The sequence below is a fragment of the Diplotaxodon limnothrissa genome, linkage group LG13, assembly GCF_057381915.1.
Source record: "Diplotaxodon limnothrissa isolate DT_005_m linkage group LG13, D_limnothrissa_male_GT1.1, whole genome shotgun sequence".
In the NCBI taxonomy this organism is placed as follows: Eukaryota; Metazoa; Chordata; class Actinopteri; order Cichliformes; family Cichlidae; genus Diplotaxodon; species Diplotaxodon limnothrissa.
The window spans coordinates 25,095,913-25,382,650 of NC_140608.1; the positions used below are offsets into that span (position 1 = coordinate 25,095,913).

At 41.0% G+C, this 286,738-nt stretch overlaps 16 protein-coding genes across 20 annotated transcripts in view; 11 read left to right on the top strand and 5 right to left on the bottom strand.

Moving 5' to 3' along the window:
- The first annotated feature begins 362 nt into the window (after positions 1–362).
- LOC146620361 (transmembrane protein 229B-like) lies at positions 363–3,445 on the top strand. The gene is made up of 2 exons (XM_085368829.1): positions 363–411; positions 2,964–3,445. Exons 1-2 carry the CDS (start codon positions 363–365, stop codon positions 3,443–3,445), a joined length of 531 nt encoding a protein of 176 aa, XP_085224955.1.
- Positions 3,446–7,121: 3,676 nt separating this feature from the next.
- On the bottom strand, positions 7,122–15,542 carry haao (3-hydroxyanthranilate 3,4-dioxygenase). Its single transcript, XM_085368928.1, has 10 exons — positions 15,373–15,542; positions 15,109–15,187; positions 12,699–12,782; positions 11,377–11,483; positions 8,863–8,952; positions 8,733–8,776; positions 8,513–8,658; positions 7,739–7,807; positions 7,574–7,656; positions 7,122–7,438 (listed from the first exon to the last, which is right to left on the bottom strand). The coding sequence occupies exons 1-10, from the start codon at positions 15,459–15,461 to the stop codon at positions 7,366–7,368; spliced, it is 864 nt and encodes a 287-aa protein (XP_085225054.1). The 5' UTR covers positions 15,462–15,542; the 3' UTR covers positions 7,122–7,365.
- Positions 15,543–18,473: 2,931 nt separating this feature from the next.
- papolg (poly(A) polymerase gamma) lies at positions 18,474–36,459 on the top strand. Its single transcript, XM_085368929.1, has 24 exons — positions 18,474–18,638; positions 19,339–19,497; positions 19,799–19,865; positions 21,129–21,210; positions 24,345–24,454; positions 24,560–24,613; positions 24,832–24,943; positions 25,058–25,147; positions 27,076–27,214; positions 27,308–27,380; positions 29,241–29,361; positions 29,479–29,563; positions 30,216–30,269; positions 31,526–31,645; positions 31,734–31,843; positions 32,850–32,971; positions 33,046–33,203; positions 33,329–33,489; positions 33,680–33,870; positions 33,948–34,031; positions 34,136–34,195; positions 34,281–34,384; positions 34,520–34,620; positions 35,881–36,459. The coding sequence occupies exons 1-24, from the start codon at positions 18,622–18,624 to the stop codon at positions 36,054–36,056; spliced, it is 2,550 nt and encodes an 849-aa protein (XP_085225055.1). The 5' UTR covers positions 18,474–18,621; the 3' UTR covers positions 36,057–36,459.
- A 3,859-nt stretch (positions 36,460–40,318) lies between these two features.
- rel (REL proto-oncogene, NF-kB subunit) lies at positions 40,319–52,085 on the top strand. The gene is made up of 11 exons (XM_085369573.1): positions 40,319–40,375; positions 40,791–40,829; positions 42,414–42,553; positions 42,661–42,809; positions 43,601–43,692; positions 49,247–49,387; positions 50,065–50,169; positions 50,349–50,567; positions 50,664–50,729; positions 50,830–50,904; positions 50,989–52,085. The coding sequence occupies exons 1-11, from the start codon at positions 40,369–40,371 to the stop codon at positions 51,816–51,818; spliced, it is 1,863 nt and encodes a 620-aa protein (XP_085225699.1). The 5' UTR covers positions 40,319–40,368; the 3' UTR covers positions 51,819–52,085.
- A 13,664-nt stretch (positions 52,086–65,749) lies between these two features.
- On the top strand, positions 65,750–71,261 carry pex13 (peroxisomal biogenesis factor 13). The gene is made up of 4 exons (XM_085369574.1): positions 65,750–65,893; positions 69,143–69,861; positions 70,127–70,249; positions 70,418–71,261. The coding sequence occupies exons 1-4, from the start codon at positions 65,820–65,822 to the stop codon at positions 70,801–70,803; spliced, it is 1,302 nt and encodes a 433-aa protein (XP_085225700.1). The 5' UTR covers positions 65,750–65,819; the 3' UTR covers positions 70,804–71,261.
- Positions 71,262–73,114: 1,853 nt separating this feature from the next.
- Positions 73,115–91,959, top strand: sanbr (SANT and BTB domain regulator of CSR). The gene is made up of 20 exons (XM_085369575.1): positions 73,115–73,264; positions 73,417–73,591; positions 74,809–74,905; positions 75,086–75,324; positions 75,518–75,576; positions 75,999–76,159; positions 77,212–77,298; positions 77,422–77,532; positions 77,697–77,820; positions 77,948–78,100; positions 79,599–79,741; positions 79,831–79,927; positions 80,023–80,055; positions 80,189–80,288; positions 87,412–87,497; positions 87,897–87,925; positions 90,598–90,671; positions 90,770–90,858; positions 91,168–91,250; positions 91,327–91,959. The coding sequence occupies exons 1-20, from the start codon at positions 73,115–73,117 to the stop codon at positions 91,361–91,363; spliced, it is 2,127 nt and encodes a 708-aa protein (XP_085225701.1). The 3' UTR covers positions 91,364–91,959.
- LOC146620367 (uncharacterized) lies at positions 81,206–83,764 on the bottom strand. Its single transcript, XM_085369817.1, has 2 exons — positions 82,360–83,764; positions 81,206–82,206 (listed from the first exon to the last, which is right to left on the bottom strand). Exons 1-2 carry the CDS (start codon positions 83,762–83,764, stop codon positions 81,206–81,208), a joined length of 2,406 nt encoding a protein of 801 aa, XP_085225943.1.
- Positions 91,960–95,308: 3,349 nt separating the features above from the next.
- xpo1b (exportin 1 (CRM1 homolog, yeast) b) lies at positions 95,309–119,737 on the bottom strand. Of its 4 annotated transcripts, none has more exons than XM_085368930.1 (25): positions 118,899–119,737; positions 117,315–117,446; positions 116,983–117,084; positions 112,859–112,931; positions 111,447–111,508; positions 109,273–109,317; positions 107,423–107,604; positions 104,295–104,343; positions 104,066–104,185; positions 103,809–103,937; positions 103,561–103,719; positions 103,244–103,441; positions 102,616–102,754; positions 101,336–101,517; positions 101,047–101,203; positions 100,768–100,931; positions 100,521–100,655; positions 100,250–100,433; positions 99,455–99,561; positions 98,826–99,020; positions 98,043–98,211; positions 97,642–97,776; positions 96,986–97,145; positions 96,806–96,902; positions 95,309–95,867 (listed from the first exon to the last, which is right to left on the bottom strand). In XM_085368930.1, exons 2-25 carry the CDS (start codon positions 117,438–117,440, stop codon positions 95,721–95,723), a joined length of 3,216 nt encoding a protein of 1,071 aa, XP_085225056.1. In that variant the 5' UTR covers positions 117,441–117,446; positions 118,899–119,737; the 3' UTR covers positions 95,309–95,720. The 4 variants fall into 4 exon arrangements, with proteins under 4 accessions (XP_085225056.1, XP_085225057.1, XP_085225058.1 ...); XM_085368931.1 differs by lacking the exon at positions 118,899–119,737 and adding an exon at positions 117,548–118,809; XM_085368932.1 differs by lacking the exons at positions 117,315–117,446; positions 118,899–119,737 and adding an exon at positions 111,988–112,036 and having other exon boundaries at positions 116,983–117,046.
- A 10,062-nt stretch (positions 119,738–129,799) lies between these two features.
- Positions 129,800–130,948, top strand: LOC146620369 (uncharacterized). The gene is made up of 5 exons (XM_085369791.1): positions 129,800–129,892; positions 129,978–130,070; positions 130,148–130,402; positions 130,518–130,610; positions 130,732–130,948. Exons 1-5 carry the CDS (start codon positions 129,800–129,802, stop codon positions 130,903–130,905), a joined length of 708 nt encoding a protein of 235 aa, XP_085225917.1. The 3' UTR covers positions 130,906–130,948.
- A 3,017-nt stretch (positions 130,949–133,965) lies between these two features.
- Positions 133,966–145,156, top strand: LOC146620370 (RING finger protein 122-like). Its single transcript, XM_085368934.1, has 6 exons — positions 133,966–134,836; positions 138,623–138,779; positions 139,927–139,969; positions 140,094–140,135; positions 142,019–142,101; positions 142,945–145,156. The coding sequence occupies exons 1-6, from the start codon at positions 134,812–134,814 to the stop codon at positions 143,057–143,059; spliced, it is 465 nt and encodes a 154-aa protein (XP_085225060.1). The 5' UTR covers positions 133,966–134,811; the 3' UTR covers positions 143,060–145,156.
- A 4,421-nt stretch (positions 145,157–149,577) lies between these two features.
- On the bottom strand, positions 149,578–150,726 carry LOC146620371 (uncharacterized). Its single transcript, XM_085368853.1, has 5 exons — positions 150,634–150,726; positions 150,456–150,548; positions 150,124–150,378; positions 149,916–150,008; positions 149,578–149,794 (listed from the first exon to the last, which is right to left on the bottom strand). Exons 1-5 carry the CDS (start codon positions 150,724–150,726, stop codon positions 149,621–149,623), a joined length of 708 nt encoding a protein of 235 aa, XP_085224979.1. The 3' UTR covers positions 149,578–149,620.
- Positions 150,727–152,354: 1,628 nt separating this feature from the next.
- On the top strand, positions 152,355–160,549 carry pcgf6 (polycomb group ring finger 6). Its single transcript, XM_085369577.1, has 10 exons — positions 152,355–152,803; positions 153,062–153,161; positions 153,421–153,517; positions 155,496–155,551; positions 155,646–155,705; positions 156,278–156,395; positions 157,122–157,149; positions 157,567–157,665; positions 159,625–159,711; positions 159,830–160,549. Exons 1-10 carry the CDS (start codon positions 152,729–152,731, stop codon positions 159,878–159,880), a joined length of 771 nt encoding a protein of 256 aa, XP_085225703.1. The 5' UTR covers positions 152,355–152,728; the 3' UTR covers positions 159,881–160,549.
- A 1,831-nt stretch (positions 160,550–162,380) lies between these two features.
- Positions 162,381–167,061, bottom strand: LOC146620373 (alpha-internexin-like). Its single transcript, XM_085369883.1, has 5 exons — positions 166,768–167,061; positions 165,663–165,893; positions 164,831–165,358; positions 162,955–163,079; positions 162,381–162,555 (listed from the first exon to the last, which is right to left on the bottom strand). Exons 1-5 carry the CDS (start codon positions 167,059–167,061, stop codon positions 162,381–162,383), a joined length of 1,353 nt encoding a protein of 450 aa, XP_085226009.1.
- A 7,757-nt stretch (positions 167,062–174,818) lies between these two features.
- On the top strand, positions 174,819–216,954 carry sertad2b (SERTA domain containing 2b). Of its 2 annotated transcripts, none has more exons than XM_085369580.1 (2): positions 174,819–174,944; positions 212,931–216,954. In XM_085369580.1, exon 2 carries the CDS (start codon positions 212,935–212,937, stop codon positions 214,192–214,194), a length of 1,260 nt encoding a protein of 419 aa, XP_085225706.1. In that variant the 5' UTR covers positions 174,819–174,944; positions 212,931–212,934; the 3' UTR covers positions 214,195–216,954. The 2 variants fall into 2 exon arrangements, with proteins under 2 accessions (XP_085225706.1, XP_085225705.1); XM_085369579.1 differs by lacking the exon at positions 174,819–174,944 and adding an exon at positions 202,692–202,837.
- A 10,538-nt stretch (positions 216,955–227,492) lies between these two features.
- On the top strand, positions 227,493–244,556 carry slc1a4 (solute carrier family 1 member 4). The gene is made up of 8 exons (XM_085368935.1): positions 227,493–228,154; positions 236,903–236,945; positions 238,355–238,420; positions 241,321–241,487; positions 241,632–241,865; positions 242,475–242,669; positions 242,781–242,915; positions 243,240–244,556. The coding sequence occupies exons 1-8, from the start codon at positions 227,640–227,642 to the stop codon at positions 243,466–243,468; spliced, it is 1,584 nt and encodes a 527-aa protein (XP_085225061.1). The 5' UTR covers positions 227,493–227,639; the 3' UTR covers positions 243,469–244,556.
- A 6,910-nt stretch (positions 244,557–251,466) lies between these two features.
- LOC146620376 (stromal membrane-associated protein 1-like) overlaps positions 251,467–286,738 on the top strand; it is a 155,062-nt gene continuing 119,790 nt past the window's right edge. Inside the window, exons 1-3 of the mRNA XM_085368936.1 lie at positions 251,467–251,584; positions 281,238–281,371; positions 283,347–283,432. Coding sequence (XP_085225062.1) covers positions 251,467–251,584; positions 281,238–281,371; positions 283,347–283,432 — 338 coding nt within the window. The remainder of the gene's footprint in view (positions 251,585–281,237; positions 281,372–283,346; positions 283,433–286,738) is intronic.

Here is a 286,738-nt window from a genome sequence, read left to right on the forward strand (position 1 = left end):
ACTGCATGACTCAGATACAGCATTATATGGCGCTTCCGTGTCTGCCCTTTGAAAACACTCATCGATACAATTCTTCGCTCACTTATTGTATGCTTAAAACATTCAAACAGCCACTGTGGGATCAATACTAGGATTTGCACACAACACACACACAGTTACTGCTCAGGTGGTCCAGGTTTGCTTCCCGAGTTTTCCCTCAGTTCACAGCTTCAGCCTGTGACAGGGACATCACTGTCTCACTCTGATAACATGGAGCAGCTTAATGTTTAGCCCAAGACCCATGCACATGCACACACACACACACACACACACTAGAGAGCTAAGAGATTACAAAGGCACAGAGACCCATATGCCGACAAGCAATGGAGACGAGTAAACTCAATGTGAGGCGAATGCGAGGTAACGATCAAGGTGAGTTATAACTGCTAATAGCATTTTAAAATGTGTAATGACTGAAGAAGAAAAAACTTGAGGTGGTGCTACCTGCCACTGCATCTTTATTTCTTCTGCACTGAGTGAAGAAGCAAAGTGATGGAGTTCAATTCTGTACAGATGGTAAATTATTACTGATTGGATTGACTGGGGAAAATAATTGACCGTGAAAGTCGCCTAGCTGATATTTATAGCAAAGTGAAAACTTGTTGAAGTCAGTCTAAGCCTTTAATTTGCTAAGTAGGGCTATTAGCCTGTTAATCCACACGAGAGGCTGTCAGCTGTGCTGCATGGCCTGAGAATGAGCGAGTGAATTCATTTTGAACTTGTAATAATGTAAAGAACAAAATTCAACAAACTTTTCTTTCTCTTAAAATTTTATGATTTTTTTTTTTTTTTATCTGGACAGGAAAATGCTGGCAAGAGAGATTAATGTTAAACACGCTGTTTAATATATTAATAGACTTAACAGCCTTCGACACCCGTTCAAGAAATTATGAAAACAGGATTTATTGCTCAGACTTTACAATTTCATGAAAGAGAGCGTTGAATAATGTAATTAAAAGGAAGGGAAATGTCTTTAAAACAGACTTTTATCCGTAAATAATCTGATTACTTTTCAGAGCAGGAAGCTATTTCCATCTATGGTTGAAGTAATTTATCGTTTCATTTTTTTCTGATTTTGATCATCTTACTTTACATCCATGAAAAACAAAAGAGTGAGAGACATAACCCATAATCCAGAGACATTATGAGAAAAAAACGTGGCACAGAATAGGTTGTTGAAATCAGTAAACTTCTTAAGTTTGGCTTTTAATAGTTGTATTAACATTTACAAATGTAAATCATCTCGATAAAATTTATAATACAAAAGCTTGAACCTTCCACAAAAAATGAGAAAATAGGAAGTGAAAACTAAACTATAGTCTTTGAACTTTGGTTAATTAAGGCTAGCTGTTACCCCCAGCTAACGTTAATATTTTGTAAATATTGTTTTCTGATGTTTACTTCGACATATTTTACATTTAATTTGTTTCACAACCTAAATATTAATTTTCAGTGATATTTCTGACCAGGCAGCATCTTCCTTTAAAACCTCATTTCAGTCTATGGAGCACATACGTGTGTGTGTGTGTGTGTGTGTGTGTGTGTGTGTGTGTGTGTGTGTGTGTGTGTGTGTGTACATATATATTCGTATTTGTATGTGTAAATGCAAGTATGTGTATATGTCTGAAATAAAGATACAATAACAATATATGTAATACTGTACATTCAACCTACAGGCTGACTGAACATTGTAGAACAGCTGGAGATGGGGGGGGGAGTTAGTCTGACACAACCCAAAACTAACGTAAAGCAATTATTATAATTTTTATTTTTATTCTGTACAAATTATTTCAAATAAAAACACTTTATGGCCAATTGGCTGTCAAAGTCTTGTCTGTGCACAGTAAACATTAGAAGTGAACTGAATTTATTAGGCTGACAGGTAGACAGACAACTCTAAGAAAAGGGTGCCCCAGGCAAAGAAATAGTCTGACGGCTTTTTTAATATTTGAACTGTTGAACAAATGAAACAAATAGAAGTTCATACCTCTGACAGCACTAGTGCCGAATTCAATTAAATGTTTCTGTCAAATCACAACAACAGGCACCTCTAGTTACTTTGCATTATAACGTGAAACCCTGCAAAAACAGAGAGAAATCAGTTGAACAGTCTTACTGCTAAGCTGAGCTAAATATCTGGATGCCCTTAATATTTACAGCAAAGAAATGAGAGCACTCATCTAATTTATTCTCATCATTTATTAGCCCAGGCTTAATCTGTTTACTCTAAACTATTAAAAATCTTTGAAAAGTTATTTAGAAAACTACACATATTAAATAGTTTAAGAAAAGACGAAAACGCCTCGTCTGGGGATCCTCAGCCCTTCCCATGAAGGTGGCACAGATGCCCCTCCGGTGGTCCTCGTTGGGCTCTCGCACTCTGAGGCCTCTGGATGTCTGGAGCCTGGATCTCCTCCATGCCTGCTTCATGCCCTGGGGGACGGGGCTATGGCTCCCTACATCCTCTTGCAGACCATTACATGTGGAAACCATTTGAATACAAGCGCGCTGATCCACACAGGTGTGCACACGCGTGATCACTGTTCGTAGACTTAAATTACACCTTTCTTGGCTGCTACTTCAAAGCACATTGTGCGCTGTCTGTCCTGTGTGCTGCACAACAAAATTGAATATTTAGTATTTACTGCTGTTTACACTTAGCTAGATTAATGCGATGGTGTTGTGTTTAGTATGTTGCTTTGGGTTTTTTTGCTTGTTTTCTATTCTTTCTCTCTCAACAGGTGATCCAGGAGATTTTTCTTTCTCACTGTCCCTCTCCCCTTCTGTTCTTCTTTTCTTTCCTCTTTCTTTCTCCCTTTCCTATCCCTCACTCATGTCTGTCCCGTCTGTAACAACTGAAAATAAGAAAAGAAAAAAAAAAGAAAAGACGAAAACATCCAGTAATTTCTGTCTCTTTTTGACAGGGATTGTTGAAAATGACTCCCCAGCAGAACCACATGGCAGCAGCTCTGTTCGACCTGTTTCTGCTCTTGTTCGTCTCTACGTGTATGCGCTGCATGGCTGCCTCTGCGAGGTGGCCTTCACTGCTGTGTGGGACTGGTGCAGCACCCAGGACAGGAGGCTGGCAGGCCACAGCAGTCTGTGGGCGCTGCCCATGTATGCCACAGCAATCTATCTCATGGAGAGGCTGAGGGCCCTGATGCTCGCTCAGAATCACCCACTGACTGTGCGGCTCGTGCTCTACACTGTTTTCATCTACCTGTGGGAGTTCAGCTGGGGTGTGGGGCTTAGTTTGTTGGGAGCCTGTCCATGGGACTACTCAGGCCATAGGTACAACCTGAGAGGACTGATAACTCTGGACTATGCACTTCCCTGGGCTGTGGCTGCATATATAGCAGAACAGCATGTGATCAGGCACACTTTAAGAATAAGACTGCATAACTGAACCGCTGTTGTGACGATCTGGACTCATGTGCTTCCAAAACACTTGATTAATTAATTTCATATTAATTATATTAAAAGTAACTATTCTGTTGTTTTTAGCAGTATAATAAACCTGACTGGGAAAGTACATTAAAGGAGTAGTCTTGATTTTGGAAAATAAGATAACAAAAAGTCTCTACACAAAGCCACAGATATGAATTAGCCTGGACACTTGGAAAAATAAAATATTATGAAGAAACAGCAGGTGTAGTTTTATAGTAAAGTGAATAAAAACAGAAAGAATGATCAACAATGAGCTTTGAACTATTGAGAAAGTGAAGCCAGCTTTCTTAAATCCTTTGATCTTTTCCCAAAGGATTATTCACACTAAGCTAAAAGAATCCAATCGCTTAATACAGTCAACACTCACCTTTTTATATCTTTGCTTTAAGAAGCAGTTTTACTTTAAACGTTTAGCCTCATTGAAAGTAGAAGAAACTCCAGCAATCTATTCTCTCAATGCAACATAAATACTCTTCTCTTTGTAGCTTCAAGGCCAAATTCATGCACGTAAGCGTACAAGGAACTCTCCAATATTTCATCCTTTAAAAAGATTGTTTAAAACAGCTTGTACCGATTTGCAATGAGGAAGTTAGTGTATGTATTTTTTTTTTAAAAACCTGAACAATAACAGCACACGTGGTTCAGCACTTTTATGCACATTACACAAAGGCAAACATAGATTTACGCTCTGTCTATGCAAGACAAGACACAAGCCTATTTAAGTCTCCACAGATAACGTGTCCTGCAAAGTAGTAGATGGGAGCAAAAATTAAACAAACAGTGAGAATAAAAAACAGGAAATGTCCACAAATGTAGCTAAATGCTGAAAAGTAAGTGTCAGACCAGAAACCAGTTAGTCAAAAACACAAACACGTACCTTGCGTTGTGCGTTTAGCCCTGTACATTTGGCTGTGCTGTGATTGGTGCCTTCCTGGTAACATTTTTTGCTGGTGCATCTAAAGCAGTAAAATTCTGAATTCAAACAAGCTCAAATTTCAGCACTGGGGGTAAATAAAATAGTAGACAAAACCTAATAAGTGGGCTTTAAATTATCTTCATATATGACAATAACATCATTAAGCTTACGCACTGCCACCCCCAAAGTATCTGGAACAATTCAAATCTTTATTGAAAGGCTCTTTCAGACTGTCGACCGAAGGCTAATTACACTGCTGATTTATAAAGTGTCACCAGTTCTTAAATGTCAGCTTTGTAAGAGACTACATGACAAATGTAGGTGGTTGAAAAGCAGAAGACAAGTACTCAACCAATCAGAAATGTCCAGCGCAGCAAGCTCCACACCCATAGTTCCTATTACTTATTAATAAATATTGTCCCACCTAGCTGGAACGTTTTATTGCAGGGCAACGTTCCTGGATCTTAATTTATAGCTTACGCGTCCATGGGAAAAGTGTAGTGAAAACAATTCAGAAAATGTTCATTAAAAAAATATTTGTATTTGTTTTTTTAGTCTGGGTGCCATCGATAATTATGACTGGCATCTCACAGCCAAATATGCTTTGAACTCATTTACAGTCATTTGTGCATTACTGGGGGAAATCCCGTACTCCATTAAACAGTGGTGATTAAATAGGAACCTGGCAGTTGGCACCTAACAGCAGTGTCATCTGACAACAAGGCTGCGTTCCTGATACTCGTTGAAACTTGTGTTTTTAAGTCCTTTGAGCCACTGGGACTGAAGTTTATGAGTGACAGTCATCTTGCAAGGAAAGCACATAATGTTATTTCTGTAGATATTTATTTATTTTTCTCTCAGCACTCACATACAATTACATCTGATGGGAGAGTACAGCTTTCACGTTCTTTAATCACTTTTATTGCAGGGTTTACATCCTTTAGTCTTTATGTGTTAGTCCATGAAATGCTTCTCAGTGAGCAGGACAGCGGTTTCTAATACAGATGTGACTTAGAGTTCATGCTTGGATTGAGGAGTATTTAATGATTGAGGGTATCGATTAATACAGCTACAAGTAAGAAAAGTAAAAAGAAAAGTATCCATAAATAATTTTTACATGAAGATTTACTCACTTTTCAGAGCAAGAAGTTATATTCATTTATGGTTGTAATACTTTAAAATGTAATTAATTTTCTCATTTTAATCATCCTCTGCTATCCGGGGGGAAGGAAACAAAAGAAAAGAGAGTGAGACAACACAAAAATCAGAGACATTTTAAGAAATGAAGGTGGTTGAAATCTATAGGAAAACCTCACAGCAGCAATGAGGGTAACAGAAGGAAAAGGCTTTGCTAAGACTTTATTTTAGACCTAAAAACACTTGCTGTTGTGTCTTTCTTAATATCAAATTTTCCTTGTAAATTTCTCCATACTGTTTTGGTGACCAGGGAAATGGTATGACATAGAGGTTACTTATATTACAAATATATGTAAATTTTGGGGTGTGATGCTTAAATTAATTTGTTTTTACATCTATTTTTGTATAAAATAGGTTTTTCATGAACACAGCAATGTAATGCCTCACAGTACTAAATTGAGAAATCACATCATCATTATGTCTTCCTGCAATCTTCTACATGACGAGAGGAAAGAAAAATATGAAACATGGTTTTCTGTTTAGCCTGCAGTTGCGTTACAGTTGCACTGGACGTAGCGCAGTAGCATTTACCATCAGTTGTGCAGTTGTACTAAGATGTGCAGGGAATAGACAGGGCGGAGCAGTCTACAACGGAGGAGTGGAAATACCAACATTACTTTTATTTTCATTGCATAAAAACACAGGAGGGTGATGGTAAAGTACAAATTGTGTCCAGGACAGAAACAGCCACACTGTACTGCTAACACAACATCAGGTCTTTGCAGACATCTACACAAACAACGTGCCAGCACAGAGCCAGCGGAGACACATCTTATTTACCACCATGTAACAAAGTGAGTGATGAGTAGTCAAGCTTAGAGCGCTGTAGCATTCATTTTAGAATCACAGTGGCAACACTTTGAAGTCTATGTGGTGGTTTTCCACTTTGTTTTGTGTTCAAATGTAACCTTAAAAGAAAAACTGCTCTTTTTAAGAAAAGGATTTATCTTATTATCTGGGACTGTAGCCGAAGGTTCATACTGGTAACTGGTAATTATGTCACAGTGTATTTCAGGACATGCTACTGAGCAACATGAAAGAAATATAAAAACAAAAAGCAGCATAACAAATTACTTTTTACTGGGAAGTAATCAAATTCATTTCTTTTAAGTAATTGTAAAAGAAACACTAGATATGACCGTAATGTTATTAAACTGAATTAATTTGGTTACAAAAATCCAAACAAAGCATTGGGTTTGGCTCCGAAACTGTCAGCCTGCTGGTTGACGTGAACAGACAGCCTGCTAAGGAGTCAAATTCCTGTTAGCTCGCTGTATCAGTTCACCTCCATGCACCTCCACCTAAAAGGTTTTTGAAACAGCAGCAGGTTCTACATGTCAGTTTTGTAAGAAACTACGCAAAACATGTGGGTGGCTATGAAGCAGTTCGTTGGAAAAGTTCATCTGACAACAGTGTTATGTTCCCGATACCTGTTGAAACTTGTGTTTTTAAGTCATTAGAGCCACTAGAAATGCAGTTTATGAGTGACAGCCAACTTACAAGGAAAAGACAAATGCTCAGACATGAGGATGTTTTTATTTATGCATTTTACTCACATAAAATTACATGTAGTGATTGATGAATGCGAGAATATAGCATCATTTTGTAATTGTTTATTAATACTGTTTACCCTTACTAAATGGTCTATGCTACTTACTGTATTTGTTTTATACATAAAACACTTTCAGTTGTTCGAGCTCATTTAAAGAATTCGTGCTCCCCTCCCAGCATATGTTTCAATGCAGGTGTGATTTGACGGTTGATGCTTAAGGTCTCTTCCTCTCTGGGTTTTGGATCACAACCAAGGCGACAGTCCCCTCAGCTCTCTGCCACTGGTATCTACGACAGAGAAAGTCACTGCATGCAAAACCACACTGGAAACCCTGGAGAGTTCACTTTCAACACTTTTGATCCAATAATTTGTACACTCAGTGAAAGAGTTTGTGATTTACTGACAACTTGATATTGACTTACTGGCTCTGCTCGGGAATGAGCAAACTGTCTCCTGCAGGAAGACTGAACTCCTGCTCGTTCATAGTCACTGTGGAAGATCCCTCCTAAGAAAGAGATGTAGAAGAGGAAGGGAGATTTACATGTGCGTCCAGGGACAGACTGTTGGGACAGACTCTGCATACATACCAACTGCCAAACCCACACATCAGTTTGGGGTGTTGTCATCTCTGTGAGTCCAGGTCCGAACACCATCGCCTGTTGGGGAGGCAGTAAAAAGAGTCTTGTTTATCACTATCATTACCTACAACACATCTAGTCTCCTGTTATTTCAACAATAATTATACCTTTGACTTGTACTTTTAGTATCAAAACATCCTTTCTGCCGGATAGACCGTACTATACAGTTGTGGTCAGAAGTTTACAGACACTCATCATGGGCATGTAACTTTGTCATAGTAATTTTGTTCCAGTAGTTTCCAGGTCAGGGTAGGCTTGTGCCTTTGTGGCCCCTGGATTGTCCCTGAAAGTCCGAGCCAATACCCTCTCATGTGAGGGAGACAATTTGTGTCTTCTTGTGGTGGCACACACATTAAACCTGTACTTACAAATATTTATTTAAGGTGTGATCTTGCAACCTACAGTTACTTAGTGCTTTCAAACAAATCTTGTTTATACTGGCAAATAGAAACAACCATTGCCAGCAGTCAACCACGATCTCTGACAAGAAGCTGGTCTTCAAGGACACTGCAGAACCTTCAGGATTGCTTATTAAAAGAAATAAGTGAACGTATGTTTATATTTGAGTGTGTTTGTACACGTTTGACCCTGCATGGATTTAAGAAACCAAAATTGTAACTATATATGAGTGCAGGCCTAAATGAAATGTTTTACTGAAAATGGCTGAAAAAACCCTGATCAACCATCTCATATATGATCATTACCTGACACTAGGTTTCTTACCTCAGTCTCAAACTGAGCTCCGAACATGTCGATGGGCCTGCCATTCCCCAAAGACGGCCTCTGTTTTTCCAGCCAGTCTTTGAAGGAGAAGGGCGTCATCACGTTCATGGTGTTCAGCTGGAAAGGAGGTTCCCTGAAGACTTCATCTATCCATCCAATAATAAACATTGACACCAGCTCAAAGTTTACAGGGACTTACAATTTCTTCTGAACAACTCACTTGGATCAGGTTTTCCTGTTTTGCACTGCTTGGATGCCATGAACCTGAAAGTAAAATACAGTCAAGTCAACATACTTAAAAGAAAGAGCATGATCTGAGTATGACTTGTAAAGATGAAAAGATGCCTTACTCCTTGATTATTGGCACCAGCTGGGTTCCTAGATCCTGACAGTAGAACCATTTTTCAAATAGGATGTCAGTGGTGTTGTCTACATGGTACCTGAGAGCACAAATACATGCTAACATAAAAATCTGTTTACAGGACAAATGTGTTTCACTAAGATCTAAGACTCAATTCAATAACATTGTTATTTATCTATTGTAGGACCCTACAATAAAACTGAACAAAGTAGCTGCTGATGAAGATAGCCACTTAATTAAATCCAAGGCATCACTTAACATTTATCATTTATATATAAAAAATGTAGCCAGTGGTGTAAATACATATCATTAAAGGTTTATTTGTTCAAATAATTAATCATTAAGCAAAATGTGCTGGGTATAATCTGAAGTATACCAGTCCCATAAATTTTATTTGACCAGATTCAATAAAGTTAGACATTTTACATTCACTTATTTTTGTTCTTGCTTGTACTTGAAAATTGATTAATTAATTAAAGTAGTTTAAGTCATACATTTTTATGAGTGTAGTTTTAAGTCTTACTTAATACAGCATGCTGTCTATTTAGTAAATGATGGTCCTGTATAGAGAAAAACAGACAGTAAGGAGAGTATTTGTAGAGCAGGGGTGTCCAAGTCCAGCCCTCCAGAGCTACTATCCTGCAGCTTTTAGATGCAACCCTACTCCAACACAGCTGAATCAAATGATTGGATTACCTCCTCAGCATGGCATCAAGGTTGGCAAAGGCCTGATAACAAGCCATTCATTTGATTCTGGTGTGTCGGAACAAGGATGCATCTAAAAGCTGCAGGACAGTAGCTCTGGAGTGGTAGTAGGACTGGAGTTGGACACCCCTGCTTTAGAGTATAGCCGGGTTGTGATTTATGGAGGGTCAGGAGTGCCAGAATGAATTAATTAGCAATACCATTAAATTATTAATTAAATGTTTACTAAATTAATTAAATTTGGAATTTATTAATTACATAAATAATTAATTTACTGCCTATTCATTTTATTCAAAACATGTAATAATTTATTTATTTATTTCCTATTCTAATTAATTAATGACATGTTTAATTAATGAAATTATATATTTAATAGGGGTGCAACGATACTCGTATCGATATTGAACCGTTCGATACAGTGCTTTCGGTTTGGTACGCATAAGTATCGAACAATACAAAATTTTTAATTTATTTTATCAACTTTTCTTTTGACGATGCTGTCTGTGTTGAGCGCTCAGTCGATCTGCGCTCGACAGTGCGGAGTAGTCGAACACAGATTCACTGAGAGCAGCGCAAGCTAGCAGGCAGAAGTTAAGCTCACCTTGCAACATGGCAAATTGAACCTCCCCCACCCTCATTCAGATCTGGCGTTTGGAATTATTTTGGTTTTCATGTGACGTATGACCCTGAAGGTAAGCGCGTCATGGACTAAAGTAAAACAGTATGTTGGATGTGCCACGCAATGCTCAATTACATGGGTGGGAACTAGTGGTTAGCGCAGTTAGCTCGTTAACGTGTTGACGCCGTCCAGCCCCACGCACGGGGCGGTAGCTCGTTAACAGAGATTTGCCGTGTTGTGACGTTAACGTCATTTCAGATTAACGCTGACAGCACTAGTGGGAACAAAATGAATATGACTGCACATTTACTCCGACATCATCCTAGTGCAAAGACAAGTGGAAGCAGACAAAAACAACAAGCACGCATGCTACAAACTTTACCCGAGTCATTTAGACAGCCGTTAGCACATGATTCTCCTTATGGGGACCTGATATGTTTAATATGCTGCTGAGAATATAGCCCAGAAGAAGCGTATAGTATAGCTTTTATTTTGGAAAGAGACATTTCTCTGTAATAAACTCTCTTTTCCAAAGATGAGTGATTTCTCGATCAGATACTTATTTTTTTCTTACTTTGTTGTTTCAGCAACATTAAATTTAAAAACTGTACTTTTGGGTTAAAATATATATTTATAATTTTAATAAATGACAAATTAAAAAAGCATGAACATTTTTTTTGTATCGAAAAAATATCGAACCGTGACACCAAAGTATCGAACCGAACCGTGTGTATTGTTGCACCCCTAATATTTAATTGTGTATTTATTTAATGATTTTGGCACTCCTGGCCCTCCAATTGACATGGGGACTGTTAAATCCCCAAAATGCTGCTGCTGTAATTTGATTATGTTGTCAGATTTGAATTTGATTTTATTTGTTGTAAAAATGTAAATTTGTTACATACTTACAAGGTAAACATTCAAGTTTACATCGAATCTGGTCAAATAAAATATATTTAACTGGTTTACAGTTTATACCACACGTTTCATTACTGATCTCTGAAAAACCTCTTTTTATGTCAGCTGAGTTTTAATTAAACTTATTGCCTCGTGTTTATGAGGGCAAAGAATCTTTTCTTTTTAAGTGTCCTGTCATGTTTATGACCATTCATCATTTTTCTGTTGTCAACAACTCTCTAACAAAAAATGCAGAAAATCGAAACTGCCACAGCAGTGAACCTCAGGCAGTCGGTTTCAGTGAGCAGTCTTCTCCTTTCCATCACCAAGCCCACGGTGTTAGCCTGCCTCTGGGGGGAGTGAGGGATCCGAGCTGGCAGCAGAAACATCTAGAATTTGAGACAAAAAGTAGTGGAATGCACAGTGAAGCAGATTCACCTGAGATAAAGCTTATTGCACAAGCTTGCTGTGCTTCCTTATTTCTAATCAGCAGAGAGCGATGGGAACTGGAGCAGAAAAATAGTTTCCAGGAGGGTTTAGTGCAGTTGTCTATCTCAACCAGCATTTCACTATTATGTATAAAAAAAATTTATTCCTGTTTTGAAAGATGACCAAATAATTTCTATGTTCTCTGTTAAATAAGTATCTTACTACAAATTTAGAGCTAACACACTACATTGTGGGGGGCCTAAGAGACCTGGGCCCATCCCGACTGGCTGTGAGAAGAATTTTCTTAGGTCTTATCTTCAGTTACTAAATGTGGTTTTGTTTGTTTGTTTGTTTTTTTAGTAGACGGCTTTTATGACATTATCACTGACAAATTCTGACTATTCACTACAGCCTGTTTCACATTTACAATTACCTGTTAAATCTGAGCAGCACAGCGCGGTTCAGCACAATGTGAAGAAACGTTCCTCTACTTTATTTGGGCGCTGCTGTAGACGGCTCAGGTTGTGACATGGGTTACTGAACTTGTATGACTTCCTTATGTCTAAAAGATATTTACACCAGTCTCATCGGGAAAAACCCAATTGTTAACAAATTGGTTTTCGCAGGTTTTCTTCCTCCTTTTCACAGGAGGAGTATACTTCAGGGTCTGTCAGTGTAAAATGGGAGGAAGGGGCTACAGCATGCAAGTCAATGCATCAAATATATTTTCTTTTGAAAGTATAAAAAATGTGGAGAATAAATGGTTGTTCGAGCTGAAAGTTTCAGTAAAGTTCAGTGGCTCTGCAGCACTCACTCTTTCTCACTCATCTGATATTTAATTACAATCTCTTTGTTTAAGTGAATAGACGGCCTGTCTCAGTCTTCACAATTAATAATGATGGATTGGGAATTGTTTTCTTAATCTTTTCACACATGTGTAGCAGAAGTATTAAAAATAATAATCTGTGCAATTAAAAGGCCCAGACCAATTTACTCTGGACCCACCCAGAGGTAGAATCCTGCAGCTGCTCTTGCATAAACAGCTTAATTAATGCTTTTTTAAAAAGTGTTCTTTATGTTTTATGCAATTGTACAGTTAAATTCCATCTGAATGAATGAATGTGTATTTGTGCACAGCAAAGTACGAAGCAGAAACATAAAAGTTTAGAGCTTACCTCTCCCTCTTTGATGTGTACATCCTTGTGTTTACCATTTTCAATCACCTTCAGACACATGTCCCCCTTCACCTGGTAGAATAACTACTTAAAACAGAGAGAGAAAGACAAACGAAGAATGGCAGTGGGTTAAATACATGTTATAAATATTTATTTGCAGGCATCAGCAGATACTTCAGTTGTGGAAAAACGGTTAGTCACAATTAACATAAAGACATCTCAGACCAACCAGTCAAGGCTCAGTCTGGATAATGTAGTACATCAATACTGAAAGAACCAAGAGGGAGCTATAACACAGAGGGTCCCAAATGCAAGGAATCAAATGTCAATATTATGTTTAGCTTCTTGATATTTCTTAAAGGGCAGTGAATCCTTTCAGCTACTTTAGTCAAAAGTATTTCCATTGGCAGAAATGTAGACACTCCGTGCTTCGTGTTAGGAACAAAAAGATCCTACACTGATTGATCAAAATCAAAATTATTAACCTAGAGAGGACATGCTGAAAATCACATAAAAAAACAATGCAGCAGGCTAGTCTAATTTACCAAAATCAAAATTTTATTGCAGCAAATCAATCAAATGGTCCTCAGTAGTTTGTATGGACTCCACCAGCATGTATGCATGCCTGGTAATGTCAGGCATGCTCCTATTGAGATGGCGGATGGTGTCCTAGAATGTCTGGACCGGGACATCGCTGAGCTCCTGGATAGTGTGAGGTGCAACCTGGTGGCATCAGATGGTCCCAGAGGTGAGCATGGAGGCCAGTAAGTGGTAATTCTTTCATTCTCAATGAACTGCCTGGAATGTCTCACCACATGAAGCTGGGTGGGTATTGTCGTGCACGAAGAGCAACTCAGACCTTCCGTGGCCCTGTCCAGCTCTCCTAGAAAAACTGCCTGTCTCTGTGCTGGGAGACACAGCAAACCTTATGGCAATGCCACATATTGCTCTGTCATCCTTGAGGAGTTCAACTGCCTCAAGAACTACCTCTGTAGTGTCCACATATCACCTTCCTTTAATTTTTTTGAGCAGCATATTTACCACCCTGCTCATCCATGAAAACTAAAAGGTCAGAGGTGGGTAGAGCAGCAGTAGGACCCTAATAGAACAGGCTTTAATGACAAAAAAATGACAGTTACTAAGTCAGATACAGCATGAAAGGAGTAGATGGAAGGGAGGTGGGTGGCAAAGTGGCTTGCAGATGTGTAGCAACTGACAAAGCAGCTTAAATAGAGCGCCACATATAGCCATATATGTGATGTGTGGATTGTATCACTCGAGCCTTCAGCTGATATGAGTGGGCATTTCTTGGAGCTGCAGCTGACCTTTACTTCATGGCCTGTTTGAACAAACACCATGTTTAGATTTACAAACAAAGAGCTCATACGTGACTCTGATTCAACTGATTGAGTGTGATGCAGTTGGTGTTCAGCAAGAAGCATGACAACAGTCTCCAGGATGTAGGCACACGTTTCTCTCTCAGTCACTGAACAAGAAATGTATGGATAATCAAATAATCAGCCTCAATTAAAATCAAAAGAAGAAAACCCATAGAAATAATAATAATAACATTCAGGAGCCAAACCAGAAGCTTATCTTCCTGTGTTATGGCATAAATATTTATGACAGTCAGATTCCTCAGACTGGCTCAGGCATTTAGTGGGTTTGGTTTTTCTTTTTTCCCACAATCTGCCAAGCGCATCAAAACTTACTGGATGGCATTTCTAATCTAATCTTTCTTCCTTTCTATTTTTAAACACAAACTCTGTTACAAGAACTGTAGTTTCCATATAATTATGTTATATTAAGAGAGTCATAGTTACTCCCGCCGTTGACTGCACTTCATTGAATTTCTTCACTTTAACATTCAGAGCATTGGGCAGAAATCACATTGCGTCAACACCCACCGTGGGCCTTCGTGATGCTTTGTTTTAATTAATATGAACCAACTTAAATTAATTAAAGCCAACAACTTTGTTTTAAAGCTTAAAATTAAATGTGCAGAAACTTGCAGCTTTCACAAAAAATCATGAGTAACTGTCAAAAAAGACAGAAAAGATCTGTATTTTTAGACCATGTCAGAAATTACCACAACACTAAAAAGGGTATCCTGAGTCATGATTCAGTATCAGTGAATGTTTAAAGTTGTGAAAGTGGCTGTCAGCTGACACACTTTATACTTTGACACAGAAGCAAAAAAACCCAGTAGCAGCAGCTGGCCAAATAGCCTAACCAAGCACTGCAACACGTGGGTGGAACTGGCCCTAAAAGGACAAATGAAGCAACTTTGCGAAAAACTGTAAGAAGCTAACTAATGTTGTCTTTTGTATTAAATTGTAGGTTCTTCTGCTTCCATGGTCCATGTTTGTTGCTGGAATGAGGGAAAAAAAGAGACTAGTCCAACTCTCACCTCCTCCCCTTCCTCTATGTGATAATCCTTCCTGGTGTTAGGGCCTCCGACAAACATGACAAGCAGCTGGGAGAAGTGCCTGAGACAAAGAGGAATTAAAATCATGTCAGTGCATGCACTGCGTGTCCTCGCAGTTCAACTGACTGAATCCCAAGTGTTCAAACTGCCACATAAATTACACATTGCTCAATAATTACAAAACTCAATTCACATTTTCAAAGAATAAAGAGTGAGAGTGTAGCTAAGAGTAAATGTGTTACTTACATGAGTTTGTTGCACACTGGGGGCAGGAAAGCATTCTGATTTTCTGCAATCCAGTGTTCCACATTGACCTGAAGAGTACTGCTGTTCATTTTGATGTGATTTGTGCTGCAGAATGTAGCCTCTGGGACTCTCTGTCAGCTGTTATGACTGCTTTAAGCAAGAGGACACATAAAGTCCAAAATGCAGAAGTGGGAGTAAGCAAATCGGGGTGGAGCACAAGGGTTAAAGGTTGTTGTTTAATAAGTAACATAATGCTGTCCTGCAGACCAAATGGAATCCTTTGCAACGTGCACAACGCCACGATGGGAGCAGTTTTTACCCAGCCTACGCTGTACAAAGGGTATTTGAGGTCTAGTTGAGGTAAAAAATTATTCTCACTCAGTTTTCTGCTTCATTGGTGGTTGTATATTTTGGTTGGGTTTCAATCAACTTGTAATTAAAGTCCGTTCCTTTAATTTTCTATTTTTATTTAAGTGAAAGCACACAAGTTACACTTATTGTGCATTTTGTGTAATCTAAAACTGTTGGGTTAATCTGACTTTAAAACAAACACAAAAAACTTGCTTAAATCATGCTACCAATTCATGTAATAAAATTAAGTTCTCTGTTCTTTCAGTGGTTTTTTTTTTTTTTTTTTTTTGGGGGGGGGGGGGGGTGTATAACATGTAAAATATTTAGCATCTTCTTAAAATTCAATATAGCATAAAGGTTAAAAATCCGACCTGTATGCTCATTTCGAACCAGAAAACTGTCCTGGGGTCAGTCAGACCAATCAAACTTTTTATTTTATTGATGGATGGATGGATGGATGGATGGATGGATGGATGGATGGATGGATGGATGGATGGATTTGTGGATGCTGCATCCTCCAGCCTGAAGAGGAGAGGGACCAGAGGCCATTCTGGCTCATTATCAGCACACACTTCAAAAGCTACAAAACACATGGGTGTACAAACATGGTGAACAAAAAACATTGATCTAGTCAAAGTCAAAGTCAAAGTCAACTTTATTTGTCGATTCTGCCACATGTACAGGACATACAGAGAATAGAAATTGCGTTACTCTCAATCCCTAGATAAATAGCAAATCTACTTGGATTTTCCAACACAACCATCTATGAAGTTTACAAAGAATGGTCCAAATAAGAGAAAGCAACACTTTTCTGGGGGAAAATGCCTTGTGTGTGCCAGAGGTCAGGGGAGAAAAACCAGGCTGCTTTGTGCTGGTAGAAAGGAAACAGTAACTGAATAATCATTACAACCAAGGCATGCGGAAGAGCTCTGAACCTGACCCCAACAGGTCGCAGCAGATGACATTCTAAAGGGTTTACTAACTTTTGAGAATCAACGATGAATGAAGATGAAAGTCTGTGTGAGATATTTGGTCATGGGCAAACAATACACTGACCAATAAAAAGAGTCAGGTTTAGTCAGCCAAGTTTACATAAAGCCACAAAAACATCCACCACAAAGAAAACTGAAGTGAAAATGGTAATTTAATCTGTTCAGTATCATATCTGCTGTACAAAGTGTGCTTAGAGTTAAGACATTTAATCAACTGGTAATCACTTAACCTTCAGTATGAAAACAAAACAATTAACTATACTATTGACAATGTTTTTGATGCAAGCTCTGTCGTGTTTTCAGTGTTTTCTTGCCAAGATATGTTGAGCAAGATTCATCACAAGAGCAGTTGCTTCTTCCTTATCGTATTATATTGTGTGACTAATATATTCTTTGCTGAAGAATTATGTGACCAGTGAGCAGCAAGTACATCAGAAATTTGAAGTTCAGTGGAATATGAACAAAGAAGTCCTTCAAGTGCTGTTCAGAGATATTTAGTAAGTAAAAACCTGCCTCCTAGTGGGCCCACTTGAAATGACAGTTTTACAAGTAGCTCACATTTTTTAAACATATGCAGCAAAAAAGTATATGCTGTAAGTTATCGAGAGCATAAACAGATTTTGCTGTTTAAACGAAATTTTAGGTAACTTATCAAACTGTATATAAATGAAGACGTGTAAGTGCACACAGCCATGTGGAATGTTTTAGACAGTTAAAGTGTATTTTGTCCCAAAAAAGAGCTTGGGAACATGGTTATACTACTTCTGTTAACCCCATTCAATAAAAAGCTGCGTCTACACTTAAGGCACATTTTTTTTATCCTTTCAAATCCATCGTGCTGGTGTGCAGAGGTGTACAAAGTTAAACTACCACTGTCCAAAAACATATTAAACTCGCTGTAGATGCTTTTAAAGGAATTTCCGCCAGTTTATTCAAAGAGTGAAAGTCTGAGTTAACTCTATGCCATAAACAAAATAAGAAAAAAGAAAGAAAATACTTTTATCTATCTAGTTATTGTAACTAAAGCTATATTTTGTTGCATCTGTTATTTATTGTTTTTTTCTGTGAGACGGTCCCCCCCTCGTGGTCACAAAGGTAATAAAATATCATCCCAATACAACAGTTACGAAGTATTTATTTTGTAGACAGACTGTACATAAAGTCAGAACGCGTCTATCAATTACAATTCAATTAATATTTTTAATGTACTTTTAATTTTATGAAAACTGTTTAAGCGGGGTCATTCAATGAAGGGATAAAGACTTAATTGGTTCTCTTCCTGTGTGTTCCTTTTAACCCATCACAACCAACATTAGCTTGTGTACACTCAAATTAGTAACGTGACCTCTAATCAACGTATTATATATTTTTATACTTAGTCGTTTTGAAGCTTATTATTTATTTAAGTATTGATTATAGTTTATATGTTATTCCTGATACACTTTTTTAAAGAGAAAATTGGATGTTAGCGCTACCTGCATCCGCTCGTGTTTTGTTGGGCTCATCAGGTTCAAGCTAGGCCTCGGTGGTCACGTGATTTGTGGCCTCACTGAGGCGGTGCCTTCTGCTCAGCGTGCTGCACGCAGTTGTCTCAGCAAACACCGTCACATTTGTAATTTGGGGTTCAAAAAATTCCATATAACATTTGGACGTGTGTTTAGCTGATAGAAACCGAAACGTCCTTGCTTTTTGCTGATTAATTAGATATAAATATTCTTTCAGAGACACGAACCGATATGTTCACACATAAGAACTAATTCCGGTTCACTGGGAAGCTTTGAACTGCTTTCTGGAAAGTGACCATTGTTGTAATCAGGTCGAGGCTGTTATCATTTCCACTTGCTGACTTTCTTTGTGTTTTTTACGGATTTGCAGCAGAAAAACAGCGCAAGCTTTTTAGAGTGTCATGAAAGAAATGTCAAGGTAAGTTATGCATGTGACACATTTTTTCCTCATGAATGATTTTGCCCGCGTTTAAGACTATTCTGAAGAATAGGCTAAAGGCTAACGTTAGCAAACTGTCACAACAAGGCCTGCAGCCTTCGGTTGCTGGCTGTCCCGCTTTGTCGCTGGTGGGAAACTGCAGAGTAAATGTGTCAAAATACCCGCATAGTTTCCACTTGTTGGTTTTATTTGGGAAAATGACAACTTTTAAAATGTCTTTCTGTCGAGTCGTTACTTAAACCAATTCTTCCGTAGCATCCGGCTAACGTTTTGCCAACTTGCTAAATTAGCCAAATTGTTAGCTTCCCGTCGTGTTTGTAGCATCTCTGCTAACGCTCGCACGCTGTAAGGAGAGGTTGAATAGTGGCACTTTTTAAATTTGCTGTCTTGGTCAACTCGCTTTCCAAGTTCGACATTGCACACAACTATGGATTTAAAGCTTGCTGTGTGTGGGAGATGTGATTTAATCAGGTTGCTGTCTGTGGAGTGTTTACACAGTATAGTGTTCGCGGCAACAGAACAAGCTAACTGCAAAACCCGACTGGTGTTTATTAAAGTCTTGTTAACGCGTTGGGGAATGGTTCATGTCTTGTTCTTACTGAGCTTGAAACTTAAAAAAAGTGTGCTAAGTGGTGGTGTAGTATCTGCTTTTTGATCTGTTGTACCACGTTTATCGCAGCACCATGCCTAGTGGGCAGCAGCCTCAGAAACACTATGGCATCACCTCTGCGATTAGCCTCGCGCCCCCACGAGAAATAGACCACCACTACACCAAGAAGCTCTGCGATGCAATGAAACCTTTTGGAGTGTTTGAAGATGAAGAAGAACTCAACCATAGGTGAGGAATGCATGTTCTCTCTCCCTCTTTCTTTGTTAATAATATACCAATCACCACAATACAGTTTTTGAATATGTTGATTACAAACCTATGATTTGAAGAGCTATAAGCATTTAAACTAAGCCTCTCTGATATCTATTGTCTGCATTTTATTTGATGTGCACATTAACTAAGTGAATGTACATGGGCATGTAAACTCTTAGGACAGGTGACCTTGTGAAAATCATTTTCACTCTCTCAATGAATTTGTGGAAATGAAGGATTGTGAAAGAAGTGTCAGCTAAAAAGTCTTTCTTTTCAGACTTGCAGTTCTTGGGAAGCTGAATAACTTTGTTAAAGAATGGATTGCAGAGATCAGTGAGTTAAAGGTAGGTTCTGCTTGGGAAGCTGAATGATTTCTAACCCTATTACCAGTTTCCACCCCCAGAGTTCATTTTATGGTCATGCTGAACTGAGATTTACGGTCCCAAAAATTTGTCTGCCTGTTTGCGCATCTCTGTTTGGGGGTTGTTCACCCACCCCAAACCTACTGTCCTAAATCATATTTGCTTCCACACACTCCTCCAAAGTCCTGATTGCCTGTCGCTGGAAGTGGGTGATGTGTCATCCTACTCTTGATTAGTTGACAAGTGGGCCAGAATAGAGAAGGGAGCAACAGTGGAGTTCGCTGGGAACGGGTGAACTGTGGAAAAAGAATTCGAAGATAAAAAGAAAAAAAATACAGCATGAAATACACAGACCCTAGCTACTGTAGGCACTACTTTTTTTCTTTTCTTTTTTTTAACATTTGGTTTCACTTCAGCTCTTTGTGCATCAGAAGTTTGATCTTCTCTGTTTCTGGAGGAACAACAATCTTACAAGCAAGAGTGGCCCACAGATCAATTCTACCACATACTCTGTACACTACCTCCACTACGCTGATGACAAACCTGTCTGCAGGCCTGGAGTGGACAGTGACCGCACCACCACCACTGGGCCATAAATCCCATTTAAGACTAGGGCTGTTCTACTGTCTAATGCTTGTTTTTGTTTTTTGTTTTTTTAACTGTTTATTGAGTTAGGCAAAATTTTTGCAGAGTTTTACAGAATTTCCCACTCTCTATAGTTGTGTGACATTAATTATTGGATTAACAGGGGAAAGCGCTCAATTGAAATGAGCTTTATCAACAATGCATGAGTATCACTGCAGATGTCCACGTGTTTAGCACTTTATTTGTGACCCCACAGAAACACTGTGCTACAGACACACCAACTACGCAAGCACCCTTTAAAGAATAAATAACAGGTGTCTATTGAACCAGCAGAGTATAATCTTTGCTTTAAAGTTTCCTCGTCCACGAATATGCAGAGCCATATGACGACATCCACATGCCTGCCAATTTTTGTGACTACTCAGCTGCACTACAAAATAATAAATACCTGTGCAGTAAAGCACAAATGGTCTTTGGTGTCTGCATCTCTCTACGTTTCCAACCAAGTGTATTCCCCGTCTTGTGTGAAGATGATGGGGCTTAGTGCTTTATGAAGTGTTTAATCTTAAACTGTCTAATCAGACACTAAAGTGACACTAACACTTTCTTCTGTTTTTTTAAAAGTCATACTGACTTCAGTTTCTTATCTCTGCTCTACAGAACCTTCCACCATCAGCTATTAGCTGTGTTGGGGGCAAGATATTTACATTTGGTTCATACCGACTTGGAGTGCACACAAAAGGTATGTGTATCTGTTACTCTAATAATTTAACATCTTGTCAACGTGAAACCTGTAGTGTATGATGATTGGCTGGTTCTTTTGGCACAAAAAGAGCGTGTTAGCTGAGCATTATTACCACCTATTGCAGAACCCTGTACAAGCAGGTGTGCAACATTGTTTTTGAAAAGCTCAGCTCTCCCTGACGGCACTGAAACACAAGGCTGTCGCTGTCATTGTCATGTTCCTGTGCTATTGAGTGGTTTTGAAAAGGCTAGTTTTGGGGTCAGAAAACTGGGTAAACAAACACTGGTGTGAATGTGGTTTGAGTCTGCCATTGTTTTAAACAGCTGGCCAGTGTGACAAAAGGGTAAAATCTTTATTTAAATACAAGAGTATAATAGTGATTTGCACTCTTCTCATTTTTTAAAGTTACCTGGTTAGCATGTAAACTTTGCAGTATTTTATATTTCAACCTTTTGCTTTCTCGGACAGAATATATTATATATTGATATATTATTGTAATTGTAAATATTTTTCTTAGTAATGAGCAATCAGATATTGCAAAACTGCAAATGAAGTTCTTTGTCTTTCATTTCAGTAATTTTAGTTGCTGCGGAATAGGGCTGAACGATTATGGAAAATAATCTAATTGCGATTTTTTTTGCCCCAATATTGCGATTGCGATGCGATATGCGATTATTTTTTAAGGTCTTTGTCTTCTGTATTATTAAACAAAGACAAGCAATACATCATATAGTATGGCCAATACTATATTACATTAATTTTAAACTGTTCTTTCCTGGAGGACAGACCTCTGTTATGATGACATGAGGTGATGCATGAATTGATGACTGACATTTTTATTTAACTTCTTCAATCACAACAGTATATTTGAACATACACAATAGTTTATTTTTAGCTTACAAACATCTGAGCATAAAGTGCTGACAAGGAACCCTGGTGTAAACATTAAAATGAAAGTCAGTACAATGTGCAGATTGCAGAAATATACATAAACAAAATCAGTGGCTTTACCACACTCAGTTTTTCGACATCTGTGAACTACTAGACAGTCATTAAATTAAAAAATAATATTAAATAAATAAAAAATACACACATCTTACTGATCTCTGCAGTCAGTAACATTACACATAAAGTGCAAACATAATAGCAATTGTATAAACACACACACAAACACGCCTTTAAAATTTAAAGGCGTGAAATTGGACGGTCTAGCCTTCTGATTAGCGTCACCGCTGTCTCGGTGGAGTTTAATAAACTCGGCCGTCTGCTTCTTGCTATCTAAAATATAACCAGACACTGGTGTAAATTCTCGACTGTCTCATACTTCTGTTTAATAAGTTTTCTGTTTGACGTTTAGTCAGCTGTGTGAAAACCAAGGAGGAACCCACCCGGGGGATTAATAAAGTTTTATTTTATCTAATCTAATAACTTTAATCTCAGCCAAACCGATTTACTCACGAACAAACAAAACACTGAAAAAAGCCCAACAATAACATTTTTAGGTTGTCTAAGTGACTTATATATTACGTTTAACCCGAGCAGCGAAACTCCGCGGTGATCTGAAAATGATGTGCCGGGAGTTGTGCCGTTCTCGGCCGCATCAGTAACCCTCGAGCTCCCGGCTAGCTGTCGAGCTGGTGGGTAGCAGACGCCTCTGAAAACGTCGAAGCACTTTTGCAAATATGGGATATCTTGATAAACCGAGCAGATATTTGATGTTTACACAACTACTTTCTCGCCTGAAAATATGTTAAAAGTTTATTTTGTGACCCAGAAAGATTAGTATGAGTAATTTTAAAACTTAGTAGCGGCCGCCATTGTTGGAAACTGGAGTTTGGCTGGGCCGCGCTATGAATTCTGGGATATGGTAGTAATTTGGACAGCCTTCGGCGCGTCGCTGTGACGTAATCGGTCTACAAATGCGGCCTCAGGAGGATGCAGCCCATGAATTTGGACATGTCCAGAGTATAATCGCAGCCTTTGCGGTTAGAAAATTGCACTTGATCATGTCGCGATATTATCGCAAATGCGATATATCGTTCAGCCCTACTGCGGAATGAAAATGTAGTGCAAACATGCTGTCATTAAAAACCTGCGATGTCACGTATGACAGCCTGATCTGTATTACAGTTTAGTCCAACTTAATGCAATCACGTGTGAACTACTGTTATGCATTGGTGTTTTAATGTGAGACAGCAGTTACCAGTCCTGTGTGAGATAATGAGCTGTTATGGTCACAAACATTGCAGCATCGCGTACCCAAGTTCCACCATCCTGAGCAAATTTGGAGATAGTTCTGTTAAGCTAAGGGTGCACAGTGTGTGTTTGATTTTGTTTTGGTTTTGTTTGTTTTTCCATCTTGGGATCTTCGTAGAATTCTATTGTAGATTTCTTCTATTTTACTGCCATATGACACTTTCAAATCATGTGTCACATCAATCTCATGTCTCACTCTTATAAAAGTGTTACAAAAATGTTTTCCCAACTTCCTTCCACACACCTACAGTTGCCTCTGCTGACTTTACTAGAAAAAAAACCAATAGCACCATCAAGTAGACTGAGAAAGCAACGGATTTTATTATTGTAGTGCTAAAATTCAATTTATATTTGAAATTTGTGTAATAAACAGAGGAAGGGCATTGCTGTTCGACAAACTGATGCGACAGTTTCTGTTATGCTGGCCACAAATTGTCTCTTAAGTGATTCAAAAATTCCAACTGTTTATCAAAACATTTTCATCAACATGGTCAATATTTAAACTCCTTTGTTAAAAATCTGCTCAGGTTTGAATGTTCCCTGTGTGTTCTTCCTTTCTAGTCCCCTTGGCAGGTTTTTTTTCCCCTCATGTAAATGTTCAGTAATTTAGTCACCTTGAACATTGCTACTTCCTCTAAACCCATAACATTTTCTACACTAAACATGAGCAGTCATTAGGCCTGTTGTGCTCAATAGTTGCAGAACTTCTTTGGATGTTTACATACCTAGTTTAGTATTTCCTAAGTCTGTGCTTTAAACCATAACGTTTTATCATGTAATCTTGACTGAATCAACTTTACTATCATTTGATTCATCAACCCTTTATCCTGCTGATCAATCCAGATGACACTGATCAAAGTAACTCCTCCTTACAGGAGCTGATATTGATGCCTTATGTGTGGCTCCACGGCATGTAGAAAGAACAGACTTTTTCCAGTCTTTCTTTGAGAAATTGAAACAGCATGAAGAGATTAAAGATCTCAGGGTAAGTCTTGTTGACACAGCGGGGGGGGGGGCAGACTGACCTACAGTGTCCTCAGATGTCCTTTGTTGTTGATGAGGCCTCTTGTTTGTTCTCTACTCCTTCAAGGCTGTTGAGGATGCTTTTGTACCAGTGATAAAATTCAAATTTGATGGAATTGAGGTGAGTTTCATTGTCACCCAAATGATAATCATGATTACATCAGTGCATGCATACTGATTAAAGTAAACTAATTACACTACTGTGTTGGTAACATGCTTGCTGCAGGGTACTTTGTGCCATGTTGCTTTGGTCATGTTTCCCATTTCAACAAGTATGAAGGGTTAATCCCATGACGCAAACATTTTTATCTCTAATGTTTTATGTCTCTGTGTGAGCAGATTGACCTGCTTTTTGCCAGATTGGCCTTACAATCCATTCCAGACAACCTGGACCTGAGGGGAGACTCCATCTTGAGAAACTTGGACATTCGATGTATCCGCAGCCTTAATGGTGCGCTCAGTGGTCACTGCTGATCTGAGGCTTTAAGTTAAAACTGACACATCTCCAAAGTTTTCCTAATGGTAATTTCCACAACTGTAACACTGCCTTTTTTTTTTCTTACAGGTTGTCGAGTAACTGATGAAATTTTGTACCTGGTGCCGAACAAAGAGAACTTCAGACTGACACTGAGAGCCATCAAACTCTGGGCAAAACGTATGTGTGCTTGCACTTTCTATGTGTTTGCCGTTGTTTGCGTTTATTGTATTTATTTGCACTTGGGTTGTGTATCCTGTATAGAGGTTTAGGACGTGGCGTCATGCACACATCGCTTGAGAGCTGCCATATTGGCCATAATAAGCGTTAGCAATCATGTCTAATTACTCAAGTAGTTTAAATAGAAATTGGATACAGGCATCAAATAAACAGTATAATGGCGTAACAAATATAAGTTACTTGAATTTTTAAAATCACCAGTGTTTGTTTGAAACAATATTTGACTATTTAAAATTTTTACATGTATTATCTCGTTTTGTTTTGTTTTTAATTTATTTTATTATTATTATCTTCATCTGCCTTCTTCACCACTACACTCAGCTTCTCACCCTCCTCATCTTAAGCTTCACTCCTGAGTTGAAGTTAAATGGTAAATGGCCTGTATTTATATAGCGCTTTACTTAGTCCCTAAGGAGCCCAGAGCGCTTTACACTACATTCAGTCATCCACCCATTCACACACTGGTGATGGCAGCTACATTGTAGCCACAGCCACCCTGGGGCGCACTGACAGAGGCGAGGCTGCCGGACACTGGCGCCACCGGGCCCTCTGACCACCACCAGTAGGCAACGGGTGAAGTGTCTTGCCCAAGGACACAACGACCGAGACTGTCAGAGCCGGGGCTCGAACCGGCAACCTTCCGATTACAAGACTAACTGCCAACGATCGCCCCAAGTTAGGGTTATAACATGAGTAATCCTATGTGAACAAACTTAGTTTAATCTCTATATTGTTGCAATTGGTTAACGGTACCAGATCAGACATGTGACCCTCCCGTTTCTGGACAGCTGACAAGAGATGGCTAAACAACAATATAACATCACAAGCTAACATCATGCCAGCTAACATTAGACTCTAGCGTCCAAAGACTTTTAACTGCTTTCCCTCTGATCAAAACTTTGATTACATTCTCAAATCACCAGAGTTTATGTTCTAAGTTCGAATCTGCCCACATAAGATCCAAAGTTTCAGGAACAAGCATAAATGGCAGCAAACAGGAAATAACAGCAGCACTTACTGACGGAAAATTACAGATATCCTCAATTCATCTCAGTGTGACTGTCGTTAATCAGAAATGAGCTACGTTGACCCATTGATAATGTAAGGGATAATGCACAGAGAGGTGCCAATATCAATATCGTGGTCCACTTGATCCAGTGACTACAGTCCAGTAACTAGAGTTTGTTACCCATCTTGACACAAAATACTGATATACAAGTCGACAAAAGTTTGAATGTTTATCTCGTTCAATATAATGTTTGATATAAATCGTGTGGTGTGATGTTGGGGAGAACGCCAGGAGAGGGGAAGTTAACGTCCATCTTCAGCTCTTCGCTGCCAAGTTTCTCCACATAACGAGCAAGATGCTTGTCACAAAGTGTTTCACTTCCTCTGAGAGAGTATATACACTTGTTTGTTTATTCATAGCTGCTATAGTGTGTCTCATCTATATGTGGTGTAGGTTTTTCACTATGTTTCAGGCTTATTACATGTCCGAAATGGCCGATAAGTTAATGCCACGTGGTAAGCGGTCACATGTCTGCAAATCCTTTATGTAAACATTTGTGTTTACTATCACATAAGGCCAGAGGGGCCGATGGCGCGATATGGCAGCCTGGCTTCTGTCAGTCTGCCCAGGGCAGCTGTGGCTACAACTGTAGCTGCCTCCACCAGTGTGTGAATGTGAGAGTGAATGAATAGTGGCATTGTAAAGCGCTTTGGGTGCCTTGAAAAGCGCTATATAGATCCAATTTTTTATTATTATTACTACAAAAGCGCTCCTCCTGTTTTTCTCACATGTCAGTGTATAACTCAGAGTGGTTAGTGATGCTCTTCTCAATAACCTGTAACATTTCCTGTGGCTGCAGGTCGAGGAATCTACTCCAACATGCTGGGCTTTCTGGGTGGAGTGTCATGGGCTATGTTGGTAGCCAGGACCTGCCAGCTCTACCCCAACGCTGTTGCTGCCACACTTGTCCATAAGTTCTTCTTGGTTTTCTCTAAATGGTGAGATTCTGCAACTTATCGTCTTCTGCTTTTTGGCAGCGTCTCACAGCCCAAATATATTTATTTACTGCATTCATTACCTACCTTTTGTAGGGAGTGGCCGAATCCGGTGCTTTTGAAACAGCCTGAGGATAGTAATTTAAATTTGCCTGTGTGGGACCCGAGAGTGAGTATTACACCAGTGTTTTACCTTCTTATGGTATTGTTATGCCCTCTGTTTTGCACATGTATTGCTGTGTAGACACTGGTAAAGCTATCTGGATGGAGATGTGATAAGTTTGTTGGTGTGTTTTTTAAATTTGGCTCGACAGCTAGTGTGTAGGTACATTTCACATCTCTTATTTCATGTCTCCTCATCCCTATGTCCTCACGTGACCACGACATTGATTGGGTCCCACTCATGAGCTCCAGTGCTCTTAACTCTGCTCGGAGGAGGCCTCCCAGAGCAGAGCAGTTTGGAGGAAGGAAGACTTCCCACATGGACGTCTTGTCAGATAACACACCCCTACAATAGAAAGTGCATTAGATACAGAATAGAGCTGAAATCTTTTTTTATGGGAGTCTCATTTATTTTGGAGACTAAGCCCTTCGTACCTTCTAGCGCTAGTATACATATGGTAACCGTACCATAAGTGGTAGGGCTGAGTGGGGCAATGGTGTGTGTACAGAATATTTCAGGACATATTGAGACTTTTTTTTTTTGCAAATGTAACTCTGTTCTATCTTGTCAACCTCACAGAGCCATGGGAAATTACTTAAACTGAAGAAGACATTGAAGCTATTAATAAATGACTTGGATCTGTGTAAAAATAAAGAACATTTAATCAAACTTTCTCGGGATTTGAAAAAAATCTTTTCGTCTGAACATTTGTTGTTCCTGTGATAGTTTAGGTGGTTTTTAATGAACAGTATTTGGTGGTTTGGTGGCTTTTAAATGAACGTGGCCTCCTAATTTTGCGTTTTGATGTAAAAAAACAAATTGTTTTTGAATGTAAAATGACTGTAGGTGATCGCATCCTTACACCAGGGGGTGCTGCAGAGTTGATGAGAGGGGGTATTGAGCCTGTTCTCTTACAGTCAGAGCAGGAGCAGCTCGTCTCTTTCAGTCTTTTCCTTTTCCAGCTGTCATATGTTTGTTTTTATAACTTTGCTTATAAATCTCTTTTCAAACTAAATGCTTTTTGCCTTAATTGAAAACACTCAAGCCCTTTGTAACTACTGTGTCATGTTTATTGTGTGCCTTCAGCAATAAACACTTTTTAATTGCATATTGGTGTCCTTTCCGTTCAGTCACTTGGCGACTGCTGAGCTGTAGGCTGAAAATACCATTTAGATTTTATTCATGCCACATGTTTGTTTTACGCTGAGACATTCATCACAGTGTGGACTGTTAAAAGCACAAACTGTTTATTTCCTGGTGGTAAGTTGGCATTTGGCCGTAGGCCCTCCCCTCTCTCTTAAATACAGAAAAGCAAGTATCCAGTGTAAAACCAATCATATGCAGGATACTTAAGAATGTGTCCCACTTTTGTGACAGGCTAAATCCAGATTTGGTGATGCTTATCATGCAGCTGGTGTTAAGGCTCATTGTGCACATAAAATTTCAAGTGTTTTGTAATGCTGGCAAACATGAATAGCTCTCATTTGATGTTAAAGATTAGTTATGGCTCATAGCCTTTTTTTTTTTTTCCATTTTATTTTATTTATTTATTTATTTTTTGTTTTTTTAGAAATAGTTTCTTTAATTCCGCCATCCTCACATTGCCTGAGGGGAAAAAATGCAAATGAGGGAAATTTAAGGCAAGCAGAGTGAATTGGGATGTACTGTGTGGGTGGGTGGGATGTGTGTACCTTTAGCTTTATGTTGCTTTTGTGCGTGTGGGTGTGGGTTGTGGTGAAATTGATCTTCTCATTCAGCTCGGTGGGTGGAGTGCACTGACGCAACAGCTCCCTGATCTGCAGAGAACCCAACAAGAGTCCCCTGTGCTGCGTCTTTCCTTAATTAATCGACCTTTTTAAATTCTAGGTGAACCCAGCTGACAGATATCACCTGATGCCCATCATCACACCTGCCTATCCCCAGCAGAACTCCACATACAACGTCTCCACGTCTACACGTACCATCATGAGCGAGGAGTTCAAATACGGTAAAGAGTGAATCAGCAACGTAGCACTGCGAAGTCACTTCATCAGTGTTTTCCAATTTACACTGGGTGTACACGAGGGCTGAGTCATCAAATCCATCTTCGTTCTATCATGAACAGGTCTCAGCGTCACAGATGAGATTCTTCAGGGCAAAGCAGAGTGGTCCAAACTGTTTGAGCCGCCCAACTTTTTCCAAAAATACAAGTGAGTGCTCTGTCTGTGCTTTTGAAACTGCCTGAGGATAGCAATGTAAGTGTACCTGTGTGGGACACCCCTCCCCTTTGCTTTTTGCTTGTTCTACATTTTGAATTTGCCAGGTGCATATTTAAAAAAACACAAATGCTTTATGCAGCTGAAACAAACTAGTGCAACTTGCTCTACCCCCCCCCCCCAAGCAAGTTATTGTTTCTGTGGTGTGGGCAAATTTGAGTCATTCTGTGGTCACTTAGGGTGACTCACTTTGTTTATGAATGTTCCTCCCACACGCAGTTTCTGCTGGCTTTCTGTTGGTGCTGCTCTGTTACTGGAGCTACAATGGTCACCTGAGCAGTGGTGGGACTGTCGATGCCCAAAAACTGTGGATTTTGCTCCTCGGTGTGGTATTGAGGATTGGTACAAGATCATTAAGACTGCACAGTAGTGCATCAGCAGACCAACACCAGTCTCTGTGAAAGCCTGAGGTCTTTCAGGACCTCTGGATTTATTATTTGCATAACTTCCATCCATTCTCTTCCGCTTATCCTTTTTAGGGTCGAGGGGGGGTGGAGTCTATCCCAGCTGTCTCAGGGCGAGAAGCAGGGTAAACTCTGACCATAACTTGTCTAACTTTATTTATTTTCTTCTTTTTTTGTGGCAGACATTACATTGTTCTCACTGCCAGTGCATCGACAGAAGAAAACCACTTGGAATGGTGAGTGTCAAAGATCAAGATTTCTAGTAGCTCAGGAGCTCTAAATCTGTAAATCACCATCAGCCATCATTGTCTTTGATATTAATTGATATATTTGAGCCTGCCAGTTTGCATGCCAGCTTAGTTTCATCTGTATTTACAGTCATGGTACAGGATCATCTATGTAAAGTGTGTATGAAAAAGGTGAATGTAGCTTCGGTGTGTGACTTTTGTTCTTTTTAAAACAAAAAGTGAAATTGTTTAGATGTATAGGTCTTCATCTAGAACCTCAGTAAACTCTTTCCTGATGAGTTTAGTCTCAGCAACTAGTGTCAGGTCTTATCGAAGACAGTATAATGATCATTTTTGTCCGATTAAGTCCAAAACAAGGATTTAGCAGGCCTAACTTGTGATTGTGAGCCCCATCCGGTTTCCTTAGGTTTCTCTGAGATTTGCGGCAAGAGCCAAAACACTCAGCTTGAAGCTTCAAAAACAGGCCTTCACTTAATGGGTGATGTTACAGTGACTATATCCAGCCATCGTATACAGTTTGTCCTGCACATCAGTTGGAAAACTGTACCAAGTGCACTGTAACTGGGCGATTTGCTTCATAGTGTAGTCGTCCTATTTCCCCCTGTTGCATTGCCACTGGGTGCCTGAGAAGTCTACCATTATGATTATGCTGCCGTTCACCATTCATAACGTACAATACGTCTCATACATGCACACAAAGGGGAAAAAAGCGTAGCAGCTGCAGCAAGAGTCACATTTATAACACACAGAAAAGTTTGTATGTTGACATGCAAACTTGTCATTAGTAGTATAACAGTCATTACTGTTATCCTGGGTCCACTGTCATGGGGTGCACATATTTGCGTCGTTCAGACCAGATTCATGGACGCGGAAAGTGTAATCGAGGCTGAGCAGTCAGAATTATTCTCCTGTTTTCTCTTATTTGATGAATCAGTGTTGCCGCGTCACATACACGCCAACCTCAGAGCACGCAGGAGTCAGAGTGTAGATGTGTGCGCGCTGTGTTGCAAGCATAAGTTATCTGTGAAGAATTGACGGGAATCTGCAGCTTTGTAGGTTGAATTTAATGCGGCTCTCATGCATCAGATAAGTATAGATAAAAATCACCTTGATTGGTGAGGTATCACCTTTAACTGTGACCATCATCGATCGATGACATCATTGCCTGTCAGCACAGCCTTGTGGTGTACCCTCCCTGACCACGTCTTAATGTTGTTGTTTTTTTTGTTTGTTTTTTTCCCCAGGATCGGCCTGGTGGAGTCAAAGATCCGTGTTCTGGTGGGAAACCTGGAGAGGAACGAGTACATTACCCTGGCTCATGTAAACCCCCAGTCATTCCCGGGATCTAAAGAGAACCGGAACGAGTGAGTCCAGCTTCATCCACAGACGCTCAACCAGAACATCGAGACATATTCTAAGGGAGCGTGCTCTTTTTGTGTTTTTCTCCAACAGGAACGATTTTGTGTCGATGTGGTTTATTGGGATCATCTTTAAGAAGGTGGAGAATGCAGAGAGTGTGAACATAGACTTGACATATGACATCCAGTCTTTCACAGACACTGGTAGGTCTAACCTCACTCTGCGTTTTAAATGAGCTGAAGGAAAAATTGCTGCTAAATCTTTTCGAACATTCTAGGAAAAAGGACAATGGCTTGTTTTGTTTTTTTCAGCATTAACATGTGCTCTACTTTAGTGTATATATCAGGGAAAACAGGTGAGTTTATAAATGAACTGAATGGAACTGCTGCAGAAAATACCTTTCCAAACATTTTAGCTCCTTTTTCCAAAGGTTTAGTTCAGATGTTTGTTGTTGAGGGTTTTTTTTAAAGGGATCCTATGAGATGTCCGTGTTGTGCTTAGTCTTTATAGTCTTTTCTATGTCCGCAGTTTGCAAAAGCTGAAGAGAGTAATGGTACCGAAGCGAAGGCAAAAAATGTTTTTACTGCTGCACCATATCTTACGGCAGTCCTTCCCAACAGAGCATACACACACTCTCTCCATCCTATCCACACAGAAACAGTCGTTTTATTTCCAGAATACACAAGTAGATTGTTTTTTGTTTGTTTTTTTTAGCTAGGCTTTTGAGTCCTACTACTCAGATTCACACAGTGTGATGAATCATTCGTGCGGCTGTGTAACATAGAGCTCTGAAACGTAAAGTTTCTGTATGAGTCAAACAAATCTGGTGGCTTTCAAAAGCGCAGGTGATGAGTTCAGTTCTCCACTGAAAATGGGCTGGCGGCAAAGTAAAGTGGGGGGAGATGTTTTTGGGTTTGTTTGGTTTTTTATGGTTATTAAAAAATTTTAAAAAACACTAGTTTTTGCAACTTTAACAATCAATCATTTACTGTGGTTTATAGTGGTGTGTAGGTTGTGTGCTTCTGCTGCTGTAGTTATGTTATGTTTAGTGTAAATGGAGTTTTAACATTAAAAAAAGGACACAAACATACCACAGATACATCTCGGGTGTTTCACTGAGTAAATTGGCAGAAATGACCGGAGCTTATTTATATACACCTGTAGAGGTTGTCTGTCCTGTCAATGTTAACGTGACATTGTGCACATCAGTGTACAGACAAGCCAACAACATCAACATGCTGAAGGATGGGATGAAGATTGAAGCAACACATGTGAAGAAGAAGCAGCTCCATCAGTACCTGCCTCCTGAAGTGGTGCAGAAGAAAAAGAGAGTAAGATGTTGCTCTGCGATGCTTGTCTTGTTTTTAGGTTTGTTCTCCTCCTTAACAAATCTGTCCTCCCGCAGAGCATAGCAGAGTTGAACCGTAGTTCTAATGGTGGCAGCTCTAAGCGGCTCTCCCTCGACAGCAGTCACCTGGACAGCTCCAGAGACACAGACTCAGGGACTCCCTTTAACTCCCCGCCCAGCAAACCCTCCAAGCCTACATCTGACACAGACGACAGGTATGATGCACTACTTGTGTGTAATTTTTACTGTTAGTGTTGTCCTTTTTTTCCTAATCCCCTTTTACCTCATGAATACAGTTGTCTTCAAATTGTTGTCATGTTTTCTGCTCTTCATTTTGCAGCGTCAGTCCTCCTAAGCAGCTTTTTGTGGAGGGTTCTCCAGCACCTGTTGCAGCTGCTCCTCCTGCTGCTGCTCCTCCTGCTGCTGTTGCTGCTCCTCTTCCTGCTCCTGTTGCTGCTGCAGCTAAAGACCAGGGCATGTCCATCCCTGTTATTGGTACAAGTGAGTTAAAATAAAATCACACAGGGACTGTGTATAATGCATGTTTTACTTTGCTTCCTAACAGAAATGTCGATTTAAACTGCAATACTTTAATTAAGGAAATGCAGAAAGTGTTACTGTGCACTTGTTAAGTTGGTCTCTAACATGTCCTCTTTTGATTTCCCAACTCCATCACCTCCTCATCCTGAAGAACCTCCTCTTAAAGCAAAGCCTCCTTCCCCACCAGCCAGCAGCTCCATCACCAGCAGCACAAAGCCTACCGCCACCAGCAGCCCCAAAGAGGAGCCCAACGGCCTGGAGGACTCAGTCAACGGAGCTCCTTCCAAGAGACCGCACTCGCCCACACAAGAGGACCCGGCCAAGAGGCCAAAAAACACAGACGTAAGCATTTGGACAACTTATTGACATATTTAAAAGAATGGACCAGATGCTGACACTGTTGTGTTTTGCTGCTGCAGGTGGTGTCAAATGATGACGCTGCCTTCAAAGAACCATATCCACCCTCGTCTGACCCCCAAACACACGGAGAAGCATCCAGCATTGTAGGTGTTACTGCTGCTGTGTCTGCCTCTGTTAACTGTTAATAATAAAGGATTTTCTCAGTAATGTAAAGCAATAAAAACAAATTACATTTTCTCTTCGTTAGACTTCTCTTGCTGGATCAAAGGCAAAGCCCATTCCAACCATCGATACCTCAAGAACACAAGCAAGTTCTTTATCTTTACTTGTTAAATCACTTATTAAAAGACTTGAGGTGATTTCTAACACTGCTGTTGTTCTTCCTCCCTCAGAGACTTCCCAGCATGGAGCTGCCTGATGCCTCCTCGCCTCTCCCTGCCAGTAACAGCTGTCGTGTTGTGAAAAATTCCATTAAACTGGCCCTCAACCGCCACAAGTGAGTTTCATCAGTTATTTGTATGTATGGAGTTTTTCTCCCATCACATTTAGTAGTTGAAAGTGCTGCTTTCACTGATGCAATTCTGATGTGCTGTATGTGTTGTCCTGCTTGTTTTTCAACGTGTCTGTGCAGTATCACACCTCCCAAGCCGCCTGTGTTTGAGGACGCCCTCACCACAGACGCTCCTGCTGCCAGCGAGGAAAAGGGCATGTCCATTCCTGTGATTGGCTCAAGTGAGTATTTGTTTCAATAGCTTCTTTTCATAAAACTGCACATCATTAATTAGAAATCAAATAAATTACAAGCAACAAACAAACGGCAGCGATGTCCATAAGATTTTTTTTTTTTTTTTTAATAAACCTGTAGTAAAGTCACTGCTGCGTCCTGTCAGTTATCAGAGACTATATTTACCTTTCTTGTTTACTTTAAAAGGACAAGAGATTAATCACCCTGCGATCTGGTCATTTACAGGTCGGCAGAACAATCCGACACCTGTTTGAAAAACACTCATGGCATACTGCTGCCTGTGGAATATCAAAGAATTAATAGGGTCATATATCATCAATTGCATCAAATCATTTAATCAAGCTTCTGTAATCAAATTCTCCTGTGCTTTTATTTATTTATTTATTTATTTATTTTATTTTATTTTATTTTATTTTATTTTATTTTAAAGAGCTAAATAACCCAGATGTGTGTTATCAGGGTTAGCAACCCTGGTTCTTGGATCAAAGACATGCCCTAAAGTAAAATGAACAACTCCTTTAAAAAGATCAACCTTTTTAATCAGATAAAAAAATGAGGTTAGGCAACTTCAACCAATTCTTTTATTTTTCAGCTCGCAGTAGCATTGGATTAAAGATTTTTCGACAAAATACTTATGAACCAGCATGTAATGGCTGGAGCAAACGCAGTAACAAACCCCAAAGCCGCACTACAGCACAGCATTTGTTTTAAATGGTAACCATCACCTCAGCCTACATTACCAGCAGCTGTCCTAGAATTAATTGTGACCTCCAGAACGGTGATCTTGCACTCATTTCTGAGTGATGCACACTACATTAGTTCAGATGTTTTTTCCATCGCGCCGCTCAGCTGTCGACTTTGGTGACGCGTCAGTGCTGCTAATCGCAAACCACACTCGTGCATCTGCAGTGCTGCTCACTACAGGTGTTCTTTAGCGACCTGCTGCGTTTCTGATTTGCCCCACTAAACACCACATTTTCCATATCATTTTAAAGTAAAAGCAGAGCTTTGTTTTGCTTTCCTTTACGATGTTGAGTTGGTCAAGTAAGATTTTACTCTTTGTGATCTATTAGATTGTATTGTGTGTATATAAGAAAGTGATTTTTTTTTTTTATCTTATCCATTAATGAAGATCCAAATGTATTGCATAATTTCTCCATTAGTTTGTTAGCACATGCTAAGCTAAGATACAATACAAAGGCTAGTGGAAAAACTCACCATTTCTGTCCCAATCTTTCTCTCTGTAGAACATGTGACATCCAAACATGTGGTGCCTCCCATCGGCAGCTCCATCCCCACGCTAGTGAGTCGAGTAGTCGACCCTCTGAACGGAGCAGCCTCCAAGAGACCCCACTCCCCATCGTCGGAGGAACAGGCCAAAAGGCTGAAAGAAACAGAAAAGGCCAGAATCCATATAGCTTGAACTGCCAACAAAGACTGGATTCACACAGATAACCGAGGTGAGGGGCTTTAAGTCAAGTCAAACACCGAGGACGTGACTTCACACAGGGACAGGCGGCGGCGTTCAGGTCAGTCAGTCTGAAGCGTGAAGCAGCACAGACACCTCACCTCAGACTTGGAGATTACAGTCTTGCCAGTGGATAGGGGATTCGGCCATTGCTGTCACACACTCACAGCCAGAGGGGAGTTTAACCCCCCTCCCGCAGTCTCGGAGATATGACACGAGAACTAAAGCAGCAGGTTTTTGTTCTTTTCTTTTCTTCTTCTTAACTCTGTGTTTAGAAATCTACACATTACAAGAGGAAAACATGCTGTCCTTCTATTTCATCGTCTCCTTTTTTCCAGTTTAAAAAAAAAAAAAAGAAAAAAAAAAAAGGCCCTGATCATTTATCAGCACTTGCTACACACATTTCTGGTGTATGCTGATTTTCTTTTACTCCTTCATTTTCTTTTGTCCTCAACAGAAACCTGTACAGTAAATGTTGATGTACATAACTTTTTTTTGTCTTAAAAAGGAGCAAAAGATCACCGTTAAAACTTTTGACCATTCTATTGTAGTTTTATCTAAAAATGGGGAAAAAAAGTATATTAAATAAAAATGTAATTTTTCTTTGTTTTCTCTACTGCTTGTCCAAAAACAAACTGTCCAGTGCCCTGGATATCTTCAGTAGATACTGCATAGGTTGCAGGGAGGGTTTAATGAGGGTGTGCTTGGATGTGACTGGATACTAAAACCACAGCTCATTGGACCAGCATGGACTCCAGGTGTAGGCGCGCAAATGATCTTGGGCAACACAAGAGCTTCTCAGGGGCTGGTAAGGGCAAGAAAATGTTGTCATGACAACAGGAACGGTCACCAGAACCATATCAAAGTGCCACAGACGCTTATAGTTCTATTTGTCTGAGCTTCAGTGTCGCACCCGTCCGTCTCTGATTGGACAAGAAGGCTGACTTTTTCTGCTCACGTTCGTTCAATCCCTAGATGTCAGAAAAGTGTCCCGACACAAAAAAGTGAGCGTTGAACGGTTTAGACACCGCCCCCCCCTCCCCCGAAGTGCTTTCTATGTCTGTGATTGGCTGATTGTCTGACACGTAGTAATTTCGCTCTAGTCCATCAGGAGGACTAAACAAAATGTTTGGAAATACTGCTTGACCCCCTCCCAAACACACACACACCCCTCCACCTGTTCACTGTGGTCTGGTTTTGCTTGTGAAGTGTGATCCTTATAAAAACCAGGTCCCGGTTGTGAGTGCATTTCATGTCCTTTTGGGAAGTTTGTGGTGCTTTGTGACAAGGAAAAAAAAAACCCAACAAAACAAAAAAAGATGGTTCGAAGCTTTTTGAAGAGTTGTGAGTGTATGCATGCATATCTGGTTGACTGTGTGTGAGCGTGCATGCATAGATGGCTGTGTTTATGTGTTGGAGAGAGACAAAATTCCCTTCTATATGGGTGTTAACCCTCTGCGCCTCCTGTGGAGGTTCTTAAAAGGCATCTCCTGGGGCCACTAGTGGCAGTGGTGGTGGTGAGGAGAGGGGTCGGGAGATAACTACTTTCTTGCCTTGCCTTGCCCAACCCTCCATCTTGAAGCTGGGTGTCTTTGCATTTGATTTCAGTACAGAGGATATATAAATATAAACATAGTAAAGTGTAAAGCGATGCTAATGGGGCGCCCTCTTCATTGGAGCAGGTTGACAGTTGGGACATAGGCTTTCTAGCATCAGTTTCCCCAACTAAATGTACAGAGAACAGTTTTTTTTCCAAAAGGCATATTCTTCATTATTTGGGGGTTTTCTTATCACTTTATTTATATTTGCATATTTGTACCATGTGATTTTTTTTTTTTTTCTTTTTGATTTTTTTCTTATTTTTTAAATAGCATTCATAGCAGGTAGGTCTTTTGAATCTGCACCACTCTGTTTCAGACAACTCATGTTTTACTGTTCAGAAACATTTAACAAAACAGGTCGTTTAGATGTTTGTTTCTAAAAATGTATTGAAAGGGTATTTTTGTATGTGTTTATCACTTCCTTTAAACAACTGTACACCTATTAAACCCCTAAAAACAATGTGCTGTCTGTGGTTTGGTTTGTTTTTTCCTCAATTTTATAATTACACCTATGACAACGCCGTAATGGGAGCGATGGGATTGGATGATAACTGATGTGCCGTGTTTGATTTCCTGGAAATGTTTATCGTTGAAGTAAAAAATGTCTTCTAAGAATTAATAAATGAGAGCCAGTAACTATACAATCCAGTCTGTGTGCAATGGGGAAGAAAGCCAAAGCAGGTCAGGGAGCAGATGAGCTGAAGGGGCCAAGGTTACAGTAGTTAACTAAAAAAATCATTAGATTGGGGGGGGGGACACAATTTCCTAAATCTTTCCTCTGGCAACTACCCCATACGATTGTTGTTATTATTATTATTTTTTACATCTAATATAACAACTGAACTGGATTGTCAAAAATGAAATCAAAACTAATTAGAAAATATGAAACTATAATAACAAAGCCTGGTATAAGATGCAAAACTGCTCTAGCGGAGTCCAAGAACTGAAATATAGATCTGGGAATGAACAAAGCAGATCCTGTCTTAGTGAGAAGCAGTGTAATGCTGACATTACTATATTAAAATGAGGTATAGCATCTTTACCCAAGTTAGCTGCTGACCTCATCCTTCACCTTGTGTTTCCCATTATCATTTTGATTCCTCAACATAATATATTTGTAATCTTTAAAAAACCTTGAATCTCACTAAGACTTTCTCACAAATGTACTGTTTTTCTAATCATCTAGAAGAAATATAAAATCAATTTGAATTTCATGCTTGCACAGAGTGTTCAGCTTGTCATAAAGGTTGCAAATGTGACTTAGTGCGGCAGCTTAACCTGAGAACTTGCATACTGGCAACTCTAAAGCTAAAAAAGTCATGAACAAATACCAGATGTTTTTCTGAGCTGCAGATTCAATAAAGAATAGCCAATTGCCTACACTATCAACTACAAAACAGCAGAGAAAACACTGGAGCTGGGCTGATTAAAGTATAAATACCAATGCTGGTAGTGGTATCGGATTGATACTGGTACTACAACAATAATAACTTTGCTTTGATCCTCTAAGTTCAGTATGTAACCCACTAAATTGTTTTATACGATTTTTTTTTTTTTTTTTTTTTTTTCCTCCCCCAGAAATTAAGAAAATACACCTCAAACATATGGCATAGGGTCCAGAATCGGCTGGTAAAGAATTCAATCTGGCCTACTGGATGATTTTGGAAAATGTGAAGGAATAAAGAAATTTTTGACTTCTACCTGTATTTTCATAAGTTTTTTTTTTTCTGTGTTCCCATTTATGCCACACCAAAGTTACAGAGTCATAAAATTTTGCACATTTACTTAACTTTAAACCAATATATTTTTACTGATAGACTTATTTCTGTTGAAATATATGTTAAAACTTAAAATTTTAACATATAGGATATCTCAGAGATGCTTAGTTAAGCCCAGAAAGGACAGGTTCACAGCAGAAGCCAACAAAAAGTGCTTTAGAGACGAGCGCATTTACAACCTAGATACAACATACATGAAAAGCTGAGCTGTGTGTTTTGTTGTATTAACTACTGTGTAAAGTAAAGAATCACAGTGACTTGGTGGTCATTCAAATGTGTTCAGAATTTTGCAAATTCATCTCGTAAATCATGACATACTTGCTCTCCCCTACCGCCGTTATATGTTAAAAGTATCAGTATTGGTAGTGACAGCACTGTTCCTGTGTTTACTTGGTATCGCTCAGTACTCATATCTGCTGTATATGTTATATATACGGCTGCTGTGTATAACGGTGTGTATATGTAAACACACAGTGGCTGTGCGTGTGGTGCTCCCTAATTGATATCTATTATCTCTATTATCTCTAATTTTTCGTGTTCTTTATTTGCGGCTGCTGTTGCGTGGCTCTTCTTTACGTATGAGCCCACCCTCATTCTCGCACTTCCGCCACCCACTTTAACCTCCAGCCCTGAAGGACCGACCCCCGTGGACCGCGCCGTGCATTTCCTCGAGCGACCGGGCAGGGAGGAGGCATAGTTGAGAGTGAATCGTCTGGACCCCGCCCCTTTTTTTCACGGAAGCTTCTCATTGGCTAGATCAGATGTGACGGACGGGAATTCCCCCGCTAGTGTCTTGACAAAAAATAGTTTTCTGCCCGCTGTCACTCATTCAGCCCGAGGTTCTCCAAGACACAATAACCCGTGACAGAGTGAAAGAGTGTTTGCATCATGGACGGTGAGTAGCAACACCTTTTATTTCCTGTGTAATAACAGCGATAAACGTGTAGAGTGAGCGGGTAGGAAACAAACGGTAATAACCACACCTGTGTACCTGTGTCAGTCAAAAAGTCGAAAATGTAGTACTGGCTATAGGTCATCGTGCTGTACAGTATCACCACGAACTGGAGTACTTACTCTTGACTTTGATAGTATTCGACACTGGTTGTGTGTACTGTCACTGCTGAATGCTGTGAACTTCCTCGTTGTTGCATGACTAGCAGTGTTATTGGTTGGGCAGCTTTAGCTAAACTGATTGGGCTTACAAGACCAGTTTTAGCAATAGCGCCATTACTGCCACAGAACAACTCCTCTGTGTGTGATTTGGATATCTATTTGCCTAAATTTTTTCTGTGTCACATTTTCCTCCCCAGTTCTTATGTCCTCCGTGCTGCGGGACGAAGCACACCTACGTAAGTCAATTTCATTTGTGCTCCTGACAAAAATAGTCTTCACAGGTTAAAACTTAAAAGTGCAGAAATGTGTGTGTTGGGGGGGGGGGGTGATGGTTCACTGAACAGTGTCTTTTCACTTCCTCTTTTTTGTTTTATTGGTAAGCATTGTATTTTCAGACTTATGTTGTAAGGATGTGAGAGAGCCTGAGGTTCTTGTAATCTTTGTCTTTACCGGTCTGTGTGTTTATATAGTGTGTAGTGAGTGCGCTTGAGCCTCATGATCTTTCAGTTACTGAAAAGTGATCAGGGCAAAACTTGACTGGGCCACTTTTCTTTCTTTTCTTTTCCTTTTTTTTTCTCTTAATCATTTCAAAAAATGTTACTTGACTTGTTTCATACTGGCCTGCCGGAATAACAAGCAGCACTCTGATCTGTGTGCTTGCTGTCATGTCCAAAAATAACCACGTTTTGTGTTGTTACTTCAGTGGAAACAGTGTACAGCAAAAACTGAAACGCTTCCCGGATCAGTTTTAGTTCCTCTCTTGCACGGGCATCATGTGGGGTCGGTTTTATTTCCTCCCAGAAAAAAAAAAAAAAAGGTTGAGGAAACAAATTTCATGCCTTGTCATTATGCCGAACGGCTGAAATGTGCTTTTCTGAGTTAACACTTGTGTTAAGATTTGCAGTCACGTCCTATCAGCATTAAGTTGTTTGAAAGCTGAAAGATTTCTACACATCTGGGTTGAATTCAATAGGTCTGTTCATGCAGCAATCTTTAGTATGTAGAAATCACTTTCTAACAGACCTGCTAATTTCCATATTTTTAGTCTCAGATTCTACTGAAATAGCTTAACATGATTTGATTCTCAAAATAATGCCTCTTAATATCACACTGGTGCAGGCCCTTTGTTTTAGGCCCTTTTCGTGTAAAGAGACATTTGCTGCCCCTCAGAAAGGGAACAGCAGTAGGTGCGCACAGCCAGAACTGTTTGCATGAGATGACCATATTAGGGATAGATGCTCTCAGTGACATCACACAGAGCCAAGATGAACTTTCTAAAATGGAGCCTTAAAAGCAGTCTGAAGTAAAAATTTACACATGTGCTGATGTAAATCACTAGATTTAATATGAAGGTTCACAATTGTTAGAGTATATAAAATAAAAAAAGGAAATGGCCTAATAGGTTCCTTTTAAGGTTCATAGACCAGTACTTAAAGATTAGTATTAAACCATAATAAACCTTTTTCACAGCAGGCTCGACATAGTGGGAAAGGTTCAGGTGTCACTAAAATCATGGTTCCCAAGAAGGCAATGACTGTATCTGAAACTGAGGCAGCTAAATGGAAAGCAGCCAGCAATTTTTTTTATCCTGTACAGCTGCATTTTTACTGCTGCGACATGTCGAAATGTTTGCTGAGAAAAAGAAATTTGAGTGTTAGATGTAGGTTTTGAGCCCCCTGCCTCCCAGCACCAAACCACTCATGTGGCAGCCCAAACAGGAAAAAACTAAAGCAGATAACTGTGTCAGATTCACACTCGGGTTTTCTTTTGTCGTCTTATCAAATCTGTTTATCGTCTGCTTGTTGTCACCCCCTCCTTAGTGCCTGAGCCAGGGATTCAGATCTTCGAGCAGCCCAAGCAGAGAGGAATGCGCTTCAGGTACAAGTGTGAGGGTCGCTCAGCCGGAAGCATCCCGGGAGAGAAGAGCTCTGACAACAACAGGACGTACCCCAGCCTGCAGGTTCGACCCCAATCCTCCTGTGTAACCTGTGTATTTGTGCGTAGAAGCACCTAAGCATGTGTCTTTCTACATGCGTCTGAACGCACACCATTCCTCCTTCTCCTCAGATCCTGAATTACTGCGGGAAGGGAAAGGTGCGCGTTTACCTGGTGACGAAGAACGAGCCGTACCGACCACATCCGCACGACTTGGTGGGAAAGGACTGCAAAGATGGATTCTACGAGGCCGAGTTTGGCCCGGACCGCAGAGTGATCGCGTGAGTGCTCCTCCCACGGTCGCCTCCACCTGTCCAAACTCGCTCTTTATCAGCGTCTGCTTACTTCGCTGCCAGTTGTTATCGTTGAGAGCCCTAGTCTCAATCTTAATCAGCACACTTTCACCGAAATAAGTAACCACTCTCTCTGTGACGCACTCACAGAGCCACTCACTGCACAACCGAATTGCTCTCTATTAACAGTATTTCGTCTTTCGCTTGATGGTTTCGGGAGGCATCATGTGTAAACTGATGTCCTCTCAGACACAGCTGAAGAAACTCTTACAGCACACTGCACACACACACACATACACACACACACACACAAAGCATATTTGTCGACCCATGTCTGTGAGGATGGCAATATGGGAATTCCCCAAGTGACATCACCCATATTTACTGTGTGTTAGAGAGAGAAAACAAAATTTTGCGCGTGTGTGAGTGCTGGAGCATGTGTGTGAGTGTGTGAATGAGTCAGTATCTTTTGGTGTGTATAATTTGCAAATCCCAAACAGACTTCTGTAGTAAATACAGAATCATTTTGAATTTCAGGCCTTCTGGGTAAACAAACAGAATTAATCCAGTAGATTCATTACTGAATGTTTTCTTTACTACTGAAAAATGTGCCGGTCTGACTGGATAGGTGAGAGTAATTGCGTCATTACTTTGACCTTTAAGCACAACAAAATCATTGAGTTCATTTACAGTTTTAGAGATCCCTTCACTCAGGGTTTATTCAGCATGTTTGAGTGCTGTCATTTTCCTCATGACATTTTTTTTTAAATTTCTTACAGTTTCCAGAATTTGGGTATCCAGTGTGTGAGGAGGAGAGAAGTGAAAGAGGCCATCATACAGAGGATCACCAGAGGAATCAACCCTTTCAATGGTGAGTGCTCTGAATTTTTATACGGTGGCTCTATAACTACATCAAGGGTCAGTGTTATTTATGTTTGAGAGAAAAAAACATGTTTTTAGACAAAAATGAAAAAAAAAACTGAATAAAAAAAATTGGTAGATATGTTATATTTACTTATTTACATATTTATTATTGAAACCCAAATGTGTATTAAGCCGCAGTTGAAAATACTCACCCAAACCGTACAATTTCCCCCAAATAGAATCATTTAAGTTAAATTGACAGCCTTCATATTTGTATGTTACCTTTATTTGTAAAAGCTGGAAAATAAGTTGACTTTATTGCCTTAATGGGCCTAAATTCAGGCACCTTGCAGCCATGAAAATGAGCTAATCCAAATTAGCCGTGTAAAGTTAAGCTAATCTCAGTTCTGAGTGTACAGCAATGCTAGCGCCTCTGTGAAACTATATGTCAATCTTTGCAGGCTTGCAAACCATAAATGATTGCAAATGTTTTTGGTTTTTTTAATTTAATAGTAGCCCATCGAGCAGAATTTGAAATGAGTTATTCATATAATCCCTCTTTTCAATCCCAAGGGACTAATCTAAAAGAACATGTAGTAGTTAACAGGCTAATAACCTTCTAGCTCCTAATAAAGTATCAAACAAGTCAGCGGAGTTGTAAATTAACAGAGCTTTACAGGACTTGGTAAAAAGTAATTACAGAATGTCTTGGAGTCTTTTACACTCTTTCTTAGCAAAAAGTAAATTACTAAGCAGTGTGTTAGTACTCCAGAGGATAAGGCTAGCATTTGTTGTGCCGCCAATATGTAAATTAAAACAAGACTGTTACCTTTCAAAGAAACCTGTCCAGCATTATGTCCAGTAACACATCCAGCTAACTTCAGTGGTATTTCTGCTTCAGAGTTATTGTGTATAACCAGACATTTGCAGCAGGTAATATTCACTAATGTACATACAGAGATTCTTTGCTAGCTTTATGATTCTTATGTGTAGCTACAGCTAAAGTGTAATAAAAGTGCAAACGCTTGTGTGATTGAAATAATAGATAAATAACTAGAGTTTTGCTGGTATAATATCCAGCCTGATGTTAGCTGATATTGTCATCTCCCCAGTGGATGATCCACGCTAAAGTCAGCAGTTGACAAAACAGCAAATGGAATTGTATGTGGGTAAAATATAAATATCAATCCTGTTGCTGCTGCTTTTCCTGATCTTGTTACTGTTAAGCAGCTTCAAAAACAATTCACAAGAATTGTTTTCTAATGTTGGTTGACCTAGTTCTCAGGCAGTTTAGCAGATTTTCCTAACATCAAGTCACAAATCCGCTCTCTTGCCACCGCGCTATCTACAGCAATGCCATTTCCTCTCTGTGCTTTCATTCTGCGGTCCTCCAGAGCAGACAGACACTTCTCGTGTACAAACAGGCGTTGAGCTACTTCCCCATTCTTTGTTACAGTTGCTCAATTCAGCACAGTGCAGAGATGCCACGTGAGAGCTGGGAATGCAGGATTCATTAAAAGGGGGAGGGGGTGGACCGAGGGGGTTCCCCAGCCCTGAGAGATGATGATAAAAGTAGAATAGGGTGCTTTACAGGTCTGTAAAACTGTGGAGGGAGTGTGCTTTTAGCTTTTGTTTAGATCTCAGCTCTCACAGTTGTTATAGAAAAGAAACCGTGTAAGTGCACTGAGTACATTTGCATGGTAGCAAGTGGCAATAAAGAGCAATTTGAATTGCCTTTAATTACTAAAACCGGGCCTGCTGTAAAGTGCACATCTTTTACTTGTTTGTAGTCTTTTTACCTGATAATTGTCTTAGCCTGAGCGCTCTCGCAGACCAAAATATGCAAGTGACACAGATGTGTCCTGCACGATATGAAAAGTAAGCCTGGCTGACATTTTTAGCACCTGTCACCACTGACTCAGATATGATCATATCTCTGTTTCTTACCCCTGTTAATAGCCACTTGGCCCTTAAAAGACTTGAGCTACTTGTTGTGTCAGGCCATATAGAAGCCCCACTATAAGCACTTGTGTTAAAATGTCCTTAGCTGCAGAAACTCGGCGTATTTATTGCCACAGACGTGTGCGATGGACAGCTTGATGTCTCTTTTTTTTCACATGGCTCAAACCTTCCCTTCTCTTAAGTTCACTTCTGCTCTGAAACTCAGCTGCTTCCTGTGTTAGGATGGGGTGTGGTGGAGTGGGTAGGGGGGTTGGAGGCACTTTCCCCTCCCTGTCTGTGAATACATGCATCTGCACTTTCAAAAGACTCTCTGTGAGCACTGTCCGTTCTTGGCCCAAAGCTCCCCTCACCTGCACGAGTGATGACAAACAGCCATCCTGAGTAGGGCGTAGTAGATTTTTCTGTAGTACCGCTCCGTCACATTTTAACATTGTGGTTGCACACCTGGCAAGTGTTTGTTTATTTCACACGGGACATAAATCTGCCGTAAGACGACGTCCATATTAATTCAAAGAAATACATGTGGCTATAACCGCACTGACAACCAAAGAAAATGCACAGCGGGGCTTCAGATAAGTGCCTGTACAATTCTGCTGAAGCCTGTGGTTTTGAAATATCTTCTGCAAACAAGTGGAAAACTACTCAATTAAACATCCTTTGATTTTTTTGTTTGTGAAGTTACCGGCGTTGAATTTTACCATTCTTCTCGCAAACTGAAAATCTCACAGATCCTGCTTTTATCCCAACTCTATCGGATTCAGCCACAGCACGATCACAATTTCTTGCAGATTTAATTGTGAAATTATGTCTGAATATCAGTGGACATGTACACATTTGCCAGTGCACTGCAGACAGTAGTTTTCTATTAGAAATAAGCTGTTTAAAAATGAACATTTTACCGAAGAGGATTAAGGTGCAGTGATTGTCCTTTAAACTAACTTCCATCATGTTCGGCTCCAAACGGTCCGCTTTTATTTTTGTTCCCTAACGAAACTTCCTCATGTGCTGTAAATGCACACACGTTCATATAATGTTATATGATGCAACAGCAGACTTCTCATGTAGCGACTGCCTCAGCCTCAGCCAGACACAAAAGCTCCACGTCCTAAAACGTGGTGAAATTGTGAGTCATGCAGTGGAGACATTGTTTGTGGTGAGACTTGGCACCTGCCTCCCCGTCTTTCTCACTTTTACACTCTGCTCTCACAGTCATAATAACCACTTACCCTGAACACCCCCCCTTCGGAGCCACATACCACCCCCACCACCTGCAACCCCCCCCTCCGCTGTCACTGAACATGACCCACCCCCCCCCTCCCTTGCAGCCCAGTGTATCTTATGACCCTGGGCCCAGTTTCTTTCCACCACACACTCTCAAACATCAACCACCATTGCTACCTACAACCCACTTTCCTGCACCTGTCCGTCCAAGCTTCTCCCTCTGTCAGCGACACTCCACCAACACTCACGCAGACCAACACAGCATGTTCCATCAATATTTATTCTGACGGTTTCGTCTTCACTTCTCCCTCCTTCAGTTTCTCCACTCACTGCGTGTCTCTGCCACCTACAGTAGGCAAACCTGATGACCCAACAGAAAGCTGCACAACAGAGCAGTGCTCCACACCGCAGAACAGAGTATTTGAGACCAATTAGACGTCCAAAGCTAGCAGGATTTGTCGTGCATTCTCAATGAGGAGACCTACGCTACCTCCTTCTAGAGGCTCTCTTGTAATAATGTTTTGTTACGTTGATAGAGTACACTGGCACCAGACCAGAAAGAAGCATTATAGGGAATTTGCTTTTTTTTAATCTGACTGTGCCGATGAAGTTTTTTTTTTTTTTAAACTAACAGTAAATCCCTCATCGGGTAAATGCTTCGTATTAATTATGCCACATAAATACAAAATTCTTGAATGGTAGTCATGCACACAGGCGAAAAGGTGCGGAAAAGCAAGTCAATTAGCACAGACTCTTGCGTTAAAACTTCAACAATGACAATAACATTACTACGGGCTGCAGTCATGGTGTCCATAAAACAATTCTTTATGTGTTTAGCTAATTTACCTCTTCATAGCAACCTGGTGTGAGCCCACTTCTGGCTCAGAAAAACCCAAACAAACAAACATATCAAGGCACATGTCATGTTCTTCCCTGCTTGTTGCTTCTACTGCTATGAAATCAAGTCAGATTCACAGCATGAATCTGATTACTTCTGACTAAACACAAGCAGACTGTGAACCTAGAGAAGATTAATGTCCGGTGCCAGCAGCACATGCAGAGACAGAGCAGGAGAGCTAGCTGGCTCACTATTGGCACTCAGCATGCCCACTAAGGATGACGACTTTCCCTACACAGCTAATGTGTGACTGCAGTTGTATTGTTTGGGTTTTGCACATATAATTGCCACCTTATATGCCTAAAATAACAAAAAAATGATCACGCTTGAGTATACAGAGTAAGACGCTACTAAAGAATCAAAACTAAAAAGCTTATAAGATATTTTCTCATGTCACACCACTTTCACATACGTCAGGAGGCTCCCTGGTCACTCGTGCAGGAGAGTCTCATCTCTTTACTTATGTGCGGTGTAGACACTCAAACACACACACACAGAGGCGCATACTTGTTTCCACTCTGAGGTGACGTGTGGAGCGTCACAGTGGCGACACTTTGTAGGTGGGGATGGCCTCATGAGCACGGAAGATAGAAAGTAGGTAGATGTGAAAGCCTGCTCTGTGCATGCGTGCGTGTGTCGGCACGTGGGCGTCTCTCAGTATAGAGTGTGTGTTATGTGTGTGTGTGTTTGCGTGTTGCTTCTGAAGGCGGGTGATGCAGATGAGCATGTAGGCTGAGGACGTTTGAAAAAGCTTATCTGTGACGTTTTTATGTTGATCCAAAGGTGAGGTTTTGTGGACAGCCTACAGATGTGACTGCATAACTACACTGTCTGCCTGTTTCTCAAATCAGGAGCGTATGCTTATAGCATGCCTTTGTTATTGCTGTAATAACGTCTGTTCAACAATGGTGTGCACTTGAAATGCAAGTATTTAGTTGTGCTGATGGTTTGAAATATGTCGGTACTTCAGTGTGCAGCTAGGTAACCTATATCAGTGAGCCAATAGCAGATGACATTTACTAGTCACAATGACCGATGTTTATCCAGTTTGCAGGTTTTAGCTTTTTTTTTATAATGAAATATTGTTTCACTGAAACAAAAAAGAAAAGACATAATGACTGGCATTTATTTTTATCCCCATGCTAAATAGGCAAAGTCAGAGAAACTAGAACATGTTACGTTTCAATTTATGTGTCATCCATCCTTAAGAGCTGTGCTCCACACAAATATAAATTATATTTAAAAAAAAGAAAAGGCTGGACATTAAACAAACTGCAACTCTAAATGTTGCTGGTTTGCCAGTAACCTGGTAGGTGCTAAGGGTGCTAACAGTCTCTACAAATTAGGTCCACAGTAACCACCAGGTAATACTTGCACTGGCCCTTTAAAGGGAAAGTCTGGTGTAAATGTTTCTTAGTTTATATTTCTGAATGTTTGCTTTATTACCAGCTTCATCTAACTGATGTGTGTTTTATCGTAGTGCCACGGGAGCAGCTGTTGCAGACAGAGGAGTACGACCTGAATGTGGTTCGCCTGTGCATTCAGGTTTTCCTGCAGGATGAGAACGGCCACTACACCCGAGCGCTTAACCCCATCGTCACCAACCCCATCTACGACAACAGTGAGTGACCGAGCGCCGTCTGTGTCAAATACACTGACGTCGCATCATGCAATTGCATGAGAACATAATGAAATAGCCGTATAGTTGCCCTGACAAGTACACGGGCTCCCCAAGGTCAGCTTTGTACACCTGTAGAGTTCAGATAACAGCAGACTTCAAGAAGTGATTATATAAGATTAAGTACATACTTAATTCCCTTTCCTGTGTGAGTATAACAGTACTGTGTAAGTACTGAGAAGTGACACATGTAGTCGTGTTTGTACATACAGTGTGTACCAGCAGCTGCAGCATATGTGAATGCAAGTGCTTTTTGCAAGACCTGTGTACGTGTGTCCACTAGTGTTTCAAGTGTTACAGTTGGTGAACTAGTTCACTGTTCCACACATACACAAACACACAGAAAGGGGAAGTTCTTTATACACACCAACCTTCAAACAACACTGTTACCATGGAGCACTTCCTCTTCTCGCTCCAGGCATGTGACATGTGACTCAACCTGCTGAAGCTTTAGCTGTAAACTGAATGAGGATTGTTCTTCAAAACCAAGGCAGCTTTTTAAGCTAGGCCCACCGTGTCAACAAAAGCAGATCCTGGTTATATTGTTTTTGTACTGAGCAACTTGTAACTTGTAGTATTTGTTGCGTTGTGTGTTTAGAACTTGTTTTTTGTATTACCAGGGGCCCCAAACACTGCAGAGCTGAGGATCTGCCGGGTCAACAGAAATAGCGGAAGTGTCAGAGGAGGAGACGAAATCTTCCTACTGTGTGACAAAGTACAAAAAGGTACATCAAAATGTTCTGCACTATAGACCTTTGCATTTTTGCACACTGTACTAAATTTATTTGCATCTGTTTTCTCTTTCTTCATCTTTATTCAGTCCACTGATTTAGTTTACCTCCCACACCCATAGTGCCTGTCTCTTTGCATGCTGATGTACTTTTCTGTTCCTGTATTGCTCCAGATGACATTGAGGTGCGGTTCTTCTCCCCTGATGGCTGGGAGGCCAAAGGCTCCTTTTCTCAGGCTGATGTTCATCGCCAAGTTGCCATCGTGTTCAAGACTCCGCCCTACCACAACACGTCCATAACGGACTCGGTGACCGTGCACATGCAGCTACGCCGGCCCTCTGATCAGGAAGTCAGTGAACCAATGGATTTCCGGTATCTGCCTGATGACAAAGGTGAGCAGCAATCGCTTTATTTCTGCGGGGGCTTACTAGTGGCACCTAGTTCTCGGTTAGACTCACGTAGTGTTAATATTGTTGTTTTTCCATCAGATCCTTATGGATACAATGAGAAAAAGCGCAGAAGAGAGCACTTGATGAAGATATCGGGATTGTCAGGTAAGCAATGTGGCAATTTATATATAGTACACCTCATGTGATATGATTACTTGTGATTGCGAAGTTTGCATCGCAGCTAAGGTTTCCCGTCTCTTTTTAGGTGGTCCTTTTAGCGGTCTGACAATGAATAGGCCCAAGGCAGTACCACAGAGTACCATGAGTCACCTGAAAAGAGGTAACTACGTTTGAAGTCATCATAAAAAGGAGGATGGCGATATACTTCATTGCTGTGAAACTAAAACTCTTTTCTTTTTTACAGACATGGGCAATGCATACCCAAGACAACAACAGCAACCTTCTATGTTCACCCAAGCCTATCAACAGGCTCCTCAGAATCTAATGGCACCCAATCTACAATTAAGCCATGCATGGGCGAATTCCAATCCAACGCTCTCTATGGACACAGTCACCATAAACCCAGGTGCCAGCAATCTGCCACGTCCTGTTAGCAGGCAACAGCCACCGAACCGCAGCTACCAACACCGTGTGGACCACAACAGCTGTGAGAACAATGCCCTCCCTCAGCTCTCCATGCGGGACCTGCAGTGCTTGGATACAGGTTCTCAAGCCCCTGTAATGAGAGAACCAGAGCAGCTCTTCCACCAGCAGAATCAAAGGGAGGAGCTCCGATCAGAAACTCCAAACCAAGCTCAGAACCATCTGGTCAGCCAGAACCAAGGTATTCAGTGGTCCAATTTTACTACCATGGGTTCAGTTCCGAACCCCTTTAATGGATCTGGAGGTGGAGGGGGATCACAGGGGGTAGGGTCGTTCCCTTTCTTAGAGGGAATAGAAGAGAATGATTTTCTGAAGAACATGGCGGGAGCACCTCAGCCGTGCTTCCAGTTGAAACAGGAGTCCCAGATCTCAGTGGGACAAGAGAGCCATACTCCCCTCATGCAGTCCCCAAGTCAAGGAAATACGTATACTAACCTGCTGCCCCGTCCAATGAGCAATGGCACCAACAGAGATCCAATGCGGCCAGACGGTACTGCCATCAAAAATCTCCATAGTCCTTACGTAAACAACGGCACGACTGCAGAAGCCCACTATGCAACTTTGGAGGACTGGATGAATCAAAATGACTGAAAGCTGCTCAAATTCTTCTTTTTAAACAGTAGCAGCTCAAAGGAGAGCAGAAATTTCTTTACTCACGCTGGCCCTGCTATGCTCAGTAGGCCTTTGCTTGGGTTGTTACCTCAGTGGGACCAAAATGATTGACAGTCAGTCAGCCTTAGGCAATGTTTCGCAGAGATACAACTGGTTACTGATCACTTGATTGGTTAGCAAGAGTACTTCCTGATTCTGATTCTAACAACATGGTACCTTGTGGTTGGTCTTTACTTCCAGTTAGTCATCAACATTATCAGGTAAATTTAGTTTCTTGAAAAACTGGAGACAAGCTATTCCCAGTGCTTGTCCTATTTAAATTGGTGATGCATTGTTTCATAATTCTGTACAGTGGGATTCTGTAAAGTTCAGCCCCAACTTGTAACCTGTGATTTGTTGTTGCTTGTCTAACAAGCCTTTTATTTGTGGGGGTTCAGCTTTCAGCTGCTGGTGTTCACCATACTAGTCAGTTGAAGTGATTCATCTGGTCTCTTTAGGGGGTAGGATCTTTAAGTGGACGATCCATGTTTTTAATGACTATAAAAGAAAAAAACAGTAGCGTTGGCTTCCAAGCCAAAGTTATGCCTTTGAGGAAGTGAATGTACTACTTTCTTTCTTGAATATTTTTTTGTAAAGTTAGAATTACTACCAATATACTGTAACATAAATGATTTGTTTGAGGTTTCTTGGATCTTGAGAAAACAAAGGAGTAAATTTATTGTTTTTGTATGTCATAAAGTGGAATGGACAAAGTTTAACTTGGTATTTTTATTTTCTTGCATGTAGTGATGTGTTTTATTCTTTGATATTTTTTTAGCGCGTAGTGTTTTATTTTGTTGGGTTTTTGCATGCTTTTGTTTTGTTATGTGATTTGTTCTGGGAGGATGCCCATTCCACCGCCCCTCCTGATCATTAACCTGGCACACCTGGGGTTGGCAACAGCTATTTAATAAGAGAGAGCGTGAGAGAGAGAAGGGGAGAGACATGGTGTGGTAACCAGTGTGGGCGACGGCCGCGCAGAGCGGCACAGAGGCCCAAGGCGTGCGGCAAAGGAGAACGAGACCGAAGATCGCGGATGACCGCGCACTGGAGAGAGTGATCGGGGCTGAGCAGAGAGGTCCGTGTTGGTGTTGACGGAAGGTAGTTCCTCGCCGAGAGGCCCACGGCAGGGGATTGAGAGGCAGCGGGGTGGTGCCTTATGTCCCCGGGACGCCGAGATTATGGCTACGCGTGTGAAGCACAACACTGTGGCGGCCGGAGTTAGGAGCTCTGCCCATCCCCGGGCTAAGTCCCGATCCATCCCGTCTAAAACGAACCTCCAGTGGAATCTAAAAATGGTGACTGCCGCTGGCCCTCTCTCCTTTCTTAGTTGGCACCAGAATGAAGAGGCAGACAGGACTGTTGGTTTCTGCACCGTTTGGACTTACCACCCGTGAATCCACCTATTACATGTGTAATGCTGGAATATATTGCTTATTGTTTTACTTTTGATCTCTTTGTAAAATTTTCATACATATGAATTATAGTACAATACTTTTTTGTTGATTTTTGTTTTCTTTTTTTTATTTGGTACCAAAGCATTTACTGTTAAGTGCACTCTGTACATACATGTTAGCCATAGTTGAGAGTTACAGCAATACCAATGCCGAAACACTCAAGAAATGGCAAGGTACTGAAATTTCCATTGAGGAAGTGGGAGGAAACACATTCAGCTGTGTCTTTCCTCTGTAATGACTATGTCATACCAGAGATTGCATGTATTCAGAGTTCTCAGAGCATTTCTAACAGATGTTTTATAGATAAAGATGTCAGTTTTATTGTTTTATGTATTCAGCCGATGTTCTCTGAAACATCACTGAAAGTATCTTGTTAAAGCATTGACGGCACAAAGCTGATGTTAGACAAACTTTGTAGGCCTTCCAAAAGCTTTATGGTCTAAAATATAAACGTATATTCTGATGACTACTTTGTAAGATTTGCTATTTTTTATTTGTTTTGATTTTTTCTATGAGATCAATTCTTAATAAACAAAGTCGGTCATTTCTAAATATTTTTGTCATTGTTTATTATTTATTTATAATATTGTAAATGGTAAAATGTTATAGCTCATTGCAAACATTATGCATTGTCATGGGCATATTATTTCATAGATGGTCGTGATATTGTGTGAAGGCATAGATGTGACTGGACATGACAGAAAGAAATACATTTTAAATCCACCAGTGCTACCTTAATGTGATAATGTGATAAATAAAAACCTTAATATAGTTTAAATAACCCAATTTGAATAGCTGTGTTAAAGCTAAATTCCCAGATTAAACATCAGTTAATAGTGTAGATATAAAAATTTAATGAACAGGGTGTGGCACTGTGATTTTTCTTGAGACAATAATGAGGGGTCGATAGCCTGTCAGAGGATGTTTTCCTGAATAATTAGTGTCTCAACAACAAAACAATAAGTAGACTGAAGCACATGACTCTTAACTTTCAATTTAGACCGAGTCCATCCTCATGTTGATATTTAGTAGTGATGGGATTTCCGGCTCTTTTTAGAGAACCGGCTCTTTTGGCTCGGCTCACTAAAAAGATCCAGCTCTTTCGGCTCTGAACCGACTCTTTAGGTTGTTTTGCTTTAATTAATTTATTATTAACAACAATATAAAAGGAATTACTAATGTAAAAAAAAAAAGTGGTTTTATTTATATATGTTTATATATAAATATATGCGGTGGCCCCTAGAGACAAAGCACGTACAAACTCCAAAAAGCACGTACAAAATACAAAACACATTTCTAGCGTTAACTGAACTTCCAAAACAGAGCTACCTAGATCATTTAAATTAAATTGTTTGTGTATTTATACACATGCACTCATTTATATTCAAATAATTTTAAAAAAAAATGTTCATTTACCTGTTACTAACACACACCAAATCCGGTCGCTGGTACTTGAATGGCTTTTGTAGCCAGTAGGTAACAAAAGCTCAACACTGCGCCTAGCATCCTGGAGCACTTCTGTTGTCTTTTGTACGTGTTTTGGAGTTTTTTACGTGCTTCTGAGTTTTTACGTGTTTTGGAGTTTATACGTGCTCCGGAGTTTTTATCTGCTTCGGATTTTGTAGGTGCTTTGTCTCTAGGGGCAACGTAAATATACTTTTATTTATTCACTCCACATAAAATTTAATAAATAAATCATATAATACAAAAAACAACTATTCACATTTCAACTTTTAACTATTTAAATTTTTCCTTTTAAACAAATTTAAAGTGAAACAACACAAAACACTGCAAACCACAACACAATTAAATATAAATTAAAATATGAAAACAAAAAGAAGATGTACATTCTCTGTCATATGAGCCTGCATGAATAAACTTTCTGAATCCTTTATCATCCTCAACTAAAAATAGTTGTGGATGATTACTATACCTTTCTAATGTGACATTGTTGTCCCTGGCTCTCTTTCTCTCTCTTTCCCTCCCGCTCTGTTCCTGTGCTACTGTGAGTGTAACTACTGCCCCTCCCCCCTCTTCCCAGCGCAAAGCACAAGGCTGGCATGCGGAGTGAAGTGGAAAAAAAGTGCGAGCCTAGCTTAGCTTAGCATAAAAGCTAACAAGAGTGAATGGTTTAGGAGAATTTCTCAGCTTAACAGTAGTGTGGCATATTATCACATAAATGTTAAAATGAATGTTATACTTAAATGATCTCCCCTATTTGGGCAAAGTCTCACTTTTTCTGTCGAAGACATTTATTTTTATTTAACCGTTAAGATTGGTTTAGCTAGTTTAGCTTAACTTAAAAGACTCGAATCAGACATGGTTTATGTCTAAAGATAACAACATTTTTGCAGACTTGTAGAGATTGTATTTTTAGTTGTGGTGGTGTTTTGTCACATTTTGACAAAACCAGGCTAACAATCTTCCCCATTTTCCATCCCTGTTCTATGCTAAGTTCAAGCTTGGCTGCGTTGCCTTAACACTGTCACTGCTGAACAAAGAAAAACAACTTTTATTCAGTATTCCTGTAGGTCAGGTTTCTGCACATGATATGGACAAAATCAGGACTGACCAGTTGCACAACAGGGGAAATGTAGTGACTTGAATATTGTTGAGCAACGTAGGTTGAGTAAGTGGCCACGGTGTTTGTCCCAAACACTTTGGAATAGTGCAGTAGTTTGTTATTGATTACTTACAATTTCTGAGTAAAAAAGGTACATAGAACCATCCTGCAGAAAGTCTTTTACATGTATTATACCAAATCATAAATCATTTTGTTCCCTTTAATCTATATGTTTGATATTTGTGTGGTTTCAGTGATTCTCCAGGTGATCTTTTCCAAGTAAAGGCTTAACCACTCTCAAGAGAAGCTTAGTTTAGTTTCACTATAGCTAAATACATTGTCATAAGGCAATTTACTTGAAATCTGTTAATTTGATTTCTTATCAGTATGACATTTCCTCACCACCAAAAACAGATTATCATCCGTTTTTGGTCAATGGTAAAGTCACTATGTCATCTCCCGACATATTTCTGCCTATTCAACGTATGACGTACAGTTCTGACACATGTGAAACTGAATTATCTCAAGGTGTCAATAAGCTGGCGGCAAGAAAGTAAAGTTTTTGCTGAATATTTTAAATCTTTCAAAACAGAGTGGTTCTTGCAATTTTCGGCCTTTTGCTCAGTAGCACTTCATACAAACATAAGAAATAACCTACAGTTTCTAAAAGGAGTCAGATGGTGCACACTGAAAAATCCATATCAGTGTGCTCTGTGCTACTCAAAAAAACTCTCCAAAAGCTGCAAGAAGAACTAAGAATGGAGAATTAATATAGTACAGTGCAAATGTCATAAGCCAATTTGACAAATTGCTCATCACCACTGGCTAAAATGCAGGCCCAAAATGACAGAGCCTACAGATAGTTATGGACGCTGTTGTTTCTATGAGGTTAACACGTCACATCAGGAGAAAGGCTTTGGCATACAGCTTAACCTTTAACTCACTTAGACAATACTGAAGCCATTATGACGAAAGAAACATCAAACAAGTGCAGCTAAAGGGAATTCACGAATTTCATATTTACATCAGTACCATTCACATTTTCATCACAAATAAGAGATTTTGATGTCGATAGGTGACAAATCAACAGCTGATTATCATCTTTTCCTGTAAAATTCAGTTTTTCACTGCCAACAAGGTAGTTTACAATCAGTGTGTCCTGAAGCGTCATTACCAAGGAACCCAGGATGTACTACAGGGGAGACGTTTGTTTTCTCTCGTATCAGGAGGCTGAGAAGAAATGCTCTGTGTAGCTTCCTTCCTGTCGCGTTGAACGGAACCACAGCGAACCCTAATTTAACCTCAGTGCACAGGATACTGTAAACAATCCACTCACAGGTTATATTGGTTTTGGTTTATTCCCCCAAAACTTATTGGTAGACACAAAGCATATTCTTATTGGAATCTCAAGTTTACACCTCATCTGGTGTTTATTACGTCTTCTAATAGAAAAAGTTTTCTAGTTCTGTTCTCCACCAGCTAGTTGCTGCTAATTTTATTAAGGAAAGCAAAATAGGTCAGTTTCAAGTGACAACACCAAAACAATGAGCTCAAAGAGGCTAAAACAACCCCCAGAGATGACTGCATCAGCAGTAATTTGTGACAGCTAAATAAATGGCGAATTTACCATTACACTTAAGAATGCATATTTAATTTGCTTTAATCCATATTCATTAACCTGACAAGACAAAAAAAACTGTAAAAAAAATCAGATTTTGTGCTTTTCTAAGTTTTTGAAACATACCACAAGACAGTGTTGGATTTTATTTAAAAGAAAAAAGAGTAACCACAAGTAAGTAACATGTTCTTTATTGCTTTTTTAAATCTGCAGCTGAAAGATGTAAGATGTTGGTTCCTGTAATGGTGCTGTTGTACTGACATTCAGACTGAACATTCATAATAACATACTCGAACTGGGCTGACATCATTCCTTTTGATGTTTATTTAGATGCAACTCCATATGTTGTGGAGGCCACAGAGAAGCAAACCATTTATATAGACTCTGAAAGCTCTGAATTGGATGAAAACCAACATATGGTGCTCTGTGATTACTAGATCTTCATTAACTTTGAATCCCAAACACCAGCAATGTCACAACCACCATATCCAGTACAGTTTTCTCAAACTTTCAGACCGCAACTCTGGTCTTCTAAGATTGTTGTTCTTCTACTATCATTAACTTCCAGTCTTTTAATCCAGCACTTAATTAATGACTTAATAAAAACAAGTGGAAACAGGTTAAGCTAGAACTGTCCTATATTGCAACATCATATCCGGTTTATTGGTAAATAATTACAGGACAGAATGTCCTCACGTTGACAAAATAATGGAGTAACTCATCAGGACATTTCACCTCTGCAAGGATCTGCATGGAGATAGGCACACGGTCCTCACAACATCAGCACTGAATGAGAGTTTAGCTGCACACAGATTCCACATGCATGTGTTTGGATCTCTGTGTGATAGACACAGCTTGTCCCAGGTACTCACTGCACCGTATGTCTTTGAGTATTTCTTAACCATGTCCTGGAAAAGGCGAGCTAGACCTGTTTAGCCACCTATTTCCCGTAATGCCCCTCCTCTGCTGCTGTCTCCTCCCATTTCCCTCAGGTCCCCTCCTCCCCCTTCTCTCCCCCTCTTTCTCTTTCTCCCTTCACACTGTAAATAGTTGCTGACTACACCAGCTCCACCTGAATGAATTTGCTATCAACTCACAAAATTAGACAGAAATTACTACAGGGTAGTCCTTTCCTCATTGCATTTATTATAAACAGGAGGTTTATTTTAATGGCATTTATACACTTCCCTTATTTACTTACATACTTCTCGATTACATAAGTTATGGGAATTTATCAGATTGCAATATATTACTAAATATAGAAACAAAAACTGGATATTTTTGTCCTACCCTGTGCACAAATAAGAAATTTAGACTAAAGCTGACTTCACACTATAAAGCTCTGTGTTTTTCAGTTACCTCAGTTTTGCATGGGGATTTAAAGAGTCCGTTCACTTTTGTGACTAATATTGATCTGAATTAACAGATCAATAACAATGCCAGGATCAAAACTAGCTCTCTTTCCCACTGATTTGTCTATGAAGTTTGGAGCATGCCTTTACTTCCATTCTCTGATCCTACAATTTCCAAACTTCCTGCTGCACATTTTAATGATAGGTATTGTACAGTATGTGTTGCTAGAACAGCTCCTTATGCAAGACCCAACTCATGTTCAGAGCAGGGAAAATCCCATGTAGCTGTTGCTGTGAATGTTTGACTAGAAACAGTATATACCTGTCTGTTGATGAGTGTTCAGCAGACATGTGTGGCCTCATTGTTTTCACTGATTATTTTTCATGTGAGGCACACACACACAAACATCCACCCAATCCAACCCAAATCAGGAAGTGTATTAGCCACTGCTGAAAATACTTTTAAAGTAGCAGTAAGTACAAATTTGCACACAAAGGAGTTGACTTTTGTACTTCAGTGTTACCCAATGAAAATTGGTACCAAATGTATAGCATTCAAAAACATGATTTAAAACGAGCAGGAACCAAACAAAGACGGACTGAACTCCATCATGATCAAGTGTATAGTTTGTCTGTGTGACTTGTCTTTTCAAATCACCACATTTAGTTTTTTCTAATCAGAGACCATAGCTGAATGACCTACAGCTATTTGGCTAGCTAGTTTGTTTAGCAATTACAAAGGATGCTAAATTTGGCTAGTCAAAAACTGGCTTAAAATGAACCTGCTTGAAAAAACAAAACAGCCACACTGTTACACTGCTACAGCTTTAACTTTAAGCCTTGTTAATCCAATAGAACAAGCAGTAAAATGTAAACAGAAAGGACAGTATTTAAGCTAGCTTATTCAGTCCAGACATAACTGAACTGAATAAGCTAGCTTATACCGGACCTAAGTTTAATTTGCTAATTTTCCAATAGACAGGTTTAAGTTTAAGCTTATTGTACTAAAGCTTATTCTGGAAACTAAAAATACAATTTAAATAGAATATGCTATAAAAATATATTATAGAAAAAACAAACAAACAAAAATGCAGCACTAAGAGCTTACTAGTTTAGTCCTTTAAAACAGAGTACAAAGTTCTTGAAGCAAGCCAAAACTGCCATCATTCATTACTAGAATGATTGCAGCTTACTGACCATGGCCTGATATATTTTTTGCGATAGGTTATTTACTTTACTACAGCTGCTTTTTGAGTATTGTGGTTTCATTTCTAGCTCCTTCCAGAGTTCCCAAATCATGTCTCACCACTGAAAAAAATGTCATGCTGATTCAATTTATCAATATGGTTAGTCAAGAAAATCCTAAGTGCACTTGTGATAAGGAGATATGCCTGCTCCCACTGAAACTATAGCAGCTCTTTACTAGCCTACTGCATCAACATGGAACTGCAAATGGCTGGTGCACTGATACTGGTTCAGCTGTTGATTATTTGATTGCAGAACAAAAGGATTCAGTGTCATGATGCCTTCGCATCAGATGACTTAATAATAATTGCCTGCATTACAACACAGTTACCTAGTTTGACTCCTTTGCCTCTACAGTCGTGACATTACTGCATTTCCCTTTTTTGACAAGCAGCCACTCAACTGTGTCAACACAATGTGGCAGACAGACGCATTAAGTGGACACGGACTTCGAATAGCTTCTGTACGTTCCACCAACATTTTTCTCTTGGCAGTTCCACTTTTGTTAGAGTTTGTTTATTCCCCTCTGTCATGTATATTTGTACAATACCAAGTAGTTGACACAAAGAGGAAGGGTGAAGCTGTGTGTGTAAAAAAAGTACGCTCAACACTCTCAGGTCATTCCAGCGTGCTGCCCATAAAAAATACAGCAGGAACCCTGGAAGTTCAGAATGAGTGCTGAAATTGACATGTCAGATATACGGCACTGGGGAAAGGTTAGGGATTATTTGAACTAATCTTTACTATGATCACCACCTATTTCGGTTGTGTAAACACAGGAATATACAAGGCAAGTTTCTGGCTGCCCCGCCAAATTTATTTCCAATTGATTTAAATGTACATCTCAGAGGCTCTTACAAAAAACTTTCTTTTGGTTCCTCTTCATTTTGGTGATTTCTTGCTCATTCAGCATTAGCGGGGAATAGATTGCCTGTCTTACAGCTCCAAGACCCAAACCAAGTTTATACTGCTGGGTTCTTTGTGCTCAAAGAGAAGAACAAACAAAAAGGGACTAGGAAGTATGAAGCAACCAGAACCCTTGGAACGTCAACAAAAAATAGCAATTTTTAGCTTTATAAAGGGAACAGTTACAGTAACTGTTACTGTCATTGCTAAAAATTGTGGGTGGGTACTGAGTTCAACTAAACTCTTTCAGTTTTGAAAAAAAGGTGGAAGTGATATCCAGTGGGAGAGAAGAAACTGCTGACCAACAATGTGATAGCGTACAACACATAACCAGAGCTTGGAATGTGTGTTAGCTAGCAGATGTCAGGGTTTGTTTTTTTTCTTTTGAACTTTAATCAGCATCCGCTTCATAGGTTAGTTTTTTTCTTTAAACTAAGCAACTCTAGAAACTTTTATCTAGCTTTGTCAAAAGGTTGCTTTTTTTCCCAAGTTTTATGCTAAGCTAAGCTGCCTAAGCTAAGCTATTGTGGTTTTGCAGTCGTGTAACCGCTACATGTTAACTTTTCTGAAATTTTGGTGATGCTTTGGGCCCAGTGACATACGCCTACAGACTGGTCACATACCACTGTTCACGATGGAAAAATGTGTATTCCCTGACTAGGTTGGCAAAAACCTCAATCTTATTGCTTTAGTCACTAGCAGATTGTTGCAGTCACCTGTAGTTTGCACTGAAGACACCAACTTGTCTGCAAACACTAAACCAAGTACTAGTGAAACAGTGAGAAGTGTGAGACAAAAATGAAGCAGAGAATATTGATCTACAGTAAAAAAAAATAGAGCCTTTTAAAATGTGTTGGTCGTGCTGAGATACAACTGATAATTTGATACATTTGTTTCTGACAGTTTAAGCCCAAAGTAGCATTTCTTTATCATGTAGAAATACTGAGAAGTATCATTAAAACTGCTCTTCTTTTTCTTGTATCAAAATATCTAAGGGATTAAATGTGTAGTTAAAGTGTATTTAATGTTTTTACTTTCATGTTTAAAGTGTATTTAATGTGACAGATAGGAGCGTTTCACTGGTCCGGCTCACTTAAGATCAAAGTGAGTTGCCTGTGGCCCACAACGTAAAATGAATCTGACATCCCTGCCATAGAGGTTACCTAACCCTTATTTTGAAAAACCTGTCTTTCGATAATAGTATTCTTTCAATTTGCTTTCACAGTCCTGCTTCGGTGTTACAGCATTTTTGTGCATCATCAAAAAGTGTTTACCAAAGAATGCAAGCTTGATACAACCCAACATGTTTGGCATCATGTGGGACAAGATTTACAAAAAGTTCCAGATTAGATTTTTCCCAGAAGAGTGGCAGATGCAGTATTTTTACAACCAACAATCACACTTACAAATCCACAACCTTTTAGCATGTAATAAATTAAATATCTTTAGTTCTGTGAATTAACTCAAGTGTAAAAATCATTCTTCTTCCAATATCATCACAATCTGAAAAGGTCACAGGTCACAGTTGCATGGCACGAACCCCTAAATATCAGAAGCATCATCAGTTCAACAGTCTTCCCCCACTCAATGTCACCACAGGCAGAGACTTGGATTCGCACCTTTGGCCCTGGATTCTGACACCATCACGCCACAAAAAGGCAGCCTCGGTATTGTACACCTACGCTGTGAGATCACACTGGTGTTTTCTGTAGTCCCACCCTAGGGAATCTAATGTGACAATGCTGCGCACACCCCACCCCCACCCACCCACATGCACCAACAGTGCTTGACATCACAGGACTCCCTCCTGGTTCTTAGTGGTTTTTTAAACCACACTGTACACCTCCTTTGCTCACGCTCACAGCAGCGGAGTCACAGATCACCCCCTCAGTTAACTGACGTTACCGAGAGCTAGTGAACGCATCCTCAAGCCAATCTCACACAACAGGTTAAAAGTCAAATCTTGAAGCTGCTGTCAGCAATATTTCTGACAACAGAAGTCTTATAATGCTAATATATATATGTCTATATCTATAGATATAGACATATATATAGATATATATTCTACTCGGCAAACAAGTATCCATCTTCTGTTAGTGTCAGAGGTGTGAAACTGTGTCAGCGGCATGTTGTTTCTTTTTGCTAAGCAGGTTACAGAGGATAACACAGAGATGTTATCAGGTCTTAGCAACTTTACTGTCTAGATAGAGGAAATTGTGTCATCTTGGGTGCATTAGAGTGGGGACAGGAGACTTTGTAGTGTAGTATTTTCTTTGGTTACCAAAAGCTGTTCACTCACATTTCACATTCTGACTGCCTGTTATAGGTTTTGTAATAAAAATCCAAACATCAGCAACGTGTTGATGACTCTCGTCAGATTATATTAAAAATGACTGCATATTAGTTAGTAAAACCATGGTTTTTAAACAAAAACGTGTTCTTTGTTTAATTACAGAGTACAAACAGGGGAAATTCCCTTTCATCTGTAATATTAAAGCCCACAGAACTGCGTCAGTCTTATCTGATGAGTCACAGCACCCTCTGTTGGACAAAAGCACAAGGTGCAAATGTTTTTTAAGTTGATGACATTCTGAGATGACCTCACACGTCACCCAATTTCGTCTGCCTTTGCTTTTTTCCCCCTCTCAGGGGTGTAATGACTGTTTTACCTGTAAATACTGAATTTTTGACTCAGGTCTGTATATATATATACGGTATATATGGTGGTGTATAAATATATACACCACACCAGACAAGACCCCAGGGGCAGGCTTTGTAGAGATGCCCCTGAGACAATTCAGCACATAACAGCAGGGTGTAAGGTGCTAGCAGTCAGGGCATACATGGAATGTCATGAATGTCATGACCAAGTGGCTGGCATAGTATCATACAGGTCATACTGTGCCAAGCACGGCCTGGAAGTCCCAAGGTCAAAATGGGAGATGCCCCCTAAGGTGGATGAGAATGACCAGGCTAACATCCTGTTGAACTTCCAGATACAGACAGACAAACTGGTAATGGCTAACCAACTAGACATAGTGGTGGTGGACAAGTAGTGGAAGATGGCTGTAGTGACAGATGTAGCTATACCGAATGATAGCAACATCAGGAAAAAGGAAGTCGAGAAGCTCAACAAGTACCAAGGGCTGGGAGAATAGCTTGAGAAGATGTGGAGGATAAAGACAACAGTGGTCTCAGTAATCAGGTAATCTGACTACTCGGTACAGTGACCCCCCCCCCCAACCTGGGCAAGTCACTCTAGGAGATCAGACGCAGTCCTAGGAACAGCAAAGATACTGCGCAGGAGCCTTGAGCATCTGGTAGAGGACCGGAGGATGAAGGATAAAGACCGCCTGCAGGGAGAGAGGGAAATTTATACCATCCAAGGTGTACACTCAGTGCAGGGGAACAATATGAAAACAGTGCCACCGAGACTGGAGATAGAGTAATACTGGAAGAGCATGTGGGAGAAGGGACCCATAACAACAATGCTCAGTGGCTAGCAGAGCTAAGACCAGACCACAGCAACCTCTCTGAACAGGAACCAGTAAGCATCACAGTGGAAGACATCCAAGAAAGTTTAACAAGATCAACAGGACCCTGAGAGCCTTCATCAGGAGTTTGTTGATCACTAGAGGCCAACTTTGAGCCAATACCACAAGTCACCATCAAGTGTGGGATCTGTAGTTGGAAGAAGTGTAAATGGTAACAAAGAGAGGGAAAGGAGTCAGGAGGGGAATGTACTACCAGAAGGCAACACTGTAGACATTAAGGACAAAGAGTGGGGAAGTTTTTAATCATATGGATGGCATTTGGATTTAAATTAAAATAAAATGAAATAAAATTAAGATTCCAGATTTAAAATGAAGCCACAAAGGACAATGATTTGTCCAGGAGCATTTTGAGGCAGAAATGAAAGGAAAGGTAGCAAACACAGAGAAAGAAACAGAAAATAGCTCTGAATAAAATGTAAAAAGACTTTCAAATACCAAAAATGATTTCATAGAATTAAAGGAAAGCATTAGAAATGTGCATGAAGAAACAAGAAAGACCTCAGCATTAATATTTAGACTTGGACAAGACTAAGACTTTTCCTTAAACAGATATTTCCTGTTTATTTTATTTCAGAAAATAAAAGTTAAGTCTAACCTCACAGATGTCAGAGAACTCACAAAATTAACCGCATAAGGTCATATTTTGGCATAATAGATAGAAAATTTACTTAAATGATGCATTTTGTCAACATTACACTACAGGTCCACAGAGTACTTCACACTGCAGTAACTGAGCTATCACTGTCAAAAGGTTCCTCTGTGGAACAGTGGAGTGGAACGCGGGGGCAAACACCAATTTTGGGCTACTTTTTTGACAGTGAGAGCTCAGTTACTGCAGTGTAACTCCACACCAGATGGTGGCGGTAAAGCGTCTATTCTATGTTTTTAAACAACGATAAAAAAAAAAACCCCAAAGGAGAAGTGGAAATACGGAGTAACCTAAAAATCAAACTGGATCTGGTTGAGTTGTTGCGAATGGAATCAGGAAGTAAAAGTTATCAGGCCTTATTTCAGTTTTTAAAAGAGGGGAACCTGTTTGGCAGGATTTGAGAATATTTTTTTTTGTCGTCGTTCCAGACCATACTCCATACCAGTTGGTGGCGGTAATGCACCTTTCAATTGTTTGCCAACCGCCAATATAACTGTAAGAAAGAAGAAGAAGAAGAGGAAATACGGGTAGGCAGTAGTGGAAGGAGATTCTGCGAGGGCTCTATATTATTTGTGTACTGTGCACATATATTTTGCTATGGATTCACAGCCCCCGACACGGCCATGGGAAAGGCGGATTCCTGGCTCAGTTGGTGCACCTTTAAATTACAGGTGAGCGAATTTCGGAGGGGCCGCAGTCGCGAGAAGTCCCTCGTGTTTACAGCTGCAGCTGCTCGCAGTTGAAATGCTAAAGTTGTCGCTGTCACTTCGTGCAGGAGTTGTTAGACGACAGTTGACATTTTGTTTTAATAATTGACACGATGGTGAAAATTATTGCAAAACGATGAGTCGTGTTTGCGATTGTAAGAGTAATTGGTTGCCATTAAAAATGCCCCAAAAACAAAAACGGCAACTAATTATTTATCTGCACAGCCGTATAAGTGGCTAACTGCTAGTTTGGTCCTCTGAGGCCGTGTCCTAGGCAGTGCGTCTCGCTAGATTTCTCTCTCTTCTGTTGATTGAGCGTTTTTGTTTGTTTGTTTTGTTGCAATTCTGGTTAACAAGTGAAATTAATAAAAGCCCCAGAAATATTTGAATTGCATTTTTGTTTGTTCTGTAGTTGTTAACAGTCAATTCAGAAGAAAATGTAGCTGCTGTCTTCCTGTTGCTGTTTGCCAACAAACTCAGTTCCTTCGCCCGATAATTTCCTGCAGAAAATGCATATAGAGATATAGCCTCTGCAGAGCGTCTAGGGTCTGGCCCGGGGCCTCCTGGTTGTCCATGCTTGGAACGCCTCACCTAGGAGGCGTCCTTGCCAGATACCTAAATCGTCTCATCTGCCTCTCTTCAGTGTGAAGGAATAGCAGTTCTACGCTGAGCCCCTTTCGAGTAACTGAACTCTTCACCCTGTCTTTAAGGGAGAGGCCAGCCACCCTTAGAGAAGCTCTTGTTTTTTTTGGTTTTTTTCCATTTGTCAGTCCTCTGCTCACCTGTCCCCAAACTCGTAAACAAGACCCAGAGAAGATTAAACTCCTCCGCTTGCTGCTGCAAGTCATATTTTTTTAATTGTCTTATTATTATATTCGGATAATTATAAAAATATATGTACAACAGTTTGTTTATGCTGTCCGCTGGCATTTGTGTATATACAGCAGTATTCTCAAACAAGCAATAGTGAACGCACCAGTGTGAGGCAAATTCCACAATCACAGTTCAATCAGTCCCCCCCCCACCTGACACTTTTTTCCACTTTAAGGGGGGAAATGGAATTAAATCTGCACACATCTTTATCTTTTTTGGACATATCAACATATCCTTTTAAGGTTAAGAGAATATGGTCATCAGATTGGAGAAGCTGAACAATCAGAGCTGTGATAATGATATTTGAGGTGTGTTGACTGGTTCATAACGTCAGCTCACATGAGAAAACATCCCATGCTAAAAGTTGCCGGTAGCTGCTGGTTGATGGTGAGCGGCACTGTGAATTTACTGTGTATTTTCCACAGTCTGTACAGATGAAGAGTAGCAGAGCTGGAGATGAGACGGGAGGAAGAGTTGACTCAATTCAATTACAGTTTATGTATATAGCATTAATCACTAGTGATGGGCAGATGAAGCCCCATGAAGCACTGAAGCTTTTCATCCAATTGGTTCACCCCAACGCGAAGCTTCATGAAGCTTCATTTGCTCTAGCAGGACACCTACTGGACGTAAAAATAATAGCTGGCATGAATTTGAAGAGTGTGGCATTTTGCACACAGCCTGTAAATGTCAACAACAAAAGGAGTGTGTAAAACACGTATATTGTAGTGATGGCAGTATACTGTGTATATTTATAGTGGCAGTATGGGAAATGATTATTTGGAAATGCTTGAAATGGAAATGATCATTTACTGTGAGGTGAGGTGTGGTTGGGGTGTGGACAGTGGTTGTGCTTTTGTAACGTTGAGGTATGGACAGCTACACACTGAGGCTTTGAGCCTCAGTCCTGCCTGTTCACATTTTATTCTGTAAAAACTAAATTTTCACTGCTTTTATGACCTTTTTAGTGGGGAGAACATAGCTAGGATTTAATGATTTAACAAATCTTTTGAATCCTTTGTCCTCCACAATGCTAAATGGCTGGGAGTCCTCAATCACCATGCTGACCAGGTCTTCATCTATTTGAGATTGTTCTCCTGAGGAAAGACAATAAAGATAAAGCACAAATATAAATATCACACACGTAACTTATAACAGTTGTATAATATTGTTATATCATTTAGTAACATTACTGCATCCTATATTATCATTGCATTTGATGGCTCACCTGGTCTTGCTCCACAATCGGTGTTCCCCTTATTCTCATGCAAAGCTCTGTAGTGCCTAAGCATGGATAAGGTGTTGTTGTTGTTATATCCCAGCTCCCTGGCACATAGCAAACACTTCACCTTGTACAAAAGTCAAGACAGCTCAACATAAATTGTATTGCACCATCAGTATCATGAAAATACATCTTCTGTAGAAATTTACATACCTTGTTGGGAGGAATAAGATCAAAATGTTCCCACACAGGGGAGGACATCCTCCTCTTCTTAGCTGGCTCCATTCTCTCCTGACTTTCCTCACTCTCATAAACCTCCAAACGGTCTCCAAACTCTCACTAACCGCAACTCTCCATCAAACACCCACATTTTTGAATGAAGTCTGAGGGGTTTATATCGCTGTCATATCTCGCGGCAAAGTTCGAACCACTTCATGAACCAGTCACGTGGTACAGCCGGGCAGCGAGGCTTCGGACGTCATCATTTTCAGCTCCTCCCATAAATGAAGCAAGCCTCGATACGCGCTTCGCGGAAACGCCCCCTCCATTACTCGACACACGCTCCGAAGCCTCGATACAGAACGTCCCATCACTATTAATCACAACAACAGTCACCTCAAGACACTTTATACGGCAAGGTGGAGGCCCTATTGTAATACAGAGAAAACTAAATGATCAAAACAACCCTTTTGAGCGAGCACTTGGTGACTGTGGGAAGGAAAAACACCATTTTAACTGGAAGAAACTTCCAGCAGAACCAGGTATAGGGAGGGGCAGCCTCTGAGGACTGGTTGGGGTTGAGGGGAGGGAGAAAGGACAAAGGACACGCTGTGGAAGAGAGCCACTCTATAGAATAGAATAATCCTTTAATTGTCCCACAAGGGGTAATTTGGTTGTAACAGCAGCCAGAAAGACACATATACAAACAAACAGTACACAGGACAGAAACGTACACAATTTTTCTTACATATTTACATATTTGAGCTGTTGAGCAGTTTGTGGACTGTGGTTTAGCTTGACTCCATGACGTTTCTGAACTAATGCTTTGCTCAATTAATGTTGCAATGAATTATGGGTGGATTTTACTGATATTCTATCTTTATGTTGTCACCAAACAGATCTACAGATTTGGGACTAGCTAGAGGCTCCTCCACCTCTGCTGGCCCTTCTGTCCTGCCCAGGATGGCGCCCCCGGTGCCCCCTCGTCAGGTCCAGCAGTCCTACCGTCCATCCTACAGCTCCTTCTCCCAATCTTACAGCCCCTATGGGAGCTCCATCTATAGTGGCTACAGTCCTTACAGCTACGGCTATGGTGGAGGCTATGGTAGCGGCTATGGTGGCGGCTACAGCCTGGGAGGATACAGACACACACCTCACCTTGAAGACGTCCCCCCCAGCAGGTTTGTGCAGCAGGCAGAAGAAAGTAGCCGCGGTGCCTTTGAGTCCATCGAGAGCATCGTCCATGCGTTTGCTTCAATAAGCATGATGATGGACGCCACCTTTTCTGCGCTACATAACGGTTTCCGTGCCGTACTGGAAGTAGTCAACCACGTCACACGACTGCGCGTGCACCTCACCCGGGTTTTGTCAAAGTTTGCTCTGGTGCGCACATTGCACTACTTGTACCGCTTGGTGCAGAAGCTGCTCGGGCGGAGGCTAGACCCTGAGGTCGAAGCCCTGTGGCCCAACCCCAGTGAGGCCACTGGTATGAGATCATCCAGAGAGATGGAGGACCAGGCAGTTAAATCCTGGCCCATCTTAATGTTTTTTGCTCTAGTCTTGGGTGTACCCTACCTTATCTGGAAGCTGAGCTCCACTGCTGACTCTGAAATCAAAGGTAAGGCTTGCAGATGGAACAGCAAGCACTCACATATTCATAAAGATACATTTTGTTTTGTTGTTTGCAATACACATGTAAAGATGAGTCTGCTTGTATGACATCATGTGCCTTTCTGTAACTCTGTGGCAAATAAATTGGGTATCATAGCTCCATATGCCATTAGTCACTTTACAACTGACAGTACAAAGCAAGTGGACTTGTTTTTAATTAAAACAAGTTAAAATTATGAATGTCTTTAATTCAGTTTCCTTGCTTGATTTAGACACTAACTGGGCAAGTGGGGAGGACGACCACGTGGTGGCCAGAGCAGAATATGATTTTACAGCTGCTTCTCAGGAGGAGCTTTCTATGCAAGCTGGAGAGATGCTCAACCTCGCTCCTAAAGGTGATGAGCTTTTTACTGGCTGCGGGACATTTGATTCTGAGTGCTTTGACCAAAAACCTTCTATTTTTGTTTTCCTTATCTTGGGAATAACAGATGAGGGCTCTTCTTTTGTGTGAGCGTGCACCATGTTTACAACTATCACAGTGTTTTCCTCTTCCTCGTGTGTAGAGCTACAGCCCCGTGTGCGTGGCTGGCTCCTGGCCAGTGTGGACGGTGAGACCACAGGGCTCATCCCAGCCAACTACGTTAAGATCCTCGGCAAGAGGAGAGGCCGCCGGGCCGCAGATATGGAGAGGCTCGCTCAGGCCCAGCGGGCGAACACACAGGAACCCCAAACAAGCTTGGCTGCACAAATGCAGACAACTGGAGCCCAAGGCTTTACCCCGGACCCCGCCTCTGCCTCTGCCTCAGCCTCTTCTTCTGCCTCGGCTTCCTCAGAGGACCTTCTGGAGTCAGCGTACAGGGAAACACCTGCTTCATTCAATCAGGGATCATCCACCTCCACCATGCCCTCCAACACACCACTTAACATCCCTGAAAAGACTGATCCATGATCTTTGTGTCCATAAATGTTCATTCATAACAGCGGTTTGCTCAGTGTGTAACTCTGGAGCTTAACTAATAATCTGCTGTTAGTTCATATTTTGGGGTGGTGGACAATCCACAGACCTCATCAGGAACTGTTAAAGTAATTTTCGATTCAATTTTTTTTAACGCAGTATGGACCTTCTTATTACTTGCCAAGAATTGTTTCCATGCACAAGGCTCACTGCGTCTGAAAATCTGAGCTGAATTTTTATTTTTAAACTCAAAGCTTTTACAAAAATAAACAAATGAGTATTCTAAAATGTGTTTTTAGGCGCACTGGCACATTATGTGTACAAGGACAGTGTAAGAACACAGTTAAGGTGTTTTGTTTGATCATGTGATCACATTTTGTTTTGACCCTCACATGTTTGGGTTTCTGTATAGTTTTCTGTGACGTTAATTTGATCTATTCAGAATAAGAAAGGGGCGAATTTTGCACATTTTCAACAGTTACCATTCAGAAATTTTTGGAATATTTAATATGATTATTATGAAAATAAATAATTTAAAAATCGTTTTTGTCCATTGTGCTATAAGGTATCAAGTGACAATGTTAGAAATTTTGTCAAGATTTTCAATTTCAAAACTTGGACCTAACTGTTTAGTTTATGCTAATTTAAATGACATATTAGTATAATATAATTTCATTTAATTTGTTTTTAAGTCTGACTTTATGGCAGAAGCACTTGATTTGCGACCACTGTCTCCAAGCAACAGGACGCCTGCTGCACTGCGCCAACAGTGACGAGTCACCGTTGCAGATACAGACCGAATAAACGCGTTTTGTTAATCGAAAGTGTTCTGGGGGTAGATTTTTATGTAGTATTTTGATAGTGTAACCTGCCGATAGCATTTTCTGTGTTGTCGGCTTAATGACATACATACGGCAATTTAAGTAGCCACTTGCTCAGCTAACTGTATGCTAGCTAGAAGCTAATGCTACCTTCCATGGCTATCGGAATTACTGAGGCAGAGTTGAGCCTGAAGGCACATTTTTGATGTTCTAGTTCACTTTCGCCTTTGGTTTAAATGTCATCGCATAGCCACCGTGCTCAAACGCGTTGAGAGAGAGAGCTAAATACGTCGGTGTAAATCCCACCAGAAGGTATGACGCAATAGGACGGACCACATCACTAGTGACTGTCGTTTGATATTTACAGGGAGTACCTGAAGGCAGCAGATCTGTCCCGTCCCGCAAACTTAGCTAGCATTAGCCGGTAGGAGAACACCGCAGCATCAGCATCATCCACACGCACAATGAGATGAAACATTTACCCGCTTATTAGATTGTACGAGACGACGGTGAGGATTATCTCACAGACCAGAACAGTAAGTGTCATTTCTGTTGTTGGATGTGTGTCCTAGGAAATCTGAGGATTTTAATGTGACCTGAAAGCATCTGATGTTGATTCAGCAGGAGGGCAGAGGCACTCGGCCTACCCTAATCTGTGCCTCTACGGCATCCCATAAACGTACAGCATCTACCCGTATCATGTACAGTACATGAATGATCAGTCTCCTCTTTCAGCTCATACATAGTCACCAGTATGCTCTAACCTGTGATGCATTTAATAACAGAAAAACAAAACACAGGAACTTTGAATAGTAGTGAATGGCAAGTTCAGCCGCCAAGCAAAGTCTTTTACAATAAACTTCATTTTTTTTCTCAATGAAAATGTGTTTCTGAGGCATAACAACCAAATCATACTAAAGAAAGAAACAACATTTGTCTCAGTAGTTGGCCAAATTTATTATTTTATGCAGTGGTGCACAGTTTCACAACTGGTCCATTCCTTTTATCCAGCAATTTATTATCTGGGCTACAAAACGGTCCCTCAGACGCTATTGGCCCACTCTACTTACCTCACAAATAGTCCAAAACCTGAAAGCATTCAGTTTTGAAAGATCTACACAACACCCGCTGTCTTAAAAAGGCCCAAAACATCATAAAAGATAACTCACATCCTGGTTACTCCCTGTTTGACCTGTTGCCCTCAGACAGACGGTACAGAGCAATTAGTGTAAGGACTAATAGACTTAAACACAGCTTTTATCCAACTGCAATAACACGTCTGAATACTGCTACAAAAAAAATGCCAATCACGCCACTCTTGTATTAATCTATGTGCTGACTATGCGCAGAATGCTTAAAGGCAATTAAAATGGGTGCTAACTGCACAGTGATTTCAGCTCTAATTTGGCTATGATGATCAAACAGATGAAGGAATTTATTGTTGACTTGCTGCCTATTGTTTCCTGCCCTCTGTGTGTGTAGAGATGAGTCGCTTCTGTTCGGATAACAACAACTTTCCCTACGACAACAACGTCCTGGTTTTGGACATGGTGCTGGGCTCCCTGTGGGGTGTGCCCCAGCCCATAAACTGGGACAATGTGGCCAAGCTAGTACCAGGCTTTACTCCTAAGGAGGTAACTGGATCACTGGGTAACTAGAACCCCTTCATCCATCCTGCCTCTCCATCCATCCCATCCCGCCCATAGTTCGTTCCATGCTTTAGTAACAAGAGACCTGAATTTTTAATGAGAAATAATTCTGTGGCTCTGATGCAATTGTGTTGCAGTGTGCCCGTCGGTTTGAGGAGCTGAAGAGCATGGGGGGGTTTCCTCATGTGGATAACCAATGCAATGCCCTGATAGAAGGAAGCAGCTCCCCGTCAGACCTCCTCTCCACACTGTTGGACACTCGGGACATAGTGGAGAGAGGAAGCGGCCAGAGCAGCAGCAGCAAAGTTACAGGTCAGTTACTTTCACCCACAGATAAAACCTTCAATAAGTTTAATCAGCAGGAACTGGTTTTATCGATAGCTTTACTCATGTCTTTCAAACTTCACAGTGGACAGTACACAGTTCATTGTACATGGGGAGCAAGAGCTGTATGTGTGCGTTTAAACCCTGGGAACCACAAGCTCAGGCTTCAGACTGCTCGAAATATGCTGTTTCACACAGTTTCCTACACTTTTGGCTCTGCATGATGTCAGTGAGGGAGGATATACTAAGTTTGGTCATCTCAGGCACACAGTTCTGGCTGTGAGCACAGAAGCCCCACCCACCTGCTGTTCAAACCTTCTGTTTGCAAGAGGCAACCAATAATCTTTCAGACAGTGGATAAACTCGGGGGCTGCACCGTGAAATTAAAGAATAAAAACGCACCACAGGAAATGAGCGTAATAGGCAAACATAAGTATAATAATAACATAATTTATTGTCTTGTTACATACTACTAGAAAGTGCTGAGTAAATATGAAATTATGAAACCTATTTATATAATTTGACCACTTTTGGTCTTTATATATTTTCCTATTTTATGCTGGCTTCCTTCCACAGTCCAAAGACATGGGAAGCCATATATCTTTCTTGAACTGTCATCAAATAATGAGGAATGCTGTCCAGTTACTTCTGAGTGTCTCTCAAAAGTAACCAAAAATGTATAAATGTATAAAAATAGCTCCAATTCCTAAACAATGAATGTGATCCTGTTGTTAAACCCTCTGTAACTTAAGTCTGCATTTTAATTAGACCTGCTAGCTTGAGTTACAGAACCAATCAGATGGTGTATAGAGTCAAAAATACAAAAATCATCCAGATACTTATTCTGGATGTGATTTTATGTGTTACAGTATAATCGATTGGAATTACTATAAGCAGTTTAAATGTCATTCTACTCTAATCACAGGTTATATTTTAAGTTTAATCCTTTTTTTCTCTAAATTGAAAACTTCAACTAACATAAACACAAACACATAAACATTTTTTGAATAAGAGATTTCTTTTATGGGTTACATGATGGTGTAAGTTCCAGTACAGCTATTTAGCTTGCGGAAGTGCTCCGAGGCCCCTATGAAACACATAATTGAAAGACTCTAATAAATTAGAGGGGTGTAGTATGATTTTTGTTCTCATGCTGCATGACAACCTTACTTTTGTTTTGTTTTTTCCAACGTTTTTGTGTACAGGGTCCAAGTTGAAGTCCACAGGAAGAAGTGCTGCTGTGGAGAAGAAAGAGAAAGGAGTGTCAGCAGAGGAGGATGAAAAACCTCAGAAACCACGAGAGTACGCTGGGAGATATCTTTTCATACCACAGTGAACCGAGCTAAGAGAGATTCCTCACACATCCTTTGAAAATCGAATCTATAAACATGACTCCATCTTAAAGTGGAAATGTTTTCAGCGTTAATCACACACACCCTGTGGATGAATATGATTGAATATTATTTTGGCTTTTCCCTACAGTCCCAACATGGTCATCCATGTGTGCGATGAGACCAAGAACCTGAAGCAGGACTTCACTTGTCCCAGAGATCTTCTGGTCAAGGAGATGCGTTACTTTGCTGAATATTTATCTGTGGACCCCCAGAGGTGGGAGGAAGTTGACATCTCAGTCCACTGTGACGTGCAGATCTTTGACTGGCTTATGAACTACGTCAGGAGGAACTCAGCAGGAGAGGGAAACAAGGACAAACCCCGACTTGGTAAAAAGAAACAAGAACAGAAAACAATCAACATTATTACACATCCCTGAGCTGTCATTTACACCACCTGTGGCGCTTGATTTATTGGTCACTAAACGTGGTGTGTGTTTGGTGCGTCACTGGCTGCGTGTTCTGTGTTGTTTGTCGTTCGTGGGGTTTGCTTGGTTGGTCATGTGGTATTTGTCGGTTACAGAGCCCAGCAATGTGATCTCAATCCTGATCTCCTCCGAGTTCTTGAAGATGGACACGTTAGTAAGTGTTGTGACATGTGACGCAAGGTGTGGTGATGTGCATCGGGCCTTTTGTTTTTCAGCTGTGAACACATTTTCTTAGATATATCCAAAAAAGATGTTACAGCAAAGGTGCAAAAGTCTCACATTTGCCCAGTAAGGCGCAGGCAGTGTGTAGAATGATAGTTCAAAGGTAACAATGGGTAATTGCTCCTAATCCACAAAAAAACAAGAGGCCTACACACAGAGCTTTGTTAAGTTAGTGTTGCATGAAAGTGCAGATGTTCTTTTGCCCCCGTGCAGTTACGGTAGCAGTGTTTTCTCACCACTACTCAGAAGAGCTAGAACTGCTAAAGAAGTGTTGACATGGTTTGGACGGAGCATTGTTGAAAGGACATTTCCCATTTTTGTTTGATGAGTGCTCTGTATATGCGTCTGGCTCAGGTGGAGGAGTGCATCCAGTACTGCCACAAGCACATGAGTGCCATTGTGGCTACTCCCTGCAACATGAACTGCATAAACAGCAACCTGGCCACACGGATCGCTGAACTCTTCAGCCACAATGAGGCCGACGACATCAGGGACAAAAAAGACAAGTTTAAAAGGTAAGAGGGGCGAGCTGCTTTGCTTATTCTCGGCACCGTATTTGTATTCTGGGTCTCTGTGAATACAAATATTTGGACAAAGCTGTGAATCAGCTTTGCATCATTTGCATTTCAAAATAATCCTTTTTTAACGCCGGGCCTCGGCGTGGACCCTCAGTTAGGGTTAGTCTTAATCTAAAACAAGCCATTTTAGCTTCTTACCCCTCCATTTGTGCTAACTGCTTCTGATTTGTTGCACATAGCAAACAGAAGGTTCGAACCGCAGAGAACATCTTCTTCTGCCATTAAATGCAGTTGTGTTTCAGTTCAAAATGAGGACTCAAATGCAGATAAGCAACACCAGGAACAACATGGAGACAGGGGATGGAGACAAATATATGCACTGAGACTTTGTAGGGAAATGGGACACAGGTAGGAACAGGTGGGACAGGAAAAAAGTAGGAAAAGACTGGGAATAAATCTACAAAAGATGCACAGGGAGAAGTGTAAAAAAGTAACTATAGCTGAGACAAATGAAGACCACAGGCAAAGAAAGATGTTAATTAAATAACCACGAACCAAAACTTAAACTCATTCAGCGCTGACTGAAGCCTGAGCTTTTGGTATGAGCATCTGCCAGTGTAATAGTATATTTCCTTGAATTCTCAATGATCACAGAGAAGTTAAAAGTTCTGTCAGTAACACTATGATGGCTGCAGCAGTTCAGCTGCAGACAGATGGTCTCTTTAAGCTCCACAGATTCGATGTAGAGAACAATGCAGTGACTTCTCTTTTTAGCCAGTTCAGTCTAAAGATCTAGGAAGTGTCAGACTTTTTTACATGATTCCTACGCTGAAGTTTTGTCAGGTTACAGTTTCTCCATATAACACCAATAAAAGAAATATTGCATGTGTTGCATTAAATAACTGAAGCACAAGCACAAAGGCTACTGTCACAAAAGCACCTGGTATAATTTTACTAAAGCAACAGTGGCTTATACTTTTATAACCTTTTATTAAGATATATGCAATATCAGCTCAAGTTTGATCCTTTCTTGTCTTTCACCCTCAAAGCAAACTGTTTCAAAAAAAAATTGAGCGTCTCTTTGACCCAAACTACCAGAACAGAGATTCACCGGGAAATGCCTCAACTCTGTACAGGTGAGTATAAGCTTTTTATTTTTGCATTGTGTTTCTTTTTATGCTCTGACATGTGTAGCGAGCATGTGAATATTCTCTGCTAATTTAATTGATATTCTTTGTCATCCTTGCATTTCATCCCAGGTGTGGTCTGTGCCTTAAGCTGTTGACCAAAGACACAGAGAGGAAAATTTCTTGTGTTCCGGGCAAAATCAATATTGACGCTCGTGGAGAAATCATCTATACACACACCAGGTATAGCAGCATGTTTTAATGGCTGTTTTAAACCTTTTACTTTAACCTTTTACTTGATTGGCTGAGTTCCTGATCACAGTGTGTGAGTGATCGTGTGTGTGTGTGTGTGTGTGTGTGTGTGTGTGTGTGTGTGTGTGTGTGTGTGTGTGTGTGTGTGTGTGCAGACAGAAGAGTTGGGATGTGCACGAATACATCACAGGCCTGTATGAGGAGCTCAAGTCCTGGGTCTTGGTTTACTGGAGAATCTGGGGTACCATCAACTACCTCACCTGCTTCCGATGCCAGCAGGTTGGAGTGTTATAGTGTGTGTGTTGCACAAATGAGCAAAATGAATAATAAAGAGAAAGTGAACAGAGTAAGAGTGCGTGCAGGATATACTTTTAAAAATCATTTGTATGTGTGTGTGTGTGTGTAGGTGTTTGTATGTGCAGAGCTGACGCAGTGCAAGTACCACCCAGACAGCGTCCTGTACCCTGGCATGGGTACAGAGAGAGGCTGGCACGGTGCAGGAATATATCCGTGCTGCAACCAGCGGGTTCTCCGCTTTGACCCCACTGGGATACCAAAGGTATGCAGGTGCACACACACACACACACACACACACACACACACACACACACACACTTACCTATTCTAGGTGCAAGGTAATGCTTAATGCATTAATACTGCCTTTACTTTCTTAGGGCACCTTCACACTTGGAGTTCATTTAACACACATTTTATTGATAAAACAGGACAAGTAAATGTGAGGACATATAGATAGGCATAAGTCAGTTATAGGCATATCTCACTTAATCCATATTTATCCGATACCGATATACTTGTACAGCTCCTTAGTTCATCTTCGTCTAAAACAAGCTGTTCTGCCATCCTCTGTCCTTTACGGCAACCTTCTTCTGAGTGGCTGCCCCTCAAAAACAGCACTGACATCATTCAGAGGCAAGAGTAGGAGAAAGACTACTTGAATTGAGTGTGTAGATCAGGCTTAAGCCTGAACTTCTGGCTCACGGGAATTTCTCGTACATGCGTTGACATAGTTATTTGAAAATGAAATGCTTAATGCGAGCATCCACCACTGTAGTAGTATATGTTAGTGGAAAATAATTTACCCCCTTAAGCCTCTGAGTTCATATTAAAACCACTATGAAGTGGAGCAGTACTCTTTCACACTGAGCTGATGCTGCTTCTGCTGCATTGCTGTAGCATACAGCTGGTTCAACATGACCAGGATATCGTTCTATAATCTGGACTTGGTGGTGTTGGTAGCATCTGACTGATCTAAAAGTGGTGGTTCACAGGTCATGTGACTTTTCCCCAGAATGTTATTAAGAACTTTGTAGCAGAATGCTACACATGGTTGCACATCAGATCTCTGAAACTTTAAACTGGATCCATTTAAACATTAACCCTGTCATAAGTCATATAAAGATCTAAACTATAGCGCCCTATAAAGGCTCAAAGGTTACTGCCCCAAAGCCTAATAAATAAAATGTGGAAATTGCTTCATTTTGTCGGTAGATCAAAGTGAAATTAGTCTGACTGATTGAACAGAAATGCTTGGTGTGTGTCCTGTGTGCTAGTAGATGCGTTTTCCAATGTAGAAAGAGTCTCAGCAGCAGAGTAGAATACAGTATAAAAATATTTCTACAATTTACCAAATTACCATTGGAAGAATCAGTGAAAACTTGGGACTTCAAGACAATTTTAATGCAAAATCTGGAGAATAACCTGAGAGTAAGGATTAAATATGGAACAGAAATTAAGCAGACTCAGTCTGTGTACAGATGTGATATTAGCTCAGCAAACACTTCCAAGGCCACATCCCTCAGGTTTCCAATGTTGGCCCCCACAGTTTTGTGGTTACAGGCTAAAGACAGTTTTCGTCTCATTTGCGTGCACCTGTGACGTGGTGCATGTTAATTAAACACTGTGCAAGCAGTCTCATTCTGGCTGCAGCAGAGTTTGTTTGACATCTCTCTGATTGGTGGGTAAAATTGACAAACACCCAAATTTACCCTGCAGAAGAAATCCTGATCCAGTTTGCTCGTGTTTGTGTGTGTGTGCAGGGCTGTAAGACGCGGGATCACATAGTGAATGTGCCCGATGAGGAGAACTGTGACGAGGAGACTTCAGCCCAGACCCGAGTCCTCAATGACCTGCTGCTGCACAGAGATGCTGTGTGTGTGTCAAACTCTCCATCGGCAGAGGGGTGAGTGTGTGAGGATTCTTTCACAATGTTCTTTTTCATTGTGTGTGTTATCGATGCACTAATTGCAAATGTTCCTGTGTGTGTGTCAGTGCTGAGGAGAGCCAGTCCAGTGCAGAAAAAGTTCAGGACTGTGACGTTCTCTTGGAGCCAACAGTCCTCAGATCTCTGAGAGGAGATGGCAGCACCGTAAGTCGCACACTTCCCATTTCTCTGTGTGCTTCTGTCTGTCTGCCCTCAGCCTTTCTGTGTTCTTACTGTGTCTACTTTGTGTCTTTAACCAGTTTTCCCTTTTGAAAAACTGGAGTCTTCAGCTGGTAGGACACTCTTTTTTCATGATATCTGCTTACTTTTTTAAAATGATTGAAAATTACAAATGAGGAACCTGCAAATGTTGCTTTAGACGAGAAAGAAGTGTGTGTCTAAAAGCCTTGACCTTTGCCCTTTCAGAGACAGCAGTCTCTTCTGTCAGAGGATGAGGAGTACACCACAGGGTCAGAGGTCACTGAAGACGAGGTTGGGGATGAAGAGGAACTCTCTAAGAAGCAAGGTGGGCAAACTAGTGCACAATTATGTTTACGTGAGCGTTATTTTGTATGCATTTGTACAGTTCGATAACTGTGAGAGTACACTGAGAGCATTTAGCTCTAGTAACAGGCATTTGTACCAGTGAGCATGAAAAAGTAGGGCAAAGACCTAGTATGTAAGCACTGACTGGTATATGTGTGTGTGTGTGTGTGTGTCTGTGTGTGTGTGTTTTTATGCTCAAGTGAATGAATAAACGAGTCAGTTTTAAACAGTAGCAATTTAAACAGTAAAAGAGTAGCACTATATTTATAAAGAATTACAAACAACAATTATTTGATGCTCAAATTAATTAATTAATATCCAGTTTATTTCCAATTAGTTCCAAATTCATCTTGAATTCAATTCAATTTTATTGATATAGCAGCAAATCACACCATTAGTCACTTCAAGGCTGTATGTATTATTGTATGGTAGATGGTATTATTGTATGGTACAATAATACATACAGAGAACCCAACAATCATATGACCCCCTATGAGCAAGCACTTTGGCGACAGTGGGGAGGAAAAACTCCCTTTTAAAAGGAAGAAACCTCCAGCAGAACCAGGCTCAGGGAGGGGCGGCCATCTGCTGCGACCGGTTGGGGTGAGAGAAGGAAGACATTTGTTGTAGGTCTGATCGAAGGACTGATGTGATGGTAAGTTGACTGCTGCTCCGCTTTGAATATTGAGTGATTAGTGAATAGATTTTAAGCCCAATTGTGCCTAAGTTTAAGACCATATTCATTGGTTGTTTTTGTTGTTGTTATTACTTTGGGCTTTTGTTCACAAGAATTGCTAGCTTCCCTAGAGTTTTGGACACCCAGACAATCAGATGATTGCTGAGAAAGCACAAGGTTTTTATACCCCTGTGCTATTCATGTTGGTGCAGGATGGTCTCCTAGAGAGGCCAGGGTTGAAAAAAGGGATGCTTCAGAACCTCTGAGGGTGTTATGCGCTGATTTGCATCCAAGGCCAACATCTGTTTGATTAGCCTGACAAGTAATTGTTGGCCATTTTCAGGTCCTCGCCTAACCTTCATTAGTTTTTCGAGGTCATCGAGACACTTAAGCTTTATATATCGAGTTTCCTTGGATTGATAATCTGTCTCGTATTGAAATTGTTCTTTGGTCTTAAATGTCCAGCGCTGTTTGTTGTAGTTATCTTCGATGAAATACCAATCAGTGTAGAAGCCAGAATCTAGGAGATGATCTGGTAGCTGACCCTGGGTTTCAGTTATGAATCTCAAAACATCATAATTGTCTTCCCCAGGATAGAGAGGCACCCCTGTAGCAAGCTCCACAGCTACCAGCCCCAGAGCCCACATGTCAATTGCTTCATCACATGGAATGCCAAGCATAACCTCGGGTGCACAATAACCAACCGTCCCCAGACTGTGACCAGGAATCAGTGCAGAAGCGGGACGTGCGAGGCCAAAGTCTATAACTTTGACTTTGACGGGAGACTCATGGCGATTCACAACCATTATGTTTCCAGATTTGAGGTCAGCATGCACTATTCCCACAGAACCCAGGTGGAACAGAGCATTTGCGAGCTGATGCAAAATGGGACTGAGTTCTCTTATTGGGAGACCCTGGTTTTTCCGGTCCCCTATGTAGTCCCACAGGCTTTGGTCGAGGAGTTCGAAATTTAAGCAAATACGCTCTCCATCGAGGAAATAGCCGTTCCATTCAACAATGTTGCACCTGTCTGGATCCAAGTGTCGCAGCTGCTCCAGGATGAAAATTTCCAGTTTTGCCTGTTGCTGAATTTTAGGGTTACCCTTGTTGACTTTGATAGCCACAGTTTGGTTGTTTTTTGTATTGCGACATTTGGTCACAACACCAAAGCCTCCTTCCCCAAGGAAAGCCTCTACCACGTGGTGATCTCCCAAAATGGTCCCTTCAGGTATTTCAAGATCACCTTCTGAGGAAGATGATATTTCAGAATCACCTTCAGAGGAAGATGATATTTCAGAATCATCTTCAGAGGAAGATGGGTTTGCTGAGGTGTTGACGTGTCCTTTTTGCTGAAATTCAACTGAGATTTGGAAACTGCAGTTGAATTTTTGCGATCCATGACTTTCCCAGTTTGAAGGCTGCTGAGAGAGCACAAGGTTTTCTCCCCCTGTGCTATTCATGTCAGTGCAGGGGGCTCTCCCTGAGAGGCCAGTGTTGAAAAAGGGATGCTTCAGAACCTCTGAGGGTGTTATGCGCTGATTTGCATCCAAGGCCAACATCTGTTTGATTAGCCTGACAAGTAATTGTTGGCCATTTTCAGGTCCTCGCCTAACCTTCATTAGTTTTTCGAGGTCATCGAGACACTTAAGCTTTATATATCGAGTTTCCTTGGATTGATAATCTGTCTCGTATTGAAATTGTTCTTTGGTCTTAAATGTCCAGCGCTGTTTGTTGTAGTTATCTTCGATGAAATACCAATCAGTGTAGAAGCCAGAATCTAGGAGATGATCTGGTAGCTGACCCTGGGTTTCAGTTATGAATCTCAAAACATCATAATTGTCTTCCCCAGGATAGAGAGGCACCCCTGTAGCAAGCTCCACAGCTACCAGCCCCAGAGCCCACATGTCAATTGCTTCATCACATGGAATGCCAAGCATAACCTCGGGTGCACAATAACCAACCGTCCCCAGACGGTGACCAGGAATCAGTGCAGAAGCGGGATGTGCGAGGCCAAAGTCTATAACTTTGACTTTGACGGGAGACTCATGGCGATTCACAACCATTATGTTTCCAGATTTGAGGTCAGCATGCACTATTCCCACAGAACCCAGGTGGAACAGAGCATTTGCGAGCTGATGCAAAATGGGACTGAGTTCTCTTATTGGGAGACCCTGGTTTTTCCGGTCCCCTATGTAGTCCCACAGGCTTTGGTCGAGGAGTTCGAAATTTAAGCAAATACGCTCTCCATCGAGGAAATAGCCGTTCCATTCAACAATGTTGCACCTGTCTGGATCCAAGCGTCGCAGCTGCTCCAGGATGAAAATTTCCAGTTTTGCCTGTTGCTGAATTTTAGGGTTGCCCTTGTTGACTTTGATAGCCACAGTTTGGTTGTTTTTTGTATTGCGACATTTGGTCACAACACCAAAGCCTCCTTCCCCAAGGAAAGCCTCTACCACGTGGTGATCTCCCAAAATGGTCCCTTCAGGTATTTCAAGATCACCTTCTGAGGAAGATGATATTTCAGAATCACCTTCAGAGGAAGATGATATTTCAGAATCACCTTCACAGGAAGATGATATTTCAGAATCACCTTCACAGGAAGATGATATTTCAGAATCATCTTCAGAGGAAGATGATATTTCAGAGGAAGATGGGTTTGCTGAGGTGTTGACATGTTCTTTTTGTGGAAATTCAACTGAGTTTTGGAAACTGCAGTTGAATTTTTCTGATCCACGACTTATTTCAAGCTCATCTGAGCCAGAGGATGGGTTGGCTGACATGGTGTAACGTGTCTGCTTGTTTTGTGAATTGGTGAGAAACAAAACTGAACTTGGTTTGGTTTCTGTCATAAAATGCTCTCAAAACTTCTCGAAAGGGTTTTTGTTGCTGTCAGGTCAATGTCCGTTAAGCGATAAAGTACAATAGGTGGGCGCTCCTATTTATGTGTTTTGGGATCAAAGCAAAGTTGCCACGTCAGAAAGGATCAAAGCAAAGTTGCCGCATCACAAGGAATCAAAGCGTTCTAATATATGCGCGCATGCGCACACACGTGGTTGTTTGTGTAATGTTGTTCACACTAAGAATTTTAAAAGGAAACTGACAGTTACAAAACTTTTTTTTCGTTTATTTGTATTTGTTTTGTTGTTGTTGTTGTTTTTTCTGCATACCATGTCCAGCTTTTCTGTATAAAGTAATGAAGAATCTTGGATTTGGTGCTTAAAACTTCGTGAAACTGTAACCGTATTTCATTCACCATAAATCACTATCTGATTTTGAATAGTTTTCTTATCAGATACAGAAGTCTAAAACCAACATTTCTCTGCCTCGGCTGCCTTGTAGCTCTGCACGTTGTCTCTTCAATGTGTGACCCCCTCCCTCCCCGAACAGTCGGGGGTGAGTGCACTAACGTGTCCGGTGTTGCCGTTTTAATGAGTGTTTGCTGGAAAACGAAAAATACAAGGAGTCTGCAAGATGGATTTGTACGTTTTCACAATGGGGGAGTTTGCGTAAGTGCTAGTAAATAATTTTCTCGAGTGTGTACGTTACACATGCTAATTTTGGAATTGTTTTTATTATTTTGCTAGCTAGCAAACTCCGGGATAAATGATTGAAATGTACTCAGTGTGATGCAATACGGTGCCGCTATTATAACAGTTAGTTATTGCAGGGTAATTTATGTAATATGCTGTGAATTTAACCAAGACTACACGGCAGTAGCAGTATTGCGAGTTACTTCCCCAAAGTGAACGCTTTAAACGTTAGCCCGATGCTTAACTAGCCAACTTAAGGCTTTCTGATTAAAGGCTAAAAGCGGCGTTGTCACCGAATAAATAGAATATTGATTATATTTTTGTGTATTGCTGCAGTTTTTTCAAGTATTAACTTGGTGCTTTTGGCAACCTTACGGGGAAATAATGGTAATATGGCTGATCCATATGGACACAAAGAATATAGACTTTTTTATGCTACCGAAGTTCCCTCGCTTTCATTCAAAATCTGTTTATCGTTAAACAACTTAAACATAATTGCCTCAAACTCACATTAAGGCCTGTGGGACACTATCAGCCACTGAAACAGTAGACAAATGAATATTTCATACCTTAAGGCTGCCTGTTTGTTTAAGGGAGATGAACAATACATTATAATTGTATATAATAATATCACAGATGATAGATTTAATAGGTTTTTGAAAGATGCTTGTGCATTCAAGTCTTATATGTTGAATTGAACCGAGTATGTCAACTGTTCAAAGCTTCTCCCAGTCAGTGCTGTTCTATGTGCCTGTCTTACTGTACATGATGTTATTAGCACAAACACTTTAAAGGTGATAATTTAGGACTTCAGCAACACAGACTGCAATGTAGTTAAGCATCTTACAGTTAGTTTTGAATGAATGAAAAAAGACAAGCAAACATCTGTCTCCTATTCTTTTGTGTCACGTAAGAAAGAAGCATAAATATCTGATGAGAAGACTTATTAATTTGGCCTTTCTCATGATCTGACTGAGGTGATGCGAAGTGAAATAGTCATCCTTTTTTGGTAATGTGCTGGAAAAGCTTGAAGATGGAGATTGATAGTGCTTACAAATTGCTTGAATGTCACCCTGAAAAAGGTGTATGAAGTAAAATCTGATTTTGATGCGTTCAGCACAAAATTTAGTCACACAGTCAGGACAACATCTGATTTACCTTCATTGGGAAACATGTTTAAAGCAGGAGTTCAGTACATATTTTGTTTTTTGTACATATTTTTATAGATCTTTATGTTTATTAACTTTTTTTATTGTATTCTTATGTTTTTTTTAATTCTATATATTTTATACATGTGTTACATTTACATTTTCATGTAGCTTTTTAAAAAAACATTTTTTTTGTATTTTGGTATCTTTACCTGTCTCATAAATTCAGGGCTACATCCTTTCTATAGACAAAGAGCTTATCTTGGAGCCTTCAGCTTCTTCTTTAGTACTTTCATAGGTGGATGTAGGAAGTAACAATAATATGTGATGATAATCTGTGATACATGAAATAATCTTATATTAATAGTAATAATGGATCTGTTCCTGTCAGGAAAATGCTTGTGCAGAGGTTTCATTGTCCTTATTACCACCACAGCTCTGCCTCGCAGTGACAGTTTAGTTGCAGTTTCGAGGCTCATTTGTGTACCAGCATAAAGACTTTCCTCGCAGTGAGCTGTGATCTCAACTACTGAGCTGATCCATGCTATAGTTACAGCTGGATATTTTTTTTCTCTTTCGTAAAGTGTTTTCATTAAACAGACTCATTCATTATTAATTGTTTTACATATTTTGTCTTTTACGTAAACAAAACACTGCTAGAATTAAAGTACTAGAAACAATTAAAATACACTGTAATTAGTACTTTTAACAATTTGATAGATGCCTTTTATTATATTTTTAACATCAGCATGTTGAAGGACTTGTTTAGAAGAGAGTGCTAATTTATATGCTAAAATATGTTTTTCTTTTTGGCCAAGTTAGTGAAAACACTTTATTATCCTCTAATAGATTTTTTTAAATGCTTGGTGATCATAGTACCCAAAACTAGCTGCATCAGGTAGTACTTCTGAGAGGATCAGAAGTCCCAGGTATACTGGTATTGGGTGTTGCAGCTGTAGGGATGACTCTTTCTGAAGCCTCAAGCTGACTGTTTCCTCTCAGATGTAAAAGGCTGATGATTTACAAAACAGACACTGCGTCGTTCAAATAGATGAGGCTCATCATAAAATAAGAGATACTTTACTCTCTGAGCATTGTTTCTAGTGTCCATTCATCCATTTAGTTTACTCTGGTCTTAATAAAGAGCTTAAGAAGAGATATTGTTAGAACTTAGAAATAGGAGGAGCAATTCAGACGTTAAGTTTTTAATACGAATCGCTGGACAGAAAAAAGTGGCACACCTATTCGTCTTCAAAACAGGTTTGACTGACAGCTTAGAACACAAGATGCTGAAACTTTACATACATGGCTGTTACATACTGGGCTGAACTGGCAGCTTATCAGAAGTAGCTTTTGATGTTGGCAGTGTGAGAGCTGAAAAACCCAAAGTCATCCTATTTTCATCACTGACTGGTTTTAATCACGTGATGGCTTCATGTTACCATGTGCTCTGACTAATGATCGCATAATGTTATGCTTACTCATTTCCTTTAACCCGACAGTCCTGCAATCCTCTCGTCACCGAGCGCCTCTAAGTGATTAAAGCAAAATGAGGACACTTGACGAAACACGATCTATTCATAGCACATCACCGCTGTTCCACCCTCATCTCCACCACCTCATCTATTTTTAACATTTCATTGTCAGTCCTCACAGCTTAAGAATGGAAACTGAAGGCATTTCTCTTTTCAGCCTGCAGATGGCGCTGCAGTCCTTCACTACATCTCATCCTGTTTTTCTGTTTTCCAGCTGCTAAGAAGGCCAAAAAGGCTCACAGACCTCTGAAAAAACAGCTGTCCTCGCCAAACTTCCAACGCAAAGAAAAATCTGAGAAAGTGAGTCAGCAGTTTCATGAATATTTCACTGCGGCTCCTTAGTGGAGTCAAACACGGCAGAGTTCAACCCAAATATCTGACACATCTTATCTGTAACCTACAACAGGATGAATTGTTTTTAGCTGGGTCTCATAAATAACTGAAATGCCCTAAATATGGATACAGAACTGACTTTGTAGCATTTTGGTGCATATCTGATATTAGTAGACATCCTACAGGAAAAAGCTGGATTTATTATTGATACTCCACAATATCTTATTGTGTGTCCATAAAAAGATCTCACACACTGACTTATACTTCCTTTTAGATATTCTGTCATAATTGTTGCTTATCTTTTTTACTTCAATTTTACAACATTCATTATTTTGTCTTCAGAATGTGCTTTTTTTCCTCCCTCAGTCACAGACCAGGGACAACACGCCTTTCACGTGAGTAGATCTACATGTTTATCCTACTTACAAATTTGCTAAGCAGTAGCTGTGCATTGAAGTTTAATTCTTTAAAATGTAGCTGGAGCTAATATAAGGGTTCAGCACTTTGTATTAATCACATTCATAGACTGTATAGAAAAGATGGATGAAGCCACCATGTTCTCAGTAACTTGTTGTTGAAGTCCTGTTGTGAGGGGTGTGTCATTGCCTTTACAGTCTTGGTGTTTTAAAACTGGGCGTGGCTCCGACTGAAACAGAATTCATGTTGCCACATCTGTGTTTGTTTGCATATTTGGCTAGAAGGAATAAAGCATTATGGGTATTCAAGCTATCCAGACTTCACTTCAATTAAAAATTTCTTTGTCTAGCATGACTCGGATCTTGTCTGTGGCAGAAGAGCCACAGAGAACGATAGTAGCCCATAGACCAGCTGGTGCCCTCTGGTGATGGTAAACAGTTACAACAGGTAAACCAGTCCTGGGTAGAAACCAGTGGATCCCCTGAGCTCAGCTTTTAGGGTTTTCCATTAGGTGGTAGTTAAGGCCATATCATACCGTTCACAGTAATACTGGTATAATGTTGGGCAACGATAAGAAAATGGAATACCGCGATAGAATTTGGGTAAAACGCACATGCGCAGTGCCTTTGTTTTCATACGCACATGGCGGAAAAAGCATGGCAGCGACGGAGAATGAGGGCGAAAGCGATCGTTGAATGAAACGGATGAACCAGAACTGTTTGTAAAAATGCTGCAAATTCAGTGTGGAACTGGTTTAGCTTTCGTCCGTCAGATACACAACAAAGCACTATTTTTGGTAGCGCATGCTAGCGGGCCGTCGTTATTACCGTGTTTTTTGGAAAATACTGCACACTTAAAATCAATCCTTTGATTTTTCTGGTTGTGTTTACTGACCTCGAAACGATTTTATGTAGACGGCGCTCGAAAATCTGTCAAATGTTTTAGTACGACTTTGCTAAGCTACGACGCCGCACCGCTTGATGGATTGTCGGAGCATTACGGCTATCGTAGGCAGGAGCCTCGCGGAGTGATACGTACTGTGCTTCAACATAATATTACCGTATTGTGTGTGTATAACCTCTTTTAAGTTTTGTGGATATTATACATGGTTATGCTGAGGATATGTCGGCCAGTTTCCACTGGAAATACCTTTTGGTTAAACTGTCAGCAAGAAATTTTGCACTGTTAAATTTTTATATAACTTTAATGCACATAAAAAACAGCTGCTTGTTTAAGTGAAAATACATTGATTTTTTTTCCACTAATAAAGTTGTGGAGTTGTAAAGTATTTTGTCTAGTGTCAATTATATCGTCAGTTATATCGTTATTGCAAATTTTCAAATATATATCGTGATAAATATTTTTGGTCATATCGCCCTGCTCTAGTGGTAGTACTTGGTACCAGGTAATGTTTTTGTAGTTTCTCAGCCGAGTTTCCAAGTGATCCAAATCAATTTGAAAACAGACATCAACAGACTGCATGCCAGTCAGTGGCTTCAGACTCCTTCACAAAAATCAAAACTGACATTTTTGAAATCCGGCAGTGAGGGAAATAGCGACACAAAACCCACCTCCGACCTTCAGCCCAACCAGTCTGGTTTTAACATTAGAACTTTCTTTTTTGATAAGGCTTATGGTCAGGGCTGGATCAAGTGACCCAGAATCCTACCTTAGTTACCCTGCAATAGGCTTAGGCTCTTGGGGTTTCTCATGATGCACTGTTTCTACTTTACTCGCCTCTTTGCACTCTCTGTGTTTATACACCCCTCTGCATTTAATTCTTAGTTATTATCAATCTAAGCTGTCCTCCACAGTTTCTTCTCTCCTGCCTCATGCCCAGCCGGTGGTGGCAGATGGCCCCGCCCCTCCCTGAGCCTGGTTCTGCCGGAGTTTTCTTCCTGTTAAAAGGGAATTTCTTTCTTCCCACTGTCACCAGGTGCTTACTTGAAGGGGGTCATTTGATTGTTGGAGTTTTCTCTGTATTATTGTAGGATATGCCTTACAGTATAAAGTGTCCTGAGGCCACTGTTGTTGGGATGTGGTACTATATGAATAAAGTTTAATTTTAAGTTGATATAGTGACTGTTCTGAGACACATTAGTCCCAGTCAGTAATCATTTTGCCATCTTCATGTGGAAGTTAGCAGGATCTGACTTCTGGTAGCAAGAATGTCAACAGCAACTGGTCAGAGGTGTGTTGCGGTGTTTTGTTTTGAAATGTTTCTCCTTCAGTCTGCGTTTGCGCCATGTTTACTGCATGTGGGAAGGCGCTCTGTGTCCTGATTGGTTGTCGTCACAGGCACAAGTTATTTTGACTTAGGAGTTACAGGTAAGGTGTGGAGAATCAGGTCAGGACATTGTCCTTGGCTGCCTGTTCTCACACTTAACTGGAGATAGTCCCCTTAAGCTGGGTACTCACCCTGGGAAATACTCTGTGGTTAAGGGGAAGCTGCTCCTTTTCAGTGCCTGTTTGTTCCATGTGGGGCTGAAAGTGTACGGCACCAACCTGATATAACAACATAATCTGAACGAATTTCTCTGCTGTAAATCTGGATCAATAACATTGATTGAAAAAACGTATAATCTATTTCTCGTGTTTGCTGTTTGAAGTTAACTGGTGCTCGCTCTGTGGGTGTTTGTGTGTGTTGTAGAGTAAGCGTCCAGAAGAGTAAGTGGGACAGCTCTCGCTCTATGCGCTACAACCAGGACGCTCAGCGAGAGGAAGGTAAAGGAGGACTCATTGATGCTTTTCTATTTTAAGCCACTGAGTCAGACTACGTTCTTTCAGTCTTGCATTAACCACTTTCTTTGCATGTTAACCAGACCAGCGCCGCATGGTGGAGATCATTGGCTACCTGACAAAGATGAGGTTTGGAGACCAGGAACAGAGTAAATCCAAGGATACTAAAGAGGTGGCTGTTTATTTACTGTACACCTAAAATGAGATTGATTGTCAGGGTGCAGGAAATGTGACTTTGACCAGGATTTATTGTCTTTCTTCACATCATGTGGTCAAGATTGGTGCTGAGCTGTCAGACCTGCTGTCCTTGTTTTTGCAGCTGCCTCATGTTGGATTGTTTTTCTTCCGGACTCTCTCTCTCTCTCTCTCTGTGTGTGTGTGTGTGTGTGTGTGTGTGTGTGTGTGTGTGTGTGTGTGTGTGTGTGTGTGTGTGTGTGTGTGTGTGTGTGTGTGTGTGTGTGTGTGTGTGTGTGTGTTACAGCCTGCAGGGGGGATCTACTCCAGACTTGAAGTGCAATTTAGGAGCTCCTCTCAAGTCAGACAGAGTTCAGAAAAGACACCCAGGTACATTTACAGTGTTACACACACCCTGGTGTCTCACTCAATAACTAAGCACTTTTTTCTTTCTTTACCTCTGCAGGTCTAAAACACGCTACGCTCAAATCCGAACAACATAAAGAAGCTAATGGGGGAAAAAGGCAGTGGAGCTGCTAAATAGACCAGCATTAAACCCGATGAAGAGGACAGAGACTCGCTCCTCAACCCCAGCACTTGTCAGCCCACCCGCCCCTGCTTAACTCAGGTGACTATGTATGGATCACCGTCAACCACATCTCCTTTCACTCGGCCCACTGTGTGTTTGTTCAGCTGCATCCAGTCCACAAAAACAGCAGAACTGTGGACCCATCTCGGCTCATTAGAAATGCACTTTGACTTTCCTCAGTGTTTCTTTAAAGACGGACAGGTGGGGATTTCTACAGAAGGCAACAGGAGAAATGTATGGAAGTCCACTCATGCCAGTGGGAAAAGAAAAAGTCATTTGTATTTCAGAAAATATTTCATAGCAATGACAAACATGTATCTTATTGTAAAATACATAGTTTCTGTCTGTCCACCAACTCCTACACAATCAGGAGTTAATCAACCAAACTTGGCACACAGGTACATCTTAGGCCCCTATAAGTTCTTACCTATATCAGATACTATGGTGTAATCACATTACACAACTACCTACTGACCAACTAAAAGGACACACTTTGTGTTTATGCACCTATCTCACCTTATACAAGCATTGTATCATTTCAGTTTCACAACAGTAGCATCTCATTTACATCAGATGTTATAGTTGTGAATATTTTGATATGCAATATCATCATGTTGCTTGGCAACCACCTGGTAACAGAATAAAAATACATTTATGTAGTAGAGCAGGACATGGGATGTAGTAGTAAAGGTAAATTTAAAAAAGAAAGAAATTACAAAAATGCCACAACAGAAAAAAAGTTTTGATATTAAAAAAAAAAAAAAAGGGGAAAAAAAGCATAAATCAAATTGACTTGAACTGAAGAAAAAAACTACATCAGGATACTGGAAAACATGTGTGTCTAAAGCTCCAGTGACATTTTTTTAAATGCTAAATTGAGATCAAATTTAATTTTGAGGTTAAGAAGTAAAATTGAGATAAATGTATTGTATGTTATATGAAAATCGGTCAAAAAGATGTCATGAGAAAAATTTATGAAAAAAGAAAAATCATTTTCTTAAACTGGCACTGATTATCTTCCTGGATGGCTAATTGAAGATGTTACCTTCTTAAACTGACATCTTATTTCCACCATAGTGGAAGGTCAGACGTGTCGCATGGAAATTTTACTGCATCAACTGAAATTTACACCCAGCCTTACATTTACACTGTAATTCTGCCTGCGTTCTGTGTAAAGCTCATTCTGTAGGTGAGAAGGATGCCACATTTGTTCCACCAAGTTCTGGTAGAGATGTAGTTCTAGTCTTTCCTGTGTTTACTGGAACGTGACTGTGCCATGTACCACACCTAGGCCAATAAAATACAAGTGGCTAAATCCATTCAGAGCCTTATGTGAACTTTTGTTTCTGGTTTATATCCACTGGGTGGCAGCAAATCACACTGGGGGAATAACTATGGATTCCCAAGACACAACCTTTGCCCCAGTTTCACCATGACCTTTCACCTCTCCAACAATCTACCAGGTGAAAAATACGCACTTGATTGGTTCTCAGCTTTAGCAAAGAGTGTTAGTGTTGTTTCCTGTATGAAAAGAAGCCAGAGCAGTTTGTGGAAACTGAAAGTCCCAGAGAGGGCTGGTATGTGCCACTTGGTTCGGGGTCATGCCGCTCCTCTCTGCATGAGAGGCACTGACCAATGGGCGTGCTAACCTGGCTCTTCCTGTAAGACTTACTCACAGGGGTATTAATAACCCTGGCTGCTCACAACACAGACCCAGAGCAGGGCTTAACGGGGCATAAAGCGTAGAGGAGGTGATGTGGGCTTTTTTTTTTTTCTCCCTGTGGGCGGGCGCTACCCCAGCTGTTCTATCTTCTCCTCAACAGCAGATGCCAAGAATGGCTGAGGATGTGGATCTGGGTCAGGAAGGGGGGGTGGGGGAGTCCTGTTACAACTGGACTGAATTATGGTCCCACAGAGATAAAGAGATGGTTGGACACGAGAGCATCAAAGCAAACACGCCAAACTGACAGAGATGCTCAGTGTGCCAAGACCTGCAGAACTAAAATGTTACTGCTGCAGATTCCTCTGAAGCCTGGCTCTGGGACACAAGGAAATGAAAAGTTGAGTGAAATTAGAATTCCATCTCCCTCTCTGGTTACATCAGAGCTGACAAGATTGTTGGGATTGCGTAAGACGAGCGTTTCAACTTTCAATGGCACGGCGTCAGCATAACCTTTAATCTAATACCAGTATGTTAACAGGGATTAGTGGAGGAGTCCACTTACACAGCAGCAACCTTGGCTAAAGATGCCCAGGCGGAAACGGTTGGATGTCGCGTTGCCTGCGTGACGGATGCCATCCGTCATCACTGAGCTTTCCTTTTAGGATTTGTGTTTTCAAACCTTTTCAAAGCACGCTCCTCTTCACACGTAGATGTATGCATCTAACAGGAGATGGGACAAAATAGTCACTATGCTTAACGACCATGTGGTCAGAAATCATTTTCCAGAGTTGATTAACAGTGCATCAGGTCAAAGCGCAACAAACCTGTTTAGGTTGGCTTTAGTTTCACACAACAAATCTGACACAAGATGTCTTCTACTCCAGCTGCCATGTGGCAAATCGTCTTTTATAGTAAGTGAAAGCGAAAGCAGCCTGCACTGTAGGAGGTGGGGTTGGACAAGTAAACACAAGTTCTCAGAGTTGATGACTCAATCAGCTCACAACTGAATTCGGCACAACGTCAGTGTCATTGTTCAACTGTTGACACAAGAAAAAGCTAGTGAGCAAAGCTCTCACTAACAAAGGCTGTATGTTACAATGTTAGGTTAGGTTTAGAGTTTAGTCAGCTATGGCAGCGATGACTTAAAATTCAACAGAAAAAGCCTGCTGTATCGTAACACGATAAAGACTGCATTCTTACTCAGTATTGATCAAGGCCAACACTGAAGTCTTCAGACACACAAACAATATCTGCTCATATAAAACTCGAGTCTCTGCTGTGGAATGAAGAGATCTGAGCGAAGGCAGGATTATAAAATTCTCACCTTTAATCAGTTCAAAAAGTTCACAACAAATGTAACACCTTGAGAAGGGAAATCTGCCATTAGAGATTGGATGCTTATTTGGATTTATACATTCTTCCTAATTAAACTCACTGGCAATTCATTTACTCTCTGGACAAAAAAAAAAAAAAAAAAAAAGCCTTTATTTGGACAAAACTCAAACAGTTACAAATGAAAAATGCAAAAATACAAAATTAAATGTAAACCCAGGTTTATTTCTCATTTTGCTCTAAAGGTAGTGTCTTGAAGCACTACTGCATGGTAAACAATCTAAATTAGTACAATTCAAAATCAAAAGCCATCTGAGTTAAACAGGAGTTGTTATAAAGATGCAACCAACCAAAGAGCCCATAAATACCTCCGCCACTTCCTTAAAACATCCCATTAATGAAGGCTCACAAATGAGCAACAATCCTCTTAGAGGAAAACAAAACGCTGATGTCGACTAGGCGACAGCACACACGCGCACACACCCACAACAAAAAGAAATAACAGAATAAGAGGAAAAAAAAAATGTTCCCATGGTATTAAAGATGCTATACAATTGGGATGATATGCACATATTCGCTTTTGCTTTCCATGAAAAACCTCACGCTGGCAGCAGCAGCTCAGTTTTTTGGGTGAAGCAGAAAGTCATGAGCAACAAGATGCTGCTGCACGAGCAGCGTCTCTCAGCCTTCATTCATTTTCCATTAGATTCACATTCTCCCACAATGCCGTGGGGCACCAAACAAGCGGTGCGTGCGCCTCTAAAAGACCACTTTCTGTCACAACACGGGTCTAGAAGCTTCTATGCCAACTCAACACATGGGCCGATTTTCACAACACCCCCGCCCTCCCCTGCCCACACCGGGTGTAGAATAGATCTATATATAAACAAAGAGATGGGAAAGAGGGAAGAACTAGGAAACAGAACCAGGGAAGTGACGGAAACTGATCCAAAACAACATGGTTAACTTGTCCTAATCGTTATAACTTCATCATGCAGGTCTGAGAAGGGCCAGAGACCAACAGAACGTAAGCTAGATTAACAGTTTTGGAAAGTTATTACACAAAAAGTCTCCATAGAAAACGCAGATCATGTAAAAAGGACCACAGGGTGATGCGGTAATCATTTACAGAGTATTGGCATTATTTTGGTCAACAAACATCCAATGGGATGGCCCACGGCCTCCCACCACACTCAAGTGCCTCTCTTGGGTTTTGTTGTGTTTGCTGTGGTTAGGGTTAAGTTTGGAGTACTGTACAGTTAGACTGAGCAGGCGCTCAGTCACACATCTCCTCTGGGATCTCGTGAGGATTCAGGATGCCGGGCACCGACATCTGGATCTTGTGTTTCTCCTCCTGGGCCTGTCGGAGTGAAGCCTCCCTCTCCTCCAGAAAAAGGTCCGAGGTGTCCTCACCTGCAAACTCCTGAACAGCGACACAATCACAGAAAGCTGCTGTTAGCTACAAGGTTTGAAAGCCATGCTGCTTTTCTACCACAGCGACCGAGATCCTAATTTTTACTGTTAGACTGCTCAATTAACTGCAACACTACTAAACCCCCATTTGGGAGTGAGGGATCAAATACTCACTATGGGTGCTGGTAATTGAACTCACTCTTCCAAATGATGGACTTTTATTTGTAACAGGGTTAGCATGCACATGCTTTTTAATAAAAAGTCATTTAAAAGCATGTATTAGGCTCATTTCCAGCATTTCTACATTTTTATATTCTTAGAGATTTGCATGAGCCGTTCAGCTCACGTTCCCTTTCTTTGAGATAACTTCCTTCTGATTGGCTGCTGCTCACAAACAAAAGATCTGATCGGCTGATTGGTTGGGCTTCTTGGGATGCCCATCATTCAGATATTCCCTTTCATTTCTTTTCGCCCTCTTAGACAAAAAACAAACAAAAAACCCAACATGCTTGACCTCAGCAATTGGTTTAACAGTATTTGATTTACTGACATAATTACCACCTAAATGTCAACTTCAGTGCACAAAAATAAACAACAAAAAATAATTATAAATAATAAATAAATAATAATAATCAGACCAATCAGGACACATGACACAACATTGAATGTTTCCAACAGCACCCACAAAGCTTCCATAAAGTCATGGCCGCCTGACCATGAAGTGGCAGGAAAATGTTGTTTGTGGAAACAACAGCTAAGCAGTTAGCTATGTAGTCAGTGATAAGGAGAGACAAAGCTTCCATAGAGGGACAGGCTCCATGTGCTTCAGCTCAAATACACAACTGAGATACACTCAGTCTCACAACTTACACTTTGTGTACCTCCTCAACACTGAAAGGAATACTTAATACACCTCCAATCAAAGTTGCTACAGTCTGACGAGCTCACCTTTATCTGGACGAGGAAGTCCCTCAGATGCTCCTTGAAGGCAGGAATGTCCTGGTTTAAGCTGAACAGCCCTGTCACAAACACCTTCACCTGAGCACTGACAGACAAAACACACACACACACACACGTAAGCATCGACTGAAAAACAGACTCACTTATATGCGTAATGTTCACACTCACTCCTGCAGGTGGGGGAAGGCAGTCTTAAGCAGGTTGGCCACATATTCCTGGATGAACACCTGGTTGGTGGTGGGGCTGGCGGGGTTCAGCGCTGCAGTGATCTTCCCCTCCTCCACCAGGTTGAACATGTAGGCCAGGATGGACGCGTGCATCGTCAGGCCTGCAGCGCGCGCACACGCGCACACACACACACACACACACACACACACACACAGAAAATGAATCCATCGTCTTTCCCTAATTCCCTCGTCTTTGTAAAGCCACGTTCAAATTGATTTAGTTCTCTGGGGGAGGTGTTAATATTACCTGGCCTGGTTTAGTGACTTTAATCCAGTTCAGATAATGAATGTGTCTTTTTAAAAATGTTTTTGATCCCATCACCAGGAAGATTCAACACTACAATCAACTCCTAAATAAATCAGTACTGAGTAATGTGTGATCTTTTAAGCAAGAAGTCACTTCCATTTTTCAAACTAGTGCCTTTAAAAGGTTGTACTGAACTACTACAGCCTTACTGTGATCTGAGCCAATGATTTTAACATAAACATGTTCATCTGACCTGCACAGCAGACGCCAACATTTTTTGAAAGTATAAATATCATTTGGACGACTGCAGATTCAAACAACTGAACGGCATCAATTGTGTGTGAGCTCACCAGCAGTGTGCGATGTGTCAGTGACCACAGAGAAAATGTGCTGCAGGATATCGCAGAAATACGTCTGGTAGAAACTTTGAGCGGCTGCCTCCTCCTGGGCCACATTCTGCAGCAAGGTGTACAGAATCTGCAGACCTGAGCAGCGACAAGACACAAAACAACACAAAATTATAGTTGCACATCCTTCGAAGACCACAGCAGCTTATTGTTAACAGCCAGGTTGCACAGTGATGTCGCTGTTCTGATGCACGTCTGTTTCAGTGTGAAAAGGATCACAGTGCACCTTCATGTCACGTTTCTGCCTGTGGATCCCACAGTGGGTTTTCCCATTATCAGTATTTAAGATGTTGTTGGTCAATAAGAGCATAAACACCTTAGTGTACTCATCTCTGAGCCCTTACCAGTGTCAGCTACGTTCCTCATGGTGTGCTTAAAGGCCCAGATGATGGAGTCCAGCACTAGTTTGAACTGGGCTGGAGGGATGGCAAGGAATGCGGGGAAGCAGTGCGAGTTTACAGCTTGGAGCAGGTAGAAGAAGTGGGTCCTGTGCTCTGGATACTCCTCAAAGTTCTGGTACAAACATACAAACAGATGATGAAAAATTTAAATCTATAAACCAAGTTATATCATAATGCTACACATGAAATAACGTATCAGCAGTCTAACTTAAATCTGGCCTCACACTGCTGCAGGTTTTTAGTTTTTGAGAGGCACCTGATGGGTCCCAGTTGTATTTTGGAGTGGAAACAGAGGCTCAGGTCAGAGTAAACAACAGCTGAAGCCGACTGAATTTAAGATTTTCATTTTTTTTCCTGCAGAACACAAGCACTTAACTGATAGTGACTAAAACCAATGCAGTGCTGCAGTTAAATAGATTTTTTGTTTTCTATCAACAATGATGACGTGCATGAATGTAATTATCCGCCCAGTGATTTACACACTGCAGTGAAGGCCGCATGGTAGATTGCTTATCCCAATGCAAATGAAAGCTGCTGATTTGATGACTGAGGTGTTTACTCACTACTCTCAGTAATAAAAGAGCTGCTGATAACTACGAACAGTTGAACAGACGGCCGGCCACTTGATAAACAGAAAGACAAAGACTGCTGTCTCGGTCACGTGTGCAGGAAAGATTTAAAAACAAATATCCACATATGATGCGTCAGCGGCTCACTGGGTCGTACCTTGTTGATCATGTTTAGAGTGCACTCAAAGACGGCATCAAAGATCTGGGGTATCTCGCTGGTGATGTGCCCCCCCAGCTTGTTGACAATAGTTGCCATGGTGCTGAGGACTTCAGGCTCACGGGCGGCAGGGACATTGCGTTGGTAGTCAATGAGGACGGCATCCAGCAGGGGGGGAACAAAGTTCTCACCAACCTGAAACAACAACAACAACAACAAGAGGCATCAGCAAAGAAAGCTTTGAGTGACGCACAAAAACCTGAGCAGACATGCTTTAAATAAAACTATGAAAGGTGACCAACCCCTCAGTACAGTGACAAACTGTGAATATTAAAGGGTTGTGCAGATGCAAACACAGGGGGGGGCAGAAAAGTCTGCCACAGGGGAACACAATCTTTGTGTCTGATCTAAAAATACCGATTGGATTGTTCGAAAGCTGTTCCACAGTCAGCTGTTCCACTGGCTGCTACAGTAGGAGTAACTCAGGAGGACACAAGAGTGTAAATATATCACTTCTGATATCATCAGCATTTTTAGTACAGCAGCTTTCTTCCTTCATTCTTTGTCAACATAAAGCCCCAACTGGGTTTGTCTCCTTCAGCAGTGACATATGTGAGCGCCTTTCTCACCATCTGTGGGTCGTTTGATCGGCTGACCCAGCCTGAGATCAGCTTCAGAGTCTCCCGTTTCACTGTTCTCATACTCCGGATCAGTGGCTGCTTTGTCACCATCTCACCTGCAACACAGACATTAGCAGAACATGCGACTTCTTAATGAGGATGGGAAAAAAACAAAACAACAAAAGTCTCACACATAGCAGCTGGGTCTAAATGTGTAGCTCTCGCTAAACTTAATGTGCACTGCACACCTCTCAAATCTCAGCTTTTTGTGCCAATGAAACCCATCCCATGTTACATAACACATATCTCACACGTGGAATTACCTTAATTACTGTAATGCAAAAAAAAAAAAACGAGAGAAAAGACTTTGTAGCTGACTAAGAGCCCACTTGGAACAGAAGTCTGCTAGAAAAATGGCTGGAATGAAGAAGTATGATATAATTACAGATCATTAAATATTATACTAGCGTTGCACCCATTTATCAGCTAAACACTGGCCCCTATTCTTCTCGATGACTGGTATCAGCAAATAAGATGTCAATTATCTGAAACAGTGGCTGATATTCATCTCATCTACCACACTGACTTAACCCTGATTGGAGTGTGATGAACACTATAAAAGTAAAACAAACAGTATAAACCTCTGAAAATCAACTCAGTTTGTGTGCTGCTTACAGAACAGCTATAACCTCACTGCTCTGACAGCAGCATGACAGTAAGCATGTTTACAACCATCTGTCTGCAGTGACCACCATGCAACTGTGACAGTCTGCTGCACGATGAAAACAAATGTGCCGGTCTTACCGTTTGTCTGAATGGCAGCAGAGATGTTCTCGCTGAGGCACTTGTACACGTTGAGCATGTCAAGGTAAATCCGTCCCAGCTGGATAACAAAGGGGTGTCCCACTGCCTTGCAGGCCCTGACATTGGTCTTAAGAATGCTGCCCAGCTGTTTGACGGTTTCTGGGTCCTTCAAGATGTCCACGTTCTCATGGACGGAAGAGGAGCAGAAGAGCCATTAACAAACAGCTTGTGTGTCTCTGAAATGTGAATAAACGGTGATACACCATCTTACCTTGGTGGCCTGCTGGATGATACTGTCCCACACTTGATTGGGCAGCAGCATATATTTCTCTATCAGGTGCTCCTGAACAGCCTGGTCGGTCTGTGCCCCGATCATGTACCCTACTGCCTCATAAAACGTGTGCACCTGTGCGTACACACAAACAAACAAAACAGTCAGCACGGACACTCAACTGGGCAAATAAGAGACAGCTGTGCCTCTCTCTGATGGATTTCTGTGGGTAAGAACACTTAATGACCTGCTGAGGCTGAAGGTCACAGATGATCGTGTTAATGTTGTTGAGGATCTCATCGATGAAGGGCATCACCTCTCCCACCTGCACCTGGATAAAGTGGCGCCGACACTTCTGGGCAATCTTAATGAAGGTGTCGCACGCCATGTCCTGAACTCCATCATGGGTCTCTGTGAGGGCAGGACAGAAAAATAAAAATGCATTAGAGCTGTATCCATCTATTCATCCATCTGCCTGAAATAGATGCAAAGAGGGAGTTCAACAAATAAAAATACTCCAGCTCACCATGCATGAACTCAAAGAGCTTGTTCACAACAGTTTTGAGGAACTTCCAGTGGGCTCTAAGAAAACGAGGGTACTGGCCAACAATGTACATGATGTTAGAGGCGATGATGGCCTTGTTGTCTTTTCCTCGCTTCTGCTCACAGAGACCCAGCAGATCCTGAAGCAAACACCAAAGGATTCACTTAGGCTTAATGTTAAACCTTATGGGTGAGACAATAATTAATATGAGGCGTAAGCATGAGTGAGGGACTGCTGTCACCTAAACCTAAATACACAGACACATCAATACCTTAATGACAGTAACAAGGAACCTCTTCTCATCCTCCTCGTGCATAGCCCCACTGATGGATCCAATGGCCCAGCACAGTGTGTTGAGGTTCTTCCAGGACCATTCAGTACCGTTTACCTGGTTGTGAAGCTTCTCTGTCATTATGCGTTCTGTGTCCGCATAATCCAAGTGAGTCAGGTACACTGCAGGACAGTAGAGGAAATGTGTATCAGAGTACAGTACAGTTTCTGCTAAATTAAGAGTTAAAACTAGAGACACAGTTCAGAACCAAGACAGAGAGAGAGATAAAAACAACAAAAAAAGAAAGAAACATATATAAGAAATGGCGGAATGAATTTTCCCTAAAAAACACTGACGCCTGTGTGATGAGTGACACTGATCAAGCCAATTTAGTCAAATGTAAATTTATAGTCAGTCAGTTCTACAGTCAAAGCTAAAGCTTTCCCTACATCCATCCATTATTCAAACAGCTTATCCTTCTGCCAGTCTACGAGTTTCCAATCGATCTAACCTGCATTTCTTTGGATCTGTGGGGGAAAACCAGAGCACCCGGACGAAATCCACGCAGACGCACAGAAAGGCCCCAGCCAGCCGGCAGTGCTAACCACTGAGCCATGGTGCCGCCCGATTCTCCTACAATATTTAAATATTACAGTGGTGCTGAGAACAACTCGCCTAACCTGTTGGAGGATGTGTCTGATCAGTAAATACAAATCCAGCTGCTGAAGCCACTGGATGGATGCATTAATTAAGATCTATTCAAAAATATGACTTCTTGTGGTTATGATCAGTTAAACACTGCTTCTTAAGACAAGTGGCCTAGAAAAAAAGAGAGTTTAAAGCTTGATTTACAGTCCTGTGTTGAATCCCTGCAGAGCCTACGCTGCAGTAGCGTCGTCATCATTTGCATTTGTACTTGAGTGCTGCTGAGTTGCACTGGTCTGCTATCACCAGGGTAAACTGAGACAATCACATTCACTTCAAGCTAATAGTATCATACCACTGCTACATCGAAATGCAAGAAAAAGAAACCCCCCCCCCAAAAAGAATTCAGAAGCGATCGAGCCTTTACACAGATTATTCGAGCTTTAAAACAAGAAACCAGCATGTACCTGCATTAGCAAAATCTTATTTTGCTAATCATTATACCTCGTTTACACAGGATTTTACTAGCAAGCGGAGACACAACTGCTGCAGCGTAGATTATGCTGCAGATTTAACACAGTACTATAAATCAAGCTTAAGGATATAAAATATTAGAAGCTATCATTAAGTCATACCAAGGGTCTCCCTCATATTCTTGTAGAGATTGATGGAATCTGTGTCCTTCATGAACTCCCTGACCACCTCCCCCTGATCATTCTCCACCACCAGGACCTCCTCTGGCTTGGCCATCCGACTTACCATCAGCAGACGCACCTGTTACTCCAGATAAAAAAAACCTGTCAGCAAGTACACAAATCAAAACACCTGCCTTTCACACACACAGGAAAATATAGCTTAGCTTGTGTTCTCATAAATGTAAAAGGACGATACAAGTGGTTTGTCTCCTGGTTATAGTCACATTTCACACATATGGAATGTAAAATATCATTAAGTAGAAAAAAATTTTTTGTATTACTTTAGTAGCTGCTGATTTTTAGTAACACTGTAACCAGCATCTCTTTTGGCAGCTCTGAAGCAGCCACCTGTCGCTGGCCTGAGCCAAGTCTTTCTAGTATGACTGCGAGCTGAGACGCTTCAGGTTCCACAAACTGGAAACACTTCAGCAACCTCTGTGTCATCTTCACTATAAACGTAAGACATGCTTCTTAAAGAAGAGTCTGCATTTATAAACTCAACTTCAATCATGGGGCTCTGCGATCATGTATGTGGTATGAATAAATACCATCTTGTTCTAAGAGGTACCTTGGAGAGAACGGGTAGATAGAGCTGTCTGCGTGGAGGCACATCAAAGTGCTGGTTGCCAGACAGCAGAGGGGACGTGGATGTGGAAAAGGGACTCTCTCTGTAGAGCTCAGCGGCCAAGTGATTCCAATACTCCAGGCAGATTTTGAAGATCTCAGTCTCTTCCACCTCTGACACCAGCAGCATGTAGTGGAGGGCCTGAAGGAGAACCAGGGGAGTTGCAATGTAACGTGAACATGTTAGCTAATTACCATAATCTTCTCCTGTGCAGCCTATGTAGAGCAACAACAAAATACAGAATACCGTGCTTCCCTTACCTCCATTAATGTCTCTCTGAGGTTGAGCCTCTTCTCAATGAGTTGCCCGTGCTCTTTAAGGAAAGTACACAGGAACAGACTGAGGTTCTGGATGAAGTTTTGCTCGTCATCTTTCCCGTTGGCGTAGGCCAGCCGAATGTTGGTGTTCAGAGGCAGCATCTGAACAGATTAGAGTTAAAATTCATCTTAGAGTCTCAAACCGAGCAACGTGTCAGTGTGGCTTTGTCAGATGTCACCGGGTAACCCACCTGTTTGAGCTGACACATGGTCAGCGTGAAGAGGGTAACAAACTGCTCCTCGTACTGGCTGACACTCACGCCCGCAATCTCTGTCAGGCACTTCAACGTCACGTTGCGAAACATCGGCACGTTCAAGAACTGTTTAAAATAAAAAAATATATATGTTAAATATCCATTATAAATCGATTTTATGCACATCATCGAATATTTTAAATAATCACACAAATCTGCATCTTTGTGTGTTGTGTGCGTCTTTGCGGCCGCACCTTATACACCAATGTGCTGATCAGTTTGGTTTCAAAGATGTATCCCAGAGGAATCCAGTTGAGAAAACGCAGAAGTGTCTCCAGGGTGGCATGGACCAGGGGGGCATTCTGGGAATTCTCCTGAGGTGCACACAGCAACACAATCAGTAAAATCAGCTGAAGAACAAACACTGGTGTGTAACCGATGATAAAAAGAATGTACGATACAAGGAAAAAGATGAATGCATACCATAACAAACTGACACAGCTGGAATATCTGGGAGAATTCATTGCACATGCTGAAAGAAAACAAACAACATGTTAAACAGCATCTGACACTGATAATGAAAGACAAATCTGAAAGTTTCATGTACAACCTGTGCCCTGAAACAATGTAAATAACCGTGGTTCGTTTCTTTTGATCACTTTATGTCTGTTCATGTTTGGTTTCAAACAAACACCGTTTCAAAGGTTTTGCTGCACTGACAGCAGCTAACAAGTTGCCACCTACTCAAGTAACACCGCCCTCTCTTATCCCGCTCTCTCCAGTGTTACACTCCACCCATCTCATGCAGCAGTTTTCACACATGAACTTTGGGCCAGTTCAGGAGAGTCTAGTTAATATTTCTCACATTTGTCCTTCCTCACATGTAGCACACAATGGGACATGGTCTGCTTCAGACACAGTTGCACCACTGGAAAAACACTGTAGTTTAGTGGAGGGTGCTGCCTAGACAGACTGTGTAGGAGGTACCACACACGATGCCCAACTGGCCAATAGTAAATGCACTGGGTGATGTTGGGTGACTTCCAGAAAAACTCAGGGAACCAGGCCATGTAAGAAAATGGCTACACTCTGACGTCTGGTGACAGCAGAACAGGGACGTTTTGAGAAAATACATTACAGGCTTTAAGATGGCATTAAAATAAAGTGAGAGCATATAAAAGGAAGGAAATAAAAGATGGTTTTAATATTCTATCAATGTCTTTTCCTTTGGCGTTTGTGTGTATCATGTGACACGGTATTCCTGGGTAGCAGTGTATTAAATGTTTAGTCAGATTTAGTAGTTTACAGCTTGTTTAGTTATACTAGACTTGGTAAATTCAACTGCACCGAGTCTAAACATAATAAGCCTCATTTGTCATTGAATGTAGTTCCAAACAGTCAATCGGGATGACCTTCTTTAGTCATCTGAAGAGAAAAAAAAAACCAAAACATCTAAAATCTAAAATGACTTCAGCCCCAGTGGACATATTTCGGATTCTTTGGATGAGGAAACAATAAAACATGAAGCTCCCAATCACGCGAGCTTCATGTTTCAGGAACGGCCTCCCTGATCTGAACCCGAGTGGTGTTTTGTTATTGGACTTCTGTGCAAATCACAGTTTGCCCATAACAAACACCTTGTTCGAACATAAGAGTGTCCATAAGTGCATGTGGCACACGAGGTCACTGAGGCAGTTAAACAACTCCTTGGTGGCAGAGCCCCTGGTGTTGATGAGGTCCGCCCAGAGTTCCTGAAGGCTCTGGACTTTGTAGGGCTGTCCTGGTTGACACGCCTCTACAATGTTGCGTGGAGATCAGGGGCAGTACCACTGGACTGGCAGACCAGGGTGGTGGTCCCCATCTTTAAGTAAGGGGACCGGAGGGTGTGTTCCAACTACAGGGGGATCACACTCCTCAGCCTCCCTGGGAAAATCTATACCAGGGTGCTGGAGAGGAGAGTTCGTCTGCTAGTCGAACCTCAGATACAGGAGGAACAATGCGGTTTTCGTCCTGGTCGCGGAACACTGGACCAGCTCTTTATCCTCTCAAGGATACTTGAGGCGCATGGAAGTTTGCCCAACCAGTCTATATGTGTTTTGTGGACTTGGAGAAGGAATACCTCCTGTGGGAGGTACTACGGGAGTATGGGGTGTCTGGCCCATTGCTACGGGCCATTCGATCCTTATACGATTATTGCCAGCAATAAGTCGGACTCGTTCCCGGTGGGTGATGGGCTCCGCCAGGGCTGCCCTTTGTCACCGATTCTGTTCATAATTTTTATGGACAGGATTTCTAGGCGCAGCCAAGTGGCGGAGGGCTTTCACTTCGGTGGCCTCAGAATCTCATCTCTGCTTTTCGCGGATGATGTGGTTCTGTTGGCTTCATCAGGTGGTGGCCTCCAGCCCGCACTGGAACGTTTCGCAGCCGAGTGTGAAGCAGCAGGAATGAGGATCAGCACCTCCAAATCTGAGGCCATGATTCTCAGCCGGAAAAGGGTGGAGTGCCCACTCCGGGTTGGGGATGAGTTCCTGCCCCAAATGGAGGAGTTAAAGTATCTCGGGGTCTTGTTGATGTGATGGGAGCCAGAGATCGACAGGCGGATTGGTGCTGCGGCGACAGTGATGCGGACGCTGCACCGGTCCGTCGTGGTGAAGAGAGAGCTGAACGTAAAAGCAAAGCTCTCAATTTACTGGTCGATCTACGTCCCTACCCTCACCTACGGCCACGAGCCGTGGGTAGTGACCGAAAGAACGAGATTGCGGATACAAGCAGCGGAAATGAGCTTCCTCCGAAGGGTGGCTGGCGTCTCCCTTAGAGATAAGGTGAGAAGTTCAGCCATCCGGGAGGGGCTCAGAGTAGAACCGCTGCTCCTCCACATTGAAAGGAGCCAGCTGAGGTGGTTCGGATATTTGACAAGGAAGCCACCTGGGCGAGGTGTTCCGGACATGTCCCAGCGGGAGGAGGCCCGGGGCAGACCCAAGACACGCTGGAGAGATTATATCTCTCGGCTGGCCTGGGAACGCCTTGGTGTTCCCCCGGATAAGCTAGAGGAGGTGGCTGGGGAGAGGGAGGTCTGGGCTTCTCTGCTCAAGCTGCTGCCTCCGGGGCCCGGCCCCGGAGGCAGCAGAAGAAGATGGATGGATGGATGGATGGATGGATGGATGGCTATTAAACATCAACAACAGTCAACTGTGCTAAACAATCAACCCACATCTTTAGATATGAGGAATATTCATAAAAAAAAAAATATCTATGTTTATTTGATCTGTGTTTTTTTTCCCCCCATAGCAGAATTTTCAGGCAAGTACACAACTGCATATTAATAATATAAAAGAAACTGTATAACAACCTTATTGCCCTGACATTACTGATTGATAACATGGAGCCACATTTCATCTTAAAGTGAAATCCATTTTCAAATGCCAGCACAAAGACATCGTGTTTCATGAGCCTCTGAAATAATGTGGCAACACAAAGTTGCAGGACTGAACTCTTTAAAAGTTGATTTGATTGATTTCGGTGTGAACCTTCTATAGAAAAGCTTTCCTATGCTAAGGTATGTTGGGGGTAATGATCAAAGACATTTTGGCATCCATGCTCTCAAAACTGACCTGTCTTTTAGGTGTTTGGCCTTGACCTGGGTCATTTGGCCACTAGAGAAGTCAAACACCTCCTCGCTGAGCAGCTTCAGAATGACCATGTTGTTCTGACAGAGGCTCTCGCTGGTACGACTCGCCCCCACAATGTCACTGATGAAGGTGGGCCAGTGCTTGGGCCACTCCTGCTTCAGGATCTGCAGACGTAGAGGACACAGACATGTTAGTGAGAGATGGCACACACTGAGAAGAATGTGTAATCTGAAGAAAAAAACGAGATCAAACTGCAACTCCCCATCAGTCTCAAGTCAAAAACATTTCTTTTACAAGCATCCCGTAGTGAAGAAAATGCCGTTTTTGTTAAACTCCATACTTAATTGTCCATATTGAACATAACCATTTTAACCAGCCTCCTAACGATGAACGTGGAATCTGGAGCTCTTCAGCCCCTCCAGGCCAAAACAACGTTAGCTCAAATGACGTAAACGGTGACTCATTCTCACTGGCATTAATGCAAAGTCACTTGTGAAGTCAGTGAACCCCAATCTCTGCCTCTCGCTCCCTCACTCACACATTCATCAAACGCAAAAACATGGGAAAAATGTCACGTTGCACATTTAGAAGCACTAAGGTCTAAGTTGTTGGTCTCATGGTCCTGATATTTCTACAACTCTGCATTTACAGATTTCAGTGCCTTGCTGAATTAAAGATACTGCCATCAACAGCTCCATGATGATTTCCACTTTGCCAGTTTTTAACTAATTTGTATGTTTCCATACAGACACATACATCCATTTTTCTGCCACACTCTTCGAGATGATATCCTTTATTATCACAAGATCACAGTCACTTTCTAAGCATCGTTTGCCTCGGCTGAGACATTTAAGTAGTACTGATGTCCCTTTTTAATGACACTGATGTTTTTTGAGCCAGATCTACCAATTAAGAGTGACATCTTCAGGTTAAAAAGAACCACTGCAAAAGAGAAGCACTGAGGCAACAACAACATAAGGTTCAAACCCAGCGTTTTTAGATTTACTGCTTCATATGACGACACCCAGAATTTTACCATTTAGGAGTCGATAATGGTCAATAATACACACCCACTTGTTTATTAGACATTAACAAAGCACTGTGTCTTTGGTAGCAAGAACCACTTTGCTCATGGACCTGTAACATGGTCTCCAGTGAAAATTATGACATTTGCTGTGTTATCTTTACTGTATATACTGCTCTGAATCAGGCTGTATAGTACATATCATAGTACTCTGTGACTCAGTGGCTCTACCATGCTCCAGGCAATGAGTACAACACACGTAGCTAGCTAAGTGAATCTCTGCTCTGATGTACGCTACTGCTGTCAGAGTGAATAGCTTCTTGGAAACTGTTTGCTGACACTTTCTTTATCCCTCTCCACTATTCACCCACATGAACGCTGAGGGTTAGGAAAACATCACAGTTATAAACACAATGAAGTGTTTCTCAGTGTTACTGAGGCTCTGTAAAGATAATACTGATAGATTTAAAAGAAAAGTAACGCACACTTTATTATTTACAGTGTAACCAATACTATATGTTTGATATAGTTAGATATTTAACAGGTCTGAAATGAAAACAAAATCTGTGGCTGAAAGTGCACAATCAAATCCTTTGTTTTAACAATTCTTGGATTCTCTGATATTGTTTTGCAAATAGAAAACATTTACCACATGCAGCTCAGACACATCTAAGCGCACGCACGCACACAGACAATAGACAGGCCACATTTTTCATTCAGTAAACTAACAGTAACAACGCAAAATGAAGAGAAAACATCCCCCACAAAGGACTGAGTAGGTCCAAAAACGAACCCAAGCAACTCTTACCTGAACAAGGATCATGTTCAGCTTGCCAATGTACACCTTCTCTTTCTAAAAAGAAATAAAAAGAAGTAAGTCAAGGAACACGTTTCAGTTACACAACCATATCCTTTAAACACATCATGAAAAGGTAAGGTATAACAAGAGAAAATGTATGAACATGTTGATGTTTGACATTTTATATAAAATTAGTAAAGGCTGGGTTTCACCCACGAGATAAAGTCACAGGTGTTTGTAACAGAAATGTCGAGGCTGGTCATGTGCATTTGAAAGTAAACACCAAGAATTGAATTTATCCTACAATTACAACCTGCAGTAAAGTAAGCCAGACACAAATAGTCATTTCTATAATGGAGAGTTATGGTTTTTAAAGCTCACTGAAATTATTCTTTTTGAGTGCTCTTTTGGAAAATCCCCTCACAAAACCTCTAGTCTGGTGTATCTGGTTGGTTTAATAACCTTAATAAACTTGGTAAATATATCATGTTTTGTAGAGTTACATACTTGAGAATGATGCAAACACCTGAAACACGGCTGGAAAGTTGCTTGCTCAGCAGGAAGTTAAATACTAACTAGACATCATTTTGTTGTAGGTGGCATCTGCACTCCTTCATTTTTATGTTGTCTTCTTCTCCTCAGCTAACCTCTTGTTAAAGCAAACAAGTATTTAACAGTGTTCACCGTCTGGCTCTTCTGACTTCACATTTAAAATCATTTAAGGAACATTTACAAAGCACAAATCCTTTCCATTAATCAAATCTAAAACAAAATTTTACATTTTCCTTTACCTTTCAATTTACCCCCCTTTCTTGCTGTTTTTATAACAGCAATACAACCACCAAGAAAAATCAAGCTTCATTGGACTTAAAAACCTTAAAGCTAGGCCAGCATGTCATATTTTCATGTATCAATCTCTGTACTTATGAGAAAAACACTGCATTCTCCTAATGAACACCAGAAAAGCTTGCTGTCAGTTTAAATTTAAAACATTTTACAACTCCAGCCTTTTAACTGCTTGAGTGCTCACAATGGCTGAAACAGTGAGAAAAGCTGCTGAAGTCACCATAGTTGTTCTGAATTACACAGCACTCTTAGCAGCTTAAGTCATGGCTGCCCTACTAACCTGCCTGTTTAAAGTGCTGCTGCAATAAAACATGGACACAAATAACGAGAGAGGGAACAAGAGGCTGTTTGTGCAAAAATTTTTTAACATCGACGAGGTTATAAATTGTTATAAATTGTTTTTAAAGTGAATCTTCTAATATGTCTGACTTTTCCTTGAACCACAGGGAGGTTGTGTAAAATGTACACTTTAATCATTTAAACCCTTTGCTGAACTGCAAATAATAAGAGCCATATTAAACACCAGCATTTTATGTTTTATTATGATTTATAATATATACCCATTTAAAATTTCCCAGTGACATGCTTCCAAAATCCTGGAAACGTGGACTAAACTCTTTACAAAAGAAACTCAAACAATCAAACAAGAATCTGGTGGAACTTCTTTGCCTTTAAGCTAATTTGTAACATTACTGAGTACAAAAAACGCACCGCAGGCAGGATCTCTCCAACTTTACGATGGGGAGGGTCTCACCACCTTGTTCTTGACTGAATGGGCAAATTGCCCAATTGTAAAGAACCCGGGAGCAATTAAAAGATTCACAGAATCCAGACAAATCTCTGCACATAAGCGATAAGACTCCAATGTTTAACAGCCATGGACTTTGGGTCCTCAGACAGCACTGCACTGCTGTAGAAATTACTATGAATACAGTTCATCAATGCATTCACAAACACAAATAAAATGTTATTTAAAGAAGAACAAAAAGCTCTTCTCCAGACCTGAGCTCGTTTAAGGCAGACTGATGGGAAGTGGAAAATTATCCTGTGATCTGAATCAAAATGGGAAATTGTTCGTGGACACATGGGCACATCCCAGACCTGTGACCCACTCAAAACATCTGGGGCGTTATGGACACAAAGATGTGACACGGGCAGTCCTGAACTACTGACTATTTGAAATCCAGTCACGAGAATGGGAAACCAAATTCTCCAACTCTTACGGGGTGTTTCTAACAGAAGAGGTTTTGCAACAAAGTAGGAACTGTTTTTGTTGTTCCATCTCGTACTATTACCCCAAGAATACAACCTATTTATAAAATATAAAGTTTACTCACCTCTACACTTGATGCATCAGATGAAGTCTTGATAATGAGCCCAACAACATACTTTTTTATACCTGGCAAATACACAGAGAATATCAGAAGATGTCCGTTAGCATGCACCAATAAAAATGTGTTCATCAGCAGTTGCCTGGAGCACATTAGTCAGTAACCCTAACACAATCTGCGGGCTCATAACTAGCTGAATCTGCCAATCATATCCCACATTTGTACTGTAGAAAAAAAAAAGGTGTGGTTCTCCATATACACACACTGTTGCAAAGCCAGTTTATAAACACGTGGACGTGAGCAGCAACTGCCACTGAACTTTCACAGGACAAAACCCTTTGGTCGGTTCAGTGGAAGTTCCATTTTCCCCCACGTGTTTTCACAGACATTCAAGATTGTCAAAGTGAGCAGAGCATCTTTAAAATGCGTTTTCAGCTCCCTCGCATTTCTCTCTAGACTGCAGCTGACTACGAAAATGTGTGTTTTGGTGTGGTGAGAGGAGCCGAAAACAAGGCAATACTCTGACACAAGGGGGGAAAAGACATACTTGCCAGTCGCCCTGCACTGGGTTTGCCACTTGAACAAAATTCAGGCATCTACGGTCAGAAGCAGGTAAGTCTTAGGTCAATGAAAAAATTAATTTTGAGCAAAATTATAGAAGAATGGAGGGAGGCAGAATCATCTGATTTGCACATGATTATCAAATTTATTTCATTATCACTGCTTTTTCCTCTGAAATGTTTTTCTAAATAAATTCTGTTCCACTGTGTTGAGACCTCTGCTATGTGCTAATGCTGATGTGTCCAATTGACAATTAGGCAATAATTAAAGGCTGAACATTAAGAACCTATAGCCATATACTGATAACACTGCAACACTTTATATAGGTTCATACGCACATTTACCTTGTCAACAACTTCGTGTAACGTTTAAAATTATCAATAAACATTTTGAAAATATAACTGACAGCAATTACCGCACTCCATTAACCCATCCCTCATTCCTCCCTGGGTACAATGTGGAAAAACTGGCTCAAAGCAACACACACAATGTGTCATTGATTTTAGAAACAACAACATATCCCATCAGAATAATGTAAGGCTAGACAACAGTAACAACGTATCTACTTTGTTTCCTCTCAAAAAATTTCCCTCACAAAGCATTAAAAACAAAATAGTGCTGGGGTGTTTTCCTTGTTTCCTCTCTAAAACTACTGCTCAAATGCAGAATCCAACCTTTCTGAGTAGCCAGTTCGAGTCAGTCGAGCAGAAAACAAACCAGCATGCTTAGTGGGGGAATACTCCTCAACATGGCAACCACACGTCACATTTACAAAGAAAAAAACTAAACAAAAACAAAACACACTAACACCATGGGAATAAATGTTTCAGGAATTTTTCCACAAAAGAAACTTTTACCTTCACACTGATTCCTGGGAAGAATCTTCCATCTGGTTTTGATAACCGTTTCCAGAATTTGGAGAGCATAGTACTGTAACACGCAAGGAAGAAGCAGCATTAGGACAAAGCTGTTATGACAGCATCCAACAATAAGAAGTGCCCACCTTTAATCCAAAAACAGTATGAAGTGGACCAGTCTGCAATAACTTGCATTTCTAAACTAGATTGCACTGAACCACATTTCATGCAGATTTTGTAGTGTGCAACACTTTCAACTTTCTTTTTTTTTAAATATATATATATATATATATATATATATATATATATATATATATATGTACAAGCAGCATTATGCTGGAACACTGCAGAAGCCCTGCTGTTATTCTCAGCATCACACCAGACACAAAAAAAGGAGAAAAAAAAAAGAAAGAAAAAAGGCAACCCATTAACCAGCTTTGTCACAGATTGCTTCAAAAGGGAGTCAAATGGCCTAGAAGACACAACAAGGTTTAAACGCCTCTATCTAGGCTACATGGACCTTTGTAGGGTTGGGCATCGAGAACTGTTTTTAAAGGACAATTTGTTCAAGTGCAATATTGCTACAGGTTTCTTTTGTCCCTTAAACTGATTGTGCTTTAAGACCCCTTAAAGCAAATTCTGAGCCCACTGTGCTTCAGTCTACATTAAAGGTGGAGCATGCATCATACAAGTACCCACCACAGGAGTCTGTGGGATGTTCTGGGGCAACTGGACAACTGTACAGGTTTCCACTGCAGAACTCATATTACCTTTCTGACTGTTGTTCTTTTCAGGGAGGAAAACCCGCTGTGGGGTCGATAGGACCGGATATCCTAAAAATATAACCAGCATTTCTGCTGCCAACTAGCAAGAGCAACATTTTAGTTAGAGCCTGACCAAAAAATTAGATATTGGACAATAGCCCTCTTTTCTCCACCTCAGACACACAAAATATAAAAATCAAATTTATTTTCTGCTCAGATCAGCTGGTTGTTGTGTTTGCCAACAGGGAGGCTGCAGCGCACCCACTGGTGGGCAACATGTTTGAAGGGTGTTTCTCTCACCTCATTTTCTTTTAGTTTTTACATTTTCATTCATCAAAGGATACTGACACATCGGAAAATGGGTCATATCAGCCAATCGCTACAGTGAAATAAAACAGAGGTTCAATATAAGCTCATACATACTGAGGAAGAATTTATGGATATATACTTTGTGGCTATTTTTCATACCTGTTAAAAGTGTCACAACAATGCCAACATTAACAACCATCAAACCTTGAGAACTCCTCGATACTAACAGTCTGTGTAAACACAGTGACTGTCTAGGTTGCTCACAATTCTACATAACCACTCTTTCACTAAAGGCATGCCATTTTCTCAGGTTCACAACTCTGTCATTACTTGTATGAAGTCAATCTGTTTTTTCTCTAGTTCCTGCAATTAAAAAAAGACAAAAGGAACAAAACCCAACCAACAAATAAGCAGTTTTAGCTGAAAATGCTGCAGATATCAAATATATACAAACACACATTTATTTGACACTTTTTGTAATACCAAAGGTTTGTCTCTGTTCCTATGAAAAATATAATTACAGCTCATGCAATAACTTGCCAGAACTACCTCATAACATTGTAAGTTCCTTCAGACTGACAATCCATCAAACTCAGTTGCATTTTTCAAACTGTATCTCGTGGATCAAATTTCACTGTGGCCCTCCAACAGAGACATACATTTTTTCGCTTAAGATAAGATAAGATAAGATAAGATAGAACTTTATTAATCCCTCGGGTGGGTTCCTCTGGGAAATTCGATTATTTTAAAGCAGAGATTTTTTTTGGGACTGAAAGCCCTTTAAAATTGCAGTATTTTCAACAGCTGAATTTTTTTTTTTCCCCAGACGCAGCATGTTCACAAAAAGCTAAAGCCACAGATCGCTATGAAATTCAAAATTGTTATCCCCACTGACAAATCACAAAACTTTGCCTTTAAAGGTCGTTTCTTTATAATAACCAGAATTTAAGGAAGTGAAGCACCAACCTAGCTACAAAAAAGAAAAGAAAATAACAACAGTATCATGTTGTCGATACCCAACCCTAAACTCTAGTCCATTTTCTTTACAATGCTTCATTTCTAACTTAAATTCAACTTTACCTGGTGTGTCATAAAGAACAGCAGGACCACCACAGATTACACTAATTTAAATCACTTACTTGTGAAGCATAAAGAAATAAAAATATAATTTGTTAATCCAAGTTAGTTTATGATCTGATGTTACTTCAGCTGACTGTTTCAACTGTAGGGATCATCACTTGAGACCATGAGTCAATAAATTAAAAAAAAAAAAAAAGAAGAAGAAGAAAAAAAAAATAGTAGTAAGAAATGACTTGTATTACAGGATGTTATTAAAGCAAGATTAACAGTGTGCTACGGACAATGGATGCTGGAAGATTAAAGGTGAAAGCTCCTTATAACAAGCTGACTGTACACCACTCGCAGGTGTCACCTGGAGCGCTGCATTAAATTCTGCCGTGTTTTATTTCACCTTTAATTACCGGACTACACAAACCACCGCGCAAGGTAAGAAGAGAGAAATTACAAGTAGGAAACTGCGAAATGCCTTGCAACATTTCAGCTCACAGAGGTGCATCTTAAGAAGAGGCCATGACGAGAGAACTCAGCTGTACCGTTTAAAAAAAAAAAGAAAGAAAAAAAAGAAAAAAGGAAAAGCATGAGAGCGAGGTGGGAACAGTGCCATGATCCCTACAGTTGAAATTAAATCTTTTCGTGTCTCTTTACAATAGATCCTACTGACTGCAGCCTGCACCCACCCTCTGTCCAATGAAACAGATGCAATAAAAACGGATGAACAGAATTCAGTCAAAGGGAATTTAAAAAGGGTAGACCTTGTGGAGGCCTGCCGTCAAAGCCTAGCTGTGTCATGATGCACAGGATGACACACCCCTTCTCTTCCTATTACAAGCCATAAACATAATGGAACATTGTGATTAATATCAAAAAGTCACAACTTGAAATCATGACAATTTCAAATATAGCTACTGTAGTTAATTAAAAAACAAACAAACAAACAAAAAAAGGCAGACACCCAAAGTGCTTTGAAACTGGGCATTTTTCAAACTTATCACTGAAGATAGAATGCAGGATTCGAGAGGTGTTTACCTTGTTTCCTCAATTATCCCTATTTATTTGGCAAATTTATGAATTTTAAAGTGATATTGATACATCAAGAACTCAGATTAGTATTGAATGTCAGTATTAAAAGCAGTCTTACAAGCAAGCAAAAATAAATAAAATACAAATGAAAAACAAGTATCAACATTACTTTGAGGAAGTTGTGTATGATTTGCACTTCAATTAATTCATACCATGTAAATATTATTCTTTGATTATAGATATGTACTGGCTTTAACAGCACAATTCATCTGTAAATCTTTGACATCTGAATGGTTACAAAGTCAAACGTTTACCATTCACAACTGGTTGCTTAACTAGCGGTACCACCATGCAGAAGCAGCACAACATACACTTGCAAACAGATGTCCTAGAAACACACAAGACCCAAATCTTTAAATAGTTACCAAGATTCATTCGGTTTTCTTAAATCAAAAAAACATACAACCACATAAGCAGAAATGCCAAATACACTTTACATCTATGTAAATGTTAATTATTAGCAGGTGTGGAAAGTTACTTTAACCATCTTTCATAACCCTTTATATTACCACACAAACAGGATTGGCATGCATGGAGTTTTATGATAGTTGTATTTAGAGAAGTACGTTTTAATAATACAACAGTAAGATGACAGAAAGCCTCCATTGTTTGTCTGCTAGGTTCAGATCCAACAGAATTCAGAAGGACAGGGGTCCTGCATAGCTCAGCAGTTAGGGCATGAGACAAACACTGCAAGTGCATAAAGGCTGCTTCCAACAAAAAGATCCACTACAAAGTATCTTTTATATAAATGAAAGCATGGTATAGGCTAACCACTGTGACGTAGGGTGAAGCTTTTATGTTGTTTTGTGTGCTGGCTAAAAATACTTCTTCCTCAAAGTACATACAAGTTTCCTTTCAACAGCATTTTGCAGGTAAGAGTTAACTTACTTTGGTGTTCATGTTCTGGGAGAACTCAAGGATGGTATCCACTCTCGTCCAGGCATCTGGGTGCTCTTTTAAGTGTGTCAACACTTCTTGTGCCATTCTTTGCTGTAAATCGATGAGGATAACACTTTAGAATTAACACTGAGGTGATATGAAAAGAATTGCAAGGAAAATGCAACAGTAAAGTCAACATTGTCTGTCTTACAAAAAGTCAATGTGTTACTCTCAGGTGAATGTAAAGTGGAACTTAAAAGAAGAAATTTACAAGCAGCTTCTTTCAGATATGGTGTAGAGATAGAGAGAGAGAGTGAGAGAGAGAGAAAAGGATAACATACCTGTGGTCCTACCCCATGATACAGACAGTTCACCACATTATCCAGCAGATTGATATCCAGTTTCTGGTTGAAGTCCAGCAGCTGCTGTGCTGCATGGTCTGCTAACATTGTCATAACTGCTGGCATAGAGCTCTGCAACAAGGACAGGGGGCGGGGGTCATGAGTGCACAGAACGCATTTAACAGACAAAGTCATGTGAACTGTGTGTTTAGAAACCATTCTTAACAGCTGACCGTGTAACAAACATCTGCTAGACCAACCACTGAGATGTCATTTTAAGATATTAGGCTCATGGTGTCACATGCCTGTCATGTTCAAAAAGTACAGGAAAGCTCCTGGTTCCTTTGCTGGACTCCGTTTAGGAAACTTCAAACTGGCTGAAAATGCTGGACATAGTACTCTGGTTTACACCAGGAGCCCAGGGACTCGAGCAGCAAAAGCCAAAATAACTTAAAATCAATCTCAGTATAATTCCAAACCTTTTATTAGAGAAAGAGAGTTACAGCGCCACGTTATCTTTAAAAAAACAGGCCAGTATTGATCCGTAAACAGATGAGTGCACTATTCAGAAAGCCGAAGTCAATGACACTGCGCTTTTGCTTTAAACAAACAACTTAACAGCTGACTCAGACACAGTTACAAGCAGGCTTTTAATCCGTCCGTGGTGCCTGCGTTGTTTCACTAACCAAGCACTCATTTCTACAACTGCATTAGTATCATTAAATGAGCCACGTGCCGCATATACTATCCGACGTCACGTTGTTTACGTCTGTAAAACACCGAGCACACCGCGAATGACTGGCAGCAACAGTTAAAAAAACAACAAACGCATCTTACAACCACGTCTACCTAGTAGCATCACCCGCTAATTTTAAAAAAAAAGAGAGAGAGAGAGAGCGAGAGAGCACAAGCGCGTCTCCCGCACACATTAACCAGCCACTAGGATTCACCCCACACATGTGCTCCCTCACTGCTCACTCCAACCACTCCCACCGAGGATACCAGGGACGGAGGGTGCTCATAAATAAATTTTACTCGCTGTGTCGTCACCGCTGTTTAGAGAAGTTAGCGCTTCTTGCTGCGACTCTACTCCAAAGACTAGAAACGATTATGGGCCATTTTCCGGTACAGTACGGTAAAGTTAATACTGACGCCGTTTAGCACCTAGCAACATCAACTCGACATCCGCTCGCATCACGTACACGAGTGATGCTGCCTCGGTGGGAGAGGCGCGGATTTAATCTCACGCAGTTTGGTGCTCGTCTGCAGCGTCGCACGTAACGTCAAAAGAGGTAGCCTGATTATGCGTTTAGTTCAGTAAAGTTACAACACTTTCTCTGACAGCCAGCGTTAGCTTATTTTTAAGTGGCAAATGCTAGCAAGCGGACAGCCGATGGCTATTTGGTTATCCCCACTGATACCATTGCATTCTGAATTAGCATGTCGTTACATGAGCTTAAAGGCAAATTACAAGATAACACAGGTTAATGTGCACACCAAGATGCATTTTATTCTCTATAAAGGGTAAAGCCAAGACACGTTAATCACAGCATGGCAGGTTCGTACTTCACCCCAGTTACCTACCTAATATCCGAGGCTCTGACTGAAAAGAGTGGCGTTTGCCAAAAAAAAAAGCTACTAGGTACTTTGAGTACTTCAGAGTATCTGATGATTACAAAAGATTTCCTATCTCTGCAGCGTTGACTATCTCCAGCTCCAGTAGTGAATGATGTCTGGCTGGTAAGAACCACTGATGTGGATTCCAAAACTACTATCACAGTAGACCTAACAATCTGTTACTCCGATACATTTTACGAAACTAAGTAAACCTTGATTCACTAATTTATTCTTTACTCTAATAATTTTCCAGCAGGGTGGTATAGAGGTTGTGTGCCTGCGCCTCCTCTCTTCTCTCCTCTCAAGCAACTAACTCGCAACCGGTTGAAACCGGTTCAGACTGGGAGATTCCATCTCGGTTTAGTTTTCAGCCGATGGCGCCGCGTAAAGTTTGGACTTAGGTTACGCCCAGGCCGCGCTGTGATTGGCTGTGTCTCTGGCGAAGACTTCCTACTTGGCGTCCCATTGAAGGATCGGCCTGTCAGTTTATTTCAATTCGCACAAGCGCCCACGCGACTACTCCGCCCGGAGAGAAAAAGAGGGCAGACTCCCTTGCAGAATGGACTTCTACACGACTCCGTTTTACAGAATGGCGAATAACTTCTCGACCCGACTTTCGTGTCAAAACTGAGCTTTAACATAAACATTTCAATTATTTGAGCAATTACAAGAAATAACTGGAGCGCGAGCGTGCAGCACGCGGAGCAAAAGTAATGGCGTTTGATGTTTGTTATCCATTTAAGCCTCTCTGTGGAAGTTTTGCTATTTTGAAGCCAAATATAGCCAGAAGGCAGAGTGCCTAGTTCATGCAGGTAGCCTGTTGGTTTGAATGATGTGATAAACCGCAACTACCATTCATTTTGCCTGTTGCTCGTAAGCTGGTAATTTTCCACCAGCCACGAGTGGGCGTGGTTACATGATCATGAACGCACGGGGTTAGAAAAACGACCTGGAGCAGAATTTGTTTCCCCGAATGGGTAACGCTACCAAAGTGAACGGGGGACATTATGTGTATATATATATATATATATATATATAGTGTCAGCAGCAGCCGGACGGTAAATGCAGAAACGCTGTCTTGTATTTTCCTATTTGAGCGCCATATATTCAATGCACCGCTGTCAATGGAGGACGCAAACGTGATAGCGTTTTTTTCCCTCCTCTGTGGTCACGTGGTCCAGCGCGCTACTTGATGGAAAAATACTGGATTTGGTGTGTAGCGGAGACAGTACACAGCCCAGTAAAGTCATTCTGAGAGGATATTTCGAAGGGCGTTTTGAATGTTTACCCAGCAACACTATCTACCGCTCATTCTTTATGTTTCTTAGAAACCTGTAAGACTCGCTTTTTATTATTATTATTATGATGATGATGTCAAAGTAGTCAGAGGTGGGAAGTAATATCTATTTTTAAAGTCCAAGTCGGACTGAGATGCACGTCAGTCAGTGAAATTGCGCAAACTGCAAGAAAATCCATTACCAGTCGGGTTGTTTCAGAGTTGCACGCTGCTCATGAGAAGCGTACGTGTTATGTTATAGTGCATGTCATGATGATACACTGCAAGGGGAACTGACTGCACACAACTTGCAGTGTAATGTCAAAGCTATTCGTATTAATGAAAAGTTTTTTTTCTTTTTGCATATTTTCCATGTCGAAAATAAGTTGTTATTTCACCTGTTCTGCCAGTGTGCCAATGGCGTCCCAGTGTCCTTGGATCAGCCTCACACCTCAGACAGTTGGCCTATATCCGAGCCTTTGTTATTAACAAACAAGATTTCAAAGCCTATTATCTATGTGTGGAGTCATGCACGCCATTTGCTTTGCCCTCCGTCCTGTCACAGAGTGCCTGACCCTCAGGAGGACAGGATGTGCACATTTCTAGATACAAACAGGTCATCCTGCTTTTTGGGAATGTAATAGACTAGGCAAAGCTATCTGAAGTCCAATTTATATTATGTGTAAGGTAAGACATATTAACATTGGGATATGCTTTAACTGTGGTGGCTTATCATTTACATATAGTGCATGCACATAGTTGTCCACCCTTGTGAGTTTGACAGTTGTAATATATATATGCAAACAAATAAGTAAGTATGATAGACTGCTATTTTTAATGCCCAACAGGAAAGTGTAAGTGCAAATCAACAAACCTCCAAGTAGGTGTGTGACCTCTGCAGGAAAAAGTGTCAGGTACAATTTATAGCGAAGCCTCAGATATTGAAAAATGGATCTAAACCCATACCACAGCTGAAGGCTGATTTTTTTTTTTTTTTTTTTTTCCCATAAAGCCAGAAAAGCTTTTTTTAAACATCAGCCGTGTCTTCACTGTAGGGTCCACCAGTGCCCTTATCATAGAAAGTAGGCCACACTGTTTAAAGTTTATGTCACTCTGATATCATTAAAAATAGATGTAGTACTATGAAAATCCTCATCGTGTCATTCATTTTCCCACCCTACACGAGCCCAGCTGCCCGCAGGGCCTCACTGTCCACACAAATGAGGTTCTCTGGTAGAGCGGTGCTGGAATTTATTTTCAAACATGTGTGAAGTTTGGAGGTAACCAAGCTCGATCAGGCACAGGCTGGTTAAAGCTTGTTCTCTCTGGCTGGAGCCTAGTAGGCCCTTTACATATATTATCGTTGCACCACACTAGTGGGCTGACCTCTATGTGGCAATCAACTTAAAAAAAAAAAAACATATTGAAAGTTGTTGTGCTGGCTCATACTCCTCTTGTCCCAGTGCCCGAATGGTCAGCTTTGGCATGCAGGTCTATGATAGGAAAAGGAGAAATGAAAAGTGGTGCATAATTTCAGGGTATTATTGCGCAATGATTCCAGTGTGACAGAAAAAGTCAACTTGTTGTCAACTCTGTGGGCTGTTTAAACAATGCGTTTTACTTGCTTGTACCAGCTGCTGGTCGGTACAGGAAACTAATCTGTGCTACAGAGAATAAAAACACTCATTGTTTTTTGATTAGCCTCTGACTCTAGCCCATGTTAAAGTCAGGACCTTATAAACAATTAATAGCGCCATCTCCTGCTGTAGAAGTGTTTCACACTCCTGCGTCTAAGATGTGATTTTGGAGTGCCATCTGCTGGAGAAATGGCTTCTTTTTTTTGCTATCGCTGAGATCAAATCTCAAAGCAGTATTTCTATTTCCATTGTATTTGCAATATTGAGGTATTATAATTTTCTGAGCTTTGTCCACAGTCTTACAAATTTGGATCTTGGGTGTCATTTTAATGAGCTGTAGAAAGTCTAATGGTCTCTTAAAGTGTGTGTTGGTTATCTGGGTTACCAAAAAATTCTGGGTTCCAAACCAAAGTTAACTTATCAAATTGAAGCTTAAATCAGTGCTCATATGGAGACCTTTGCTGTAGGCAATACACATAGATATTTTGTTTCTAAATCTATGCTTAAGTTTTTAGTTTTAAATGCAAAAAACAAAGATTTAACATCTCTAAAGCACATAACAGAGGATGAAGAACCCCTCATTTCTTTACAGGGAGTGCAGAATTATTAGGCAAGTTGTATTTTTGAGGAATATTATTGAACAACAACCATGTTCTCAATGAACCCAAAAACTCATTAATATCAAAGCTGAATGTTTTTGGAAGTAGGTTTTAGTTTTAGCTTTTTTAGGGGGATATCTGTGTGTGCAGGTGACTATTACTGTGCATAATTATTAGGCAACTTAACAAAAAACAAATATATACCCATTTCAATTACTTATTTTTACCAGTGACACCAATATAACATCTCCACATTCACAAATATACATTTCTGACATTCAAAAACAAAACAAAAACAAATCAGCGACCAATATAGCCACCTTTCTTTGCAAGGACACTCAAAAGCCTGCCATCCATGGATTCTGTCAGTGTTTTGATCTGTTCACCATCAACATTGCGTGCAGCAGCAACCACAGCCTCCCAGACACTGTTCAGAGAGGTGTACTGTTTTCCCTCCTTGTAAATCTCACATTTGATGATGGACCACAGGTTCTCAATGGGGTTCAGATCAGGTGAACAAGGAGGCCATGTCATTAGTTTTTCTTCTTTTATACCCTTTCTTGCCAGCCACGCTGTGGAGTACTTGGACGCGTGTGATGGAGCATTGTACTGCATGAAAATCATGTTTTTCTTGAAGGATGCAGACTTCTTCCTGTACCACTGCTTGAAGAAGGTGTCTTCCAGAAACTGGCAGTAGGACTGGGAGTTGAGCTTGACTCCATCCTCAACCCGAAAAGGCCCCACAAGCTCATCTTTGATGATAGCAGCCCAAACCAGTACTCCACCTCCACCTTGCTGGCGTCTGAGTCGGACTGGAGCTCTCTGCCCTTTACCAATCCAGCCACGGGCCCATCCATCTGGCCCATCAAGACTCACTCTCATTTCATCAGTCCATAAAACCTTAGAAAAACCAGTCTTGAGATATTTCTTGGCCCAGTCTTGACGTTTCAGCTTGTGTGTCTTGTTCAGTGGTGGTCGTCTTTCAGCCTTTCTTACCTTGGCCATGTCTCTGAGTATTGCACACCTTGTGCTTTTGGGCACTCCAGTGATGTTGCAGCTCTGAAATATGGCCAAACTGGTGGCAAGTGGCATCTTGGCAGCTGCACGCTTGACTTTTCTCAGTTCATGGGCAGTTATTTTGCGCCTTGGTTTTTCCACACGCTTCTTGCGACCCTGTTGACTATTTTGAATGAAACGCTTGATTGTTCGATGATCACGCTTCAGAAGCTTTGCAATTTTGAGACTGCTGCATCCCTCTGCAAGATATCTCACTATTTTTGACTTTTCTGTGCCCGTCAAGTCCTTCTTTTGACCCATTTTGCCAAAGGAGAGGACGTTTCCTAATAATTATGCACACCTGATATAGGGTGTTGATGTCATTAGACCACACCCCTTCTCATTACAGAGATGCACATCACCTAATATGCTTAATTGGTAGTAAGCTTTCGAGCCTATACAGCTTGGAGTAAGACAACATGCATGAAGAGGATGATGTGGACAAAATACTCATTTGCCTAATAATTCTGCACTCCCTGTATATTTTGTTGCCAAAATAGGTGCAGCTTTTTACTGAGACATGTCCAAACAAAACTGGAAACACAGTGTATAAGACTATTCTAATAAGCTTGAAAGTCTTGAAACTTGAACTCCATCAAGTTTAACAAGCTCTCAAACACCACTGGTTGACAGAGCCTGTACTGTGTTTTACAGATGGCAGTAGATACTCCCTGCTGTACCTCTAAGACCTATTTCCACTGATTTTCAGTCCAATTCTTGTGCAGTTTAGCATGCCTCAGCCTTTGACATGACTTTTGGAAAATGTCCATCTGATGTAGATAGGCCTGACATTTCTTTCTTTTTTTTGACCTCCACTTTCCTAAAAAACAATTTAAGCAAAAAATGCACATCGTGCCCAGATAGACCAGGTTTTTGACTAACAGCTCTTTGGGAAGCACCTTATCACTTGATCATTAACAGAAATATCTAATCAGCCAATCACGGCAGCAACTCAAGGGGGGGTAAGTTTTCGGACATTGCTCACTTACTGGAATTTTTCCACACGACCACAGAGAATGGTAAGAAAAAGAGAAAATATCCAGTGAGCAGCAGTTGTTGTCGAAGGTCAGAGGAAAATGGCAACATTGCTTTGAGTTACTAGGATGGTAAAAGTAACTGAAATAACTGCTTGTTACACCCAAGGTATGAAGACAGAATCTTGAACACAACATGCTGAACCTTGAAGCAGATGAGCACACTGGGTGCTATGCATGTCAGCTAAAATCAGAAAACTGAGGCTACACAGGCTCACCAGACCTGGACAACAGAAGATGGGAAAATCATCGCTTGTTCTGATGACTCTCGATTTCTGCTGCAACATTCAGATATTAGAGTCAGAATTTGGCATAAAAAATGGAAACATGGATCCATCCTACCTTGTATCAAGAGTTCAGGCTGGTGGTGGTTGTGTAAAGTTGTTGGGGAATTTTTTTAACACATTTTTGGTCTCTTAGTACCCACTGAACATAACTTGAATTCCAGAGCCTGTCTGATTGTTTTTGCTTACGATGTATGTTCTTTTATGTTCTCATCTTCTGACGGCTGCTTCCAACAGGATAACACACTCAAATAATCTCAAACAGCTCTCATACAGCAAGTGTCATTCAGGTCAGCGGGTGTGTTCAAGTTTTCATGAAATGCTTCAACTTTTCATTCACATCTGGAAAGCCAAATAAGATAAAGGTCAAGCTGTCTGGAATACCCTATTACCCGTCCTCAGACTGAGTTTAAACACGACTTATAAGTGGTGATGAAATATTGTCTTTTAACAGTGAAGTTTAAAACATATGAAACGTGCTCTAACATCTACAGGGAGTGCAGAATTATTAGGCAAATGAGTATTTTGTCCACATCATCCTCTTCATGCATGTTGTCTTACTCCAAGCTGTATAGGCTCGAAAGCCTACTACCAATTAAGCATATTAGGTGATGTGCATCTCTGTAATGAGAAGGGGTGTGGTCTAATGACATCAACACCCTATATCAGGTGTGCATAATTATTAGGCAACGTCCTTTCCTTTGGCAAAATGGGTCAAAAGAAGGACTTGACAGGCTCAGAAAAGTCAAAAATAGTGAGATATCTTGCAGAGGGATGCAGCAGTCTCAAAATTGCAAAGCTTCTGAAGCGTGATCATCGAACAATCAAGCGTTTCATTCAAAATAGTCAACAGGGTCGCAAGAAGCGTGTGGAAAAACCAAGGCGCAAAATAACTGCCCATGAACTGAGAAAAGTCAAGCGTGCAGCTGCCAAGATGCCACTTGCCACCAGTTTGGCCATATTTCAGAGCTGCAACATCACTGGAGTGCCCAAAAGCACAAGGTGTGCAATACTCAGAGACATGGCCAAGGTAAGAAAGGCTGAAAGACGACCACCACTGAACAAGACACACAAGCTGAAACGTCAAGACTGGGCCAAGAAATATCTCAAGACTGATTTTTCTAAGGTTTTATGGACTGATGAAATAAGAGTGAGTCTTGATGGGCCAGATGGATGGGCCCGTGGCTGGATTGGTAAAGGGCAGAGAGCTCCAGTCCGACTCAGACGCCAGCAAGGTGGAGGTGGAGTACTGGTTTGGACTGGTATCATCAAAGATGAGCTTGTGGGGCCTTTTCGGGTTGAGGATGGAGTCAAGCTCAACTCCCAGTCCTACTGCCAGTTTCTGGAAGACACCTTCTTCAAGCAGTGGTGCAGGAAGAAGTCTGCATCCTTCAAGAAAAACATGATTTCCATGCAGGACAATGCTCCATCACACGCGTCCAAGTACTCCACAGCGTGGCTGGCAAGAAAGGGTATAAAAGAAGAAAAACTAATGACATGGCCACCTTGTTCACCTGATCTGAACCCCATTGAGAACCTGTGGTCCATCATCAAATGTGAGATTTACAAGGAGGGAAAACAGTACACCTCTCTGAACAGTGTCTGGGAGGCTGTGGTTGCTGCTGCACGCAATGTTGATGGTGAACAGATCAAAACACTGACAGAATCCATGGATGGCAGGCTTTTGAGTGTCCTTGCAAAGAAAGGTGGCTATATTGGTCGCTGATTTGTTTTTGTTTTGTTTTTGAATGTCAGAAATGTATATTTGTGAATGTGGAGATGTTATATTGGTTTCACTGGTAAAAATAAATAATTGAAATGGGTATATATTTGTTTTTTGTTAAGTTGCCTAATAATTATGCACAGTAATAGTCACCTGCACACACAGATATCCCCCTAAAATAGCTAAAACTAAAAACAAACTAAAAACTACTTCCACAAACATTCAGCTTTGATATTAATGAGTTTTTTGGGTTCATTGAGAACATGGTTGTTGTTCAATAATAAAATTATTCCTCAAAAATACAACTTGCCTAATAATTCTACACTCCCTGTATAGGCACATAACACATCAGTTACAGGCAAATGTTGTGCAAAAGCTCAGTGCTAAAATCCAAGTGTCACATAGTGTTACTAGCGACAGAGGTTACCTGTTGAAAGCTTACACTGAAGATTGTTTGTTTGGGTTTTTTAGCCCAAATTCAGTACCCTGAGGAGCTGGAATTTATGAATGTTAGATGATCAGCAGCTCAGGCATGAAGTGTTAGGCCGCTTAGAATCACAGAGCGGGGTCAGTGGATGCCGAGGCACGTGCTGCACCGAGGTCACCAACTTTCTGCAGATTCAATTACTACAGACCTCCAAACGTCATGTGACCTTCAGATTAGCTCAAGAACAGTGCACAGAGAGCTTCATGAAATGGGTTTTCATGGCATCTAAGCCTTACATCTCCAAGTGCAATGCTGGATGTAGTGGTGTAAAGCACACTGCCACTGGACTGTAGAGTGCAGACGTGTTCTCTGGAGTGACAAATCACGCTTCTCAGTCTGACAATCCAATGAACATCTGGGTTTGGCAGTTGCAAAGAGGATGAAAGCAATGGGCCTTATAATGATCTGAGTCTGACTTATACCTGCCATAGAGGTATAAGATGTAACAAATCAGATTCTAGCCACAACTGTCTGTTTAGTCAAGTTTAGCCAGTCAAAAAGAAAAAAAAATTAACTGTCTGCCCAGGCAGCCAGCCTACGTCATACGGCACACACACTGAATATTCAACTCCATTTGGATGGTAGCTGATAGAAAGTGTAGTTCTTACACTTTGATCTGCGCACAGTAAATGCATTTGGATGTTGTACAGCAGGAGCAGAGCCAAAGTAGCCACTGTGATTTTCAAAGTAAAGCTGCCGAAACACAGCTGTGTGTTTAAGAATTGTTAAATAAGTTCAGTTTTTAGTATTTTCCTTTAAGTGCTGGTACGTTTTACTAGCACAATACTAAGATTACATGTTTTTTTCTTAATGTCAGTCTCTTTACCTTTGAGTTCGGTTTGATTGGCACTTGTTTTCTGCCTCAGCTCTGTCACTGCTTCCTTGTGCAAACAGGGCCTGGAGGGATTTAAAAACATGGACACAGACAATTCAACTATTGAAGAGAGTATGTTGAGATGATAGAAGAGGCACTTTGATGACCTGATGAATCCAGAGTTAGTGTTTTGGAGATAAAGGTAGAGAGGCAAGACTGAGATTTGGACATGTTGAGAAGATGGATAGTGGATATATTTGACAAAGGATATTGAAGATGGAGCTTCCAGGCAGGAGGAAAAGAAGATCACAGAGAAGATTTGTGGATGTAGGGGAGGATGATCTGACCCCTGACCCCTAGGGAAAAGTTAAACTCATCTGGTAGTTCATGAATTCAACAGCAGGTGGCACTGTTGAATAAAATAATGACTTGAGTTTCAAACCTTCAGCAGCTCATGTGCTCAAGAACAGCTTCTAAATGCAAAACAACACATGAGACCATCTGTGGAAGTGATAAGAAGGTCACTATGCATCAACAATTTTACACAGGATCATATGTTAGTAGATTTTTTTTATTGTGAAATCTAATTAATGGGTGAAAAAGATCTAAGATCAGCGACAAAGGACAGCTGGACCAACTGAATATACATTGAAAAGAGGTGAGTAAAGGAAGTAAATGTAGTCGGGTGCAGTGGAACAGCAGAAGCAAAGAAGTGTTCCAAGACGAGGCTCATTAATCTCGTTTAAAAAATGGTATAAAGGCTGATCTTCTTATACACGAGTGTGACTCTCCTGAGTGTGTCTCTATCAGCCATTCACAGCAGCTCCAACATTGCTTGCAAAGCCAACAAATTTTTTCAGTTTCACAATTGCAGGATGTCGCAGACGGCAGCCTTGATGCATAGCTGCAAATGAAAAAGTTTAAAAAAGGAGTAGAATTCACCTTTGTGAGGAGACACTCCCGGCAAATCACGCTGTTTTGATAGGTACAGTGGAACAAGAGGGTTTTAGGGGGGAGGAGAAACACATTATACTGTAAGTACTTTTAAAAAAACATTCCTACACTGTACAGCTGTAAGTTATTTTAAGTATTTAGTAATTTGGGGTGTTTAGAGAAAAGGGTTTATGTGACGTAAGCCAGCAAACTAAAGTGATGAAGGAGTTTTGAAGGAAGTTAGGCAGCTACAATGAAGCCATTGTAATGCTCTCTAAGAAAGGGTTCAGATGGGATCCTGAAGGCAACAATGAATCAATGCTCAGTGTTTTCTTTTAATCTGTGAAAATACAGAAATAATCACAATCTTTTAAAGAACTCCTGTTTCTACTGCAGAATGAATGTGGCACTAATCTGCTGATATTGACTTTGTCTGTCATCATTTCCCTCTGGTCATCACCACGAGGACATTTTAATTTGTGGAAACACAGTATTCAGCCACCTTTCTGCAAACAACAACAACAACAACAACAAACAAAAGGCATTCCCAGCTGTACTTTGTATGTCTACAGTCAAATATGTGAAAACCACTTTTCTTTTCATGTCATGACTTTAAGTAACAGTAAGGCATTTTTACATTCACGCGTCACTTGAGTCCAGAATTGCTGTTAAATAGTTGAACAAAACTCATCACTCGCCCTGGACGTGTGAGTCCATGTTTTCTATTTCACAACATGAAATATTATTTAGAATATGAATGGGGTCTGAATGCCAAAATTAAGTTAGTTCTGCTGTAAGGTGCAGATTTGCATCATGTTGCTAGGAAACAAACTGGTTTGAATCAAATTTATTTTCAAAGCTGTAACGGTGTCTTACTTTTAGGATTTCTGTCACAGGCCTACACTTGGTTACAACTCTGCTTATTTTACAAATTTGTTTTTGTTTTTCTTCAGTTGACATGTGACCAAATCTGCACTCAAAAGCTGTATTCTGAAATTACAGTTAAGTTTTGATGCATAATTGCAATGGACGCCATCAGATATGAAAACTGCTATGCACCCAGTGAGGTTTCCAAACAGACGGTTCCTTCAGACTGGAGAAATGTTGAGTGGACCGACGTACGTTTCCCTTCTGCTTTCTGAGGATCATAACAGGACGTCAGCTCTGTGCTTTGCTGTCTGACTCTGTGCTTTACTCTGACAGAAAATGAAAGTCTATCTGAATTCTGACCAAGCTGTTACTGCCAAGGATCTGCTCAGCATGTTCTCATCTTTTGGATGTGTCATCTCTGTTCAGGTAACTGTCTTACAAACGTGCTTTAGAAATGCAAAATTCACTTTCATTTGCTTCACGATTTTCCTCTCGTACTTCAGACGATTGTGAAAAACAATCACAGATACGGGATGGTGCATTACCGCAGTGCCGATGAAGCTGCCGTGGCTTTGAGGGAAATGAAGAGCAGCACCAAAGTCTTCTTCGTAGCTCAAGTAGGCATCAGGGAGGTCAGAGAGGGCCCCAAGGATAAAAGATCCGAACGTCCCCATCGAGCACCACCAGGCAGCTGTAGTTACCGCCCACTGCACAGACGTCCCATTCTGTGGGAACCACTGTTTCCAGCTTACAGACAGGTAATGAAACATTTGGACTCCCACAAAAAAGAAAAAAAATCTAAAGGTTTGTTTTTTATGGCTGATGATGGATGTTTTGATAATTTTATGAAATCTTTTGTTTTTCTCTCGTCAGACTGTGTCTATTGAAATTGATAACCTCCCACGATCTTGGTATGAAAGAGACCTGCTGCTCAGCCTCCTCCCTCCGACCACCATTGATGTAAAGGTGCTTACTCTCCAGCATTTAAAAGCACTGATTCAGAGAAATACATATGTACACAGCACTGAAAGTTTTAAATACTGTTTCTATTGTTTTAACATGTATGCTCTGTATTATGACCGTGCAGATATTTAAGAGAAAAGCCTGTGTGGTCTTGCCGGACTTCTCCAGTGCCTTGAGGCTCAGAGATTTGTTAAACAGTGCCCTTCACCACCTCCGCTTTATCTTTTCACCTCGTGGAAGACGGAGGTGCCCCACAGTGAAGATATCAGCAGCCGGCACCGTGCTCTGCTCTCGGTGACCTGTGACCTCTGCATGCTGTTACATATACAGATCAACACAAAAGCAACAATAACACAACTTCAGTATAATAATAAATGTAAATGCTGCTGTAGAGCTGGACCCATTATTTCTGCATTACATGTGTTACATGATTAAAACCAGAGAAAAACAGGAGCTTAAAAGATGGGAAACAATAACACAACCAACATGCACAGTGATCATGGAACCTGAGTGGGATATATTAGAGAGCAAGTGGCCATTTTTTCCTCAAAGTTGCTGTGCTAGAGTCAGTAAAAAGCACAAGGTCCAAAATGTGATGGCTGGATGGCTGGGTCAGCTTTGGGCATCTCCAGATCTCCAGTTCTTGTGGGGTGTTCCTGGTCTGCAGTGGTCAGTATCTATCAAAAGTGATCCAAGGAGGTAACAGTGGTGAACCAATGATCATGGGCCAAGACACTGATACACATGGTGAGTGAAGGCTGGTGGTCCAATCCAGCAGACAAGCTACTGTGGCTCAAACTGCACAAAAAGTTAATGCTGGTTCTGATAGGAAGATGTCACAATTTTATATTATAGCACTTATATCACACATCAACTGAGCAGGAAATTGATTTTGCTAGACTCACTCAGCTTAAAAGGTACAATAAGTAATTTTTTCAGGTTATGTAAAGAAAAAAAGGAATGTTGTACTCATAAATATACACTGATTAGTGTTTAATTACATCATCCATCAAATTCATGCATTGTCATAAACTTAGAATGAAACCATTAAAAATACATGGGGGCAGGCACTGGTTTGCATGTTATGCTGACTTCATGTATACAGTGACTGAGGTGGATATTGCTGTTATGCCCAGTTGTGTTTTTTTGTCTGTGGCTTGAGACCAGTAACACATGTAGTATGTCTTAAAAGTTACTTTTAATTTAAAGACCACAAATACTTCTTTCAAACTATATGTGACCATTTAATATTTTTATGTGTATATTTTCATCGTCCTTCTCATTATTCCTCCTCAACTCAAGCGTCATCTCCTTAACTGAAGTTGAAATCGTGAATGAATATGTTTGGTTATTCTCAATACTGTCGCAATTACTTTGTCAGATGATAAACAGTTTGATTAAAGTATCAGATCGTGTAAGAGTTTATTCACTAAGTGGCCGAGTCCATTGATGTTAGATCAACAAGACAGTTTCAAGTTTCTTACATTGGCTAACAGCAGCTAACAGCAGCTAACAGCAGCGCTTACTGACAGAATATTCTGGAATATTCTCCATAACTCACCTTGGTATCGCTGAAACGGACACGTGAGCTTCACTGATTCATTGATGTCACAACGAACGAGTGAACTCAGGCGCAGGACTCTGTTGATGTTGAGAATAAACAGTTTATTTACACGATCACCGAGTGCTATATACAAAGTGCGTGGGGAATAGGGCTCCAGGGAATCCAGGGAAGGAGGGGGAAAGCCACACACTTCTTTGGCCACACACACCACTCACCAAAACAATCAAGATTGCAACTCCAGGGGTGGAAACGGGGATGGGTCCAAGAAGATCTATGTACAGGGGAAGACAATTAGAAGCCAGGGAAACACGAGAAACGACGATACACAGGAAAGAGTCGGGGCTACATTGGTGAGTGTCGTACAACGATCCAGTGATGAGAAACGCTGAGCTGTCGCCTAAATAGTGGCTGAAGTTCAGGACAATGAGCTGCAGGTGCGTGATTACTTGCAAGGGCATGGGCCAGAGGTGGGAACCCCAGCAGAGGCGAGCGAGAGAGAAAGGCCAGAGAGAGAAAGCAACAACAGCAACACCGAGATCGCTGGGGAGACACAGGGAACCATGACAATCGAGGCATATCGGAGTCTTTTCGGAAAGTTTTACAGCCTCCTTCGGAGAAATAGATGTGGCATAAACAGCTAACTGACAGCAAACACTCGCTACAATTGTACTGTTGGCCGAGTTGTTTGTCCTACAGTGGCCACCATAGACAGGATTATGCACTTAAATTGGGAGGAGTAAGAAAAAAGCATTCAGTTAACCGTAATCTGCCATGTACTGACATCTAGTGGTTAGATTTTACACGTTGTACCGTTAAGAAATCACAGAAGTCCCATAACCAGTTTTTTTATAGCTACTTAAATAACTTTTTTCTTTTTAATGTGATTCTTCATGAGATGAAACATTTATTATTCACTCCTGAACAAAAGTATTTACTGGCCAAAAGCTGAAGTCATAAGGCGGGTTGTAATTTTTCTTCTATAAAAGCAGGTCTGAGGGTAGAAACTCATTGAACCCGTTAATCCTCACTTAGCAGAGCTCTACATTTCTTCCTTTTTTTTCCTGGCCCATAACCTCAGGCTGCATTTACAGTGGTTTTTCTGGACTGTTTACCTTTGGCTAGGTTCATTTGTACAGGTGAAAGCACTGGAAAGGTGAAAGCAACAACCAGCAAACACAGTGACACACCCATCCATCTGTCTGTCAATAACAGCTGTACTGAACCTTCTGTCTTTCTGTGTCATATTCCTTCCATGTTTACCTATCATGATTAGCTATCTGCTAACATCTCTCTTCCTGTCTTATCGCCTGCAATTGACACTTATCTTTACGATTATTGAGCTTATTGAAGCTATTTTTATACATGGGCAAGGGCCCAGAGGCAGTTACATTTTTAGTTCAGTTGGAAGTTGGCTTATGGAAGTTTTGAGGGATTCAAAATTCCCCTTTGGTTCGGGTTACGAGTTTTGCATAAACAAAGCGAGTTGCTGTTTATCAGTGGAAAACACTGCATCTAATTAATCAAACTATCTTTCAACTGTCATATCGCTGACTTTCCCCTCATCTGCCTGTCTGCCATCTGCTCTGCAGCTACTTCAATAATAGCTTGCAGCTGCATAGGAAGGTGGGGATGGGGTGGGGGAGAGAGTGGGTGGAAGGAAAACCCAGAGGGGTAAAAGGAGGGCACGCAGGCGAGCTGGGAAGGAGGGAGGAAGGAGGGGGCGGTGAAAGCAGAGCTATGATGCAGACAGCAAATCACATGAGCAGGGATCTGTTTACAAACTGAGACCTTTAGACAGAGAACGTGGGGAAGAGAGACGAGGAAGGAGAGTGAATGTGAGAAGAAAAGAGAAAAAAAAGAAACCACAGGCGGAGAGAGGAGACCCTAGGTTTGAGTTACCATTGGCTGCATTGTCTTCCTGCATTGACATACCTCCCCGTGTTCTGTGTTCACAGCAGGAAGCCGGGGGAAGAGATGAGTTGCTGCTTTCCACGGGAACACTGAGAGGCTGCCTGCCTGCTTGGCTGGCTGTGCTGCCGGGAGAACCCGTCCACGTCCCTCCCTTTGTCTCTCCATAATTGGCAACGGCAGGTTTTCACAGCCAGAGAGGACGAAAGCGGCGTGGAGATCTAAAAGGAGCGGACAGAGGAGTGAGAAGAAAGGGAAAAGAGAACAGAAGAAGAGGAAGGGAAGGACAGCCTTGTCACAGTGTTTTGAAGGGGGAAGCAAAGCCAGAGGCTCATAACAAAAGTGCTGTATGGGATTTGGAATACATTTCCTTGTCTTGTCAGTGACATTGGTGTCTTCTCATCAGCACAACTCGGATTCTTTGTCATTTGTGGGGAATGCACAAAGGAGCACTTTAGTTTCTACCTCTGATACATTCGCAGCCGTCTGGGAGTCAAAATCTCACATAAGTGGATGTTTTTTATGACATTCATGGGGTAAAATCATCCCAGCAGACTGAAACATTGTGTTCAAGGTCCTAGGTGTCTCTGATCAGGTGTACTGACTCTAGACCACAAGGTATAAGAGGAACCTGGACATCATTTTCAGTGCTGGAAACAATCCCAGAAAAGTTGTGCAAATCATAGTTTGTGATACTGGAACGGCTTACTGGGTTTGCTATATGAACATTTGATGCATCCTGTCCACTGGTGTAACGGTAAGTGACCTGGAGCCAGTTTGCCCTCCTAAAAGAGTTATATTAAGCTGTTCCACCACGATTTCCTTATACATAGTCAACTGATTTTGATTGGATAATGCTACTGGTGTTTTCTAGCAACTGATTTATACATTATTAAGCTGTTTGTAGGTAAGACATGTTTATATATAATTGTTACTATGAGGTGAGGAAGGACTTTCCAGTCACTAGATTAGTGAAGAGCTGACCCAACCCTATCCTGATGTCATGAAGTTATGACAACAGTAACAACTAGGCCACAACATGTTTTACTATTTTTATAATTTTAAAAAAATGACTGCAAAAAAGTTTTTCCTACTTAATCATCTTAAAGATTTTTATGCTACACATTTCTACAAATTTTCCATCCAAAACACATCAAAAATAAAACTAGTCATGTTTAACAATGATATAAGCCTATCCCCAACTAATGCATGTGCACAGTAGCCTAGCCTTTAGTGCTCCACTATCAATGATTTACTAGCATCGTGCTAAGATTACCTCCTTCGTCCAGACGTCCTCCTTAACCCTCCTCCTAAAACCCCCTGAGACTGTCACCTGCTGCAGTGACCCTTGTCCATTAGAGAGTGACTTCTGAACCAGACTTCCTCCACTGTAGCTTAACTTCTTGCACTTTAGTCTTGTGAAAACATTAATTACTGTGGTTTAAACCTGACGTTTGTTGCATGGAATGAAAAGTGCCTTGCTCAAACCCCTCAGGCTAAGAACTTGTTTCTCCCCAAGCTAAACTAAGGGGTGTTGGGCCAAAAAGCAAGTAGAACACATTCCTTTGTGATGCAAGGAGAGATATAAAAGTTCATATTAAAGTCGGTCTATTTTAGGGTGTGGAAAGCTGCTTGTTTTCTCTGTCTTCATCATGAGGATAGCAAACATCACCAGAAACAAAAACCTGACCCCAAAATCCCACAATACTTTCCCACAACTTTCCCCTGAATTCAAACACTCTATCTAAGAATGCTAACAGGGTAAGCAGTTTGCAATTTGAGACAAGAGGCTACACAGATGTCGTGTGCAGCTCGTGTGCCAGGCTTTACAGACTGCACAGACACAAGAGTGCACCCCCTAAAACCCAACCCTACATCCACTGTGGAGTAGTGATGGGTCGGTCGCGAACGAAATGGCTCTTAGAGCCGGGTGTTTGACATGAACGACGTGAGCCGGCTCCTTATCGCTAGCCGTGGGTTTTTTGTTGTTTTGTTTTTTCTCTCTCACCCTCTCTCGCACTTTTTTCCCGCTTCACTCAACATGCGAGCCTTGTGCTTTATGCTGGGCAGAGGGGGGGAGGGGCGGTAGTTATGCTCAGTAGCACAGGAACAGAGCGGGAGGGAAAGACAGAAAGAGCCAGGGACAAAGGATTCAGAAAGTTTATTCATGCAGGTCCATATGACAGAGAATATGCATGTTCTTTTTATTTTCATATTATAATTTATATTTAATTGTGTTGTGGTTTGCAGTGTTTTGTGTTATTTCACTTTAAATTTGTAAAAGGAAAAAGCTGAAAATTTAAATAGTTAAAAGTTGAAATGTGAATAGTTTATTTTTGTATTATATGATTTATTTATTACATTTTATGTGGAGTGAATAAATAAACGTATATTTACAGTGGCCCCTAGAGACAAAGCGCATACAAACTTCAAATCACATACGAACTCTGAAACACGTACAAACTCCAAAGCATGTAAAAACTCAGAAGCACATAAAAACTCAAAACACGTACAAAAGACAACAGAAGTGCTCCAGGATGTTAGGGGCAGTGTTGAGCTTTTGTTACCTAGTGGCTACACAAGCCAGCAAGTACCAACCACCGGATTTGGTGTGTGGTAATAACAGGTAAATTAACATTTTTTTTAAAATTATTTGACTATATATGAATGCTTGTGTATAAATACATAAACAACACACATATGCTTTCATGCTTTCAATTGTGTAATTTAAGTGATCTAGGTAGCTCTGTTTTGGAAGTTCAGTTCATGCTAGAAATGTGTTTTGGAGTTTGTACGTGTTTTGTCTCTAGGGGCCACCGCATATATTTATATATAAACATATATAAATAAAACCACTTTTTTTTGTACATTAGTAATTCCTTTTGTGCATAATTTTATATTATTGTTAATAATAAATTAATTAAAGCAACAAAACAACCTGAAGAGCCGGTTCGGAGCCGAAAGAGCCGGCTCTTTTTAGTGAGCCCAACCGAAACCTCTGGTGGAGCTGGGTGGTCTAATACTCACATAAAAATGTGTTTATACACACAGGTGTTAAACTTATGTTGTTGACCTTCATTCCCTTGATCTAAAATAGCAACGTGACACACATGGGAAGTCCAGACTAGTATATTTTTTGAAACAAGTTTAACAGCCTGGTTTTAAAGGCTAAAATGTTTGCTAATGCAGGCAACATTAACAACTGATAACAACTCTAGGCTACTTGTTGTCCAACAACTGCCGAGGAAAGTTCTGGTTGTAGCTGCTAAATGTTACACGTTGATCAGTCCTTAGCTCTTAGCTACTACTCTGGTCAAGCTAATGGCTACATAGCCTTTAGCTAAGGCTACATAGCCTTTAGCTAAGTAGCTAATGGCAACGTTTTGATATGAAGATAATAGCTAGTGTTGTGTCTTCACTGCTTATGAAGAAATCGCCTCGGAGTCTTCATACTGATTCTTTTATTCCGTATATATAGAACAAGCATCCACGCAACTGTAAACTGCTAAGCTAGCACATGAACACACAGCCGGCGTACCTATCTACATCCGGTGATTTCAAAATAAAAGTTCGAACATTACAGCTAGGTAAATGGGCATTAGCTTCCTAGCAAAGGGATAAATTTATCTGCCACTTGATGCCGGGCAAGTAGGGTACATCTGGTTCATCAGAGTTTTCTAGTGACAAGTCTGAAGAGAACAAAAAGAACCTGTTAAACAGTATAGTTATGAAGCATTGCAAAAAATTGTTTAAAAAAATTAAAAAACAATTGTGTATATTAGCTTTTCCTTTCCTTTTGTGCACATATATATATGTCTCTATAACATATTGGGCTATTAGGGTCATTTCAGAACTACAGACAAAGGACATAAATTGTTCAGAATAAAATTAAATAGAAGCTTTCCCACATCTTTATGAATTTTGCAAACTATTTAGGTCATAAATATTCTGTGCAGAAAAAGCAAGCATGCTTTCTTTCTTTCCTAATGATTTCTGTTGGCATTTTAATTCCACAGCTGAATTAGCTGACTAATAGCTTTATTTATTGTGTTGCCATACAATCAGGCATGAGAAACCATGAATCCGTATTTGCATTATCACCAACACTATATTCATGAGTGGCTTGTTCTTTGTGTCAAGATATATGAACAGTGAGCCTTACATACAGGCCACTACCAACGTATTATGGAAATATTATACACTGATATTATAAAATGATCCAGTTTAATAATTAACTGTATTTTAATTTGAAACTATTCAGAAATGATTGCTGCTATAGGTATTTATTATATAGCTCAAAATACCTTTTCATAAATCTGAACAACTAAAATGTTTATTATGTCATTAAAGCAAATTTCCTTAGTATAAAAAATCAGCTGTGTTAAGCTATTGTGGTGGGACTGGTTTACACTAACGTGCAAGTAGTTATGGAAGTAGTTTTCTTGTGAGCCAAACTGTGTTGCTCTAGCTGTTTTAATACAGGTTGAGGTAGTTTATACACTGGGTGCAGTCTTTTTCCTCTGTGTGTATCCTATTCTCTTAGGGTGTCTATGTAACCTCGGACTGCAGAACTCTGATCCTTACTGCAAGATGACATCAGAAACATTGCACGAACTGCCGCTCAACGTCTACATAATCATCCTGGGCATTGGCCTCTTCATCCTCATGCTCAGCCTCATCTTCTGCTGCTACCTGTTCAGGTACAGGACAAAAGGCAGTGCAGCTTTAGAGCTCCTGCATCAGATAGCTCTACAAAACTCTTATATTTGTGTGTTTCTATGAACTAGTCACCATTTAGTCATGTGCATTAATTCATTCTAAGTCTGTCAGACTCTCAGCGGAATTGGTCTCTAATTCCAAATAGTAAATGGGTCTTTCTCTTTTAATAAACATCATAAAATCTGTTGTTAAGTAGACAGAATTGTACACCTAACTTACAAATACAAATAACAAAAGAATCAAAAATAGTTCCAAGACATATTTAATCCTCCATTCACTTATACAGGATTTTTTTTTTACCTATATTGGAGTGTGTTACAAAACAAAACATCTTATTTCTCAGTTTCTTGCAACTGTGTTTCATCCACAGCCAGACTCATTTCTTCGTATCATCTTTTATCATTTGGCATTCATATGGGAGTTGAAATGAGTCACATGAAACTATCAGTCCAGCTGAAACAAGCTAAATTATATTATGGGGTGGGTTCACATGAGCAGATCTTAATGGCTGACTCTGAACATTAGGAGATAGTATTTTCCGCTGTCATTGCATTATGTGGAAATACATGGAACATTGTTGTTTGACAAAATGAAGTGCTGACAGAACAGGTTTAGGACAGGGTGCTGCTTTCAAGCACTAGCATTCCTGGAAAAAGTCAGTGTAAATGGATTGATGAAGTCATGTTTCATCAGTCATATTGTGGTTTCACTAGCAAAGGTGTAGCGAAGATACCCTGGAGACAAAGGTGCTTTTACTTATCCTTCAAATTTAGTAAGGGATTGGTGAACTAGCTATTTGCTTGTTCCCCAAACCCAAAATAATGCTAATCTATTTATGCTTTACACAGCTTGTGATCAGTGCAGTAAAACTGAATTTCAGCCAGATTTTTTTCCTACAAGCGCACATTCCTGACAGAGTTACAGTTCTGCTCAGTACAAGAGTGGATGGACAGGCTGATACATGAATTTCACGTTGTGTGAATTCCAGGCCTGCTCAAAGTACTATCCCAGCTGATTCCTACAGCATGACAAGACTTGTAATGGTGAAGACAGATGTGGAAGCATCAGACATAGTTTAGAGCTTTCATGTATCTAAATAATAATATGTTTCTTATTTGTGCTTCACAGACTGAGGCGACGAGGTGCTAGAGGGAAGTACGGCTACAACGAGGTAATATATTGATATTGTGACCAATATGACAAGTGCCAAATTGTAATCCAGTTACACTTGCGCTTTTTCTAGAGAACTGCCATTTATATGTATATATTTTACACAAATCCCTTCTTCTCAACAGGTTGTTTTAAAAGGAGCGGAGAAGAAACTGAGCCTACTTGGTGTAAGTTAAAGGGGCAAACTGGGCTGAGATGAACAGGAACCAGAGCCAGTGTTAACTATTTAAAAGATATTTGTTATACATCCTTTTTGTTAAGTGATTTAAACTGTGAAAAGCAAAACCAAATAAAGGGATTAAATGGAAGCCTAATTTACTGCTGAGCTGTAGTAAATCTATAATTCAACCAAAGAAATAGGGAACCATTGTTTGGTGTGACTGCAGCGTAAATATAGGATAGGATCAGATAAGTGTAAACTTCATCCTACTCCTTTGACTCTTATGACAAAATGCCATCATATTTTTAAAGGTCAAATAAGAGGAGACCATGTAAAAGCATTATACATTATGTAAAACCTGCCAGTTACTTTTAGAACTACTTTTTTAACCATTAGCTGCTGGTTTTGAGGTTTAGCTAGCTACAGCAATTACAGTCATGTGAAAGTTTTCACTCAGAGTAATCTAGGCAGTCCTGTGAAAAACTAAGTACACCTGTACTGCTTCATTGAAATTATGACAGTAAATAACAGCCACATTTTAAATAGACTCTAAAGTCTAGCATTTACCCAGTATATATGAAGGGAAGGTTTTTTATGATAGTCAGATAGTCACCTGTCTGATGCCATACTCTTCAGCGAATATTACAAGTCATCAGATGTAACTAGCAGATTTTGTTGAATATGATGCAAACTTCTACAACAAAAATGAAGTGGCAGTATGTTCTTAGAAAGAATTTTTGTCTTCTTTGCTAGAGTTATTTTTCGTTTTCCCACAGGAGGGAACTATGGTGTGAACTAACACAATGATTTTTGGGGTCATAATTGGATAAAAATGGCAAAAATTGTCAGATATGGCTGAAAAAAGTATGCCAATCTATGGATTTGGCATCTAGATTTAGATTAATCAAAAGTGAAACATACAAACTGCTGAAATAGCAGTGAAATAAAACAGGTGCATAGTTGGCCCATACATAGTAATTTACAATCTGGTAACATGCACAATTGATTGGAGTTTTATTTTCAAGTTCGATGTGACAAATTTCAGTCTACTTTTCAGCATTGTCATCCCGCTTTCTCCTACACAAAAACAGTTTTTGCCTCACATTTGGCTTTTAGTGATCTGGTCAGTCTACAGGGCCTGGGCACCTTGCAGTCACTGAGTCAGCCATTAACTCCTTTGTATACCAAAGTATTCTGAGTCAAATATGCCATCTGTCTGACAGATAAAGCTTGACCCAAACTGGGTCATAAAACAGGTCAGTGATCCCAGGTACAGATGCAAATCTACAACCCGCATGGGTAAAAAAAGAAAAGAATCAAAGTTACCCAGTCAAAGTCCAGACCTCAACCCAGCTGACACGCTGTGACAGGACCTTTGTGCATAAACAAATGCCCACAAAACTCAGTGAACTGAAGCCACATTGTGTAGGAGCCACTGATAAAGTCCTGCAGACTTTACTTTAAGTTATGGCTGTTACAGGTGCTCCACGGGCATGGCTTCATGACTGTAGCTACCACTTTGTGCTAGATGTTATGTATTTATAATTCATTATTTTAGCAGTTTGATACATCATAATAAGCGTAACTAGATTTTGGAAAAGTAAAGCAATCGAATAACTGATTAAATGCCAAAATTGGTATTGTGGTTATTCACCCAAGAGAAACAGGCGAGGTACTCACTGCTAGCAATAAATGTGTGCTTCAGGAGCTTCAGGAAGATCTCTGAAAAATTATAGTAACTGCTATATCTTAATGTAACTTTTAAGCTACCAATGAGCGAATGAAAAGATGGTCTCTATTGTGAAATCACACCCAGATGTTACACAATAAGTGTAAAAAAAAAGGTAGTCGTTTTGAATTTTGAATTAAACCGTCATTTGGCCTTTTCAGCAAACATGTGCGGTGTGCTTGGAAGAGTTTCGCAGCAGGGACGAGCTTGGAGTGTGCCCGTGTTCCCATGCTTTTCACAAAAAGTAAGTTGTTTAGTACATCATTCCATGGCAAACAACTGACTCCATGTTACGAAAACTCCAAACTCAAAACATGTTTCATTTGTTTTAGTGGTTTCACAAACTTGTAATCATGCACCTAAGCTGACTGCCTGACCGTGGCTCCATTCGTCTTTTTTAAAGCTTAAAAGTTTTAGTGAAATGTGCAAGGATCTCGACCAGCTGGAGAAACGACATGTGCAAATTTCTTGCTGGTCTCTGCCTTCAATTAGCAGCTGACGCAATCACCGAGGCCGTAAAATTTGGAAAAAGATGCCCAGCAACGCTCGCAGGAAATGACTACCAGATTTCTAAGAACTCTTGACCGTGCATGTTTGAACAGGAGGACCTTTGTAACTGAGCCTTGAATTTACCCTGCAGCTTAGGTGTGACAATAACAGCAGCAGTTTTAGACCAGCTTCTGGAATGTACATGCTGTTTACAAAGTGTGTGAGCTGTCACTGTTCCTGTATTTCTCTTTTGTTGTGTTTTTAACCACTAAACCATCACTGGGTCGCCAGGGATCTTTTTTGGGGCAGGGTAGGTTCAGTTCATATTGACCCTTTTATATAGACTTTTCACCTACTTGGTGTATTCAGGTTTAAATCTTAAAATAGGAAAGCTGAAAGGCCAAAATCCATGTAAAGGAGCTGAGTTAAAAGGTAACATGATCTTGCTTCTGGGACTGTGCTTGTTTAACATGTTGCTAAAATGGAACCTTAAGTATTTCTCTGGTGATCTGATGGATGCTACGTGGTTAAAACTGAACCTTTTCACATAACTTTGCAACTTTGTGTCTTTGCCTCATGTCTATCCACATTTATGCAGGTGTCTGCTAAAATGGTTAGAGATTCGCAGCGTGTGCCCCATGTGCAACAAGCCCATTTGTCGCCTCCAGCCTGACCACCAGCAACCAGTGCCTCAGAGTCTCCTGGAGGTCTGAGAGTGGAGCGTACGTCCAGCAGCACTCCACGGCTCTTCAGTCAATTGACCTGTCACTGTACAGAATCCTGTTCCACAATCTGACACACAGTACTTTTAGTAATGTGAGTATTTATGAGGCAGAGCTCTTCTGAAAGTGAAAATAAATATAGATATGAGAGTAAATAAGGAAAGCCAAAGAACATTCCCGGCAAACTGAATAAGGTGAGAGATTGGAATGGTAACCACATTTAATCTGTATGTACACGGCATTCATGATAGAGTTGCAGTAGGTTGAAATCAACCAAAGGCAGAAAAAAGGAGAAAGTTCAAAAATAACCAGCCATCTCATATGGCTTTCCCATCATTGAATTCACAGAACTCAAACCTCTCTCTCCCACCTGAAGGTCCTGCATGTTCCTGCTTGGAATTCATTTCTTTAGATAAAAGGTGTACACTTGCAATTTAGAGTCTATTAATTTAGTTTGGTGTTATTCTCCCTTTGTGCAGCCATGCACAGCTCCAAGTGCTCTGGGTATGTTTGGATCACCCACTCATGACTAGCTTTGCAGACACAAAACAGACTTTTTTTAAAGTCAAACTAACACAACCATGATAGCGATGATCATCACTATCGACCATAGCTGGGAATGGCCCAGAGACCAGAAAGCAGTTTCTAGTGGAGGACTTGTTTAAGGCCAAAAAGGCATATGAGGTCAGAAGGTAGCACTAAGTTTTTCAGTTTTGGCTCTCTTCAAGTTTGTCCTCTTTTCCCAGCTGGCATCAAGTGAGGTTTGACTGTTTTGAACAGAGGTGGAAGAGATTCAGTGAGCATGGGCACACCAAGAGTTAGCAATCCAAGTGGAGCAGACGTGGAGGGAGAGGTGCAGCACTTCACAGTGGGATAATCTGGAGTCAGATTTAAATAAAGCTACTTTTTAATGGTGTGGTCACAGAATTATTATTTCACCTCTTGGCGATCAGCTATTCCAGTCTGTGCGGATTGCCTCGCCGATCATGAGCTAGCTTTTTAAAGCCTGAAAACAAAACCCAGAGAAAGTGCAGCAGTCCACTTTCCTCTGCAACTGCTGGATTACAGCGTGCTGGGAGGTTATCGATTTTCTTTTTTTTCATTGTTGCCAAAACGATTTTGTCCACTGTAGCTTTAACACAGTCAAGCCAGATGTGTAAACTAATGGACAAGTGCCTTCAAGATGCATACAATGCAAAGCCCACTAAAAACAGATGAAGTATTTAAGAGACTTTGTAATATAAAAGAGAAAAAGAAACTGGATTTGAAGTGAAAAATGTAGCATCCATGTAGTTTTGTCAAAAAAACAAACAAACAACAAAAACAACAATAACTCAGACCACAAATCATGCTTCCCTTCATCAACCTGTGATGACAAAGTTGTTACGATTCGTGTTTGAAATTCAGTTTGCTGGTTATGGTGGAAGAGTCGGTGCTACATGTGAACAGTGAAAGTGAAACTTGTCAGACATAAGTCTAAACTTCAGACTTCAAAAGGCTCCAGTTTAATATAGACACAAGTTTTGCTTCAGGTTGTTGATCAAGTGGGGTCAGATAATATAGCTTTACTATAACTGAACTAATGAGATTATTTCTGCCTTCAGAGCAGCTCTGCCTCTGAGAAATGTTTGTATGACAAACTCCAGTCTGCTTGTTTTTTTTGTTCTTTTACTTTACCCAAAAATGACATGCAGCTCCTTGTGAACATGATTTGCTTTGATCGTTTGCTACATTTTCATAGAGCCTGAGAAAAAAAGTGCAGTCTCTTGACAATGTTATGAAGAGATCTGAACCTCCTTTGTCTCTGTGTGATGAGACGACAACGATGATGATGATGATGATGATGAATGCAGAGACTGTAAAGAAAGTGCAAAATGACCCACGGGGCTGATTTAACTTAAGGAAATGGGATTATTTTGAACTAACAAGAGGAAGAGGTGTATTTATTCAGGTGTATCTACTATTTCTCAGTCAGCTCTGTACTATACTGGGTTGCCAAGCTGAGTGAAGGTAGCCATGTCCCAAATGTCTCGAGTGACTCACCCACTAAAATATACCTGATTTTGATATTTGTTTCTTCTTCTTCTTCTTTAAAAAAAAAAATCATAACAAGGTTTCAGTAAAATATACTGTGAGTCTGTGATGACACAGCACTTTTGCAGGAGTGCTAACATGAACTAATTCATCTTTAAGGCAATCTTAGCTCCCCATGTGTGAAGAGCTACACTTGCTAAAGTAAGAAGGGACTGCAGTGACATGAAAGAGCCTGTCCGAGAACAAGTGAGGTACATCATAATTATAATTCTCTGTGTTCACCATGTTATACAGGTTAAGTACTGTGTAAACTGTAACTATAACAGTTTCTGACTTCTAAAATATATTCAGTACAATCAGCTTTTTGATAAGGTTGTCTGGACCCACGTCTTTTTTTTTTGTCTAGATTTGTTACATGTACACAATTAAAACTGTTTATTTCTATGTTGTCATTTTAATATATGAAAGAAAAGCCTGTTGGTACTCTCGCTATATTTTAGCAACTCTGATCTTTTACAATGTGTCCTCATACAGAATAATCACAGTGTTATAACCAATGAGGTGCCACCTTATCGGTGCTATATAAATGTACCCACCAATAATTCTGTGTAAGTTTAAATGCAGTTTGTTGTTATCTTTTTAGCAGTGTCTTTGGTGTTGACAACCTCAGCCTGTTGGTTCGTCTCTCCATCAAACACTTTGAGCTTTGAAGAAACCAGACAATTATTGTACCGCTATGGGATGCTGTAAAAACCATAACTGGTCCCCAGTGGGGATCCAGATTACTTTAAAATTAAAGTATTCACATATCTGTTGACGTTTATCCAGCACCTTCATTCAGTCAAAAATTTAATCTGTGTTACATTTTATGGTTTGTGCCTAAATGTCTGTGTAGGTTCTCAGTCATAAAGTTCATGGTAGACTTAAATGCTTGAAATGAAAGCAGCTGGACCTCTTTTTGGTTTCACCTTTCATCCAAGAGGCTTCTTTGGTTTAATCCAGCAAACTGAAGAAGCCTTAATGGTTTGCAGCCACATATCAAAAGAATTACAGGCTATTTTCATCAGCGTACCTGCTAATCCACTGACATGCTAAACTAAAATAGCAAACATTACTTTTGAAACATTAGTAATGTTAGCATTATTACTGTTAGTTTGCTAGCATACTGACCTCAGCATTCAGCTTCAAAGTTCTGGTGTGCCTGTAATAACAATCTGATTATTTCATATCACCATTTCTGCCTGTATTTATTACAGGAAGTCACGATATACTGAACTCTCAGACAGTCGATTCTGTTCATCTGTAATGTTTTCAGAGGGAGAAACATTTCCTCTCTCATCCAAGTGACTTCTTCTGACTGCAAGCTTCATCAACCTGTCTCAACCCCAACCTAACAGAAACTAGCACCACTGACTAGCATTGGGCCATGAGGTCAGTTTAATGATCAATAATATGAAAACTGTCACGACCATTGATCAAACGTCATGAGTGCCTTACAGAGAGAGTTGGAAAATGGCTGCATATGTACACTTGGGCGCCCTCCTCAGTTCAGAAGTGTGTGTTTCCTTTTTTCATGTAAATGGTCTCACTGACGTCCCGCTCAAACCAGCGTTCCTCCCTGTCTAGGATGTGTACAAGTGAACAAGTGCCCACTGGCCTGTAGGTGTAACAGACTGTGGAGTCCTGACCCAACGAGGTAGTTCTTCTGTGTTGTGCCATCCACTTAGCCGGAGGTTGTTTGGTTTCCAGGAGTTAGAAATCACAGGTCCTCCTGGCTCTTCACCGCATACATTATAATCTGCTTGTGCCGGGGGATCGATCCTTGGGGTGGACCAGTTTATAATGTTTACATCTAAGTCTTCTTAACTCATAAACAGAATTTCTGGTCTACTACAGGGTCTTTACAGGGACAAATAAGCGACCGTACAGGTACAAAGATGCACGTCTTACTGCATAAATATGCACAACACAAAAGCAGAGACAAAAGAAAGCTGTTGCACAGAGTCAGCAAATGTCTGGAAATTCCCTGCTCAGGTATGACATCAGGGTATTTGTGCAAGAACACATCAATTGTGTCACGAAAAGGTTTTCAAAGATGCTAACTATTGATTGTTGACACTGATTAACCGGATTACCTGCAGACACTTGAAAAGGCAGAAATTTCATTTGAGTCCCCAAAACACCACACTACAAATGTTCTAACATCTATATTTCCACATGCCCTGAAAGTAGTCCACAGTTCCTCATAAAGTAAATATTTAACTTCAAGAAGTCTCAGATATCAGCATGCATTCAGTGTTCTGCAGACAAATTACCTCATTACAGCAAGTGGAGAGAATGATTAGAAGATAGAGAGGATAATCGCAAAGGGAGGGGATAAGCTGGTTCACAGGTTCTCTCAGTACATGACTTGTTGCCTTAATTATAAATAGATATCAAAGAGCATATGGTTCTATTTATGTTTTCGTCTTTGTCTGGAATGGTTGTTTTTGTTTCCTTGGCATCCATGCGTGTATAAGCAATCAAATCTCTGGGCTTAGTGACTCACCTAATGTCTCTTTCCTCTTTCTGGGTGCACAACTCTAAGTGGCTGTAGTCTCTCAGTCAGCAAATGGGCTGATTGTTATCCTCCTGCAAGATGATGCCACATCTGGCATAACCTGACTCGAAGAAAACAAAACAAATAAACCAGGAGGATGAAGAAAAACTTTATCGTATTTGAGAGTGTAATAAAGGATAATACATCCATCTACTCATGATACATATTGTACTTTATGGTTCACATAAAATGAACATGTGTCACATGATCTCAGATATACAATACACAAGCTAGTCACTGTTATTCCTGCCTCTTCATTCCCAGGAACTGACTGTTGTATTCCATCATCAGCACAGGGATGTACCAGAAGTCACTTCCCTAAACAAAAAAACACAGAGGCAACCCGATGTCACACAACTCAACAACAGCTCACTGTTGTTGCTATTTTGACTTTGTGGATTATAAAGAAGATGTGATTGAAGTTCAGCTTTAGTTTAATGGTTTTAACAAAAATAAAATGGCAAAATTATTTTTTTACTCGGATGAAAATCCCTTGCAGCTGAAGACTGCAATACCTTAAGCTGCAGCTTGTTTGTGAGTCTTTTCGTTAACTGAAAAGTATACTAAAAAAAACAAGTTGGGTTTTTTCCATTTTTAATAAAACAAAGAGTGGAAATACCTCCAACACACAAACATTTGACAACCCAGCATGCAATTAATTTGCACAAATACAATGTCTTTGATATGCTGCTCAGAGATGGTTGTGACTCTCAAATCGGAGCCAGTGATAACTCTTCCTCTATGCTGTTGCATGCTGGGGCGGCAGGTGGGGTGTTGCAGATGCCAACGGTCACAGGAGCACGCTCAGTGAGAGACTGAGATTACACAAATGCACCACAGAACGACACAGGAAGTCATCCATGCCTGTACAACTCCTCCATCTAATGCACAGTACACAGAGCAATAGTTACTTTTGCACATGCTCTTCAGTGAAATTAAGAAATAATAAAGTTTGACAGGTTAGAGTAAAATGTCAGTCATATGTATCTCATCTCTGTAATATTCTGGATATTTATAATTGAGCTATTTATATATATCACAGCTATTTCTTATATATTGTAAACTTTATAATATATTTTATTATTTAATTTAGTTCAGTCGGTTACTGTTCTAATTGTCTTGGATTAATAAAGATTCCGATTCTCTCCCCTGTGGAACAGAAACTAAATTAGAGTTCCTAGGCTCATTTAAACTTAGGTGGCATTGTTGCAAGGTAGCCAGAATTCTGTCACTAGTGGGGCATTGTTTTGTAAGCTTTCTGTTTACTCAGATCAGTGACTGCCAACTTCCCCCTCATGCCACATCAATCATTAACCCCAGTTTTACAGCAGGACCCAAGTTTTCCCAGCACAGCACTGCCTCCGCTGGTTTGTGTTGTTCCCGCGGTGCATCCTGGTACCAGGCAGTCGCCACCTACACACAGGCTCATGCACCGAGGCATGTATGTGATGTAAAAGAGGACGTGATTCATCCGACCAGGACACCTTCTTCTATTGCTCTGTGGTCCAGTTCTGATGGTCAAGTGCCCATTGTTGGTGCTCATAGTGGTGGATAGGGGTCAGCATGGGCAGCCTGACTGGTCTGCAGCTATGCAGCCCAGTACACAGCAAACTGTGACGTTCTGTGTATTCTGAAACCTTGCTTTTTACTGACTCTAGCACAGCAACTTTGAGGAAAAAATGGCCACTTGCTCTCTAATATATCCCACTCAGGTTCCATGATCACTGTGCATGTTGGTTGTGTTATTGTTTCCCATCTTTTAAGCTCCTGTTTTCTCTGGTTTTAATCATGTAACACATGTAATGCAGAAATAATGGGTCCAGCTCTACAGCAGCATTTACATTTATTATTATACTGAAGTTGTGTTATTGTTGCTTTTGTGTTGATCTGTATATGTAACAGCATGCAGAGGTCACAGGTCACCGAGAGCAGAGCACGGTGCCGGCTGCTGATATCTTCACTGTGGGGCACCTCCGTCTTCCACGAGGTGAAAAGATAAAGCGGAGGTGGTGAAGGGCACTGTTTAACAAATCTCTGAGCCTCAAGGCACTGGAGAAGTCCGGCAAGACCACACAGGCTTTTCTCTTAAATATCTGCACGGTCATAATACAGAGCATACATGTTAAAACAATAGAAACAGTATTTAAAACTTTCAGTGCTGTGTACATATGTATTTCTCTGAATCAGTGCTTTTAAATGCTGGAGAGTAAGCACCTTTACATCAATGGTGGTCGGAGGGAGGAGGCTGAGCAGCAGGTCTCTTTCATACCAAGATCGTGGGAGGTTATCAATTTCAATAGACACAGTCTGACGAGAGAAAAACAAAAGATTTCATAAAATTATCAAAACATCCATCATCAGCCATAAAAAACAAACCTTAAGATTTTTTTTCTTTTTTGTGGGAGTCCAAATGTTTCATTACCTGTCTGTAAGCTGGAAACAGTGGTTCCCACAGAATGGGACGTCTGTGCAGTGGGCGGTAACTACAGCTGCCTGGTGGTGCTCGATGGGGACGTTCGGATCTTTTATCCTTGGGGCCCTCTCTGACCTCCCTGATGCCTACTTGAGCTACGAAGAAGACTTTGGTGCTGCTCTTCATTTCCCTCAAAGCCACGGCAGCTTCATCGGCACTACGGTAATGCACCATCCCGTATCTGTGATTGTTTTTCACAATCGTCTGAAGTACGAGAGGAAAATCGTGAAGCAAATGAAAGTGAATTTTGCATTTCTAAAGCACGTTTGTAAGACAGTTACCTGAACAGAGATGACGCATCCAAAAGATGAGAACATGCTGAGCAGATCCTTGGCAGTAACAGCTTGGTCAGAATTCAGATAGACTTTCATTTTCTGTCAGAGTAAAGCACAGAGTCAGACAGCAAAGCACAGAGCTGACGTCCTGTTATGATCCTCAGAAAGCAGAAGGGAAACGTACGTCGGTCCACTCAACATTTCTCCAGTCTGAAGGAACCGTCTGTTTGGAAACCTCACTGGGTGCATAGCAGTTTTCATATCTGATGGCGTCCATTGCAATTATGCATCAAAACTTAACTGTAATTTCAGAATACAGCTTTTGAGTGCAGATTTGGTCACATGTCAACTGAAGAAAAACAAAAACAAATTTGTAAAATAAGCAGAGTTGTAACCAAGTGTAGGCCTGTGACAGAAATCCTAAAAGTAAGACACCGTTACAGCTTTGAAAATAAATTTGATTCAAACCAGTTTGTTTCCTAGCAACATGATGCAAATCTGCACCTTACAGCAGAACTAACTTAATTTTGGCATTTTGGCATTTTGGCATTCAGACCCCATTCATATTCTAAATAATATTTCATGTTGTGAAATAGAAAACATGGACTCACACGTCCAGGGCGAGTGATGAATCAGCTGCCATCAGAAGGTCATTCGTAATCTTTAACAAAGCAGTTTTTGTACTATGAATGCGGCGGAAACCAGACTGAAATTGTTTGTAGAGATTATGGTCATTGAGGTATGAGTGAAGCTGGGAGGCAACAACTTTCTCGAGGATTTTCAAAATAAATGGGAGGTTTGATATAGGGTGAAGGTTATCAGAATTATTGGGATCTGCAGCAGGCTTTTTGAGAATTGGAGTGACAGGAGCAGTTTTCAGGGAGAGAGGAATAATTCCAGTGTTAAGGGAAGAGTGGATAATACTAGTTATGAGAGGAGCCAGTGAGGGAAGACAAGCTTTAACTAACACAGTGGGAAGAGGGTCAGGCTGACAAGTGGATGATTTAGATTTTTGAATAAGATTTGATACATCAGCTATGGAGGGAAGAGTAAAAATGAAAATGACTGGGAGGAAGACAGAAAGTCTACCTCACAGTTTATGAGTGAAAAACTATATAAGAGAGTTGCGAAAGTCAGCAGAGTCTATATGAGAGGGGAATCAGTCCGGAGGTTTTGTAATTTTACTAAACAATGAAAAGGGAGACCTGGAGTTACCTTTACTAGAGCTGATTGAACCAGAATAGTATGCAGATTTGGAGTAGAGCCATTAAGTGAAACAAAATCAATAGGCTGTTGCCACGTTTCAGTCAAGCAGCAGCCTATAGTTAACTTTCTATCTATGATCTCTGGTCACTACATTGCCTGGACTTTATTTCGTGTGGATGGAGCTCTGGTAATTAGTTTAGCCGTTCAGCTCCTTTACTAGCTATTCATTGAAGACTGTCTCAGAAGCACCCTCTGCTGTTCGCCTATTGAATTACAGCCAATTTCTGTGCAGGAGGATTAACAGGAATTTCACTGATTCATTACAAAGTGTCCATTTCCATGAGCCATAAGTATCTCATACAGCGCAGTCAACCCTTCGGTACAACACTTTCAGAGTCATTCACGGGCACATGTCAACCTGCCTAACGAGTCAGAGTCTGTGAAGGTTCAATTGCTTTCTAACAACAGCAGCTACTTAAACACATAAAGACAGGCATACAATTGTTTGTTGAAAGTTTCTTTAAAGAACACTTGGGAGCCACTATATATTCAATACAGTATATTAATTATATATTAGTGATAAAGAAAATAGTAGGTTTTATGTATAATTTATGCTCAAGTCTAGGGTCAGATGACATTTATTTTGAAGTACCCAGACCGGAAGTTGTAATGTAGTCGCCATTCGCCGAACACGAGCGAGGGAAATTGAGTTGTTTATATGAGCATGAAGAAAGCAACAAAGTGCATTAAGTTAGGACGTGTTATCGTTTTATGTTAAATGTAACTTTTAGGCATTAGTACGTCTGAAGGATGTTTTTTACTTAGTCATTTTCAGTAACGTTAGCTGCTAGACGGTTGCCGCTTTCACGTGCGTTTTTTTTTCTGGTGTTGCATGTAATAAGCCAGCTAACGTTAGCCGCCTAGCCGAGCGTGGCTAACTTAAAAACAAGTTTAGCCAGCCTTAAAGAAAACGTCGCTCGTTAGTGCAAAGTTGAAATTTAGCCAGAGGAAGCTGTTTAAGTTTCCATTTTGGCCGTAACTAAAAGAGACGAGTGAAGGGTTTTGAAGCGGGAATGTCATCGCCTCCGTTAGGTCGCACGAGTCATGAAGGGTCAGCGAACGCATCAGACAGCGACTCCGAGGACGAGGTGCGTTTACAGGTGTTTTCCCTCACCTGTTTTTTTTTTCCTGCTGTTTATTCATAATGGAGGCGGCTTTTCATGCTGTTCTGACAGTTATATCTACTGTTCAAGAGCTGTCCTGCCCACTGAACTTAGCAGAACAATGCACTACACGGAATGTACACGTTAATATAAATAGTAGCTGACGCAAAGTAATTATAAGGTTATAGTGATTTTTTTTTAAATCATGTAATCATTTACGTTGGTTTGTTTATATTTCCACAGCCCACGCTCCCCCTTAATCAGTTCTATCCATACATCCGCTGTGCCCTTTGCTGTGGGTTCCTCATAGATGCCACCACCATCACAGAGTGTCTGCACACATGTGAGTTACATCTTTATCTGCTGCGTTTAATGATTTAATGTGGTGGGAATAATGGTGGTATCAGCATTTATGCAGTGCTGTGCAAAACTCTTGTGACTGCCACAAATACATGAAATATGTATATGAAGCAGTGTCTGTTTGCATAGTTTGCATTGTAAATGATTTATTTAAATGATACTTAAAATTTTTTGTGGGCATGTGAGAAATGGGTATTTGATGTCTGAAAAGTATTTTTTGTGCTTTTTCTTTCCTCCCCAAGTTTGCAAAAGCTGCATTGTGAAGCACTTCTTCTACAGCAACAAGTGTCCCACATGCAGCATTGTTGTCCATCAGACACAACCTCTTTACAACATCAGGTGAGTCTGACTATTTTGGTCATATAGGAATCATCTAAGCAACTTTCAGGTGCTTTTTTCAAAAGGGGTCAGCACAGCGAGTAGAATAGAATTAGAATTAGAATAGAATTCAACTTTATTGTCATTGCACATGCACAGGTACAGGGCAACGAAATGCAGTTTGCATCCATCCAGAAGTGCTTTAGTGATATAGATATATTACAATATATATTAGCAATAGTATAGATATGTAAGTATACTACAGAAATGGGTCTATTATGGTATGTTATAATGTACACGGTATGAAGTATGTTGTGAATATTCTATAACTAAGTTTCATATTTTCATAGCAGAATATGATGAAATAAGGGTGGCTCAAGACTTTGGGACAGGACTGAAATCAGGGGAGTGGAGAAGAAATGAGTGCTTTAGTCTATCACAGTGACCCCAGCAGCCTGAGCCTAGAGACGTGTAACTAATGTCTCTTTTCCATTAGTGTCAACTTGACTCAGTTTTGGTTGTTTTCCATTAAAATTGAGTACCTCCTAAATATGCATGGGGTTGTTATAGCAACGCGGCTAAAAGTCTTATTACGTCATTTGTACATAACACAAACACAACACAACAATGGAGGACATCGAGGTGATGGAATACCTGCTGCTCTGTCTATGACTTTTATCAGACTCTGGGAGCACAGTGTTGGCTTTTGTGTAGCCGGGTTTCAAAAATGTCTCCAAAAATGGAGTCGCTCTCATGACTTGAATGATGCCACTGGCTACCCAGTCAGTCTTTTGATGTCACATTTCAGAACATTCAAATCACGTGGAACCCTGGCTGAGTAGGCACTAAAAAGGTACCTGATACTAGGGCTGGGCCATATCATACCGTTGGCGGTAATACCTGTATAATGTTGGGCAACGAAAAAAAAAAAGAAATATCGCGATAGAAAATGGGTAAAACGCGCATGCGCAGTGCCTTTGTTTTCATACGCACATGGCGGAAAAAGCATGGCGGCGACAGAGAATGAGGGCGAAAGCGGATCGTTGAATGAAACGGATGAAGCAGAAGTGGTTTGTAAAAATGCTGCAACTTCAGTGTGGAACTGGTTTAGCTTTCGACCGTCAGATACACAACAAAGCACTATTTTTGGTAGAGCATGCTAGCAGGCCGTCGTTATTACCGTGTTTTTTTTTTTTCTTGCAAAATACGGCACACTTAAAATCAATCCTTTGATTTTTCTGAATATCGACAGCGCCCCTTATAATCCCGTGTACCTTATGTATGAGTTCTGGTTGTGTTTACTGACCTCGAAACTATTTTATGTACACGGCGCTCGAAAATCTGTCAAATGTTTTAGTACGACTTTGCTGAGCTACGAAGCCGCAATGCTTGATGGATTGTCGGAGCATTACGGCTATCGTAGGCAGGAGCCTCGCGGAGTGATACGTACTGTGCTTCAACATAATATTACCGTATTGTGTGTGTATAACCTCTTTAAGTTTTGTGGATATTATACATGGTTATGCTGAGGATATGTCGGCCAGTTTCCACTGGAAATGCCTTTTGGTTAAACTGTCAGCAAGAAATTTGCACTGTTAAATTTTATGTAACTTTAATGCACATAAAAAAACAGCTGTTTTTTTTTTGTTTTGTTTTGTTTTTTTGCACTAATAAAGTTGTGGAGTTGTAAAGTATTTTGTCTAGTGTCAATTATATCATCAGTTATATCGTTATCGCAAATTTTCAAATGTATATCGTGATAAATATTTTTGGTCATCTCGCCCTGCTCTACCTGATACCAGGTGCTACCACCTAATGAAAAACCCTAAAACCGATTCAAGCTGAGTAGGTACTAGTGAAAAAATGCTGTAAGGGATGCTCGCCTTTTTCCAGGGACTACTTGAACACGCATTGACCTCCCCAATGGAAACTTTAGCCATGTTTAATACGAGTATGCATTGAGATATGAGATTCACAGGTTTGTCTCGTTTCCCTGCAGGCCTGACAGACAACTTCAGGATATAGTTTATAAAATGGTTCCCTTCTTGGAAGAGCGTGAGTATGCAGGCATATGAAGCATAACTGATGTGCTGCATTTTCCAGTCCACATTTTAATGTGATCTCTCTCTTTCTCCCCCCAAAAATGCAGTTGAAAGAGAACAAATGTGCAGCTTTTACAAAGAGAGAGGACTGGATGTACCAAAACCAGGTAACATGTTTCAACTGTTGAAGTGTAGTAAGGCCAATACATTGTAATATACAGTATGTAAGTACCAGCTAAAGTAATAACTGACCACATGACCTTTGACAGTTTAGTGTTTAACGAGGAGCTGCTGTGCTCTTCTTCTTTTCTCTCTTATAATTTGACAGCACTGGGTTGTCATGTTAAACACAGACACATTTCCAAGAGAAGCCCGAAGCCTCAGCGCTCCCCCCTCTCGCTCATTTTCAAGCATTTTTCTCTTCTGCTGCTGATGCCTTATGATTGAAATGCAAAATCCAAATTTGATGTATCGCTGTAATTTCTGTTGCTGTGGATGTTTGCTCTGTCAGCTCTCATATCCTGATTTGAATTCGTTAAAGGGCTACTTTAAGATAGACGGAGTGCTAAGGGTTGACATTTTTAGAGCTGTGCTATAATTGTGCAGCCTGTGTTACTCCTTAAACGTAGTAATGTCAGACTAGAAACGAGTAAAAATGCTTTTTAGATTTACAGATCAAGAACTGTAAGTGTAAAGATGGAGCACAGCAGTGCTGAGGGTTCTCCTTCCTCTCTTGCAGTGATCGTCTCCCCTCCATGTCCTGCTGTTACAAAGAGGCAGAAGAAGGACAACGTTCCTCAGTCTGTGTTTACCGTTCCTCCAGAGCTGGATGTGTCTCTGCTCCTGGAATTTGTTGGGTAAACATTTGTACTGTATGGTTGTTTGTTTTTATTTTATTATTTGTTAATCATTAGTGAGAATAACACTGTTCCCAATCAATTTACTTGTGGTCAGTCTTTCTAGCTCTTGTTTTGAGAGTTCAGTCACTGCTTTGTGGTTCCTGATTAGAGCAGTTACTGCTGTCAGCAGGATGGTGGACGATCTTTTTATGCTTTTATGAGAGACTCGTAAAAGGATGGGTGCCTTTAGTTTTTGGCTCCACATCTCAAGGCTTTCTTTAGACACTCTGTCCAAATCTTTTTTGGGGGGCAGATTTATAGATTGCTCCCTGATTGAATTGAAAAAGGCTGTACTGGTGGGAAAAAACAAAAAATAAATGAAATACTATTTTTAGAAAAATCCAAACCAATTGGAGGTGGTTTGAACTGTGCTTCAGTCATATTTGGACAGTGCTTCAGCCCTGCTGCTTAAATCTGGTGGCGGCGTCAGTTGCAGCCAGGTCAAGCAGAACGCGATTTTAATGTTTTTGTTTTATAGATAAGTTGACATCCAGATACTCAAATCTGACCTACATTAAAGATCTGATTTGAAAAACGATTGAGATGAATGAAGTTAAACATGGGTTTTTCAGGTTTATTGTGCAGTTACATAGAAATACCAGCAGGTGGTTCCACTGTCTCAAACTGACAGCTTCTTTACAGCCAAAAACTTGAACATCTCTTGAATCTCTTCTTTGTTTTCAGGGCTGAAGAGGGCATCTGCAACTACAAGGTAAAGTCTTTAATATGAAGGCTTTTAGATGATTATAACACTTATGTGCCGTTGATTTCAGGACCTGTTAAAGGCTAGTTGTGTCTCATGTTTTCCTTTGTGGTTCTCATATATCTATAGGCTGCAAAGTTTAAATGGTTCAATCTTTTCCCGTGTTTTAGGACTCAATGCTGGCAGCTGCAGCGCGTTCCTCACTAACTTCAAGCCTGCTTACTGTAACATTAGTTTGGGGTTTTATGTGGGTGGGAGGGGGCATTGACATGGCTAGGCTACAAGAAACAGTGAGCAAAAAGTACCTCACTTACAGTTTCAGTGTAACGTTTAACAACAAGAAATCGGTGTCAGAGTTTGAGAGGGTGAAAATGTTGTCTTGGTTTTATAAATGTGTCTTACACAGTTTCTGTTTTTTCCGTTTAGCCGTTGGAGAGGCGGTACGTCCGTGTGTCAGGTGAGGCCACCGTTCGCCACGTGGAGCTCTTCATCAGGAGGAAGATGGAGCTGAGCCCATCTTGCCAGGTGAATCTGCCAGGCTTACAGCTCGGTGCAAGACTGCACACTTACAGACTTGGAAGCAGGACAGTAATAGAATTTAGCGCTACACTAAAGAGAACAACAAGTGTGTGGATATTATTCTAAAGTAGGAACAATCTATGAGCCCACAGGGCTGTCAAAGGGCGTGCAGACAGGAAATGCATGATCCAATAAAGAAATGTATTCTCAATCATTTTGCACACTTCAGGGCAGCATACACCTGTGGAGGATGATGCACATTGAATCGGTTTGTTTTGCATGGAAACCTGCACTCCAGGAATGTTACAGCATTAAGGCTTTTTAACGCTCTGATTTGTTCCTGCAGTTTATTTTAATGATATTTGGTTGACATAAACTCACCGGACCCTTTATTAGCTGCAGTGGGGCAAGAGATGCATTTCTGCATATCTTGATAGTAAGTAGGGATGTCGAGGGTGACTCATTTGTTATACGTTTGTTTGTTATACATGAGTATAACATGTATAATGTTATACTCATACATTGTGGATTAAACAAGAGAGAAGACCAGTCGAGTAGTTTAAAATACAGAAACTCATTGGAGAACATTGAAAACTGAGCACAGGTAAACAATGCCCAAGCAAGAGAGAGGAGTGGTGTCTGGTGGCGCTGTAGGGTCCTTGTTGTAACCCGGTAACTACCATCACACATTGTCTGTCTGAGCTCTGCTAAAAGCCGTATGATGAGAATTATTGAGTGTTTATCAGGATTGTCTGGAGGATGTTTCCCATTTCTTCTATGAGGCTTCTTCAGTTTCACTGGCTGATGAGAACTTCCCAACGGTTCATCTTGATGGGAGACAAGTGGAAAAGTTATCCAGACATCAAAATATAAGAGGAATGAGGAGTGCACGTGTACACGTCAGGGAATACAAGCTGAACATTGACGACTCAGCAGCTCAGGTCAAAACTCAGCAGGCTGCCGGCTTCTAAAGGACAACAGAGAGTCCTTAAATACAACTGTAATCTGATTAGAGTCTAGTTATTAGAACAGTGATACCATATTTCTGTCTCAGAGTAGTGAACCTGCAGTAGGAGATGATTTGTGCTGCAAATATATAAACTTAATATCAGAATTGTCCTCATTTCCAGAAGAGAAACATTAAGTGTGATCAGAGTTTTAAGGTATTTGTGCGTTTTGTATTTCGTAACACAGGGGAGAGGATTAGCAGCTTACACTGATTTCCTGGTCTCGGTGTGACACTAAGGTTTCCTGTCTGGACAAACCTGCAGGTCACTTTTTAATGAAGGAGATGTTCCAACAATCTGAGGTTCAACCTTAGCTTTTACATCTTGTTGCGCTTTAATTTATAACTGCCAGGTGTCTACGTCCTGCTTCCAAAGTTTACACACTGAGAAATGTCAAGGCGATGTCGCTATTAGAATCATTTCTTTGAAGTATGTTTATGTCTTTGAGGGGGGGGAAAACTCATGAATTTGATGCAAAGTTTTCTTTATTTTGCGTTTACTGAGAAGTGTCCAAATTATACTTGTGGTAAGATAACTGGTAGGATGTTTGACCTGTCTTCTGCGCAGGATTTGTGGATTTGTATTAAAATGCTTGCTTTGCTAGCACAGCTGGGACTTATATACAGGCTTTGTATTGTGAGTAGGTTTGAGGTCCCAACTTCAGCCTTCTCAAGGCTTCCTGAACTTTTTTTAGATCTAAACCACTGAAGCTGTTTTCGCCATCGTGTTTAACAGTTGGTACAGATTTCTTGAAATTAAAGACTTTACCTTTCCTCCTGATAAATATGGCCACACTCCTCCTGAAGGTCTTTTTCTTTGTCAGGATCTGTTACAAACTGCGAATCCAGAATTTTGTACCTCAGCTTGGGGGTCTGGATTGAATGCCTTGATTTTTACCCAATGTTCTCGCTTGGAATCACTGTGATGGTCTGTAATGCTGTCTGTGTGTGTCCGGCAGGTAGATGTGGTTTGTGGAGATCACCTCCTAGATCACTACCAGTCACTCAAAGAAGTACAGAACTTTGTGGGCGAAGATGCACTACAGGTTAGAACCAGAAAAGCACGTAGTAGGACTAACCTGTAATAACATTGGAAGTTTTACAGAAGGCTGGGGGTTATCATCCTGTGAGTAATCACTTTGCTTTTGTTTGTCTTTCCTCCAGGACGGTTTGTTGGTGCTACACTTTGGCTTGGTGCTGCCCTCCCAGTCTTAAATATGAGGCGTGGATTTAGCCATGATCTGAACTGCTGAACTGACATTTTGGTCTTTGTTTCTTTTTATAAGACTTATGTCTTCATAAAGGTCTTGGATTTTAGACTCTAATGAATTGTTGCTAGCTGATTACAAAACATATAAAATTCAAACCTGAACATAGCCACATTTGGCACCTGGCAAACTTTAATGTATTACTTCTTCATTGAGCAGACTGGAAAATGAACTGTTTTGATTGAATTTTTAACAAACAAGATGATTATCTTTAGTTCATAGTTACCACAAATCTGCTGGACACAGATGACATCCATCTGAACTACTTGGTACCCACGTGTATAACATGAATTTGACCTGATAAATGAAGATGACACATTTCTGTTCCTGCTAGGCTGTTGTTTGAAGATTTGTTTAAAACTGTTTGCTACTGTTTCTGTAGCGGAAACTGGACTGAACCACTGTGACTGGATCTGAAACTCTTAAAGCTGCTATAGCAGTATAGGCAGCATCTGTCTAGTTTACCCAACTTTTTGCAACCCAGGGATTGTCTTTAATGATTTATGTTGACTACAAAGCTGTGATTTAAAGGGCTGCAAGAAAAGGACTGCCACTACCAAAGATTTATGTATGTTAACGCTTGCTTCTTAGAGCTTGATAGTTTTTTAAGAGCTGTTGACTTCCTTCTGCTGTTAATAGAAAAAACTGATCAGCTCAAAAATACTTTGAGTACAAAAACAGTTATTTAAAGGGAGTTTGTATAAAGTCTTTGATATGGTTTGGTAAAAAAAATGTTTGTACTTGCTTTTGTCAGGTTGAATTAATAAAAGCACAACTGAGAAATATTTCCTGATTCATCCTTGGTCTCTGTTTTTAGAGATTTAGAAAGAAATGAATGGATGGACTAAAGCATTTTAAATTGTTCAGATTTTATAATTTATCGTATTAAGTAGTTTCCTATGAAAAATCCAAAAGCATTTGTCTCCTTCTGGGCTCAAATCTGTGAAATTGCTTGTCGTTAGGCAAACGTGTAAAGCGTTACACTATGGATCCACTTGTCCATAAACAGTACACCTAACCTACATGGTTCCTATGGGGGAAATGACACTAGTGTCAATGTTCCACCAGTGACGCACATGCTGCCACTACATACTGTGCAATAAAAGCCTGTAGATCAGGGACGTCAAACTCATTTTGCATTTAAAGTGGATCGTTCCAGTTCAAGTCAGTCATATATAAAGTGGCAAATCACAACTGTTGTCTCAAAGTCAAACTCTCCTCTTTGTCAGTGTAAAGAGGTTTAACTGCTCATTTAGTCTCTGAAATGTTTTAACCTCCTAAGACCCGAACTCTTCCACAGCATGCATTTTTAATTTCTATTTGATATTTGGGCTGATTGGGTCCTGATGAATGTAAAAACAAAGAAGCAGATTTTTTTTTTTGCCCAATTTTTGTTTCTAACAAAAATAAGAGCCACATATGAGGATATTCGTTTAAAATTTTGCTAGAACAGTAGCAGTATAATGTCCTCGTAAGTGGATATCAGGCCCTTGTACAGCAAAATTGAGTATTTTGGTCTAAATAACCCAAAGTGTGATGTCAACATTTGTGGACGCCAGGTCCTAGGAGGTTAATATAAGAAAAGGGACAATTTTAACCTTGCATCTGTGTTTCTACATGTTTAAAAAAAAAAAAAAACCAAAGCAGCTATAGTAAATGAAAGAAATATGCCAGCACGACTTTTTGGGTTTTCATTGTAAGAAATAAATGTGTACAATTGTAGAAAAGGTTCTGGTTGCCCAGATTACCTTGTAAAATCATTCACAAATATTTTTTCTATGGTAGGTAGTGAAAAAAACATGAACTTTCCATCATTTGATTTTCTATTAACTATTTTTCCAAAGCCATGCAGTGAGCCAGATTGGAGTCTTTTCCAAGCAAAGCCAAGCCTTATGATCACCACCCCTGCATTAGATTATAGAAAGCATGTGGCGACAGTTATTTGCTTAACACATGATTAGGAGCTTGTTGATAATTGTTAGAAACTCACGAAAGAAGTTGGAGAAGCTAGATTTATTGTTCCATTCATTAAAGTATAACATCTGTCTGCCACCTCGAGTCATCATAAGAAACCACAGTTCCAGTCATGTAATTTTATTTGCTTATCATTTTAGTGATATCCAAGTGGAACTGACAACCTTAATTTGTGGGTAAATAAACTCCATGCCTTCAAGTCTAAGCAATGTCTGTTTCCTCATTTCATACAGGTTTGAGTGCATGAAACTGCAGCAGCAAAATGAAAGATTCCCCATTAACATTTAGTACTAAGGTTAATGTTTGGAGTGTCATGTTAGCTCTCTTCGGTTGTTAATGGAGATATTTAAAACTACAACAAAAATGTCAAATACAGGATGCTGACTATGACTCAAAACACTGACTTTAGAGACTACTTCCAAAACGTCTGTTTCAGACTTAACAACTATGATGTCAGATTTCCCCGTATATCTTCAGTTGTTGGAGTTGATGTCCGCCTCGTCTTTATCCTCGCTGACGTCTTTGAAGCTTTCCTTCGCGCCTCCTTCTTTCTCCCTCCTGGAGGAGCTGGTTGAGGCTCGAGGTTGGTAGGTGTAGTTGAAGGACATCCCTGAGTTAAAGTGGGTCTCCTCCCCTTCCAGCAGTTTCCTTATAGGATCATAGGAAACAAATGTCAAGCTGCACACAAATAGAGTACATCAAGAGATAGCCAGTTTGATTTTCAGAGGAACTTCAATAAAAGGTTAACACACTGACATTTACTTTTCTGCAACTGGTATGAGGGTAAATTAAAGCCTCCCTACTGTATGGACGTGCCAATTAATTGTTAGGAACGATATTTATGTATTCGTAGTTATAGTTTCAATGAGACTGAGGGAGTACATGTAACTTGAAGAGGGTTTATTTGAACTTTATTTTGGGAAAACCTCATCAGACAGTGCTATTCTGCGTGGTCTTTGAACTAAAGCAATACCTTTAATCAATACATATGTTATTTGCTCTTTAAGCTAAAAGATAGGGTTGCATTTTCTTGAATCCACTTAGCACCTATAAGCAGCGATCTCGATGTCCAGGGCCATCTTGACATTGAGCAGGTCTTGATACTCTCTCAGATGATGAGCCATCTCGCTCTTCAGGTTCCTCAACTCAGTATCCAATTGGCTAATAGTGTCCTGTTACAATGGAAATGAGACAATAGATGTAGAATATCAGCACTGTCAAATGAATGACACCAAAACAGAGTTGTTTTTTTTAAATCAGTAGCCGTACTTTTTCTGTTTTCTGAGTCATTTTCTGTGATATTTCTTTTTCCTGTAGTTTCCTGTAATAAAGACGCCTCTAAAGTTTATTAAGGGATTTCCTTTTTGTCTCAACAACCTTTGGACTAAGCTTTACTGCCCGTAAAAAGCCAGTGAAAGCCAGATGGCCTTCCGGTATCCGACTGAGCAGGTCAGATGTTAAGCTAATAGACATTCAGACTTAATTTACTAGAACTGCTACAGCCACAGAGGCTGATTAGACTGCCGACCACACACCAAAGGTCAACTCTGTGCCACAGCTTACACATGTTTTAAATATTCATTTCCCCAAAAAACAGAGCCAGAACTTTTTACAGATAGTCAAGTGTCCCCCTATTTTAGCCTCAATACATAATTTTGTGAATTTGTTTTTAAATTTTTTGTTGTTAGAGGAAAAAATGTTGCTAATTCTGAAGCTAAAGCTAGCAAGTAGCTTGCATAGCCTAGCACATGAAAAAAAAAACCCAACTAGCATGGACCTTTCCAAATGTAATAAATGCTTTTATTAGCATCTCTAAAGCTCACTGAATAATATGCCTTTTTTCTGATTCATAAGGAGGCTCTCAGAGTCCCCCTGTTTCTTTATGATCTAATTTATGCTAAACTAAGCTAACAATCTCACCGCCATAGCATCGTTTTTAATAGTACAAACATGAAAGTGGTAGTTTTCTTCTTCATTGAACTATATTGTAGTGAATATTGCATCTTCTCAAATAAAGATGAGTGGTCAATTTCCAGTGGTCAGTGGTGGGTTTGGTAGTGGCAGACACAAAAATAAAACCCAAGCCCCCAAATTTCAGTTAGAGAAAGAGATAATCAGATGTGCATGTCATGTTCAGGTATGCCTGAAAAATATTTAATAAAGCGAACACCACTAAGATGCTGAGGGCTGTTAATTTGCAATAGTTACATGAAGTGTAAGGAAGTTATGGGTTTAAACAACCAAGGCTAAGCCTATCTTTAGCTAAAACTTTGAGTGTGGCTGTAAATTTTTTCCATTATGTTTACAGTTGAGTTGTTCAGATTGGGTTTTAGTTGAGATACATAAAAAATAAGAAATGGGTTCTAATTAACAGGCACACCATCAATCTGATCTAATTATTGAATGAATGTCACGGTAAACCCTGAGAGTATTTAAAAAATAGCTTTCAGAGAGTCTTTGATCACAATTATTCTGTAGGATTATCTGTATGCTGGATTCCTTCTACTAAATCCTTGACACCATGGGGACACCGGGGTGTGTGATGTTAGCCAAAAGCTTTACTCAAGCTGTGACATAATTGATGATTAACTTGACCTTGATATCTGCAGACTTTCAATCCTATTATTCTACAGGTTTACAGATAATTATGACCTCCTTCCAGGATTTCTCCCAAACGATTTAAAAAAAAAGTTGTCTCAACTTTGGCTTTTTACAGTTTCAGTTCTTACTCAGATTTGATCGAATAATCCTTCATCCAGCGAGCGTATATGAGTAGCACAGTATTTCTGCCTCTTATGGTTGCTGTTTATGTCTCACAAAAACTGCATGGAATTTGTGGTTCTAGTTCTGCTTTAACTGTAGGTTTATGCATGAATCATAACATAATGTACAAAAGACTGCTTTAAAGGTACTGTTTGCTTGCCTGCATTGCTGTGACTTCAGCATTGTGTGTATCCTCCATCTCTGAGATCTGCCTCTCCAGAGACTCGTTGGCACCCCTTAGGGTCTCTATCTCAATGGTCTTGGACTGGAGCTGCCTCCTGAACTCACTGATCTCCTCCCTGCTGGCCCTCATGGCCTCGTTGCTCCTCGTGGCCTGCTCGCTGAGGCTCGCAAACTTGCTCTTGTACCACTCCTCAGCCGACTGCAAGTTCTTGGAGGCAATGGACTCGTACTGGTTGCGGATCTCCTTCAGCGCTGAGGTGAGGTCTGGTTTGGCGAGCTCAACCTCCACAGAGACCTGCTGCGCCTCCATCATGCTGCTCAGCTCCTCAATTTCTTCCTCGTGGACTTTCTTGAGGAAGGCGATTTCGTCCATCAGGGACTCCACCCTGCGCTCCAGGTCCAGGCGGACAGCGGCGGCATCGTCCACGTCTTTTCTGAAGGACCTCAGGGTCTGTTCAGCTTCTTCCCTCGCTCTCACCTCCTCATCATACTTTGCACTTAGCTTCTAAAATGAGACAAAACAGCAGGGTTAAGAAGTGAGAAAGTGCTAGAAGTTTGATTCTAATGTGGATTCTAGCTCTGAAATAAGCTGCCCCCTTCATGCCTGAAAGAATCAAGCTAAAAACTGCAGTTCCTCTTATTTCCCCCCTTTGTAACAACTGTGCTGGAGATGATCTCTTTAATACCATCCATTTAAATGTTTGTGTCCATTTTTAAGTACAGTCTATGTTTTTGTTTGTTTTAACTCAAATTCGAACAGAGGAGAAACTTCTTCCTTTTGCCTCTTCAAACCTGCCCTTTTCTCTCACCTGCAGCTCGTCCTCCATGTTGTTCCTCTCGATCAGCACTCGGTTCTTTTCCCTGTTCAGCTCCTCCAGCTGCGAGCGCAGGTCCCTCATCTCCTGCTGGTAGAGATGAGCGACGTGGGGCCGCTCGCTCTGCTTCTGCCGCAGGGTCACCAGCTCTGTCTCCAACACTTTATTCTGCTGCTCCAGGTGTCTGACTTTATCGATGAACATGGCAAAGCGGTCATTGAGACCCTGTGCAACAGAATAAACACTTTTTTACTACCAAAAAATATTTGGCATATTCAATACATGACAGGCAGCAAACCGGAAGCTGCCTGTGGCTGTAGCTTAAGAAGTAGAGCAGATCATCTGCTGATCGGTGGTTCGATTCCTGGCTCCCCCCCGTCTGCATGCCCAATATCCTTGGGCAAGATACTAACCCAAGTTACTCTCCAATGCATAGATCGGAGTGTGAATGTTAGTTAGAAATCACTTAAAAGAATAGAAGAAAGTGCTTGTGTGAATGTGGCATGTTGTATAAAGCGCTTAGTGCTCTGGGAGAGTAGAAGCGCTATATAAGAATCAGTCCACTTTGTTACTTTGTTTCTGTCCTCTAACTTCAGTATGTAGCCCACTCTATAATGTTAAATAATTTTTTTGATAATAAATGAATAATTATACCTTAAACATGCACTGTAAAAAATGTCAGAAGCTTTTTTGTTGACTGTCACATCTATTTTGTTAATAACACATTTAAACAACAGAAGCTGACCCAAAGTCCTTTAGAAACAGGCGCATTTATCTATTTATTTATTTATTTATTTACTGGCCAACAAAGTTGGCTCTCGTGTTAGCAGTTGTTGTATCCATGTCCAGAATGTGTCTGCTGCCCTTCAGAATTAATCTGTCACTTTCCTTTGGGCTCTATTTTGGTCTTCATCTAACTCGGAGGGAAGTATCTGCTTCTTTGTCATTAAGTCTTGCAACCTTGTCTGAACTACGCAGGTAAGTAAACAGTAAGGTGTAACGGTCCACGGTGAGCTCGTCGTCAGGGGTGGCCCCTTTACACTGCTGCGCATTCTTTCCTGCAACTCCTCTTCGTTTCTCGGGCTGTGATCACACCTACCTGCAGCTGCTCCTTCTCGTTGGTTTTGATCACTTTGAACTCATTGCTGACCACGGAGGTCTGGGACAAGTCTAGGGAGGCGGTAGGCACCGTAGAGAAAGAGGTGGAGGTCCGTCCTCCCCGTCTGTACAGGGTCACAGAGGACGCGCTGTTGCGCGACGCTGCCATGGATCGAAGGCTCGGGGAGCCCCGCGGAGACCCACCGCTCATGCGAGAGGAAGAGACGGGGAATCTCGGAGAATCCCCGAAAATCTTCCGATAGGAGGACGACGTGTAGCGGTCTCCGTAGCTCATCTTTGCTGTGACTCAGAGATAACACCGTGACGCGTAAAGAGATTTTCAGGAGCTTATAAAACTGCGGGTGGAGCGAACCATTTACGCACAGCGGGAATGGTAATAATTGCCCAGCGGAACGAACACGCTGAACGAAGTTTAGCCATTCAAGAAAAGAAAAATCAAGCTGATAACTTTTTCCCATATTTCAACTTCGTCTGTGTTTTATTTTGTGTGCACTGAGAAAACAAAACATGAAGGAACAGATGGAATTAGCCACGAAGACTTCACCTCTCCTTATCTGTGCGTGTGTGTGTGCGCGCGCGCGCGTGTTTGTGCGTGTGTGTGTCTTGTTTGATGGATACTTGTTATTAGCGCAGATCAAGCTCTGTGGTTGAGGGGAGAAAGAAGAAAAGTTTGTAGTATGAGCCAAGCAAAAGTCGCTTAAATTCAGAGACGTGAAAAAAATTGTCTGACAGAAAGAGACGAACATGAGTCTTCCTGTCTTCCTCGGGCCCAAATCAAATGATGGTGTTCTGCCAAAAACGGATTGCTTGTATTTAAACTGCTATAAATAACTTGTTGGTGTATAATATGTGAAACATATGTCAAATGTATCATGAATGATATCACGTCATCTTGAGCAACAAACAACATTCCTGTAACAAGGTAGAAGCCGCAATCAGTTTTTGGCAGTGAGTTTTATGTATCCTTTATGTATGCAGTTAAAAAAAAAATTGTTGACTTTAAAAATGTCTCTTTTAAGAGTAATCTGGCCAAGAGGACAGCTGAAATTGCAACAAATGCAAAAATAGTTCTGTAAATATATAAAGTGGACAAAAGGGAGCTGATTGATTATAATTTATTTATTTATTAACCTTTATTTAACCAGGAAGATCCCATTGAAATTAAAAACCTCTTTTTCAAGGGAGACCTGGCCAAGATAGGCAGCAGCAGATGTCTCACAGTTACAGAAATTATAACGTAAGTACAATAACACAGTCACAAAGATACTTGAAAAACAGGTAATTTTTTAATTTTATATATACCCCTTTGTAATACCTGTTCACCAAAGTCTGTTTAGCAACATACGTAACGATATTACACATAAAAAACACACGGAAACATTGGAAATCAGTTTTTGGCACAACAACGGCTCACGGTCAAAATCACTGGAGTTCTTCCAGACCCAAAAAGTGCTCCATGTTTCCTGGTTTCCATTTTTGACTTGTATGTATGTTTTTAGATGTTTCTTTTCACTGTGCAGGGCTGTAACACCCACCTAATTGTGCATGTTGGACCCCAGCCAAACCTAAAACCGTGTTTAAACTTCCTCACTCTCGTTGTGACTCTCAGTCCCAAACTTTACAGATTTCAAGTCACAAATATTGTGCATGGTCGCATTTTTAAAGGCTCAACAACAAAAAAGAAGAAGAATAAAAATATGCCAAACTGGCATCCTCACCCTAACAGCTCCTCCTCTCTGCCACTTTGAACACTGCTTCCGCGGTTCGTGTCTCCGTGTCCGTTGTTAAAGCTTTCCAAGAACCCGACAGAGCTGGTCAGATGTTAAAGCTATTAACAACTGAACTAAATGAAACATTAAATAATATGTTTAAAGTTATAACTTTCACATTTAATGAAAGTTTGATATTATATGGAAGAAGACGCCAGAAGTCCAAAGTAACGCGATATTTAAAATCCCCATGTATCAGTCCTATATTCACATATGTTGTTAATACAACAATGCCAGTACGAAAAATAGCTTTTAATAGCTCTGTATAACATTATAATCACTTTAGATCAATCTATTCACCTTGAAGGAGAGGTTAGAGGTCAAATGTAACATTTTTTTTTTTAAATTTATATCTTTGTACTTTCTATGCCATTCTAGGTTCAAACTTTTAGGGGGACTGCATGCAGTGCCTTGTAATTAATATTAATGGAATATGCTGTTTGCAAATGTAATCAACTATTTTCACATTTGTAAGCCTCAATTCAGTTGGATAAACATCACAATGTTAATCTAATTAGTTGGATGACCAATTATAGTGTTTAAGAATAATCAGAGTGAATAATCAGAGATTTCAATCTAATCCACCTCTTGTAGGGTGGAGCTTTTCCTTATCAAACCAGAGGCAAAGGCTCAGTCATTAAAGAAGTTAAAGAACTATTTGTGGCAAAGAAGACAAAATGAGAAACATTATTTCAGACTGCTAATCACATAGAGGCAGTCCACCAAATCATCAAGCACTTAAAGTAGCATCATTCTGTACAGACAATGGAAAATCACCCTGCTGCTCACAGACCTGTAAGCCAAGCTAACTGGTAATATTAAATATTAACTGGTAATATTATGTTTCATATTAAAGTTTTTGAATTCATACAAACCCTCCCTTTATTATGCAGACTCAGCATAAAGCACCATGTACCCCAATTTCACAAGTGGAGAACAGATTTGTACTCCGTCACATGAACGTAGTGGCACCATCGTGTTCAGCCACGTTTAGAGTGACAGAGTACGAATCCTGTAAAATGCCACCATTCAATATACTCTGTATAGAATTTGCACTGGCATTTTGTAAGTGTGCTTCTGAAGAAGATGCAAAGTATCCATGAAAATAGTAATAATGAGTATCTGTGAAAAGTAACTTTTGTTTTTCCAGCAAACTTCATTATCTGTTCTCTCCCCCCTCCCCTCCCCTCTCTCTCCTCATTACTCAACTAGAAACTACAAAAAGACAAAAATATCATCTCATAAAAATTACTATAGTATCAAGTTGGGGGTCCATGACTGATTACAGTACAGCACACGGCTTAATTATGTAAAATCATCATAAATGAATGTGAGAATTTTCATAATTTTTGGTGATTTTGACTAGATCTCCACTCTTTCATATCCCTCTGTCCTCCTCTCTCAGACTTTATGCCATCATCCAAAAGTTAAATAACAGTGAATAAAAGTCATAAACTGATCCTTATCAATCTATAACAACATTCAAACTGAATACAGTTTGAATATTTGGACATAGACAGGTCATTTTGACTTCCTGGATGTGGAACTGCTAAACAAACACTGACGCCCAATTCGACCAGAATAGGAACAAAAAATTTTAACAAACTAAAATAATAAAGTTCATCAGCTCCTTGGCTGGCAACTCAAGATATATCAGCAAACTAGTGGATCAGAAGGTCAACGCTAATAATCTCTAGTGATATAGGCAACATTAGCAAATGATTTTCACGCGATTTAGAGAACAAATAAAAATAAGCAGACACTTTATTAGCCACAAAAACAGTTGCCTCAATGCGCTTTATGTTGTAAGGTAAAGATCCTACAGTAATACAGAGAACAACCCAACAATACGACCCCCCCTGTAAACAAGCGCTTGGGTGACAGTGGGAAGGAAAAACTCCCTTTTAGCAGAAAGAAACCGCCAGCAGGTTTGGCTGAGCCATCTGCCTTGGCCGGTTGGGATGAGGGGAGGAAGACAAGACAAAGACATGCTGTGGAAAAGAGCCATAAATTAAAAATAACCAATAAATGAATGGAGAGTGGTGTATAAACACAGTGAGTGTAAACGGTGATGATGATTTAATGACGCCTTTTCCTATCAAGTGAGGAAGAAAGTTTCCACACAGCTTCTGCCCTGACTCTGTTCTCAGTCTGTGGACAGTTAGTTAAGTGGATGGCTGTATCTGCGCGTGTCTTTGCAGCAGCGTTTCCTGGTCTTGTTTATTTTCAGCCAAATGAAAATCAAAGCATGACGTTTCCACATTCTCGGGGCGCATTTTACGCACGTGGCGCAGCAGCCGCAACTTCATTCAGAAGGATATATTTAGATCTCCTAACACGAGATTAATCCCACAGTGTTCACGTGCAGTGATTTGTTACTCACGGACAGCTTTTACGCGCAGATCTGAAGTCTAAAACAACATCTGGAACACAGCCGCGTCTCCATGACGAGTCCAGCTCTGTCACCGCTGTGGGCACGTTTATTTTCAGCTGAATCCAAAGAGCATTTCCTTCGGACGATCAAACATCCTTCTGTCTGAGTTTAAAGGTCTGCCGCTTCAGATCAGAGCGTCTCAGAGGCAAAAAGGCGCACAATGAGGGCTTGATGTGATGAAAGCCTGTTACATCATTAAGGATAACAACGCGATATGACAACAGCGATGAAAACAAATATTACTGGACCATAAATGGATCGATACACTAACTCTAGCCGTTGCTGCTCCATTGTGGTGGTTCAGCTCTTACATCTTTTCATTCGTCGCCTGTAGCTCACCGAACCGGCGTGTGTCTGCAAACACATGAACATCAGTGCCGTAAAAGAGACTTCCTCTAAATGAATTCACATGCAAACTGAAGCTATGTCACATTAATACAATCAGTGTGACTGAACGCCAACATTTCCCAGGAGTATTTGCGGTTGTGCACGCCCCCACCGCCTGAGGGCGCAGCAGGACACGAATCAGAAAGCGGTAACCCAAAAAAGTCCAAACAAATATTTATCGTGGATCTCCACGTAAACGCCAAATTTTAATCGTCTGGATAAATCCTGCTACATATCAGCTTACCTAAACTAACTCTTTCATCCGTCTCACTTCCAGCACATCACATCAACACAGTTTCTTGTTGTGAGTTTCTCACAAGTTTTCTTATTTTCGTGCACGGAGACTGCAACCAGTGCGCAAATGCTCAGCTGATGTCCTTTAATGTGTCATAGCTTACTGACAACACAGGGAGGGCTGATGTGGTTAATGTCAGGGCCTTTTTTGAGTTATGTTGCTGCCAACAAAATCAAGGTGGGCTATTCCTCATTAAATTGTAAAATGTCTCAGTTATTATGCATTTCATGGGGAACTTGGTGTCTGCTTGTAAATGTTTTTATTTTTGTAATCCTTACGAAGATCCTATCTCTAAGGATGTTTTTACTTTGTCCACTCAATGGAAATTCCAGCATAGGTGGATTTTTGTCAACCATAACGATTCTTATTAGTTTCAGAAGCTCTCCCTAAAGAGTTTGGGGCTTTTTCACGTGTTTGTCTCCTGGGTACTGCTGCATTAAACACTCCAAAGGCACATTTGAGGACTTTCAGAGGGCTTTTTTTAATGTCACACACATACACACACTGACAACGTGAAAACAATAACAGCTACACTGTTGTGGTTGATGATTACTTATACTGGTCTGGGGCAATAAAAACAAAAAGAAATTTATAATGCAGTTCCTTCACATTTCCAGTAGATGTCACAGAAATCCAGAGTTATTTTCCACACATCTCACACTTTAGAAGTTCAACGCTAATACTGTCCAATTGTGTGTGTGTGTGTGTGTGTGTGTGTGTGTGTGTGTGTGTGTGTGTGTGTGTTTTCATTCAGACAAATCTAAAAATGAAGCGCTGACTTGAATTTGAGAGTTCAAAATGATCGTGTATTACTTGAACTGCATCCCACTGCTATTTCTGTTTCTTGTCAGTTTTATAGGAAGTGAAATAGGTGAAGTCAGAAACTCGTTGGAGCACCAGTTACTGAGTGGCAAAGCTTTTTTTTTTTTTTAACCATTTTTCAGCTCACTAACAGTCAGATAACTATGGTTGCTGGTCAGACCACAGTTTAGATCCGTCCATTTTCTTCCACTTATCCTTACTAGGGTCGTGGGGGTGCTGGAGCCTGTCCCAGCTACCATAGGACTAGGCAGGGTACACCCTGGTCAGGTCACCAGTCTATCGAAGGGCTAAAACCATTTGCACTCATGGGTAATTTAGAATCTCTAGTTAACCTAAGCAGCCTAACCTAACACAAGGAACCAGCCAGATGGTGGAATCAAACTGAGGACCTTCTTGCTGTGAGGCAACAGTGCTAATCGCTGTGCCACTGTGTGGCCCAGTTAGCTTACAGTTCAGTTTTTATTCCACAGACATATTTGTAAAACTGCCTCCAGCTTCATTGCTGTCTACAAATCATCACTCTACAGTGGGAAAGTGAAACTAAACGCTGCTCCAGAAACTACCTGCTATGGTCGGCCACTCATACTTGTCCTCAGAGCCTTACTAAGCAGTGCTGAGAGCGCTAACACAGGGGCGTTAATGATGAAGAAGTCCTTGTAGAAAAATATATTAGTGTAGCTTCAGAAGATCCTTGACAGCTCCCAAACTGCTGCAGACCAGCAAAAACATTCGGCACACAACCAAAGTGCACCATGCAGAACAACTCCCAGGACTAAATGCTTCTCCCTAAGACCTCTGCAGGGTTACGACAAAGACTGTCAGGTAAAAGTCCCCAATTGTTATGCGGAAGAAGCCCAGAAACAGGCAAGCATCAGAAGAACTGAGCCGCTACAAACTCTATGACATCAGACAGAAATATCAGGTAGATACAAAAGAGATGGACATGGGAAGAAAAAGAGAATTACAACAATCTTATGGGGTAAAACTCCAGTTTTGGAAGATTAACCTCTCAGTGATGCTGCCAGCACACAGTAGGATATTATCTCCCAGCCAAAGCCAGCTGCATGAGGCCCCGTAAGGGATCCAGCAGGGTGGAGTGCAATCAGGCATGTCCACGGATATCTTTCAACACTCTAGGAGAAGCAGCTCAGTAACGACAGCAAAAATGAAGTCCATTCTCCAAAGTAGCTCCTGCGTGAAAGAGCTATTTCATATAAGAAATAGAGGTGACAGTGGTTTTATACCTCGACCATCAGATGGCCGTGATATGTCTTCCTACCTATGACACACAAAGTATCATCTCTAGTCTGCAGGACGCCTGCACCTTCCCCAACCTGTAGCCAGGCAGAATGAAGACTGACCACGACCCGTCAACTGTGAAAGCCCCATTTAAATGCTCAAATCCAACTATATTCTGAGGGTTTGGTTCTTAGCTTACAGTCTTCTCTACACACTGACACTTTTCTTTTAGAGGGTTTCCACCAAGAGCTGCATAAATGGACAGGAGCTACCTGCTCAGGTCAGAATTTAGGAATAAAAAATGAAAAAGGTGCTCCACAGGGCACGTTAAGCATTAAGTTTCATCTGGACCAACAAGATCTGTTTCCCCCCCCAAACTGGGAGGATACATGTCATCCATAGATTTCACAGACTGTGGCCAATGCAAGTCAGTCTTTGGTCTGAATTCACTGACTCAGAAATCATCCTTCATGTTTCTTTATATTTATGTGAATGTGTCCCCTGCGCTCCCACCCACCTGCCTTTAATGGTCAATGGGAACGATTTCCGTGGACGGAGCGGGAGCTTGGAGTGAGGGTGGGTGTGTGTACGGGGCTGGCGTCCCTTTAAACTGCACACTGAGTTACTGTTGAGGGCTGCGTGACTCCTCGCCGCCGTACCCGCTTCCGCACAGGCGCGATTGGCCGCCACCGCTGTGTGGGCGGGACACGAAACAGTGACTCAGCTCTGAGTCACTGCACGACATGTCTGTCACAGAGCGAAGTGTGACGCGTTCACGGACTTCAGGAACAAACGACTGATAAACAGACTCAAAGTCAGACTGAAACATGGCGAATTTTACAAAACACATCTCCGTGTTATGAACCACATGTATAATATGTTTAATAGGCTTTCGTAGGCAACTGAACCTCCACACTGAGTGATTTCTTTTCGTTCAGGAGCAGAATTCAAAGAATTTTATTTGTCCCATGACACTTGAATGCAGCACGAGGCTGGCTGATATTACAAGACTTCGCATTGGCGGCGGTCTGTGTGACATTGGAGACGTTGGACTGAGCCCGTACGTAGTCCACCAGATTTTAGGTAGAACAGAAATTAGACATCCCGGCATTGGCCGTGTGACCTTTCTCCCATCACAGAAGCTTCAGAGTCCATTTTTTCAAATCCATTTTTCTACTTCAGCACCGTGCTGGACGGATCTGCCATACAGGGTGAGTGTCTGAAACTGCATCATGAACTCTTGTACAGACACTCGCTGTCTGGGGCTCCTCTTGGTTGTGATCGTAAGTGATGTATTTTTGTGTTTATGTTTCCATCTCTATGAGTCTTCTTATCTTTAACACCTTAAACATCTCCACAAGTAGCTTTCAGCATTGTAAGAAAAAAAACAATAACCCATCATAAACTGGTTCAAAGAAGGAGCAAGTACGTTGCCTGTGTACATCAGCAGAGGCTGTCAGAAGTGGAAAAGCGCAGCGTGGAATTCCCGTTACGCACGATCATAACGCGCGTAGACAGTTCAGCGCCAAACTTCACTGGAAAAATAGCGATTTATGGAGCGAACATGCTGCTGAACGATAATGCATAACAGGTCAAGCGCGCAGATGTGTTTTACGTGTGAAATGACGATGCTCTTGAAATCGGCCTATGTTTGACAAATGAAACATCGCTCATTGTAATTTTTGCGTGTTTAAAAAGTTTAACGGGCGATCGTGGCTTAAGAGTTGGGAGTTCGCCTTGTAATCGGAAGGTTGCCGGTTCGAGCCCCGGCTTGGACAGTCTCGGTCGTTGTGTCCTTGGGCAAGACACTTCACCCGTTGCCTACTGGTGGTGGTCAGAGGGCCCGGTGGCGCCAGTGTCCGGCAGCCTCGCCTCTGTCAGTGCGCCCCAGGGTGGCTGTGGCTACAATGTAGCTTGCCATCACCAGTGTGTGAATGTGTGTGTGAATGGGTGGGTGACTGGATATGTAAAGCGCTTTGGGGTCCTTAGGGACTAGTAAAGCGCTATATAAATACAGGCCATTTACCATAATTAAAAGGCGTCACTTCGTCACTTCAAGTTCTTAATCATGAAGGGAGCACAGGAACTTTTTTTTGGGGGGGGGGGGGGGGGGGGGGGTATAGTTTTAAAGGGCTTTCAGGGAGATCTGATTCTTCTGGAGTTGGAGGAACTCACCGCGGTGTTCTCAGTTGACGCTCACACAGAATCAGCGCTCATTTGCTGTTCTGCTACTGCCTTCATTATATAACCGAGTTGTCTTTAAGCTCTCACACACCAGCACTGACTGACTGACAGGCAGATCGCGCTGCGCTGCTGCGCTGCTCCAGTGCGGCACAGTATTCCCTCGTGCCTGGACTTCATACACACATGTACTTATAATTTATGTGCCGTCGATGTCAAACCGAAGGAAGAAACGCGTGTTTAGGATCGTGTTTATTGGGTTTTTTAAATCATCATTGCTCACTAGGAGCATAGACCTTCATATCTGAGTGCAGCCCGGGCTGACCGGCCTGAATGAACACTCCTGCCGTCAAATGGCCAATGCGGGGCTGGCTGGTGGAACTTTGGCAAAGGGATTACACAAGCATCCAGGCCTCTAACTCAGCAGCTAATCCAGATTAAGGTGCTGTGGTTCTTCAGTGTTCCCAGCCTGGGTCTCAGACACTGTGGCCCGTCTGGCAGGCAAAATCAGCAAACCGTCCAGCATGAGCTGTCGCTTTCCCTACTTTCAAGACTCTGCTGTACTTACAATCCTGCAGTACACTAAAAAGCAGAAATACCTGATCTAGTATAATCATGAACCTGACCGTCACAGTAAAGATAACACCATGTTGCTAAAAGCTACCTTGATGATCAAATCTGGAGTCGCTTTGGGCCAAAAACGTTTCAGTAGCCACACTGAACAGATGCAAAGCCCTTCCAGAAGCAAGTCTCACCACTGAGCGGCTACCTTGAAAGTCCTCTGGACACTTATCTGTTCAGGTGTTTTAAGTCATTATGGAAATGAACTTTGCCTCTTTATATCCAGCAAGCCACTCAGGGATGGGGTCAGGGTTCCCTTTAAGCCACATGCTACATAAAAAATGATATGCATTTCTACTGGGGTAAAGTTCCATTTAAAGAGGAAGGTGTGAACCTACCTCTAACCCTAAACAGGTCAGCGGTGACTCTGTGGATGTTAAGAAACTAAAAGATGTTCCTGCTGTCCAAGCAGGCAAACAATTCTTTCTTGGGGTTGTATGGTATCCAAACACAAATTCTACCCCTTACTTGCAACACAACATGGGTAACTAATGACCTGGTATATGTTAACAGGTTAGATCAGAAAAGGATATAATCACTAGTCAGATCTGGTCAACTGTAATTCTTCCATACACTTCAAACTTAGGATTCTTTGACTGTCCTCATGTCAAGAGTAGAAGAGTAGACAGGAAGAGGCAGAGACCTGGGAAAACGAGCAGCAAAGGGCCACAGGTCGGAGTCAGACTCAGGCTGCTACGTTTAGCCTTGCAGCATCACCTGCTCACCCTGTGAGCTAAACTGGCTCCCAGCTGCAGAAATCTTGACCTACAAATGTGTCATAATCTCCAGTGGTGAAAGTTGCATTCTTGGCCTCATAGAAGTGAACATAAGAAGTCTGCAAACCTCAGGGTACAAATCTGTGTAAGACAGAGGACAGGTGTTGTACTTGTTTCTGAGGCTCAAACCGCTAAGTACTGGTTAGTGGTTCTGTTTTTCCTGACCTTCTGCTTTTAATGCATTTGGCATTCAGTATGGAGAATGTGACAGAGACTGAGAGAGAGAGAGAGAGAGAGAGAGAGGGAGGGAGAGCTCTGTGAACTATAAATAGACAGTGGGAGAGTGGTTGTGATGATAGCATCACCACACAATAATCCCTCAGCAAGACTGGCGTTGCTCCACTGCACTGTGCTGGCTCTAACAGGGAGCAGGTATCCCCTCTACTTTCCCCCTATACAGTAAGCAGGGTTATCCTGTGAACCCTTGACCTTATGCCAAAAGTCTGTGTGCATAAATGCTGTATTAAGCTTGGTAATATGGAACGTGTTTCACTCAGCCTGAACAGGTTGGAGGGTGGATGGAGCTCACTGGTCAGTCAGACAACAGGCAGGGGGGCAGATCATGTTCCTGCAGTTGTGGGCATAAACTGCCATTTGTTGAATGCCATCCTGGACTCCCGCTCATATCAGCTACGTCTCAGCAAGCAAATATTGGCTATGATCAGTTTCAGCACCCACAGATCATTTCCTTGTCTTGGAAAGCTAACTATAAGCTCTAACTGCAAAAATTACAAATGAAATGGATCAATGAAGGCACTCACAGAGTGCTTTTCATTGCAGTGTTACCATAGAACTTAAAGTTTGCTTATCTTGATCTGCCTCACTGTTGCTATAGAGTTGCAAAGTGGTGGCTGCTATTTTGGGCAATCCTGATCCAGCAGTAAAGTCCCATTCATTTCTCCCACAGAAAATGTAAGGTGACTCATAGCTGGAGCGCCTCTACAGCTTGGATTACCATCAAAATCATCTGATTCAATCATCAAACCATTAACAATGGTGTTACAAAGTATTTATAAAAATTTTTTAATTAAAAAAAGTCAACAGTGTAAGGTTGTGCAAATAAAACTTCCTGGTAAGAAAGTTAACTTAAATCCTTATTTGCATTTCCACAAGAACAACTGGGTTCTTCAGATTCTGTCAGGAAATTAAGTCTGTGTATCAAAATCAGTTTGAATTTTTTTTAATCTCATGCGATAAAATTAAGCAGCTGTAATTGGCTCCCTCTCCACAGCACTGGCTCCTAGAGGTCATGGGTATTGTAGTATTTAGACCACAGGTGTCGAACTCCAGGCCTCGCGTGACGGTGACCTGCAGGTTTTAGATGTGTCCTTGATCCAACACAGCTGATTTAAATGGCTAAACTACCTCCTCAACATGTCTTGTTCTCAGAGGCCTGGTAATGAACTAATCATTTGATTCAGGTGTGTTGACCCAGGGTGAGATCTAAAACCTGCAGGACACCGGCCCTCAAGGCCTGGAGTTCGACACCCCTGATTTAGACTGATGTACTTTTGCACAAAAGGCATAAAAACCATCAATCTGACAAACTCTGCAGATAGCAAATATCTCTGCTAACATAGTTCTCTGTAAATGCTTTGTCACAGTCATTATGGTATTAACCGAGCATGTTTTTCAATAGTGGGGGAAGCTGCAGCTCAGTCCTTTAGTGTCCCTGTAATGTCTTTGTTTGAGGTGTAGCTATGCAGCAATATAAACATTTGGAGACTATTAGAAGCCTAATCTTCATGCAAACAGATATTAGCTATATCTAAAAGGCAAATCAGTGGCTGCTGTTTTTTTTAAGGAAGTCATAATGTGGTCATGACACTGATGAAAATGCCCATCCGTGCTTTTCCTGTGATTTACTAATTTGAAAGTCTCAATCTTAAGAACTAATCTCAAGCTGTTCCATAATATTTCTGGTGTTAAGCTTAATGACCTTCAGCAGATGTAGTGAAGATCATCTTAAAGGGCCAGTGCACGCTTTAGGACCTTCAACATCCTTTATATACACACAGATATAAACATACTCGACACAGATTGTCAAGCTGTAATGAAAACATCTCTCTTTTGTTGCTGCGTTTCATGGTGGCAGCGCTTGTGTGTGATGTAAGTGTTTGACTGCTGTCCATAAACTGCACTTACAGGTTTGCAGGTGCAAACAGGAGACACGCACACTCACACACAGACACACACTTGCATTTTGCTGCCTTACCATTCATTCCATCGCCACAGTCAGCAGTCGTGTGTGTGTTTGTGTAGCAGCTCTGCATTTTTGTTTTTAGTGCTTTTACTTTGAACAGAGCGCTCACCATCGCCCCGCCCCTTCAGGCACTGACCTCTTTTTCATTATTCAAACAAACAGCAACTTTTTCTTGTTTCATTCCTTCTTTCTTTCTCACATGTTGACGCGGATACAACTTTATTTTTAATGTTTTTAAACCAACAGATCAACTGTGCAACATTACAGGGAGAAAGAGTGGCAATCGTAGGAGATTTTATTTTAGATATTTGATACTTTGATGTGTTTAAGAGGCTTTTATTGGCATGGATGTGCTTTTCAAGTTTGTAGTGTGGGAATGTGTAAAGCTGCGATAAAGGCTTCATTGTGTGAATGCTGCATGCCTTTTTTTCTTATCTTTTGAGATCTTGTAAAGTCAGGAAATGTTCAGGAAAGAAAACCGGACAAGAATTTCAGTGGTGGAATAATTTCATATTTGCCAAACAGAGCAGGGGCAACATGGTGGTGCAATAAGGCCCTGGGTTTGAATCCACCATCCATCCACCATCCACCAACAGGACAGCCGCAGATGTTCCCTGAACCTCAAAACACCCCCCATTCCTGTGTTTTTAACTCCTGCCAATGTCACAGGCACCAGGGAACGTCTGTGTGCTAGACGCCACAGAACGTGCCCACTGGTCTCTTGTCCATGTGCTGATGGGTCAGAGCTGTTTTAGCAGCATGGGAGGAGAATTTTAAAAATCAGGGGGTGGTTTAACGTTGGGGCTTGTCTGTGTGCAAGAGTTAGCGTTGAAATGTCGTGAGACAAAATACTGTAACTCGAGGCGGTATTTTAACTCCCAGAACAGACCTCGTGGTAAAAGCACGTTGTGTTACAGCATTACACCAGCGTCGGTGTTGTTTTCTGCTACGCTTACAGCATGTTTACGACGTGCACCGCAATGCACTTAGGATCTAATAACTGAGGGAGCATTGTGCTGGATTCAGAGATCCTCAGGAAACAAGACGCAACAAGCAGAGATCGGAGACACATACTGTACACGCACACACACACACGACTGAGGGGATCAGATGTCAGAGAAGGAGCATTTGCAGAGCAGGCCTCTTAACAGGAGCAACAACTGCATTCAGAGAAAGACAGACAGATGTAAAGAGCAGATTTCCAGTGTCCATTGAGAAAATAAGGAGCTCCTAACTGAGCCGCTTGCACAGATGTTGACTCGTTGGGAGGTTATCATGTTGCATCCCCTAGCACACTGACTCATTGCTCCACTACCTGTATACTACGCTGAGTTACATCATGTACTCAGTTGGAATACCCCCTCCCACACACACTCTTCCTCCTACTCTGTAAGACAGCGAGAATGCTGCTCGATGCTAACGTAATGCGGTCGACTCTGACACACTCGGTTCATCATGCTGCATGAATACCAGCATGTTTTTCAGAACTAGTTTACTGTTCTACAATTTTTTTGGTGCGATGATCGTCTGAAATGAAAAGATTATGATCAGAAAATGTTGTACAGTAAACACCTTAGTCAAGTGTCCTATAAATATATTCTTTTTAAAGGGGACCTATTGTGCTGTTTGTGGCCGCTCATGTTAGATATGCCTAAGGTTTCAGATAATGAGGTTAGTGTAAGTGCAGGTAATCCCTGTTAGCCAGAAGCTCATACTTGAGATTGCTCTAAATGTTGTATTTCAGACAGCTTTTTTAAACTTATGGTCTGTGTGATGTCACAAAAAAGGGATATCCCTAATATGGTGATCTCTGGCACACAGCTCCGCCCATTTCCTGTTCAAATCTTTTGCTGGGCAGAATAAAGGGAGCTTAAAGGGAGGAGGAGCTAAAAACTGATTATTTTAGCTGGGGGATGAACTGAAGGGCTTTCTCCTCGATATTGTAAATTATTATTTTTCAGAGCTGCTCTAGTAGAGTGCAAAAATAACCTAATATCCGAACAGGTCCCGTTTTTGAGCACACATTGTTTCCTGAATGCACGACTCACTCCGCGACTCTTACTGGATTAGAAGGTTATGGTCTAGGGCAGCAGTCCCCAACCCCTGGGCCACAGACCGGTACCAGTCCATGAGTCGTTTGGTACCGGGCAGCAAGAATTGAGGCTGGGGTGTGAAATTCATGGTCTTCAGGGGTTTTTTTTAAATCAGTTTTTAGCATCATTTTTTAATCGGTTTTATAATTAACTCGGTTTCTCTGGGTCTTTTCCCGTGTGTTATGAATAAATCTTCTTTTTTTGGTACTTGTACTGGTTTTATTTTGTTGCATTTATCCATGACACCTTAAAGGCTGGTCCATGAAAATATTGTCGGACATAAACCAGTCCGTGGCGCAAAAAAGGTTGGTGACCGTTGGTCTAGGATTAAGATCGCCAGTTCCATTTCCAGTTACATCATAATAGATTTCAAGACTCTCCTACAGCCACAGCAGCGGACCTTTGAGGTTCTCAGATAGAAGTAATTTATTAACCAAGAACTCGGGACAAGTGATAAATTATTAGTATTCTGTCTCCCAAGTGTGTTTCTTATGGACAACAAAGCCAACATTTTGGACAGCAGCTGGTCTCTGTAGTCATTGTTGTTAACATAAAGCAGGTCTCCACCTGCTGCCGGTTCTGCTTAGAGCAGTGCTGTTGCTCACAGTGGAGCTCAAGAACAGAACCAAAGCCATAAAGTTGCAGGTTATGATGCTGGAGTTGAAGTTGATTCATCTGCAGTACGAGAGACTCGCTGTAGCTGAAAGTTATTGAGGACTGCAATGACCTGGCCAGTAAGCTAATAGCAAGAAAAACACGATAGGAATGACTGGAGTCAGCTGTTTAACGAAGACTAACTGTTCAAAGTCAGAGCGAGAGAGATCAGCCACATTGAATAGGTGTAAGTTATGTCCAAAGGCTCTGCCTGAGGGTTGTAGCACCAAGTTGTTAGCAGCAGATTTGGACTTTGTAGGCTGTGGAGTGAGACTGAGTGTGTTGGGCTCTGTGTCAGCTGCATTATTCTCCTGGGGAAACTGCAGAGACCATAGAGGGGAGTCATGAGGGGAGTGGGGTTGGGGGCGCTTCTTCTGTGAGTGTGTGATACGTGTCGATGATGACAGCAATGATGAGAGAAATAAGTTCCATGTGCCCACGTTGGACTTTCTGACCATGATCATGCGATGGTGGCTGTTAGGGTTGAGCACACAGAAGTACTGCATTGTTGACATTTACGTATACACTAGGAAATGAGAAGAAGAGGAAGAAAACATGATGGGCTTGAATCAAATTAATCAAAGATGGTCCAGTGAAGGACGATGCATTATAGCAACAAGAAGGTCTCAGAGGGCGGACACCTCCACCCAGGCAGCTCACTCTCTGGGTATTTACTTTTAAAGAAAGACTGCTGTATTTTCTTTTTAAAAGTGCTTTAAGAAATTTGCAGGTATAAGACTTTTTGTCAGTTTTTGGCCAATGAATCAGTGAGCTGACCTTTAAGGAACTTGATGTATGTAAGCTGAATTTTATTGGCTCCAGGTAAGAGTATTTTAAAACGATAATCAGCGCCATGATAAATAATTATATGAACCTTAATTCAAATGTATATAGGTTCACATATCTTCTTCCACCAAATTGTGAAACCTACACAGTTGTGTGATATCAAAACACACCTTTTAAGATTTTGAATCCTATCTTCAAACAAGTTAAATTACAATTTATATTATTTGTGTTTTTGTGAGAGTCTGGCAGATGAATATGTCTGTTGAGCAGGACTGTGTTCATTGTTCAGTCGTACTTTAAACATTTCGTTAATCATTCAGTCTCCATCTGCAAAGGTGTGTGCAGAGATGTTATGTGTTCACTCAAAGTGTTTGCTGAGACATTAAAAGCACGTTGCCTCCTGAAACATAAGATATTACAAGGGTATGCTAAGTATATACACTCTCTTTAAAAGTTCGTACAAACTCTGTATTGTTAACCGGCTGTAGCCTCCTCTCACTAGCCTACAGGACGATCAGTAACACAGGGTTGCAGAAAGCTTTGAGCTGGAACTGGACAACAAATCAGCATGGCAAATGAGTCGAATCAGTTAGGGAGCATTAACATGCCAGCCCTGATACTGGGATATTTGGCTTCCAGTCACTGTATGATTACGGCCTAATGATTATATACTTTGTTATACAGTGCTGTGTCAGCTTGGCTGCCATTCAGGAGGCTGATATCTGTGTCAGTGGTGCAGAGTAGCATTTGGAGAGATTACTGTTTGGGAATTTGACTGAATGATGATGTGTGTAACGCCATAATTTAAAACTCGTGTGGAAGCCAGTAGCGTATCCTTTGGGTAGCAAACTCACGCAGCTGGTCAGGTGAACGCTTTAAACAAGTGAAAAGCAGGAAAGCGGTCTTATTCTGCAGCATGTCTCACATTGTTTAGTGGATTAAGGTCCTTACCTGCTAGTTGGCCACTTAATGCTTTTCTCATATCTGTTTTTGTTACTGGTATTATTTTTTTATCCTTTCACATTTTTTGGCACCAGCTGGTAGTTGTTCCTGGAGAAACAAAGCTGGTTGTCGCTAAGTTACTGACAAACTGAAGAAAACTTCAAAACTTGATGATTCTCAGCCAGCTTTTTAAAAATTTTGTTATCCTTTTTTATGTTGCTTAATGCCTCTGTGTGTTGTGTGTCACAGCCACTGCTGAAGCTCCAACTGCTGACCGTGATAAGTTGGCCGAACTACAATAACTAAAATCCCGTTGTTTTTGTTTCTGATCATGAGTACGCACCTGTCGGTTCGACCCCATGCAGCATCCTAGCCTCACATCTCTCAATTTAGATGTCTAAAAATATCTGGGAGCGCTGTAAGACGTGCTTTAGTGTGATAAAACCAATCAGTGGCTGCGTGGATGGACGGTATCTGCTGCAAAGAATTTCACATGAGCTCTCCCTGCTTTTCTAAGCTGTCCAATATTTCTCTGCTAATAGTAAAACTGAAACTGCGTTACTGTTTGGATAATTAACCATGTGGTTGGTTTTAAATGGACACCTGCATCACGACAGGTCACAATAATCACCTGATTTTAAACTGTGTTGACTGTGGAATTGTGCCTGCAATTAATATCAACATTCAGCTTGGGCCGCAGCCATATCGTGTTTTAGGTTTGCTTGTGTGTGTTTGTGTGTTTTTGTGTCTGTGTGGCAGAAGCTGGTTTTCATGACTCGTAGCTATTGGATGGATTTTTCTTTTCAATAATTAATGAGGAGGAAAGCAAACACATCCCTCTGCTGAATAAGGACAGTTTGTGTGTGTGTGCGTTTGTGTGTCATCAGGTGTTTGTTCTGGCTTGTATTGTGTTTCCTCGTGTTTACTGCTGGAACTGGTGCTGGGCCAGTTTACTGGGCCAGATTGCCACAAAGGGATTTGATTAAGACTGTTGTAGACAAGACTGGGACATACTAGTTTGGACTGGGCTGAAGTGGACACTTTAAAGATGAGTCAAACCACACTGATTAGCCCAACCCCAACCGATTGGATTGGTCTCCGGTGGACTGGATTGAGCCTGACTGGTGGTAAACTGGTGGTTAATTCAGCTAGGCCATGAAATCAAGCTCAGTCACAATCAGCAACACTTATATTTGGCATATAGGGGGTGCTGTTTTAAGCTGCTTTATCCTGCTTTCCTTCTGCAAGCCACTTTGCAACCCACCTCCACCCTTTTTTCTTTTACATTTTTTGCTCTGTTGTGTGCAGGGTGAACAGAGCTGTCCAGCCAACTGTACAGTACTAGAGATGGAAGAGTCCTCCTTACATCTATCTATCTATAGAGTTGCTGCCAGAACTGTGCATGAACAGTGTGCTCGGACAGGATTGAACCAGATTAGTCTTGGTTTTATTCAGTCAAGTCATTTTCCCCAGTTTCCCTTCCTATTTAACATTCCCATGCCTCAAGAAGCAGCTCACATTCTCAGATTTTCCATGTTGTGGTGCTTCCAAAACATCTCACTTCATTTCATTTCTGTGGTAGTTTGTTTGTTTCAGCGGTTTAGGCTGAAGAAGGTTGGAAGCAAAGCATTTTTCTTACAGGTTTGGTTTGGCTCACAATTGCTATGGTGAAGGAGAAAGTTAAACTAAATATTTAGCAGGCCGTTCTTTGTGCGTGTGTGTGTTTTTCCCCCCTCCAGTCATTGCTTTGACTGCATTCCCCCTGATTTTATGAAGACAGATTTTATTTTGTTGCACAAACGGCTCTATTTTAGTCCCCCTGCTAGACCTGTCCACTATAATTAGCTGCTTTGGCTTTCTGCAGCTAATGTGTTTGTGTGCTCATGTTTTGGACAAAAGAGAAAATGGAAAAAATGGGATATACGATAAGATCCTGTCCTGATTTTTAAAGGTTTGTAGAGGTTTGTAGAAAAATATGGAGGACATTTTTTTTTCAGTTCTTATATAAACATTTGTAATTACTAGTTCCATATTCAATATTCATTCGTATTCATATTGAGCGATGATGAGTCATGAAAACCAAGCACAACGAGATCCACTGGGAAAGACAAGGAAACTCTCAAAGCTCTGAAAATAACTTTCATATGCCATGAAATAGTCTGAGTCCGATTTATCTGGTCAAACCTTTCTTTTCAAGGTCAACATCCAACTTTTAGCTTCATCTCATGTAAATATTATCGTCTACGTCCTCAATGCTGTGTCTGCTTCTGGTTTGGTGTTACCAGACAGCTGAGTGAGTGTGCATGTGTTTCTTTTCATTCAGCCTCATTAAGTAAATGACTGAATCACATCTGATGTCGCACATCACCCCAGTTTTCCTCTTGGGGTTTTTTTAGGGTGTGCTCATACAGATCATAGGGCGGTAAATGAGTTGTGTTGACTGCTGACTCATTGTGAAAGACTACTACCTGTTTTGACAGTCTGCCCATATATGGAGTCCACCTGAAATACTGGGCATGGGTTTCATTGTGACCTAGACACCTATCAGTTGCATGAAGTTCAAGACATCTCCATTAATGGACCATGGAGCTTGCATTGATTTGTAAAGCGTCACCCTGAAGGTCAGAACAATTTCCCATCTTCACTAAATGTTTATCGGTACTTTCGAATTATTGTTGCAGATACAAGTCAGTACAGCAAGGGGCTTTCTGTGTCAACTGCTAACCAGCTCAGCAACCAAAAATGTATAGGAGCCAGGAACATCTTTCCATTATTATCAGTGTCACATGATTCATTGACACCATTAGTCCTCAGCTTTATGAAGGTGCAAGTTTACAGCCATCCACACTAAAGGGTGGATCAACACCTGGGTAAAATTCCCAGCCGTACTTAATCTACTTCCACGCCCGGTGTAGATGCGAAATAGTCAGGGAAATGTTTCAGCTTGAATGTCGGTCCTTTGTGTTTCCTAAAAGCTCGCAGCTATATCAGGGGAGAACCAAGGCGAGTTTGCACCAACAGCCTTCTTGCCGTGAGGCAACAGTGCTGACCTGAGCACCGCCATGCTGCTGACATAGCACGCAGATTCAGAATGAAACTTGCAGATCATGCATGAAATGCTTTTCATTTAACTCAAAGGAAACGGTAAAGTCTTCAAGTAGCAAAACCCTCCCTGTCATTATTATGTTATGTTTTGTTCTGTCGGTGGATTGTGACTACTGCTTACCAAGTTGGGCTTCAGAGTTGCTCAGATCAGATGGTCATGATGACACGGCTCTTGTGACTCAGGTCCTTTATATGTGCCTGTTTTCTACCACATCCAGCACAGGGAACAACTATTCACACGCCATCACGTGGGTATCCTGGACCAGTTTTATTGTGTAATTATTGTTGTTCACTTCATCTGTTCACCTTAAGTTTTGGCTTGTGTGTAAAACACAGTTCAACTGTGATCCCACCTCAGCATCAGTACAGTTGTAGATGGTGTGCTGTAGAACAGTTATAAACATGCACTAACCTTGTAGATCCATATATTTACGACGACTACACATATAAAACACTTTTTTACATTAAAACTCTGAAAAGAACATTTTACTCAGGGCCCCCTGGTGGGTTAACATGGCCACGATCAGATATTAAGTGACCCTGACTTTGTCGTTAACTTTGATCATGACAACAAAAATCTCACTGATGATAAAAGCTGATTTCCCATTGAGTTGTATTCTGCTTGCATCATATTCATTTCTAACAGAGGCGCATTTAAGTTGCTAGTTCTTCTCTGGGGTTTGTAAGAAGTCATCCGGTGAAACTATGAAAGGCCAGGCAGAAGAATCAGGCAGTGGAAAAACAAACAGAGTAGTCAGAGACTTAATCACAACATATCTGCTGGAATGCGCCGACCTGCACACTTATGATATATTGCAGAGGATGTCTGGCAGTTTGGCTTAAAGTGCACACACACACATCATGATCATGCAGGTTTCTGGAGCTGTGATTTGCTACAAGACTACTTACAGAGTTTGAGATAACAACTGAGCTCTGTTTTGTTGCTCAAACGCAATTTTTATGCATGTGTGTGAATGTGCTTTGTGTCGACTTCTTTTTTGTGGGAGGGGAGCAGGGGGGTCAACACATGTTCATCTGTTTTCCCCCAAATATGTCTTTTTTGTGTGTATGTGCCGAGCAGAATGTGGACAAAGGACTGGGTGTCTGGAGAAGGTGCCGGGGAGGGGAGAAGGGGACGATGGGTGATGGGTGGGGGACTGGACGAAAGGATGATGGGTGGGAGTCTGCAGGGGACGGCTGGCTGGCTGGCTGGCTATGTTTATAGATGTGAGTTTGTGAGGGCAAAGGTGGGTGTGTGTGGGTGTGTGCATACATCTGCATATCTGTCTGCATGTGTCTAAGAACATGCAGACTCATCTGCCGGTGAACCCGTGCGCGTGTGTACACTGCCTGTCTGTTTGGAGGCTTGTGTGCAAGTGTGTGTGTGTGTTTCTGTGTGTGTGTTCTTTTGTTTTGCTCTGGGTTGCTGGGTGATGGGACCAGCTGGGAGGGCTGAAGCCATTCACTTCCCTTCTGCTACCCTGAAGGCAGCCAGCAGGGAGGGAGGGATGGAGAGAGATGGTGAGGTTTGGGGGGGAAGAAAAAGAGGAGAGAACCGTAGAGTATGTGGACGCAGGATCTCTGCATGAGATTTAAAAGGAGCAAACGCAATCAGGCGAAACAGAAAGAGGCTCGCAGCAATAGTGGAGAGGCGAGGAAGTTTTGAACCAGCTCAGGATGAATGAAGAGATTCATGAAGGAAAGTTGGGGGGGAGAGACGGAGGGAGGGAAAGTGTGTCAGGCTGAATCGTGATAGAGCAGTGGAGCTGACTCAGCCAGTCTGGTCTGGTGTAGGAGGGCAGCAGTACGGAAAGAAGTAATAGATTACTGAGGATGGATTACTATAACCACAATTCTGATGCACTTTTTTTCTTGTCGACACAGCAAACATTTTCCTATTGCCAGATTATTCCAGTAAACCGATTAATAAATGATCCCTGGAGAGATTTGGGAAATTTGGACTTTCAGAAAACAGCACTGTTCGGAGTGAACAGTACAAGAATCCACCTTTTGTCTCCCTAAACGCCGTCAGTCCACTTGGTTGTAAGAGATGAAACTCATATTCTGACACCTCGAGCTCACCCTGTGACTTTCTGTTTTGTTCTCTGTCAGTGTCACACAGGTGTCACGGAAACGAGTGTACAGCGGTGATTTTAAGATGCTTCCGTTGGCTCGGTGAGGGTTTTCACCAGGCTTGCAACTGCAGTGCTGTGTGACCAAAAACAAAATAAGACAGTATTGTACAAGTGTACAAAAGTGTACAAGTCTTCTTCTTCTTCTCTCACCCCGACCGGTCGCAGCAGATGGCCCCGCCCCTCCCTGAGCTTGGTTCTGCTGGAGGTTTCATCCTGTTAAAAGGGAGTTTTTTCTTCCCACTGTCGCCAAAGTGCTTGCTCATAGGGGGTCATATGATTGTTGGTTTTTTTTTCTCTGAATGTATTATTGTAGGGTCTACCTTACAATATAAGGTGCCTTGAGGCGACTGCTGTTGTGACTTAGTGTTATATAAATAAAATTGAATTGAATTGAAGTGAAAGACTTTGTTATAACATCTAAATATGACGGCATTTTTGCTGATGGAAGTGTATCGTGTGAACTGAAAACCAAAGAAGCACATTTTAATCAAAGCGGTGTGAGGGGTGGTTCTGTTAAGGAGATGTGAAAGTGTGTGATTTTTGTTTTTCATAACCATGGCCGTCCATCACATTCATATTAGTAGAAGGAACTCTGTTAAGTTTCTGGCTGTTATTTAATGCGATAACCCAGGAACACCCAGGAACACTGAACTGGTAACATCTTGATGTTGTGGACGTGACTTTTGTCCTTCAGCTTTCACTTCAAAGTTTTCATGTGAGTTCAGGCGGACATGGAAGTAAACTGACACTTGTCTGGATGACAGTGGCAAACAAGTGTAAGGCAGAAATTTCTTTTTTTTCCAATGTCTTAGCACTGAACGAGTCACCGGCAACTCATCTAGGATTAGAGGTAGGGTTAGGCTAATCTCCATCTGTCTCCAATAATTTTGTCTCTTTGGAACACCCAAATGGAAAATCCTTTAACAGACGGATGTCAGAGGGAGCTCATTTTACCTCATGAATCAAATACGGCCCACTTTGATCTAAGCCGAGCCGGACCAGTGAAACTCCTCTTTCTGTCAGTGTAAAGAAGTTTAACTGCTCATTTAATCCTGGAGGTATCTCAATGTAGGAAAAAGACTTTTTTTTTACACAATACAGAAATGCTGAAGTAGTTACTGAAAGAAACCTGTCAGCATGACTCACTGGTCTTAAGTTGTAAGAAATAAATGTCTAAATGCAGCTCACTGCAAGGACTTTCCTGTAATCACAAAGCAGAATTTTTTTGTTAAATAAAATAGATGATCCACATAAAATGCGATACTTTACTGTTACTGTTTTACATATTATTCTATAGTGCAGCATTTTTGTTGTATACTTATATAGTGAAAACACATGATTTTTTTGTGTAATTTAAATGTTTGTCTATCACTTCATTGCTGTTATATGAATGGCTGTGGGGGAGGTCTTTGTTAACTAGGTGTAAAATTTGTTAACATACAGTTAAAAAGTCCAAAATTGATGCCCTCCTTCTCATTTTCCAAAGTTGTCCAGTGGGCCTGATTGGAGTCTTTGCAGGACCAATTCTGGCTCCCTAGGCCTTATGTTTCACCCCTGTTTTAACAGAAAGGTTTGTCAAAATGTGCCCATTTTTGCATGTGGCAAAAACGAAACCCTAACCCCCAGGCAAGTCCCCCGGCGATTTGGTGGGTGTTAAGCGATAAATTTATCGCCGTTGTTTTGCTTGTTACTTTTGTACATTGTTCCGAGTGCATCCTGGTTTTTCAAAAGCTACACCAGAGAGGAAGAATATCTCTCTGTGGATCTCGTGACTGGAAGGAATAGGGGCGCATAAAATGAAGCTGCTTGGTAGCAGAAAATCGGGAGAAAAAGAAAGATGGATAACCAGCTAGGCCGTATAGCTACTAGCTGCTAGTCTCTAAAGCTGCTTCCTTGTGTGCCCTGACTTGTGTGTCAGCTCGCTTTCTCTCGAAGATTAATGACCTTCCTGTTTTCAGCTACAATATCCCCCCACAGAGTTTTCAGTGCAGTTTGCTTTGACATGAAGTGCATTAAAAAAAAAAAGGAAAGGAAAGAAAGAAAATGCTGCAGAATTTACTGTTGGAGGCAAAGCGTCAAAGATATGCATGTGGGAGGAATTCACTCACACATGAAATGACACTGCAGTGAGTTGGTAAAAGCAATAACACTCAAGTTTTTACTATTACTACTCCACCTCTTTTTACTATGACTAACACATTTACTGCTATGACTGCCATCACTTTCAGTATTTCTCACATCAGCTGCTATTTTCTGTACTTAGAACTTTGTTCAGACTAGTCATGCTAGAGCTAACCCCTGACTGAATTCAGTGTTTTCAGTTGGTGGACAGAGGTTTCTGTGTCCTAACTACTAATGGTAAGCTTTTCTGTTGGAATGTGTGACACTCACACACTCACTGGTTTGCTATGGATGGGTATACACACACACATACACATTAAAGGTTTGGGGAAACTCCTCATTAAACACATAACTGAGTACGGTCTAAGATACATCTAAAATAGTTGTTTTAGCCTCAAATAATGGCTTTATTTTCCTTTCAACTTCGCTTTAAGTCCATTATCATATATAATTTTGGTAATCTGCCTCTTGCCTGTTTTTGGCATTCGTACTCTGATTTGTTAATCCGTTATAGAACATGGGCAGTAAAGTCAGGGACTTGAGAGAGAAAAACAATTCATGTCAGAAGTTATGAAACAAGGAAAACAGAGAAAAGTTCCCAAATGAAAGAGAAACAGAGCAAGAACGAGAGAGAGAGGGAGAGAGAACAACAACTTCTTTCCTGTAAGTCACCTGACACTGGAGGCGTTACAGCAGTCGTGAATAAACATACCTCCCTCCCTCCCTTTCTTTCTCTTTGTCTCTGTTTTTCTGTATGGCTCTCTCACCCATGCTCAAGTCAAGTCACAAGCCCTCTCTTTGCAAGATGAAAAGTTTTGTGCAGAGCGACCTAACTTTTCTATTTATAGAGCTGTCGCTCGGAATTCTTCAGTCACTGGACAGAAAATAAAAAAGCGGTGTTATTTTGTTTGGGAAAAATGGCAACTCGGAAATGTCTTTTATTTAAAGATCATACTTTGCATTTTGTGTTTTGAAAAAGTAAAAAAAAATGTGTCTGTTTTACAAGAAATGGTCACCTTGCTCTTGGATCTCAACCTCGAGCTTACTCCTCTCAATGAAATGCAATTTTGAAAAAAAGCCTCAAAATATTTTAAGATCTGAATTTTTTATTTTTTATTTTTAAAGAAAAAGGAATAAAAAAGCAGAAATCGTTTCCTGAAACTGAGGTACTGCAGTTTGTACCAATGTGGCTTTTTTCTGCTGTGGATTAACGCTGACAGTACTGCGTGCTGTAGGCTGGTTAGATATTTACAGCAGTAATTGAGTCTAATTTAAGTAATTTAAGTCTACTGTAATAAACCATTGTAATAAAAATTAATTTTTACAATTTTTGGAATAACAGTAGAGCTTTATGGCACAGAGGTAAGAGATATATTAGACATGCCTATTAGCAGGAAACGTTTGATTGTTTTGGTGATGGAAATATGACGATAAGAAATATATTAAATATAGTCTGGTTGACCCTTCCATCACAACGCTCATAAAAACTGGAGGATTATCTTGATTTGCCAATAAAAATACCAATTTCCAGCCAAAACGTGGTATACAGTATAGAGAGTGCATACAGTAATAGAACATGACTAACTTGACTTTTAAGAATGGCAATATGAAGAGAAGGAAGAAATCAGACCGTTATGAGCAGATGTTTGCATTCACAGCAGTCTGAGGTGTGCGGATTTGATCTCACTGCATGACTAATGGGCGGGATGTGAAACCATCCGGTTGAAATAGCCTGAATTATCCAATCACAGCTGAACGAGAACAAATGTAAAAGTATAACGTGAAGAGTAACTTCTTCTAGATGGTGTCTCTGTTGCTCTAAATACTGTATATAAAAGATGGATGCATCTGTCTGCTGTCTGTGTTTTGGTCACTGCCGTGTTGAATTTTGGAGCAGGAGTGAAACGCTACGTCCAGATGAACAGAATCAACTTCTTCGGATTTCCTTAACTGGACCCTATCAAAATAGGGTTGGGCAAGTTACTTTGAAAAAGTAATTCATTATAGTTACTGCTTCAAAAATGTAACTGAGTTAGTAACTGAGTTACAATATTCTAAAAGTAATTAATTACTTGAAAAGTAACTATTGTGTTACTTAAAAAAAAAAAGTTTAACCCTCTGGGGTCCAGGGTATAATTGGCCATTTCTGACTACTTTTGATTTTCCCTCCACATTTCACCTTTAAAAACTATTTACTTTGCCTTGTTTGGCATCATTCTTTTCAGCACAACCTCACGTGTCTGAATTAACAGTTATGTTTTTATTTTGACACACTGTATTAACACAATTGATCTAAAATCAGACAGAAAACATAAAATCAGAGTAGAAAAAGTTAATTTTTTTACTGTAACAACCACAAACATGTTTAATGAATCATATTTCATAACTTTCATAACTTTAAATGCAGTTGCCAATTTTAAAATCCTATGCACAAGTTTTGCAAACAACAAAGTTATTTGCAGCCATATACCTTTTACCTTTTTTTTTAAAATAACCATTTCAAACTATTTACACAACAACCAGCTGTTCAATAAGACGCCACACAAATTATTTCTGCCGCTCCAAAAAATTAATTTCTGTCCACTATAAAGGAGAACATCACAGCCTGATACCTGCAGGTCTGACAGCAGCAGGTGTATCACTGCGCCTGTTTCTACCTGGAGACAGCAGTCGCCTCATTGTTCTAACACACAACACAAAACTATCCACAACACTGCACACTAACTACACAAGAAAACATGCTAAACGTCACAAATCTCTCACATCTCAAAACTCGCTCTCTCTCTTTTTCTGCTGTCTCTCTCTCTCTCTCTCTCACCGTCACTCCTAAAACTTTCCCCTCTTCCTAAACAACCAAATGTCATGTTGCCATATCATTTTTGATTGGTCAACACGGTGCATTTTTCCACCAACACGAACGGGCTGCTTTTTGGTTGCTCATAAGCAAAAACTCTGCATATATATTGTTTATCATGACTCTGGTTTTACGTGGCCTATCAACACAATTTAAAAACTGGTATATATCACCTTGTTGCTTTGTCATCTTGAAGTGGTCATGTGATTGGCTTACCACGACTACTTTATTCTTCCTCAGTCAAACAGCAGCACTCATGCGACTGTTTTGCCCCATTAGCTCCAGGTGTTGTGCCAAAAAGTGATCGTCTGCCAAAAAGTGATCGTCTGCCAGAAAGTGATCGTCTGCCAAAAAGTGATCGTCTGCCAGAAAGTGATTGCCGCTGTCGGGAGCGCACAGCTGCTTAAAGCTGTAGCGCCCAGATTACTTACAGCTACTTCCGTGCAACTGATATAAGATGCGGTAAGCTGAACACAGCTTCAACCGTCTGTTTGTTGAAAAATAGTAACGCGACTGCGCCGATAACGGCGTTGTAATGATAGGAATAGTAATTAGATTACTCGTTAATTGTAACGCTGTTACTTGTAACGCTGTTATTCCCATCACTGCTTACTAGTATCCACCCATTTATGTACACACATTGGCAGAAACTCAAGGATCAGTATTTTGTCCTCAGATACTCTGATATGCATGATGGAGTAGCCAATGAATCAATCCATGAGTTTTGTAGTTTGTTTTTTTAATAATAGAATTCAAACCACAAGAATGAAGCATAAACTTATTGAATGAGGCGTTCTACACAGAACAATTCCAGCAAAATGCTCTAAGTCAGCGGTCCCCAAACCTTTTTGTGCCACGGACCAGTTTAATGTCAGACAATATTTTCACAGACCGGCCATTGAGGTGTCCCGGATAAATACAACAAAATAAAATAATTTGACCAAGACAAAAACTGTGGTATTTTGTAAATATAATAATAAACGGCGAATTAACTTTGTAATTCTGTAACTTTATTAGCAGCGTCCTCCTGAAATGCAGCAACAACATTGAGAGTAAAGTCCTCCTCTCTGCCCCTTAATGCTCTCTGGTCGCTATGGTAACGTGTAAATATTTATTTCAATATATGACACACATATACAACACAGGAAAAGACCCAGGGAAACAGAGTTTACGATAAAAACCCTGAAAACCATAAATTTCACACCTGAGACTCTCGCGGCCCGGTACCAAATGACTCACGGACCGGTCCGTGGCCCGGGGGTTGGGGACCGCTGCTCTAAGTGACTTCTAAGTTCAGTGACTTTAATTAGTTACCACACAGCGATCAGCTATAGTTTCTTTTATTGCGACACCTGTCAAAGCACCATTGATGTGAGTGAGGAAACTATCCATTCAGACCAAATGGAGAAACTGAACCATCTCCTCTGGACTCCTCGTTGCCATCCTGATGCTGGTGGAAGGCTAAAATCCAGCCCGAGCTGGTTAGTTCTCCTGTTCGTCCTTTGCAGAGCTGAGAACTTTCCCCATCATTGCGTGTACTTTCATCCACTACCTGTTTAACTGCATTTTCAGAATGAACACCTTAATGAGTCACTATCCAGTCTCAAGGTATAAAGTGGTAATACTCAACGCTTGCTGGTTAGCTTTAATAGCCTTCTCATAATCGTTTACACAACATCATAGCTGTTAAGTCTTCACTTTCTCCTGATAATTTTTGTTAATTTCATTTGAATTGTTGAATTTTTCTTTTTTTTAAATTATTATTAAATGTTTTTACATATTTTAGCTCATCTTTATTTAAGCCTACGTAGTCTATTTTCATGAATGAAACTGATTTGGACTGCTTGGCCAACAGTGTAGCTATAAAACCTGACATCTCAGCTTTTGCACTAAAACCAGTGGCAGCTGTGGTTTCTGAGTTACAGTATCTCAAGATAATTAATCCCGTAATCGTGAAATAAACTGTTTACCCGGGATCACCGCTTAATTGTCCAATTTAGTTTAGATAACAAACTTTATCCTAAGGATAAAGGGAAGAGCTCTTTAATGAAAGCAGCTTGTAAAGGTCATGGTGTACAGAAGCTTGTTGTCCCAAGATAAGCACACATTTATCATATTTAGACAACAGTTTTTTATTATGTAGCAACAGCGCAGTAATTCAAGTGCAGTCAAGTCATAGGCTTAAAAAGACTGAAAAGCCCCATTTGTCATCTCTGTGGATACGTAATGATATAATTGGGTCATGTCAACCATGAGATTGCAGTTTCAAGTCATGCGAGAGGCCTAAAGATTTGTGTTCTCTTTTGATGTGAGGGTTGCTCTGTGATTGAAGAACAGTAGGATGCAGTGCAACAAGTCCTAAAAGCCTGCTCGCACTCGTGTATTTTTTTCCTGCTGCACTCTTACAGCAGTACGGACTGGCTCCTAAATTTTCTACTCGGAGATTCAACATTTTATTAATGCTCTTCTGACTATGCCATTAATTGTAGATCTCATTAATGCTCATTTGGCTTGTGACAGCCTCCGTATAACATCGGCAGACATACCCGGCCATTGACTGTCACAGCAGCGTGCACAGATCACCAGCATTATAAGAAAAACCATCAGGGAGTTTAAGCGCCATGACTGCATTTTGGAAGCATATTCGACTAAAATGGAAGCACTGTAGGAGGCCGAGTCGCCTTGCTTACTTGTACTTCCCCTTTTGAAGTGCATGAGTCAAGGCACTTAACAAGTGTTTGAAGTCTCAATGTAATGAGAAGAAAAAAGATGATGAAGTGTGTGTGTGAGAGAGAGGAGGAGGAACAGGCTCTGTCCACCTTTGTGTGGGCAGTTATATCAGTTTAGACTGTATAGCACAAAATTGTGCCACTAACTGCGGATATATCACATCAAGGATAAAGGATTTTGTGTGTATGCACGTGACCGAGGTAACAGCTGTGTCTGGGCCAAAGAGGGGGCAATGGTGGACTCTGATAAAGAGACGGGGCAAAGAGACAATGAGAGAGAAGAGGAGGAGGTAGAGACAAAGAGGGAGAATGGGAAAGAAAGCAGATGGGTGTTTTTTGGTGTGGAGCCCTTCCCCTCCCTGCTCCCCCCACCCCAATGTTTTCTCCATGTTGGGCCTGTGTGCCACACCCATGTCTAATAGTGTTAATAATATTCTCTTCACACACCCACCCCAAATCTGTCAGCACACACGGATGTTTCTGCTGGTTTTACTCTTCTTCATTTTAAGACATAAACTTAAAGGGGAGAAGAATAACCAAAGATGATCAGCGGTGTAGTTTCCACTTGTGATAGAACGTAAACATTCTGTTGCACAATCCCTTTACAGTAAATCACAAGTACTTTGACATTAGATTAAGGTCCACTTGTGTGGGATGACAGAGTAATAATCCTTTACGATAACAAACAATGGGGACAAAGTATTTTAGCACTGTAATGTAGTTCACCACAAGCCATTTGCTTGCTCGATCAAGGGGCAATGGTACTGGTCTTTATATGAATTATATTTTATAGAAGATGTAATAATTACCATATAACTACATCTGGTTCATGCACTGGCTATTAAAGTTGGCATTGACCTGTGAAGGGCGAACCCAATGCAGAAGTGTCTTGAACCTACATTCTTTTTAATGACCAGCAGGGGGCGAATACCGTGGTTGCAAAAAACCCGCAGGTTTTGTAGAAGTCTCTGAGAAAACAGTCCTTTGCTCTCTTGCTATATGATCCCAGTAAAAAACGCCCTTTAAATGTTCAAGTCTTAATAAATTTTGATGGTCATCTTATTATAACAACACAAAAAAATTTGTTATCTAATTTGGTAACGACTTAGTGTATCAATCACAAGATTTGCGTTTATAGTCAGATCTCCTCTTGACTTCTAGTTTCAAAAAGTGAAGAGGGCGATGGTGGAAACACTCAGCTCAAGGCTTCACAGCAAAACGTAACAAACCAATGGTTGACCTCACAGTGCCCATCTCCATCTTTTATATACAGCCTATTAGTGGCGACAGATGACGCACTCAAAAACTATATCATTGTTGAGTTAATTATTAAGTCGCTGAATGAAAAAAGCACTGAAGATTTAGTATTTATTTATTTGTTTATTGAAGACCAATTAAAAATAACTCAAAATGACAGTTCGTTTGTAACCATCCAGCTGAATTCCATTCACAAGAATCGAAATTCTTATCCTTATTATCCTGATTCTTTTTCACCCACTCTGGAAGCTGACCCAAATATCAGTAGGCTGATAGTGACAGCGACTGATCGCATTTGTCTCTATGCAGGAAAACTTGTGTATAGAATATAATGCATTCAGAGGGTAATTTTAGAAACACAAATGCACAAATCTGACTGTTTCCACATTTGTAGCTGTGGCACATTCAGTAGAGCATCAGTTAAAGGTGTGAAGACAGGTGTTGTCTTCACAGTCTTCACTAGTTTGTGATGTACATTGGTGGAAATTGCTGGAGCCTATCCCAGCTTAAATAGGGTGAAAGGTGGGCTACATGCTGGATAGGTTGGCAGTCCATTACGGGATTAACACAGAGAGATAAACAACCAAACAATTTGATATATCAATATCAGAATTTTCCTCCCCCTTAAAATAAGCAAATGAAGTATCAGATGGACTCAGTATCAGTAGTAACAGCAATTGTAGCAGTAATAACTGGAAATGTACAGTAGGCTGTTGTTGTAATGGTTGTAGTAATACAAGTAGCAGAGGTGTTAAAGGGTTCAGCAGCCACAGCAATGTGCCTTTAACACAGCAACTAAACTCAAGACTGCTTGCCATGCAGGACCACATTTACTTCAGTGAATAAGTCACCAGCAGATGGTTGGAAGTTGCTGTGATACTTCCTGTATTACTAAGAAAAATACACACCTGAGGACATAATCAATACATTGTTCAGGTCAACGGCACTTATGATTAACAGACACACGAGTGTGAATCAACTGTTGTGCTCGGTGGCATTTTTCAGCTCATGTGTCTGTATGAATTTAGAGAGCCTGATGATATGAAAATGCACCTCGTGTTGTCCTGCTGAGTATAAATGGAACATGATGTTCGTGATCTAATTCTGGTGACTGCCATAATCCCTGTGTTACCACCCAAAGGTGCAACACAGTGATGGATGAAAGCGCGGTGATGGATGGATGCAGCTTCATGCGCTGGGTGTTGAGTTGGACCAGTGAACTCACCGTGAGTCAGGTTCACAGTTATAGTGGCACACACACACACGCACACACACACACGGACACACACAACCTGATATGTGATGAGTAAGTTATCTAGTTCCTGGTCTGACATGAGAACCTCGGAAAAAATGAAATAATTGAATGGCAGGAAAATATGTAGAATCGGAGAGACAAAAACAGAGGCACAGGAAGAAAATTAAGGTTAAGGCATCAGCAAAAACTTTTACTCAGTGAGGGAAATAAAAGAGCAAAGGAGAAATAAATAGATAAATGGAGGGAGGGAGGGATATTGTGGGTGCAGCTCTCTCCAGTTGGTGTTGCTATGGCCCTGCCCTCCCTGCTCACTGAGCCATTTCCTGTTTTTGACCTGAAATCTTTATTTAGAGCCATCCCTCCTCGCTGCTCTGCATTCATGAGTCAACTCAGAGTCCAGAGAGATGAACGCGCTACTAAAATCAGATCTCCATTCACCACAGAAACTACGTATGCACCCTGGCTAACCCACTGGTTATCTGTACAGCAGCCGGGGCTTCATTCGGGTCTGTTTGCATGATTAAGAAACAATAGGACACATCCTTGTTGCCAAAAATAACCATTTCTCTGTCTGATCTGTTGCTTCCACAAGTTCTTCAGTGCTGAATCATTGAACAAGTTCGTTTAAATAATACTATACTTTGTATGTCTCTCAGCACTTATCTAAGCATGAATTTAGACCCTGTTATGCCAGAATTATAAATGAAGCAAGTGGAACATTACATGGTGGAATCAATGGAAGTTGTGTAAAAAGTCGCAGAAGCAAAAGCATTTGATTGTGTATTGAACTGTGATGTCTTTGGAGTTGTGAGAGAAAAGAGACCCCAAAACCTTGGATTGTTGTTTGTCATTCACTCTTATGTCCTATAATCTGGTATACAGAAGAGAAAGAACTAGAAAGTTGATAGGAGTGAAATTTTAGAATTTGTGTCATGAAATTTTCATTGAATATCTGCTAATTACGAGCCAGAGCTTGTTATTGAGTGAAGAGATGTACGAGCCTGAGAAGAAAACGACACAAGACAGAGCTCAGGGAGCTTCTAGCAAATGAAGACTGTAAAGAAAAGACGAACATAGCTGCGGTGGCATCACAAATTGGTTTAAAGTCTTGATGTGCCATTTTAGGTATCAGATTCTTGTTTTCTTTTTCTCTTTTTCCAAACTAAACATAACCACATTTGGAAAACAGTGTGGAGCTGTTAGTATCAGCTGATACTATGATTGGCTGGCTAGCTTCGTTGGAAAAATGAGGGAGTAATTCAGTGTATAAGTGCAATTGCTTTTGCCAGTGTTAGCTGCTGTTAGCCTCTGTTAGCTGCAGTTAGTGATACATTTCTTAAAGTGGATCTTGCATTGTTGGACTCGGACATGTATATAACAAATAAACTCTTATACGATGCAATCAATCAAACAAAACTGCAGTTTTGAATATTAACTTGGATAATGTTTAGCCAGCATGTTGTCAACTGTCTAAAGACAGATGGGTCTCATGTCTAGTCTGCAGGTAGCGTTGCCTCTTTCGTTTGTGTTTTTGCATCTTTGGTAACGGGGACGCCATCTCAGATGATAAAGCATATGTGTTTTATTTGCCTGAATGGTATGCGAGCACCTAAGAGATCTCATCTCCTCTGCCTTTGGCGTAATGCGTGCATGTAGTAGCCACGTATAATATGCGATTGGCAGAACAGCGATGTCCACTGCTATCAAGATAGCTTTACTAGATTATTTCTAGGTTTATGACAATTAATCAGTTTGCTGGAAAACATTGTTACAGACTCATCACTGAATACTTGTGAGTACAATATTATTTTTATTATTATTATTAAATAACCAAAAAATAACTTGATTGCCATTTCTTTTATTTCTCAGTTAGACTAACCTGTTTCATATAACATGTGGTTTTAAAAAATCATTAAAAAAACCTGATAGCCAAAATGCCGAGCTTAAACTTACGGGACGGGACTTTACTAAACAATGAGTGACACTGTAATTTGTGTCCACCTATATTTACAGCCTCTTTGCTGCTTGTTAGAATTGAGCTGTAGCATAGCTTACATTGTCATCACCAAAGTTTCTAAACCAAATATCTTGAAAAGATGCACAGGTGACTTTTATTGTGTACTTCCTGGTGTGAGCAGTGTACCTTAAAGGTCTAATTCCTGTTTTTGCCACCTTTAAAACCACAGAAACTGACAGTTGGTATCTGGAAACACTGAGGTCCAGTAGATGGAAATACAACAAGTTGATTAAAGGCTGCCCTAGGAACATGCCGCCTGTCTTAAAAAAGTGTTATGAGGCTATATTAGGGCACAACTGGGCAGCGTGCAACAGAGGGCATCGTGCCCATTTTGTGCCTCAGGATGCGCCGGTGAACTGGTGTTTTTGTCTGCACGGAGCAGACTGCCGGGTTTTGTTTGAGTTTACCGGACATCACCCTGCCATCTGCTGCAGAGTAGGATGGATGTCAGTAACCAGCTAAAAGGCACCGGCCGTGCACTCTTCATTTCCGTCACCACTGACTACTGTAGTATTAATCAAGGAATAAATGAATGAATTTCATCTTTTTAATGCATTCGACAATATGAAATAGCGAAAAAAATCTGAAACGAGTATAAAATTGCTTACATATAAGGAGCCTTGACAATGCATTAATTTCGTTTCTAATGTTATTAATGTTTAATTAACTAGTCTTACACTGAGTGGGAGAGAGAAGGCACAGCGTTAAGACATTGTGTGTGTTTGTGTGTGTGTGTGAGAGAGCGAGTGAGTGTGTGGGTGGAAGGGTGGGCGGGGCAAAGTTGACGATGCTGCCTTTCGGGGCAGCTGTTCGGTTTCAGCTTCTCTTGTGGCGTTCAAGTGTTCCTCGTAAATATATGAACCATGACAAAAATGGATTCTGGCATAACGGTAATTATGCAGTTGTTAAATTAAAGTGGCATCGGGAGTGTAACTGATGCTCAATGGAAAGCCACTTCCAGAAACTCAATTCCATCTAACAAGGAAAGGATGCGTATTTGTTAAGGGCTGTGTATTCTTACTACACATTTTGTCGATCCGTCAAAGTGAAACTTTTAAAAAGAAAATATATCAGCCCTCCTAAGTATCCGATAGTAGATTTTCATGTGTACCACATAACCCTAACAAACTCGTTTTTTTTCGGAAAATGACACTAAAGTGCGGGACATTAGCGCACGTGCTTTTCACCTCGCGAGCGGGTCCGGCAGCTCTTGAAGGCAGCAGCGTTCCTGTAAGCGGAGGCAGTTTTCTCCTCCTATCAGCGCCATTGTGTGACAGAGTCTCCGGGAGCTCGGACGGACTGGTTTTCTGTAGGCGACGGGACTGTTTAAATACCCTCCATGTTACTCTTTAAACACCCGGCGGACCTGGATGCGGTAAGACGTCGTTTCTCACATTTTAAAGAGCAAAGCAAAAAACACGCCGAACAAGTATGTTAAATTTCGGCGTGACTGTGTAATTTATTGGTAATGAATAATAGAAACGATGAGGGCTAGTGTTTCAGGGCTGCTGCGGGGTAGCTGAGTCTTGTTGAAAAAAGTTTCACTATTAATATTTGCAATTACCAGTTCGCTCTGTACTTCCACGGACCGTCGTTCTCTCTGTTATACAAACTCAGTCCAGCTGACAGAGTCGAGCCAGCAGCCGCCACTTCTGAGTTGGTCTGTCCGATAAACTTTTCAGTCCTCAAAATACACTGAAGGCTTTCACTGAAGAAAAACGTGAAATAAATAGACAGGTTATCTTTGACTACTGTTTATCTACAGTTAATTTGAACATTTGGCTGTAAAAAATGACACAAGTCGGTGTCAACACACTTACGTTTAATTGGCAATCAAACAAACATGTAAAGTCAACTTAGTAGAAGTGAGTTGCCAACAACAAGACATAAAAGTCAGGTTTGATGATTGAGTATATTTCAATGGTATTTATTTTATAATGTGTTATTATATATATATATATATATATATATATATATATATATATATATATATATATATATATATATATATATATATATACACACACACAACACATACATATATGTATGTATATATATATGTGTGTGTGTATATATATATATATATATATATATATATATATACACACACACACACATACATATATGTATGTATATATATATGTGTGTGTGTATATGTATATATATATATATACATATACACACAACACATACATATATGTATGTATATATATATGTGTGTGTGTATATATATATATATATATACACACACACACACATACATATATGTATGTATATATATATATATATATATATATATATATATATATATATATATACACACACAACACATACATATATGTATGTATATATATATGTGTGTGTGTATATATATATATATATATATATACACACACACACATACATATATGTATGTATATATATATGTGTGTGTGTGTATATATATATATATATATATATATATATATATATGTATATATGTGTGTGTGTGTGTGTGTGTGTGTGTATACACAACTGCCACTCTTCCACTTCCTCGTAATCCCGTCATACAAAACTTGGCTGCAGTTCGGCAACGTTCAGCAGAGGGCGCTGAGGAGCCAGTCCTCAATCTATTGTGTGAGCTACTTGAATAAATTATTTAAATAAAGTAATTAATTACATTGGCTTCTTAAGGAAAAGAACGCATTTTAATTTGGACAAAAAGACACTTAAGTCCTTTTGGCTTTCCTAATAGGAAGCTACTAGCGTTCTTCTATTCCATGCTGATTGATCCATTAAAGGATTTATGAAATGATAAACAATGGCTAGACATGTAGAACTGTTAAGAAATTGACCTATGTCTAAGCAGCAGTTGGTTGTGGTTGCTGGTTTGTGTCTTAAGTGAAAATCGTAGAGTGGCTCTTGGTACTGTGACATGCCTTAACACTCCCAGAAAGGCTTTTTGGTGAAATCAAAACCTGGAAACAAAACAAAGTTTCAGCTCCATAGGGCTTCCACTCATTCTGGACTATCTCGTGAGCCCCCCGCTACGATATCCTGCTATTGGCTACCTTTGTGAGACGTAGTGTTGGACACCAGTGAAGCAGTGAACTGTGTTTCTTAAACCTAAGTTAGTGTAGCTGTTGTGGTAAAGTTGAGGGGCCTCTAACTTTCATAAGAAGCACCACAACACATACGAGAACTCCTCTAATGACAGCAACTCCTCACTTTTTGGTTGTGACCTGCAAGCTGTGCATCAGCCATGTCAGAGGTACTTACTTTGCGCTCACAAGTACCCACAACATAGACCTAGCATCAGACCACAGACAGTCAGCAGATGTGCTGCAGAGTTATACAACTGTAAATGAGCAGAAAACCACACAGGGGGAGAGAGGAAAGCCTAGTTTTTACTGAATGGGGAAGTCCTCAGGAGGTCTCCAAATTCCAGGTAGGGTCTAGAGTCCATTTAATATTTCCAAATTGTACTATTTGGTTTACTGGAGCATTTCCAGTTCCGGAAAAAACAATCCTGATTTTATTTTTGCACCCAGGCAGCTCGTTCAGCTCATGCTGCCATGTCCAGAACAAATGCATCAGCATCGAGCTGGGAGGAAAACATTAAAGCTCAGAGAGCCTGGATGTTGCAGAAGACATGACAGCTGCAGGCTTTTATTTTGAATCTGTAAGACCTGATAATAACAGAGTTTGATGCATGAGGGGTGGTTAATGTAGGTGAGCTGTATACCTTTAGCATGTGTGAGCGGTGCAGTAGCAAGGCTTGGTTTGTGCTGATGAGGATTATATTCAAGTAATACGGGTGCTGTCTGCAGTTGAAACGATGACACTCGCAGTACTGAAGCTGGTGCTGCTGTAACAAGGTGGGCACTGTGGTAAAAAGGCAGATTTTTGCCATGATGTGGCGCGTGCTGCAGTAATAAGGCGCATACTGCAGTAATAAGGTGGGTACTATTTCACACCCGATGACCAGACATGTCAACGCTGTAGATTTCTGCAGTTTCAGAGGCTTTGTCACTGGAAGTGTCAAGCTGTTTTCTCCCTCGGTGGCTCAGTGGAGAGAGTGGAGCGCTCAACAGCATGTAGACATGTCTGCTGACCTAAATCTGCTCTCTTCTTCTGCCTTTTATTTATAGACTTAAGTGTGCGTCTGTGTGTGTGTGTGTGTGTGAGAGAGAGAGAGAGACAGACAGACAGAGAGAGTCAGTTTGTGCATGAATATAAAAAATTACCAGAAATTTGAGAAACACACGCTCACTTTTTGTGCTTGTTCATTGTGTGCTACTGCATAGTTCTTTAGGAAGTGGAAAATGGTGAACTGTCCCTTTAACAGAAGTGAGCAAAGTTATGATGTTATATAAAAAAGGCACCTGACATGGCTGTCTTTTATGATTGACATAGGGTCCAGTGTACTGACTGGGGGGCCCTGAGTGGCAAAGCCCCTCTGAAATGTGTCATATCAGTTCAGCTATGTGCAGAAATTAGGGAAGGAAACAAGGAGGCTGGATCCCCTTTTTCTGGGAAAAACTGTGAATGCATGTTTTTTTTATTAATATAAAAAGTTTTGGCACCTGTTGAAGAAGTTTTGGTTTCCCATAAAAAGGAAAATCACCTGGATTGAGACACAAAACATGCTTTAAACGCTCCTGTGGATTTAAGCTTTAATATATTCTTAGTTGCTAGTTACACCTACATTAATAACAAGGTTTTATGTGCTATGTGTTCTATTTTTCGCACCTCATATTATAATCTAATCCAAACTTCAACTAAATACTACCAGCTAGGTGTGTCTAATAAACAGGCTACTGAATATAGCTTTATCATGAGTCCAGGGGGAAGAAAGTGACTCTGTTGCTTTGTCCCTGAACTTCGGACTTCTTTTTCACTGTTCTTTTACCTTAACACTGCGAGTAATGTTGGTGGTCCGAACTAGAGCATGTGAAAATCTCTTAAGTAACTTTAGACTTTTCAAACACTGTGAATGTGTGACTTTGATTTATGTAGTCAAACATGAATCTGAAAAATGAATTCTGATGCATTTAAAGCCCAGAAATGAAGTATTTGCGGCATCAGCGAGGTCCTCAAGACTTTTTGTTTTAGCATCACTTCACAAAAAGGGTTAAAATGCAACCTGTGCTTGCCGTGCCAGTACTCTCTCACACACACATGCGCACACACACCGGTGCTTCTTTATTAATGGGATGTTGCATGTTGTCCAGTTGGAGCTGCAGTGTTTTGTAACCATGTCCGTCATTATGTAAGAGATCATAGTGAATTCCCTGTCTGATACCCAGCTGACCTCTGTCATGTGAGTGTTTATGATCACTATGAGACACACACACACACACGCACGCACGCACGCACGCACACACACACACACACACACACACACACACACACACATACAGATGGACATTGTTTCCAGCAGTATGATTGGCTTATTTATTTTGCTTTGGACGCTCTACTACCATCTGTCCTCCCTCCTTGTTGTTCCACAAAAGCACTCAGGAACATTTTTTTCCCAGGGATTTGAAAATAAAAGTGTTTTCCAGATTAAGGATGTCTTGTATAAATGGAATTTGTTGGGCCACAACTGACCTCTTATTCAAAATATTATGATAAAATTACACTGCACAATTGCACTTGAATTTGCTGGAGGTGAAATCACAAATGGAATGGCCTTCGCTTCTGTAATCAACCTTTTTTCACCTTCTCCACATCTTCTTTTTAAACCACATGTGCAAGGTGAACCTTGGCTTGCTTAATGAAAAGTCTTTTGGGGAATGACATACGTGTGTTTTCTTCTTTTATTAGAGGTCAATGAAAAAGAGAACATTTAAGGGAGAAGAAAAGGCAGCAAGGCGTTGATAAGGATTTTCAATGATTGTCGATGCTTATGAGTAATTGGGGCACGCCTCAGCGCATGTGTGCAAGCACTCAAATATGTCAGAAAACCGGTATTCTTACAGTAGTAGACAGAGCAGGAGCAGTATCAGCTGTAGTAGCTTGTATCGTCATAGTGTAATTGTATCTTAAGTTGTGTGTGGAAGTGTAGAAGCTGGTGAGTGTAGTCAGTCTGGTCAGGCCAGAACTACACCATCTCTTCCTCTGGGTTTTGTCTGGAATGTGTTTACTAGTTCTGCATTGTGTGTGTGTGTGTGTGTGTGTGTGTGTGTGTGTGTGTGTGTGTGTGTGTGTGTGTGTGTGTTTGTGTGTGAGTGTGAGTGAGAGAGGAAAAAAGAGGGAGACACAGAGGAGTGAGTTGGACAGCGTTGTCCTCATGTGCAGAGCTGGGTGCATTACAGTGAGGAAGAACGGGATGGCGCAGTCATGCCTGCAGACTGCTGTCGAACACGCGTCCAACTTTGACTGCTTTCTTGCTCGACCTGCAGGAGTGTAGTGGAGTGTTTGCACTTTGTGCATCTAGAGAACCTGAAATAGCCCGATGTGGAGGTGAGGGGGTGGGAGGGGTGGATGCGCAGCTGAGGCATGGAAACCAGCGTATCCGGTTACAGGATCATAATATCACTGCAGAGTCCATCCACTAGCACTGCACTACTGCACAACACACACTCACTACAGTCAGCTCTCGGAGTACCATGCACAGCCCGCACGTCTGTGCGTTTACAGGCTAACATGCACTTCCACACAGCAGAGCTCACCTCTGCATGTAAAAAAAGCTCTACATGGTCCTTTACTGTGATTTTGGGATTCGATTCACACCATGCTCTTTATTTGTTCATGCAAAGTCATCCCTTCTTATCGGTCATCTTTTCCTCTTCGCTTCATATGATTGTTTTACTAGAAAGGCCACTTTTCTGAAAGCTTTGTCAGCTTTTAATGTAATCATATCTTTATCACACGCTTAGCTGCAAGCACCTATCAGATTGTAAATTTCACGTTAAGGTGCTATTTGATTGTAGCGTGGTTCTATCAGTTGCAGTAAATCCTTCCTTTATGAAGTAGACGAGCCCAAAGACATTCAGGGGGCCAGCCCAGTGTGTGGTTAGCTCTTGGTTTTGTATCAGGATATTTGGTGATATTTTACGCTGCAGGCAACACCAAAGAAATGCTTCTTTTGACAAATGTTTTTCTCATGAATCTGATGACTCTGATAGGAGTAATTGTTTATGTATTGATTTGGATTTGTTTGGCATATTTTGCAAAGGCAAGGAGAAAAGGATTAAACGCAATAAATAAACAGTTTTTGTTTGCCTTACTTAGATATTGGACTTTGAGTAAAGTTTTGTCTACTTTGTATCGTCTGCCTCTGATATGATGATGGTTGTAACCTTTCACAGAGTATTGTTACTTCTGTAACTACTGATTTTGTTTTGCAACTCTGTATCAAATGTAATGTAGTGAGTACAAGGGGAAAATTAGTTCTATTTTTGACCTTCAGAACTGCAGCTTGTTGTATTTCTACTCAAAGCTTCTTTGCTTTGAAGGTCGGAATATACCTTTTACTATGTTTACCTCATGGGAAAAAGGTCGTTTTAATACCTTACTTTGCAAGACAGCTAACAGTGATTCACGTCGTCACAATGACCTTGAATAAAGATCGCGGCTCCATTTTAGAGCGTAGCACTCCTCCACGGCTATGCTTTATCACTTCGACTCATTTATGACCTGTTTTTCTTCCCCTTGTGCGGTCATATCTAGACATGGCTCATAGAGAGTAGGATGGTGCTGGGCCTGTGAACTTTGACAGCCGTCGGAACGGGGAGGTGGAGGGTGTGATGTAAATGCTGAAGGGCGGATGAAAAAGAACGACTGAGAAGAAGTAAAATTCCAGAAAGTGAGCGAAGAAGATGTGGAGTAGAAGGAAAGGGAAGAGGAGGATAATGAAGTGGAATGTAAGGGGTGGGGCACCTCTGGTATGTCAGCCCTGCACTCAGTGTGTGCGAATGTGTGTGTGTGTGTGTGTGTGTGTGAGCCTAAACACCCCACCATGACTCAGTGAGTCAGACATGCGCAGCTGCTTCAGCTCTCAATCACACACCCGCAAAATGCTTTGAAACTATCTCTGTTGCTCTCTCTTTGATTCTCTGTTTCTGTCTCTCTCTGACACTCTCTGATTCGCCATTTCCCTGGAAGATCCACAAGCAGCTGCAGTGGGTGGAGAGGCTGCTTTTTTAAATTAACACACACACAAATGTTAAAAATCAGTCATTCATTTTTGAATGAACTCCCAACAATTTCTTTACTGCAGTAAAGAAACACATAGTTTAAAAAAATGTGTTGATTTTTCAAACTATTTCTTTGTGGATTAGTGTTGACACACAAAGGCTGTTTAGAAAAGATTCATGGAGCTTCTGGGACTGAAAGGTGAAGACAATGCTGTGGTGCATTAATCCTGCATTCTTTCTATTGGCCAGCAGGGGGCAACTCCTCTGGTTTCAAAGAGTTTTGTTGAATAAGTCTATGGAAAACTGGCCCAACTAACACTCAGTCATCACGGTTTCAAAAAAAATGGCAACACTGAAAATGCTCAAGTTGAGACACCACAAACTAGCGGATGAAATCTTAGAGGTCCTCTCTCTATCAGCACAGAGCAAGCAAGGCTTAGCCTAACATCTTGAGGATAATTATAATTTAACAAAAAACAGACAGAGTTTAAGAGACTACTTGAAAACACCTGATGCACATCATGAAGCTAATGAAGCATCTGCCCAAACTCAGACTGCTGAAAAGTGTGCCATGCAGATAGATAGAGCAAGCTTTTCCTCCAAGGCTGGCTATCTCTGGACTCTCTCTCACCTGGGGCTGAAGCAGTGGGGTGTTTAGTGGTCTCTCTTTCATCTGATGATGGCTGTCTAAACTATAGCAACCAGCCCAGCCTTTAATCCAGTGTGTCCTCCACAGCTCACCGGATTTTTAAATAGCAATGTTATTTTTCGTAACATGATCAAGAAAAGTCCTCATTTAATTTTTTTGTGAACAGCTTTTGTTTTTGTTTTATTATCAAGGTCACTATGACATATATAACAAAGAAGTCTAACATTAAAACAAAAGTAAAAATGTAGTTTGTTTTCTTTGCTGTTTTTCAGATTTTTGTCCACATATATGATATACAAACTATAATTTAATAATAAAGACAATCCTACAGTTTTCAGATGTCTTGCTTTTGAGGGGAACAGCTTGATGAGAATAAGTGAATAAGCCAGGACTAGTTCATACAAAATAAAATGTTAATACTTCTGATTCTCCACACTTGAAGAGCTGGCTGTCACAAGAATGGAGGAGATGTGATATCGTTTATAGGTGGAGAAATTCATAGTTTTCATACGTGCACTCAAAAAAATTGAATCAACATGAAACAATTAGGGAAAGGATTTTTTAATGTGATTAAATTGCTGTATTTTCGTTTTATACAATTCTGTTATTCCAACTTAAAGTATTTGAGTTGGACCAACTTAGTTAATTAATGATGAATCAACTTATTTACTGCAGTTGAGTCCAATTTAATAAAGCTTTGTAATGTGCATCTTTTTTTCCCTCCAGTTGAATGGATTTATAACAAATTTCACACAGCAGTCACTCCATACTAAAAAAAGAAGTAGGGAAGTTATGATTTCAAGGCTTGATACAGAATTTTCTTTATGTTTTTGTCCTTGGTGGGTGCATAGCTGCAATTATTTAAAACCAGATATATATGAAAATGTTCGTCGTCAGACTAAGACTTTTAACAGGTTAAACCACAATAAATAGCCACAATAAATAGCAATAGCATGTAGCCTAACATCCTGTAACAACAGCGAAATGTTACCAACAACCTGTGTATGTTCACCCAACAGTCTGAACCAACAGATCTGTAAGGTCTCAATAATGATGCAACTGGGGGTTCAGTGCCTGGCCCTAAAGCAACCGAGCAGCAGTGATTTGCTAGAGGGAGGAGAAAATGTTGCTCATTTCCCTCCCACCGTACCAGAGCAGTCTCACCTCCTCTTCTACTTCCTCTTCTCACTTTTTCCCCTCCTCCTCCTTGTCTTCCTCCTCTTCCTTCCTGCTCCGCCCCCATCCCCCTTCCCTCCCCTTCTCCACCAACACCACCACCTATCCCCCCCACACCCCCCACCTTCCCTCCAGTTCTTTGTCATCTCTTTGGGTGAATTCCCAGCTGACTCTGTTTGTCATGGCAACCAACCAGTCGTGGTGACTGGGCCTGCAGCTCCTGCTTCCTGTGTGTGTGTGTGTGTGTGTGTGTGTGTGTGTGTGTGTGTGTGTGTGTGTGTGTGTGTGTGTGAGGAATGAAGAGACGCATGCGCAGTGTGTATGTGTGTAGACAGCGGCTGGCTGCTTGAGCCTGTCAGCCTGGATTAAAGTCAAACATACTGCAGCAATGCCTTTCTTTCTTTCTTTCTTTTTTGCAGCACAGAAACAATTCAGTAGATACATGTATCTCTTAAAGCTAATATGTTTATTCAGGGAATTTCGTGCAATAATCTCTCTCAGCCGTTTTTCTCCTACTGTCCCCCCACCACGTCCTACTTAGTAACTCGGTGTGCTATTCTAATGTGGCACGAGGAGGGAGAGTGGAGGGGGTGGGCTTTAAATCTGGCCTCTGATCCTGTGGTACAGCAGGGAGCGCTGCTATTACATAACTTCTTGTTTGTGTGTGTGTGTGTGTGTGTGTGTGTGTGTGTGTGTGTGTGTGTGCTGGGCCTTAGTGTGCAGTGGTGAGGCTCCCAATGCAGCTGCTTATGGTTTCAATATATGTGTTTTTTTAAAATCCCCTGTCACAGTAAGCTCGTTGCGTTTAAGCAGCTTCTTGAATCACGCCAGTTAAGCTGCTATGCTTCAGTCTGAAAACTTCACTGTGGAGTATGTCAGTGTTTTAGTGAGATGAAGTTGGGTTTGATGATCATTTTATACTGTAATCCAGTTGGGATGCTGGATTTTGCTCACCATAAGAATATATCCCTCAATTGCAAGATGAGAATTTTCTTTTCTTTTCTTTTTTTTAGAATATCAGAGTTGTTTTGAGGTGTATTGTGGGGAACAAACCAGAACATGACTCTACTTACAGAGCAGGGAAACGTCCACTAGTGAGAGGAAGTAACTAGGACTGTGAAAAACTAGCTATTTATTAAGGAGTGATAGTTTATTAATGACTTTTTTTTTAAAAAGAAAAAGAAAAAGTTGAATAGTCACAAAAGTTCAATAACCTGAAAAGAGAATTGACACTTGTGTCTGGTCAGTGTAATCAGTGATTGTTGAGTAGGCCAAACCACAGTTGCTTATAAAGTGGACCTATTATGCTTTCCCTGTTTTTCGGTCATGTTTGCTTTCACAGTGCTGGATCATCACATTAAAATGGGCAAAGTCTAAACTCTAAACAGACATTTTTTTTCTACTCTCAGTTTTGTGTGATGTCAGTAACATCCAGCGATAAGACAGCTAAACCCTAATGTTAGCAAAGCTATATGCGTCTTCAATAATCTCTCCTCTGTCTCTGCTTATTTGTTTTTCAGATATATGTTCGGTAAAGGTGCGAAGCGAAAGCTGGACGAGGATGAAGAGGGGCTGGAAGGCAAAACGCTGGAGGCGCCGGTGGCGGGAGGGGGGCTAGGCGTCACTCCAGAAGGTCTTTCGAAGGTGTCGTACACCTTGCAGCGGCAGACCATCTTTAACATCTCTCTGATGAAGCTGTACAGCCAACGGCCGCTGGGAGAACCCAGCCTGGAGCGCCGCGTCCTCATCAACAACATGCTCCGCCGCATCCAGGACGAACTCAAGCAAGAGGGCTCCCTGCGGCCACTTCTCCTTCCGCCCTCACCGCCACCCGACGACCCCATGGACGAAGGCTTCCGTGAGGCGCCGCCATCTTTCGGCGTTCTGTCAGCGGCAACGAGCACACAGGTATCCCAGCCTTCTGCACTGCTGATGCCAGCGATTGCTCCTCCGCCTTCACCCCACCCAATGGTGCCTCCCAACTGCCAGGTATCCCAGGCCTGCCCCAGCCGTCTGGAGGCCTGTCCTGCCCCTTTGGAGGCCTGCCTCACTCCTGCCTCTTTACTGGAGGAGGATGGTGGAGATTCAGCCTTTTGCGCGGTATCTCCACCCACCCCTCCGCTGTCACCACCCCCAGTGCAGCCTCCCATTTCAGCACCTCTGAGCCAGGCCCCCTCTGTCCCTGTGCCTGTCTTTTCCTCCTCTCTGAGTGACATGGAGTTGGGTCCTCCTACAGCCATAACAAGGACAGCAGCAGCTAATACTACGACCATGACTACCTCCCCAGCTCCCACACCAACCACCCAACCCCTCCCACCTACACCCACCGGCTCACCCAGAGACTGCAGGACTACGGGTGCTAAACCAGAGGCAGCTGCCGTTTTCCTAGTGGAAGGCCGCTGTGCTGAGCTCCGGCCAATGGACACTCTTCCTGCAGTGCCCCCAGGTGGCCTGGTAGACGTTTCCTCCTCTCCTTCTTGTCCCCCGTCCTCTTCCTCGCCCTCGCCCTTTCTCTCAGACTTGGCGTTGGATGATGTCCTGTTCGCCGACATTGACACATCCATGTATGACTTTGACCCTTGCACGACAGCAGGGGGAGCAGGGGGTGGGACAGCAAGCACCGGCGGCCTCGCCAAAGTGTCGCCAGTGGTGACGGCGGACGACCTACTCAAATCATTGGGGGCACCGTACAGCGGCCCTGCCCCCCAGGTTTCAGCCAATCAGCCTTTCAAAATTGATCTGACAGAATTGGACCACATCATGGAGGTGTTGGTGGGCTCCTGACTCAAGGATGCCCCCCCCATGAGAAACAGTTTAATCAGACTGGAATGAAAACGTGGGATCGATTTTTTTTCCTGGTTGTTGTTTTTACATTTTTTTTTTTTTAAACTCTCTTCAAAAGTCGGTAATTGTAAACATCGATGGTGATGTCAGTTAGTACTACTATGACAACTACTACTACTACTACACAACACTGTGCATGCACTGTCCTCGCCTTTCCAAATATGGAAAAGAAGTAACCGGGAAACAAACACATATAATTGTATTTCTATACTTGTGAGGACCTCCTTTGACTTCCTTCATTCCCGAAACCTAATCCTCTTTGTAATCTTTAACTTTAATCTAAGCCTTAACCCTAAGGAGTAACTGTAAATAGAAGCAATGAAATTGTCCTTGTTGTGGACAACTCTATCTACCCTTGTGGGGACACTTACTCCTCACAGGTAAAGAAATACAAGCATAAACATGAGACACACACACACACACTGTAATTATGGCTTTTAGCAGATGAGTGCCTTTCAAAATGACCACTTATTCAATTCCTGTTTTAACAGTATTTTTTTTTTTTCGTTTTAACAGCCTAGAGAGGTCACTCCTTAATGTTTTTTGTTTAATTTATTGTATTGAAACTATCGTTAAGTAAGGTAATTTCTCATGATCAAATAGTAATTATTTAATCTCTATCTTATTACAGATGCTATGTTTTATTTGTAAAGCAAGCATAAAAAGGAATATGTAGTTTTACCAGTGTGCTAGATGACATATTAGCTTGGCTATACGATTACAGTTTGGGAGTGGCTCTGCGACGCCTCGCCGATGTCTTGGTAAACTCTTTTTTGTACTTCTCCTTATCAGCAAGCACATATAACTGTGCTGGATGCTGTTTTACATAAGTTCGGTCATAGGAGCTGGTTATCATGATTCACTTGCAGCAGAATTCAAATGAGCTACACCCACAGGGGAAAGCTCGGCGTGTTTACATTGGAAGCAACAGCAGAAGCAGCAGCAGCACCGACTCATGGCTCCCAGTCGGATGTAGATGATGTGAAAAGTGCAGCCTAAGCAGAGGCTTAGGGCTCACTACACGCATGTTAAATTTAGCTGCGCAGGCCTGAAAACAAAACAGCTGTTACCCCATTGCAGGGAAATTCACTGTGGTACCACTGCAACTCTTGGAATTACACAAGAAAAATGTGGGCGGTTAGTAGGACTATTATTTTTTGGGTGAGGTTTAGTTCCCTCTGATTTAGCAACACAGGTGACTGGCAAATTGTAGCAGGACATACAGTATTAAACACACCCTGAGTATGTTTACTTGTGCTTAGAATAGAAGCCCTAAAGTGCAAAATCTCATGGTTCTGCAGGACAATTTTGAGATTGCCTCAAAAAGCTCACGGGCCAGGAGGTCTAAATCTGACTCGTAAATAATAAGAATGCGGGTGAAGTAGGAAACCCAAACCACAGTGTTAACCTGATACTGCAACCATGCAAAGTGTTGTTTCAAAACACTTCCAACCCCCACCCAGCAGAGGTCACCAGTGAATATTTATGGCACTAAAACACAAAACTGGCAGTTAAGTGATTCTGAGTAACAGTTGTCTGTGGGTTTATCACTGCAAGGTACATATTACACAGAATCATCTAGTGAAAGTATAGAAGGGGCACCAGAGAGCACAGCTTTAATGTTAGTCACCATTGTAGCTGCTGTGTGCTGTATTTTCTCATCATACAGCATCTGTCAGAAGAAGCGTTTCTGGACACTGCAATGATCCAGAGGGCCGGGGAATGCCACCGGTGGCTATTTTGATTATGGAAGCGTTTTTCAGCAAGTCACCGTAAGAACCCCTGAACCCTCGTGTGTTTGCCAGCACAGCTTTGCGGTGGTCTCGCGGTATCGTTCGAGAACATTGTGTTCCAGTGGAAGATCATCAGCTTCCCAGGGTACATTTGACTTCAACTAGCTTGTAAAAGAATGGCATTTTAAACCGAAGCAGAGTGTGAGCCGAGCACATGGCAGCACCAACTAATACCATTTCTAGATGACCGTATCTTGTTGCTTTCACCATATTTAAATTTTGGAGTGCTTGTTTTTCTTTCCTTTTTTTAAATTGTCAATGAAGTTATTTATTCGTATGGATTTTCCCCCTTTTTTTGTAAATATATTTATTTTTTATGTGAACATTTGGATTGTAAATGTGTGTACAGAATGTGTGGTAGGAATGTACTTCAAAAAGGAATGTATCCGAGTGTGGAACTATGGGGTGGAAGCCATTTTTTTTATATACATAGGTAATTATATTATCTTGTTTATGTTTGTTTTGTTGCATTGTTATTGTTTTTTGTTTTTTTGATTTCTGGGGTGGCGGCCACAACTTTTTACATCTTTTGTACTCTCTTGTTCATCACTTTCCAGTTGAAGGCGAAGAGTTCATGCAGCAATACTCAAAAAGCCCATCTCAAACCTTCAGATGTCAAGTCTCCAAAGCCTGTCAGATGCTCTGATGCCAAAAGTAATGTACATAGTATGAACAACATTCAAGGTTCTGAGTCTTTTTCGATCAGTGTTTGTCACCGAATCGGTTTAAGCGCTGTCCGAGCGTGCGGCAATTTCTAACCGCAGATAAGGACTGACCACAGTCGAGGCTGAGTCCCTCTGCAAAGGCTGTATTTTACACAGACCTCAGAGCTGTGCCTTTTTCTATGCAATAGAACACAAACACACAGAGAGAAACTATCAGCTGATCACTGTATTGGGATCCAAATGTGGACTGTAGATAATATATACATATATATGTATATATGTATATATACATATATATATATATATATATATATATATATATATATATATATATATATATATATATATGTGTGTGTGTATGTGTGTATATATATATATATATATATATATATATATATATATATATATATATACACACATATATATATATATACATAATAAATGAAATAAAAGTACAGCTGTCTATGAATTTGAAACAGTCTTACTTTTGTAGTTTTATATTTATATATATATGTATGTATGTATATATATATATATAAATATATATAAATATACATATACAATAAACTGTAAAAAGAGCAGGTGTCTGTTGTGTCTCCTTGTCTTTGTTTTTTTGACGTGTACATGATTGAACATGAGTCACTGTCAAAGGTGGAGTGATGACAAGCAGAAGTGGAATACAACTAATAAACTGGTTCTTGGCTTAGTTAAAAAAGATGAGGGAAATTTTACCACAAGTTCAACTTATGTGTGTAATAAGACTCACATGATGAGAGGGTTATGCACAGTGCCTGTGAAGAAGATGGCCATGAGGTGTAACCGAAAGCTCTGGAAACAAACTTTAAAAAATTAATTAAATTGCAAATCAAATGTATTTATATGGCACCAAATCACTGTCACCTCAAGGCACTTTATATTGTAAGGTAAATACCCTACAATAACACTGAGGAAAAATATCAACAATCAGATGACCCCTATGAGCAAGAACTTGACAACAGTGGGAAGGAGAAAACCCCGTTTAACAGGAAGAAACCTCAGGCAGAACCAGGCTCAGGGAGAGGCAGCTGTCTGCCATGACCGCTTGACCAGAAAGAGTTCCAGAATTGACGACTTCCACTCGTTTTCTTGAATTTCTTCAATAACCAGGTCTCTTGAGGCTGTTGAGTATCCTTGCTATTAAAATTGTTGAAGATCTGAACAATCTGGGTACACTAAACACTACAAGAGGTAGTTGCCTCATCCAGAAGCACAACACCGCCTTACAATGACCATAAAGGTTATGGATAAGTATAATAATAATAATGACTAAAATAGTAAACCTTTACTGCTTTTGGTCAGGTTTGGGCCTCGGTGCCTCCCAAAAGGACCAGCTCTTTCTTGCTTGTCCTTGGGTGACAGCTCAGCAATCTCCAAGAGGAAGCTAAGTATGTGTCTTTCCCTGTTTTCTTCCCCCCTGCGGTTTACAATGGCAGGGCGCCAATGTTAGCCACTGTTAAACAGCCATGACTCCAGATCCACAAGCCGGTGGTTATTTCCATTATTCAGGCCACACAGCTGTGAGGGGAAGGGGGACAGTCTGTCTCTATTGGTGGAGACATGCAAAGTTTAACTCAACTTAGCAACAGCAGCACTGGGGTCAGTGAGGACAGAGGCAGGGAAACAGAGAACTGCCTCTGCGTGTGTCGTCTGAATATTGCCTCTCTCTCCTTTGAATGTATTAGCTGAAGGCTCCGCTGATTTTATTGTCATGCTTTCCTAAAACATTATATTTCACTTAGATTTTTTTCACAGTCATAGAAAATGTGTGAAAGCTGTTGCACCATCTGAAACAGCAACAGGCTGTCAGTTTAGTCATTATAAAGGAGTGAAAACAGCGCTATTCAACGTAAGCAATTCCCATTGAAACAAACTAATCAGACATTACAGTCATGCAAACATCATCGACTATAAAGGTCAAAAATTGATTGAGCGCCTAACAATGTCTGACATTATCTGATTTTACATATATGATACAATCTTTCAAATGATTTATATGTGGATCCAAGATATTACAAACCATGTTTAAAAATATATTTTATAATAAAAAGAAGGTCAAATGAAATTTTAACACGTTTTTTATACTTACAATTGCTACTCAAACATCAAGAATAATAAAGATAAACATCTTTATTAGACACAAAAGCCAATAAACTGTTTAAGGAAAATGAATATGAAAACCTTTCCAGCAGCAAGGCCGCTCCCTTTATTCGTACTTTCATGGCTTACCTTTGGGCAGCTGCGTCTTTACTAAACCAACTGCTCTCCAATGGGATCACCTTGTGGTCAAACACCAGCAGTGCAACAAGCCTAACAGTTCTTATCTTCCAACAGAAGAGACAGCTGAACCTTTAAAATGATGGAAATCTTTTTCCCTGTCGCTGCTGTTCCGTCTAAATGTGACGCTTTAAGAAAAGAAAAGGTGAAAGGAGCTGGTGAATAGCGCCCTCTAGGAGCCGCATAGCGCTGACCATGGTGCTGACAGGCCTCTGCTCTCCATCCACTATTCTCATTCTTGCACCCTGATTGGTCGCTTGCTTCAAGAGCAGATCTTGTATTCCACTGACTATTAAAGGCTTGTAAATAAAAATAATTATAATGAAAGATTAAAATAAAATTTTAAATTGCATGCAGAAAGGATTTATACGGTGGCCCCTAGAGACAAAGCATGTATAAACTCCAAAACACTTACAAATTCCAAATAGCACGCACAAACTCCTCAACACATACAAAATCCAAAACACATGCAAACTCCAAAACACATGCAAAATCCAAAACATGTACAAAATCCAAGACACGTACAAGCTCCAAAGCTCCAAACCACGTACAAAATCCAAAACACGTGCAAAATCCAAAACACGTGCAAACTCCAAAACACGTACAAAATTCAAAACACGTACAAAATTCAAAACACATGCAAAATCCAAAACACGTACAAAATCCAAAACACGTGCAAAATCCAAAACACGTACAAAATCCAAAACACGTGCAAAATCCAAAACACGTGCAAACTCCAAAACACGTACAAAATTCAAAACACGTACAAAATTCAAAACACATGCAAAATCCAAAACACGTACAAAATCCAAAACACGTGCAAAATCCAAAACACGTACAAAATTCAAAACACGTACAAACTCCAAAACACATACAAAATCCAAAACACGTGCAAAATCCAAAACACGTACAAAATTCAAAACACGTGCAAACTCCAAAACACGTACAAACTCCAAAACACATGCAAAAGACAAAACACGTACAAAATTCAAAACACGTACAAACTCCAAAACACATACAAAATCCAAAACACGTGCAAAATCCAAAACACGTACAAAATTCAAAACACGTGCAAACTCCAAAACACATACAAAATCCAAAACACGTGCAAAATCCAAAACACGTACAAAATTCAAAACACATGCAAACTCCAAAACACATACAAAATCCAAAACACATGCAAAATCCAAAACACGTGCAAAATCCAAAACACGTACAAAATTCAAAACACATGCAAACTTAGGGTTGCCAACCGTCCCTTAAAATACGGAATCGTCCTGTATTTCGAAACAAAAGTACACGTCCCGTATTGAGCTAATAAGGGACGCACTTTGTCCCGTAATACAGTGAGAACCAAAAGTAGTCTATAAATGTTTATGGAATTAACGCCTTGTTTGAAAACATAATTCCCAGCCCCTCTCCTGCTTTGTGACCAATGAGCTGACAGCACACTTATGACAATTCGAGTATGACAATTCAGATTACCGCTCATCTCATTGGTCGAGGAAAGGTCGCTTTCGGAGAAAATACCGGAAGACAACAGGTGACCACAACAAGAAGCATGGCCAACAGGGAAACAAACGCCGACACTGCGGTGCAAGTCTCGGACGACAGTACACCTAAAGCTGGGCAAACACTGTGCGATTTTTTCAGTCACGTTATTCAGCTCCTGCTCAAACTGCACGATTGACTCACAGGGGTTAGAAGTTCATAGGTCACGATGTACTCTCACACTGTACCGCCCGATGCTCTGATGCGACCTGAGTGCTCACACTGTGCCGCTGTTGTGCCAAAGTAGTTACCCCCGCCATAAAATGAAGGTTATAACAGAAAATCTGTCGCTCTCTCTCTCTGTCTTTCACTCACACAGACACACCACCACCATCAACTTTGCTAAATTGCTAATGAAAAACATTGATCAGGCAGCTGTGATTAAGCAGCGATGTAAATCCAACTATTTTCACGGTTGTTGTGGTCGTGATAATTTTGTGAGGCCACATCGAAAAGGCTCGGATGAGCTTTCCAAAGTTCTACAAGTTGTGCCTCCATCGCTTGTGTCCAGATCACACGCTGCACTGCCGTGCTGCTCCATCTTTTTCACCGACGTTTACGTGTTTGCGCGCGAGCAGCTGCGGTGACACCCTCACGAGCGATTGATGATCGGGAACTGGTCGTGAGGTGTTAATCACTTCTCGTTACCCAACGTATACTACATGACGCACGATGAAGGCCAAAATCGGTCCGATCACTCAAAAATCGGCTCAAAATGGGCCTAAAACCGCACAGTGTAAGCCCAGCATTAGAGCAGCAATGTTTGTTTCCCTCAGACAAAGGGAAGAATGGGAAAAGGAAAACACCTGGCTGGAAAAAGTTAATATGGGCATGTGCAGTGAATATCAGCGCTATGTGGCCAGAAGTGTGATAATATAATTTATTTTGTGTAATAAACAACTGCAAGGATAGATGATTACAACAAATAGATGACTAATACATAAAAGTAATACATAGGTGAATAATGATGATGAGTTATGATGCGTAATCATGGGAACAAGTGGGTTTACAAACAGGAGCAGCTGATTAGCATTAGAAAAGCTGAAATAATACCTCAACTGAAGCCAATTGTACTAAATGCACTAAATAGAATAGAATAGAATTCAACTTTATTGTCATTGCACATGCACAGGTACAGGGCAACGAAATGCAGTTTGCATCCATCCAGAAGTGCTTTAGTGATATAGATATATTACAATATATATTAGCAATAATATAGATATGTGAGTATATTACAGAAATGGGTCTATTATGGTATGTTATAATGTACACGGTATGAAGTATGTTGTGAATATTCTATAACTATAAGTATGTACAGGCTATGAACAGGATATAAATATGAAAAACTATACAGAATATGAAATAAATAACTTTACAGAATCTGAGATATACAGCTATACAGAAATGGGAACTATGCAAGTTGTAAACAGTTGTAGGATTAAAGATTATCGAATGTACAGAATGATTATTTACACAGAGCTATACAGTAGTGCAGTTAAGATAAGTGAGGGTGTAGATAGTTTCTACAGAGGCTATATAAAGTGCTAGTGGTTGTGAGTGGTGGTTCACTCCATGTTATTATTGTGTTTGAGGGTACAGTTGTCCATTGTGGGTGTGTGTATGTTCAGTCCATGAGTTTAACGTGGGTCAGATGTCAGGAGGCAGAGTTCAGGAGTCTGACAGCTGTGGGGAAGAAGCTGTTCCGGTACCTGGTGGTCTTAGTCCGGAGGCTCCTGTGGCGCCTCCCAGAGGGCAGGAGGGTGAAGAGTCCATGTGATGGGTGACTGGGGTCTTTGATGATTTTCCCAGCCCTTTTCAGACACCGCTTCCTGTAGATGTCTTTTATGGCAGGAAGTGGTGCTCCGGCGATGCGCTGGGCAGTTTTCACGACCCTCTGCAACGCCTTCCGGTCCGAGGCAGAGCAGTTCCCGTACCAGACTGTTATACAGTTGGTCAGGATGCTCTCGATGGTGCAGCGATAGAAGTTCACCAGGATGTCTGAGGACAGGTGGTTCTTCCTCAGAGTCCTCAAGAAGAAGAGGCGCTGGTGAGCCTTCTTGACCAGCTTGGCACTGTTACAAGAATATTTTTCTTTCTATTGTTTTCTATTATTTTAAGTTAAGCAGGACAGAGTTCTTTTAAAGAAAGATTTACTTATATTCTCAAAAGTTAAGCATGACAGGCTTCTGTTTAAGAAAGAGACCTGTTTTATTGTGTTAATGTTGTCATTTTGAGCTAAAAATAAATAGCTAAATGATCATTTGTTTCACATGTGTTGATATCACAAAGAATAGAATATGCATCTACTTAAATCAACTTCAAGTCAAATGGTTAAAAAAATAATTTCACACACAAAAAAAGAGCTAGAAAATTCACCACACTGGGAAGGGTGAAGACAACTGGGTCGCCCGGTCCTGGCCACGAGGTGTCACTTATTTATTTTTCAGGGAGTTGGCAACCCTATGCAAACTCCAAATCACAACGGAAGTGCTCCAGGACGCTAGGGGCAGTGTTGAGCTCGATTTGTAAAATAAACGGCAAGTTTGTTGCAAACACATGGGCTCTAGTCTCCGTTGCGCTTCCCAGGTTGCCTAGCAACTATGATACTAACAGCTGGAAACGTGTCATACAACTTTTTTTGACAGAAATGAAGGAGAACATATTTTTTTTCATTTGTTTGTTTGTTTCTACAAGAGCTTTGTGTGATTTGATAAGTATCTGAGGCTGAGACCACAGGACAGTAAAACATGATTTTTGGGCTTCATTTCTGTACTGAACAGTCATTTAAGATTAGCTAGTAAATAACAATTAGCTAATGTTGTTCATGAGACTAAAGTCATATCACTTTGGTAATGTAAATATAATATGGCCAATATTATGGTTATTATATTAGTCATTATTAGGTATTACAGCAGTGAACATGAACTCTTTGTCAAATACTGAGCTTCAGTACAGATTCAAGTTGCAGTTATTTACATGTCTTACCACCTTAAATCTTCACTCAAAGACAAGTATATAGGAATGACTGCCAAATTTATTTGCCACTGAAGCCGAAGGATGGCATTGAATAAAACCTCTCTTGACATGCCTAGATGACATTAAAGCTTGGTTGGCTCTAAACTTTTTAAATTTGAATGAAAAGAAAACAGATTTGTTGGTGTTTGGACCCAGTGGCCCCTGTGAGTCCTCTTCTTTTCATTTGGAACCCCTGGAGGTTTATTTTAAACCTGTTGTTACTGCCCTTGGTTTTAAGTTGGACCAGTCCATTTTTATCATTTAAGGCGACTGGCAAGAGTGAAATCGTTTCTTTCTAGGCAGCACTTTGAAACCGTGATCCATGCTTTTATTTCTTCCCCTGTGGACTACTGTAACGCACTTTATGTGGGGGTCAGTCAGTTGTTACTCTGACATCTGCAGCTGGTTCAAAATGTATATTGACAGTGCATATATAGGTGTATCATATATAAGAGACAAATGTTGTTCCTTCAGTATGTTGGCATTACTAAATTTGGCTCAAATGCTTACATACATGTGTAAAAAGAAAATGTACAAGCTGTGAGCTGTTTCAAATCAAATCACTTTTATTGTCACATCACATGTGCAGGTACATTGGTACAGCACATGTGAGTGAAATTCTTGTGTGCGAGCTTCACAAGCAACAGAGTTGTGCAAAATACAATAATGTAAACAAGCAAAAAACAAGAATGGCTACATCTGAAACTAATAAATATATGTACAATATATAATAGTATATATATGTTTCTGATAAAATGAAGAGTAGACTGATGTATTAAATATTCCTTTATTGGGTGAGAAAATCAGACCATGTCATAACTGCTTTAAGTCATACAGAATAGATATCAGAGCTTTAAACAGGCTGACGTCTGCTAAATGGGTCAAACTGGGCAGAAAGTATACAAACACATAACATCCTTATAGAATATGATGTAACACTATAGATCAACTTACCTCAGAATATATAAAGCATATAAACAATTACAGCAATATGATGCAACAAACACAGCAGTGCTACTGATCCAAAATACTCAAAGCTTCATAGAACTGAAACAAACATTTATTTTTAGTTCCATTCTGCTGCTGATACAGACTTTAGGTTTCTGAACATTAAACTTGTTGCTGCCTTTCATAGTGCGTAACTTGAAGGCCCTGAGTACTTTCTCCCACACTGGAAACACTGGAATGATAAAATTATTTGAACATTACCTAATAAGACTGATTCAGGACAGACAATTAGTTATTTTAAACGTTTCTAGCAGTCCTTCACAAACAGGGAACAGTCTGTCTATTCTCTCCATCTGTCAGCTGCTGCTGGCTCTTCCTCCTCCTCTTCCTCACATACTGCTGAGATTGTCCTGGTGGATCATCAGGGGTGCAAAGCCTCACAGATGATGTAATGCAGTGGGTCCCTCAGTCTGTCCTCACTCTGGACACTTGCAGGTGTCACACATAGAAATCAAATGTGTGATAAGCTGCAGGATTCAAACACAAGTGTGACTTATAAATACATGTTCATACTTTTATTCCACAATCAGAGAGAAAGAAACAGAGAGAGTGCAGGACAGACAGACAGGTGACAGTCTCAGGTGTACACACTGCTACAAAACAGCACCAGAGAAGGAGGATTTAGTGTTTGTGTCATTACGAGTGCTAAACAAGAAGAGTTCCCAGATGGTACAGTGGACACATGTGTGACTCCTGTGATTAAAGCATCTTTCTTTCAGCTTAAGGAGTGAACCGTCAGCTGACTGACATGACTGACTTTAATTACGCATAAAATCATCACATTCTCTGTAAGATTAAAGTCAGCTATTGAACGGCGAATATTTTGAAGTGAAGGCTTTAAAACCAAGTTAGTACAAACATCGCTAATGTCACATAACTTTCCCGACATGTTGCCAACAGTAATGTTTTAATGTTCTTCATTATAAAAACATTTGCGCATAAATAAGTGACATAATATTCAGTACTTACTTCTGGAAGTTTACTCTTCGTCCGCTCCGCTTCCGCCGTTTTTTTTCGGCAAAATTATCCAAACCACCGCCGCGCTATGAAGTCTGGGATATGTTGGGCCATGAAGGCTACACAGACCCATCCTTAAAATTCAGGGAAATTAAGGACACATTTGAGGGCCGCATTTCGAGCAGCCTTTGAATTGGGACAGTCTTTGTCGTGTCGCTGTGACATAATCGGCCTTAAAATGCGGCCTTTAAGGCTGCAGACCCCAAATCCGGTCATTGGTACTTCCTGGCTTGTGTAGTTACTAGGTAACAAAAGCTCAACACTGCCCCTAGCGTCCTGGAGCACTTCCGTTGTGTTTTGTATTTTGCATGTGTTTTGGAGTTTGCGCGTGTTTTGGGGTTTGCACGTGTTTTGTATTTTGCACGTGTTTTGTATTTTGTACGTGTTTTGTATTTTGCATGTGTTTTGTATTTTGCACGTGTTTTGTATTTTGTACGTGTTTTGTATTTTGTACGTGTTTTGGATTTTGCACGCGTTTTGTATTTTGTACGTGTTTTGTATTTTGCATGTGTTTTGTATTTTGTAAGTGTTTTGTATTTTGCACGTGTTTTGTATTTTGTACGTGTTTTGTATTTTGCATGTGTTTTGGAGTTTGCGCGTGTTTTGGGGTTTGCACGTGTTTTGTATTTTGCACGTGTTTTGTATTTTGCACGTGTTTTGTATTTTGTACGTGTTTTGTATTTTGCATGTGTTTTGTATTTTGCACGTGTTTTGTATTTTGTACGTGTTTTGGATTTTGCACGTGTTTTGTATTTTGTACGTGTTTTGTATTTTGCACGTGTTTTGTATTTTGTACGTGTTTTGTATATTGTACGTGTTTTGTATTTTGCATGTGTTTTGTATTTTGTAAGTGTTTTGGAGTTTGCACGTGTTTTGTATTTTGCACGTGTTTTGTATATTGTACGTGTTTTGTATTTTGTACGTGTTTTGTATTTTGCATGTGTTTTGGATTTTGTACGTGTTTTGGAGTTTGCACGTGTTTTGGATTTTGTAAGTGCTTTGGAGTTTGCATGTGTTTTGTCTTTTGTACGTGTTTTGTCTTTTGCATGTGTTTTTTATTTTGTAAGTGTTTTGGAGTTTGCACGTGTTTTGGATTTTGTACGTGTTTTGGATTTTGCATGTTTTTTGTATTTTGTACGTGTTTTGTCTTTTGCATGTGTTTTTTATTTTGTAAGTGTTTTGGAGCTTGCATGTGTTTTGGATTTTGCACGTGTTTTGGATTTTGTAAGTGTTTTGGAGTTTGTACGTGCTTTGTCTCTAGGGGCCACCGTAGATTTATGAGTAAAAACGATACTTTAACATAAAAACAAGTTTAATAAAGCTCCTAAAATATCCATAATATTGCAAACAGTAACAGTTATTTTATTATCAGCATGCAGCAGCACGGGTTTGTGACAGATCACGATTAATCTCATTACCATGCCAAAAAGGCTGAGACAGACACGGCCCACTGCACTGACTATTTCTGCCCGTTAGAGAAACAAATGTTGGTGTGATCCGTGTGAAAATGAAGAGAAGACAGCTATTTCACTAAAATACCTATGGGCGTAAATATTTATAGTGAATAACTAAAAGCAGACATGAAATAGGATGCTCTCGTCCTAAGCCCAAGATTCGGGCGGGCTTTCCAAAGAGTGCAGAAAATGAGTGACGTGAAAGGGTGCTTTCATGTGTTTGCATTATTAGGAAGAAGACAAGAAAAGCAGCAGAGCGCGCACTCCGGTGGAATTGCTTTTTGTCTGCTGTTTCAATCATAAAAACCTCAGTTATTTATTCAGTACTGGACCCTGGCAATATCCCACGCTCTTGCATCATTTGCTTTTGGTATAAAGTACCCCCTTTTGTGCGCATGTTCCACTTGGCTTTTTGTGTCGTCGCTCACTCTCCATTGGCTCGCCCTGCCGCGTCTGCGCTCAGAGTTGAACGCCGGACCAGCCTTCACAGAAACGTGTGTCCTACCCACGCTCTCTGAAACCGGACTGGGCTTTCCACGCCGCATCGGAGATAATAGAAAAAATTAAAAATGGAGAAAAAGAGCGAGATAAACGGACACGCCATGCCCGGCTCAGCATCCACAGACCAGATCCTGGAGAAGGGCTCGCAGAAGAGCCTCGGAGAAAAGCTGATGGAGTTTCTGAGAAAGAACCTGCTGGTGATCTTGACGGTGTCGGGCGTGCTGGTGGGCGTCGGGCTCGGGATGATGGTCCGCAGCATGAACCTGACCAAAGCGCAGATGACCTACTTCGCCTTCCCCGGTGAGATGCTCCTCCGGATGCTGAAGATGATCATTTTGCCCCTCGTCGTCTGCAGTCTCGTATCGGGGGCCGCCAGCCTGGACACTCGCTCCCTGGGCAAGCTGGGGGGCATCGCAGTCGCCTACTTTCTGGTGACCACGCTGATCGCCTCGGGGATCGGGGTAGCCCTGGCTTTCATCATCAAACCCGGAGTGGGCGCGGGAGCCCTGAACACCAACAACCTGGGACTGGAGAGCGTCAGCAGCAACAAGGAGACCACCGACTCCTTCTTAGATCTGGCCAGGTAAAGAGCCCTCTTTAATCGCCTTAAACAGCGCACACGGTAGCATGTTAGAGGGTAGTGGGGCAAGAAGGGGATTTGTGTGCTGTACTCTAGTGAATCTGATGGGAACTGTGGCACAGCGTGCCTCGGGGCGGTTTGGGAATGCTGGTTAGTTACACACACGAATGGCTCCACGCTCGCAGTCATCCTAGGCATGCGTGCGCACACGCTCAGTAAGGCTACGGCTGCTGTAGTAAGCCTCACATGTGCGCCACTGAAACAACCAAGTCCTCTCTGCCACTGTAGCAGACTTTATCTGTGTACTATCTAAATGAGTGTGATTACAGTTATAGTAAGATTTCAACGGTGGTCCTGTTTGGAAGTGTCTAAGATCAATGTCACAATCCGAGTGACCCCGTGGAGCAGGTCAGTGTATCCTGCAGTGTATCTGTAAACAGTGCTTTATATGTTCAGGTCGAATCTTCCACTGACAGTTCACTCTGCTGCAGGGACGTGCAGAGAGGTTTAAAGGGGCGGGTGCTCAAAGTTAAAAAGGGGCACATTGAACCATGCTGAATAACAACAACACACATTCATCAAGAATCTAATATGGGAAGGGCAGGGCTGTGTTGATCTGAGACTGTAGACATTAAAGTATTTAGTATTTATTTATTTATTGTCATTGTCAAGAACAATGAAATTGCGTTTGGGGCTTCCATACAACCCAAAAAAAAGAAGAAAATAATAAATACCCCTTAAAACCCAAGTGTACATATTTAACCCAGTGTGACTCCAATGCAATAAGACAATCCTTAGCAATAATGTTCGTAGAAATTCAGACAAAGACCTGAGAAACATGACAAAATACAACAATGCAACCCATTCAATATTATTGTACTGTGAGATATGATATCAGATATGATAGTTATCTATTTAAGAAAGGGGGGGGGGGGCAGGAGGGGGAAGAGAATAAAGATATGATGCACCAATGCAGACCAGTTCATTGCTATTAAGAAGTTGGATATGGTTATTGTCCGTGAGAGGGGGGCAGAGAGTTCAGGAGCCTCACAGCCTGTGGATACAGGCTGTTGGCCAGTCTGGATGTTCTGGCCTGTATAGACCTGTACCTTCTCCCTGAGGGCAGCAGATGGAAAAGGTGGCGCGCAGGGTGATGTTGGTCCCGCAGGATACTGTGCACCCTCCTCAGACAGCGAGTGGGGAAGATATTACTGATCTCTGGCAGACTTGTTCCAATAATTCTGCCAGCTTCTTTCACCACCCGCTGGAGTGCTTGCTGATCGGCCTTGGTGCAGCTGGGGAACCACACTAGAAATCCATACGTCAGAACGCTGCTGATGGCACAGTTGTAGAAGTTCAACATCAGAGATCTGGGAATGTGTGCGCTCCGCAGTCTCCTCAGGTAGTAGAGGCGCTGTTGGGCCTTCCGTACAACTGAGGTGATATGGTTGCCCCAGGACAGGTCCTCGGTCACAGTTACCCCCAAGAATTTAAAACTGCTCACCCTCTCCACCGCCTCACTGCCAATGAAGAGAGGCAGATGGTTGTTATGACCCCTCTTCCGGAAATCTACAATGATCTCCTTGGTCTTTTTGGTGTTTAAGACCAAGTTATTGTCGTGGCACCATGACTCTAGTTGTTGCACCTCTGTCCTATAGTTTGTCTCATCATTGTTGGATATAAGTCCGAGCACTGTAGTGTCATCTGCAAACTTAACAATGAGATTGGACGCGCAGGAGGAAATACAGTCATGGGTGAAGAGAGTGTATAGCAGAGGGCTCAGAACACACCCCTGAGGGGCACCGGTGTTGACCACAAGGGTGGAAGAGGTGTTCTTACCCACTCTGACACTCTGTCTACGGTTAGTGAGGAAGTCCACAATCCAGTTGCACAGAGAGGAGTTAAGTCCCAGTTGGTGGAGTTTGGGACGGAGTTTGTATGGCCGGATGGTATTAAAAGCCGAGCTGTAGTCTACAAAGAGGAGCCGTGCATAGGTGTTCCTGTGTTCCAAGTGCTTCAGTAATGTGTGCAGCACTGTGGCGATCGCATCCTCGGTTGACCGGTTCTCCCTGTATGCAAACTGGTGCGAGTCCAGGGATGGTGGAAAAGCAGCTCTGATGTGTTTAATGACCAGTCTCTCCAGGCATTTGGCGGGAATGGGGGTGAGTGCCACAGGTCTGAAATCGTTCAGACATGTGACATTTGACTGTTTTGGGATGGGAACGATGGTTGCTGCTTTGAAACAGGATGGTACCAGTGAACAGGACAACGAGGTGTTATATATAGAGGTGAAGACGTCCGCCAGGTCCGCAGCACAGTCTTTTAGCACCCGGCCCAGCACTCCATCCGGCCCGGCCGCCTTCCTGGTGTTAATGCTCCGGAACACACGCCTCAGCTCATGAGTGCTCAGGACCGGAGCAGGGTCGGTTGAGGGGAGAGGGGACAGGACAGGGTCGGTGTTCTCCCTGTCAAAACGGGCATAAAAGAGTTTTAGATCCTCAGCCAGAGTAGAACTGTCGGCTGAGGGTGATGGTGTTCTTCTTTTGTAGTCCGTGATAGCCCTGATGCCCTCCCAGACCTGCCTTGGGTTTGTGTTGTTCTCAAACCTGGCCTCGATACGCCTCCTGTGCTGCTGCTTGGCAGTCTTGTGGACATTAAAAAGTCCACAGGAGAGATGGTAGCTGATTAAACAAGTGTCATGAGATAATAACAAAATGCAAAGATTGGTGACAGCGCTTGGAACCATAAGGCAACGAAAAACTGTGACATAAACTCGGCTCTGCCTGTGAATCACTCTTTGCTTCTCTTCTTCCTTCCATCGCATCATTTCATATATCACTCTCCACTTGCTGTCTATCTGAGAACAAGGCACAACTTGCTATTGCAATAAACTATAATCTAATTGTCCACACCTAACAACTCTTGCACTTAATCTATAATAAAATGATGACAGAAAAATGTTATAGCACTGCCTTTAGTAGCCTCACACAGCTCCTACTGTTTCCTCCTCAGGTCCTTACCAGCCATGTCTGCACAATGTTATATCATGAGTAATATTTTTTTAAATCCAGCTAAATAAAACACACACATGCACACACAGTGACATTTTAGACCTTCTTCAGAATACTGTATATACTATGGGCATCATGGTGCTGATCCAGAATCCTTACATTATTATTCATTACTAGAGCTACAATAATAAAGCAATGAGGAGGGGGAAGTAATAAATATGAAATAATGTATTTATGATGATTCCATTTGTTTCACTATCCACTCTGTGCAGGGGCAAAGTTTATTACATTTTTAAACTGTAGAGATACAATCATTTTACTGCTGTAAAATCCAACTTTTGTCTTATTTAAAATATAAATCTAATATAATCTGCTTCTTAATGTATGTTCTTTAAAATACAGCTTGTGTTTTTTAATATATTATAATAATTATTATGTGGACATGCATATTAGATCGTTTTTTAGTGAAATATAATCCCTCCAGAAAGGCCGGAAATGCCCAGAAACTTACTTTAAAACTAAATATGTTCCCTAAAACGGTGACAGAGCTACAGACCCATGACAGCCTTACACAGGTAGCCAGCAGCTATGACCAGCACTACCTGTGCAGTTAATAAAAGGACAGGTAATGTTTGTTGCGCTGTTGCACACACAGCACGCTCGTTTGTTTCAGTTCGTCATTTGACACAAGACATCTTACCAACGTGTACGTAATAAGCTAATACTCCTGGGTGCTATACACTACAGTTTACGCTGTACACCTACTTACTGGTTTTGTCGCATCAGTCTGTGTCTCTGAGTTAACTTGTGTTTCTCCTACAGCTCCGGACCGCAAAAAATGCGCGTGCTCTTTGTGAGCTCGTTCCCGGCTCGTAACCAGCGCGTTCTGCCGTCAAGGGCGATCATTGGTTAAATGTGATCATGTGACTGATGCAAGCCAGATCCTTTTATTTAGCAAAACTATGATTAATAGTTAAATATTATTGTTGAGGGGCACAGACAGGACTCCGCACGCACACACACATAAAAAAAATAAATAAATAAATAAAAATTTTTTAAAAGTTGCCTCAACAAAAGGGCACTTTGGGCACTCATCAGGAAAGGGGCGGGTGCTCAAGCCCCTCTAGCCCCCCCCTCTGCACGTCCCTGCTCTGCTGCTCTGATGTGGATGGAAAGCTTTGCCTAACAGTTAAAAGTGTTTTAATGTTCCCACTCAGATTGAGAGTGGGCACTGCACTCGTCTTAAAGAACTTTACGTGTCAGTGTAGCCTAATAGTTAGTTTTACTTGCATCACCTGTAACCCTCTGCACTTATTTTCAGAGCTGTATCAGAAAGCAGATGTCAGTTTTACTAAAAACCTGCTCCACCTTCACTGCAATCCGATGACTGTATCAATGATTACTTTTACTTAAAGTATTTAAAGCCTTTCTTGCTTTTAAATAGTTGATTGCCGCTTTACAATGCCATGCTGCTACAAATGCTTGTCTAACCTCTGATGTAATTAGAGGAGCTGTAAGTGCCACTTACAGCAGGGAAAGGAGGGTTGCACAGCAGACCTTTGCAGAGTCATGTCACATCTGATCGACACCATGCCATAACATAAGTACCTGTAATAATGGATTATTTTTAACCTAAGTTAGCTGCCACTGTTAAGAGTGTATCTTGACCCCACTGTTACACACAAATGTGCCCGATAGGGGATACTTTATAGAGCCCAGATTGCAGTCTGATGGCTTCCAGGGGACAAATAAGCACAAATAAAAAATCTACTGATGGCTTTTCACTGATTATGAAGAGACACAGTGTCTTTGGGGCAAACTCTTGATTATACAGGTAGAGGTTCTGTGGTACAATTTTCAACTCAACTCCTTGTAAAGTTGGTTGATTTTTTTTCCAGCATGGCAGTTGTTCATGAAAGCTTTGCTGCTAGCCTATAAATATCAGTGTTCTTCAGCAGCCTTCAGTGGTTAATAATAAGTTCCCACAGTGTGAGGGAAAGCTGACAGCTGTTGAAATAGTAGGATGTATTTTGGGGAAGGCGAAGAGGTGCAGAGCCTGTAGCAGACTGTAGTGCAAACAGCTAGCACATCTCCCTTATCATGATAGCAGGTGGACATGCTGCTGTTATTTCTCATACTTTATGCTTTTGCAGGTATTCAGATGGTGTAAATTTCACAGTGGGTTACATCAGAACAGGACAGAACGCAAAAGCTAAGTCCAGTGAAGAGAGTGTTGTTTTCTGCTACATATAGACTAAGGTTCATTTATTTGAGCAAAGCTATTGATTCAGAAAGTAAGAATATTTTGGGAATATTCATTTTAACAAGTTTCTGATTCAGGTACTATTGAAAAAGCTAACATTTAACTTTGCAGGTGGAGCAGGTTGAGGGGGGCTAGTCTTAGTACCAGATAAATCACTGTGCATTTTCTTGATATAGACAGTGTGAAAGATGGTGGCTGTTGTGACGTCACCCCTGTTGCTTTCTGAAGTCTGTCAAGCCTCAAGATTAGTTTCTGCTGTCTCGACTTCATCTCGGCTTCAAATATGGGATGAGGTGGGGCAGGTCTGACTGTGAAACCACTCACACATTGCCTAACAACTTCTAAATCACAAGCCTTTAGCCAATGAGCATAGCGTAGATATTCCTTCTTTTCGAAACATAGTACAGCCACAATTTACATAACAGACTTCATTGGAAACATTTACTCACAATGCTATTTTCCCATAAACTTCCACAAGACTTTTTGAAACCACAGATACTGTATCAACACCTGGTGGACTGAATGCAGGTTTAAGACACTTCAGCAATGGTTTCATTTTTCCCACCCAGAAGCTTTGTCCATGCTTTCTGCTGTCTATGTTCCATAAACACGTGTCATATCACAGGGTATTACATTATTTCCCCCCCACTCCAGATAGTCTATTTATTCAGTGCACTACCAGGCACGTGGTGTTTGACTAAAAACCTGAAGGTTCAGCCAGTCAGTTTTATTTGTGTCAAAGTATCAAAACGCTGGTGTTAGCTTTGTGGCTTGCTAGCCTGCCCATTTTTTAAATAACCTCTCTATATTTTAGCTTTTCTTTGCTAGCTTTTAGGACTAAACGTATATTTTGGATTGTTTTAACTTGTTTCTGAAACATGCTTACCAATTCTGCTTGATAGCAACTAACTATTTAAGGCATGGAAAGCTAATGCTCGCTAATTTAAGAAACTAATAAGCATTTTATTTTCATCTTCTTAATAAGGCTGAGGTTTCTGCACTTTGCATTTTGAAGATTTACTGTTAGCATTTTAGCATTTTAGCTAGGACTATATTGGCGTTTACTGCCAAAAGTGAACGTATCTTAACGAGAGGCTAAAGCTAGCAAGTTTGGGAAGTAACCTGCATTCATAAACTGTAGGAGGACAATTCACAGCCACACACATCAGCTATTTAATACTGAGTTATACATTAATAAAAATTCAAAAATGTTCTCATCAAAGCTGAAGCACAAATTTATACCACTAGATCTACTGGCTGGATGTGTCCATCCAGTAGAAAGACCTGTAAACTGTTGCATTAAGTGCCATCTAAAAACCAGAAGAACCAGCAACAGACAGACAGGTCATTTCAGATCACATCATTGGACTTGAATTAGGCCTTGAAATGATCATTCATGATACTTGGCTTCGATTAATTAGAAAGTCAAGCTATTATGTAACATCAGTCCACAGAGAGACAGTGGGCCTTCTAGGGAGACTCTGGGAAAATCATGCCAGCTCACTTCTGGGTTCCCAGGCTTAATCCAGATTCTCGCTGTGGTCATGTGCTAGGATGAAACCTGACTGCCTTCATATAAAGGAAAAGAATTTAGGGAATCTTGGGTTGCAAAAACATATCACTTGTTTGCAACATCAGGAAAGGAAAGAAAAGACTAAGTGAAAATATTGTGGCAACCTGCCAGCGTGTCCTGGGGAGCTGAGATATTCAACAGCTGAAGCAGCATTTGTCCCTGAACTCAAGGCAGAGTTGACGGGGTCATGGTGCTATGAGCTGAATTGCTTGGCTCTGGTCTGGCCATGGGAATAGATGTGAGCAAAGCCTGTATTTCTTTGCACAATACAGTGTGACCCCAGAGGATAACGTTACAACAAACACACAGCAGTACGTAGAAAGGGCCTGCAGGCTTCTAGTAATCCCTGCATGATTATCTTACAGTAGTGAAAATAAACTCCTTGACACTCTGTCTGTGACAATCTGTCAAGAAAATGTTTGAATGAGGGATTTATAACGACAAAAGGGATAATGAACCAAAGTAGGCTGTTCACTTTGAGGATGAATAATAAACTCCCTGTAAATCTGGTTATTATCCTCTGCATTACTGAGGTTGCCATAAATATCAAAGACAAAAAAATCATCTCAGTGCCAAATTACTCCTATTGTTCCTCACTGTCTTTTAGTAACTGACTATTGTGATTATGTCACATTTCCCATGCTGTTATTACTGTCATGATTCAAATTATGGAAAAAACAAAACAGCAATACTGTGTGTCTATTGCTGATCCAAAATCCAGTATTATGGACTACATACAGGTGTACCTGATCGCTAACCAGCAACGTCACTTATACTCTGTGATATTCAGATTCTGGCAATCTGGTAAATTCAGGTGCAGGATGAATGCCGTGCACTCTTTGACAAGTTGCAAGATGTTGCCATCGGGGACTTTCTGGCATTCAGAAAGTGTGCTTGGCCTGCAGCAGCATTTGGGTGGTTGTTACTTGACAAAGTAACTCCCAAAAAATTGATTCTGTTCATCTGGACGTAGCATTTTCAGTGAGAGACAGTGACAAGTGACTTCTTCAGTCTCGACTGATGAACAGAATCAACTTTTAGGGATTTCCTTACCTGGATCATTGAGAATGCATCGAGACATGTCAAAGTAACATCTAAGATAATCTCAGTTGCAATCAGTGTTCTCCTGTGAGTGCTTCTTGTGACCATGTTAGACACAAGATTGTACTGACACTCTTAGTAGTAGTGACACTGTTAGTAGTGCTTCATGTTGGCAAAATATCTCAGTCACTATTGGAACGTGTTGCCAAGAAATTTTGTAGCCTTTTGCTATGGTAATGCAGAGCTCAAGTAAAGTTTGTCGAGCATTTGACAAAAGAACAGCAGCCAAATAACGATGAAGAAAGAATAGAAAGGAAATTAATTAAAAGAAAACTTAAGAAAATATGAATCTTCACTACACTGTGCATCAGTTTTGTACCAGAAACTGAGTAGTATGTGAGACTTGCAGTGCTTGAGTTAGAGTTTGAAAAGTATAAAGCGATTAAATTTAGTCTAATTTTATTTTCCGCATCTGCCTGACTTTGCTTTACCTTTAGTTGACTGGAGAACAGTGAAAGCTCCAGGGAAAGATAACTAACCCTAGGTAAGACCTCGCTAATTTGTTTTACGAAAAGCTGAAACAGACAGCAGGTTCGTGTCCGAACATGTTTTATCAGGGAGTTTGGGCTGCAAACTTTAGGGAGGATCCTGGGAAAAGGCCAAGATACGACGATGATAAACGAATCCTGTTGAGAATTTACTGTTCGGGTGGGATAGCCACATGATTCTGAAACACTTGTCCAATCTTGTTGTAGATGTTGGCCTTTTACCATTTGTTCAGATAAAGTGGCTCACACAGGAGAACAGGACTGAGATGACTGTAATTTTCTGTGGCGCTAACTTGTTTTTGCTTCCGTTCTCAGGAATTTGTTTCCAGCAAACTTGGTGGCTGCTGCCTTTCGTTCTGTGAGTGCCAGCTCCTTACTTCCTGCCCACCCCCACACACGCAGACACACACTCCTTTTATCCTCCTCTTTCTGTCCTCTTTCCTGTATCACCTGTGTCTCGTGCAGATTGTTCATTCAAATTTATTTTCCCAACCACACGGATGCTCCTACAAATCCATTTAGAGTTGCCATAAATCCTGGTTAGAGCACCAAGAGCCTCTTAATGAGGAGACATCCAGAATAGGGTCCGCAGCGCTCCCCTGTTCACCCGAACACCTCTTTTTCTTGTCCCTCACCAGCCGTTACCATGGCGAAACCATTCCATTAAAGCTAGCCTAGCAACCCACCTCGCCTCGGTACTCCTCAACACGGGCCGCTCCATCGCACAACATCCTGGCTGTTACAGCTAAAACAAGGACCTGGAAAATTCAATATTTGGAGATGAAGTGATAGAAATGAACTATACACACATGCACACACAGGGAGAAAGGAAAGCATGTTCACACTCTTTTAATCACGCACAGACACACTTCATCAAACCTTAAACTTCTCCTAAACCACACCTGTAAATTACACACACACACACAAACACACACACACAAATAAGTCAGTTATTTCTCACAGAAAGAGTGAAAAAGTGTTTAAAGTGAAGCCAGGTTACAGAGTTCAGTGTACCCCCACACACTCAGTATATGCTGTGGTAGAGCCCCCCGTGGGAACGGCTCCAACAGTGGATTAGACCAAGAAAGCAGAGGAGAGGGGGGATTTACACAAAATGACAGGCAGCTCGATGTTTAAACAGACGTTTAAACAAATGATGTGTGAGATTTGGATTATTGGATAGCTGGCTTTTTCATTTGAGACTATACCCATCTACTCTGTGTGCCTACATGCCCAAGATCGTTTAAGAACCAAGACTTTTTTAAGCTCATATAGATCTTTAGGAGATGTTGGAAACCTCTACCCTATAGGGGTGTCTAAAGAAATGCTTTGAGGGAAAGGGGGCATTGTTGCAGTTCTGTTTACTGAAAAGACTGAACATCAGTGGACCGTGTCCAACGGGGTCCCAAGTCTCCTACAAAAAGTACTGACACAGTGAACTACTCATAGCCTGAAAATGTCCAGGATTTTTTAAACCTGCGCAACCAAGAAGAGGCCCATGGGAAATCAGAAAATAAAACCCCCGAGGAAGACTGGTATAGGAAACATCTATCATATTTTAAAAAGGGGGTCAGTGGCAGCTTGTGGGTTCCCTTTTGTTCCTCAGCAATGTCTGTAAAATGTACTATTTAAAGCAGTTGCACCTGATTATTCAAAAAGCTACTCTACAGATGTCATATTAGATTAGAATTCAATTTCTAAAAACATTAATTTATTTCAGCAATACAACAAAATAAACAAGCACATGTTTCTTTCTTTATGTTACAGTACGCAACAGACTACAAGATGGTTGCTGTGGGGAATGATACCAATGGGACGACCCTCTACCAAAAGGTAAAAGCTGGGAACGTCTGTTGCGTGAAGTTTTGCATGCAGACTACGTAACACGTAAAGTACCAGATTACGAAAGGAAAGTGCTCTCATCAAACAGTTACCTCTGTCAACAGGAGGTTGAGCCATCGTCCATCCTTGAGGTACATGTTTGCTCTGAGCACCTTGTTTGTATGTCAGTCACCCGTGGGTGCAAAACCACTGAATAAGCAGTATGTGCACGTCTAATGAAAGAGCTGGTTTTGGGAAAGAGGGTCAAGGCTGATGGTGAAATGCTGATAGCCATGTGAACAGTACAATCACTACAAATAAGGCTAAAGGCCAGTCATTTTTATTTATGAGTTTTTAATCTGTCTTTAGCTCACTGGTGCCAAATAATTGTTAGATAAATATTTACTCAATGAGTGCTTCTAGTACTAGTTTTAGTACTCTTAAATTCTAAGTATTGATATATTTCCTATAATTTCTTGATGTCATAATCTGATTTTATAGATAAAAGGTGTTCAAAAAGGGAAAAACAAGTCACTTAGTAACTTTAGAACACAACTGTGTAGACTGACACTATCACTAACGTGAATGTGAGGGGACATGCTCACATACATGTCTCACATGCAGGGACATGCATGCTCTTAAAAGTGTGGACAAGCGTAAACAGGGTTTTTTGCATTTACCATCCATCCATGCATTTTCTTCTGCTACTAAAAAGCATGCTGGACTCATATAGTGCAGTTATCTTTATCTAGTGCTCACATGTTTTCCACTTCTCCACACAAGTTATTATTCCATACTGTGATTATACTGTGACAACACTAGAAAAGAACCGCAGGCTAAATAAATCTAGTAAATACTGAATACTTTTTAATATAAGCTTATATGAAGCTTCAGCAGTCTGAGTTAGCTAAAGGCATCTTTGTCTTGAGTGCTTTTTTTTTCTTTTTGATTGCCAGGCAACAAAACTATATTACTACAATGGCTTCATAAGCTACAGTGCCAAATCAGAACAATAGCTGTCTCGAGGTGCTTTATATATTATATATACAATAAGAGGGAGAAAACCCCAATAATCAGTTGACGCCCCCTATAAGCAAGCATTTCAGCAACAGTGGGAAGGGAAAACTCCCTTTTACAAGAAGAAACCTCCGGCAGAACCAGGCTCAGGGAGGGGCGGCCATCCGCAGCGTGAGGGGAGGCAGGACAAAAAGGTGAAAGACAAAGGTGGAGTTTCACACAGTAACTGTTGTAACAACCAGGCCCTTACGATTACATGCAGGTGTTGGCCACCATGCAGGTCATCTTGACCCAGCAAGATGGCCTGCATGCCTGATGTGAGGCAACATGATGTGCTGGTCTTTACTAGGAAGGAAAAACAAAATCCTGACAGAGGACCAGCACCAGATTTCTTGATTGCCACTTGCCTGCTACTTGTAGTCGATGTTGCATCATAGACAAGTGTATAATGGCTTTGCTTATTTGTCAGCAGGAGAGACAGTCGATCGGAAGCCGGCTAACAGATGCATAATGGTACACAGACTGCTAAACAAAAGCATTTAGGGAATAGTACAAAAGCCTTTTTAGGCTTGTACCACAGCAGCATCCTGTTAGTTAATACAAGGAAGCACTTTTAAAGGTTTTTAGTAGCACTTGCACTCAAGTAGCTTGTTTGTACTCGAGGATCGTTAAAGAGCAAAGAGAAGTTTTATAAGTTACTCTATTTGATTATATAACTTGTTAAATTTTGAGGATAATCTTTAAATCCTAATGCTTCACCCTAGAAGCTATGGCTTGTCCCCATTGACCCAGTATGGGGGAACAGTGGGGGGAATCTGATTTTGGCATTGGTCCATGGTATTTGTGTGCCGTGGGTCTTGGTGGACTGTCGCCCCCTACACACCCACCCCAGTGCCAGGGGATGAAGCTGGTGTAGCTGTGGGAGAGCTCAGCACAATGGAAAGGGATTGAGCACAGGATTTGTCCTTGTCCCTATTTGTCATCCAGTTCACTGAATACTTCTACTGCCTCCAGACTTTTGCATTCGCACATACACACTCTGCAGCACGCAAAAGGTGTCGTATATACTACTGCAGTCTACACAAGCTCTATTATTTGACAAGTTTATCTTTCCACAATGAAAGGATACACATAAGGTTCCATCCAAGAGTTCAATGTGTGATTATCAGTGTGGAACTCCTATTGTGTGAAGTGTTTCAACTTGTTTTCTTAGCTAAGTTGGATCAAGTTGGATCAACAAGCAATTTTAGCCTTGCAGGCAGTTTGAATTATGGGTCAGTGGACCACCACTTTGGTCCAGTCTGATCAAACGTTTCTACAGAGAGTCATAGTTCTCAGAGGATTAATCTCAAGCATTCACAGTACAACCTCACAGTAGTGAGTGGCTAGTGTTAAGATATGAGCTGACGTAAATATGAGGCGAGCGAGAGCCAAAAAAACTTAATTCTGTGTCATGAAAATTTGTTAGTTGTTATTCTCTCAAACTGTAAATTCTTCTGAAGCAACTCAGGAGAAGAAGCGTATTGTTGCTATTTGTGGGCAGCTGAAACTGTGTGATTCAACTTTGCTTTTATATGGACAGAATGAAAAAAGAAAGGGATCTGGTAAAGTTGCACGGTCAACCACTGCCTAGGTAATGCTGTAGCTCTTCACTTTCCAAGAAAAGATTCTTCCACTCAAGCTCTTTAATGTACTTTCAGTGACACTAAGTCTTAGTAAAACAGATGCTCTTGCCAAGATACATTTGTCAAACCTTCTGCATGGCTGGAGACCCTTTCCTCTTCTGTGTTTTGCTCCCTTTTCACTTAAACCAACTAGGTTTTTGACAGCCCTTCTTAACACCGTCTTGTCAGTATGCTCAGGCTCTTGCAGTGTGACTCTGCTTGGTGCCTTAGGTCCCTTATGGTACAGAAACAGATGGCATGAACATTCTGGGTCTGGTGCTGTTTGCCATGGTGTTTGGTGTGGCGCTGAGGAAACTGGGTGACGAGGGAGAGGAACTCATCCGTTTCTTCAATGCTTTCAACGAAGCCACCATGGTGCTGGTGTCCTGGATCATGTGGTAAGTGCTCTTGGATGAAATTTATTGAAATGTGGGGATATTTTATGACATTTATTAGTCAGTTAAATAAGGATAGACATTGACTGTCTGTGCTGCGCTATTTATTGTTGTATTTGACTCTTCCTTTCTCCTGTGTCTCTTTAGGTATATCCCCTTTGGCATCATGTTCCTAGTGGGCAGTAAAATTGTGGAGATGGAAGATGTGGTTCTTCTGGTCACCAGCCTGGGAAAATATATCTTTGCTTCGATTTTGGGCCACGTTATCCATGGAGGCATCGTCCTACCCCTCATCTACTTTGGTTTAACGCGCAAGAACCCCTTCAGTTTCCTGTCTGGCCTAATAACACCCTTCACCACTGCCTTCGCAACCTGCTCCAGGTATACTGGTACATTGCAGAATCACTGATGAGCTGTTACAGGGAACCTGCAAATCAATGAATATAAATGTATGTAAATAAAAAGTTGACATGTAATATTAGTGAAGTCTTAGTATTTGGCCCTTCGTGATTTCTTATTTTTTGCATATTTGCATATTTATTATGAACATCATCACTGTGGAGGAATTTTCTTCCACTCTTCTTTGTAGAATTGTTTTTATTTAGCCAAATTGGAGAGTTTTTGAGCATGAACGGCCAAAGTATCAGAGTCAGATTTAAATCTAGACTTTTAATGGGCAACTCCAAAAACTTTCAGAGGTGGACTTGATGGTGTGATTTGGATTATTGTCCTTCTGCATAATTAATTTGAGCTTCAGGTAGACAGCAGAGTTAATGCTTCAGTGAATCATGGCAAGTTTCAGATCTTGATGCAGCAAAGCAGCCCCTAATCATCAAACCACCACGACCATGTTTGACTATTGGTACGGTGTTCTGCTGGTATGTTAGTTTTAGGCCAGATGTAATGGGACACAAACCTTCCAAAAATCAGTGTGACAGACACCAAAAAAAAAGAAAGTTTTTTTCATTTGCATTTTTCTTCTCTCATTAGTTCAGCAACTCTACCCTCTATGATAAAGTGTGTGGAGGAGAATAATGGTGTGGACAAACGCATCAGCCGCTTCATTCTGCCCATTGGGGCCACGGTTAACATGGATGGCGCTGCCATCTTCCAGTGCATCGCTGCCGTCTTCATTGCTCAGCTCAACAATACTGAGCTGAACGCTGGGCAGATCTTCACAATCCTGTAAGTTAAGGGAATGAGAAAAACTTTTATTAAGCAATAATACCACCAACATTTCCTACTGGCATAAACAGGTGGAAATTTATTGTGTTTCATTGTGAATCACACTTCCAGGGTGACGGCCACAGCCTCCAGTGTTGGTGCAGCAGGCATCCCAGCCGGTGGCATCATCACCATTGCCATCATCCTGGAGGCCATCGGCCTGCCGACCAACGACCTGTCCCTCATGCTAGCTGTTGACTGGATTGTGTGAGTGTCATATTAGAAAACATAGGAGACTACAGATGATCACGTACACCTACACCTCACCTAGCGTATAGTAAGCCAACTAGATCAGCGTTTCCCAACTGTAGGACCAACAGAAACCCCCTGCAGTATTTTCCTAGAGCAAACACACACATAGGTTAAACAAACAAATGGAAATAGGTCATATTTAAAATACAGGTTCTTCTTTATGATACTAAGTTCAATTCTTCTTTTGAAAAGCAAAGGCCTTTTGTTAGTACAACCTTCTGTCTGCCTTGATGCCATCATCATCACAAAATTTGTCACAAATGTTCTCTTTGTGAACAGAGATCGTACCACCACTGTAGTGAACGTGGAGGGCGACGCTCTTGGCGCGGGAATCCTCCACCACATAAACCAGCTGGAGATGAAGAAGCATCAACAGGAGGGGGAGCTGTCGGAAGTCCGAGTGGAGGCGGTGGCCAACGTCCAGGCAGAGGAGGAGACATCTCCATTAGTCACGCATCAAGCCAAAGCCTTAGAAGCTATGCCGGAAGCCATTGAGTCAGTGCTGTGATCCCAGCAAGACTTTTTCCTTTCTTGACCTTTTACCTTTGACATCTCTGACATGCTGCTTTTGTGGAAGCATTCTGATTCAGTGTAAGGCCAAAAAAATGCCTGCTAGAGCATGGAAAGTCCACATAGTGTCACTGTTATTTTTAAAATTGGGTTTCCATTCTGGCATCTTAATGCTAAATTGAATATATATGAAATTTTAGAATAATTTACACTGAAATGATTTGCCCAGTCACTTAAGTCAATAGTTTTTGTATTTTACATTTTATTTATTAAAGCATTTTGACATGAACAGTGACAGAAACATACCAAGTCTAAAACATTCCCATAAATGTGACAGTTATGTTCATCTTACTCCAGTCACTGCTCATCGGCAGCTTTGTATAACAGGACATGATGAAGTGCATTTATTTCTTTTTATCTTCAGACTGCAAATACCATGACATGCTTAAACTATAGAGGATTAACAACTCAACAGATGCTGACAAGTAAGAGTGTTTAACCAATCTTGACGATGTCTGTCATTGTTTAAGTACTGGTCAAAGTCTGGGTATGCGCTTTACTTCAATTTGATGTCCCTTACTTGAATAGCTGGATGAAAACAACACATTTTGTAGTGTCAGGTTAGGTTGAAGTGGTAATTGTGGTAACTATTTGGGCCTCAGTTTGAAAGTAATATTTTTCATAATCCAGAGAAAAGTTTACAAGGCCTGTTAAGAGGTTTTAGAACTGAAGAAGCTTCACAGCTGTAAAACATCTTCAAGAAACCCAAAGGAGTCAAGTTGCTTTCTTTCCAAGCTCCTTAGAATATTGGTCTGCATGTATTGCCCTATGTTCTCATGAGGGAAAGGTCAATTGTATGGTCTACTCTCTAAATAAAACAAGACCCTATTTATCTCTGAGAAAACAACCATTCTTCACATCAATATTACTACAGGGAAAAAGCTGACATCAGCATTTTACAAGCAGATGCCAACAATTTTGTAATGAGAGCAGCTTAAAAGTCGTTTTTGCTCTTTAAAGTTCAATGTACATCAGCCTTTTTAAGTTAGGTTAAGGTTGTACATACTGGCATATTTCTTAGCTTTTTGTGACAACATACTTGTTTGATGTTTAGCTACACTGATTTTAGCTATTTTATTAAAAAGAAAATATAGCTAAGAGCATTATTGCTATGCTACCAAGGAGTCTGAAACATAGCTAGTTTGGTTTCTTTTTTGTTTGCTAACCAGCTAAAGCTGTGTTAACACTATGCTAACAGTAAGCTATGCTAGAATTTTTTAACTTAGCTAAGAAAAGAAGTAAAGTGATAAGTATCATGTCAGGTGTTTAGACTAAGTCCAGGGAAGCCCACTTGACACTAACAACTGTGGCTAACTAGACAAATATAATAATGATATAGATATAAAATTATTGAAGGATGTTTATTTTCTAGCTTGCTATTCTTATTCTGGGAGTCAAAAACAGGTTTGGATGATTTACTGTCCATAAATGTCTCATTTATGTTAGCCCTATGCTAGCCCATTCTGCAGCACCTCAGTTTATACTTTGTCTGAAATAAGCCATTTTATTGTGTCTTTAAGAGCCCCATTCTTAAAGCCCCCTTTGTTCTGATTGGCTACATTCTGGAAGCCAGCAGAGGAGAAGCACCCTGTTCTTGTAAGCTATATGACCTTTACTTTATGAAAGTCGAAAACGTTTGGAGACTTGGTATTCTGGGCAGTCAGAAGCTGTTTGAGCTTTTGCCTCACAGTGATTATATTTACATATGCTAAATGTAAATGTGGCAAACTTTAACTATGTTTAATATGAACATTCAACAGAAAATGGGGAAAAGATGTTAAAAAATGGTTTAAAAAGTTGAATACTTCACACACAGCTGCCAGAGTGTGTGTATTTGAAGGACTAATATAAGCCGTTGATACTGTTAAAGCTAACAGTTTGTTTGTGAGTACTGTAACCACACTTCTTTGACACTCCAGGTCTGCTTTTATTGAAGATCACATGTGAAACTTGAAGTTGTCAGTAAGGTCAGTAGTTGACAGTGGTGTGTCTGAGAAATCACAGCAAATTCATAAGTCATTCATTCAAAAATCTAAATCCTCATCAAATGTTTACACTCAAATACTGGACCAAATTGCAGTTCATATCACGCTGCACATTATTTTGTTGCAAATCCATCCTTTGATTATCGGGGTGATTTTTCTCAGTGATGTCCGAGTCTTGTGCCATGACATTATGACACCAGAGTGGAAATTATATGATGTTTATTAATATTTATATTTTATTGTTTTTAAGAGGTGCATCCTAAGCTGTGTCAGAGCATCTGAATCCTACTCTTCTCGCTTACTACATAATTTTATATTCACAAATGAGCTCACTGACTGATATGAGTCTAGATGGTGCCCCTCAATACTTTGTGGTAACCTGGGATGCGATTTTCATATCTGATGTCCTGCTGATTTATGGTTTTGTGTGACCGCCAAATCTCTGCTGGTTGAGCAGCAGGATGAGTCTTTGCTGCCCTCTGCTGGCAGTTATGTGAAAGTACTAAGCTGCTTGCATCTCTTTCTGCATCTGTCTGAAACTGCATGACAGTGGTGATATCTGCTATTTATTTGATCTGTCATTTAACAGCTGGTGATGAGACTGCTTTGCTCTTGTGACATGATTCTGTATTTTCAAATGAAGAATACTCAGAAGTGAGGGATTCTTTTTTGTTTTGTTTTTTCACGTGTGAAATGAAGTCATTCATGTCGCTGTCCCCTTACTTGTGAGACGCTCGTTATGATGTGGTGGTGCTACTTTAGTTGTCTCCTTTAAAGAGGATGTAAACTAGTTTGTTTCAGGACTTATTACTCAATGGTACAGATTTCACACCTGATTTTTATAAGCTAACAATTTCTCTCTTAACTTAAAGCTTAGTAAACTGTATCTTGTACAATCACATGTAATTACACATGATGTGGTACATGTGTGATATATATTTTAATTTATTGCAATTAGTTTGACTTTTTTGTATTATTTGTATGTTATCCTTTTAACAGTTTCAAATATATTTGTCCTTATTGTACACTTTTTAACTAAACTTCACCTGCCAGTGTTTCTGATGACCTCCTCCTCTTTTCTTTTAGGAATAGCTGCTACATTTCTGTGCCGTCTGTACAGCTGTCACTTTCCTGTTATTTTTGCTGTCTGTCAACATTAAAAGTTATTAAAGTTTTTTTGTTGTCATGCAACCCAAATGATCTGTTTTGATTCCTGCTTGTATCAATCTAAGCCACCCAAAAGGGGCAGTTATTTCTGTGTTACACTCTCACAGCTCGAACAACGCCAATTTGCTTTCTTTGCTGTGCAAAGTTCTTTTTGTAGACATTTTTCTTGTTTTTTAAATTTGCTGTTTAATATAGTGAAAGGTGAAATATTATAATCAAGCCATATTTTTTAAGTATATTGGAAACAGTCACCAGACAAGTAGATTTAATATCTGAAGCATCCAACTGCTGGGAAAAAATATTCTGGGAGTCAGTACATATCCAAAGAGTAAAGGGCTCATTTTTGCACCACTTCTAGATTTTAAGGGTGAATATTAGGAGCCAAGAAATTAGGTCAAAGAGCTAGATTCACTCAGAGATGGAGAAAGATGTAATAACTGCTCAGTGACACTTAATATACTGCAGATTTAAAGATTACATGAAATGTCTTCATTTTAATCACATATTGGATCTGTATATGATGTGTGAACATAAATGCAAACAAATGTTGCATGAACAGCAGGATAAACAGGTTAGCTTGCAGTAATGTGGTGAATTCACGCGTTGGACTGATACACACAGTGGCTGTAGTTTATTATTATTATAGATTATTTTACAGGTAATGATGCTTAGATCCACTGGCTGAATTCAGTAATTAAACCAACTTCATACTGTCAGTGTAAAGACAATATACAGCCTACAGTTAGTGTAGGTAATGGGACACAGCCGAGATTGCTGTGAAACATCTGCTTACATCCTGTTGAATTCAGTTGTGCACTTCCACAACGAGCAGCAGGTCAGCTGATTACAACCTGTACAATATGAAAATCTACGGGAGCTTATATTAGAAATTATTGTGAGCTTTTAGTATTTTCCCCATGCTGAGCCACTACAACAGATCTTAGTGTTCCTCCACCTGAATCTCCGTTTAGGTGTGGAGGCAAAGTCACCCTCTGTTTCTTTCTCTTTTATTGCTTGTGTCCTAAACAGTAACAGTATCAAGCTGAGTACATTCATTAGAATTAGAATTTAGATTTAAATAACATTTGTATTCTCGTGTACTAATATTTTTGTATTACATTAATATAGGAGACGGTTTAGTTACCTGTGCACAAAAATAGATGGTAGAATTGTCCTACTTTATGCTTTCTGACTTTTTTTGACTGTACTTTTTCACTTTTATTTGATTCAAACCTGCCTTTGTTCTCTCCGTGTCTTGTAGTTGTATATGAAAATGTAAGCTGGATAAAGCTCCACCAGAAAAATCCTTTCAGTCCATCTCCAAGTATTTGAATAATTAATTGGTGCTTTGTTGTAATGCACAAAAGGTCTGTATTACAGACACTAGCAATTAAAAGACTTATCTTCAAGATACAAAAGTAAAACAGCAGTTCTTTTGTCACGACCCAACTAAACCCAGATACAAGACACAAGTTTACTTACCTGGATAGTAAGGTACAGCAGACAGTTTGGATGGATCTACCTTTAGCTGAGTATATTTGTAATGTGTTGCAAAAGTTAAACCCAAGTGGAGACTTCTTAAACAAAAGACACACCTTTGGTAGAAAGTCCAGAAACCAATTAATCCAAAAGAAACAACAGAATCCAGGCAAGAACTCGCACAAGGAAGAGTAGAGAAATCTAAAGCTGCAAATTTACAGTCATGACTTAGAAAAGGTAAAACAACTGAAGTTTTTCGGTATACCGGTACTATAAAAGACACATCTCCTGGATGCACTGGTACGCATCTTCAGTGATGTATCCTGGGGTCATCAGGTGTTTCGGGTCTCATCATACACCCTCGCCCAGGCGACCCAGCCGGGGGTGATCATGCCCCGACTTGCGTACCAGTAGCTACCCACGGATCAGCCCTCTTGATCCACAGCCACCTTGTGGCTTTCTCTGCCACTTCACTCACAGCCTGGATGGCCCTCTTCTTGGCTGCCCCAGCCACGCCCAGCCGGCCTAGGACTTTGCAGAGTGATCGTCCTGCAAAGCCCCTACAACCCACTTCTATGGGCTGATGCACTCCTGCACTAGTTCCTGGTACTTTCCTCGTTTCCTTTCATTGGCCTCCTCGATCCGCTCTTCCCAGGGCACTGTGAGTTCCAGCATGATCAGCTGTTTTGAGGCCTCAGAAATAATTATCATGTCTGGCCGGAGGGATGTTTTTGCAATGTTCTGAGGGAACTTTAGCTGTTTAACCAGGTCAGCCTGTAGCTGCCAATCAGAGGCTGTGTTGAGGAGGCCAGTTGTCAAATGTGGGCGCACCTGGGGTTTCTCTCCAGCCTTAATGAAAGAGATTGCCTTCCTCGGAGCATGATGATGCTTGCAGGTGCTTATTGCTGAGGCAGTCTTTTCAGCAACTACTCTGAGCACCTGGTCGTTTTACTGTTGTGCAGTGTTAGTTATCCCAAGTTGTTAAAGAAACAAAAACAAAAGCGTACACACCAAAATACTGTTTGTAGATCTCACAAATGGGGAAAATAAACCCACTTTCCACCGTCCACAGCTGTATCCTTTCTCACGCCGTTTGCTTTTCTGTTGGAGCACACACGAAGGGACTCTCCAGCTATACATGCAGTTGCCACATAAACATACAAAAATCAATAAACTTCAACATAATGAATCCCTTTCAAATTAAGAGACTCCTTTATATGAATGCATTCAGCAGTAATTTCACACCAGTGCTGAATAAAATCTTCTAATTACTAATGTTCAAAACTTTGTTTTGTGGCAACTTCTTTTACCCAGAATTGAGTTACACTGATGGAAAAATGTCTGTCACTGCAGGCGATATATGATATTTGAGTGAAGATGAGGCTAAAATCTCTTAAAGATGCAACGCTAAAGGTTTGACAAGTTTATTGCAGGCTTGAAGGGCAACAGCGAGTTATGCAAGGCAGTTATTTCAGAGTTGAGGGGTAGAGGGGGCATGCAGGATTTCAGCAGGTTTGACTACACAAGAAGAAACTTTAGAGATTGTTACAGAATTGTCTCTCAGGACTGGAGGCGCATGCACAAACAATAACAGCATAAACCACAAACATTGGCACTACAGTGCAAAGTGCAACAACTGAGGGAGCTTAGGAGGAAGGTCACGTGCTGCAGCACACAGGTGAGTTAATTTCCAACAGCTTCCAGGTGTGAAGTATAGAGGAACCCCACTTATGAAACAAATTAGCAGAACTAGTACACCCACACAGATACTCACACAGATATGAAACATTAAGCACTAAATGGAACACCTGTGCTAAGGTGTTTCATGTTTTTCACACGCAATATTTTTCTTTTTAAAACATTTTTACTTGTTTAATTTTAATTAAGCATTTTGTGGGTTATGGTGTATTGAAAAGCTGTGAAGTAAGGGCACAGGAAAAAAAGAAACTTGCCACAAGGGGTCGCCACAGCGGGTGGCTCTGCATGTTTGTTGGTGTTTTATGCAGGATGATCTGTTGATGCGACCCCAAAATGGGTTTGTGTTTTAAACGGAAATAATAATGATAATAAAAATATTATTATTATTATTTAAAGTACAAGCAGCAAAGATAAGGACCTGACTACTACTAATCAGAAGGTTTGTGGTACCTGGTTGTTCCAGCCTACATATCAAATATTCTTGGGCAAGATACTAACCCCAAGTTGCTCTCTGATGCATCCATCCGAGTGTGAATATGTGTGAATGTATATTAGATAGAAGGTTCTGAGATGTAGAAAAAGTCCTTGTTATGGGCACGCCCTATGACATCAACGAGGTCTTTAGATTGAACTAACCAAATATCATGTTGGTCCGATTAAATCATCAAGGCTTGAAAATAGCTAAAAATGTCCAAACTTACTCCCCTTTTGTGTACAGTATTTGAATAAATTTAATGGTAAAACACTGAAATTCGCCATGCTGGCTCAGGAACACCATCTGACAAAAACTCAGTTCTAAAAATAAAGTAACACCAACGAAGTCTTTCCTGAACAAATTTTAGATTACACCAGTCAACCAGTTGGAATTGGTGTCCCAAAGAGTAAAACACAATTTTCTGTTGCTGCTAGGTGGTGCTACGAATGATTAATACTGACTGATAATGATTAATACATATTGCCATCAAGATGCATTCAGGGTCCTTATCAAACACGAACAGTTTCGAGCAGATGTCTTGAGACGTTAAACGCATGTACCAAATTTCATACAAGTAGCTCAAACTATGTTTTAACTTCATTAAAATACTAAAGCTGGTTTCTTCTAATTTTTTTAATTAGTTCTCCAGGATTCCTCTTCAAGGACATTTAAAGCTCTTCTTTCAGTGTCAGCTGTCTTTTGTTCTCTGTTGTTTCTCTCGCAAGATGATCCCACGCAGCTTTAATAATGTTGATGCCCGGGGTGTGGGGAAGGACAGTCGATGAATGATAGTGGGTATGTGTTTTCAATTTACTGCATTGCTGGTGTGTTCAGGATTACTGTCAAGCTGACAAATGAAGCCGTTACCAATAACGCGAAATTCCTTGTGTGTCCCATACCACTTGTGTGATTCTGATTCACGCGCCGCTGCAAAAATTCCCACAGTCGTGAAAGCAGCAGAGATGATGCTGCCACAGATCCGTATTACCTCGCTAGCAGGTTGTAAGCTAACTGAATAGAGGCAGCAAAGTGCGAGCAGAAGGTGATGTCCCACCCTTTTTAACACAGGCTGAGCACTCCGTGGTTTTCATCGTCTCTTCACAGGCAGGTCTAACTTCCGAACTTTGGCGACATGACGACGCGGTCGGAGAGAGAAAAAGCCCAGAAACTGAATGAGCAGCATCAGGCCATTCTGTCCAAACTGCTGAGAGAAGAGGATAACAAGTACTGTGCTGACTGTGAAGCTAAAGGTAAGCCCGGCAGCCTCTGCGGCTAACCTTGGTGTCACAGGTGTGTGCATGACAAGATGTAACGAGGAGGGCACCTGTCCGTTAAAAGGCACAGCTAGCATCATATGTATCATACAGCTAGCATCATATTGTAAGGTTATTCTGATGGGAGTCACTTGTGTGCAGCAATGCTTGCATCCGACCTTTAGGTTTGATGCTTCATATGAACTGTGTAAACCTGACGAGTCCTCCCCGTTCATATCCATGTTATGAACAATGAGTCATGCTACGCTACTGGTTTCTTAATTACATTTAAGCCAAGTATAAATATTATTGAGCGACAGTTAATTAGAAATACCTGAACAACACACAACTTCCGCTTTGTTTTTTTTTCTTTTAAAGTAAAGTCGTTATCCAGCGCTTTTATTATTTGGTTCTTTCCATAATAATAATAATAATAATAATCCTAAGATAAAATAAGAAAAGAAAATATATACAATATACAATAACACATACTCTAATACAAATACTTTAATGCAATTCAGTTGATTTGTAGTGAGAATATATATGTTAGTATTGAGATTCAGCTACAAGCCAAGTTGTGATTTTGCAGTTTCACAAAAGGGGCATCGCTAATAATTTTCTCTATTTTCCCTTTTCAATTTGTATTTCAGTTTTTGAAGTTTAGAAATCCACGCCTGGGCTTTTATTTTGAAGTTGAGTGGTTAATAGTTCCGGTCTTGTGTTGTGTAAGTGTGGCTAACTTGAGGCGGTTTTCGCCCGCAGGTATCGATGTCACGTCCTTGACTGGTTTATTTATGAGCGGAAAACGCGTGTCTCCCGTGTAGACTCCACTGACTTAGAGGTGTCGTTTGCTCGCTGAATGCCGAGGAGAAAAGCACGTGAGCTCAGATACTGCTGCAGCGCACACCTTGCTTCTGGCTAGGCATGCCTTCCTGCGAGGGAAGCCCCCTCTCCAAACTCCATTCAGAAAATTGAAAGCTTAAAATTCCCTGGAGTCGAGTGTAAAATAGAGTGTGATGGAAGAGGTTTCATTAAACCTTAAGAGTCGCTCTTTAATTCGGCATAAACAACAACTGTAATGTATGATGTCAAAATTGCATGCATTTAGTATATATTATTAACAAAAAAACGTATAATTCTCACAGGACAGCATTTCCCATAGGCTTTCACTGTTACCTAAGCACCCTAAGAGAAAGTCCAGCCCATATATGCCAGTCAGTAAATGTCCAAGCATGACATTTCCAGCCTTTTCAGTGGTGATTGAACGGCTCTTGTTGGGGCTTCCTATGACTGAGATTAGATGCCTTTTGCGTCATCATGGTTCTTCTACCATCTGACATTTGTAATCCGTAGTAGCAGACCTCAGTGAGTCTCATTGATCGTGTTGCTGCTCCTTTGTTTCGTCATATCCTCCTCATCCTTCATGTTGAGCTTAATCTATTTCATGATTCTTCAATGGTGATCTCAGTAGTTGGCGTCAGTGCACTATGGAAGGGAAATGTACCTTAACCTTAATTACCTCTGTTTGTGTAAGTGGACTAGTATGCAGTATTATTATTTTCTGTGATCATCCTTCCTCTGTGGAATAAGTTTTGGAAAGGTTTTATTTTGGGAAACCTCTGACCGAGGCATCTCACATCAGACTGGAAACAAACTGTGTAAGTGCTGTAAAACAAACTGTGTAAGTGCTGGTGTTTATTAAAGTGGGCCACAGGGATCCGGTCATGATGCTCTTTCGTAACTCTTGCCAAATTTGACCTTTATACTGGGCTAGAGGTTGGAAAGCAGCCATAATGTTTCTTGTAATGTGGGCCTATATATTATAGAATGTGAGGCCGGACAACTTCAGTCAGTACTGGTCTCCCAGTTCATGAAGCAAACCAATGTACTGGAGTTTACAACAGAAGTGCTTATCTTACTTGTTTCTAATGCACTTATTCCCCTCCATTCCACCTGCTGAATCTCATTTTAACCCCTGCTTATGGAGGGACCAATATCCAAAACTAATAAACAATTGAAAATGTGACTCAAAAATATGTAAAATGTATTAAGGGGGGGGGGGAAACTTCACACAGTATCTTACCGATTTATGTTTTTGCATCTTTGGTCACGTGGCGGACCTGATTTTACTGCACCTGGCAAAAACAAAATAATAATTAAATAAATAACTGACTAAGAACTAAGACAAAACAAATGAGTCTGTAAAAGGATTTAAAAAGTGTAAAAGTTTTGTGTCTTCTTTATTTATTTATGTATTTATTGATGATTTGAGCAGTTTCAGTCCTCCACAGATTCTGGTCTATTACAGATATGTTTATTGGCTGTATGCTGTTTGATATATGGCCATATGATTTTCTTTCTTTCTTTCTTTTTTCTAAATTGCAGAACAAAATAAACCCTGTGAGTAATGGAGAAATGGTGCCAAAACAGGGTTTGTCCATTTATGGTTCTTCCAACTAAAATAAATAAATTTTTCCTCTTTGTGGGATATTTTTAGCAAGGGAAAGGGATGTGCCTGAATGCACCTGACAAGTAAATAGCAGGGTGTCGAAGTCAGCTGTGAGCTCTCCAGATGGATTACCATTTTTGCAGCTGCTTAGCCTGAGTTCTGCTGTGCAGCCTCTGTGAACCTGGTATAGCAGCATACGAAACAGTCCTCTAGCTGCTGCAGAACAAAATAAGGACTACCGTGACAGTGATTGGACAGTGAAAGCCAGTACAAATAAAGCTGCTGTGGTACCTGGAAGCAATGGAGAATGGCCTTGTTTGCAGTTCTGTGTTGTTTAATGTCAGCTAGTTTGTTTTGCACAGGATTTTTGGTGTTAATGTGTGTTTCCCATGTGAGTTGACTTATTTCGTTGTTCTTGTAAATCCAGCTTAAGCGTTTGTGTGTGTGTGTGTGTGTGTGTGTGTGTGTGTGTGAGAGAGAGAGAGAGAGAGAGGGAGACTGGGCTGCTGAATGCAGATTAATGAATTCAGCAGGCATTCATTATTTATAGTGTGGGTGTACTCTAACTTTTTTATTTGTTTTTGTCTGTGTCACTCCTGCAAATCCCTATCCTTAGGTTTCTTAAATGCAAAGTGCTTATAAATCCAGGTCTTTGTTCTGAAATGCAGTGATTCTGTATACAGTGTGCTAAGAGGATGGGGTGAAGGCTTTGTTTTTATATTAAAGTACCTGTTTTATTTTTGCGTGTTTAACTGGCAGAATTAATCAGAACATGACAAGTAGACCAGTGTTCCAGTGGGTCACTACTGAGTCCAAAAAAAAAATCTGAAATTAAACCAGTTGAGGCGGTTGGGGCATCTGAGCAGGATGCCACGTTGGTGAGGTGTACTGGACGTGGTCTATCAGGAGGACACGCTGGATACAAATACACTGTATTGCCAGAAGTATTCACTCGCCCATCTAAATCATTGAATTCAGATGTTCCAAACACTTCCATGGACACAGGTGTATAAAATCAAGCGATTGTGAATGACAGCAACTCAACCATGAAGTGCTAGACCACCTTAAACCACAGAGTGGGTTAGCTGATGCTGAGGCACATGTTGCACAGAGCTCTCCAACGTTCTGCAGAGTCAATCGCTACAGACCTCCAGACTTCATGGGGCCTTCAGATTAGCTCAAGAACAGTGTGTAGTGAGCTTCATGGAATGGGTTTCCATGGCTGAGCAGCTGCATCCAAACCTTACGTCACCAAGCACAAAGGATCGGATGCAGTGGTGTAAAGCACGTTCCTAAAGTGACCAATTATACTTTACCAACCTGTCTGGGTTTGGTGGTGTCCAGGAGAGTGGTACTTATGGTTGTTGTGCTTAGTCTCTTAGTGTGAGGATCTCTTAATGTTTCAGCACACCAAGACATTTTGGACAACTTCATGCTACCAACTTTGTGGGAACAGTTTTGGGAAGGCTCCTTCCTGTTCCAGCATGGCTGTGCACCAGTACACAAAGCCAGGTCCATAAAGACAAGGATGAGCCAGTTTGGTGTAGAAGAATTTGACTGGCCTGCACAGAGTCCTCATCTCAACCTGACAGAACACCTTAGGGATGAATTTGAGTAGAGACTACAAGCCAGGACTTTTCGTCCAAAATCAGTGTCTGACCTCATGAATGTGCTTGTGGAATGGTAAAAAACTCCCATAAACACACCCTAAAGCTTGTGGAAATTCTTCCAAGAGGCGTTGAAGCTATTATAGCTGCAAAGGGTGGGCTGACATCATATTAAACCCTATGGATTAAGAATGGGATGTCACTCAAATTCATATGTGTATGAAGACAGATGAGCAAATAATTTTGGCAATATAGTGTGTCGCCCAGCTGCCTTTCGACTTGGTCTACTTCCCCTGTGACCCAGACTTGGATAAGAATATAGATGGAAGGATGTATAAATGAGTGAATGGTAGTAGAAAGTTTCTCACGTCCCACATGAAGACACAGTCGGCAACACTACCTAGAAAACTGTCCACTTTCAACAATAACTGATTCAGCCTGCAGTCACTACAGCACAGAACTGGCACCTGACTATAAAACTATATAAAGTCATAACATTTGACTGGTTCCTATTGTGATAAGTCTTTCAGGTTGCTATGTTTAATATAATGCTTAGTAGTAACAGTAAGTGTTGAAACTTTAAATGGCACATAAACTGTAAGTCAACACACATTCCTTATTATAATGAACAAAACCCACACAGACTCATCATGTAGATAAAAACCCAATGTAGTTTATTTGTATGTTTCCCGCATACAAAATAAATGTGGTACACAAAAATCCTGGGGTCCGTCTCTGGTTGTTTCACTCTGCTTTTCTCATTAAGCCACTGACTGCCCTTAAGTGTTCATTAAGCTTCATTATGTATGAGCAGCAGCCCTGCAGGGACATGCATGCAGCTCAACATGTATTACAGAGAAAGGAAATGAGTCATCCTAACATAGAGTGGACCTTACAGCGATAAGCAGTGTTAGTTAGGTTTCTGTAGTCGGTTATTGAGATACATCATCGAGGTAACAGCAAAGTCCTGGATGTGGAGGGTCATGTGAGGCCACAGGTATAAACTCCTGGGCAGTAAATAATGTCTTTTGACTGGATGTCTTTAAAATACTCCTTTCGGTCAACCAACAGTCCAAAACCCCAATTTCTTTGCAATACTTCACATAGAGTCATGCTAGTAACTGAGGTGTTGTTGTTGCATTTTGAGCAAAGAGAGCTGTGGCTTGCTTTTGAATATAAAGCATCATTTCAATGTTGTTTGCTAGTAATTTGCAGTATAATGTAAAAATGTTTTTTCTTTTTAACGATTTATGCTATATGACATTATTTATCTTATTTATGTTACCAATTTTCTGCATTGGTGAGACTTTATAAAGGTTTAAACTGGCTCCTTCTCTCAGTAGTATATAGTGTATTTTACAACATTTGAGGTTGTCATTAGATGAAAAATAAAATAACGCAATCAAAACTGAGAAAAATGTAGTTCTTGTTAAAAATTAAATGTCTGGTACACAGTCTCTCTCTCTCTTTTTTTTATTTTTATTTTTTTATTTTTTATTTTTTTTAACCCAAGTCAGCATATGGCTCATTAGTATTAAATCTGTGAAGTGTGACTTTGGGAGAGCTTCCATTTAGTCTTCCAAACTTTGTGGCACAGATGATTCTTTGATGAGTAAAAACACATTTGGGCTCAGCTGATGAGGAGCCAGGTGAGCTAACACACTATCCTCGTCCCACCTGGTTTCCTGTGGCTGAGTGTGGAGGAGCTGCCCGAGACTTGGCTGGGGATTTAAAACCGAAAAACTTCCGATCATTCAATAGGAAGGGTGTACCATTTATGCAGGCCTCATCTCAGTACGCTCCACGGTAAAATAATACTTTAAAATCTTTTGATTATCCACAGTGGGCTTTTTGTCCGTACAGGACTAATTGAGGTCTGAAAAGCACGGAAGTTGATTTTTAAAGCGACCTTGACTGATTCTATTCACAACAAGTAAGTATTATAGTTTTAGCTATTCTTGATAAGAAAACGTGCTAAACAAACAAAACTAGAGTAATGGCTTAAAGCTCTTATTTATTTCCAGCCTTACTGTGACTCAGTTCCACTACTGGTTCATATTCAGACTTGAAATGATCCCAGTGGCCCCAAAACCTGATCTATTGATTTGTGGTTTCCTCTGCAGCCTGTGGCATGTTTTATGTAGGTTATTTAGAAAGTGGCAGCATCCAGTCGGACCCTGTGAGTCATACTGTCACAGCTATTTTTATCCAAACACACTGTGGATAAAAAGCTTTAGAAAGCTGAACATTTAGACACTTGAATGATTCTAGATTCCAAACTGTTTTTAAATTATACTTAGATCTCACACTATCAGTTACCAAGTGCAAAATCAGCCAGCTGCCATTGCAGACTGTAGATGAAAGATGGATGTAGCCTAGGGCTGGGCCATCATTTTGGGCAACAATAGAAAAATGAAATATCGCGATAGAATATGGGTAAAACGCGCATGCGCAGTGCCTTTGTTTTCATACGCACACGTCGGAAAAAGCATGGCAGCGAAAGCAAATCCTTGAATGAAACTGATGAACCAGAAGTGGTTTGTAAAAACGCTGCAACTTCAGTGGTGTGGAACTAGTTTAGCTTTCGTCCGTCAGATACACAACAAAGCACTATTTTTGGTAGAGCATGCTAGCAGGCCGTCGTTATTACTGTGTTTTGTTTTTTTGGTTTTTTTTGGAAAATACGGCGCACTTAAAATCAATCCTTTGATTTTTCTGAAAATCGACAGAGCCACTTATAACCCCGTGTGCCTTATGTATGAATTCTGGTTGTGTTTACTGACCTCGAAACAATTTTATGTACACGGCGCTCGAAAATCTGTCAAATGTTTTAGTACGACTTTGCTGAGCTACGAACCCGGACTGCTTGATGGATTGTCAGAGCATTACGGCTGTCGTAGGCAGGAGCCTGCTAACACATTTGGATGTGAGGCTGAAGTGCCTATAGTTACACAGCTGATCTGTTACCCTGTGGCAACCTCTGGTCGCTAGGAAAAATGGATATTCTGAGCAGTAGTGAAACTTAAGTGTAATGCAGAAACGAAGGCCACCTTCAGAGTAAAAGTTGCACCTCTTATTAAGAAAGCACAGCTTTTACAATGAAGTAAATGTTCTCCATTTCCAGTTTGTGTCATGCTTTTGACAGTTTTGCTACCTCTTAGTAAGTAGTTGGAGAGGATGTGCAGACAAATTAGCACCTTCCATGCAAACTATGGACAACCATGGCTATATGCTAACAACCAAAGACACTGCAAGGAGCTTTTCCTTGAACCGTAAACATCTTTACAACCAGCTTCCTCCAGCAACATTGCAACCACTCACAACAGTTTAGGAAAGTTGTCAGATAGTTAGTAACTGGATCCTTGGACCAAGGCAAGCTCACTTGGTAAGCTGCATTCACAAACTGCATGCATCCACAGACTGAGTTACCAGTTAGCAGTAACAGGATAGTGAAATATTCAACTTGTATAAATACTCATCAGACTTCTTGGATATTTTTACGACACACCAAGCCACAATATTTGTCAGAAAACTCCTGTAAAAATGCCCCAAAATAGCAAAAAATATCACAAAGAGGTCCAGTGCCTCTGATTAGCAGAGAGGGGTCCTAACAGACAGGAGCTGTGTACACCTGTCAGTAAAAGCAGCCATGTTTCTAACTTTTCAACCTCAATAGAATCCAAACAGGGGAGTTATAAAAAACTCACCTCTTATGCAGTTTTTACAGATGGGAAGAGTATAGATAAAAGTCAAAGTGTTTTTGAACCAGGTGGTAACCGTTCAAGTTGAAGGTAAACGAGTGTGGTGGATCAATACATTTTTTTCTTATGTGTTACGTTTACATGTTCTTCTTGTGCTCTGTTTTCTCACACCACCAGAAAACACACTAGGTTAATGCTCTCCTTCCTGGAACAGGGTTAACTTCCTGGTAATTGACTGGCAAAGTGTTCATAGCAGAAGAATAACCTTTACTTTGGGCCAAAGACAGTCCTCTGAATCAGATTTTAACACATTTAACGTAATAATCTTTTATTTATGGATCCCTCTGAATGAAAGCATGCTTTGGGAAGCACTTTTGTGCTGTGATTTTCTTTGAAAAACTGTTTTTCTCCTCTGTTTTTGTCGCGTTTGTGTTTCTTGATTAAGACCACTGGGATCTCCAGTAATGAGTGAAAATGAGCAGAACAAAAAGACTCGGATGCTAATCTTTCCTATCATTACCTTCACTTTCAGTTTATGTAACAACAGCAGGAACAAAAGGAGGTGTCAGTTCAGCACATATGGGACCATGTGTTGTTCCCAACTGTGACAGCAAAGTGTTTTGATTTTGCTACCAATCTGATTTGTATGTGTGGCCAGCTCGTTTCTATAGCAACTATCTGTAGCAGCTCACTCATTATACCATGGGAAAATGACCAACCCAACTTGATGTTGAAAAATGAAAGATGAAATAATCAAAAGTGCTGCCCGTCACATGAACCTCTGTGGTCATTGTTATCCATGTATCCTGTGTCTCTATGTTAAGTAGCACTGGGGAAAACCATTTCTAGTAGAAACTGACATGGGCGGGAATGAGAATTATTTATATTTAACCTTTAATTTGAACTTTGAGCTAGATCTAAAAAAAGAAAGGAAAAAAACATTACATTTTTGTCTCAGACAGAAATTCCTAATATTTCTTTGTTTGTGAGGAGTTTTTGCTTTTTGCCGGATATAAAAGTCGATTGATTTTTGGCTGCTAATTGTTGAATAGGAAACGTGACATCTGGAAATGCTGACATATGATTATTTGATGGAAAAGGATTGCACTTTTCTGGCACCCTTGCTACTCCTGGCGGCACATTTGTGTTTGTGCAAATATGACTTGCATGTAGTTACTGTTTAAAATATGAAAAATTGGTTTCACTGCATTATTGAAGGATGTAATCAATCATTTAGTGGTGGATCTGAAGATGAAATTGTAAAATGTTTTTTGAGCTTTAATGTTTAATGCAGTGCACTGCAACAGAGCTCCACCCATTCATCAGTGGGCAGATATTAGCAATTTGCTTATCTACTGGTATCAGTATTTGTAACAGTTGATAAATGAAAAACATAATAAGGACAAGGGAGAAACACCCTTCAACCATGTTATGAGTGTTGATGTTGCACAGTTTGTCCAGCAGATGGCACTTTGCAACTTTGCTGTTTGGAGTGCTACAAAAACGAGTGCAATAACTCCAAATAACAAATGTTAGGGAAATCTGTTTATGTTGTGTGTTTCTCAAAGGAAAAAAGATGGCGACTGACATTTTGGAATGTCAGATTTTTAATTCACCAAATATTGATATCTGTCCTAAAAATCTCACATTAGTCGGGCTCTGCTCCACACCAAGAGCAGAGGCAGTGTATTAGAGTTTATTGATGTGGAAAACAAGCTTTCACTCTGTAGCTGATTGACCACTCGGAACGAAGAGCTCCGGTTTCATTCATCAGTTTGTTTTAAGGCTTTGGTGTGATCAGGTGCCATCCATCCTCCGTGCTGCCTGCTGCAGTCAGCGTATGTTGGGTGTGGCAGCCATTCTGTGACCACTGCAGAGCGGTGACTCACCTTAGCCTCTCAGCTGTAATTCCACCCTCAGACCTGCCTGCTGTCTACGCACGCTGCCCTACATCTGTGTGTGTGTGTGTGTTGAGACAGTGGTGCACACCTTATTGATTGTATTTCATTTGCCTGTTTGGCCTGGCAGGTCAGTCTATCTACTGCTTAGTGGATTATAGACTATAATTTTAATTTTCTGTTTTAACACAATCCTTTCATCAGTGTAAGCAGAATCTACACACACCACGTGCACACACACACACACTGCCTGACTACGCGTCAGTATTATGATTTGTGGCAGGCGGTGCTCTGAGCTGGCACATGCTCTCTTGTGCTGGCGCAGCGGATCTTGGCAAGCGCCCGTGGGGTACTCAGCACTTTGACGACCTGTCCTTGGTACTGCTCCCCTGTCATGCACATCAAATACTATGGCACATACACACACTCACTCAGCTGGGCTCAGAATCTGGTGCCCACACACCTGTACTTGTACACATTTTAAAGGTGTGAAGGGCAGACTAGTTTTGTAGTGTCCTGTCAAGGAGACAGCCTTTGGTAGGCTGCAGCGAGGTGGTACAGCATCACAAAGCAAATGTAAATTTAATCTTAGACACGTGAAGAAGAAAAGTGCAAGTTTGGTGTTATTTTTGTGTCTGTGTGAACAGCTTCAAAGTGAGAAAGGGGGACACAGTGTTACTGCCAGAGGTGGGACCAAGTCATTGTTTTGCAAGTCTCAAGTAAGTCTCAAGTCTTTATCCTCAAGTCTCAAGTCAAGTCTCAAGTAATGTCAGGCAAGTCAGAGTCGAGTCTCAAGTCACTGGTGTAAAAGTCCGAGTCAAGTCACAAGTCTGAAATTTTGAATTTCAAGTCCTTTCGAGTCTTTAAAAAAAAAAGAAGAAAAAAGCATGTTGCAGTTATGCTAAATGTAAATATTAGACCATGTAATTTTAAAATCTGTGTTTTTCTCAACACATGACAAAATAGTGAACTTAGAAAATATACACAAATTGTGAAATTGCACCTCTTTAAAATGCAGCTCAATTAAACTTAGCTCCAAGAATAATTTTCACCGACAGTTCTGAGATAAGCTGCATGTTATTCTTGGATGCGGTTGTAGGACCGGCTTTAAAATCGCATGACAAAAATATCATACATATTAAAAAAAACTGCATCACCAACGTAGCCTGGACAACATTTGCTAGTTAGATGAAGTCAGCTATCTCATTGTAGCACATTTATATGCATATTTATAATCATACGGTTCTTGGAGTGAGTGCACACACTCATGAAGTTTAGTAACTTCAGGTCACTGCAACAAGCCCAGGTACAGTTTACCGCCGGATGGGTGCAGGACCTTGAAATGCACCGTGTAGAACGAAAGACCATCGTACGTATCATAAGTTTACCAGTCTCACAAATTGTCTTCATAAATACACATTCATTAACCGTTTATTAATAGGACCTTTGAGCTCAACGGTAATTAATTAGTAGGGGAAATAATTTCTGGTAGCATTACAGAAATGTAGCAGTAACAACAATATTGTATGCTGTAATCGTACTGGGCAATTAGTGATACAAAAAACCTGTTTTATCCTGTGAATAAAAGTATATGTTTTTGTCAATGTACCATAATAACAGAAGCGAAACGCAATATTGTGTCAGGACAATTCACTATTTATGCACAATAAACAAAGGAGCATAGCGCGACAATTTCTGTTCAGCGCCAGACTTGCTTGTAACCTATATCACCAATTATGTTATGAAAATGACGCATTAACTACAACAGCAGACTGACCTTTGTGTAAATGCTTGGAGCAGACTAACCTGTGAGCTGGAGTGTTCTAGGACGTTATATTTGATCTTTGAATGGCTGCAATCCAGGCCATCCGTCGCCTCTTTGTTACTTCGGAAACATGGCTCGAACAATTTCTCCTCAACGACGTAATCCGATAACAACCGATCTCTTTACCCGTCGGCTTCCCGTGGCTGTCATGCGACCGGCTATTGCAGTTAATAATACAACGGCTTCTTGACATTTTTGTGTTTCTTTTTATCGCTGTGTGACTGATTTCAATTGAAAGCCTGCGTGCGCTAGTACTTCTTGCCACGAGTTCCCAGAATCCTTTGCGGTTTACCCCTGAATGACGTCACATTTTCAATCTCTATATAATATGCATGTTAAATTTTATATTTGGGGTGAAATATCAAGTCTTTTCAAGTAAACCGGTTCAAGTCCAATTCAAGTCCCAGGTCATTGGTGTAAAAGTCCAAGTCAAGTCACAAGTCTTAGAACATTTTTTCAAGTCAAGTCTAAAGTCATAAAATTAATGACTCGAGTCTGACTCGAGTCCAAGTCATGTGACTCGAGTCCACACCTCTGGTTACTGCTGTTTAGGAATCTGCAGATGCTGGCTATAAACCTGTTCCTAAAAACTAAATCGGGTTTGTCTAACTGCTCTTTCTTACAAGCCAGCAAAGTCTTTTGACTAAAACACTAATTTTATTTTGCAAAACCCAGAATTTGTCTGGTGCTTCTCTAGATTAGTTATGTGAGTTACTTTGTGGTGCATTGCGTTTTTGTGTATTTTAATAGATTAGTTCACACAACCAGCAACTCCAGGTATTTGCAGGCCAAAATCTGTGAGGTGGTTTTAAAGTGTGTAAAATCAACAAAGGTAATGCATACCGTCAACTTCCAATTAGAGTTGCTGAATCAGAGTCGTGCTTCACTTTCCCTGAAGCAGAACTTTGTCAGCTTAAACTGCAGACGGAGAGTCGGGGTGGCCCCGGCAAATCTTTCTATTTGTGAGGATTTGCAGCACTGATGGCATGAGCCAGTAGGTTGAAGATTCTCCTGTCAGTGTGATTTCTAAAGTTTGCTGTCTTGAAATGTAAATGTGTAAAAATGTGTGTGCCATTTTTGTACAGAGTCAGAGCTAGGGATCCAATTAACCTTCAGATAGCTGAGCTGTAACTAGATTTTTAGCCAAAAATGAGAATTTTGATGTAATGTAAGACAAATATAACACATGTAGCTAGCAGGGATTGACACTATTGCCTCACAGCAGGAGCGTCCTGGGCCTAACTGTGTGGAGTTTGCTTCCTTCCCCAGTCTAAACGCATGCATGTTGGGTTAATAGGTGGACCCACAGTGACCATAGGTTTGATTGTGAGTGTGAGTGGATGTCTGCCTCTGAATTTGAAAAATGGATTGCTATTTAGTTTGAAAGATATTAATGTAGGCCTCTGTGGGTCACCTGTGCTCCTGGGTGACTGAGGTACAGGAGCAGCAGTGGGAGGTGCGAACGTGTGGCTTTGCACATAATCCTGCATCTTCAGATTTGGTGCTCTGTATTGCACATTAACAGCAGATGTATGTGTGACTGTCCTTATAAAATACGTCCATGTTGCAAAGATTGTTGTCAGTAGTTTTTGATAACATGGAGCTCTGCTGTAACGTCGTACACAGATCTGGCCTGTACTGTCTCTAATGAGAACAACAGGAAATGGGCTCTGCTGTAGTCTCCTACACTACCTTCTGTCACCAGCAGATGGAATACTGTCTTAACTTTATGCTTTTATTCATTAAGTGTATAAAATAAATAGTCATGTATTGCTCAGGACTGTCATTGCTCTCATTTATCCATTTCATGTTGAAAACATAATGAGACCGTCCACATGCCAGACTTGTGGACCTGTTATTGTGTTTGTGTCCCCTGTGTGTACGCCTCTGTCTGTCTCACTCTTTATAACCTGCGATGATGCTTTTTATGGTTTATCCATCTGTCCTGATTTATTGACTGTCTGCACTCTAATGTTCCACCATTAGTTTGAGGACAGGGAATAAGAGCAGATGATGGCTTTTTATTAGATTTTGCTCTTGTTGTTATGAAGAGGAAATACTGTTGGAGGGGAGCTCGGTTCTCCTTGAGGATGCACTCCTTCCTTCTTCCTCTTCACTGCTGACACCGAGTCGCACTAATGGGCCAGCAGGGAGCAGCACAGCGCTTCTTTATTTTCCCCCTCAGCCTCCAGTCTCTTATTCTCCACTCCAATACTGTACTGAAGATTCTGGCAGTCTTTCAATGATTTACTAAGAGGGCATTTTATTAATTAGAAAATGGGGGTTCTTTAAATGAGACTGCTGCTGAATTTCAGCACAAGGATGGTGCGTTTTCTCGCCTCGGGCGCCATTCAGCCTCTGTGCACTAACATTAGCATTTGTTTTTGGTTCCTAGAAAAGAAAAGAGAGCAACTAAAGTAGATCCATGCATCCATACATAATTAAAGGAGCCATGAATATTCTGTAACGATTTGAGCTTTCGAGGTGTTAATAGGGCATTAAGACAAAGGAAAGCAGAGTGAAAGATAAATGAAAAGGTAATTCAAATAAGAAGGAGATACAAGGGTGGTTGTGACTGTGACCAGGCAGATTTCTGCAGGTCAGGTCCACAGAGGCTGCCTCTTTGCAGCCACTAAAGCGTTAAACTACAATTTCCAGTGCTTCCCTAAAGGAAAAGGAGCACTGGATTGATCTCCACGGAATACACCTGTGGCCACCCTGCCTGTCACACACAGCGTTTACGCACACTTGTCACTCGTCGTCCTGACTGTCCTCAGGTTGACAGTTGGGGCTTTAATTTCATGCTCGGCTGACTGCCCACCTCCCCTTGCAGTTGGGAAGTTCCTCTGTCACTCATCAGGGCTCCTCTGCGTTGTGTGTGCATGTGCGTGTCACAGTGGAATATTTGCCTCTGCATCTTTCTGTCTACACATGCTGCTAATAATGTGTTAATCTGTACATATTAGTGTGTGTACTTGCTGGGGTGGCTGTCTGTGATTGCTTGTGTGTAGGTGTATCACTTAGCTTTTATGCATGTGCAGCTGTGTGTGTCTTTTGTGCAGGCGTGTTTTTGTGTCTATTCAGGTCAGCAGTCTACAAATTGTGTGCGCTTGTTTGGGGGAGGGGGTGCAGGAAACTCCTTTTAGCTGTCTATTTTTGTCCAAACTTCAGTGCAAATATAAAGTTTGTCAAGATGAATCTACACGAGACAGGGGAACAGATACTAATGCTGTGGCTCATTCATGTACTGATCACTTCCCAGACATTATATCCATCAGCAGAGGTACAGATTGGAATTAAAAATAGGACAGCACATTAGTGGTCAGTAGGTTAATGGACACTGACCAGTGTAGAAGGTCGGAGCTCATATATCAGAGTGGCCTTTAGTCTGCAGGGCCGAAGCTCTACTTTTAGATTGCTAAACCAGCCGGTTTTACATTACACCAAAGCATTTTTCTTCTTCCTTTTCCCCCCTTTTTTGAAGCATAGTACCTGTGAGATTGAGCTTTCCCTTTTTTGCAGTTAAACGTGCATAATTGATGTTTTTGCCCACTAGGGGGCAGAGGAGGAGCTTTTGGAGATAAAACTGACACAGGATTTCCAACAGAAACCTTCTTAGCCACTCTGGCTTCAACCAGCATAGGAGTGCAGCAAATTCATTTTGCACTCAAATATTACCAAGCTATCATACAGTTGCTGACAAGAGTGACGCACAGCAGGGAGCTTATTTTCTACTTCACCACCAACTTACTTGCTACCCACTGCCTCCTATAATTTAGTGGACCGGTATCATAAAAAATTGCTAAAGCAGTATAAAGTTGTAACTTGCTTGTTTGTAAAACTTGTTTGCCATTATTGGACAACAGGATGATTATAGAAGCTTAATGAGATTCATTAGCTAAGTTAATAGTGGTAGCTTTTGAAGGGGTAAATGGGCAGATTCTGCGCTTTAAACATGAGGCGTGTCTTCTGTTAGCTTCAGATGTCAGAATGCCTCGTTGATGAATGACAGTTTCAGCTTAGAGGCTCATATTTTGCTACTGCTGGTCCAGATTTAATCAGTTTGTGGGCTGCGTTTTCCCTTTTTGTGTTTAAGATCTGTTTGTAAAAATGTTGTAGCCAATTATAGTTCAGATTTAAACTGAGTTAACCTTGCTTTTCAGCTGGGTTGCACACCTGTTGTAGGACTCAGCAGTATGTTTGACACCAACAACCTTGTATTGTACATTTTAACTAGGTTAAGACAGACTCCATGTGGGTCCTTTTTCAACTCGCACAAAAGACTGAATTTCTAGGATACATTTAGATAAAGCAGTAAACCTGATAAGATATGCACAACTAGGCAAAGCCCCAATTTAAATAAAGTTGGTCAGCAGTCAGATTTTGCTGCTGCTCTGGAGCATATTGTTAAAGAAAGACTGGCAAATTATAAAAGAGGAAAAAAACATGGTAACATCCCAAGTTTTGTGCATGAATCTTGAAAAAAGACCTGCTATACAGATGAGAAAGTCAACTTGGTGTTATACTTAATAAGCCAAACATTATAAACACTGATAATCTGTGAATTATCCCTTAGTCATATCTAGGGCTGCCACGATTAGTCGACTAGTCACGATTACGTCGACTATTAAAATCGTCGACGACTGATTTAATAGTCGACGCGTCGTTTGAAGCTTTGTAAGATCCCAAAAGCCGCAGGAATGAGTAGCAGGATTTAAGAGTGTAATAACGGACTGAAACAGAAGATGGCAGCACTGCATGTACAAGGATGCCAGCTGCTGTTAAACCCCGAAGAAGAAGAAGCTGTGTCCCAGAATTCATAGCGCAGCCCAGCTCAGTTTTCAACAATGGCGGCAGCTAGTTAGTTTTAATATTACTCTTATTATTCTTTCTGGGTCACAAAATAAACGTTTAACATATTTTCAGGCGAGAATGTAGCTGTGTAAACCTCAAATATCTGCTCAGTTTATCAAGACACCACATATTTTCAAAAGCGCTCCAACATTTTCGGAGACGTCTGTTACCCACCAGCTCGATAGCTAGCCGGGGTTCAAGGCTCACTAGAGCCCGTGAGAACACCGGACTCCCGGGAAATCGTTTTCAAACCCACTGCCGTCTTTCGCTACTAAGGTTAAACATGATATATAAGTCACTTAGATAACTTACAAATGTTATTGTTTGGCCTTTTTTTGGTATTTTATTTGTTCCTGAGTAAATCGGTTTGGCTGAGATTAAAGTTATAGTTTTTACACAGCTGAATAAACGTCAAGCAGACAACTGAGCATGAGATGCTCGAGAATATACTCCGGTGTCCTGTTATATTTTAGATAGCAAGAAGTTTATTAAACTTCACCGAAACAATCTGCAAATTTCATTAAAATTTAATAAACTATCATCTTGTCTTTATTTTTAGTTAGCACCTTAAACACTTAAAGCTGTAAGCTAATGATAGTTATATAAGAGCAGATGCTGCTGGTGCAAGAAGCTGTACATTTTACAATGGATGCATGATCTGATTAGTTGACTAATCGCAAAAATAATCGGTGACTAGTCGACTATCAAAATAATCGTTTGTGGCAGCCCTAGTCATATCTCCTGTCAAGGTATAGGTTATATTTAGCGCTGTATACACTGAAAGAGACACGAGATCATGTAGTACTGGGAGGAAAAAAAGTGTGGGTTGTCCAGAGTTAATTGAAGTTGCCACTAATAGGAGCAGAGGATACAGTTGATTGACAAATGACAAGGTGGTAAATGCAGAGTTACCTAGGTAACCGCAGCTGTCCACTAATAAACAGCTGTCGTCTACAAAGTGATGAATAATGAGTGAAACACTTCATATATGGACGTGACTTTAGACAAACAATCAGACAGTCAGTTGTGTGAAATGAAAGTCGAAGGGGTAAAGATGTGAAAGAGTGAAAAGTCTCAGAGACGCAGAGACTCCTGCTCACAAGTCAGAGCATCAAGAAACATCAGTGCAAGCCACTCGTCATTGCATGGATGAATGTTATTGGCTTCTAGAAGTAGTGCAACACAGTTAAGCATTCAGGGTATAATTTGTATGAGTTTTACTTTTTGACTAAGCACAACCAGACTCTAAAGCTCTGTGGATTTTCAATTTAGAAATACTCACTTTTCAATTTAGAAGTCCTTCCTCTTCACTCCGAATTCCTTCTGTGAAGAAAGCCTGAGTGTATCTGGATGCTTTGCACTGCACTGAAAATTCATTTCCAGCCTCTTCAAGCACTGTGTTTTCTGTTGTGTGTAATTAGACCTCAGGTGAGGCTGTCGCACATTTTGTACTGGAATATTTTTGAGAGAGGTTATCTGAGAGCAGACCAAAGTGAAGTCCAATAGATACTGATAGATATCCAGCAGCTAGAGCCCAGCTTACAATAGCTGAGCTGCTTGATTTGGGCTTAACACTCAGTCATCCCTGCTTTAATGCTCCTTTAGGCCGTCTAGTGCATTAGTGCCACTGCATTAACACACTGATGCTCTTAGCCGAGACAGTCAATCCTACTGCACTGTGTGCTGCTGCCGCCATCCAACCAGCGCTGCCGCACCACCATAATGTAGCCTAGACCCAAAGAAGTTGCACCTTTGTGCGTGCTGTGTTCAATGCCATTTTCAGTCCTTGGATTGACAGATAGTAAGCTTCATGGTCTGGAGAAGGATGGAGCCAAAGATGACGCTGCGGGACTGTAGCCACTAGCCCATTAAAATGATTTGACTGTCATTTCCATGCCATCTCCTATTCATCTCCATGGAGATTTGGCTGAGCTTGGGTTGCTTTGTGCCATGATGGATGATGCATTTGCACAGATTTCTGTGGGAAGCTCTTACCCTGAGTTTACTCAAAAAAAGATATTTTAGAGAACTGACTAGTATGCACAATTATATTAGTATTTGGGGTTTCAGAGGGCTTGATGTTCTACGGACTACTGTATATGAACCTTTTGTCTGAATTTTCTTAATTTTCCTGAGAAGAAAATTGGTGTGAAAGTAAGGCAGAGCTTAAAAAAACAGTGCTGTAATTCTTTTCAGTGTTAACAGACTCTTCAAATTTGTGTGCCGAGCATCTTGGCTCCCAGACTACAAAGAAGCCTCTCTTCTTTCCCTTGAATGTGGTCGTTCTGGGCAAGTGCAAAATCTTTTATCTTAACACATTGTTGAACTGTGCATGCTGCATTGTTCGGAGCATGTGGAGGATGCCCTTAGTATTCTGCCTTAACTACATTGTTCAAATTGTGCCTATAGTACAATCAAGCAACGTTAGATGATACCATTATTCATCGTATTTTTTTATTTTATTTTTTAAACAATAGGTCGTTGATTTAAAATGGAGGTTCTTATTGTTATCTGACATTATGCTTAAAAGGGATATTGCACTTCCTGAAGGCTCTGGACGTTGTAGGGCTGTCCTGGTTGACACGCCTCTGCAATGTTGCGTGGAGATCAGGGGCAGTACCTGTGGACTGGCAGACCGGGGTGGTGGTCCCCATCTTTAAGTAAGGGGACCGGAGGGTGTGTTCCAACTACAGGGGGATCACACTCCTCAGCCTCCCTGGGAAAGTCTATGCCAGGGTGCTGGAAAGGAGAGTTCGTCCGTTAGTCGAACCTCGGATACAGGAGGAACAATGCGGTTTTCGTCCTGGTCGCGGAACACTGGACCAGCTCTTTATCCTCTCCAGGATACTTGAGGGTGCATGGGAGTTTGCCCAACCAGTCTACATGTGTTTTGTGGACTTGGAGAAGGCATTCGTCCGTGTCCCTCGGGGTGTCCTGTGGGAGGTGTTGCGGGAATATGGGGTGTCTGGCCCATTGCTACGGGGCATTCGATCCCTATACAACCGTTGCAAGAGCTTGGTTCGCATTGCCAGCAATAAGTCGGACCCGTTCCCGGTGGGTGATGGGCTTCGCCAGGGCTGCCCTTTGTCTCCGGTTCTGTTCATAATTTTTATGGACAGGATTTCTAGGCGCAGCCAAGTGGCGGAGGGCTTTCGCTTTGGTGGCCTCAGAATCTCATCTCTGATTTTTGCAGATGATGTGGTTCTGTTGGCTTCATCGGGTGAAGGCCTCCAGCTCGCACTGGAACGGTTCGCAGCCGAGTGTGAAGCAGCGGGAATGAGGATCAGCACCTCCAAATCTGAGGCCATGGTTCTCAGCCGGAAAAGGGTGGAGTGCCCACTCCGGGTCGGGGATGAGTTCCTGCCACAAGTGGAGGAGTTCAAGTATCTCGGGGTCTTGTTCGCGAGTGATGGGAGAAGGGAGCCGGAGATCGACAGACGGATTGGGGCTGCAGCTGCAGTAATGCGGACGCTGCACCGGTCCGTCGTGGTGAAGAGGGAGCTGAGTGTAAAAGCGAAGCTCTCAATTTACCGGTCGATCTACGTCCCTACCCTCACCTATGGCCACGAGCTGTGGGTAGTGACCGAAAGAACGAGATCGCGGATACAAGCGGCAGAAATGAGCTTCCTCCGAAGGGTGGCTGGCCTCTCCCTTAGAGATAGGGTGAGAAGTTCGGCCATCCGGGAGGGGCTCAGAGTAGAGCAGCTGCTGCTCCACATCGAAAGGAGCCAGCTGAGGTGGTTCGGGCATCTGACAAGGATGCCCCCTGGGCGCCTCCTGGGTGAGGTGTTCCAGGCATGTCCCACCGGGAGGAGGCCCCGGGGCAGACCCAGGACACGCTGGAGAGATTATATCTCTCGGCTGGCCTGGGAACGCCTTGGTATTCCCCCGGACAAGCTGGAGGAGGTGGCTGGGGAGAGGGAGGTCTGGGCCTCTTTGCTTAGGCTGCTGCCCCCGCGACCCGGCCCCGGACAAAGCGGATGAAGATGGATGGATGGATGGGATATTGCACTTATTTCTCAACTCATATAAATAAGGAAACGTTATGCAAAAGTAATGCTCATTATTTGAAACTGAGGCTTCAGATTGTTCTGAAAAACAGGTTTCCAAATTTTTTTTAATCTGATTTTGAGACATCACAGACTGTGATTTTAATTATGTGATGGGCAGAGATGGGCAGTAACGCGTTAAAATAAATGCGTTACTGTAGTCCGATTACTTTTAAAGTAAGGGGTTACTATTGCAAAAAAGTAATTGGATTACTGTTACTTTCCCGTAAGCATGCTGCCTTACTGCGTTATTAAACCGACACTTTGTGAGAGTGTCTCATGACACAGTTTTTGACGTTCGTGGCAGCAGCAGACGTGTGTAGATCAACAATGGAAAACAGGGAGTGGGGGCGAGAGTACGACGCAGCATTTAAAGCTCGGAGGTACTGACATTACTTTTGAGTTTGATTCTGTAAAAAGTGACAAAAACATTAGCGTCTGCTGTACACTCTGTGGGAAGAAAATTCATTCTACAGCGAAAAATTCAACTTCAAATCTGAGCAAGCACTGAGCACGCTGCCACGGGAATGTGACATTCATAGAGAAACCCCCGGATCCCGCCTACTGACATGACCGCTGCGGCACCGGGCAAACCTCCACCGGCCCCTCTCCTGCTAAGCAGGTGAAAATAGATTAACCTCCTAAGACCCGAACTCTTCCACGGCATGCATTTTTAATTTCTCTTTGATATTTGGGCATATTGGGACCTGATGAATGTAAAAACAAAGAAATACCAAATTTTTGTTTCTAAGAAAAATGAGAGCTACATATGAGGATATTCATTTAAAATTTTGATAGAACAGTAGCAGAATAATGTCCGCGTAAGTGGATATCAGGCCCTTGTAGAGCAAAATTAAGTATTTTGGTCTAAATAACCCAAAATGTGATGTCCACATACAGTGGGGCAAAAAAGTATTTAGTCAGCCACCGATTGTGCAAGTTCCCCCACTTAAAATGATGACAGAGGTCAGTAATTTGCACCAGAGGTACACTTCAACTGTGAGAGACAGAATGTGAAAAAAAAATCCATGAATCCACATGGTAGGATTTGTAAAGAATTTATTCGTAAATCAGGGTGGGAAATAAGTATTTGGTCACCTCAAACAAGGAAAATCTCTGGCTCTCACAGACCTGTAACGTCTTCTGTAAGAAGCTTTTCTGTCCCCCACTCGTTACCTGTATGAATGGCACCTGTTTGAACTCATCATCTGTATAAAAGACACCTGTCCACAGCCTCAAACAGTCAGACTCCAAACTCCGCCATGGCCAAGACCAAAGAGCTTTCGAAGGACACCAGGAAAAGTATTGTAGACCTGCACCAGACTGGGAAGAGTGAATCTACAATAGGCAAGCAGCTTGGTGTGAAAAAAATCAACTGTGGGAGCAATCATCAGAAAATGGAAGACATACAAGACCACTGATAATCTCCCTCGATCTGGGGCTCCACGCAAGATCTCATCCCGTGGGGTCAAAATGATCATGAGAACGGTGAGCAAAGATCCCAGAACCACACGGGGGGACCTGGTGAATGACCTGCAGAGAGCTGGGACCAAAGTAACAAAGGTCACCATCAGTAACACACTACAACGGCAGGGAATCAAATCCCGCAGTGCCAGACGTGTTCCGCTGCTGAAGCCAGTGCATGTCCAGGCCCGTCTGAAGTTTGCCAGAGAGCACATGGATGATACAGCAGAGGATTGGGAGAATGTCATGTGGTCAGATGAAACCAAAGTAGAACTTTTTGGTATAAACTCAACTCGTTGTGTTTGGAGGAAGAAGAATACTGAGTTGCATCCCAAGAACACCATACCTACTGTGAAGCATGGGGGTGGAAACATCATGCTATGGGGCTGTTTTTCTGCCAAGGGGACAGGACGACTGATCCGTGTTAAGGACAGAATGAATGGGGCCATGTATCGTGAGATTTTGAGCCAAAACCTCCTTCCATCAGTGAGAACTTTGAAGATGAAACGAGGCTGGGTCTTCCAACATGACAATGATCCAAAACACACCGCCCGGGCAACAAAGGAGTGGCTCCGTAAGAAGCATTTGAAAGTCCTGGAGTGGCCTAGCCAGTCTCCAGACCTCAACCCCATAGAAAATCTGTGGCGGGAGTTGAAAGTCCGTGTTGCTCGGCGACAGCCCCAAAACATCACTGCTCTCGAGAAGATCTGCATGGAGGAATGGGCCAAAATACCAGCTACTGTGTGTGCAAACCTGGTAAAGACCTATAGTAAACGTTTGACCTCTGTTATTGCCAACAAACGTTATGTTACAAAGTATTGAGTTGTATTTTTGTTATTGACCAAATACTTATTTTCCACCCTGATTTACGAATAAATTCTTTATAAATCCTACCATGTGGATTCATGGATTATTTTTTCACATTCTGTGTCTCACAGTTGAAGTGTACCTCTGGTGCAAATTACTGAATCAGAATCAGAATCAGAATCAGAATCAGAATGGGTTTATTGCCAGATGTTGAGGTTTACAACATTAGGAAATTGCTGCGGTGCTTCAGTGCAGACAATAAGAATTAAAGTGCTATGTAGAAAGAAAGATATGTGCATGAGATATACATGAGATATATACATGAGAATAAGAATTATGAGTGCTACGTAGAAAGATATATACATGAGTGCAGGTGGTGATCAGTGCCAGACATGAAATGATGCAGTGACACAGCGTAGGGTCATGTGTTAGTGGCGGGGACAGTCATGTGGTTATTGTTCATGTGTCCAACAGCAGAGGGGAAGAAACTGTTCTTGTGGCGAGAGGTTCTGGTGCGAATGGACCGGAGCCTCCTGCCTGAGGGGAGCAGGTCAAACAGACTGTGTCCAGGGTGAGAAGGGTCAGCTGAGATCCGGGCTGCACGCCGCAGTGTCCTGGAGGTGTACAGGTCCTGCAGAGATGGGAGTCTGCAGCCAATCACCTTCTCAGCAGAGCGCACAACACGCTGCAGTCTCTGTTTGTCCCTGATAGTGGCTCCAGCGTACCACACGGTGATGGAGGAGGTGAGGATGGACTCGATGATTGCAGTGTAGAATTGCATCATCGTCCGTGTTGGCAGGTTGAATTTCTTCAGCTGCCTCAGGAAGTACATCCTCTGCTGGGCTTTCTTGATGACGGAGGTGATGGTGGGCTCCCACTTCAGGTCCTGGGTGATGGTGGTACCCAGGAAGCGGAATGAGTCCACAGAGGTGATGGGGGTGTCAGTCAGGATGATGGGGGGGAGTGGGGCTGTGTGCTTCCTGAAGTCCACAATAATCTCCACTGTCTTCTGGGCATTCAGCACCAGGTTGTTGTGGCTGCACCAAGACACCAGACGTTCAACCTCCCTCCTGTAGGCAGACTCATCCCCGTCAGAGATGAGCCCAATGACGGTGGTGTCATCTGCGAACTTGATTAGCTTGACAGACTGGTGGGTGGAGGTGCAGCAGTTGGTGTACAGGGAGAAGAGCAGAGGAGAAAGAACACAGCCCTGAGGGGAGCCGGTGCTGATGGTCCGGGAGTCCGAGACATTCTTCCCCAGCCTCACATGCTGCTTCCTGTCCGTCAGGAAGTCAGTGATCCACCGGCAGATGGGATCAGGCACATTCATCTGGGAAAGCTTGCCTCGGAGATGGTCTGGAAGGATGGTGTTGAAGGCAGAGCTGAAGTCCACAAACAGGATCCTGGCGTAGGTTCCTGGGGAGTCCAGATGCTGCAGGATGAAGTGTAGGGCCATGTTGATGGCGTCGTCTACAGACCTGTTGGCTCTATATGCAAACTGCAGGGGGTCCAGGAGGGGGGCCGTGAGGGTCTTGAGATGGGAGAGAACTAGGCGCTCAAATGACTTCATGACCACAGATGTCAGAGCCACGGGTCTGTAGTCATTTAGTCCAGTGATCCTAGGTTTCTTGGGGACAGGGATTATGGTAGAGGACTTGAAGCAGGCAGGCACATGACATGCCTGCAGTGAGGAGTTGAAAATGCCAGAAAACACTGGGGCCAGCTCGTTTGCACAGTGTCTGAGGGTGGCAGGAGACACACCGTCTGGGCCGGGAGCTTTCCGAGCATTCAGACTCCTAAACTGCTTCCTCACATCTGCTTCATGAATATGAAGAGTTGTGGTCGGAGGAGGTGGTGTGAAATCCTCTTTTGCGTGGGGTGAGGGGGCGGGTGTTGCAGGTGAACAGTTTGAAGGTGGTGATGGCTCTATGGAGGGGGGAGAGGTGGGGGAATGAGTGTCCAAAGTGCCTCTATTGTTGGGGTCGTTGGAGGTGTGAAGGCTGCCTGATGGCTCGTCAAAACGGCAGTAGAAGTCGTTAAGGGTGTTGGCTAAGAGCAAGTCATCAGTGGAGTGGGGGGTTTTAGGCTTGTAGTTTGTGATATTCCTAAAACCTTTCCACACAGAGGCCGAGTCATTCTCTGAGATCTGCTGCTGCATCTTCTCAGAGTGCTGATGTTTAGCAATGTCCACTTCTTTAGTGAACCTGTACTTGGCCTCTCTGTAGCAGTCCCTGTCTCCGCTTCTGAACGCCTTACTCTTTTCCAGCCACAGCTTTTTGAGTTTAGGAGTAAACCAGGGTTTGTCATTGTTATAACTCACCCTGGTGCGTGATGGCACAATGCTGTCCTCACAGAAGTGGATATAGGAGGTGACAGTGTCCGTAAACTCGTCCAAGCTGTTAGAAGCAGCCTTCATTGTGTCCCAGTCTGTGGTCTCCAAACACGTGCGAAGCTCCTCCACAGCCTCGTTGCTCCACAGTTTTTTGGTCCTCACGACAGGTTTGGAGAGCTTCAGCCTCTGTCTGTACGCGGGGATTAGGTGGATCATGACGTGATCAGAAAGTCCGAGTGAAGCGCGCGGCACCGCGCGATAGGCCCCGCTGATCGTGCTGTAGCAGTGGTCCAATGTCCTCTCCTCTCTGGTCGGGCATTTAATATACTGCTTGTATTTCGGAAGCTCATGGCTCAGATTGGCTTTGTTAAAGTCCCCAAGAGCAATGATGAGAGAGTCCGGGTATGTCCGCTCCGTGTGGAGAATCTGCTCTGCGAGTGCGCACTGAGCTGCTTGCGCATCCGCGTCTGGCGGGATGTAAACAGCGGCCAGGATGAATGAAGCAAACTCCCGCGGAGAATAAAACGGTTTGCAGTGAATAAAAAGATATTCCAGAGAGGGAGAGCAGTGCTGAGCAATCACTGTTACATCTGTGCACCAGCCACTATTGATGTAGAAGCAGACACCTCCACCTTTGGTTTTACCGGAGAGAGCGGCCTGCCGGTCCGCGCGCAGCAGATGAAAGCCCTCCAGCTTGAGCGCGCAGTCCGGGATGTCCTCACTGAGCCACGACTCCGTAAAACATAAGACACAGGAGGAGGCAAAGTCTCTGTTCATGCTTCTCATCAGGGCCAGTTCGTCTATCTTATTCCAGAGTGAGCGTACATTAGAAAGGAAGATCCCAGGAAGGGCCGTTCTCAGTCCGCGTTTCCTCAAACGCACGAGTACGCCGGCTCGCTTACCTCTCTTTCGACGTCTCACTTTCCTGATCAGAGTCAGCAGTAAATCTGCCGCAGATGCGACAAATATTGGAAATAAATCCACAGGCGTTGTAGTCCTGCAGTTAAGGAGCTCTTCTCTGGTGTACGAGTATCCAGAGGAGTTCCCAGACACAGAAGAAATGCACAAAAACAAGACAAAAGTAACGCACTGAAGCACCAGGGCATCCATACGCGGCGCCTCTGTCATCATTTTAGGTGGGGGAACTTGCACAATCGGTGGCTGACTAAATACTTTTTTGCCCCACTGTATGTGGACGCCAGGTTCTAGGAGGTTAAAGAGTGACAAGACTTGGTGCCGCTTAAGCTTTGATTTTATTTATTTTTTGCTGTGTTTTACTTGCATCTATTTGAAAGAGCGAGTGTAAACACAAAAAATTATTTTATATGCCGGAATATGCAGAAAATAGGTTTAAATGTTAAACACATTTCTTCAAGTCAAAGACTGTTGTACATAATGTCATTTTCACTTGATGCAATGTGCATAAAGTTAAAAGATTAAAACTTATAAAACAAGTTTTAAAAAGACACTTTCTCATTTCATTCAATTTTATATGATGGATTATGCAGAAAAAATAGAGTTGGGCTAAAAGGTATTCAGGTTGTGTATCATGTTTTTTAAAAGTAATAAAGTAACTAATTACTTTTGAAAATAAGTAATCATAAAAGAAACTGGAAACTTTCTTGGAGAAGTACTCAGTAATTAGTAACTAATTACTATTTTCAAATAACTTGACGAACACTGGTGACAAGTTTGTGATACAAGAATAAAGTTACGTTGAAACCAAGCACACCATTGTTTTTCTTGTGACATTACCAATAAGTTTGATGTGTCACATGGCCCTCTTCCTATTGAAAAAACAAAAGTTGTATCCAAGATGGCCGACTTCTAAATGGCCACCATGGTCACCACCCATCTTGAGGAGTTTGCCCCCTCACATATACTAATGTGCCACAAACAGGACTTTAATATCACCAACCATTCCCATGTTATTACGGTGTATCCATATAAATGGCCCACCCTGTAGTTCTATAGTTCTTATCGATAGTTGCTGCAAAATGGCTCCACAGTGGCCCCTAGAATATTTCAAAAGAGCAGTGCCTGTGCTTTGTTTCATCTATGGGTCTGAAATCATGGAGCTATAACCTAAATCCAACAGGAAGTCAGCCACTTTGAGTTGAAAGTGTAATTATGGGGTCATTTTCAGGCCATATAATTTAACGAACTCCTCCTTGGGACTTTATCAGATCCACATGGCCTACGGTGAGTGGATTCTTAAGGCCTCAGTCATCTTGAGAAGCGTTTGAGGTTTCATGAAACACCGCCGTCATGGCTGCACGTCAAGTTTCGATCATTCGCCGTGAAGAAGGAAACTGCTATAATTTTGACCCTGGAAAGGTTTTCAAAACCACTTTTCTAAACTCAAAGCTGCTTTCATTGTGTTAAACACTGTTTTCATGATTACCTTTCATACTTTCAAGTAGGTTCTAAATTTAATTTAATAAATTTAATTAAAACTTTAATCACTAAATTGAAGTGAGAATGCATACAATAAAATTCAAGACTTTTTTTTTTTTGTCTTTAAAAGACAGACACTGACACAACCCTAAACGCCTAGGATGGTATCTTTCACTTTCAGATTAACTGCAGCCATTCTATTGACACATACATTCACATTTAATTGGCTTTTATATGTAATAAACTGCATGGGCTCTAATCAAATGATATCCATAAATGAAAACCACACGCCTTCATGCTTTTCCTTCAAGATTTAGGGATTCAGAATATTACTTCCTGCACCGTTTTGATAAGAATGTCTTTAAAATGTCTCAGAATATTATAAATGGCATTTAGCACATTCTGATATACTAAAGTGAGTGAGACAGTATTACCAAAGCAAAACAAGGCTTTGATTCTTGGTGCTTGGATTTTATGTTTTTATGTTTTTTTAATTTCTGCTGAAACCTGATGGTGTACTTCACACAACTACAACACTTTGTCAAAGACTTTGTTCAAATTGTTTCTTGTGAGTTTGAATTTGTGTTGATTTGACTTTGTTAAAGCTGTTCACAACCTGCTGTTCTTTGTTCACTAGCAAACTTCTTCCAAAGCACGTCACATAAACTATAGTGGCAGAAATATTCACTCAACAATCCAAATCATTGAATTATGGTGTACCATTCACTTCCATGGCTACAGGTCTATAAAACCAAGAACCTAGATATGCAGAATGCTTCCGCAAACATTTGTGTTCAAGTGAAATGTTAATGCTTCAGCTTACCAAGATATTTTGGAAAATTTTATGCTCCCAACTTTGGGAAGATGTGTATATATATAGATACAAACAGTGAATTGATACCATATTAACTCCTATTGATCAGGGAAACAAAGTTCATATTCTTGTGAAAGTAGACAAATACTTTTGAAGTAGTGTAACTAACCACTACAAAAACCAGAATTTTAATTCAGTTGAATATTTTTTTCATATAGCTTCAAATCACAACAACATTTTGAAGGCACTTTATATTGTAAAGTAAATACAGTAATTCAGAGAAAACCTCATCAAACAGACAACCCTACCAAGCATTTGGCAACAGAGGGAAGGAAGAAACCTCCAGCAAAACTGGGCTAAGGGAGGGCCAGTTATCTTGTATCCACGGCTTGAAGTTGCCTCCCACCCTATCTCTAGGGCTGAAGAGAGGTACCTCATTTATCCTCAAGGTTATTCTTCCAAAGAACAAACCTCATGGCTTTTGGTGTTTTTTAGAACGTTGATTGACTGGTAAATGAAAGCTTTACCTTTGGGCTCGACACTCTTGTCACTCCAATGGTGCGGTACAGCACAGGTGCTCGGTTCTGTACCAAGCTCCTCCTTCCCATCCTTCATATCTCTTGTTCTGTCACATCTTAAAAGTGTTCAACTTGATCCACATCTGGCGCTACTAGGGAGGATGCTTAAGTCCACTGAACCTGTGTTTATTAAAGCAATTGGGCAGACCTTATGCTTTGTGACATTGTGTGTTATCATGTAGACCTTATAAAAGGTTAAACTCTGGCAATAAAAATATGCACACAGTTAGTAAATAGACTCGGAGGTGGTGCCAATTAAATCATGACTGATTCCTTTAAGTGGCTACCAAGACAATTCCTCACTTGATATAAGGCTGGTTAAGACCACTGGTCGATCCATTGTCCATTGTTGCTATATTCTGAGCCTAAAATTGGTAGCTTTATCTGACATTCATTTCAGAGTGATTATCCTTAACTGAAAATTCCAGGAGAGCAGTAGCTTAAAAACTGTTCAAACCAGTGGATAGCAGTGATTTAAGGGCCATGCTGGAGCCTAGAAAATCTAAAAAGTAAATAATTTCACAGTATGTAGCAGCAAGTGCCAGGTACAGGTACCTTTTCATACTTGAAAGCATAGTTTTGTAGGATGGTGGTGGGGTAAAGAGCTTCAAAGAGAAGAGTACTCCTGGCTTGCTTTTTCATTTCACAGTTGTATTTCATTGATTCTTTACTTCCTGCTGTTCTTTCACTTCCACAGTTTTGAGTTTATTTGGGTTTTTGAGTTCCTTTGCAGTCTAAATTGTTGAAAATGATTGGGATCAACTCACATGCAGCAGCAAGTCACTTAAACTACAACACAGCAGGAGTTTTACAATAAAACTGCAACCGGAGTAATTCATAGTGGAAATATCCTCTTTTCTTCTTTTCCATTTCAGGGCCTCGGTGGGCGTCATGGAACCTCGGGGTGTTCATGTGTATCCGCTGTGCCGGCATCCACCGCAACCTGGGTGTCCACATCTCCAGAGTCAAATCTGTCAATTTGGATCAGTGGACACCTGAGCAGATCCAGGTATGCAAATGATGCTCCCCATACTAGTACTGCTTTTAAGGCTTCTTAATGCATTGATATAACTTGTACCCCGTAATCTGTTATTGTTTAATTCTTTTAATGATCTCTGCCACTTACAAACAAAAGCTCACTGTATTTCTTTTTGTAGGTTTTAAATCTATGTAGTAAAGATCACAAATAATAGCAAAAACCTTAAGACTCATTGTTTTCACTTGTTGCTTGTGTGCAACCTGTTCTGCTTTCAAGGATGATTTACATTTGAAATTAGAGCATTTGGAACAAGGCAAATGGTCAAAATAGTAAAAACAACAGGAGGAAAGATTTATTATTTAGGTTTTTGAGTCTTTTTTCTTTCTTCTCATTTTTCATTCAGGCAAAGGCAAGAAACCCACCTCCAAATTATACGAAACATGATCCTTATGATTTTTTTTTAATTACAGTTATCAAACAGTGATCTGGTTCATTTATGTTTCAAACATAAACAGGAGCTGCTGGTGCTTAATAGGGGTGGGAATAGAGAACTAGTTGGCAATAATACACCCTCAGTCTTTTCCTTTTATATGTACTGGCATGTTTCTTTTTTATACTTAAGCATACTTAAGGTTGCTAAACACACCTGAGTTGCCTCCGAGCATTTCAGAGACAATATAACAGCTGTCTTTTAAAGTTTGTCAAAAATCAAGAACAGACGCAATAAAGTATGGGCTCTATCAGAAAAATTTATAATAACATTTAAAATGAATAATGTCTTGCCAACATGCATCACTAAGGCCTAATGCAGCGTTCTGTTTTCATAGTAGATTCTACAGTCCTCATATAGTGTCCTAGCTCACTGACATTCTCATTTCTTTCTGTACACACATTTGCTGTGTGTTTAAAAACCTTTAATTGTTTTGTTTTTTTATATTTTATTGTGTGTAATCCATTTTTCATAAACAACTATTATCCTTCTGGGCAAAGGACATTAAAGATGGCAGGAAAGGAGGAATGGAGACCGCAGAGAAGGTGGTGAAGGAGGAGGTTGGTGTGAGAGTGGAGGATGCTCGGAGGCAGATAATCTGCTGTGGCGACCCCTGAAGAGAGCAGCAAAAAGAAAAAGATGTATTATACTATTGTTGTATTTAGAGCTGGCTCAGCCAAAAAAAGAATAAATAAACGGCCCTAAGACATCTTGGCATGAGCAAATGCAAAGAACCCAGATGGTACCCCCCAAAAAAGTGCATTTTAAGGGTTACCTTGATAGGTGAAGTTATGCATATACTGCAAGGTCACTCTGTATGCACTGACACAGCCTCAGAAATCCACTGTTTAGTATGCATTCAGTGTTTTTACACACACACACACGCAGCCATGTGCAGTACATGCACAGCAGCATGTGTGCAAATGCACATGCAGAGGGAATACAGAGAGCCTAATGCTAATTTGTAAGTGCGGAGCTGTGTTTTGTGGATAACTAGCATGTCACATTGATTTTATTTCACACTCTGTGTTTGTGTGTGTCTGTGTACATCTGTGAAGCTCACACAGCAGTACTCGCTTGGTGTGTAGCAGGGGAAAGGTGTGTGCCTGTGCGTTTCTCCCGTGCTGTGCCGATCCATCAGCTGAGTGCGAGTGGAACGGGGCTCAGTCTGAATGTTAATCACTGTTTTCAATGACTAATTAATTCTGGATGGCTGATTATTCCGACTCCGTCTCCTCCACTTCTCCTATCATCACCCCATTCATCACCCTCCTCTTAATTTAGCCCTGACACATACGGCCAGTGTGTCTTTCACTTGGCATGTGCGTGTTTGTGTGCGAGTGGGAAGGAATCTGCAGCAAATTGAGTTGAATGCAAATGTGAAGTATGAAAGAACTCGCTGTGTGTGTTTGACAAGGTCTTAAATGTGTTTTACCGACTGCCTTTTCTGTATTAATGACACAGTTTTTCCGTCTTTTCTCTCTCGGCTCTTTTTCCTTCCTCCCCTCCTCGTAGAGTATGGTGGACATGGGCAACACCAGGGCCAGACAGCTGTATGAAGCCCACCTACCGGAGAACTTCAGGCGACCACAGACGGACCAGTATCCTCCTCCTGCTGTCTCCCTCACTCTTTTTTTATTATTCTCAGCCTCTATTCTCGTAAAAACAGATGCACTGGAATAAAGCATCGCTCTCACTGAACACTTTAATCACTGCTTTCATATTACATATGCATTAAAACTGCCAACTTCAGTACACACAGATATAAAAGCCTCTGTTTCGCCACACATGTCGGGATATCTACATGCAAATATAAAAGCTCCTGTCATCATGTAGCTACATATAAACTCTAAATGTCACCATAAATAAGTAGTTTATGCATTATACCACCATACAGGTCAAAGGTTTGGACATATCGCATTATATCAAGCACAAAACTTTAAATATTTCAGTCTTTGGTTTCATAACTGCTTTGTAAACTCTCCATTCATCAGCCAGCTTCATGAAGTCATCACCTGGAGCTCTTCCAGCAGTCTCAAAGGAGTTCCCATATATGCCGAGCACTTGTTGGCTGCTTTTCCTTCACTCTGCGCTTCATCACAAACCGCATCACTTGGATTTGAGGTGATGGGGCAAGTGACCTGACGCAACACTCCATCACTCGGCTTCTTTATCAAATGGGCCTTTAAAGAACCTGTGGGGCTGTGTTCAGGCTGCACAGTGGAGACACTGGGCCATTAGGTCTCAAATCAACACAAGTCTTCTGCCCTCCAATATGCATAAACTTTTATGGTATAACGTTTGAATATATAATGGTTGCCGGGAAATTTTAGCTTCATATATCAAATCGTTTTAAAGAAATATTTTTTTGGAAGGTGGTCCATCAAACCACTTTGAGCCTTTTTTTTTTCACACGTTAAAATCTATGACAGTGTTTACACATTAAATTTTTCCCTGGCCTTTATCGTTAGAATCAGAATCTGTAATTTGGGACAAATGCAAAAAAAAAAATGTTTGAGTATTGGTTTGTTTAAAATTTGGAGCTGGACTCGGCTTTTTCATATTTTAACCAGCCGATACTCATTTTTTGATGTATGTGAGATGCAGAAAAAAACAACTGGATTTGAATTGAAAATGCAGAATTTACAGCACATTTTAATTTGCAGGGTTTTTTTTTTACTGTACAGTAAATTCCTTATGTCCCAATAAGGAAAGATTTTTTTAAAAAAGTGGTTTTATAATTAGTAAGTAATTGACTGTGCCAGTTACCTGTTCAATTTATTTTTACTACAAATCCCTAAAATGTTTAAATATATTGTAAGTGATTTTATTTTTTTGTGTTTCTGCAAATACTGATAAATAATCAAAAGTCAGAAAGCTTTACAGCAACAAGATAAAGATGCAGTCCTTTTTCATTATGACGTTACAATCTCAAATCGAACTCATTGTGGTTATCAGGCTTGAGCTTCAGCTGCACACACATCGCCACACATCATTTCCACACAGAGGCTTGCCACTTCTGCATCTTTCCGCACATTTAACCGGGACATATCGAGCAGTTTGTGTTTATACGCAGAGCTGTAACAGCGCTTTCCAGCTTGCCCTTTTCCAAGATACAAGACAAGACAGCTGTGTGGTTAACACACCAGCATATGTTCATATTTCCACCAGCAGACCAAAATAAATAATCTCCCTGTTTGAAATGTTCCTCTAATACCCTATCTTGTATCTGGCAGGCCCATTTGTGCGGGTGGTCATCATTCTTCACTCTTTTGAAGTCCATTAGTTGCTCTGACAGCATCGCCGCTGGCTGAAAGCAGCAGATAACAGACCCAGGATTAGAGGAGCTCGCGCCTGAATGTGGCTGTTTCTGTGTGTACTCCTCTGTTTATACTCACACAGCTTCTCAGCCCTGCTGTTTACTGTGCTTATGTATATAAATGACGAAATGGATTTTGAGTCCTGTCTCTGTATTTTGTGTGTGTGTGTGTGTGTGTGTGTGTGAGTTTGAATGCATTGATATTCATAGATGCAGGCGTGTTTTACACACGTATGGACTAAAATGGGATTTGAGATTAATGTTGTCTTAGAAAATGTTTTAAATACTGTTTTAAATAAAAATACCAGTAATGCAGCAGTATTTTATCAAGTTAGTCACATTTGAACATGTGCTTTTACTTTAAATGTTTTAATCTTAGACCAGCTTTTTTGTTAGTTATCAATGTGGAAAAAAACTGAATTATATGAAACTAACAGGTGCATCAAATGTGTAATTTGTGGTGATTTTTGTAGTATTAGGTTTTGAAATTGAAAATAGAAATTGAAACAGCATGTGGGTAGCGCAGATGAGGTCTTTCTGTTGATACTTGGTAAAATAGTCCCCAGTATTACAGTGTTATAAATATGAAATGAGTTTAATTGTGACCCAGACTTTGATTTTATGTCAAAGAACAGCAGTCGCCCTTATGTCAGAATCCCTGCCCCCTTTGGTGTGTTTTATCGGTCTTTCATGAGATTTGTGGTCACGTGTGCCTAACCACCGTGTCACCAGGCCACACATTTATCCACTACAGCCGTGAGTGCCATGGTTGGTATCTCAGTGCAGCATCCTAGTTCTGCTCTGCTGTTTCTAGTCAACAGTAATAAATAAGCAGTGTGTTTGAGACGCAGCCACAGCAGGCCTCCTCTTCCAGCCTATCTAGCAGCTCCACTCGTGCGGGTGGTCATCATTTTTCAATCTTCTAAAGTCTTTTACTTGATCCGACAGAAGCGTCACTGCTGAAATAGGCAGATAAGAACGTCAGGATTTGCGGCACAGCAGCACGCAGTTGTGTTGGTTTGTGTGTTTAGGGAAAGATAGAGTGAGAGAGTGGGGTTGATTGTTTGTGTATCCTCACTTATCTCACTGTCGTGTGCGTGTTTTTCCTTTGACATTGTTGGGGTTCTTAGTGTAAATGTGTTCTCCTATTACCTCAGTTGTTCGTGTGCCCCCCTTTTTATCTGGGAAAAGTTTGCTGATCCATCAAATGGAGTGAACATTATAAGTCATGTCACTCGCAGCGTGTGGCAAAGAATCAAAATCCATGTCTAGACCGAGCGTCTTTTATTAAACTTCCTGGTGATCATGAAATGGAGAGACGAGCATCGCACATATGGAAATCAGACATGTTAATAGTTTGTTTTTGTTTTCTTTTACATCATTTTTTTGCCCTTTTTAAAAGAGAAACATTATAACTATGCCCAAAAGTGATACATTCTAGCAAATTGGAAAAGTGGAAGAAAATGGATGGATGGCTAAATTGTATATACATTTAAATACTGTATGTGTTTCAAACGTAATATTCAGTACTGTGCAAAAGTCTCGAGTCAACCCTGAATTCTTTTTATAGTTTGCTTCTAATGAGCTG

Excerpts from the sequence above, each read along its gene's own strand:
- LOC146620373 (XM_085369883.1), bottom strand. The coding sequence starts at position 167,061 with ATGAGCTACGGAGACCGCTACACGTCGTCCTCCTATCGGAAGATTTTC. Across the intron at positions 165,359-165,662 it reads ACATGGAGGACGAGCTGCAG|AAGCTAAGTGCAAAGTATGA; the intron begins GTGAGAGAAAAG and ends GTCTCATTTTAG. Across the intron at positions 163,080-164,830 it reads CTGAAGTCACAGCAATGCAG|GACACTATTAGCCAATTGGA; the intron begins GCAAGCAAACAG and ends CCATTGTAACAG.
- rel (XM_085369573.1), top strand. Across the intron at positions 49,388-50,064 it reads CAACCCCATCTACGACAACA|GGGCCCCAAACACTGCAGAG; the intron begins GTGAGTGACCGA and ends TTGTATTACCAG. Across the intron at positions 50,170-50,348 it reads GTGTGACAAAGTACAAAAAG|ATGACATTGAGGTGCGGTTC; the intron begins GTACATCAAAAT and ends GTATTGCTCCAG.
- LOC146620367 (XM_085369817.1), bottom strand. The coding sequence starts at position 83,764 with ATGTCAGCCAACCCATCCTCTGGCTCAGATGAGCTTGAAATAAGTCGT. Across the intron at positions 82,207-82,359 it reads ATCGCAAAAATTCAACTGCA|GGACCATTTTGGGAGATCAC; the intron begins GTTTCCAAATCT and ends AAATACCTGAAG.
- slc1a4 (XM_085368935.1), top strand. The coding sequence starts at position 227,640 with ATGGAGAAAAAGAGCGAGATAAACGGACACGCCATGCCCGGCTCAGCA. Across the intron at positions 238,421-241,320 it reads GGACGACCCTCTACCAAAAG|GTCCCTTATGGTACAGAAAC; the intron begins GTAAAAGCTGGG and ends TTGGTGCCTTAG. Across the intron at positions 241,488-241,631 it reads CTGGTGTCCTGGATCATGTG|GTATATCCCCTTTGGCATCA; the intron begins GTAAGTGCTCTT and ends GTGTCTCTTTAG.
- pcgf6 (XM_085369577.1), top strand. The coding sequence starts at position 152,729 with ATGTCATCGCCTCCGTTAGGTCGCACGAGTCATGAAGGGTCAGCGAAC. Across the intron at positions 153,518-155,495 it reads CAACCTCTTTACAACATCAG|GCCTGACAGACAACTTCAGG; the intron begins GTGAGTCTGACT and ends GTTTCCCTGCAG. Across the intron at positions 157,150-157,566 it reads AGGGCATCTGCAACTACAAG|CCGTTGGAGAGGCGGTACGT; the intron begins GTAAAGTCTTTA and ends TTTTCCGTTTAG.
- xpo1b (XM_085368930.1), bottom strand. The coding sequence starts at position 117,440 with ATGCCAGCAGTTATGACAATGTTAGCAGACCATGCAGCACAGCAGCTG. Across the intron at positions 112,932-116,982 it reads CCCAGAACATGAACACCAAA|TACTATGCTCTCCAAATTCT; the intron begins GTAAGTTAACTC and ends TGCGTGTTACAG. Across the intron at positions 109,318-111,446 it reads CTGATGCATCAAGTGTAGAG|AAAGAGAAGGTGTACATTGG; the intron begins GTGAGTAAACTT and ends ATTTCTTTTTAG.
- LOC146620369 (XM_085369791.1), top strand. The coding sequence starts at position 129,800 with ATGGACGCCATCAGATATGAAAACTGCTATGCACCCAGTGAGGTTTCC. Across the intron at positions 130,071-130,147 it reads GATGTGTCATCTCTGTTCAG|ACGATTGTGAAAAACAATCA; the intron begins GTAACTGTCTTA and ends CTCGTACTTCAG. Across the intron at positions 130,403-130,517 it reads TGTTTCCAGCTTACAGACAG|ACTGTGTCTATTGAAATTGA; the intron begins GTAATGAAACAT and ends TTCTCTCGTCAG.
- LOC146620371 (XM_085368853.1), bottom strand. The coding sequence starts at position 150,726 with ATGGACGCCATCAGATATGAAAACTGCTATGCACCCAGTGAGGTTTCC. Across the intron at positions 150,009-150,123 it reads TGTTTCCAGCTTACAGACAG|ACTGTGTCTATTGAAATTGA; the intron begins GTAATGAAACAT and ends TTCTCTCGTCAG. Across the intron at positions 149,795-149,915 it reads CGACCACCATTGATGTAAAG|ATATTTAAGAGAAAAGCCTG; the intron begins GTGCTTACTCTC and ends ATGACCGTGCAG.
- LOC146620370 (XM_085368934.1), top strand. The coding sequence starts at position 134,812 with ATGCATCCTGTCCACTGGTGTAACG. Across the intron at positions 138,780-139,926 it reads TTCTGCTGCTACCTGTTCAG|ACTGAGGCGACGAGGTGCTA; the intron begins GTACAGGACAAA and ends TGTGCTTCACAG. Across the intron at positions 140,136-142,018 it reads AGAAACTGAGCCTACTTGGT|CAAACATGTGCGGTGTGCTT; the intron begins GTAAGTTAAAGG and ends TGGCCTTTTCAG.
- sanbr (XM_085369575.1), top strand. The coding sequence starts at position 73,115 with ATGAGTCGCTTCTGTTCGGATAACAACAACTTTCCCTACGACAACAAC. Across the intron at positions 73,592-74,808 it reads CAGCAGCAGCAAAGTTACAG|GGTCCAAGTTGAAGTCCACA; the intron begins GTCAGTTACTTT and ends TTTTGTGTACAG. Across the intron at positions 78,101-79,598 it reads ACCCCACTGGGATACCAAAG|GGCTGTAAGACGCGGGATCA; the intron begins GTATGCAGGTGC and ends GTGTGTGTGCAG.
- haao (XM_085368928.1), bottom strand. The coding sequence starts at position 15,461 with ATGAACAGCAGTACTCTTCAGGTCAATGTGGAACACTGGATTGCAGAA. Across the intron at positions 15,188-15,372 it reads CCAGTGTGCAACAAACTCAT|GCACTTCTCCCAGCTGCTTG; the intron begins GTAAGTAACACA and ends TCTTTGTCTCAG. Across the intron at positions 11,484-12,698 it reads TACACATCAAAGAGGGAGAG|ATGTTTCTGCTGCCAGCTCG; the intron begins GTAAGCTCTAAA and ends CTCAAATTCTAG.
- pex13 (XM_085369574.1), top strand. The coding sequence starts at position 65,820 with ATGGATTCACAGCCCCCGACACGGCCATGGGAAAGGCGGATTCCTGGC. Across the intron at positions 69,862-70,126 it reads TGCTGACTCTGAAATCAAAG|ACACTAACTGGGCAAGTGGG; the intron begins GTAAGGCTTGCA and ends TGCTTGATTTAG. Across the intron at positions 70,250-70,417 it reads GCTCAACCTCGCTCCTAAAG|AGCTACAGCCCCGTGTGCGT; the intron begins GTGATGAGCTTT and ends CCTCGTGTGTAG.
- LOC146620361 (XM_085368829.1), top strand. The coding sequence starts at position 363 with ATGGAGACGAGTAAACTCAATGTGAGGCGAATGCGAGGTAACGATCAA. Across the intron at positions 412-2,963 it reads AATGCGAGGTAACGATCAAG|GGATTGTTGAAAATGACTCC; the intron begins GTGAGTTATAAC and ends TCTTTTTGACAG.
- papolg (XM_085368929.1), top strand. Across the intron at positions 29,564-30,215 it reads AACTTTTTCCAAAAATACAA|ACATTACATTGTTCTCACTG; the intron begins GTGAGTGCTCTG and ends TTTTTGTGGCAG. Across the intron at positions 33,871-33,947 it reads AGAGGCCAAAAAACACAGAC|GTGGTGTCAAATGATGACGC; the intron begins GTAAGCATTTGG and ends TTGCTGCTGCAG.